A 255,157-nucleotide genomic window follows, 5' to 3' on the forward strand; every position below is an offset into this window, starting at 1 on the left:
AGTAATGATATTCTGACATGATCACATTCTTAGACACACCACAAGCATCTCCTCAAAGACACACCATTAACACACCCTCAAAGACGTGCCGTGAATCCTCAAAAACATACAATGGACACAGTCTCAAATATGTCATACATTCTCAAAGACATAGCAAACATAACATCAAAGACACCGAATGGACACATCCTCAAAGATGCGCCACAAATCCACAAGACACACCGTATATACAGCTTCAAAGACACATCACAAACACATCCTCAAACACACAACTCCACTTTATTCAAATATACAGGTGAAGATATTCTCAAAGACATGCCATAATTCCTCCTACAGTGCAAATATGACAGTCCTAATTCAACACCAGAAGGTGGTAAATTTAACACCAGCAAAATATCTATATGCATTCACATTACACAGTGTTAAAGTAACATTTATTAAAGACCAAGTGTGAAGTAAACTTGGCCAACCATTTTTGAGTAACACTAATGGCTAAATCTATTTCAAGCATTTGATTTTTAAAGCAACCCACTCAGATTCATAATTAGACCCATAGCGATGCGCTTAGCAACGAAAATGCAAATGTTCGCCAATCTCCGGTAATCTTCGGCAAGTGATGTCATTTGAAGAAGGCCAAGTCACCAGTCGGCCGTTGTACAGCATTGTTGATTGTTCCGTTAACTGCTGTTTGCCGTTGTTATCGTGTTTTTCGATAAAATGCCTTGGCGCTGTGTGTGGCGATGCATTGTTTGAATTCAGGCCAACAGTTGTTTGTTTAAGTGGCCAAAAGAGAAGAAGAGGGCATGGACGTTTCGTTCTCGCAAAGGAAAAAACGTCATATTTTTATCTCTGTTAATGTCCCAGGTCTTGAGATGGAACAGGTCAAGTTTGAAGTCATTTGGACTAAAACTCTAGGACAAGGGTGCAAAAGTATGACCCTGTAAATGTGCAAAACAAACACAGTATAGCTCACTTCCTGTTCATTTTAGTACATGGATGCGATGGACTTTTTTTTGTACGTCTCGGTGTGCCACACGTGGTTCCCAGTTTCCGTAGCCCAAGGTCAAATGTATTTAGTTTTTAGTTTAACTACTCTTGGGGCCGGTACAGAGACAATTTTTTGGTCAATGTCCATGACAACTTAAAAATATCAAAACCTTCGGCAGGCCTAATGAGTGTGCACAGTTTGGTGAGTTTTCGTTAATGTTTAGGCTCGCAAAAATGTGAATCATTACAATATCATTAACATGTACAGTATAGGGCACAGTGGTCACTGCTCAGGCCCTAATTAACGAAAGACCAAAAGATAGATACAAAGTTACAAACAAACAATCACGTTAAACTCATCAGGACACAGGGACAACTGTCAAACAGAAGCAATGATCCAACAAAGACAACAAAGGAAGCAGGAAGCTAAATATGAACAGACAAGACGAGGAACACCTGGACAAGACGTGCGTGGCTGAGGGAGCTGATTGGTAGCGACAAGGAACAGGGCTGGGGATAACAGGTGGACATCAAACCCTAACGACAAAGACATGAAACAAACCATTAAAAAGCAAGACATAACATGAAACACAATTAAACGTATTCAAAACAATACAAAAGTCCAAAAAAGATCATAACACAAAATCCTCTTTCGCTATTCGTGTTAATGTCAGTTAATGTTCCAATCGATTCACGCTGCAAAAATAAAAACTCGTCATAGTCCAACAAATGAAAAATCCCAATTTTATCAAAATGTTCAATGTAATTGGAGTGCACTTACTGTATGTAGCGCTTTATCTTCATCTTCGTTATCACTGTCATACGTTTACAAAGCCATATTCACTTATCTCATTCAAATGTATTGGAGCATAGCATGCACCAGTATGCAGCGTATGAACCCACAGAAAGGTTTTCCTTTTTAGTTTAAAATAACTTATTTTGAACTGCAGGATCCCGCGCCATAGCCTGGCAAATAGCAGAACCTGGGATATTTTTTTTCTCTTTGGTCGCATTTTAAATCCATTCCCATTGTGTAGTAGCCTTGTCCGTGCTCGCACTAAGCTAGTTCGGCTCTCAGGTCCAGTGTCCAATTTTGCTAACTCCTTTTCGTCTGTTGCTAGGACGGTACGAAACACCAACAGCGTAGCGTAGATTTTGTGCTAATTTTCCGTTTTTATTCTGGTAAAGACACTGGCACAAAGATGATAAAACAATGAGCCATGCAGGTTACTGCCTATTAGGTGAAAGGTGTTGCTGGTTTCCCAAGAGCAATCTAGATTTTGGAAACAGATAGTGTGAGTCGTCGCAAACTGCATTAGCGCCATGCTGGGGGCGATGAGGCAAATCCATTCCGGTTCATTCATTCATTCATTCATTGTGACGGAGGCATAATTGAGTCCGCCGGCTGCTCGTGAGAAGCCTCCTGACGCCCGCGGACGTGGCTGTGCTACTTCATTACGACAACGTCGAAGCCCAAATGACCATTTGCATGATAATAAGCAGACTTTGCAGATGACCATCTGGACTGCTGACTGAATGGATCCACTTTAGATAGTGTAATAGGATACATAGCACTACATACAATTAAAAACACCTACCGTAATTGTGTTTGTCTTCACTTTTGCCAATAATGCATATGGTCGCTGTCCTGTGGAGAATACGAATGCCCTTTTTTCTCTTTTCTTTTTTTTTAATGTGAATGGGGTTTCCGCGTTAGACATTGCATTAATGTGAATTTTTTTTTTTAATTCCAAAGTTGGACATACCTTTTTTTCACAGGACTGCAACAATATGTTAGATTTACGTAAGATTCTAAATTGTCTTTATCACTTTAAGGCCCAATGTGTACAATTTATTGCTATCTAGTGGTGAACTAATAGAATGCAATGACCTAAGCTCAAAGCGCGTGCACTACAGTGCCTTACAAGAGACCGACCACACGTCACAAGCCTACCATCAATTTTTTCAGCAGAGGTACAAGCAAAATGTTACAAATGTCACAAGTATTCCCTCAAGTGACAAAGTAAGTGCATTGCATTTATCACACATGCTGTAGTCATGATGTGGAGGAACTACGTTCGCTAAGTTTGTCTACTTCGGATAGCCGTGGCAGAAAGATGGTGATGAGACATGGCAGGCTCCTGTAGGGGAGGCGCACCTTATGTAATATAATGAGAGATTACTTCGCCTATGATTATATTAAAAAAAAATGTACATAGATGTGATAGAACATATTTTTTTGCATATTACTGAAATTAGTCGTGGGTTTTCAAAATTAATCCACTTTGAAAAATCAAAACATTCTACACAATGTCACTTTAAGTTACTTCTTATGTTTTAGCAAACGTCAAAGACAATCTTGTCTTTGTCAAACCTAAAAAGGTTTTGCAAACATCAAACACAATTATGTTCATCATCATCATCATCATCATCATCATCATCATCATCATCGTCATCATCATCATCATCATCATCACCATCATTCATCATTATCATTATCATCATCTCCTTCGTCATCATCATCATCATCAACATCATCATCATCACCATCATCATCATCATCATCATCATCATCATCATCACCATCATTCATCATTATCATTATCATCATCTCCATCGTCATCATTATCATCATCACCATCATCATCTTTATCATTCATCATCTTTATCATCATTCATAATCATCATCATCATCGTCATCATCATCATCACCATCACCACCATCACCATCACCATCGTCATCATCATCATTCATAATCATCATCGTCATCATCGTCATCATCGTCATTACTGACCATCACTCTGTGGGCATAATTGACTTCCTCATTAACCCTCCTGTCAAGTCCCGGTGAGTTCTCCACTCCTGGCCTCATTTTTGTCCTTCCTAGGAAAGAAGCTGTCAGCTGTACACGGGACATCTGAGTAGCCTGTTGGAGGTGCTGCTCGTTAGGAACAAGAAGAAGGTTTCATCTCTTGGACCAAATCAAGAGAAGGCAGACAAAGCTTCAAGCTGCTAATGAAGCTGACAGTACAGACATCTTGTCTCCTACTTATATGTACCAGTATATAAAGTTCTCAAAATTACACTGCAGGACACGGTGGCTATTTTATTTTCACGTATCCTCCACCTGACTAACGTTCTTTTGACACGGTTTGCTACAGTAGAGTAACTTAACGTATGTGTTTTTGTAAACATCAAAGCCAATTAGTCATCCATTGACCTAACGTCTTTTTGTGAGCATCAAATACAAGTTAGAGACTTAAACTAATGTAATGTTTGATTTCTTGGAAACATCAAAGATCATTTAGACTTAACACTAACTTAACTTGCAAGTTTTTGTAGATAAAAAAATATCAAAGCCAATTAGTCATTAATTGACAAAACATGTCTTTTCTGTAAACCTCAAAGACATAAAATCATGTCATGTCATGTCATCTTCCAAACCGCTTATCCTATATAGGGTCGCGGGGAGTTGCTGGAGCCTATCCCAGCCGTCAATGGGCGAAGGCAGACTACACCCCGAACTGGTCGCCAGCCAGTCGCAGGGCACACATAGACACTGTCACTGAGCGGGAATCGATCCCACGCTGCCCGCACACAACTCAGGCGTGTGTACCACTACACTATCAGCGGACTAGACATAAAATCATTAGCAAAAAAAGTTTTCATCAAAGACAAATAAGTCTTCATTGAACCAAACAGTGGCGTATTTGTAAACATCATAGACAATTTAGAGACTCGAACAAGCCTAGCATACACGTTCTTTCAAACATCACAGACAATCTAAAGACTTTAACAAACCTGACATATGTGTTTTTGCTGTAAACATTAGGAATTGTTAGTAAACCTAACATACATGTTTTTGTAAACATCCCATTGTGTAAATATCAAAGACACATTTTTCTGTTCCACAAACCTAACGTGCATGTTTTTTTTAAAGGGACAATGTGTAGAATGTTTTGAATGTTCAATGATCATTCATTTAAAAAACTCACTAATCATTTCATCCATCCATTATCCAAACCGCTTCTGCTCACAAGGGTCGCGGGCACGCTGGAGCCTATCCCAGCTGACTTTGGACAGTAGGCGGGGTACACCCTGAACTGGTTGCCAGTCAATCGCAGGGCACACAGAGACGAACAGTCACACTCACAATCACACCTAGATGCAATTTAGAGTGTCCAATCAACCTACCATGCATGTTTTTGGAATGTGGGAGGAAACCGGAGTGCCCGGAGAAAACCCACGTAGGCACGGGTAAAACATGCAAACTCCACACAGGAGCCTTCCAGTGGCCAGAATCAAACTGATAACCTCTGAACTGTGAGGCGGACATGCTAACCAGTCGACCACCGTGCCGCCCACTATTCATTTCAACATTATGTAAAAAAATATGCTCTATCACATCAACGTAATTATTTTTATATAATCGTAGGTGAAGTAATATCTAATTATTTGACATAATTCAGGCCTCTCCTACAGGAGGCTGCCATCTTTCGCTGCCGTCTTTCTGCTACGGATACTCAAAGGAGACAATCTTAGCGACCGTAGGAACTCCAAATGATGACTATAGCATGCAGTGCACTTACTCTGTCACTTGAGGGAATACAGCAAATCGTTTGTGACAATATTTTGCATGCACCTCTGTTGAAGAAATTGGTGGGCGTTTCCATCTTAGGTCGTTGCATTCTGTTAGTTGACCACTCTATGACACTGAATTCTACACATTGTTCTTTTAAGGAAAGTTCATGGCATTTAACTTGCATGTCTTCAAACGTTGAAGAAAATGTAGTCCTAAACGTTTTTTTGTAAACATTAAAGGCATTTTTAAAAACAATGTATATATTCATTTCTTATTTTTTAATATCGTTAAATAACTGGTTGGACGATGTCAATAATGAAATAAAAAACATTTGTGAAATAAAGAATTTGTGACAGCTGTCCATTTTTACAGTAAAATGTTTACATTTTAAAAAAATCAAATGTTGCTCTTGAACGCAAATGTTTGCACACCCCGGCTTTACAATGGCAATAGTGCTCCATTTTCAATGCCCCCCACCTTCTCCAAAATGCCACGCAGGTTGTGTTCAAGTACTCTATTACACTTTTTGCCCACTGCTTCAACACTATAGACGCATGCTTAAATCAAAGTAACATAAATTAAAGTTGTTGTCACTATTCCTTAAACAAAGTGATGACCACACATTTGAACAAAAGCGCTGCTTTGCACTTTTGTTGCAATTCTGTAACACACTTGCTCCTTTTTGCAACATATTTGCTCCTGCACATTACGTTCTGCTACTATTCATAAGACACTTAGTTAAAAAAATGAAATCTCAGGGCACCATTGGGAAAACACATCTTTTCAAAATATAACACACGTTGTTTAATCGAAGATACTTAGACACACACCAAAAAAGACTTACTTATAAAATTGAACACCAATCAGCCCGCTACAAAAAGGACTCAGTTTAGCCACTTTGAGAACTTTGTAAGCATGGAGGCAGGTAGGAGGATGACAGAGAGAGGAGGACGTGGTCGAAGCGGCCATGCAAGTACTATTATTTTTGATAACATATAAGATCAACTTTGGTGGATCAATTCCTAAACCGTGGCCTTACTATGAGGGAGTCTGGAGAGAGAATATCCTAATCTACACTCTGAAAACATCTTGGTTAAAAAAACTACCAATCTAGTGGGTTAAGACAATATTCGTTAGATTAACCAATAGATTGGTCAGTGACCGATCCGGTTGGTTATGGGCATACCAATTTTATTGGTGAGCCAAACAACCAATGAAATTGACAGAAAGGACACTTCACTAGCCCAACTATTTTGCTGTATTGTGTGTAGTGTGCAGTACATATAGACCTGCAAAATAAGTATATGAATTTACGTTAATTACAATCATATTATCCCTATGTACCTGGAAAAAACACTGGTGGACCATGGCGCAGTAGTTGACTGGTTAGCGCATCCGCCTCACAGTGCAGAGGTCGTGGGTTCGAATCTGGCCCTGTTCTTCCTGTGTGCGAATGTTTGTTTGTTTCTGAGTGCCCTGCAATTGGCTGGCAACCAATTCAGGGTGTACCCTGCCTACTACCTGAAGACTGCTGGGATAGGCATCATTATATTGGTGGTTTCCTTTAGGGTTCTACACAAATTAACCAATATCTTGGTCAAAATGACCAATTTGCATCAGTTGGTCCTACCACCAATACACATTGGTTGAAAACACCATCCATTTTAGATTGGTTATTTTAACCAAAGGATCGGTCGGACACATAACTAACAACCAGATTGGTCAATTTTAACTATTTTTGGGGTAAATTTGAACAATCCTTTTTCAGGGTGTAAGATGTCCATAATCACGACGTTCCAGCGAGAAAACAGCTTGCTACTCTTCTTAGACCTTCTTAGATTCATTATAGTATTGTACCAACTAAGATTACCGTATCACATTTACTGTATTGCAGGGTGGTTAATGCGCCTCGTTCAAACAAAAGTGGTAGTTTCGTGAAACATACCATGGTAACATGTTGATGTTTCAGTATTGAATGTATGGTAAATACAATACTGTAAAATCAATAACAATTTGTGGTTGCATTTTTCTGTAGAATGGCTTGGTGGCTGATGGTGGATGCCAACGCCTGTTCACCCAACAGCAGGAACTTGCCATAGTGAGCTACAGCAACAAATACTTGCCGATACGCAAGTATTAAACCACATGAATCTGGTAAGCATTACCACCATCAGACATATTTTTGCTTGAACTGAATTGACTCCACTGGAAAAGATGCTTCTGTAAAGTCATGAGTTTGTATTGAGCATTTCAGGTTTTAGTTGTTGTGAAAAACTACCTTCTCTTCTTTTTTAAGTGAATTAAAGAAAGTGAAAACGAAAGACTCCGGTGTTTTATATAAAGTAGACTAGTGTGTTGCTGCTGATCCCAGAGTGTATTTGTTTGATGCAAGTTGTTTATCATTTTGTCGTCAGAATGATGATGATGATTTTGACGAGGCATTGTTGCTTTTCGATAGCAGAGTTTCAGTTTGACATACTGTAGATGTGAATGGTTTATTTCCCTGTGGTGTGTCTTATTTGCTTGTGTGCAGAGTTTTGATACGGTGAGCCAAATTTTGCAAAACGTGTTCAAGCAATGAGCAAAAACTATAATACAAAATGAGGGCCCGCCGCTGTGTTCCAGATTGATCATTTTAATTAAACTGGCTGAGGGACAAACTGGCCTGCATGAATCACTCATGAGCCGACTTGTTATTCAGCACCGAGGGGGATGTTTAAAAACAAAAAGGAAAAAAAACAAAACAAAACATTTTATAACCTCTTCTGTGTCTGCACCTTACAAATGAAGTAGTAATGAGTATGAGCAGGGTACTTGGAAAAAAATTATTACTTATGTGTGTGTGTGTGTGTGCAGGGGTTTGGGGGGGGTGTCTTTGTGCGTGAGAGAGAGAGATAGAGAGCGAGAGAGAGAGAGAGAGAGAGAGAGAGAGAGAGAGAGAGAGAGAGAGAGAGAGAGAGAGAAAGAGAAAGAGTTTCAACAGTGTGTTAGAATATTTTGTCGCTGTCCTGTGAAAAACACGTATGCCAAATTTTTGATTATTTTTTTTTCATTTTATGCGATGTCTGTAAAAATGGCAAAAAATGAACAAAAGTGTTTTTCACAGGAGAGCGACGATATGTTTGTGTCTGAGTGTTTTGATAGTGTTATGAGAGTGTTTCAGAAGCATGAGTGAGCGGAAAAAAATTCAGTAGTGTGAGCGCTTCAGTAGTGTTTGAGGGAAACAAAATCACTTTGTTACTTTGCACAGAAATATTCTGTAGTGTGCGCGTGTGTATGTGTGCGCCGAGTGAGAGTGATTCAAGACAGGTCCCCACTGAGACCAACAGACGCTTTTTGTGAGGACTTTGCAGACCACTTGAGAAGTCAAATCGATGACATAAGATCTAGTGTTTTAGCCTGTCAAATTGTAAGTGTTAATAAACCTTTAGAGTCTTTTTTACCTGAGGAAACATTGGAAAGTTTTTCCCTGGTTGACGCAAGGACACTTCGTCGAGCTTTCACCCAGGTAAATCTGACACCCTGTTCTCAAATAGTTGGGTTAAAAATCAATTCAAAAGTCAATTTGACCCACCTTCTTGCGTTGTTTTGTACAAAACAGCCCCGTTTTTGCGATTGTTTTGTACAAAACTACCCATTTAGGGGGTTGTTTTTGCAGAAAACAACTCAGAAAGTTGGGTCAAATTGACCCAAGTAGTGGATCAGTCCTTTTTTGACCCAAAATTGTGTTATTTTTCCCACATCTCTTTTAAAGACATTTTATGGATTTTTTTGAGGAACAGATTTTAAATATAGCCAATTGCTCTCTTCAGATGGGAGTCTTCCCCGTCGCCTTTAAAACGGTGGTGGTGAGGCCCCTTCTGAAGAAGAGCCCAGCGTTTTTAATAATTACAGACCTGTATCCAAACTACCGTTTTTAAGTACGATTTTTGAAAAACGTTTTTTTCTCCAGTTAAATAATTCTTTTAAATATAAACAACATTTTTTAGAAATATCAATCTGATTTTAGATTCATAGTACAGAGACAGCCCTTTTAATGATTTTAAATTATATCAGGTATATTGCAGACTACTGGTGCTACTGGACCTACGCGCTGCTTTTGATACAGTAGATCACCAAATTATATTAAATAGACTTAAAAACCTGGTGGGGATCTCTGGTACTGCTTTAAAGTGGTTTTATTCCTACCTCACAGTCAGAAGTTTCTTCGTAAGTATGGATCCTTGTTCCTCCAAAACCCATTAAATTAAATGTGAGGTTCCCCACGGTTCAATTTTAGGCCCAATACTTTTTAATCTTTATATGCTTCTCCTTGGGGACGGCATCAGAAGACACGGCATCAGCTTCAACAGTTACGGTGATGACACACAGCTGTACATTAGCGTGTCTCCTGATGACACAGGACCTATTGATACTCTTTTACATTTAGATATTAAGTCATGGATGACAGAGAATTTCCTACAGCTCAATCAGGACAAAACTGAGGTTTTAGTTATCGGCCCTGAAGGTCAGAGAGAGAAACTTTAACCAAAACTACAAGATTTTAACCCCTCACATTGTGTAAAGAACCTGAGCGTTATTTTTGACTCTGAGCTAAGTTTTATTCCTCACATTAAAGATTTAACAAATATTGTTTTTTATCATCTCAAGAATATTGCCGGAGTCCAACTCGTTTCTCTCCCAGGCTAACACGGCGGTGCTGATGCATGCTTTTATTTCCTGTCATTCACATTATTGTAATGCCCTGCTCTCTGGCCTCCCCAAAAAGATTATTTACACCTTACAATTACTGCAGAATTCAGCCGCAAGGGTGCTGACGAGGAACAGAGGGCGCGACAACAGTTTTAAAGTGGCTGCATTTGCTCCCCGTGTTTCAGAATCGATTTTAAGGTACTTTTATTAGTTTGTAAACGTCTTAACGGTCTTGGGGCCATCTTATTTATCTTACTTTCTTTCATCATACCAACCCTTGCGGATCCTGAGGTCCTCTGGCGCCAGCCTTTTAATTATTCCAATGGTGAGGACCAAAACGCATGGCAAGGCTGCATTCATCCATTTTGGTCCACAGCTTTGGAATAGCCTGCCAGAGGACGTCAGGTCCGCAGAGACTGTTGATATTTTTTAGGGGAGGCTCAAGACATACCTTCTTAGTTTGGCTTTTAAATAATTGCTCTTATTGTTTTATAGTCATTAGCTTTCATTGTTTTGTCGTTTAGCTTCATTGTTTGTATTAAAAAAATTTTTTTTTTTTAGCTCCAGTCATGGGTGGTGGCGTCCGCGCAGGGAGGTGTGGCTGGCCTTCTTGCACTATGTTTAGGGTCTGCTCCGGTTAATACGGCCCGGGGGTCTCTGTCACGGTGGAGCTCCCCATGGCAATGGGCTGTCATTCCTCTCAGCGTGGATGAGCTCCCCTTGGGTACTCTTTCCTCATATGGTTTCTTTCTTGAGCCTTTCCATGTCTTTTATTTATTTACTTGAATCATAGTTCATCAGGTTATTTGTGTGTGAGTGCAGGTGTGTTTGTGGATATCCGTCTTTGTGTATGTTGCGAGGGAGAATTGGATGGAAGGAGGGAGTGGGTCTTCTTTTTATGTTGTATTTTGATGTTTTTATTTCACAGCGCTTTTGAGGTGTATTTTTATGTGTGAAAAGTGCTATATGAATAAAATTTAATTTGATTTGATTCATATGTTTGTGTGAGAGTGTTTCAGTTTAGCTTAAGTATGTCAGAGTTTTAGTTTGTGTGTGTTTATTTTGTGTGAGAGTGTTTCAGGTGAGTGTGGGATCATTTCTATGATATGTTTCATGTTTTTGCAAGACCGTTTAAAGAGACACTTGGGTGATCTTAACATTGATACTTATACAATAGGTTTGCATGTAAAAACGACATTAGTACTAAAAAATACCCACATGGTATCAAAAGACTCTGTAGTAATTTAAGGTATTTTTTTGTGATTAGGTTTACGACAAATTTCCACGCCCCAAAAAGGGGCGTGGCTTATATTATGTTTTCAGTCTCAGCGGTCTACGTCACGTGAGGAAGGCATGCTTGGTAACATTGCTCGCTTTGTCAGTTCTGTTGTCTAAAATGGTGACCGACCGCCACCAAAATGCAAATGCACATTACTACCCTTGTCCACTTCAAACTGTGAAAGTATAAAAGTGTTCTGCACAATAGTTTGGATTTATTGACATAAAACGTGATCTCATCATGATCACCTCCACAAAATCAAAAATACCGTGGCGATTGCTCCTCCACACGAACCCCGACTGGTTATATTTCAGACATTTAGCGACGCTAAACTCGTGTCTCAGGAGGGAGAGGGAAGGCCGCTTGCAGCAGCAGCAGGCAGATTGGAGCCCCCCGCTTCCCTCCCCGGTTAAAGTAGGATTGGGACAGCGGAAGTTTCGCAGCAACTAGCTTCAGGCCGTTAAAACAAAAGGCATTAGCACAACAACATTAGCTCCTTACTGTCCGCCCAGCGTGTGGAGGTGAAGATGAGCCTGTGTCTTCATGTCGCCTCGCAAGCAGTCGCGCGCGGTGTCTCTGGTTTTTGCTTGCAGCCCCCTTCTGCCCGAGTGAAGCGGCTTGAGAGTGACAAAAGCCCTCATCGAACAGCGAACGAAAAGTTCCAGGGAGGCTGACTGCACAGCCGAGAGTGTTACCGCATTGGAACGTGCCATTTCGGCTGTTACTTTCCAAATTGGGCGGCGCGTGATCAGCAAAGAAGCAGTGTTTTTTTTTTTTCAAGCAAAGAAGCAGTGTGTGCTCGTCCCAGCCTATGTAGCTCTGCTGACTTCCACATTTCCTCATTCTCATATAAATCAGCTCCTTTTGATATGTTGAAGTGGTCATTAGTAGAGATGTCAACATAAATTTTGGTGCCAATTGATCGCCGTTTTTGGACGTTATAAGCAATGAAAGTACAATGATTTCCAATGGAGAATTTGGAATCGGTCCCTCGCGTGACTCCGGCCGATAAGGATAGAACGCTAGGGGGCGCGGCCATTCTGCTCATTAACAAGGGCCGTTATTCATAAAGTCACTTATTTCCTAATTTCTCCCAAATTTATTGAAAAAATAGAAAATGACAACTTTTTTCATTTTCCTGATCAAAAAATGTATAAAATGAACTTGTTAGTGAAAACGGGGCCCCGCCGTCCCTTCAAGTTGTACATGTTTGTGTATTGAAATGTGTGTGTGTTTGTGTGTTTCGTGTTTGTGTAAGAGTGACACTGACTAAGATGTAAGACATTTTTTCAGTGGTGTGTGTGAGGTAATCTTGTTTTATGTCCCTGGTGGCCCCTCATAATATGCAGTGATTGTTATCATCCATAGTTGATCAACTACACATTATACAGTATATCGTGAGTTTAGGTTAGCTGGAATGTTACCGGGTCCTCCACACAGATGCTTCTTCCTCGGCTTTAAAGTGCTGCCGCCAGCCGACGCATATGGGTGGTCGGCACAAGGCCTTTGGGGAGACCACTTTGGTGCACCAAAGCGCTACTTTGAGACCTGATGTCTGGATGTGCGTCCATTAAAAAACAAGTCAACTAATCACTTATCACTGCAAGCCTTCTCTTCACTTTGATTATTGACTTAGGTCATTTATCCCTTTGGATTCATTTGGAGTGTGTATGCGTGTGTGGATGTGCGTGTGTGGGTGTGTGTGTGTGTGTCTGGTGCTATAGTAAAGCCATCAATGTGATGTTGGTTGTTGTGGTTTCTCTCATGTATGCTCAGCCCTCAAATTTCCCCTGAGGACGAAATGTTTAACCTGCAGCCTGGACAACAAGCTCACAACTGTGTGTGAGTGTGTGTGTGTTGTGCACGCATTAGTTTCATTTCAAGATTGTTTCTTTTTCACTTATGAGAGCAAATAAAGTTGTCTTTATTATTTATATTTTTGTTGATCTTTGAGGCCATGTTTAACGTCTCTAAATACAGTGGAACCTCAATTTAAAGGACCTGGACCCAAGTGCCAGACGATATAATGGACAAAACTTGTCGATAAAAAATTGTCTGGCTGCAACTTGAAACGTCGTACTTATGTGCGTAGTAAGCAATGTCCGTTAGCACCAGAATTGGCCACTGTTGTTGACGGAAACCAGACACAACCTGGTACTCTAATTCTGCTGCCGGGCTCACCAAGACTGGGAAGGCTCGGGCCGACTCTATAGGCGCTGTTTCCTTGAGCGCTCGTCTTACACACACCTCCCAAACATTCGATACTGATTTTGATCAAGTAAGTATACAGTTCTTATTTGTCAAGGTGTTCACTTCAGCATCCAAACATAATGGAAGTGAGAAAAAGAAGCGCACTAACCTTGGTACTGGTGAAAAAATGGAACTTATTAAATTGGAGTCGGACCGTTCCGTTAAGCCCACACCGGTACTGTATTGTAGCAATGTTTAAAGCTATGGTAAAAACTTTTCAAACAGTTTTACATTTACAATAATTTAGTACTGTATTAGGGGCAGGAACGTACTGGGCCCAAAATTCAGCACGGGAATTTTAGAAGGCGGTCAGGGGAATGGAGAGTTTGCGGTGGCCCTTGCCATCTACCGAGGAGGTGGGGGGGGGGAGCTTTTCATCGGTCCCCCCCCCCACTCTGTCAACAAAATTGTGTTAGTGGCAGTGATCCACCATAGAAAAATGCCTATGCTCAAAATAAAAATTTTTCAATGAGGAGTATTTTTGATAATCAGTGGCTACATTTAAGAATCAAGTTTTTCCATTTTGAAGAGCAATTTTTTGCAGCTAAATCTCAAGCAAGGGTTTTATCAAACAATACAAAATATGACAATATAATGGGGAAGTTGTTGGGCTGCAGGTATTGAGGATTTTAGTATTTGAGTATCATACCGAAAATGTGATCAAAAAACAAATAGCACAAATAATGTACAAAGTACACAACACATTCATGACACTCAGAAGCTGTTCAAAATTAGAGAGAGTTGCTATGACTACAAGTCTCAAGAACAAATATTAAGGCAAGGTGTGTTCCCGTAAGAGATGTTCATTTATGGAACAATTTTGGAACTGACCTGAAAATGTGAAGCACTCACTGTGTTCAAAAACAGGTTCAAAGGCTCTCTTTCACGGTGCAATGCTAATGGTTGAACAAACTTGCCATTTTTGGGGTCTCCGGAGAAGTGACTATTTTGGAGCTACAAGGTTGACATACTGTATGTACACATGAGTGTAAGCGCAATTTTAGTTTCATACTACATGAATAGCCCATTGTATTTACAGTATACGAAACAAATAAGAAATACAAAGAGCAAGGGGTTGGACTTGATTAGTTTTTTTTTACTTCTTCCAACTCCCTTTTGAACATGTAAACTGTGCTAAATGATGACGCTTATGTTTTCTTCATGCGCCGTCAACTACAATAGCTTCGCTTCGGCCTCCGACTTCCTGTGCGTATGTGACGTAAGCGCATTATGTCCATTTGTAATTTTGCTTTCCAATATGTCTATATGAAGCACCAAATGTGTATTTTGACTACTAAATTGCGATGCAAGCCCGCTCATTTCGAGCCTTGAATGTGCATGTAGAATGGTTAGCTAGAAGGTGAGATAGGGAGCATCAACTTAGTAAAAAAATTCTGTGCGTGTCTGCCGTGGAGAGTGAATTAATGTGCTTGTAGAAGATAGGGGATCAACTTAGAAAAAATTCCATCCTCAGCCTGGTTATAATAAAGTCATGGTCTTGCTACATATGAGAATAGAAAAGTACTGATTCGTTTTTAAAACCTCTCTTTTCTGACTATGTTTAAAGACACTCATTTGAAAAAAATATATAAACGTTTTTGAGGTCACAAGTTGAGCTGATTGGAAGACACAAGGGAGCAGGTTGACGAGAACAGGTGGAAACAGAAACCTAATGAGACAGATATGAAAAAAGGAACAGGGGGAGAATGTGACAAAATTGAATCAAAAACACAGATCATGACATTAACTTTGCACTTAAAAACAGTCCTTTTACAGTGGAAATAAATGTGTTTTCTAAATTTGACACGGCACATAAAATTGGGTTATTAACAATCCTGCCAAATTTGAATGATTAAAAACATGGCAAATCATGTAAAATGATTGATTAAAATGATTCCAAACGGTGAAAAGTCAGTCTGGTGTGGGCGTGTCTGCCGAATCTGCTGACACCACGCATTGCTCAACTGTCAATCAAATACCTCTTGGAAAAATGAATGCTACTTTGCCTTTCTAATGCCGACATGTAACTTCATGTTTGAAAACATAACCGCTTAGGGCTTCCGGTGGCTGAAATATATCCCATCCATTCGTCGCGCAGCTTTTCCACATTGATAGCAAGGCGCTCATAAAGCAGCCACACTATTGCGAAGCCCGTGTCCACACACTGGCTGTCACGTCGGACTTTATCAGAAATAATTTTTACCTCGCTCTTCCACCTTTTTCTGCATGATGTGTGTGCACTCACAGCCGACAACAAGGCGCTCTAAAGCGGCCACATTATAAAACTATCCAGACACTGTACTTACTTCTACATAGGTACAGAGTGTAAATGTTTTTTTTACCTCTATGTTTGTGTAATGATATAATGAGGCAATTAACATTTATATAGTTTCACAGTCTTACTGGCCCTTTGAGGAAATCCATAAATACAATGTGGCCCATGACAAACATTTGTTTGACTTTTATGGTTCATTCTGCAGGTTTTTTTTAAAAGTGGAAGTCAACCCAAACATATTTTTTTCAAGAATATGTTCCCAGTAGGCCCACTAGTTGAAACACGGGATTCTGATTAATTTTGCGTTTGTGGAATATAAGTTAAGCAGCAAAATGCACTTGTCTTTAGCCATCTCTGGGGGTGGCCATTTTGTCTTCTGTCGACTGAAAATGACATCACAACTGCTCACAACGACCAAACACAGCTGACCTGTTTTCTGAATCTGAGCCGTGATTGGTCGTTGTGAGCCGTTGTGATGTCATTTTCAGTCAACAGAAGGCAAAATGGCCGCCCCCAGAGATGGCTATAAACGAGTGGATTAACACTTATTCCACAAACGCAATATTTATCAAAATGCCGTGTTTCAACTAGTGGGCTTGCATAGAACATATTCTTGAAAAAACAATGTTTGCGTTGACTTTCCTTTAATCAATCGAACATAATTTTTTTGCAAGTCATTTTCTATACTCCCAAGTTACGTTTTGACAGTTTGAGAGCCACTGACTTAAATCATCGTCAGAAAAGTTTGAGGATTTGAAGAAAATCTTCCAGTCAACCGGTGAGACTGAATCAGAACACCTCCAGCGAGGCCCGGCCTTGTGCTTTTTTTCTTCACCATAAACCATCCCCCCAAAACCACCACCGCCTCCACTACCACCACCGTGGAAAGCTGTTTATCAATACAATTGATCATCAGACACACCGCCATGCGCCTGGCATGCCTGCAAGCCCTCTGAAAATCACTTAATGTGAATTAGTATTGACCGCCGCCCCTCATCAATGGAGGCCAACAGCGGCAGAGGAGGTGGTGGAGGGATGATAAGAGTCAACGTCAGTGTCTGCTTAAGCTGACATATTGTGGAAAAACACGGCACAGTGCAACAATAGTGTGCTAATGGCGTCTTTGCCTACACAATGGCGGTGTGCTTATTTCCGTGTGTATCACATAATAAAGTAATTGGTGCTTCCTGGATGGAGCTGCCATGCTGTTATTAAGGCGCTCTCTCACAACACACAAGAAGCTACTCTGGATTCATTCACACAAACATTCAAGATGGTTGTTGGATTTTTCAAAGTGTCCAATGTGTGTGTCGAATAGCTGAAATGACACAAAAACAACAAGGCATCAAATTCAAGTTATTAGTTACTAATAACGCTGGATATTGGCTAAAAAAATAAAATGACAACAATCTAACTAAACAAGCAAACAAACAAAATAACTAATTAATTTGTAATTTTTAAAAAATGACCAAATATCTAGTATCTAATATCCACGGTGGTCGACTGGTTAGCACGTCCGCCTCACAGTTCAGAGGTCGTGGGTTCGATCCCGGTTTCGGCCTCCCTCTGTGGAGTTTGCATGTTCTCCCGTGCCTGCGTGGGTTTTCTCCGGGTACTCCGGTTTCCTACCGCATTCCAAAAACATGCATGGTAAGTTGATTGGACACTCTAAATTGCTCCTAGGTGTGATTGTGAGTGCGGTTGTTTGTCTCTGTGTGCCCTGCGATTGGCTGGCAACCAATTCAGGGTGTCCCCCGCCTACTGCCCAAAGACAGCTGGGATAGGCTCCGGCACGCCCGCGACCCTTGTGAGGATAAGCGGTATCGATAATGGATGGATGGATTGGCCAAATATCTAATCAACCAACTACCCAAACAATTAACTAAAGGACCACTAATTAAGTACAGTACATGACTAATTTTAAAACAGAAATACTCAATAAATAATAACAAACTAACCCAATAAACAACTAATAAAATAATCAACGAGCTAATTACATTGCCAGTTGACTAACTGACTAACCAAATAATGAACTCACCAAATAACGAACGAACGAACGAACGGACAAACAAACAAACAAACAAACAAACTAACTAACTAACTAACTAACTAACTAACTAACTAACTAACTAACTAACTAACTACTGTAACTTGAAAAAACTACAAAGTTACAAACCAACCCAGAAACTGATAAATCGACTAACAAAATAACACCTAAATATGTAACCACCAAAATAAGTAAGTAACTAGCCTAACAGCAAAATAGCTGGCAAAGTAACCAACTAACCCACCAATCAAATCTTTAAATGAGAATTTTTTTGAGGGTACCTTTTTGGGCCTTGATCAATACGCATGCACGGCCCTGCTGCATTATTGTAAACCTATTAAAAATGGTGGTGGGGTGGGGGTGGGGGTCGCGTGTGTGTGCGTGCGTGCGTGCGTGCGTGCGTGTACTCGTGTGCTCAAAACCTTCAACGTTTGATTGATGGCATCATGGCCCTGTCCGGCCATGTTGGGAGGGGGGCTTGGACAGAGAGGAAGAAGGGAGGAAGAGAGTGGGGTCGTTAGCGGGACGTTTTCCCTCCTCTGCTTCATTCTCTCCATCCTGTCACGGTGTGAGCCTCATCCTCCACTATACACCACCACCACCTCCTCCTCCTCCTCCTCTTCCTCCTCCTCCTCCTCCTCGCTATCCACTCGTGCAGGCAGCAGCAAGGACGTCCTCCTCCTCCTCATCTCCCTACTCTTCCTCTCCCTTCTTCTTCTCGTGCAGACGATGCGAGCGACGAGCTGCTAGAACAACTTCTTCGTCTTTTTCCTCCGTGCGGATCGCAGGTAAATAATCGACGTTCGATGCCCATGCTGATGTTGCGTGGGCGACGTACGAGCCGGAGCTGTCCACTCGAGGCGGTTCTGAAACCGCCTTGGAGACGTAGGAAGAGCACGCACGCACGCACGCGTCGTCGGTGATTTTCCGCGCGCACGTCGCCACGCATGCACGCGCAAGACCGGTTAGAGGGGGAGTGGCGGCTGCCGTGCCGCTTTTCTAAAAGGTGAAGAAGCCGACGGAGGATAGGATGGAAAGTTTGACCGCATGATCAGAACACGCGCCCGCCCGCACGCACACACACGCGCACACCCCACCACCCCCACACACCTCCACACACACGCACGCCCACACACTCGCAGAGGTCACACACTATTAATAAGAAGAAACAACACACGTATCAAACAAGGTGTCTTGATTGTGTTTGTGTGACAATTGTGTAATGGTAGTGTGTTTTTTGTTGTTCTGCAATTGTAAGCTGTTGTGTGGATGTGGTGGACTGGGAGTGTACTGGCTAGGCTGCTGGTGGTGTGTATGACGTGTCCTGGTTGTGTGTGGGTTTTGTCAACTTGCTAGTGTATTGTATTCATGTGATGGTGCTCTGTGATTTTTTAGTTGTTAGTAAATTGTGTGAATGTTGTGTACATTTTGCACATGGCGTGTAAAAAGTGTACTGAGAGTATGGTGGTGTGTTGCAATACAGTACTTAGTGCGTACTGGCGTGTGTAGTCGTGTGTGTAAATTGTGTGCTGTTAGTGTACTGATACCGGCTGGTGGCGTGAAGAATGTAAACTCCTTACGTGTCGAGTGTGGAAGCTGTCTGTGGGTTTTGTTGATTTCAATTGTGTGAAACGTGTGCGTTATTGTTCGTAAATTGTATGAAGGCGATGTGTTATTTTTATTACAATATATGAATGTTGTTTATTTGTCAGTAGATTATGTGAACATCGTGTATGTTTTTGGCACTAAATTGTGTAAAGGCTGTGGGACTTTTAAGTTAATTGTGTAAAGTTTGTGAGATATTTGTTTGTTACATCACATGAAGGATTTGTGTTGTTTTGTCAGTCAATTGTGTGAAGGTTGTGGTATTTCTTAGTGAGTTGAGTGTGAAAGGTGAGATGTGTAATGTGAGAGTGTAAAACGTGAAGTAATGGGTGTAGTAATTAGGCGTAGTGTGAGGGCTGTTGTCTGATTGTGTACCAGCGTGTGCCATAATTGTGTACTGGTTCCGTGCTGGTGGGTGACGGTTGCCTGTTATTTGCCAATCAACTATGTAATGATTGTGTGCTCCAGCATTGCGTGCAAGTAGTGTGTAAAACGTGTACCTGTAGTGTGCTGGTGCGTGGCTATTGTGTACTTGTTCTGCGGTGTATGTAGATTGTTTTAAAAAATACAAATATCGTGTGCTAGTTTTGTTCAAATATGTCAGGTTTGCATGCTGGTTGTACAAACACTGTTTAGGGCTTGTGTGTTATGTTCTGGTTGTGTGGCTGTCGTGTGCTGCTTTTGCAGTATGTACATTTTGCGCAGGCTGTACTGCTGATGTGTTATTTGATAGTAAATTGTATCCATGTTGCTAGGTAAAAATGTACATATTGTGCGCAGGTTTTGTGTAAAACGTGTTACCCGTGTGTTGGGGTGTGTGCAGGTTGTGTAGGACACAAAACGCAGGTTGTGTGTGCTAGTTTCGGCGGGCAGATTGCACGAAGGTGTATGCAGGTCGTGCGTCAGTAAGCGTACGGTTTGTTCTCGTCGTGCGAGCACGTGGAATACACATTGCGCACAGGTTGCGTTGTGGTGCGTGTTCAGATTGTGCAGTAGTGCGTTGCTGTATGTGAAGCACTGGCCTGGCTGTTCTTCGACTGGGTTGTGCCATTGTGACCCATGACAAAGCAATCCATTCATTTCATTCATCCTTTCTCCCCCTTTATTTTCAGATCTTGGGACTCCTACTTGTCTGCAACCTTTGAATGTGACATTGCTCCGACCAGGCAGGGAATAAAAAGCCATCATGAATTTCGTTATGAAACAAGCGTTGGGAGGTAAGGTTTTGCTTCTTTTTTATACTGTGGCACACACTCATGCAGCATGAGTCAGCAAATGTTTGTTTGCGGGAATGCTTTTCCTGTCAAACTTTAGTACCTTCCGGGATGTTGCCATTCACTTATTTGCATTGACGCAGCCAACATGAGGAAGACACGATGTGAGGACTTGATGCAAGTAGACCGATTTTGGAGGAAATTTGGGCATCAGGAGTGGAGTTATTACATCTTTATATTCCAGCCAGTAGGACCTTTATCACACACGAGACGTTTGGTCAAGTTTATTCAGGCTTTCCTATTTAATGAAGAGTCACTAAACTTTGCTGCAATGCTATGCCCACAAGAAATTATGAATGTTGGTTCAAAATCATCACATTTGGTAAAAGTTGGACAACATTTCGTCTTCATCAAGTTCATCTTTCAAGGGCGATTGGAAAACTCCAGAATGACCTTTTTCATACATGGCCTCTTGAGACTTTTTTGTGGGTCGACTCATCACGATGTACTTGCCTACCAAATGTTATTGTTACTCCGTCAAAAACTGGCTTTGGGACTGAATTTTGTTAGTGGAATCATTGGCATATTATGGTAAGGCATCAATTTTGCCACCATGCACCACCTACACAGTGACGCAAACAATTCACAATTTTGTGCTGTCTATAGGTTTGGTATACAAGGTTCTAATTTGTTCAAGTAAATTTGTCAGATAAAGTCATCTTCGAATGACCCCAATAAATGGCCAAAATGTGCCTCCTTAAATCAAAATGGCAGACTTCCTGTGTCTTTTCAAGCATGGCTTCTTGAGACTTCTTGGTGTTTTATAGCATACACAATTCTGAAAACTCAAATTATTTTACAATTTTGCATCTGCCATCTGTCTCGTATATAAGCTACAAACTTGGTAGCAAGTGGGGAAAAAAAACTCAAGGGGGACTACCTACTTGAGATACCACTAGAAATGGCTAAAATGACAGCTTTAAACCAAAATCCAGACTTCTTGTGTGTTATTGGACATTGCTTCTTGAGACTTTTTTTAGTTCAAGTCATGATAGGCATGCCCAACAAATCTCAAAAAAGTAGCCTGCAAAATGTGATTTTTGAGAATGGGGCAGCTGTCAAAACAGCAATTTATTCATCCTATGAATAATAACAAGGAGGAAATGAAGCATTTTCAGGAGGCCCCTAATAAAGACGCCTTCTAATCTGCCATCTTCTCATTTTAGAGTGCGTGATGCAATCACTCCCCAGACGCCACATTATCATACGGCAGACAACTGGCGATCATGTATGAATATCATGTATGAATTTCATGTATGAATATGTAGATGGCGAAGCCCTTTGTATGCCTCGGAGAGCGTTTGAGCGTGAGCGTCCTTACAATTGACTAACAGTGTATTCACTTGAAATGAGGCCCAATTAAAGGTAAGCCTTTGGGGAAAAGGTGAATATTACCCGTCATTTATTTGACTCCTTTTTCACCCAGTGGAAGAAGAGCCACATAGAAATGTGTGGCATCACGCGGTTCAGCCGGTCCGGAAATGCACCGGTCGTTTGGGAAGATCACCTCATTTTTCCAGAATCCCCGAAGGCCAACATGCCTCTCATCAAAAGACATAAGAATATCATTTGTGGTCAAAATAGATGCCTCAAAATCCTCGTCATGAAGATGTTAACAATTTTCCTGAAAGTAGGGGATTCGTTTTCAGTGCCCACACATACAAACATTCCATTCTGGCATTCAGTTCCAAAGCTTTTCACCCAGGATGTAGTTGCAACACCAGATATGACATATTTGACCCCAACACCCGGTCTGGATAGTGTAGCATCTCTCTTTATGTGAACGGTGCCTTCAATTTGACACTTTGACAACTGGCTGGTTGGCCAAACGTTCCATCATGGGCATGCATTCTTCAGCTGATGACTGTTGAGATGTTGAGTGGTCTTGCACCACTTGGACCACCTTGAAAATTACATGGCGGCAAAACAGACAGAACAATATGGACACAAAACAATTCAAAATACATCCTCAAGTCAATTTCTTCTAGGCCTACATATATGTGAGAAAACCTATAAGGTTTTTTTGCAACTCAATGGTCACATAAGTTAATGAGGCCTTGTCTTCCACATTGGAGATGAGTGTGATGACAATTCCCCGTACATACATCATGCCGACGTCACCTTTTCACACCAACACTTCAATGCAATCTAATTCCTTCAAAGACACTTGGCAAGGCTTATCAACATATCTACACGTTACATTTTGGAGAATAGGCAATTCCACATGAAATGCTACTATTGGCCAATCTGTTTTGAACAATATGAAATAGAAAAGGCAAGTGGAAACCAAGTGAAAGTTTTGCCTACCTTAGGGAATGGACAAAATACTGTACCTGCGGCCTGTGAATAGCACAAAAAAATGTGATTGATGGCCATTTGAATTAATTTTTTATCGAGCCGAGACACTGATTTTTTTCATCAGAAAAACAACGGCACACCAAACAAAAATGTCATTAAAAGTGGAAAAACAGGTTATGTCTCTTCTGCCAACTAGTGGGAAAGCATTTAATTGTTGTGCCTGTCACTATACTGTATATCGCTGGTGTATATAGTTGAAGAGAGACGCTTGATTAGTAGCAAATGAATAATGTTCTGACCCTTTAAAATGGAAGTCAACTCAAACATATTTTTTTCAAGAATATGTTCCCAGCAGGCCCACTAGTTGAAACACAGCATTCTGATTAATTTGACGTTTGTGGAATATAAGTTAAGCAGCAAAATGCACTCGTTTTTACCCATCTCTGGCGGCCATTTTGTCTTCTGTCGACTGAAAATGACATCACAACTGCTCACAACGACCAATCACGGCTGACCTGTTTTCTGACTCTGAGCCGTGATTGGTCGTTGTGAGCCGTTGTGATGTCATTTTCAGTCGGCAGAAGACAAAATGGCTGTCCCAAGAGATGGCTAAAAACGAGTGGATTAACACTTATTCCACAAACGCAATATTTATCAAAATGCCTTGTTTCAACTAGTGGGCTTGCATAGAACATATTCTTGAAAAGAAATGTTTGCGTTAAAATTTTCCTGCCGCACACCTGATGACAGTGATTAGGAATCACTGATTAATTTGATTAACCATGTCTTTATGGCATTGTGTTATGGGGCTAAGTGTGTGTAGGAAGTTGACGCCCAAGCCAACTTTGGTGAGAATTTGACTCGCTTTTCATCTAACTAACCGCTATGGAGTGTGCGACGGATTAGCTGCAGGCAATTATCTCGGCCTCTTCATGTGAGTTACCGGCGCACATTCACACTCCATCTGCTCGCACCCGAGCCCAACACTCGCATTCCCGCCAAGTTTGTCTCTTGCTTGTTTGCTACTGCGAGGGTCCTAAGAGTGCGGCGTACGGCGGTTGGAGAGAGAATCGGGAGTCCAAGCATGCACGTGAAGCAACGGCCAGTTGGTCGTGTTGTTGCTGACTGCAGTGTTGTGACACTCTGCGCCGGAAAAAAAATATCAAACCAGCTCCCCCTTAAACACTCCCATTTTGATTTATGGAGAAGCCTTGGTGAAGGCCTATATTGTCTATTAAATTCAGCTTTTGTGGTTGACGAAAGGTGCTATACAGATCACTTTTTTTTTTAATCTTTGTCGTGAATTGGGGGATTTTGTAAGAATGTAACATGATCGTAAAATTATGATAACAATCTGTCAAAATTGCCAATCTAAGGCTGCTTCCTGTCTTGTGAATTTACATTTGGGCAGTTATCCAATCAGATCTCAGCATTGTGCGTTTGTGCCAGGTAAGACAAAATCTGCCTTTGGTGACGGACAGTGCTTGTAACCAATCAAACCCTTAATTGGCGAGTGAGCGGATGTACGTTGTGGCATTTGATAGGATAGAGTGCTTGTGATTTCTTATACGCCGCCAGCTATCGTGGATCACCATCTTTGGCATTGACTGTTGAGCAGATATTTGCGGCCATAAAGTCTGAGCCTGACTGAATTATGAGGGAAGATGCATTCTCTCTTACATAACTTTTTTTCTGGCGTCTTTAAATCAGGTGTTTCTTTTGTAAATTTTCTGGAAAGTATCTTATTATGATCATTGTTACATTTTTTAGTTCAAGCAGTAAACATGCATTTTATTCGCAAAACTGTGATGCAAAGACAACAACAATAACAACAACAGATTCAAATATAAGGTTTGATTATTTATTTTACACTTAGCTGCGGACGTGCAATTCCGTAGTATTTTTCCCCATGACATTAGACAAACTTCCGACAAAAGCCTGAGCTTTCTTGATGGCTCCTTAGTAAACAAAGCCTGACATGTCCTGACTAAAGCGATTTGATTAAACAGGTTTAATGGCCTGAATGCTGGTTATAGCTTTATTCCCTACCACCATAGTATGAATGTGGAGTCAGTCTTAAAGATATTTTGAGGCCAATTGCTTTGAAGGTAGAAGGAATGCTGGCAGTAATTTGTATTTCAACAGCTAAGTTGATTCAAAAAACTTGGTGGAAACTCAGGCATAGTTGTCCTGCTTATTAAAGTCCCTGTAAAGTGAAAATAAATGTCTTCTAAACTAGACACATCACAGAGGAGAATGTTAACAACTGTATAAAATTTGAATGATTGAAAAAATTGCCAAGTATGTAAGTAAAATGAGGCCACACACGCTGGCTCTCACGTCGAACTTTTTGATTCCCTTCCCTCGCTCGTCTGCCTTCATGTTCATGTTGCGCGTGCACTCATTGTCAACGCTCATGGCCGACAACGGGCCGTCAGAAGGGAATATGCATTTTCGAGGTGTAGGCATAGCTAGTTAGATAACTGCATGTCGCAGTTGTGCTGGATAACCACTGACGTGAACAAAGGCGCTCAATTTCCTATATAGTGTGGGAGACGTGACTCATGGCCGACTCCCAAGTGTGTCATGCTGCGACGTTTAAAAATCAGGAAAAGTGAAATGGTGAAAAACAGTTCCATGCTATAGCATTCCATAGTTCTCAGGCATTGCACAGGTTTTCAGCAACTATCCTCAAATATGTCTTATCTATTTTGAAAATCTCCAAATTCACTTGCCACTTAATTCAGGAATTGGCATTGCATAGTAGTTTTTCAGACAGCATATCTTATTTAGAGGCTAGCCGTTTTGTTGCGTTAATTTCGGCGAACACAACCACAGCAAATACTTTATCCACAGCTGGGAGAAAATGCCTTCCACATCCCTGATGGTGATGATGATGATGATGTTGGTTCCCAGTCTGTCTCCTTTTAGAAACGGCTAGCCTAGTATGCCACGCCAGGCAGTCTTACGATTTGTTCTGTACACTCATCTACGCCATGCACTCAATTTATCCTCCTCACCCACAGGTTACCGGCGGCGCAACCCCAAACACAGCACGTTGTTTGCGGGATGCGCGGATACGCCGATACTACCGGTATACACCTGCCCATTACTCGTAAAAATGCAGCGATACAGCTTCCCTAGTTCGACATATTAGTACCTTCTGGGTAGAAGCCACACCAGCTGTGTAGAGATACTTTCGATAAACATGGGTGACCACTAGCTGACTGTAAATTATCCTGGCGTTTGCCGTTTACAAACATTGTAAAAATGGTCGAATGCTCATTGGTGAACGACTAAACCCTCCAATTGCCACTAATGCGCTCATTTTTTCATGCTGACTTCTTCATTGTTTGTGGGACAGCTGGCAATGTTGAGTTGTGTTCAATTTTTGTCGTATGATTCATATGTCTGCTTCAATGCGCTTTCTGTTGTCGAATGCTTTCAAGCTGTGAAATCCTGCAGTGATAACGGTGAGAGGTGCGTTAATGAAGGCAGGACACCAGTAAAGACTTATCTCTGTTGTAAACACCGTTGTGTCTCGTCTGCATGCATAAAACATGAATGCGGATTGGAACTGTATACGATCTAATGTGCTTATATGGTGGACCCCCTCAGACTCACACGTGTAGAGCCTTTGGCCAAATAATTCATTTTGAGCAAAGTGGACAAATGACAAATAGATTCAATCTGCAAGTCAGGAAGAATGATGTTTGCGTATAATGTGGACTGTGCGTCTTGGTGTGTCTGTGTCTGTGAGCGTGTGTTCATGGCTCCCGTGGCGTCCGCGCTGGTGAAGATTTATCACCCGTCACATCAGAACTACTCGTAAAAAGCCACCTGCATCTGTAACCTCTGCAATCCGACACCCCGCTCCCTGGCTCCTCCCCCTCCCCACCTTTGGCCTGGGAGGAAGAGGCGGAAGATGAAACGGGACAAATTGGCCCTTCCTAAGCTGTTAATGGAGGATGTTTTGCCTCCTCCGTTGCTCACACCGGCCTCCTCCTCTTTCCCTCGCCGACCGCATCGCCTTTCAAGTCATCACGTGCCTCGCATCCATCCCGCGGATGTTACCCCACCCATCCCACACTTCTCTGGGCCTTTCTTCCTGTCCAGCAGCGTCCCTCCCGACTCCCCCTCGCTCCATTCCTCCTTTCCTCCTCTGCCGCCATTACTGTAAATCTGAAGGGCAGAGCGAGGAAACCTCAATCAGAGAAGCAGCAGGGAAAATGGTGCGTGTGCGTGTGGGTGTGCGTGTGCGTGTGTGCGCGTGTGCGTGCCTGAGCATGTACGGGGAAAAGGGCAGATGAGTATGAAAACACATCATTGACAGCACATCACAGCAAACACAATCTGTACTGAATTTGAAAATCCAATCAAATAAAAGGATCCCATAGAATATAATGTCAAGTGAAAGAATTTGTTCCAGAGTCTAACTTGTTGTCATCATAAACATCTATAGGCAATGCCTTAAGTACAGGAATATTCACGGTTCACTATTCCTAAATTACCCTGCTCACGAGTTTCTTTAATATCTGTCCTCTACATATTTGCCGAAAAAGTCACTCATTAAAAATTTTGGTGCTCTTTCTGAAGTCTAATTTGGAAAGTATTGCAGTAAACGGTGCTAAGGAAGTACATCGGTGCCTTGAAATACATATGACCTGACTCAGGAGTTTTTCTCGATATGAGCCGTCGTTTGATGGATTATTTGCTATGACTTGCGAGCTCAAACGACATACGAGAACTGTATGGTGGTTGTAAACTCAACACAACGCACAATACATAGCAGTTTGGAATATAGTTAACAATTCTTTAAAAAAAAAGGCTTCATGCTTTTTAATGCCACTCCAAGTTGACGTTTATTGTCAAATCAAACATAAAACAAAAATAATTATATGTATTTAAAACAACCAAACTTTGCCTTACGATTGTTCCCGTTTGCTTTATGCTAACGGGAAATAAAATGCCATTGACCAACGGTTATTTGAGCACAAATGGTGGAGCAAGACATGCAGACAGACAAAATCAGAGGTAATACCTTCTTTATCCTATGCAAAAAAAATTACTAGGATTAATGATGTTTATTGAAACACTGAGAATAATGGCGGTTGGGAAAGATGACTTGAGATATAAGAAAGATGATCTGAGATGCAAGTGTTTAGAGTTATGAGTGTGGTCAGAGGATGCATTAAGCTTGCACATCCGGTGCATTTATTTCAAAGTCAAATCATCTGTAAGCCACTTAGTGATACTTTTGGACTTTGTTCCAGATAACCTATGATAGATGTCAAACTGTTAGCAAGAAGCACACATGGATAGCAACACACAGCGTGGTATTCATCAGTAGCCGCTTGCTGGGAGACGTGGACCTCAGCAGCAACAGACTACTCAAATAAGTAAACATTGACACTGTCGGTTGCTGTTTGTGTTTCCGCACACACACGCCCCCCCCCCCCCATATATATATATATATGTGTATTATTTATACTGCAGAGACGAATTGTGCAGTCAGCAGGCATGTGAGCTGCTGCTGTGTGCTGTTTCTCCCCGTTTTGGTCAACCAATGTAATACGTCAAAAACAATAAAACACACCACGAACACTCTCTTATGAATGTTTTGACGTTAATGGTAAATGAGGAGGACTAATAAAATATTTCATTTTTCAATTATTATATGAACGCAACTGTGTGAAAATGCTGTGTGAAAAACATAACACACACAAAAAACACCTTTGGAGCACAAGTGACCAGTATATGGCAGTCATTAATGCTGAAAATCTATATATTATTATCTGTATAATCTAATGATATATACATTATATATATTAAAAAATATATATATAATATATGTATGTCCAAAAGTGTGTGCAGCTCTCAATGTTTTCTTTGCCAGTCAGTCGCTCATGAGATAGCTAGCGAGCTAATAGAGTAGTCACTATACTCTCTTGTCAAACATCCCAAACAAATTGGCTACGCCAGTTGCAGAAACGCCAAACCAACAAGTCCTATTGCTACAAAAATACTGATATGTTAAATGAGACGTGTATCAAGCTGACAGGAAGTAAAAAAACTGCCAAAATAAAACCATTGATTTACGCTTGGTTAGCCACACGACTCATTTCTAGCGAACACCACCTTGCTAACTTTGACGCCAGCAAAAAGCCACAATAAGCCAAACAACTAAAAAGGTGAATGCACACACAAGTGTGTCCGTTTATACTAGATCAGGGGTCGGCAACCTTTTACAAGAGACATTTCGACCCGTTTTCCACGGAAAAGAAAACATTGAGAGCTGCACACACTTTTGGACATACATATATTATATATATATTTTTTAATATATATAATGTATATATCATTAGATTATACAGATAATAACATATAGATTTTCAGCATTAATGGCGTTTAAAAAATACACACGACATGATAATGATTCCTAATCTGAATGTACCGCATTTCTTCTCCCTCCTCGCACCGTCTTTTATTAGAGCATAGAGTCATCCCCGCACAGACAAATGCAATGACTTCTTGTGATATTTCATTCCAACAGGAGGTTTGCACGCAGGGTGGGGAACGAGGCACCGCGTGTGTTATTTATCCCCTTCAGCACGTGCTCACACTCTCACAAACAATTTTCCACCGTCTGGGCCAAGCGCCGGCCGGGAAGGCGCCTATACCTTCCTGAGATAACACGACACGGGCTTTAAATAACACGCGCTTCGTGCCGCCTTTCATCGAGAGAGACGTTTGCGCATGGGTGGCCAAGCCCAGCCCGGCCGACAAATTCAAATGAGATTTTTCACACTTCTGCTGGCTCGCAAGAATCACGTTTGCTCCGCCGACACGGGGGCCCCTGTTTTAATCCACTTCAGAGGAATGGGGGCCGTCTAATCCTGATGAATTGATACACGGTAATGGAATCGCACGCCTTCGGACGCCCACCATGCCGCGGACGCCAAAAAGGAAGGTTCTGTCCTTTCAATGTTCGGCTGTGAGGGGAACATATGAAACCTTTATAAGAAAATGTGAGCCTACCAATAAATTAATTGCAATTTAATTACTGTTACATCATCAACCGCACAGCTGTAAGCTTATCCCTAGTTGCTTCCTCTCACTCGGGTAAACTTTCCAATTATCCGTAATTCACTGGAGCTGGTAGGCAGGCATTAAATGCAGTGTGTGTCAGTGTGAAATTTCAGGATGAAGCTAAAATGCACTGTAACCTTTACAGGTGAACTTTAATTTCACCTTCTCCAAACTGTTGAATGCACATGTCCAACTGCTCATTGCTGGAGCACTTTTTGCACGACTTGTTCTTCTCGAACAAGGAGCTGAACTGCAAAGTTAGGATTGATTTTCACCTCAAAATGATGGGAAAGACAGTATAAAATGGCGTTAGGTCCTGACTCCTGTCGCATATGCCCATTGAACCAGGAAGAAGATTTGTATTTATTTATTCAAATCATTGTTCTTATGCCAAGCTTTGCGAGGTGTGGTTCATAAGGTTTTCAACACCAGAATTGGTATTTCAACCATAAAATGTAGGGAGGTAACGATAACAGCGATATTAAAATTGCCACAATATCGTCATCGTCATGTTACGATATTAAGAGCAGCACTTGTCATCAAAAAACATTCCTTTTCGCCTGTTTCAGTTGAACACAGCGTTGTGAACAACATAGGTCATGATACTTTGCGCCAATACGAACACATGACAATAAACTGACTGGCCAAGCGTATTTCTTTGTCACTGCTGTTATTATGTACAAGAAAACAATGTTGTACTTTTTTTCAATATCATGACCTTTTTTTTAGAATAACGTGAGTTTTTAAACAGTATTGTGAGCTTAATTTTTTTCTATTGCCAACCTCCCCACAATATTGTGATGGTTATCGTACCGCGATGTTCATATCGTGATATCGTATGGCGATGGATGTTGTTACATCTCTGAAAAAATGTCCCAAAAACTGCACAGAATCAAGAGCTTTATTGTGTCAAACAGCAATAAAAGAAAGTTGGCTTACGGCGCATGGCAACTAATTCTTCCTCTAATTAGAGGAACAATTAATCCATTCATTGACAGGTAATTGAGTTTCAAATTAATCGAAAACTGTTTTTTTAATCGATTAATCATCTACATATTGTTGTTGTTGTTCCATCCATCCATTATCTATACCGCTTACCCTCACAAGGGTCGCGGGGCATGCTGGAGCCTATCCCAGCTGTCTTTGGGCAGTAGGCGGGGGACACCCTGAATTGGTTGCCAGCCAATCGCAGGGCACACAAAGACAAACAACCGCACTCACAATCACACCTAGGGGCAATTTAGAGAGTCCAATCAACTTACCATGCATGTTTTTGGAATGTGGGAGGAAACCGGGGTACCCGGAGAAAACCCACAGGGAGGCCGGGGCCGGGCTCGAACCCACGACCTCTGAACTGTGAGGCGGACGTGCTAACCAGTCGACCACCGTGCCGCCTGTTGTTGTTGTTGTTTAACTTAAAATTGTCCAATACTCTGAATTGTAATCTCTAAACAGTAAATATTATCGGATTTCTGTTGACATCAATGAAAGCAGACTGATTATCTTGGTGTTTAATCAAAATATGACATTGGCGAACAGCTACTTTTACCTTGGAAAGCAACAATCAATGTGTGCGCATTTTCTGACCTTACGGACCAAACCAACAACTGAATCATAATCAGTTTAGGTTTGTACATTTTCTACACTGTCAGTTTGAAATCATGTTCTATTAATAACCGGATGGCAATTAAAGAAAAGTTTGGATTTTTTTGGTTTATTTGAGTCATCGATTAATAAAAAAAAAATAGCAGAGTAAATGATAAAATGACTGTTGCTTCCAGCCCTAGGATCAATAAGTATCTAACCTGACCACATGACCAAAAGATTTCTTCCACTGTGGATCGGACATGTTCAGTTTAGATTCAAAATCGGCATTAATTATGACCATCAAACTTGCAAAAACAAGAGCTTTATTAGCGTCAAATAGTGACTGGCAATAGTAAAAGTCAGGCAAGCTAGCTTATGTCACAATGCATGCTTACAGTTTTTGAGCATGTCCTTTGGAATCATCAAAGTTTCTTAACCTAATGTAACTTGTCCATTTTTCTTTAAAATTTGAATCAAGTTTGACGTCAAATTTGCCAAACTCTTTGCTAGCCAACTCTTTGCTAGCCAAGTCTTTACTAGCGTCAAACGATGGATGGCGAAAATGAATGTCAGGCTAGTTGGCTTACATGAGAACACACATTTGACATTTTATGGAAATTTCCTTGGATATGTGTAAAGTATTTGGGCAACCTCACCTGGCATGACCAAAAGATCAGTTGGCATTAAAAAGCCATTCTTTGTTGGTATATTTTTTTTTCAACAATTTGCCCAAAAATAGTTTTCAGCTGCAACGAATAAAAAATGAATTCAAGGGGTTTGTCTTGACAGGCAGTCTATAAATGCCGTTGTTTGCGTTGCCTTTTTGAGAGAGTAAAAGTTCCGCTCCACCTGTCCTTAGAAACAGTGTCGGCGTGAAGATGATGGATGAATTGATGATGTACGGCTCATCCTTCATCTCGCCCTGGGGGCCACGAGATTTCAGAGTGGGCTCGTGTTCTTCTCCAAAAGAAAGGTGACGAATGACAGCGGCTGACCTGAAACATGACTGCATGACCACATCACAAACGCATCTCCAAGATGAAGTGCAAAATGCCGCCTTAAACTGGCAGCTCCGAGGAAAATGTTTGATTTGACTTCCCCTTTAAAAGTCGAGGCTCATTTTCCAGCGTTGTCCGCATTTGGTTTATTAAAACGGAATAAGGATTGTCAGCTACATTCTGGAGTCTTTGCGCTTCATCCAGCCAAAATGTCAACTTAATAAAACTTGTCATATACATGAGCTGCAATTCAGCCGTTCCTTCCGTTATCGTAGATGAACTTGCACAATAGAAAATAAACAGTCCACCTAGAAATAATCCACACAGTTAAGAAAAAAGAACGTGCACGACACAGCCAATCACTTATGGTCGCTTTCTCAGGTGTTGTTTGATGCACGATCCCATTTACTAAGCTGACATTCTCCAAGTAAAAGCACTCCGTCACAGCTTTTTTTTTTTTTTTTGCAACATGAAAGTTGGAAGTGTTACTTTAGCTTGTACAAGCACAAGATGGATGAGGGGATTGTAGAACAACAACAGCAGCTGGCGTCCTTCCAACTGCATCGAAGCCCAGCGACGTAGGCGAGGAGCCTCTTCCAACAAACGCAACACCTTAATCACATCAGTGAGCAGTCTTGTTTTTTTCATTACTCGTACCATTATTTTCCCGGCATTCACAAAAGAACTCAAATGATTCCTCCCCGCGCTCATTTTAAGAACGCGTCGCAACCGTGAAATTAACAGCAACACAATTCCCCAGTAGATTTTCTCCGGCCGAATAATCACTGAATGGCTGTCGCAGTGCAGCTTGGGCAGGACGGCGACTGCGAGCGACGGTCTTCTCCCGTACGCGTGACGCAGGGTGGGAGGTGGAACACCCGACGCTCCTCCGGAGCTGCATTGTTGCTACCGTACACACTCACTTGAGGTTTTTGTCAAAGTATACATAAAACAATGAGAAATGCACTTTGTGTGTTTAAAACAAGCACAGCTTTGCCTTTTGAAAGTCTGCATAGCTTAATATGATTCCCGACCTTGATTGAGCCAAGGCACATATTGTAAGCAGAGGTGGGCATTTACGCCAGTCCGTCAGTACCGACAGATGTTTTGTCAGTCCGTCACTGATGGACTCCTGTTTTTGCTGGCGGACTAACGGTAACTTTGAAACACTGACGGAATAAGCGCCGATGGAAGCGATTTTCGTCCGCGGACCGCCACAAACGCACACACAAAAAAGACGTGAGCCATTTTGGGGACGAGGAACAGGAGGACGAGCGTATGAGTTAGTAGAGCTGAGGCGATGCACTTTTGTCCCAACCCGATATGGATCCCGATACTTGGGTTGGAATCCGATACGTATTGCGATACTTAAATATCATTAAAAAAAAAACCTGAGGCATTTGTTTCCAAAGTTTTAACTTAAGTGCAATTTGACATTTATTCAAGTGTCACGATTGAAAAGGGCATAAACTGTTCCAGTAACTCGTTCCTGACAGACAGGTGTGCAATAAATAAAAGACCGTTCACAAAGCTCAATTTTAACTACCTCAAATGTTCCAAAAGTATGTTAGAGAACGTGCAAAACATTACATAACATAAGATATCGATCTGTCATCAACGTATCGATACTTGGTATCGACATAAAAAGTATCACGATACATCGCGATCCGATATGTTTCCCAGCCCTATGAGTAAGCGTGTCTTCAACTAATGAAATAAATGCTATTTCAGTAATATGCTACCTAGGTGGATAACTAGCTAACTTGCATGGCTAACATCAGTTCTCTTGAGATCTGATTTTACTTCACAATTCCAAGAAGAGCAGAAAAGTAATTTACTGATTTTCCGAGAAATAAGTACTTTCCCTGTTGTTCTACAGTTTACTTTTATCATGTTTATTACATAAACTTTAATTGCAATAATGTCAAACTGTGATATTTATGCTCCCGGTTCGAATTGGATATCGTCCCGTGCCTATTTTTAACACCCATTTCACTTAAATGTAGCTCGTAACACAAGGCATTTCTGTTCTAAAGTAAAACTGGCAGGACAACGGAAGTGACTCATTATCGCAGCATCACTTAATTCTTTTTACTGTGAATTCTGTTTTATGAGAAAAGAGGTGAGTGACAGGTTCTATTTGTATGAAGGGAAGCTTATCTGCATGATCAGACCCTCCATGGGGAGAAGGCCCCCGCATGGATTTCGGGTCTTATCAATGCTCCGGGTCTTTGATCGTTTGCGTGTATTAGCTCTAAAATTGTTATGCCACACACGATCCAAGTAACAATCATAACTGATTTAATGAGCGATTGGCAGTTAGACCGCGCCGGGCCGTGTGCACTTAGACTTGCATGGCTTCATGTTTGGCTTTAGCCACGGGCGCTTCTACTCAACCGGCAGGTAAACAAGCTTCCCGGGAGCAGAAGCACCTGTGGCTAAAGATGAACTGTTCACACTCTCTGGACCTGCATTTGACACCTCTGTCACATAGCAGGATTTGCATTTTGCCTGTCGTAGGACTGAGGCGTTTTAGCGGAGGGGGCGTGGTGTGTGACCACAGTGTGCATGTTTAGCTGACAAAACGTCTCATGTTTCTTAAATGCAATCAAGTTCTTCTTCAAATTTTCCTCTTTAAATACAAGGACTTATTTATGGAGGAATTTATCTCTGAAAAAAAGTTAAGGTTTGAAATGTTTGCATGCTGGGCTTTCGAAAGAGTTGCAGACATTTTGTTTTGGCTGTTGAATGTATTGGCAAGAAAAATGAAATTCAACAGAATGCTCTTGAACTGTTGTCATTTTTTCAAACAGATTTTGAAGGTGTTGCTCTGGGCTTGTCTCAGCCTTGACTCTGTCTCGACTCCCCAAAGTCTTGGTCTTGTGCCTCTGTGAGTTCTGGTCTCAGGCAAGTCTTGGTTTGCGGTCTCGAGCACAGCACTAGTATGTCTATGTCAAACATTTAAATCCAAACAAAATATGTGTAATGGCCATTTAATCAGTGAGTAATTTGTGGAGGGGGGAGCAACCTGTATTGCCCAACGAAGGCCCAAATGTATCAAAGCTTGTAACACGCTCCTCTAATGCGGTCAATTTTGCATGGTCTCTGTGTGAAAGAATCCACAGCAACAGCTTCTGGAGGAGGTCACGATTTCATTTGCTCCCAAATAATTGTGCTTGAAACTGGAGCATCAATCAAAAAAGGACTATTTGGGTTAGGGCCTCGCTAGTACGCAGGTGACAAACACGCTGACCGCAACAGTGGTGACGGCTGCACGGATTGACAGACGCTCATTCATCGCAGCGCAGACGGACGGGACTCCTCGCCTCACCTCTGCTGGGATGAGTCATTGTGTTTGCGCTGAATATTTGCACCTGCATTATGCAGCTCCGCCTGCGCCCGGAGATTTGGCGTCAAACGGCGAGGATGAACAAATTGGAAAAAAGACAGAGGAGGCAACGGAGCCTACGGCCAAAAAAGCAGCGAAGATTGGACTGAATATCATCTCAAGTCAGCTGGGGTCTTGCTTTAACATAGCATGACTGTCTCCCGTTAAAAGTTAAAATGACAAAGTCATGATTGCTGTAGCCTTGACAAGGAACCTTTGCAGTGTTTCTAATGTATATCAAAACTTTTCAGATTCGTGGTCAATAGTCATGCGCAGCCAATCAATACAGTACATTCTCAAATCAACTGACATTCATCGCTTCATTCAAATTTACACCGTCAAATTAAACAGTGTGCCTAATAGTGGTCGACAGCGGAATTACGCCTAAAAGAAATGAGAGGCAGAACAAAATAGTTACTTGAAAAATCAGCAAGGACCACAAATCTGGATGGATCTTGTGATGGGGGGAGGTTTACTGTAAACGAATTTGGTGTTTTGGGAGGGGGGGGTCTGAAATGGGTTAATTGGATGTCATTTCATTTCAATTGGGAACCACGGTTTGAGATACAAATGCTTTGAGATACGAGTGTGGCCACGGAACAATTTCAACTTGTTTCTCAATGCCCCACTGTAATTCACATTCTTTTTTGTGATCACATCTTTCATTTATTTGTTTACCTTTCAGGGCCCATCTGCAGAAAACATTCAACTCAAGAGTCACTATGCGCTATGCCAAGTTCCAATCTTTGTTGCTTATTTCCATCTGCAATCCCTTTCTGCCAAATATGATTCCAATTAAATAGAGCCATTTTTCAGCTCGAAGATGATACTGATGATCTAGGAAGCATTGTTCCCTAAAATAACCCGCGGTGACGTGGCCGGCTTCCCTTCTCTTGGCACCGCGACAAGAACTGGATGTCTTTTCCCTGGCGAGGGCTCAAACCCGGCAGCCGAGCCCAGCCGCGTGGTCTTGAACGCCTGCCAAAATGGCCGCCCCCCTCGTTACTTGCCTCGCTCGCGATGATGCCTCGTGTTCCCCTCGCAGTCGCAGAGAAACAAACAATCCGACCGTCTCCTCCCTCACCCTGGAGGTCTTGTTTGTGGCTCTTAGGAGGGATGATGGCCCCTCGCGCTTTCATCTTCGCCATCGCTCAAGCTGAAGCCGAGCTGCTGTGATCTCCTTTTTTATCTCGGCAGCGACGGCCTGGCAAATAGCGCTCGTACGGAAAAAGGCCTTCTGGCCCGTTCGCTGGACTGTGACTGATAACGCAGATGTTGACTGCACTGGTAAACATTCCACCTTTACAAAGATAGTCACCAATTGCTTTGGAGAGAGGTGTTAGTCTCACAATATGTGCTTGTAGGTTGCAGCGGCATACGACTGCGCTATTATTTTGAGCCTCTCTCCTCGATACGTTACTACAAATAAAGAGTGAAATTTACTGCTGAACTTCATTTGACCTTCTCTAAATGTTTGAATGCACTTGATGCAACTGTTCAGTGTTTCAGGTGTTTGCAAGGACGTCCGCTTCTCTGCCTTTCTGTCACTCCTCCGGTCTCTCTTTGCAACCTGCTGATGACACTCTGTGAGACTCTAAGCACAGTGGCCGCTACCCTGTGACAAGATCCTGTTTGAAGCCACTACTGTTGGGTGACGTCTTGGTGTCATGGTATCGAAATGTGAACAGCATGATTAAAGGAATTGATTTACAGGAAATGCCATTTATAATTGAACCAGGATAATTATTTGGGTCAATTCATGGGATCAATTGCCTGCTGTAAATCCTGTAAATCCTCTTGTTGGAGAAGAGGAATTTGTGCAAAAAATACAGGAAACATTAACCAGTTGGAATGCTTATTCAAAAGTTTAGAGAAAGGAAGATTAGGTTCACCTGTAATTTACTGGATTTAAGGTTAATCCAGAGTTCATACACACGACAATCTCTTAATCTATAAATTATTCATTAATTATAATGAATTCTGTGACCACGCTTGTATTTCATAACACTCGTATCTGAAATCATCTTTCCCCATTGAAATGAATGGAAATGCAATGAATTGATTCCAACCCCCAAAAACCTTCTTTTATATAAGTCCCATAATACATGTAACTTTTTGTGAGTAGTGTAAGGGAGTTAGTCAAGCATATTCAAAGTAGCCCAATTCCAAGCACAGTTTTAACAGTATTGAAGCCGCAAGCAGTGATGGATGTGCTCTGGCAGCCGCCATTTTAATGGCGAAGCCTTGACATGATCAACAAACCGATGCCATACGCTTGGTGGCATAGGCAAAAAAAGCTTTCAAACTTAGCCCATCTGGCTTGTATGCTTCTGGTGCTCGTTTGTGTGGATTCCCTTGTCAGAGTTTGAGCCCTGGAATTCAGAGCATATGGCAAATTCACACCAAAGCTGACAACTTGCTCTTCAATTTAGGGCGTGGGTCCTTGAGACTTTTTTTGTCTGTCCTGTCATAATTGCATGTTCACCGATTTCAATTTCAATCGATGAAACTGATTTTTTTCCCCTAGTTTCCCAACAGAGTGGGTTTTAGAGTTGTTGGGTTGTGCTTGGGAGCCCTAAATGACGGTACATACATTTTCATCAGTATGCACACACGTGAGAGGGCAGTGAAACCAAAGCTTTGCTATTCATCGCCCATCTGTCTGCTATGCTTTTGATTGCTTGGGCCAATTCCCTAATCGGAGTTCCACTAGGCTTGGCTCCAACGAGGCTTGGTTTCCTGTCAGATCTGTTCCAAAGAAGCCAAGTCATTGGTGAAAGAAGTATTATTTAAAGGAAAGTCAACCCAAACACATTTTTTTTTCAAGAATATGTTCTATGCAAGCCCACTAGTTGAAACACTGCATTCTGATTAATATTGCATTTGTGGAATAAGAGTTAATCCACCCGTTTTTAGTCATCTCAGAGGGTGGCCATTTTGCCACTTTCGTTGACTGAAAATGACATCACAACTACTCAGGGCTCAGGTAACGACCACTCACAGCGCAGCTTCAGAAAACAGGTCAGCCGTGATTGGTCGTACTCCAGAGATTGACAGTATGTGTATGCAAGCATCCCTTTTTCCATAACGTGTCCCCTTGACAGCAAGTATTATGCATATACTGTATATGGTGGAACAGTGAGGTCAATTTGGGACGACTGCTGTTCACCGTCACACTGTTAAGTGGTGTTAATAGCCATCACTTGGCTTCCCAGCGTATGAATTTAACCCCTGCAGGAAGACTCTGTATGCAAAGGTCAGAGGTGAGGATTTCGATCTCTCTTTCAATCTGTGTCGAGGTCCAACGCTAATGTTGCGGCGGGGCATGAACGTGTTGTTCTTTCTGAGTCGAAATCCTCCCCGCATGCGTCCCGCTGCTCGTCATATGCCGAGTGTCCCGAAGAGACCATTGAGCGGGTTTGCATCCCCGCAGGGCCAAGTCATGCCGAAAACGCCGTCGTGAGGTTGCTTGCTTCTCGGGGCGGAACCGGGCTGTTGCTTTGGAAGCCGTGTGCGTCTGGGCCATGTGGTGGAGGGGAGGTGGTCAGAGCAGGAGGTCCGGGGGCCACGAGGCTGCTGGTAGGACGGCGGCGATACCAGCTACCATCTGTCTTGTGAAAATGACGCCTCCATGATTTATTTGTTTATTTTTTTTACCTTCAGTCCATTTTGGTATCAGTGATGCTGATCTTGTAATGTGGCTTTTCTATCTACAAGGAACTTGAAGTGCTTCAACAATCAGCTGGTAGAGCTTTGGGGGTTCAGTATCTTGCTCCGGGAAATGGTCATGGAACTGACAACCTTCAGGCCGCCGGCACAACCCACGGATCCATTTTCTTACTCTGAGACTGTAAGGAATGACATGTTTCATTCCAGCATTATTCTTGAGCAAGACCCCTTTTTGTTTCTGAATGAAATCCAGTCCAGGATACTTCAAGCAAACATCCATATTTTTGTTGGCAACAGATGTTCACTCTCTCATCTGACACAGTTTGATAGTTTCCATGGCCTAAATCTCGGTTGCCATGGCAGTCACTCCCTTGAAGCTCGCTTCTATCACGCCACTGTTGCTTATCAAATGTCCGCTCTACTCTCAGGAGTAACGTTGGGCCCGCTGAGCGTTTTACATTTTTGTTTCAGTGGAGCATTTATTATTCTGGGCCGGAGTTTGCTCGTCTGTCTCCCCTCCCAGCGTCTGAGCTCAGGTGATGGCTCCGGGAAGATGACTCACTCAGTCCCTCAGGCTAAATTCCAGCCTTCAAAGTCTCAGGCCTTGTCCACACGTAGCTTTTTAACAACCGTATATACTCCCCCCCCCCCCCCCCCACCTGCGTTGGAATACACATTAAAAAAACGCATCCACACGTAACCGCAGAAGTGTGTTTTCAAAAGCACGCCAAGCCTCTAGGCGGCAGTAGTTAGCCAAATACTGTCCATTCCGAAGAACTTCCGTCCCCTGACGTCACTTCGACGAAACCAAAAACACGGCTCCGAACTCGTTCGGGAGAACCGATAAAAGGTCAGAATTGCTTTTAAACCTTTCACCGAGAAGCAGAGCTGGGCACTTGACCCTTTTTTGCCCGTCCGGCCGCAACCCTCCACCCCTGACCTGGGTACCCTTCCGGCCGCGACCCCCTGGCCAAATTCATAGACATTGTCTGTCCCCGCCCCGTTCCGACCTCCGAGAGAAAAAAAAAAACGTGCACGATGCCCCCGCGGGAGGGATGCTAACGGAAGAGGTTTATTTAAAGACAATTAGCTGGCAAACTTACTATTCAAACCCGCTGTGGACATGCTTCAAATGCGCCACTTACTCACGTACTTACCCAGCTGCGTGTACTAACTTCCATTGCGAGCCCTGGGGTTGGTTTTGTCATATTGTATAATTATTTGGGTCCAACAGACGACAAGTCTGCAAGCATTCACCAAGTTGCTTATTTTCCACACTTCCCCTCCTTCACACTTCCCGTCCTTCAAAATAAAAGCATGCCAGCAAACCACTACACAGCAGTTTTGCTACGGCGTATTTCGGGAAGTAGGAAAGTGCATGATGTGCCATACTTGAGTGCTGTGCGCAGCTTGAATATACTCCCGGACACAATTTGTTTTGAAGGAAGCCTAAAAAGAAGCCTTTCACCGAGTAGGCTGAGATGAAATTGGCCGCCTCGCGAGCACGTCACACGCATGAGGGACGATTAGTGGCCCGGACTAAAATCCATTTCCGGCCATGCTTAGTCCAGCCAGTCCATTTTTAAAAAATTTGTCAACCCGCAAAAAAACAGCTCTGCTGAGAAGCAGTGGTTTGTTGCGGACAAATAAGTAAGCAAAAAGCGAATCGAGAATGGCTATAACCAACGCAGCGCCTCGAGAATCCATGTTGACTCTAATGAAAACACAAGTCGCGCAAGTGACGTCAAAGCATTGTTGTCGCACGGTGACGACGTAAATCTTGCATTGTCATTGGGTACAGTAGAATAGCGCTTACAAATAAAAGAAATGTTATTAAAAAAAGGCGGTGAAGAGCAGCAAGTTTGTTCCAGAACAGCAACATTTTTAAAAGTCTGTGTATGGCCTTCAAAATGTTAATCATGCCCAAATCAGGGGTGATTTTACACCTTTAGCTCACTTTCTTTGGTCTGAATAAATGGATGGTTTGTCAACTCTGTCAGTTTCGTCACTGGCTCGGTTGAATCAACAATAAACAACGTAACATCAGTTTCATTTGGTCACAAAAAACATTAAGGCCGTGAAGGTTTGAGTGTGTGAATGGTGATTGAAAAGTAACTCCCCATTTAGAAATATGTATCAATTATTGTTTTGTATTTTCTTTTCTCTGAATTTTTGAAGGGGTCTTTACTGATATAATTCCCTTCTTTTCCTCCAATTTTTGGGTGAGGGTCTTTAATTGAAATTGTATTTGTTTGCTCTGCGAGGACTTTGGACATAATTATGAGTACATTCATTTTTTGCGATACCATGAATGCCGAAAGGCGATGACCCAGGACGAAATCTGGCAAGTCTTTGGCAAGTCTTTCATTCATCTTTAATTCACCCAACCGCTGGTAAGTGGTAGTTGCTTGGGAGTATGATAAATGATGATATGATTTTCGTGCAAGATGGAGCCTTTCCACATTTTGCTATTATTGTTTGTAAATGGCTGAGTGCTCACTTCCCCAGGAGATGGATGGATGGTTGTGGTCCCAATGAGTTGCCAGCCAGAAGCCTTGACTTTAACACCCTGTGCTCTATTTTCATGCCCAGTGCACATTTAGTGCAAGACGTGGACTAACTCTGCATGGAGGCGGGCTAGAATGGATTTTGGTATTTTCTTAAAAAGCAGTTAAAAACGGGCATTTTGCGCCATTGTGGGCGTGAACATAGCTGACCTGATTAGCCGGCAAATCAAGCTGCTCCTCTCATTCCCTTTAAAACTGAGAAGAAGAAACCAAGAGTTCATGCAGGTTGACACATGTAAAATAGGCCTCCAGTAAGTCGATAAGCAGACCTCCACAAGTGGACGGTGAAAATTTTTCCAGGGCAATCACAGATGTGCACACTTTCAGTCCTCCTTCCACCCCAATTGTTCATCTCCGTGTGTGACAGGCAACCAACGCATGGCTGTGCCGCAGCAAGGGTGGTGATTTTAAAAATATACTAAAAAGTTCAAATTGAGGTTCAAGAGAGTGGGAATGGGCATTAAGGTGCTTAGAGCATGTTGTTCGTAAACAACAAACTGCGAGTAGACGGTACTATGAAAAGTCATTCCAAGTTTCAAAACTGACTTAACTCTTCATCTGATGAAGACAAAACTGGACAACTGCAAGATTTCAACTGTGGGAAGAAGGGCGTGGGAAGACGTCATCTCTTTGAATTAATCCAAAATCAATTCCACACGGTCAGCAGAACTCTCAGCGCTCCATTAATTGACCACTTGGTTCCTGTGAAGATCCCCTATTCCCACAACCATGCCCTTGTAGAAAGTTTTCCCAGAAAGCTGTTGGAAAGGGAGGAAACGCCATATTTCCATCACTGTTCGTTTCCTGGGCACTTGTCCTGGTCCATATCGTATAACCGCTTCTTTGTTCCGGTGTGTGCAAAGAGCATGTCGACAGCCGCAAACAAAACCTAAAGCTCAATTGCTGCCGTCCGGCTTAGAGAGCAGAGCATGATGCGTCGTCCTTCACGAGGTGCCAGGCCCTGCAACAGAGAGCGGCTCGGACACGGAAATGATGCCAACTGACACAATGGGGCTCTAATTAGCTTTCAGATGTGAGGCGAATGGCAAGCACCTCCATTTTGGTTGGAGGGGTGGGTGGCATATCTAAATGTGTCCGTGGCAAATTTGCTGCGGATTTGCAGGAGGATTAAAATAAGCATCTTTCTTACTTGCGCAAACACCTCAACAACGCCGGCAACATCTCATCAGCACATCAGAAGGAATGTGCAATGAGCCCGAGCACATTAAAGCAACCATGAAGAAGGAAGAAAGTTTTTTTTTTCATAGGTGATGAATCCCAGGCTTCATTTCGCAACCAACATTCTGTTTGATGAACTCCTGATTGCAAATTTGAGTTACTAGATTACAAACAGCCAACAGCGAACCCCTGTGCTTTCTTCCTATCTGGAAGAAAGGAAGGCTCAAATTAAAACAATTGAAGTGTGTCCAGAGGCCCACTCAATAACCAGAAGCAAATTAATCCACAAAATCAAAGCTTGCGGTACCTTGTGCCTGCACAAACACAGGTGCACAATGTCGTTCTCATACAATCGATGAAGTCACTCTTCCAGAAAATGAAAGATAATCGCCACCTAACACAAAATAGGACAGCAACTACCGAATATTTTTAGACTAGATGAATCTACCGATTATCCCATCGACTAATCAAGTAAATGGATAATCCACAAAGTCAAAGCCCATGGCACACTCTTATCATGAACAGGTGCACAACATAGTTATGTCATACAATCAATACACTCAATCCACAAATGCAGTACTTTTGGCCCCCATAGTGTGAAAATGACGGCATCGATGGAAGCCAGAGAGACAGAAGCGCTCCTTCTGCTCCACACTGATTATGAGTGAGTGCGGCATGCCCCGTTATCACGGCCGCCGCACACTTCCGACATCACTGGCACTTTTTTGTCGGACGAGACAAAGCCAGGGAGAGGCGTCTTATCGGAGCTCATCTACAGCGGCACAATGGCAGCGCACGAGCTGAATGGACGACCATTGTGGAGACGACAGTCGCTTAACACACTGACTGTAAAGTGTGTCAAGTCACAAGACGGCGCTCTTAAATCCTGAAGCGTTATTCGTTGACTCTGCTGTGTACACAGAATGTGTGGGATTCACATGACCAGCCATCATTCAAACAGCATGCCCATAAATGCAGATACAGCGAACCTCATACAGCTACTAATACATCCATTCACACATGAATATATTCGCCTAAACTTACCATCCATCCGACTAACGCGCCCGTTCAACTAACATATTGTCCAACCTACAAACCTATCCATCCTTTCTAGCCCATCCTTTCATGTTTTGAAATATATATAACAGGTGTAGCTATCCATTTATCCGGCTGGCCTATCCACTCAATTTAGGCATCCATGGATGGAGCAAAAATAAAACCCATCCACCCATCCATCCATCCATCACCTAGTCATGAAAATAACCCCATCCATGAAACTAATTTATCCTCCAGCAAACAGTTGATCTATCACTTGACGATTCAGATATCCCACCGACTCCAACATCCATCCATCCTTAAAACTAACCTGTCAATCCATTCATTTTATGTATTATCCATTCAACCAGCCACCCATCATCTCACTAACCCCCCTTCCATGTGTCCATAGATATCCATCTGACTAACCTACTGGTACCTACCTATCCATACATCCATCTATCCATAATCTGAGAAACAAAAAAGGAAAAGTTGCAGCATTAAATCTGCATCTCAAAACATTGTCACTTTGTCATAAGGGTGATGATGTCATGAATGAGACCGAGGCTCATTTTCAATTCAGTGACAATGTCATGCTAATAGTTGAACTGGAGTGTTGATTAGTCAGTTCCTTGTGCGAGTCAGTCGGGGGAGGGGGTGGGTGGAAAAAAAACATGTACGCTAGCTTCTGTATACTGTATCTTTGTTTTTTACTACAGTAAATTCAGAGTGACATCAGTTGAGCGACACCTTCCAGGTCTGAGTTAGCCTGCTAAAAAGCTGGCACGCTCGCTTTCCTCGGGGGTCACCTGCCTCTGCCAAGCCACAAGGCTTCATTTTCTGACTTGTCACAAGCATTCACGTCCGGGCATCTCACGCGCACACACACAGCGTGTTGGAGCTGCGTTGGTGTGAACACAACACTGGACCCATGAACACATCGTTCTGGGCAACTTGAGCTGGAAAAAGTAAGCGGGCAGTCGTGGGCGTGATCGTGTGATGTGTTAGAATGCACAAGAAGGCCTTAGGCTCGGTGCAACTCCAACTATATCTGTGAAAAGTGCCCGGTTGCGCTAATATATACAGTAAATAATAACAATCAGTCCCATTGGGATATATTGTATTTATAGTCTTCCGCTTCCAGTGCATAGAATAGATGGAAAAAGTATTATTACAGTAACTCTGCCGCTGAAGCCCTGTCTAAATATACACAAAACGTATTTAGGGATCATATTTACAGTTGAAGCTATCAATATAGGCTAAACATTTTTTAGAGGAGTGTCAGTTCCTTGGGCAAGATTCGGTCGCTATCCTTCGCAAATAGCAGGCGATGAATGTAGATTTTAAAACATCTGATTACTGAATATCAAACCCAATCAACAAGAACAATAGAAGCTAACAAGGCAGCTCATACGGACCTCAGGTTTTAGCTGCTGTTGTTTCGACTTTGATGTACTGTAAAATGAAGTTTGTTTTTGTAGCGACACAAGTGTTCGAGTGAGACATCTGTTGCACGGTGGAGAACAAAGATGTGGGGTGTTACCGCGGTAATCCCTTGCAATGATTACAGTATCATTTTTTTCCCCTCCCGACTATTGCTTCATCTATCACTTCTCTCGAGTGCAACGATCGTTTTCTCTTATTACTTTAATCCTAAAAGTCACAGATAGCCCCAGAAAGGCCAATGGTGCGGTGAGATGTGATTTAAAAGCAGTATGTGTAGTGAAAAGTAAAGGTGGGGGACTCGAGTCCGACTGAAATCACCAATTTTAGGACTATGGACTTGCTCGACTAAAATGTATAAAAGATTCAACTAGACTTTGACTTTGTATTCATTTGACTTGACTTGGACTTGAACTACAGCCAACACGACTTGACAAGTTTTGCCTGTTTACAAATGAATATCTCTATTTTCACGGCAGTGTGGTGTTGTTATTTTTGGTTTTTCGCACTTGAATTGAAGGATTATTTTTGGATAAAACTGGGAAAAGGAAAATGGCAACATGCGAGGTTTTCAACTCAATGATAAGCGACAGAAAAATTACGACATATGATTTCATACATCACTATAAAATCCACGAAGACACACGGTTTAATAGCTGGTCGAACATAAAGAAATGTTATGTCGGTCATGCATTTAATTGAAAAGACAATTTATTTATCCAGGTAAAGCAATTGAATAGGTTCACAATTGCAATTCCAAACTGGCGGCAGACAGTTTCGACAGAAGACAGAATGGCCGCCCCCAGAGATGGATAAAGCAAGGGCAATTTACTGCTTAACTTATATTCCACAAACGCAAAATTAATCAGAATGCCGTATTTGAACTAGTGGGCCTGCCGGGAGCATATTCTTGAAAAAAAGTATGTTTGGGTTGACTTCCGCTTTTAGTGCGAGAATTAATTTGTGTACATGTTCACAAAACTCAACTCACTTAAATAGCTTCATATAATTTAATACGCTGAAAAAAAATGTGTGTTTTAATTACTCACTTTTATTTCATGTTGTTGCCCAAAATAAAATCATCCGGCTCCAGAAACATTTATTAAGTAGATGTATAGTCTACTTAAAAAAATTATCTGGATCAAGATAATTATATTTCATGCAACCACTTGAAGAAATAAAATTGCATAAGTTTGCACTTTGTTTGTCCTGCATGTCATTCAAAATCGTCAAATTAATAGGCCTAATAACTCACCTGTATAACACAGTGTGGTATAGAGCAGGAAAGTTCATCCCCAATGCGTCCCCTCTGCATGGCAAGTCCACCATCCATCACAACAGCCGCTTCTCCATACCATCCATCCATCCATTATCTATACCTCTTATCCTCACAAGGGGCATGCTGGAGCCTATCCCGGCTGTGTTTGGGCAGTAGGCGGGGGACACCCTGAATTGGTTGCCAGCCAATCGCAGGGCACACAGAGACAAACAAACATCCGCCCACACAATCACACCTAGGGGCAATTTAGAGAGTCCAATCAACTTACCAAGCATGTTTTTGGAGTGTGGGAGGAAATCGGAGGACCCGGAGAAGACCCACGCAGGCACGGGGAGAACATGCAAACTCCACACAGGGAGGCCGTAGACGGGATTGAACCCACGACCTCTGAACTGTGTGGCGGATGTGCAACCAGTCGATCGCTGTGCCGCTGCTTCTCCATACCATCATGCATTTGTAACATCATTGAGTGTTGAATACTGTATATCAATTTTGGAGGACACAAAATGAGTACCTCCTCATGCGCTTTTAATGAACTTTCGACGATTTGTGTGGAAAGCAAATTGCTGCTGTTTGGGTACTTTTGAGTTGGTGTTGTAGTGGTGACCTAAGTTTTCATGGCTGATAGTGTCTCTCAGCAAACTAGTCAGATTGGTTTGCATTTAAATTTGGTGAACATACAATCTTTTTCCTATTTTACCTGAACACCATTTTCTTACCTTAATATGTGTCCTGGCTTCTTGCCAGGACACGCTCTCTCTTCTTCCCTGATGCACAACTATAGTCTTGGGGTTGGAGGCGTTGATGAGCCATGTCTGCCATCTACTGGTGAACGCTGTTATTACAAATTCAGACTGCTTAGCTTTACTAAACATTTTTTTCAAAAATGAATCGGGGAAGACTCCAAATGTGGGTCGCCAGTTGCCCATCCCTGACGTAGATTTCAAGATTTTGGGGGATATGCTATCTTGTCCGTGCTTCTACAAGGACTATTTTTGAAACAGAGTGATTAAATACATGAACTTATTTTGGCTTTTCAATGCATCTATGACTAATCAAAATTAACTAAGGCATTCTTTTTCTGGAATGACGTATCTTAACTAAATAACAATCCTCAGTTTTAGCTGTTATGATCCCCCCCTTTGTTGTGGTTGTAAATGGAGGCTAACGTTGTGCGTATATGTCCATTTGCAATGCTCTTGAGAAGACCTGGATTCCCATCATTAAAGGCTCAGCATGGGCCGCTGGTCTAATAATACCTGGCGGCGTCCTGGCTGACCTTGCCTTGACAGCCTCCCTTTATAGTCGGCTGGCGTCGGATGTGTGCGCTTGCCAACTTGGCCTGATTGAAGAGCGAAAATCTAATAATGAGGCAGAGGTCGCAGCAGGACGTACTGCATACAAGCCATCCTCAGTTGAGAGAAACGCTCTGAAAGTTTTACTTGAACATGATCACGGTTATCAGTAGTATCACCGTAAGAAAGAATTTGCTCATAGGACTGGCACAAGTAGAAACATTAGGTACAGTTGTACAGGCTAACAAGAGCCAAAGCAATAATAATCATTGTATTACTAAAATAAGAAAATGTCACACAAACTATTCACAAATATTAGACAAAGGTAGGAAAATGTTATGTTTGAGAAGAAAAACACAATGAGATTGGAAAATACTTAAATACTTGTCAAAACAAACCCATTAAAAAAAAAAGAAAAAACAGACAAAATATTGGATGAAAAATTGAAGACAAATTCAAATATTTGCCCAAAAAGTAAGAAAGATTAGGTGAAATGTTATGTTCACATCAACCCTGCTTGGAACGTGGGCCACAGCTCGCCGCTATATGGCAAAATCCACCAAGGGCACGGCATGCTGGGATTTTTCTGCTGCGCTCCATCGTGCTCCTTTAATGTCAGTGAAACCCAATAAGGTTATCCACCATCCTTAAAACAACTTTTTTTTGTTGAATGTACTACTCACCCTCTTTGATCGTCATTTATTCACAACACAGCAATGCCGGAAAAGTGGAGACTAAAACACGTTTGGTGCTGAAAGTTCACTTGGATTGTTGAGTACGCCCACTGACGCTCCTTGTATGCAGCAGCAGCCAAAATAAAAATACACATGTAGTGATAAATAGACTGTGCTGAAAGGGTGAGAAAAATGGTTACCATGATCAAACTGTCACTATCAGAAAACATGTTTTATTCACTTGAAGTAAAAATGTCATATGAGTTAACCAGTGTCACTAAGTTCAAACAATAAAATGGAGGGAACCAAAGAAAAAGCAAAACATTACAGATAACCCTGATCTGCGCGCTCATGACGTTTGGATCTTTATAGGTTCAGAAGTGAATGTCAGTCACTAACATTGTACACAGTATGTTGCAAAAACACAATACATGTATCAACAAATTGTGGAATGAACAACAGCACTACTACATTCTCAGGAGTCCAATGATAACTAAACACTCCATATCGTCACCGCCCCGTGAAAAACACGTATGCCTAATTTTTGACCTTTTTTTTTTTACTTTAATGAGGTTTCCGCGTTATGGACATCCCACTAGCGTGAACATTTTTAAAATGACAAAATTGGACATACGCGTTTTTCACAGGACAGTGACGATATGCAGGTGTGAATGTAAACAACAGCCAAAATAAGCAGCAGTGTTGTACGTATGGAGCAAAAATGAAACCATGTAAAGTACGTATCAATAAGTATTCTTTATCTAATCAGTCCATAGTAAACAATTGAATGTGGACAGCAGCAAGAATAGTCAGCAGTGCTGTGTGTAGCAAAAATCATTATTCACATACAGTACCAATAAAAAGTGAAATACACACCTGCAGTATTAACGACCAGCAGGGCGAAGTGAACATGAAGGAATAACATACAAACAGAAGACAGTACATACAGATGTGAATAAAAAGCAGTAACAATAGTCATCGGTGTACTGTGTAACAAAAAAGCATGTATCAATATTCTACATATGAGCAGTTAGGAATGAATTAAGTTACTAATAGTTACTATTATCCAGATGTGAATGTGAACTGCAGCAATAATAGTCAGCAATCTTTTTTGTAACAACTGTTACAACAACAATAGCAGTATAAGTAGTGTACTGTTTATGCCATTAACGTGTAAAATATGCTCCATTTTTCCACAGCAAGCGCATGAAATCATCAATAATGATTAAAAAGAAGAGAGATGCAAATGAACAGTTCGTTGCCAGGGTGACAAACAAAAATAAGCCAGTAACAAAGCAAAGAGGTCAGAGTTCATCACAAATGCCGTGGTGGAGGGCGCTGCTTAAATTCATGTACACACACTCACACAAACACACCCCCACGCACGCACGCACACACCCACACACACACACACACACACCAAACAAAGAATCAATAGCGACACACCGCTGCATGTTTGATAATGAGAACGAAAGCGGCCAGCGCTCACGGTTTTATTACATGGCGTTACATCATTAAAATGGAGGCCGCAGAAAAGAGTTATTTCTCCTAATAACTGTCACACCACTTCCAAGGCGGAATAAATCACATTTGCGCACACACAGGCAACACGGTGACTTACTCTTCTTTGATCGTGCTTTTTTATTACAAGGACGCCTCCATGTAAATATTTGTCTTCTTTCTACGACTTCTTTCATGCCGCTTTCATAATTCACAACATTAGGTACGCCCACAAAATGGGAGACGTTTGGTGGTTATCGTAGCAACATAAGAGGGTCAAATGATTACAGAGGGAGCTCAGTATCATACACTTCACTTATACATGGCTACTAACTTCCACCAGCTTCTTGTTGATTTCTTTAATAGCTGATGTCAAAAGTGAGCATTATTAATGTATTTCCTCAACTTTTTCTCTCAAAAAAATACGATTTTGATCTCACTACTTTTTTCCTATACACATGAAGTCTCAATAAAGTAGTACGCTCTCAAAGAAATCCCCAAAAATGTGAGTAAGACTTTCTTCTTGAGTTTTATTTATTTATGTATTTATTATTACCCCTGGGGAGGGTTGCAACTCTGGTAACATTACTTTCTTTTCTCAAAATACAACTTTACCCTGGTAAAATTCCAATTTTTTTTTCATAAACAGTATGACTTTAATTGAATGAAATTGGGCCTTTTTCATGAATACAAATTTAAACTGAGTAAAACATTTTTTTCAAGATTAATATGATTTATATTATAACATTGTAATTTGTTATTGAGAACAATACAACTGTAAGATTATGACTTTTCCTTGAAAATCTCACAATGCTAACTTTTTCTTCTGAATGCTAATTTATTCTTCCATCCATCCATTATCTGTACCGCTTCTCCTCACAAGGGTCGCGGGCGTGCTGGAGCCTATCCCAGCTGTCTTTGGGCAGTAGGCGGGGGACACCCTGAATTGGTTGGCAGCCAATCGCAGGGCACACAGAGACAAACATCCGCACTCACAATCACACCTGTGAATGTGGGAGGAAACCGGAGTACCCGGAGGAAACCCACGCAGGCACGGGGAGAACATGCAAACTCCACACAGGAAGGCCGGGGCCGCATTCGAACCCACGACCTCTGAACTGTGAGGCGGACGTGCTAACCAGTCGACCTCCGTGCCGCCCTAATTTATTCTTTTAAAATGTAAATGCTTTTTTCTCAGAAAATAGAAACACATTTCTGAGAGATTCGAACTTTCATTCCTCAGAAAATTATTAATTTATATCATATGATTAGGGGCCGCGCGGTGGACGACTGGTTAGCACGTCCACCTCACGGTGCAGAGCTTGCGGTTCGAAATCTGGCCCCGGCCTTCCTGTGTGGAGTTTGCATGTTCTCCCCGTGCCTGCGTGGGTTTTCTCCGGGTACTCCGGGTTCCTCCCACATTCCAACAGTGTCGATAAACAAATGCCGAAATGGTGCCTTTTACCTTCACACAATGCAGACTTATTTCAATTCCAGCTTTTTCATGGCATTATAGCAAGGCCATCAAATGTAAATACAGTATGTTCATTAAATCTCCCGGTAGAAATGCTCCAAATGTAAACAGGAGGGCGCAGGCTAGCATGATTGATTAATGCAGCCGTGGTTATCGTTAAAATCAAATTTATCCTGGGCGACGGATGGATGCCCCAGGGGAGGAGCAGTGCAGGAGGTTAGGGATGAAGCCCAGGTGATTATGCGTGGCGGGAAGCCACACATCCGTTGAGCTAATTCGCCGACCAAGCCGCTCCAAAGATGGATTGAATGGAAGCCGCTGGCATTAGCATAGAGAGGCTGCCACGGAAATTGGAGTCAAAGGCATAACTGCGGGGGACAAGGGTGTGTGTGTGTGTGTGTGTGTGCGTGCGCGTGTGTGTGTGCGCGTGCTCATATTCGGGTGTTAGGGATCAAAGTGTGAGCATAATGCGATAAAAGGAGCTAAGCGTGCAGCTAGCTTAGCTTCTGCTGCCTTTTCAGGATCATTGTCACATAGGTGACGGACACTCTGCTCTATGCCTGGTATGAGCAATCATGCTAATTCCACAATATTAGCTATATGGAGTTGCCTTCAATTGCATTGTTCAATTATCGAACTGTGTCTTACGACATTATTGTTGACAGGCACCATTTATACCGTATATCTATACCTAGATCGCTATCTTTCATGGCATTGTTAATGGGGCGGCATGGCTTAAGGTTAGAGTGGTCTTCTCCAACCCGGAGGTTGTGGATTCAATCCTTTGTGTGTGTTCCCTTGTGAACATGTCAGTGTCCTTGAGCAAGATATTGAACCCACCATTACTCCGGATGCTGCGCTATCAGTAGTTAAATGAGGAAACAGTGTTAAAGCGCTTTGAGTACCTATGGTAGAAAAGCGCTATACAAGTGAAAGCCCATTTACCATTCATCTAGCAATTCATCTACCCAACTACCTGTCTTTTTGTGGCAATATTAACTCATTAAAGCGGAAGTCAACCCAAACATACTTTTTTCAAGAATATATTCTATACAAGCCCACTAGTTGAAACAAGGCATTCTGATAAATATTGTGTTTGTGGAATAAGAGTTAATCCACCCGTTTTTAGCCATCTCTGGGGGCAGTCGACAGAAGTGACAAAATGGCTGCCCCCAGAGATGGCTAAAAACGGGTGGATTTTGCTGCATAACTCATATTCCACAAACTATGTATTAATCAGAATGCCATGTATCAACTAGTAGGCCTGCTGGGAACGTATCATGTCATCTTCCAAACCGCTTATCCTGTACAGGGTCGCGGGCAGGTGCTGGAGCCAATCCCAGCTGACAATGGTCGAAAGGTAGACTACACCCTGAACTGGTCGTCAGCCAGTCGCAGGGGACACACTGACACCGTCACTGAGCAGGAACCGATCACACGCTGCCCGCACACAACTCAGGCGTGTGTACCACTACACCATCAGTGACATGCTGGGAACATATTCTTGAAAAAAAATGTGTTTGGGTTGATTTCCACTTTAAAAATCAGCCACTCGTAGCGCAACTAAGCCCATGAGAGTCATTTTTGAGGATTTTGACCCATCTTTGAAGGCCCACAGGATATTGTGTTTTATGGCTATATAGTAATGCGACCAACCAAAAGAAAGATAAGACTCTCTTCTTTCAAATGTTTATTTATAGCATTTGTCATTCATTTGTAATCTGCAGTAGAACATAGGCAAGTTTCACTGAAAACCGTGTTTATGGGAAAAAAAAGGGAAATCGAGGGTTTTAGGAAAAGACTTATTTCAAGTAAAACTTCAATTTTGACAACAGTAGTTTTTGCTTTACTTTTACTTTTCAAATAAAAAAAACCCCAAAACAAAACAATTCTAAAAATGCAATTTTGATGACAAAAAAATATTGTATGTTCAAGTATATATTTACAATTTGCAAAAATTTATGAGCATTGTGCTATACACAGGCGCGTTCATGTGCATGCGTGCGTGTGTCACTGTGTGTTAACTTCGATCCTTAGAAGCATATTTTTTGAGGGGGTATGGGAGGTTGGAAGCCCACGAAAAGATACACACCATATTGTTCAATGCCCCAATGGTGAGAGTTGTTTTTGCACAGTGATAAAAGTCACTGCCAAAAAAGCCTTACCTCTGGTTTGGCCCAGTCAATCCAAAGGGGGAAAAACTCCTCAAAGAATCGTGTAATCCTTTCGATCGACGGTGCCGCCCTAAATCCCTCCTCCCAACCCAGACGTGTCAGAGAGCCACAGGAGAAAAGAAGTAGATGCAAGCATGATCTCAGAGTCATTGCTATTTTGATCAGCTGATGGCAAACTTTTAACTCTGAAAAGAATGTCTTCCAATGTCAGCTGCCTACATATATCCATTTTTCGATTGGCAGCATTGTTCCTCTGTCCCGCCTCCCTGGATAACCACGGTGCTTCCTTCTTCCTGTTGCCTTTTCTAGCCTCAAAACAGTCCTGGCTATGATCTGATAAACAACACTGATGACATCTGCTGGCGATTGCATGATATTAAAATGCTTCCCATATCTTTAATTTTGTGATTAATTGCATCAGACCCTTGAACATCAAATGCACACAAAAAACGCATTTCTCGAGTTAACTCATGGATGGCGCTATACGATTGGATTATAAAAAACGAGTTAACACGAGGTAGGCATCAAATGAGTTAAAATGGAAGTCAATCCCAAAAAATATCTTCACAAGAATATGACATATATAGTCCCACTAGTCCAAACACTGCATTCTGATTAATAATGCGTTTGTGGAGTTTTGAGTTAGGCAGTCAAATCCACCCATAACGACCAATCATGGCTCAGCTTCACAAAACAAGTGAGCCGTGATTGGTCGTTACCTGAGTTCTGAGCAACTGTGATGTCATGTTCAGTGACAAAATGGCCGCCCCTGAGATTTTGCTGCTTACGGTAACTCATATTCCACAAGAGCAGGATTAAACAGAATGGCGTGTTTAGACTAGTGAAGGAACATTGAACATATTATTGCACAGAATTATTTGGAGTTGCCTTCCCCTTCAAGGTCATCTAAAGGTCATTTTATTTGATCTTTTACTCATTTTGGAAACCTACTCTTATTTCTTTACTTTTTTTTTTTTTTAACGTTTTCTGTTAATGTGTTTAAACATTGCCAATGTTACTTTAGTAATTTTTGTAAACTGCTTTTGTTTTTCTCTGCTTTGCTTCTGAATGTTGTTAACTGTTGTGTTTGTAAAAGCTTTTAGATGTAGGTTCCTTGCTTGTATGAAGAACATTGAGTTGCCTTGTGTAAATGAAATGTGCTATATACATAAAGTTGCCCCTTATGGCATTATTAATAGCAGGCACCTTGTTCTTATGTATATATTGGTCAATTGCCAAAGTCTCCTGACGTGATGCAAATGTTTTTATGAGTCTATTTCATCTACTTTAACCAGAAATAAAAGTGTTAGCGCACGCAGTGGTCGGTACTTGCAGCAGTCCATTAGGATCCGGTAGCAGGTGGTGAGTTAACAGCCTGCTCCTTCAGGCGTTTCTTCTCCTCCTCCTCCTCTTCCTTCGTCTTACGGTAATTGTCTTTCCAAGCTCGTCCGCATTGGCGCGCTTTGGTTCGGCCCGCTGAGCCGTGAGGAAACGAGAGGGGAAATGACAAGCAACGGTGTTCCCGCCGTTTGGCGTCCAATCGGCAACTGTTTTAACGTCTGCTTCCAGTTACTTGTTTTAGATTCTTATTTTGACAAGTCAGATTTGTCAGGTGTATGCTGGATGGAGTCTAGCAGTACCAAATGGAAAATCCCACGGCCGCCAGCTACTGTGTATGCATCCAACTGATAAGCAGCGTTTTAAAAAAAAAAAAAGCTCTTGTGGGATGTTAAGAGCACGCTCCAAGACGTGTAGCACTTGTAACACTTAATTCGAATAATATTGGGCAATCTAATGAGGTCCAGTACCAGAGCTGGAGCAACAGTTCTGCTAAATCTTTGCATAGGATGTCCAAAAGTGTGTTAAAGGAGATGTATTATTCAATTTTCATACAAATTAAAACGGTTTCCAGCTGTCAAAATAGCCAAAGGATGAAGAATTACAGTAACCCTTTCGAAACAGCCCCGTTCAGATCAGACAGATTTGAATATCGGGGGCTATCCTTTCTCATTTCAAAGGAACAAGTGCCGGCCCCCCTCCTGCAGGGTGTTGTGCAAGCATGGGTACAAGCATGACTCCTGTGGGAAACATGACCCTCGGAAAAAGTGGTACGGTGCAGCTGTGAACTTTGTTGTTTTGCACTTAGGCATTTAGGTGGCGCACATTTGTTTTTTCTCGTTGTTATATGGTATGCTTGTGTGCATCCAACAACACCGATGCTCTGGTTAGCTTTTGGCTTTGACAGGATAGTGCACCGTATAACCTGACACATTTAATATGCCCATTTTATTCATATAAAATAAGCACTTTTTTTCCTCTGAGAAGTATGACTTTTGTTTTGTTACATTATGTTGTATAAATGACACGCTAAGGCCTGATCAGGGGTCGGCAAGCTTTAACAGTCAAAGAGCCATTTTCACCTGGGTTCTATGGAAAAGAAAGCGTTGGGAGTCGCAAAGACTTTTTGACATTAACCTCCCAAAAACTCCATCTTGTTTGAGTTCCCAGTTGTATAATCAAGTTCAAGTTGTATAACACCTTATATTGCTATCACAAACTCTGATCCACATAACACTACCTACAAAATACATTCAATCGGTAACGCTTGAATTGATTAAAAGAGGACAAAAACCAAGCTGGCGACATACGAGTACTACAAAGTCCACGCTCATGTGAAGCCCCCATCGTGCCCCCGGCCTTTGAAACGTCACAACAGCAAACACACTTGCCCAACAAGTAGATAAAAAGAAGCCTTTCACTGAGTAGGCTGAGATGAAATTTGGCTGCCTCGCGACCACGTCAAACACATGAGGGCCGATTAGTGGGCCGGACTAAAATCCACTTCCGGCCATGCTTAGTCCAGTCATTTTTTAAACATTTGTCAGCCCCCACCCCCCATCCCGAAAATGGGCATCCGGCCAGGCCGGAGGGTCCAACCGGTCCGGCCCGATGACGGACTGCCCAGCTCTGGCAGACGCAGGACACGTCATTGTGTTGCACACACCTCCAGCCGTGAAATCGTGCTTTATTGGAGTATTTGTTATTTAAATTGGCTAGAATTGCATAAAAATTACAGATGAAGTAGGGACAGACCATTAGAATCGATTTGTGATAGCAATTAAAAAAAAGTGACTATACAATTTTATTTTAATATTTCAAGGTCACAATCTTACAATTCACAACTACAATTGAAAAAACGAACAAACACAAATAAAATACTTTATTCAGATATTGTGTGGTTTTGGTGTCGCGGGGCTTTTCAAGCATGCCAGCTGCCTGCTGACACATCATGACAGTGCTGTCAAACGACTCTGAAGAAGGCGAATGCTGATCATCGAAATTGCACACGGTCTGAGGAAAGAAGTTCAAAACTTTGACTTACTAAGAAGACATGATTCACGTTTTTGAGACAAATAACATACACTTCAATCGGACACTTGGTATAATTTATGTTCCCAAGCCACAGAGCCGCAACATAATTATGAAAGAGCCGCATACGGCTCCGGGGTTGCAGACCCCTGGCCAAGATAGATCAATCCGACGTTGGCCAACTGTGACGCTTACGCTTACCCCTGTGGCGTCGGGCCACTGTTAAAATGTTGCGCTAGAAAAATACACCGCAACGACAGACAGCGACGCTGAACATTAAAGTACCTTCTGCGCATGCGTGAGATGCAATACCCTTCCATACCATCGGCGAGGGTAGTCACTATTCCTCATGGTTAGAAAAAGCCAACCGGAAAGCCATTGTCAGGGGCGGACTATAAAAATGCAAACAATGCATTCTGCTGTATTTTTCACTCACAATGAACTCCCACGCAAAGCAAACCCTCACGCTCTTGACACAGTATCGTGAAATACTTAGACTGTCAACCCTCGCTCTTGCGTGCTCACTGTTTATCCGCATTTGTCACTTCCTGTTCTGGCCCCATGCACTGATTCGCTAGCTAACAGCCAATCAGAGTGTCCAAATGTCACAACTTAAGACGCCGATTCAACATGCTGAAACGCCCACCCGACGCTTTCCAACGCCTCACATCGGATTGGTCTATCTAGGCCTTTAGTCATCTATCATTGTGACTTCTGTCCTAAAGCAATATGTCTTCAATTTTGTAAAATTACAACCTTTTCCATCAAAACAATTACACATTAATTTTGAAAGATTACAACTTTCAAGAAATACGTTATTGTCACTCAGTATCCCGTTTTTTTTTCTTGAACAAAAGAGCATAATTATTGCACATAGTGGATCCCCCACTATTCACAGAGGGTTGGGATGGGGCCATATATATGAAAAGTAGTATATAAAATATATAATATAAAATAGACAGCGGGCGGGCAGTTTGCTATCTTACATTCTTCTTACTAGATGAAAGAAAAGAAAGAAATGGCTGGTATTTTTGGACTTCTCCTCGCCATGCTGGTATAAATCATGTCTTTGTTTATTTTATTGCATGGTATTTTAATTTGATGACATAAAATGTGATGAAACTGCCGCAATCAAATAAGTCTGAAACAGATTATTTCCCTTAGGAAATAATGCAAATGGAAATTAATTTTATGATTAGAAATAACCGTAAAACATTCATTAACTGTACAAATGATGAGCCACACATTATTTGAATGTTCTTAACAAGTGTAAAAAAGAAGCACTGTTGGAGTAGGGCAAGTGAGGGCCTTATTTCCGTGCTCAGCGCAAGTCTAGCGCATAGTGCAGTCTAACTGTGCGAATGGGTGGCGTTTTCTTTCTTTTGGTATTTTTGTAGCCGGGCGCAGTTAGAAATGGGCATCTGCGCCGTTGTAGGAGTGAACCTAGCTGACTTGATTCCTGGCCAATTGAAGCGTCTCCCATCATTCGCTTTAAACTCAGGGCAGGAGTGGTATGCAGTTTACCTATGGAAGCATAATGGACTGGCTGGAGTCCGTGCAGGAGTTGGGTGTGCACAATGGACGTTTAGAATGTGGATGATGTAAGGTTGGCTGCTGCGAAGTGGACACTTGGAGACTGCCTTTCACCCCCAATCGTGCGTCTGTGTGACGTCAAAGTCCGATTTGCATGCTGTTATCCATGAACTGCCACGTTTGCAAAATAGAAATAAACACTACTACAAATAAACCATTGCGCCCCAAAAATTCCCAGCACGCTCTATCACTCACTTGTGTGTAATGTACACAAGTCATACATAGTCAATTATTGCAGTGTGATCATTCCTTGAGTAGTTCATTCAAGCTGGCACTTGCACAATTGAAATAAATAGAATGATTGGCTATAATCCACAGTCAAAGTCCACAGCATGCTGCATCACACAGGCATGTGTATGTGCAATTTAGTTTCTTGCCAGTTATTTATGATAACCGCCACCTTGCACAGTAGAAATAAACTGCACCTTGACAAGTAATCCACAGTGGGAAAAAAAGTCTGTTCAAAGCCGGGAAAACTTTGGCACAAGTCAATTGTCAAAAAAAGAGCTCATTAGCACAGCAACCCTTTTTCGTCTCATTTGAGCTGAAGACTTGTTAGCTGTTAGCTTGCTGTGAGGAAGAGCACGTTCCAAAAAGCTTCCAGCACAGACAGCTCAGTGTGATAGAAAAAAAATGACTCAGAGCTGATTTCACTTGATTTTTTTTTTTTTTAATATTTTTTCTCCCCATCTCTTCAAGGTCTGATGCTCACAAAAGCCCAGCGTGGGAGTTGAATTGCACCCACGCGGCACTTTGAGCAGCACCGAACGGCTGCAACCTCCATTTGACTTTGAAGAAGTTGTCCAAATGGGAACATTTCGACTCAACGCGACGGATTCATTCTGTCTGATTTTTTATTTATTATTGTAACATTATTTCTAAATGTTATATGGCAGCGGTTTGATTACATTCAAGCACATTAGGTATCATATTTTTATTGCAGGGTGAGTCCCCAAAGGCGAAAAATCCATTGCAGATTAACGTCACCCATTTGTCCAGTATACCTGCTACCGACTGGGGTGAATTCCTTAGTAGGAGTTCATTAGAATGGCAGCACCGTGATCAACTGGTTAGCACATCCGCCTCTCTGTGCAGAGAGGTCTGGGGTTCCATTGCGGGGCTACGGTTTTCCTATGTGGAGTTAGCATGTTTTACCCGTGCCTATGTGGGTTTTCTCCGGGTTCTCCAGTTTCCTCCCACATTCCAAAAACACGCATGGTAAGTTGATTGGACTCTCTAAATTGCCCCTATGTGTGATTGTGAGTGTGATTGTTTGTCTCTGTGTGCCCTGCGATTGGCTGGCCAACCAGTTCAGTGTGTACCCCGCCTATTGCCCGAAGACAGCTGGGACAGGCTCCAGCACGTCCACGACTCACGTGGGGACAAGTGGCTCGGATAATGGATGGAGTTCATTAGAATCCAAGGCCTGGGAGTTCTAAATTTCAGACTTTACTGTTTCACCAGAATCCTGCGAGATAGCCATCTGTCTCTGATACCTGCTTCAGGTTGGGGCTCAATTGGGCAACTTCCCAAGCGAGAGTTTCCTAAAATATGACCACTGAAAATGTCGATATTTAGACTCTGCATGACCAATTGTCCGAGGTTCCGATTCCTTAGCGGTTAAGCATCATTCATATGCATCATCCATATATTATGACACCTGCGTCCAATTGCGGCTCGATTGGGCGAATTGCCCAGTCAAGGTTTGCTAAGATGTGGTCCCTGAGGAAAGCCAATGAAGAAGAAGCATTTAAACCAACGAAGAAAAAGCAGCTAACCCAACGGAGTATAAGTGCAGGGCCGGCGGCCATGCACCATACTCGTGTTGAGCGAGCGAGCGGTGTAACTTCCTGTAAATAAATGACCAGTCGGGTCAGTACAACTCCATCCATCCATCCATCCATTATCTATACCGCTTATCCTCACAAGGGTCGCGGGGCGTGCTGGAGCCTATCCCAGCTGTCTTTGGGCAGTAGGCGGAGGAAACTATGAATTGGTTGCCAGCCAATCGCAGGGCACACAGAGACAAACAAACATTCGCACTCAGTCACACCTAAGGGCAATTTAGAGTGATCAATTAACCTGCCATGCATGTTTTTGGAATGTGGGAGGAAACCAGAGTACCCGGAGAAAACCCACGCAGGCACGGGGAGAACATGCAAATTCCACACAGGGAGGCCGGGGCTGGGATCGAACCCACGACGTCAGTACAACTCTTACAATAAAATGATATTATGCATGATAACCCGATTAAACACCTCCGGTTGGAGACGTGGTGTAGTAAAGGAGTTCCCTGTCTTTGACATGCTAGTTAGCCATATTCGACCCTCTGCATCGCACGTAAGTTAAAATCAAGCAACCAAAACATGAATGGACTATGACAATAAGGAGTCCGCTAAAAAGATAAAGTAGTCCTAAGACGCTTAGTCAACGATAAAGTATGCAGTGGAAGAGAGTATTAGTTCACTGACTTTGTATGAACATTGAATGAAGGTGGAGGAGGAGAAACTGCACATTACGCTACATAACAATGTACACAAAAACAGTTAACTGTTATTTTACAAAAAAATAGGTTTAAAACCAATCAATAATTATCAATATTGACTGATATGAAATACTTAGATTGTGACAGTTTTTCAGACATATTGCCCGGCCCTACTAAGCACATTATGTATACAACAGAGTTTACTTAATCTTTATGTTCACTTGTTTATTTCACTCTTTCATAGTTACGTTGACCTCTTATTAAAGGTAAGGTTTTATGTTAAAATAAAATAAATTCTTTTTTTTGCAAGTTATTATTTTCAATAGTTAAGAAAAGAAAAAAAAATCATTATATATTCATATCGACCAATATGAAACACTTACAGTATATCGTGATATACTTTTCAGTCATATCGCCCAGCACTAATAATGGGTGAAAGGAACAAAATGTCATCATTCGTTTTGGACTCCGAATCGTCAAAAGCGCCACCAATATCCTATGGTCTAGTCCAGGGATGTCAAACTCATTTTTTGTCGGGGGCCACTTCGTAGTTATTGTCTCCCTCGGAGGGCCGTTATGACTGTGAACCCATATGAATGTATGATCACCTTGTATGATTACATCTACACATCAAATTGATGGATAGTGTGTTTTGAAATTAGAAGCCAGTAAGTAGTTGTTCAATTTTTTTTTTAAATTATTTTAAAGGGTAGGATTGGTAACAGATAACACATTGCAATATCTCATATCTCAGCCACATCCTATGATGAAGAATGAAGTCCTCAGTAATTTAGCATCACACTTCTGTCAAGTAGTTGCTTTTGTTATTGCCTGAAACAAAAAGAAAAATCAAAAGAAAAATGAAGAATACCTACGCCTAATTTCCGTTTGAGTGTCCTAGTGTAATCCTCCCTCCATTGCGGGGTTCCATTCCAGGCTAGCCCCATAAAGGGTGAAATATAGAAATACAATAAAAAAATCAAAAACTTCCATTGGCATGTCTTTGTAGCATTCAAGCACTTCATTTTTAAAGGTCTTTGAACACACTTTTAAAATAGTGCAAACACATTTAAACACGTATAATATATTGAGAGAGGTCATTGACAGGAGGACATTTTTACATTTATGTTGGACTGTGAATTGTCAAAGGCATCCTACAGTCTAGATATTCCTTTTCAATTTACAGAAGCGTTGCCCACCTCCTGTTTAGTATACTTGATTTTGATTGGGGCTTAATTAGGCAAGTTCCCTAGTCGGAGCAGGCTAAACTACAAGCCTAGGTCAAAGGGCTGAATTTAGACTCGTATGGCAAATCAGTAAAGGCTCCAGCCACATCTTAAAACGTAAACTAAAATCCTGAGCACATTAGTGTTTCCCATCTGTTTAGCGTAGCTAGTTGAGCTCTCGGTTGGCTCTCAAATGGGCGAATTCCCTGGTTGCAGTTTTCTTGTACGAAACCCAGCAGTCAGCCTCCGATGCGTGACCGACGACGGGTTTGAAGCGTGCGAAACGGAAATGTTGCTCCTTTGCCCACATAGGATAAAATTAACTTTTGGCCTCGTCCCCTCGGCGACAGCCGATCAGCTTCGAGAATGTCTTACTGTCACACGCATGTGCATGAATAAGCAGACACATAGCCAAATAAAATTTACCAAAACAAAACACGCACGCACACAATGTGTGTGGTGAAATAAAAACAATGTGGGACAACAATATCATTGCAGTCTTTGGGACTGAGAGGCATACAACACAGTCAGCTTCCTTTACCAGCCAAAACAGGAGTGGCAGGCTTGGAGAATTGGGAGCAAGGAAGTTGTTGTATCTTGTGAGTGGACTGAATTGTTTACGACTGTTTAACTGTCAACCAAGATAACATTTAGCAGCCAACACAACCACCGTCGGTCACCACCAGAAACGCTCAGCACGTGTTTGATCTGCATAAGACGTAGGCTAAAATCTCTCGCAATTTAGCGTCATCCATCTGTCAAGGCTACCTGTTTCCAACTAGGTATCAATTAGATACATTTGGGGTTTGCTAAAGTAAAAACCCTGGAAAGGTTGAAAATTTGGCTTTCATGTGCATGGCAAATTGCCAAAGCCTCTACCCAAAGCCTATGAGCTAGGCTAAAATACTTTACAATTCAGCATCACCCTTCTAGCTAGTATAAATATATACCCTCTTCTGACGGGAGCTCAACCGGGCAAATTCCCTTGATTCCTCACATTTGAAGTTTTACTTTTGTTGTTCTAATGGAACCACACGGAACCATCCTGTTATTTCAATCCTTCGTCTTGTCCTCTCCCTCATCCAAGGTCCTTCTTATTGAGTCTGTCCTCTGAGGAGCCGTCCTCGTGTGGTCGCTCACCCAGGAAACCTGCGCTCTCGTCATCACACTCATGCACAACAACATGACTGGCAATGAAGAGTCGTACATTTTGTTCTTATTTGGCTGCGTCCCATGCGCACATGCACATGAACACGCACGCACACACGAGTGCGTATGTCCTTACAGTCTCCATTATGTAAAGTCTAATCCTGGTGAGTGAGGCGACTATCTATGACCATCCACACTTTTGTTTGTATGTGCTTTCCAGTACTGCTGTGCTTCCAACTAAGTAGAGAAAGCAATATCCCGCTTTAGGATCAAATGAATCCCCAGTCGACCGCCACAAAGTCCCTTCAAAGCTGAAAGGCCCAATGCTCATTTCATAGCAGTCATGGAGGGACCAGGGACTTAATTCTCCATTTTATTAGACATTTCCAGACTATTTTGAGCTTTTAGGGTTGTGCAAACTGTTTGGGGAAGTTATTTTTCCAGTGTGCAACAAAGCAAACTGGTTGACTGAGTTTAGTTTGAAAGGAAGACCATCAAACACCAAGAGTACTGCTGTCAATGTATCGATGTTATTAAAATAGATAATTAATCGACCACCTTCTTACTTCAAAATACATGTTCAAATTGTGTTTGTGGAATATGAGTTAAGCAGCAAAATCCCCCTGAGATGGCTAAAACGGGTGGATTTTGCTGCTTAACTCATATTCCAAAAACACAATATGAATCTGAATAACTTGTTTCAACTAGTGGGCCTGCATAGAACATATTCTTGAAAAAAATGTTTGGGTTGACTTCCCCGTTAAAGATTTTAAATATGCTTGTGGCATATACAAAAAACACTGCATGGACTTACATCACAAACATTAATGAGACCCGATTTATTTCTGAATTTTTACTGGCGAGCTTCAAGCCATCAGTAGATTTACCCATCGGCTCGTCACATCTGACTAATGAAACACGTCACAGTGGACCAATGAAACTGTTCAAGCCTGCCCTCACACTGAATATTCGTCAACCACTTGCAGTTGGAGTGCGCACACGTGAGGTTGGAGCGGGCTGCTTGAAGAGAGAAATGAGGACGTCTGTATGCGTAGCGGCGCGCAGCTGTTTGAGGAGCAATTGAGAGCGAAAAGAAGGAGCTCGAGTTGTGTTTAATGAGCATAGGGGATGAGTGCTATAAATACAGCCACCCAGAGCTGAGCATCGCCTAACCGCCACCGAGCTCCCGTCTGCATATTTAATCGAACAACAACGTGGTCCCAGTCGGCAAAACGACGTCGAGAACGGACTTAACCTGTACCACGCCACACGCGGGTGCCACATTACTGACACGTGGCAGAGAAAGGAGAAGAATAAAAAATAAAACAGTGTTGTGTGCCTTGCGGTTCCACAGACGCGATGACATATGTGCCCCATATAGTTTTGATTTCAGCGATCACCACGCTGTGCTGTGTTTGGTGGTTAGGCGATGCCCAGCTCTGCAGCATCTCTGCAGTACACCCTCCGTCTCTCTGTTGTTTGCTTGGAACCGACTCCCTCCCTCCCTCCCTCCCTCCCTCCATCGCTGGCAATGGACGACAGGACAGCAAGTCCGGCCATAGAATGACATCCCCTCAAGTCCGTGCATCACCTGCATCTCCCCAGCACGTAGCAAAGTGGTTTCCAAAGGCTGACCTGCTGCGCGATGAAGCTCATCAGCCAATCTGCATTGTGTGACAACAAGACTGACTGAGAAGGTTTCTGGGAAGCCACTAAGTATCTTGCGGCGGTCGGCATAGTTTGGGGGAGCGAAAAGCATCTATCGATGTTCAAGGTCACTACAATCTTCGTTTAAATCCATCTGACCTATTTCTTTGCAAATACCCCATGTTATAAGAGAGCTGCGGCTATTTATACGAAGCAGCCGATGTATGTACAAATTTGTTTTTAAGGCTAAATTTAGCTGTTGTGGCTTTTAATCAGGTGCTTTTTAGTTTGGAAATTATGGTATTTTCGTACAGGAGCGTGCAAAATATTTCCATAATTTTTATAATGCACAGAAGAGGCTCTCCTGCTTCCTGCTTCACTCCAGGCCAAAATGAAAGTTGCTGAACAGGACTGAAAACTTATTGCTTAACTTTGCTTCTCATGTCTCAAGGGGATTTTGGAGGAATAATAATAGTCATTCTTAAAAGTTTTTAATTGCAGATTTTATGAGTCTGAAAGTAGAAGAACTTTCGCTTCACATTTCGGCAGGCAACTCCAATCCCGTTGTGATGACATTTTCTTGTCAACTAATTAGTGCCGCCAATCACTGTGAAATGTCATTTAATGCCAGCGTGGGCTCGGAAATGTCTACCGGAATAGTAAGGAGGCATTTCTGTTCGTTTGCTAATCTATAATAACACAAAATATCTAAAAATGTGGGTTTTTGTTTTTTTTATATACCTCAAGGCAAATAAATGCACCTCCCTCAATATAGGCCGAAAATAAAACATAGTAAGTGTAATCTTGTCAGTTTGTAGACAATTATGTTCACATATAACTGTTGAGCCCATTTAAACTCGGTCACTAACCAAAACAGCAGCTCCTTATGCAGAGATGATACCGGAGCAGCCATGCACTGAATTTTATGCAGAGAATGCGGTGTTAATGTATAGAAATATTGTATTTTCATGCCCCACGTGCTCAAGTCCACTCAAGACAAACAAAACCCCTCTCTTTGACTGTTAATCCCAATTGAACTGTGTTGCTACCCAAACAGAAGCCTTTTCCAAACAAATTTATGCGGCGACATTGATATTTGTACACACTGATTTACACGCATAAATGCTGCATTTTCGGGTGCGTAATCCACTCAAGACACATTGATGCCTACTTCAAATAATACAATAAACATCAATAATTAAAATACAAAACTAAATTCCCCCAAGCGTTGTTGAGGGGTGGTGCGGGTCGGAATAAAGAATAAACGCCTGCCTCAAATATTTGCCATCAGGAAAAAATGGATAGCAAGTGTAATTATTGCAGCTCCTAGACGCCCTAGTTCACACATAACTGTTGAGCCCATTCAAACGCTGTTGCTAAAGTAAACAGGAGCACCTACCAAGGCATGTAATCACTTCGTAAATATTTTACCATTAAGAAAAGAAATACAAATGTGTTATTTTATCAGCGCATCAAACATTTAACATTAGCAGTTAACATTAAAATAAACATTAAAGCCATTTCAACAGTGTTGCGAACCGAAATAGCAGGCCCATGTAAAGTAATCCTAAAAATCCACAACGCACATCCTCGCAATGGGTTCCGCTGTCTTTATTCAGATTTCAAGTGGCGTCAAGAGTTTGTCTTGCGAAACTCCGCTCTGCCAACTTTGATTTCGGAGACTAATTAACTGGTGGTAACAAAGTTGCTGTGCGGCAGCGCGGAGAAGGACGTCCTTCCCCAAAGACTCCCCGCGCACCCCATCGATGCAGCCAGCGGGAGAATCAGGGAAGCGAAACGAGGGAGTGGGGAGGTGGTTGAACCCCTGCGGATGTGTTGGTCCATTAATTGGTACACTCTCAGGAAAATACATTAAGGGGACCAATGCCTTGTCATTGGGGTTCTATTAGCAACATTAGTTCTATGACAGGGGTAGAGAACTCCGGTTCCTCGAGAGCCATTTCCTGCCTGTTTTGGATATCTCTATGAACCTGGCTCAAATGATCAGGATCCTTTCAGATTTCTGCCGAGCATGCTGATGAGCTGATCACTTGAATCAGGTGTGTTGTAGTAGGGAGGGATCCATACAGGCAAGGTATGGCTCGACTTGATTTGTTAAAATGACTTTAGTCTCTCATTAAACTTTGATTTTAATGCCACAATAATACAACTTTATTCTCATGATAGTATGACTTTTTATCCCAACAAAATGTCTCTGCTCTTGCAATGGTTCAAATTTTTGGGCAAAGGTGGGCATTTGACTAAACTTTGCTGGTCCGTCATTCATCATCCGTCAGCGACCTGGCTACCCGTCCGTCATTTGTCAGTCTGTCATTTTTCAAGCCGAACTGAGTTGTAATCATCACTTGGTGAGTCCGTCAGTTAGTCCTAACCACCAAAAAACATCAGTGAAATCGGTGTCCGTCAGTGACGGGCTGATAGGTTCATCGGTACGTTACGCGGTTAGTGATAATTACTCTGACGGATGAAAATCTACTTCCGTCAGTGCTTAGTCCATCATTTTTAAAACGTGTCCCGTCATCCGTCAATCGTCAGCAAACCGAGCGTCCATTAATGACGGACTGTCAGTCTGCCGGAATGTCCACCCATTCATTTTGGCTTGACAAAAATCTGACTTTATTCTCCTAACATCAGATTTTTATTTCCTCAAAACAAAAATGTTTATGAAGCATTATGGTTTTTTTCCCTTAAAAATAGGCTACTTTTTTATTTCTATGGCCTATGGTGGTAATGTTCAATTGAAAGTAAGATTATGAGGGTAACCTTGGAAAAATTTGGCCCGTGTAAGGATTCCCTGGAATGAAAAAGTTTGAGGGAACTTGCCATGAAGTAAGGGTGGAAAATGGTGAAAGGGCACAAAATGAACTTCTGATACCTGACAGTAGCCCCTTTCACACTGCCTGTCCATGCTATGTCACTTTTCTGCAAAAAACACTCTGTACCTCCTGAGGTAGTGTGTTGGCACTACTGTATAGGGCTTGAAAAAAATGAGATTTTTGTAGTTAACTATGATGGGATGAAAGTCAATTCGAAGTCAATGAATCGATGGCATCATTGATATTTTTCAGCACAATACAGCAGCCCCATAGCTTTTTTTGCACCATGGACGGGTTTCACGTAAAGACATAAAATCAAAAACAAAAGATTACAAATACATCTCACCTTCATCCACTCGTGCTGTCTTGAATGTAGTTGTGTTAATTGAGAGCCGTGTGCATGCTATTCTCTTGAACCAGCTGGCCTGTCTCATCTTGTGTTCCAATATCATAGCGTGTGGACATAATATTTAAGTAACAAAGATGGCACTTTTGGCACTTTTACGCTGTCCTTGTGTTCAACAGGATGATATTGAAGTTTTATCCAAGGTTTTTCGGGACGAGCTCACGGTGGCTGGGCTTTCGGAATGATGAGCGGGGTTAAGCAAAATTCCCGAAGGATTCCGGGATGGGTTGATGTATTTCCTTCGTGTGGCAACATTGGCAGATCAAGGCTGTTGCAACCCTGCATATGGGGGTTGCCATGACAACTACTGTAGGTAGAAATAAAACAACAGATAGAGCCAATCCTTGAATGTCAACCACAGTAAAAAAGCAGGAAGAAACCTACCAAAGCAAAACGGTTGACCAAGTCAAAGAGGAAGCAACAAAACGACGTGACTACTGGCCATCATCTCCAACTATGACACAGGAACACTGGACAGAAGCCGCCAGAGTCCTTTTTGCCTGCTTAGCAGTAGCATTGTCTACAAACATATAAAGTATGTTAACCATATATCATTTTCGATTCTACTGGTTCAAAGTCCACAAACGCGTTATCTGTATCACTGCCGTTACCCATTTCAGAGCTCTCACGGCCGCGGTATCCGCCATTATGTCTCGGAAGAATTCCACAACATCCTCCCCGGACTTACGACACCGTCAAGTGGAAATTCTGATGCATTTGATTTGACGAGACCGAGATTTAAATAATAGATAGAACATGACGTAGACACTCTCCCGGCTTTAAGGGTAGAAAGACGCAACAGTGCTCCCGGCTCTAGTGGTAGAAACGCGGTTATGCGCTCCCGTCCTTAATGCATTAACTCAGGGATGGGCAATTCCGGTCCTCGAGGGCCGGTATTGTGCACGTTTTGTCACCCTACTGCAAGCCACCTGATTCAAATGATCAGAATCGTTATCCAGCTTCTGCAGACCTTGCAGTGTAATATGATCATTTAAATCAGGAGAACACCGGCCCTCGAGGACAGTTAACCGTTAACGGAATATATCAAGTTGAAATGAGTTCTAGGATGTACATAATGATAGGTCTAAAAATTACTCGATGCGTTTTGTTTTTAGTTTTTTTCAAATCAATTTGGCTTTGCCATCTTTTTTATTTATTAAATTGATTTCATTACATAAAAGAAAAAATCATACATGTTTACATGAAAATGGAACATTTGAATGAGAAGAAGCGCAGAGAAGAATAAATCTGATGTTTTTGAACCATTTTAAAAGGAAGTGTTTACATTTCACACTAAAATAACCCATTCAGAAATACATCCATCATCATTTTTAGACTTAAGTTCATATCGTGAAATATTCTATTACTGTGAAGGGATTCAGTTTATACCTTGATATGAATTTCAGGCCATATTGCTAAGCCCTCAGTCTCTATTTGAAGCAGTTTAGTACCGGACAACAATATATACTGTATTAAAAAAATCTTGACATACAACTTTACATTTATCATCAAAATATGTACATTTATACAAGAGTTAAAACATTATTGTGTAAAAAATACATACACTATAACACAGTTACATACAGTAACAGTTACAGCAGGCTTCAGAGTTTGGGGGAAAAAAGTAGTGGCTTATAGTCTGGAAATTATGGTATCCAATACTACAAAAACAAAAAAATTCCTTTGGAGAAAAAAAGAATCAGTAAAATATACGCAGCCAAATTCCCCAGAGCTTTCATGAGGGGTAGTGTGAGGTTCTGAAAACCTTTGCCTCCCTCAGATAGTTCCCTTCAGGGAAAAAAAAAAGTCCTGTGTGGAATTTGCATGTTCTCCCCATGCTTGTGGGGGTTTTACTCCAGGTACTCTGGCTCCCTATCAAATTTCCCTCCCAAACATGCACGTTTGGCTCATTGAAGTCTCTATAAATTGGGATCCGAATCAGCTATCCTAGGCGGACGCGCAATCCGGATTTCAAAGCTGCTTTTCCTGCACATCAATGTACCATCAATGCCCACCCAAAACTCATTCATAATACCTGCTAGAGAGAGAAAAATCTGACCCGCCACCAGATTCAGTAAGTGACACAGATTTCAGCGCACGTCTATTATAACCAGATGCACAAAAAAGTCTCAAGGAGGTATGCATAGAGTTTAACAGGAAGTCAGCCATTTTGGTTTGTAGGAACAAATTCCAGGCCTTGCACTTCGACAAACTCATTCTAGAGAATTAAAATTAAATAAGCCTCAATCAAAATCAAGTATCTTGGTCAGATGGGTTAAATGCTGTGAATGAGTCCAGGATGTAGCCCACCCATTTTTTTGAGTCAAGACACATTTATTTCATTGAAAAAAATCCCACGGCACACCACCGGCTGAAATTGTGAAGAAAAAAAAAAAAAAAAAAAGCCTATTTTAACAATATAAGTGTTATATTGTTTATATAAGCATTTTTTAACATTGAAGAATTATAACGTCTTGAATAGCAATTAAATAAGCACAAAGAAAAAAGTATTTTATAATGTTTCATATTGATACTCAGTGTGAAACATGGGCCTGTTTGGATAAACATACATCACTAATGCGCTAAATCTCTGAACAAAAATAATTAGCTACCTGCTCCTGCTGCTGCTGCTACCTGCTGGTATGGAAGAGTACTACAATGCAATAACAACATGATTGCACAGGCAGACAAATTAGATAATTTCCCACGGCACACCTGACAATGTCTTGCGGCACACCAGTGTGCCGCGGCACAGAGTTTGAAAAACACTGCTCTAGATCACCCGCGACCCCAATGAGGATGAGCAGTATAAATGAAACAAATAAAACAGATGGATAGACTCCGGCGGCTTGACCTACGCAGTGTTGTTTGCCACACTTACTGAGCAAATTCCTTGACGTGATCAAAGCACCTGTCGACACAAACATCGCCTGAGTTCATTAATTAGCCGTCACCCCGCCTGTACGACGACGGACGGGTGCTTGTCCTAGCCTGTCAACGCCTCGCCTTCCAAACGACAGCCGGGAACCTCCGGGTTGCTGCCGTCTCATCAATTTTCCCGCCTCAAGCAGATGGCCGCGCCCGTTATGTCCTCCAGAGGCGGAATGAGGGGCTTGCCTGGATTTTCTTTTTCTTCTTCCGGAGATTTTTTCCCGTGAGATGGCGAGGTTCACTTCTGGCTAAAATCAATGTGTTTCCAGTGCGGTGAAAGTGAGCACAGAGTGCGGGTGGAGTTTGGCGATGAGGTTGGCGAGTTGCCATTGTGGAAGCGCTGGACTGGAAAGGGGAGTCGCAGCGACAGTGTACACATGTGAGAATACACATACAGACCATCTGGATAAGTCTGGGGGAAAAAAGGTCCACGTAGAGCTCCCTGCCATTAAATTTCAACATTCAGCTTCATTATACACCAAGTGTTTCAGGCGGATGCAATTTTAAACATTTAGGAGTTATTGTCCTTTGTCCATGCTGACTTGTGCATGAATAGCACCTTTTTCAGCGTGTACTGTTTGTACTTGCTAATAAAGCGTACCAATAATTGAGAATTCCATCATGGCTTGCAATTTTGATGAAAATGTGTTTGATTTTAATGAAATATCTTTCAAAAACCAAACTTTTATTGAAGATGGAATAACTTTCTTCCAAATGTAACCCTGCATACATGGAATAATCCAATTTCACTTACTCAGCAAGTGTATGTGCTGCTTCTATTGTTCGTGCCTTGGCCTCCAAGGGGAACTGTGTGGCGCTTGCATGCAGATAAAACAGAGCAGATTTGATGAAAAGACACAAAGAAGAATGTCACGGCAATGCTACATTGATATAACTCCTTTTGTGAAGCGTGGCGAGCATACTGTATATGCCTCAGAGTATTGTTATATGACTTTTCTGTGTATGTTGTTGCACCATGTGTTTGTATACCTTTTATTTAAAGGTTTATATTGCAACATCGATGTTATTCAGTATTCATATCTATCGCATTTCATCGCATCAAAGCCACCATGCAACGCATCTATAACCCGACTGCAATGGACCATTGCAAAAAAATGAACGTTGGCGATTTGATCTACTGATTTTGTGACAGAAAAATGTGACCTTGCAAAGGGTTTTGAGGCTCCACATACAGTGTATTGTACTGTATTTCTTTTATTAAACCATAAAACCATAGCGTGATGGTCAAGAAAGAACCAGGTTGCTCCAAAGAGGGGAACTGGGTGAGAATAAAGGAGAAAATTACTATTTTTAGAGGCAGCCTCACCCTCATTTATTGTCATATTTCGTAGGCGTGCATTTTGGTGACCATCCACAGATACATATGAAATTATAACAATAGTTAAGTGTCATTGAAAAATACAGTATATGTATAGTATACTATATAAACCCCAAGGATCACATGAGTAGCCCATGGGCCTATTGTAAAAATAGCTCACTCGTGAGGGGACATTGTGATTTTGTTGGAAGTGAGTGTAAACACTGGCAGAGATTTATAGAAATAAAGTGTTGCATATAGATATTTATGTTTCCTAATTGAAATATCATTAACATGATCAGTGTCTTCACAGTATTGAATGCCATTACTTATAAATAATTGCATTGAATAATAACAATATTAAAGATAATTTGAGCAAATGTGTTAACTAGCCGCTGAACTCACACGCCGCATGAGATTTCAGGTGGGTTTGGCTGCATCACTCGGTGTGTGGCTTTATGTGTTATCATTTTGCTAGCTGACATAGCTATGTGTTTGCTTGAAGACGAAGTCAACCCAAACATTTTTTTTACCTGAATATGTTCGATGCAGGCCCACTAGTTGAAACAGCATTCTGATTAATATTGCGTTTGTGGAATATGAGAAATCCAGCCGTTTTTAGCTAGCTCAGGGGGCGGCCATTTTGTCACTTCTGTCGACTAAAAATGACATCACAGTTGCTCAGGGCTCAGATAACGACCAATCATGACTCAGCTTCAGAAAACAGGTGAGCTGTGATTGGTCGTTACCTGAGCCCCGAGCAGTTGTTTTCAGTCGACAGAAGTGACAAAATGGCCGCCTTCTGAGATGGCTAAAAGTGGGTGCATATTGTTGCTTAATTTATATTCCACAAATGCAATATTCATCAGAATGCCCTGTTTCAACTAGTGGGCCTGCATAGAACATATTCTGGAAAAAAATATGTTTGCGTTTACTTCCCCTCTAAATATACAGCATGTAGTTCTCTCTGTGTGAGTTTTACTATAAACTTTAACAAACAGTATCAATAAACAGTTTGAAGCCTTCATGTCAACTTTTTATAAAGAACTGTCCGCTGTCTGCGTAATTGTACAGCACACACTCAAAGAGGACAGAATATGACAGGCTAGTATCGAGCGTCATACTATTCAAACATATTTACGAGTATGAGTAAGAGTACAGACGTACAGTATATGAACATCCCAAATGTTAGATTATTTCTCTAGCATCTTTTATGGCATTTTTTTTACCTGAATATGTTCGATGCAGGCCCACTGGTTGAAACAGCATTCTGATTAATATTGCGTTTGTGGAATATGAGAAATCCAGCCGTTTTTAGCTAGCTCAGGGGGCGGCCATTTTGTCACTTAATGTAATTCTAAGTATGACCCTTGGAGGGAAAATTGTGACCTTTGCCCCAACATGAATATAGTGGCGATGTCACTGGTAGACCATATTATTGCATGTTTAGTACATCTAAAGAGCCGAGAATGGAGATGAGACGATGAGACGACCCTCAATTGGTCTACTCTTCTCATTTATCAGAGTCGCTTTCAGCCTCTTTGTCCTCAGGTCCTAACCTGAGGTCCGAGTGGGCGCTTTACATGAAGAGATGCTAATCCCCTTCGGGAGACACAAAGGCGATCAAGAGAATGAGTAATAATTTAGCACTGCCACTTTCATCTGAGCCGCTCACCTCTGCTGTCGGGCACTTAAGCTTTGGTTTCAAGTGACGGCTTTTTGTGTTTGACTTTAAGGAAGCTTAACCATCTGGGTTCTTTCCTGGCAGTTGGTGTCCACTTTCTTCCTTTTTTATGAACCCCCATAGCTGTGTTGATGCAAATGTATGAAATCTCCCAAGGGCGGGGATTTTTGTCTGATTTTGTAGTTTTCCACTTCAGCTCTTTAAATATACTGTATCAAAAATTACTGTTCACATCAAACTATACCTACTGGTTCTGTCGTGGCCACTTTTGCCTAATTGAAATGCATGATAACCATGTTTACATTTTTTTTTTTTGTCTGTATGCAGACTAAAATGGCAATGAACAATGGTAGTAATGGTAGTAAGTCAAACAAGACCTCGGGGGAAAATTATACACAGTTGAGGTTAATGATTTAAAATAACACATTTTGTCGCCTCTCTCGTACACGTTCCAGGGGCCACCAAAGACATGGGCAAGATGCTGGGCGGCGAAGAGGAGAAAGACCCTGATGCCCAGAAGAAAGAGGAGGAGAGGCAAGAAGCGCTGAGGCAACAAGAGGAGGAACGCAAGGCCAAGTACGCCAGAATGGAGGCCGAGAGGGAAAACATCCGACAGGGTATCAGGGATAAGGTATAAAATGCAACACCTGCACAACTCTCACATGTCAAAACCTAAAAAATAATCAACTAAAAAGTACAAAATAAACATCTTGCAAGGTTTCTGCCTTCTGCCTAGATACAGTGGATATAAAAAGCCTACACACCCCTATTCAAATGCCAGGTTCTTATGATATACAAAAAAAAAAAAGAAAAGAAATAATTTCATAACGTTTTCCACCATTGTTACTTATAACCTGCAAAACTCAAAACATTTTTGAGAAGGGGAATTAAAAATAAACCACTGCAATAATGTGGCCCCACAAGTGTGTTACAGTGAACCCCCACTATTCACAGGTTATATGGATCAGTTGACCTGTGAGCTGCGCAGCAACCAAAAGCAGGGAACTTGGCAGTCCAATCCCCGGCTACAGAAGCTGGCTCGTGAGACATGAAATGTCACCTCTCTGGCAGGGACGGAGCCCGAGCTGGTGTGTGAGGCAAACAAATTCCAACTAGACATAGTCTGACCACACACAGCTTGGGCTCTGGTACCAGTCCTCTCGAGAGGGGTTGGACTCTCTTCCACCTTGAGAGTTGCTGTCCACGGTGAGAGGCACAGAGCAAGTATGGGCATACTTATTGCCCCCCGGCTTGGGGCCTCTACATTGGGGTCCACTCCGTTGGACAAGAAGGTAGCCTCCCTTTGGCTTAGGGTGGAGGGACAGGTCCTGACCGTTGTTTGTGCTTATGCACCAAACAGCAGTTCAGAGTACCCACCCTTTTTGGAGTCCTTGGACGGTCTGCTGGAGAGCACTCCCCCTGGAGACTCTCTCATTCTGCTGGGGGACTTCAATATTCACGTGAGCAATGATGATCAACTTCATGATCGTGTCATCGGACTTGTGGCCCCATGATTTGGACACTCGGGTGAAGAGAGTGGCGAAGCTGTCAACTGATCACCACCTGGTGGTGTGTTGGCTCGGTTGGTGGGGAAGGACCCAAACGTACTGTGAGGGTTTGCTGGGAACGTCTGGCAAAATCCCCTGTCAGAAAGAGTTTCAACTCCCACCTCTGGCAGAACTTTGCCCACGTAATGGGGGAGGCAGGGGACATTGAGTCAGAGTGGACCATGTTTCGCGCTTCCATTGTTGAGGCAGCCAATGGGAGCTGTTGCCGTGAGGTGGTTGTTGCCTGTTTTGGCGGCAATCCCCGAACCAGCTGGTGGGCACTGGCGGAAGGGATACTATCAAGCTGGGGAAGGAGTCCTATCGGGCCTTTTTGGCCTGTGGGACTCAGGAGGCAGCTTACTGGAGAGTACCGGTTGGCCAAGCGGAGCGCAGCTTTGGCGGTCGCTGAGGCAAAAACTCAAGCATGCGAGGAGTTCGACTAGGCCATGGAAAACGACTTCAAAGAAATTCTGGTCCACTCTGCAGTGTTTCAGGAGGGGGAACCATTAACACTGTGTTTAGTGGAGATGGTGTGCTGGTGACCTCGACTCGGGACGTTGTGAATTGGTGGGGAGAATATTTCAAAGACCTCCTTAATTCCACTGACACGCCTTTGATTGAGGGAGTAGTGCCTGGAGACTCCGGGGTGGACTCGCCTATCTCTGGGGTTGAAGTCACAGAGGTAGTTAAAAAACTCCTTGGTGGCAAAGCCCAGAGGGTGCATTGCTCGGAGTACCTAAAGGCTTTGGATGTTGTAGGGCTGTCCTGGTTCACATGCCTCTATAACATCGCATGGACATCAGGAACAGTGCCTCTGGATTAGTAGACCAGGATGGTAGTCCCTCTTTTTAAGAAGGGGGACCGGAAGGCATATTCCAATTACAGAGGGATCACACTCCTCAGCCTCCCTGGTAAGGTCTATTCGGGGGTACTGGAGAGGAAGGTTTGTCGGGAAGTCCAGTCTCAGGTTCAGGACGACCACTGTGGTTTTTGTCCCGGCCGTGGAACAGTGAACCAGCTCTATACCCTCGACAGGATCCTCGAGTGTACATGGGAAGTCGCCCAATCAGTCTACATGTGCTTTGCGGATTTGGAGAAGGCGTTCAACTGTGTACCCTGGGTGAAAAGGGTGGAGTGCCCTCTCCAGGTCGGGGATGAGATCCTGTCCCAAGTGGAGGACTTAAAGTATGTTGGAGTCTTGTTCACGAGTGAGGGGAGAATGAAGCGGTAGATCAAGTGGCGGATCGGTGCAGCGTCTACAGTTATGCGGACTCTGTATCGGTCCATTGTGGTAAAAACGGAACTGAGCTGGAAGGCAAAGTTCTCAATTTACTAATTTTTGGGCTTTTGTTGAGCCAGGCGCTTTAGGCCTTAACGGGTTCAAGAGTGACCAAAAAGACTGATGGCTTTTGAGGTAGTAACAGAGGGAGAACACTGCCTGTGATTAAAAAAAAGTGTGAGTTCAATAACCACACCCTATAAACTTAATACATGAAGCCATAATAGCTGCGTGAATGCTCACTTCCACTTTAGCAAATAAAATAATACCGACTGTACCCTTTAATACCAAACTGCCATGTGGTGCCATTGCCACGGTGGTGTGAAAACGGGTTAAAAAAAAAAAAGAAGAAATATGAGTAACACACAGAGGTGCAACAGTAATCTCAACATGGCCAATACTTGACTTTGGGGCAGACTTTTTGTCATGCTGTGTATTCACAGTCGTTCCCCTTGTTGAGTTTTATAAGAGGCGAGGAAAAGCGACAGCCCCAACGACGTCTGCGGCTCGACTGAGCATAGCCATCATCTCTTCAGGCCTTTTGTTGCTCTTTGAATATGTCGGAAAGGCTGCCGAGTGAGACAGATGGCAGGCGGCAAACAGCGCAAACATGGCGGCAGAAGGCGGCTGAGCTGATACCCGTCAAGAGAATCCTCAAAGTCACCGTTGCTTGTTAAGAGACTTTTTTAAGGGGGGGCTTACCATCAGGAGTGACTTCATGGATGAGATAAAAAATGAAAAATGTTTTTTTTTTAGGCGCAGGAACATTTTTTTAATGTGCACTGCCAAAAAAGCTTGTTTTTCAGCACCGTTGATTCCCATGGTTTTATCAAAAGTGCATGAATAGGCGCTGAAAAAAAATTCGATTGATGAAACTGTCAAAAATGTAATATGTAACAAATGCGCTTGGACAGGATGGGGTCGCTCTCCACAGTGGTGTCAGAAGTGAGACTGTCAACCATGTCAGCCATTGCAGACGCAAGGCTTTGGAACTAGTTGAACTATCTTCTTCCATGAAGAAATGTGACAAAGACAAATCTTGAAAATGTATTCAATGCTTGGGACTTACTGAAGGCCATCTGCTGTGTTTATGTTCATGCAGGGCCACTGGCCACTTTGGTGTCAGAAGAGAGATACGTATACGCCCTCAAGAAAAATACTGATTAACAGTTTAAAAACAGTCAGATTGGGAATTTGCAAAAAATGAATACAAATATTTGCCTCTGGAACAATGGAACGTCAACAATTGTGACATTAGTGTCACAAGTGAGAGAAAGACACTTGACTCTAATGAGGAATTTGCAATAGTGAACACAAAAATTGGTTTCTGGAACAATGAACGTTAATTCTGAAATTAGTCTCCGAAGTTGGATTCGTTCTTTGAGCTCCCTAAAGTAAAAACATTCACTTAAATACGGAATTTGCCACATGTTACGACAAAGATTGGTCTCTGGAGTAATGATATATCAAGTCTGATATTGGTGTCAGATACACCAATAGGGCACTCTTTAAGCTCAAGTGTGAAGTAATTTCAGAAAATGCTAAATAAAGTCTAAGAAAAGTAATTAAACATCATACAAAAAACGAAACATAACAAAAAATAATTTCTATTTTGTATATTCTACAAAGTAATCATTTTTCCGAAGTTTGATCCTGGTGAGCGGCAACTTGGAAACGAAACGTCACGTCAAGAGAACAGCGGCAGTTCGCAACATGGAAAGTGTACAGAGCCAGTCAGAAATTGACTCGCAAAGCAATATTTTAAACTTTGGACAATGTTGGCGTAATATATGTTGGACTATACATGTATGAGCCAGATGCTCAGGCGAGGAAAGTGTTGTGCCCGAACGACCGGACATGGACTGGAGAAGAGACTCAAATTTGGAATAACGGTAAACTATAGGCTACAGTTATTAAGCCTAGCCTTATTGTTTGAAATTCGATGTTGTGCCATGCTGTAAATTACACATAATGAGACATACATATAATGCCCTATTTTTATCTTTTGGGCACTCAAACAACTATTGGCCTGAATGCGAACAATGCACCCCTACACAGCGCCGAGGCATTTCGCAGAAAAACGCAATAACAACAGCAAAGAGCAGTTAACGGGACAATCAATAATGCAGGACAATGGGTGACTGGTGACTCCATCTCTTCAAGTGATGTCACTTGCTGAAGATTACCGGAGATTGACGAACATTTTCATTTTCATTGTTAAGCGCGATGCTATGGGTCTAATTATGAATCTGGGTGGGTTGCGTCATAAAAACTATCAAAAGTATACTTAAAATAATTTTAGCCGTTAGTATTACTCAAAAGATGGTTGGCCAAGTTTACTTCACACTTGGTCTTTAAAAAAGACACTTGACACTAATGAGGAAGTTGCTTCAGTAACACAATGGGCCATATTTTTATGTCCAATCCAAGTCTAGCACAAAGCGCAGTCTAACTTTGCGCATGGGTGGAGTTTTCTTTCTTTTGGGATTTTCATAGACGGGCACAGTTATGAGAGGTGTTTGCGCCATTGTGGGAGTCCATGCAAAAGATCAAAGTGCGCAAGGTATCGTATCTTTATAAGGAACCGCAAGCCGACCTCTATTTGCGGATGTTATAAAGTTGGCCAGGGCCCCGCCACAAAAATGAAAATGCGACCATTCATACGTCCAGCACATGTGTGCCTGTCTATGAAAATAGAGCTTAAAGACTTGTTCCTGAACTGCCTTGTCTGCCTTGTCAGATCGGTGTCGGAAGTGGGATTCAACGTTTGTGTGCTATGAACAAAAACACTAATAGGAAATTTGCTACGTGCTTAAAGAGGCAAACTGTGTCATTGGCTCTGTCTTGGTGGCAGAAGTGGGATTCACCGTACACACGACCAAAAGAAAATTACAGAGAAAATACAGAGAAACAGTTGCAAAAGCAGTCCGATGCGAGATTATCAACATGGAACAAAAACATTTGTCTCTGGAAAGATGGAATGTCAGCATTTGTGGCATTAGAGTCAGATGTGGGATTCGCCGTTCGCATGCCTTTAAGACACTTGGCTCCCATAGAGAATAGGTGAAATAAGTAAAATACAGAATGTGGCTTTGTTCAATGAAGGTTGGCGAACCTTGTCAGAGAATATCGCTAACAAAACACTAACAAGGTCCTAGCGGTGTTGACATGTCATAAAACATAATAACCAGGGAGGAAATGTCATAAAATACAAATAACTAGGGATTTTGTGAGTCCACCATCTTATTAGTGTTGTAATTTAAACTCCATATACCAAAGGGGAAAAAAAGCATATTTATGCACTGTATTGCTGTGAAATTGCGCAGGGTTGCCGTGGGGGACGCCAATGAATTGCGAGCAAATGACGGCGAAGAAAAGCTGACGAGCTGTTTTCGCCGGCAATGATTTTAGTCTAAGCGATCCCCGGACGACCCCGCGGTTCGTCTGTAAAAACACACACAAAATGCTCCATCGCTCATCTACGCAGCAAAACGCCGCACCGGTGGGCTTCCTCCATGATATTTATTGGCCCTGGAATCCCATTATGGGGAAGCGGCAATGAGGTCATGGAGGAGTTCATTCCATTTTCCGCATCTCTGCCTTGAGATCAACCGTCGTGCCGCCCCTTGACCAAATGGCCTTCCGCAATGCACTCCTCAATGGCCCCCTGCATTCATTAGTCAGGCGCCAATTGCAAAAAAAAAACAACAAAAAAAAAAAAAGAAAATACACGTTTTTGTACCATGCTATGAGAAGTACAACATAGATAATAACATGGAGAGCTGATTCGGACATACAGTACAAGACGACTAGCATTAAGTTCACTTGGAAATAGGTCTGGGCCATTCATCCATTTCTATCCGTCAGGAAGTTTTTTTTTCTATAGTTCAAGGGCGCATCGATACTGATGTACACTGCTTCCACTAACAACATGGTCGTGAGCGCAGAGGAGCTTGCCATTTGATCGCTATAATTAACTCATTTTCACATGATCTGTAAATATATACACTCACATTCATAAGTTTGGACTGTTTCTTATCTCGTTTCTCAGCATGACAGAGTGTCTATTGTGCCAGGATACACAGAAGCATCTCAAAGTCACGTTCCAGAAAGAAAACGAGAAGTCTCAGGTTTTGAATTCGCTATTTTAGGGTCAATTTGCCAAGAATTAGTGACCAACACAAATTTGATCTTTCTACATACATTTGGTGGCTGTGTGTATTGTAATAGGACACACAAAAAAAGTCCCAAGGACTGGTGCCCAAAACCCAACAGCAAGTCAGCCATTTCGGTTTGAATTAGCCATTTTACATTTGAGTCAATTTGGCTATTTACCCAAATATGGAAAATTAGCCCCCGACACAAGTTGAACAGATCAATATGGAATTGTGTGGACATTTGCATGATGACAGCATGGACGAAAAAGTCTGAAGATCCCAGGCCGTAAATAGAACAGGAAGTCGGACGTAAATGAAGCAGCCATTTTGGGTGAATTTCAGGTCTCAAACTTGACGTATTCTTACTAGGAAATTGACCCAAATCATCCCTGGTAGGAAGCAGGCATCCTCAACAAATGGGCGATGCCACATTGCTAATCTTTTTTGCCTACACCATCTAAAGTTTGTTTGTCTAAAAGTTTGTTCATCATGTCATGGTTTCACCATGGTTGTAGTATGTTAAATTCCATCTATTATATTGATTATATTGGGCACGTGTAACAATCGACAAAAAATTTGGTTGACACTTCTATCATAAAAGGACATATGAAATGGTCTGAAGAGCCCATACCCAAAATTGAAGAGGACGTCAGCCATTTTGGTTTGAAGTGGCAATTTTAGAGTCAATTTGAGCACTCACTCATGTCACTCACTCATGTCACTTTTTCTTGATCAATGCGAAATTGAGTAGACGTCTATCACGACAGGATGCATGAAAGAGTCTTATGTTCATGCCTGAAATTGAACAAGAAGTTGGACAATTTGTTTTGAAGCAACAAGTAACAACAGAGAGCAGGTCTGGATGGAAGATAACTTGACTTGATGACTGGAAGAAAAATCGACATACTGACAAGGTGTCACTGAGCAACCCGATCTTACTGAGAGTCAACAGGCCTACATGACAGAATAAAGATGACTTATAAAAGACCATAGCAACTGCATAGCAACTCATACATCACAACACATCTCCTACACAGGCACTGGCCCAAACAAGCCCCAATCTGCAACAGATAACCTAGGCAGCAGGGTGATGCTAAATTGCCCAGCTTTGTTGCCTACGCCATCTAATGTGGGCATAAAAATGTAATCATCTGGAGGATTCGCCATGAAAAATGTTTACGAGGGCCCTTTCACTGCTACTCGCTGCTTTAATCTGATTTGTTTTCTTTTTCTCTCCTCGTGCAGTATGGCATCAAGAAGAAGGAGGAGAAGGAGGCGGAAGCAGCGGCCGCCATGGAGCAGGCCTCAGAGGGCAGCCTGACACGCCCCAAGAAGGCGGTGCCTACCGGCTGTGGCGAGGAGGAGGAGGAGGAGAGCATTGTGGACACGGTGATGAAGTTCATCCCGGCACCGCTCATGGATATGTTCAACAAGAAGTAAGAAGAAGGCATAAGACCGCCTCCTTCCCCCCCTCCTCCTCACACTCTGCTCCTCTTCCACTGCTGCGACGTGACATAATGTTGGCCCCAAATTTCTAATTTTATGTCATGTCTGCCACTTATTAATTAGTAAAAAAAAAAAAGGACATCATTATCACCCCCATCATGTCCGCTTTGATTTGTAAATAGCCTAGCGTTACACAACAAATAATTCTATATATATAAAATATGTAAATGACATATAAGATGGATAGATGAGTACAAGCCATATTTTTAACTTTGAAGACAATATCCAAACCATTTTTTGTTCATCATGTTAAAATTTGATACATGTATGGGGAAAATACTTACCATCCCTGTGACATAATCAAAGACGTGATTGGTTTATTGATTTTTTAAATTCATTTTTGTTTTTTTTAATTCTTGGCATGCAGTGAGATGTTGTGACGTAACGTAGTTGACTGTCGCCGCCGAGCGAAATATTTGAGGCAATAACCGCTTTTTTTTGGTAGTTTTTTTTTTATCCAGATTATTGACTGTGTCAAATGTTCTTCCACATCAGGGTGTGCGGGGTTTAAAGAAAATCCTCAAAATTACGTGAAGTTTGTCTCCAACCAGTAAACGACTACTGTCGTTGTCCTGTGGCTCCCCAATTTTTGCTAACAAAAGCAAATTGTTAGCTGACTGTAAAATTAATGTGGGAAAATAGAGAATGCTTCAAAAACAGCAGACGGTTGCAACCACTGAATATATCATTCACCACTTGGCCCATGTCTATTTTTATAAGGTGGCGGAATCTGAAAGACAGACAATCTTCGATTGTTGCATGTTTGGCCGAAGATGCAGGCTCCTCCGTTTTTGTCATATGAAAAGTTAACATCACAGTTAATGAGTTGTTTAAAGCGGGGATACCATTTTTGGTCAAAGGCAAAATAGTGTGCAGTCATCATATGCCCTGTCCTCATAATTGGCAGTGATAGTTCACTTTTGTGTGTTTCCATTCCTGTGTGTTGCTTGAAGACGCAGGAGTCTCGGTTCAACGTTGTACAAAAATGCAACAACACACATTCGTGAGTTGTGTAAAGTTCGCCTAGCATTTCCATCGTAACGTTATTAATGATTGGAAAATGTAAAGATGGTGCACAAAGTTGGATGGTTGTTTTTTTGTTGTAAAAAATCAGAGTTAGTTATATTTCAGTGTTAATCAAAAGTGCCACCGTATGTAGATGCAAGACTTTAACATAATGTCACACGCTCTTGAGTTTTTAAAGAGAGTGCATTTTCATCATAACATCGGAAAATGTATAAATGGCGCTAAAAGTCTTTGTAAAGCAATGATGATAATGATTGCACTTTTCGATATTAACATGTCACTTCAAAACGCACGTCCGTCAGTTTTTGTATCACCTCGTATAAAAATCTAACGTCATATGTTGTTTAAATCTGGTTTTGTGTTTTTACAGAACATTATTGTTAATTGAAAAACATAAAATGGCACAAAAACTTGGAGGGTCAGATGTGGTCATGGTCTGATGTAGACATGCCTTGTTTTATTTTATGTCCATTCCATGATGTCTTTCAGAAATATTCCAGACAATACTGCCAAGTTAGTCGAAACGTTCCAGCAATTTCATATATTTCAGACAGTAGTGCTAAGTCTGACGCATTGTTAGCCTAAAAAAAGAGAGGAAAAAGACAGGAAAAAAGATTGGAAACGTAAAAATGGCACACAAAGTTGGAGGGTTGTCAGGTGTTTTTGTTTTGTCATCTCCATCATTCCCATTAAGTATTTCCAAAACATTCCAGCGATTTCAGACATTCCGCTAACTTAGCCTCGTTAGCCAAAAGCTCCTCCGCCGTTAACCACAAAAAAAGCAAGTATTTCCACAATTTTTCTGTGACTTTATGCCATTATTTTTGCATTGGATCTGAGTAACAATCTGGCTTGTGTGACAAATTGTAGACATTAGAAGCAACACTCAGAGTTTCACATATATCCTGAATGTTTCATATTCATGCTAGTTTCAGTAAGCTAAAAACACAGAATTGTGTTGAATTAGAGTACTGAAGTAGCATCCAGTGAGTTCACCATGCTGGTAAACTGCCCCTGCTAGCCTCCCCTTCCAAGTGGTAGCAGATAATTATCGACCAGAATCACACATCCACAAACGACGTTATCAAGTCAAACCAAAGAACGACGCTCATGGTAGTAGGAGATAGCAGTAGTCGACAACATTATTTTTTTTACTTTTTTTTACTGCATATCTCAGGTGTTGTTGCTTGTACCTTCGCGAGCCTTCTTCTACTAGCCTCATTAGCCTAGCTTGCTAACATCTCCAAGGGCCTTGAAATCCTGCACAATTGTCGTTTACAGCCCCTACTGAATTCTACCAGGCTACGAATACTGCCCCCCGACCAATTTGTACGAGTTACTGCGCTGTCGCGCTCTCATCATGTTGTCATTTGTTAATAATTTCACGCTTCTCATGGCTAACCGACCACTGCCACTCAATAAAAGCCTTTTATTTTTTATTTTTTTTGCTCATTAATCTTCATAATAAGTAGGCCTAATAGAAAAAGAAGCCACTTGATACTAAACCTCTCTTTGATGTAACTTGAATGTAATCGTCCGATGTTTGTACTCCTCTGTCGTCTGTAGCCTACTCGTGGATACTAAAGTTAGTGTGCTAATCTTTTGTGTTGTCTCTAGCTGGTCCCGTTCCTGTCCTCTTGGTAGCCAGTGATTGTTTTTAATTTTCATTTTTTTCAATATATATGTATTTTAAGTGCATATTTGAAGTCTTTTCTACTGCAAAGTTTTCTCACCCTCCTTCCACTTCTTCCTGGACGTCTGCATGCTCTGTGGTGTGCCATGGTGCGACTATAAAGCGTTTTTGATGTGTCCTGTTATGTGTTTTTACCCACCTTCCCCAAAGCGCTGCTGTATTAGCCTCACTTGCATGCCCTCTATAGACAGATATTTTAGTCTGAAAACCTTCATGCAAAAAAAGAAAAACTTGGAATCACTGCACACTCTGAGAATAAAGTGATTTCATACAACCTTTCTGCGCCATCTTGCTGTCTTTTTTGCACACGGTGAGGAAAAAAAAGTAAGCCAACCCACTGCAGTTTTCCTAATCAACATGAAATTTAAAATTAGGTAGAGGCATCTATAATAACAAGACACACAAAAATCTCTCAAGAACCCATGGCCAAAATTGAAGAGGAACTTAAAAAACAGAAATATATTGATTAAAATTATTTTATTATTATATTTGTTTAAGTATTTTAGGGGTTTCCACACCCAATCCCCTAAAAGTCATTTTGTATTGCCCTCTGTAAAGTTTGAAAATTTCAGAAAGTCAACCATTTTAGTTTGAACCTGTGAAAACATTTTGCGTACGCCGTCTAATATGCATGTATCTTGGTGAAAATGTTTGACGATTTCATGGGGGAAAAAATGAAATTAGCCCTCAACACCAGTACCACCGATTAACACAAAAATTGGTGGACATGCCTGTCTTAACTGGATGCACAAAAAAGTTAAAGAATCCGTGACTGAAATTGAACACAAAGTTGGCCATTTTGATTTGAAGTGCCCACTTTTGGTAAACTCCCAGGCCCGTACTTTGAACTTTGACTAGGGAATTATTCAAAATGAGACCAAATCCAAAGCAGGTTTCCTGGACAGTGAGGCAATGACAGCATGGTGTCACTTTCATTGAGAGGGAAAAAAACTTTACACACTGAACAGATGGTTGTTAAAGTAAGTGCCAGAAAAGAGTCAAATTAGATGACGTGTGTCAGGGGAAACTCATTCCCAAGCTGCACTGAGTGAATTCGATGCACTCTGTGTTCATGGCCCCTTGCACACCGGCGGTATTCGCCTATGTTTTGCTTCTGATTTTCCCTAAAAACAACTGCACATTCACAGCTCGACTTCAACCCTGCATCCAACTATCCCTGCATCCGTGCCTTAAGGCCTAAATAGACCAATCCGACTTTGGCCAACTGTGACAGGTCACGTCACGCTGGAAAAACACACCGCATCGGCGGACAGCGACGCTGACCATTAAAGTACCTTCTGCGCATGCATGAGATGTAATACCCTTCCATACCATCGGCAGCGGTCACTATTTCTCTTTGTTAGAAAAGTCCAACCGGAAAGATATTGGCCGGGGGCAGATTATAAAAACGTAAACAATGCATTCAGCTACATTCTTCGCTCACGATGAACTCCCACACAAAGTAAACCCTCACGTTCTTGACACAGCATCGTGAAATACTTAAATTGTCAAACCTCGCTCTTGTACTTGTAAGAGGTTTAAGGCAGCGAAGGCGTGCTCACTCTTTATCCGCATTTGTCATTTCCCGTTAGTGCTCCGAGCCCTGATTTGCGAGCCAACAGCCAATCGGAGTGACCAAATGTCACAACTCACAACGCCGATTCAACATGCTGAAACGCCACCAGACGCTTCATGTTGGTTACGACGCGACGATGGTGGTCACTACACCAATCAGACGCCGGAATCAGACGCCACGACGCTTCACGACCTCCGACGTCGGATTAGTGTATCTAAGCCTTTACACACAAGCACAGCTAGCCAATTAGCCAGTGTGAAAGTGGCTACCATCGAAAGGAATACATTGCCGTTGTTGCTAGCGTTGTTTTTAGCCTTCTTCAGTTACAGGCGCGATTTGTTCTGACAGTTGGCAAGTTATTTTAGTGTCAATGAGTCATAACGGATTCCACTGTCGAGCTTCTCGTCGACCACTCCAGCCCGTCGAGCGCACTCGAGTCTGCCAGCAGGAAATGGAAGTTTAAATCGACACCGTTAGCGTGCCGAGCCAAGGGAGCCTCGCGGTAAACCCCGGGTGGGTACCTTTCACACACTCTTCACAAAACTCGAGCTACTTGACATTCATTTGACATTGATGCAGTAAAGCGCGTTATAAAGTGGCTTCGAAATGACACACACGGCAAGCTTTTTTTCAATTCTTCACACAATTTTTTTCCTACTGGGTCTTCTTTTGTTACAGCTCTGCATGAATTTTGCCAGGTTTCCCTATTAAAAACGATTTAGGTCATGTCCACACAGAAACAGAGCCAGATCTATTCATGACAAAAAAATCTTGTAAACATGGAATTGGCTTAAGAAATGTGTGTATGTGTGTGTGGGTGTGTGTGGGGGCGGGGGGGTGAAAATGCTGAAAGTTGTAATTAATGTACTGTATATGCCAAGTCTGAAGTGGCACTGTAGCTCAGCCACAGAAAGTCACCGGAAAACAGAGAAGAAGCCCAGGCATAAAGGACAAAGAAGAAGAATCAACGAAGAAGAGTAGTTGTGACAATGGCTGGTATTTCATTCAACACACTCAAGGAATGGAGGTTTTGTTTGGACAGATGACCAGATGGAGCTTCTGCTTCGGGTCATTACAAAGTTATCCGTAGAGAGGGCAGGTAAAGCAAAGAATCTACTTCAACTTAGATTTGATTTGATTTGATTAGATAGATTTGGAGCGTTGGTGCTTCAGTGACAGCAATATTAGGGACATTTAGTGGAAGTATGAAGTCACTGATGTCACTCTTTCAACAATAATAGAAAAATAAATATGATATGGATCAATGTATTACTTAATGAAGACTGTGTTAATTTAAGAGGACAAAGTTGCCATGAATTTAAAAGTAAGTATGTTGGGCGTGTGCATCTTTATTATAACGGGAGTACTCGTGAACAACAAAAAGGATGCAGGGGTGTATTTACAATTTTTTTTTTTATTGATAAATAATTTCTCCACAGTAGAAGGTTTTTGGCATCTCTTCTTAACACTCAATATTTTTCCAGCTTTTGAAAAATGCGTCGTTCAAATGGCACAGATGATGCTGGAAAACGTACGCATTTGCAAGCCTAGGGGCGGAGCCATGATTGACAGACTGTACACCCAGTGAGATTCATGAAAAAAAATGTATATTTTTAAATTTGTTGTAAATTATTATTAAATTATATATTTGTAATATATTTGTGTTTCGTTGTGTTTTTTATTTTATTGGATATTAAGAATGGCATAAATATGGTTGTCTAAGGAAGATCTGAAGTTGTTTATTCAGTTTGTCATTTTATTTGAATATACGATGCGTCGGGACAGGAGGATTGTGCTCAGTGAGCGAAATATTCAGGCCCCCCCTGATTTTTCCAGGCCCACCCATTAGCCAAGTTCTGGCTACGCCCCAGTGGAAGCCACTCCGCCCAAACCTTATTTGATCGTAAATGATCAAATCGTATATGATCAAAGCGATCCAAACTGTTGAGCGTTGCTTTTCACTGGTCACCATTATTAATGCGCAAATCCCCCCACATTGTTCAATAGTTGATTGCTCTCAAGTTAGCACCAAAAGAACCTGTCAAACCAATGACGGCCCTCTAGCCGTTTCAAGCCACCAATATGTGCTGTGACAATGGCGCTCAACCGTAATCGGTCATGTGATATCATATTAGGAGAACAATACAAGCTTCAAAGCACTATTTTGAAGCACTGTTATTCATAAAGGTGGACACACCCGCGCACGGTCATACAAGAACTGGGGTGACGCGTCATCAACAGCAACAACCCTTTTTTTGGCGACAACTACTCATTATTCCACAAAAATACATGTATGCGTTTTTGCGTATTTGGTGGCGTTTTGAGCAGTGGTGGGCACATCAATCCATCGGTCAGCATGTCGTCATTATTTCAGGCCAGCCCACGTGGGCTACATTCTAATTCTACACACAGCACCCAAAAATGACAAAGTGAATAACGTTTTTACACTATTATTTTTGCCAATTTATTAAAATAAATTATGTGCTAATCTCACAAGCACATAACAGCCCTCAGTACTTTGTTGATGCACCTCTGGCAGAAATTACAATCTTTTTTTAATATGATGCCACAAGCTTTGCACACCCTGTTGGCTGGGGTCAGAGTAGAGGAGGCGTTACATCTGCTTCCAAATATTGACGATGAGGAAGAATTGCTCGGCTGAGTCTTCCTGCCCCGCGGTGATAGTCGCGGCGTACACGTTGGTAGTGTAACCCTTAAAAGTTGTTCTTCCTTATCTTCGGAGGCCGTGGAGTGGCGGGTTACAGTATAGGTTTGACTTTATGTATTTCTTCTGGGTCTTCCTTGCTAAAGAGAACCGACACGGCAGGTTTTGTTGCGTCTTTATTCAGACGTGAACAGGCTCGCTCTAATTCACCTTTCTCTCTCCTTTCTTCTCCGCTCAGGAAATGCGTCGTACCAAACCAAATCAAAAAGGAATAAATACTTTAGCATAATATAAATAGATAAATATATACTCGCAAAACAACACTGCAGCATTTTAGACGAAGAATAAATACAAAATAATATGCAGTTTGCTCCAAAGCAGCTGTATTTTATAACAGCACGACATACGCAGCGCGATCGTGAGCCGTACAGACAATCTCAGCGGTCCACCAAAACACAATTTACATTAAAATATACCCACAACAGAATTTTGATAAACAAAATACCTTTATTAGACACTCTCATTTTTAGTCGATTAAGTCATTGTCAGAGCGCAATAAAAGTGACATCCGTAAAAATGACTGCTCTCGTAGTTCTAAATCCAAGCGACGCTTGAGCAACAAGTCGCCCTCAAGAAATAAACATATCTGTCAGAACAACACCAATGTAAATGATTGTGTGTGCGTGTGTGCGTGCGCGGACGCGTGTTCGTGTGTATGCGTGCATGTGTGTGTTTGAAAGGGGCTGTTTGTGTGAGTTCAATCCAATGCTTGTTTTTTCAATTGAAGGGTAAGTCAACCCAAACATTTATTTTTCAAGAATATGTTCTATGCAGGCCCCCTAGTGGAAACAAGACATTCTGATTAATATTTTGTTTGTGGAATATGAGTCAAGCGGCAAAGTCTAGCCATTTCAGGTGTCAGCCATTTTATCCCTTCTTTCGACTGAAAATGACATCACAGATGCCTTGAGGGCACAAATAACGACCAATCATGGTTCAGTTTCCGAAAACAGGTGAGCTGTGATTGGTTGTTACCTGAGCAACTGTGATGTCATTTTCAGTCGACAGATGTGACAAAATGGCCGCCCCAGTGATGGCTAAAAACAGGTGGATTAACTCTTATTCCACAAACCCAATAATTATCAGAATGCCTCGTTTCAACTAGTTGACCTGCATAGAACATATTCTTGAAAAAAAATGTTTGGGTTGACTTCCATTTAATACATAAGAAATCAATCCTCTTATTCATGTTAAGGGTATTAAAATTCAAGAAAATAATGGGACAGAAAAATCAAGGGATTCTTTTACAATAAATAAAATGTGCGATTAACTACGATTAAATATTTTATTCGATTGACAGCACTAATATATATTATATATATGTATATATATATATATATATATATATATATATATATATATATATATATATATATATATACATATATATATATATATATATATATATATATATATATATGTATATATATATATTATGCGTGAAGGCGGCACGGTGGGCAACTGGTTAGCACGTCTGCCTCACAGTTCAGAGGTCGTGGGTTCGATCCCGGCTCCGGCCTCCCTGTGTGGAGTTTGCATGTTCTCCCTGTGCCTGCGTGGGTTTTCTCCAGGTACTTTCCAGGTACCCCGGTTTCCTCCCACATTCCAAAAACATGCATGGTAAGTTGATTGGACTCTCTAAATTGATTATGAGTGCGGATGTTTGTCTCTGTGTGCCCTGCGATTGGCTGGCAACCAATTCAGGGTGTCCCCCGCCTACTGCCCGAAGACAGCTGGGATAGGCTCCAGTACGCCCCGCGACCTTTGTGAGGATAAGCGGTATCGATAATGGATGGATGGATATTATGCGTGAAAGGCAAAGTTGCCACTTTGATCTCAGTGAGTGAAATTGTCGTCATCATCATCAGTGCACAGACCCTCACGCTGCATAATGTATGTTCTACATGATTTATGTATAAGAGTAGCGCAATGGGGCAGGGGAAGTATGAATTCTTGATGTTCCTGCGTCGGGATCACACACGAGTCAACGGGATGTTTTGCTCAGCTATAAATACGCCAAAGTTTGCTTGTGGGAGGTCGCCAGACGCACACTCTTGTCTCTCACATGAGCAGCATCTCGAAAACTCATCAAAGGATGCCATTTTAGCTCTTCAGGAAGGGGGAAAAGTGCAGAATATCAGATGTGGATGTGTAAAAGTGGTCAACACATTTTTTTAATCAGAAGTGCAGGTAAACTTTTCTAGATACATTTTATGCTTTGATTTTGAATTTGTCCTAGTTTTTTTTCTCTATCACATCAGGTTATAATAATAATAATAATAATAATAATAATAATAATAATAATAATAATAATAATAATAATAATAATAATAATAATAATAATATGGTCGCTAATGCTGTAGTGTTACACTCGCCTGACTTGTGTGCAGGCAGCGTGGGATCGGGTCCCACTCAGTGACGGTGTGCATGTGGGTGTGAATGGTTGCTCGTCTCTATGTGACTGCGACCTGCGACTGACTAGTGACCAGTTCAGGTTGCAGTCCGCCTTTTGCCCGAAGTCAGATGGGATGGTTCCAGCACCTTGTGCAACCCTGTACAGGACAAATGGTGTTGAGAATGGATGGATGGATATTCAAAATAAAATATATAATATATTTAGCAATATTTTTGAATCAAGAGTTAAGTTCAACAACAGGTGAAATTTAATTCTTAAACGTCATAGCTATAAATGGTAAAAACATGGTAAAATCCGTGTTGCGCAAGCTTTTATAGGTCAAATTTAAAAATAGAAAGTGTTGCAAAAACCTGATCTACTAGAAAAAAATAAGTGAAGAAATGTTTCAAATCGGTCTGAAATTTACATAAAGGGACATATGAAGCCATCACTGAAATTTGCTGTTGGCCAGTGTAATGATCTGAAAATACATAACAATTTGAATACTAAAATGTTATAATGATATTCCAGACAATTTTGTAGACCAAAATCCACTAGAAAATAATTTAATAATGATCAGGACAGTCAAGCAGGCCAAAATTCACCAGTAAATGAATAATAATAAAAATGTAATGTCATTTAATATTATGGACAAGATAGCAGAGTACATAGCACACCAGGAAAAGAATAGTATATAATATAGTATTTCATTATTATCATGATTTATTTCATTTATGAATTATTTACTTGATTCTTTTTTTTTAATCCCAGTTTTATGCATAGCCTATTCCCACTAGCCAATAAAAAGCTATAAACCAAAAGCATCAAATAAAACCCACTTTTAATTGAGTGAAAGAAATTATTCATAGTTAAATGCTATATATAACATAGTAATGACGATAATAAGCATACATATATAATGCAGGTCACGTGGTTGCAGTGCTCCAATCATCTCACTGCACATTTAATTGCGGTGGTTTCTTTCCATGGTCCCTTGGTGAAGATGATGATCCATCATTCCGCTCATTTAATCCTCATCCAATGCTTCCTCCGCACGTTTCTATACATCTTGCGTGATTGGGTCTATTCTTAAGCCTCATCAATATTCATTGCCGCCATGATTACAATCAAATTAACCATCACCTTGTAATCAAATGCCATGTTTCATCTTTAAGCTAAACACTCGTCGAGTCAAGATGTTTATTTCGATTGTGGCCGTTATCATGACTAACTGGCAAGACAGAGGAGCATTTGCATTTTAATCACATGACACATACAATACGTGCACGCATGTGACCGAGCAGCTGGATTACTTGTTACTCTATTGTCCAAGGTGTCCATTATCATGAATAGTAGTGATGTGTGAATCGATACCAAAATATTGATACCTCCGATACCAGATCTTTATCCTCTAAAATTCGGAAATCAAAATATTGATGCTTATATTTCAGACATTCATGCGGTAATGTACAGTATACAGTATATGATTATCAGGAACACAGTGGAAAGTAGCTAAACTACCGAGTTCTTGTCTAAAGGGAACTACTTTTTCTTCCCTTTTGAGCACTGCATCATGCCATGCTGCACAATCACTCACTCAGTCTGTCTCTATACAGTGGCATTATGGCAGAGCATAAACGTGTTGTCATGTGTGGGGCCACTTAAGCCACAGACAGCTAACAAACCCTGTGAAGCACCTCAGGTTAAACCACAATACAGAATATCAGGCATCAATACTTCAACATATAGCCGCGTGAGTGCAGCGTGGAGGAATAATATGCTTAACACTACTGAGATAATCCCACATGCAAAAAACTCTAGTGCGATGGGGGTGGGCAATTAATTTTGCAGAGCGGTACGAGAAACTGGAATGCTTGCCGAGTGCCAAGCCAACATGCTAGCCTCACCTATGTTTGTGTCCTCATGTCATCTTCCAAACCACGTCTCCTATACAGGGTCGCGGGGGGGTGCTGGAGCCTATCCCAGCCATCAACGGGCGAAGGCAGAGTACACCCCGAACTGGTCGCCATCCAGTCGCAGGGCACACACAGACACCGTCACTGAGCGGGAACCGATCCCACGCTGCCCGCACACAACTCAGGCGTGTGTACCACTACACTATCAGTGACCCGACCTTTGTTTGTATTATTTTTAATTAATTTACAAAAAACATATTGTGTTGCCTCCAATTGCTACATGTGTATACAATTTTTCAACAAAATTACATCCTGTTGTTAAAATTTCATCTCTACTGTAGAAGATTATAACAATTTTGTGTACCAACCACCAACTCCATGCGGGAAATAACGATGTTACTAATTAGGACCACTGTTGTCATTTTTGCTATTCTCTTTCTTGAAAACATTTTTGCTTCGAGGGGTTGGAAAAAAAATCAATAAAGTGAAAATACCACTAAATTGTCAACACTTCAGATACAAGTCATAGCTCTTGCTCGCTACCTTGCTTGCACTAGCATCCACACGTGTACACATAAAAATCCCACCTTTCAAAATGAAAGCAACACATGTTTTACCTTTAAGCAAAGCACTTGGACGTCATGGTCACTGTGATGGCCAGTCAAAGACTGTGGATGGGCTGGATGTGGCCCCCAAGCCGCACCTTGCCCAGATGTAGTGTAAAAAAATTTTTTATTGACACTACACACATACAAACTAGCATGGTAGAGAAAAAGTCTCAAATCATCTTTCAAGCCAATCGCTCTGTCTGGTCAAATGACATACAAACGTTTGCACGGGCTTTTGCCACTTTGAAGTACATTTGGTGGACTGTTATCTTTGTGTGCATTTCATACCTTTCCCATCAGCCAATCAGCTTCTTCCTTTTTGCTGCACTTGCCCTCATGTTGTTGTGTCTCTGCTAATTCTTCCAGGTCCTCCCACCGCTTGCGTTTATACTCCATCACCCGTGTCTTCTGGGATTCTCATACTTGTGTTCGTCACGGCAGGTATTTCAGCCTCCGCATTCCCACCTGTGGTTTTGCCCATGCAGTCATTCAACCCAACAAAGTCCCCTCTCCCCTCATCGCTTATTTTGCTGCATTTAGAATGTCTATAAAAAGGCTCACAATGGAAACACAAACTATTGGCGTACCACGAATGAAAAAAGATTTTTTTTTCACATCAAGATCTCTTTAAACTCCCCCAACTGAAACGGAACGCACCACAGAATTGACTGAACAATGTGAGGCGGACTGCATAAAGGAAATAAATGGAAATGCACTGAGCCAGTCCAAGTCCAGATGTGAGGGAGCCAATGAAGCATGAATGCTTTCTGTCATAGACCCTCAAGATGAATCCCCCTCAAACCTCCTCTCCCAACCCCACCCATTCTTCCCCGTCCCACAATGATTGCTGACAGCTGCCATCTTGTCACTTGCTGATGGAGTAATTAGCAGCAAGTTTCTGACACATCGATCACATTTGATCCAAGCCAGTAGCTTTTGAATCGTTTGACTTGGTAGCTGTCCCTCTAGTTACTATGCGCCTTCATTAGTCCAAGCAATGCATTCTGGTTATTATTGCGGAATATAAGTTAAGCAGCAAAATCCAACTGTTTTTAGCCATCTCAGGGGGCAGCCATTTTGTCACTTCTGTTAATTGAAAATGACATGACAGTTGCTCAGGTAACGACCAATCACAGCTCACCTGTTTTCTGAAGTTGAGCCATGATTGGTTGTTACCTGAGCCCTGAGCAACTGTGATGTCATTTTCAATTGATAGTAAGTGACAAAATGGCCGCCCCCTAAAATGGACAAAAACGGGTGGATTTTACTACTTAACTCATATTCCACAAACACAATAAATCAGAATGCTGTGGTTAGACTACTGCTCTTGCATAGCACATGTTATTGTAAAGAAAATTTTGGGGTTAATTTTTGCTATAATATCACAGCAACAACTGCTTACATACAAGCGGCGTACTGCCTCTGAAATGTTGGAAGCTGGCAAATTTGCGCTCCGCTTCCAACACCCGCCACGCTGAGTGAGATAAGCGGATGCTATGGGCTCCGTGGATTCTAGGGGGTGCCAAAAATCAGGTGAATATTCAGCTTCAATATACTTACAGTCAGTGTTGGGGGTAACGCGTTACAAAAGTAACGCAGTACAGTAATGCATTACATTTAGGCAGTAACAGCATAATGTAACTTGTTACTCCTATATTTTTGGTAATATTTTTACAGTTACTGAGCCTGGTAACGCGTTACAAGTTCCGGGACTATAATACATATGTTGACATCTGTATTTTACATTTAACAAGTAGGTCTGTTCATAACATTACTTGATCATACGTTATTACTTTCAGCAACACTTATATAAAAAGTTACTGTCGCACTTGGAGCTTCACATAACAACGTGAGTGCGCAAGTCAACTCTGTGTCATGCAATACGACTGTCTTTACACACTTAACAACACCCAAGAGTGCTGAGAACTTATTATTTGTGACAATAATCACTGTCACGGTTTCATAAAATAAAATGCAAATCATAGACACAAAATACAAGCAGGAACAAAGTAAAACGAAGCGAATAAACTGGAAAAAAAATAAGTCACTGTGCTTTTTAGATATGATTTAATGAACTTAGTGCCATCAATTGCCACATGTAAAACGTAATGATTCTTATTGGCTGTTCACAATCAAAATGCAAATCATCTGCCGGTGACAAATGACGTCACGCTACGGCACCATCAATCGGACAAACTACAATCGATGCCATTATTAGAGTCTGATGCGCTCGTTTCTCATTTACTTTTTTTTTCCAAATCACCTCGAAACTTTGTCTCCGTGTAGTAAAAGAAAATTAGAACTAACTGAACTTTCAATTATTATAAATAGAAAAAATAATAATGAAAAAGGAAAAAACATTTAGTCAGGTCAGTTTTGAATTCAATACATATGTATGCTTTTATTACGCATGCCCTGTCTGTGTGTTTCTATCTATCTATCTACCTATCTATCTATCTTGTTAGACCAATTATCGATTATATGTTATGCATCACTATTATTTGTGTGTAAATAGCAAATGGACTGTCACTTGTATAGCGCTTTTCTACCTTTGGTACTCAAAGCGTTTCACACCACATCTACCTCATGATGATGCAGCATCGGGAGCAACTGGGAGTTCAGTGTCTTGCTCAAGGATACTTCAACATGGTCACAATGGCCGGGGATTGAACCCACAACATGCCGGTTGGGAAAGGACCACTCTACCACTGAGTCATGCTGCCTCCAGTGTGTAAATTAGTTTGAGAATAATGATAATTTCATTCGTGGTTTACAGTATGATTATTTATTTACTGGACAAAATATCAGTTCCAATATTTATATTTAAAAAATAAATCTTATTGATACAAATATTGATCAAAAGTAGTGATGTCCCACCACACCATAGAGTCGAAACATTTAATATTATAGACCACACTATATAGTTAAATATGCTCATAAGTTAACTTTACCAGCTAGAGTATGGCAGCATTTTCCTTTTAAGGTCTTGAAATCATTATTAAATAAATTAATCCCCGAATTTTGAAAAAGTAACTTAAAAGTAACTCAAACTTAAGTAACGCATTACTCTACAAGTAGAGTAATATTGTAAAGAAACGTATTACTTTCACATGCAAGTAACTAGTAATGTGTAATATATTACATTTTGGAAGTAACTTGCCCAACACTGCTTCTAGTCAAAAAATTGTAATAACTCTAAATTTCTCATCTAAAGGAAAAAAGGGTCAATTGAAATTAATGTAAACAATTTAATAAGAGAAGAGGAGTAAGATGAATTAATCTGAAATAGTGTTGATCCCGCTTTTAGTAAAATATATTTCATATAAAAGGGCAATAAGAACATTATATAATGTGAAATTAAAAAGCTAAAAACCTTTGCATTCCCTGGTAAGAGATTGCGTTCCCTGGCAAAGATTTGCGTTCCCTCGCAAAGATTGCAAGATAACGCAGTTTTTTTGCGAGGGAACTAATTTGTTTTAAATGCGTGTTTATGTACTTCCGGGTCAGTTTTGCGCAGCCTCTAATCAGCCTCTAATGCGCAGCCGTTTGAGAGACGACAGTACGTCTGAGACGGCAAGAATCATGGAGGAGGACTTGGAACGCTTTTTGCGGTCAAGAGATGTCCTCTTGTTAAGAGCTCGCTTCAGATGTCTTTCACTTATTTGGAAACTGTGCTTAATATCAAGAACTGATTTTATGTCTTTATATTTCAAGTAAGAATTTCAAAGCGATTCAATTAAAGAGATTTTACCGGAAATACGTCACACCACTCTATGCATTTGACAGATGTGACACTTGTGCTATCATTTTATTTATTTATTTATTTTTCTTTTCCCAAAGGTATTCGGTCGAGCGAATTTTGTCTTAGCGAGATGCATGAAAAGCGTTGGCATTTGCATTTGAATTAGACACAGTACGTCGATGGAAATGTACAAAAACTAATACGAGAAAATATGTTTTTGTAAATATGTGTAACAACAGAAACATGGTTCACGCATTGATTGCTCATATTTCCCTTTTCTCCATGAGGCCGTCACTGTTGTTTTACCCACACCCGTCTGCCTCAGAGAGGGACGGGACTCGGTAGTTTGGTGGTCCCAGGAGAGGAGCTACAGTATGTAATTTACATTCAAAGTGACACAGAACAGACTTTTAATAAATAGAATACCTTTAATAGCTAGTCAAACAGTGAGTAATAATCATTTTAGGTGATGACGTCTTTGCCAAAGAACAAGCCGTCAAAATGGGACAGTCTAAATAAAATCAAATCCAATCTTGACATAAAGTCAAGGGGCTTGGTGTGGCTTAATGTTGAAAAACTGCGACCGATTGCCACCAAAATACACATGCACATCTCCACCTATGCCCACTTCAATCTCTGAAAATATCAAAGCAATCGCCACTGCATTTTGGTGGTGATTGTGGTTTGCCAGTATTGAGCCTCATTAAGGTTTTTTACATGCACGTTAAATGTTTTACACTGTCTCATCAAAGAAAAATGATGCCTCTAGTAAATCTAAGTAGTTTTAGAATTAGGGTAGTTCTCATGCTAAACAAAGGAGCGGTCCCTGTTCCTTTTGAGTCGATTAAGGAGTTATGGCGAGAGTTACATCACATCAACAGCATGCTATGCTATAGTGTCTACCCTGCACCGGAAGCTTCGTTACCATGTGACATCGAACGCGGAAGTGCTGTGTGCATATAGTCCATATTTCCTGCTAAAATGATCGAAGTTGATGAAAAGGAGCAACATTTCAAATGGGCCAGCAGACAGAAAGAAGGAGGTCTTTGAACGCACCAGCAGACATGTTGGCCTACTTCGCCTCCCGCAGGAAAAAGCGCTCAATCAATTATTTAGCTGTGCACTGGAGTGCTTGAAAAGGGCATGTGCGTGTGCGTGTGTGTGCGCTTGCGTGTACGTGTGCGTGTGAGGGTTTGTGTCTGCGCGCGCGCGCGCGTGTGTGTGTGCAAGTGCGCATGTGCCTTTGAACAGGAAAATCTTTTTGAGCATTATCCAACGTCAAGCAGTGGGTGTGCAGTACAGCCCTGATGGATGTTGTTTACTATCGCACTTCACCCATTAGCAGTACACGAAGTTCAAATTTAGTAGCAATCGGACGAATTCTCTAGGATGAGTCAGCCTTTGAAAGACCCCTGGAAATGGACGAAATAACAGCCGCTTTGCGTATTTTAATTAAAAAGAACATTTCTATTTAGTTATTTTTGATTCTATCTTTTTTATTATTATTGGAATTATTGTCTTTTATGTTTTATATACAGCACTTTGTGTGAGCTATAAATAAGATGAGTTGAGTTTAGCTTCAGACTTCCAGTGTATTTTCAGGCCAGATTCTTGAGACTTTTTTGTGGGTTTCCTCATGATAGGCACGCCTACCAAATTTCATGTTGCTCAGTGAAACTGGCTTCGGGGGCAGATTTATTTATTTATTTAAATGTGGTTGTGTGCCACTGAGCCAATTTCATTTCATGTTTATTTGGATAGGGACAGATGCCGCAACATGGTTGAATGAAAAAACAATCTCCAATGCACAGCATCACAGCATTTATAGCTAATGCTAATTTCCAATGCCCGTCGCTACAAGAATTTGGCCAAAAATGGCTGCTTTGGGTCAAGATGAGAGACTTCCTTTGTCCTTTCATGTATGGCTTATTGAGATGCCATGACAATTTCTTTTCTCACCATGCCCAAATTTACAAGATTTCCTAAATGATAAGTGCATGAAGACCAGGGATTCCCAAGTCCGTTCAACGAGAGCCCCTATCCAGCCTGTTTTGGACTCCCTCCTCCAACACACCTGATTCAAATGAGCAACGCATCAGCAAGCTTTGCAGAAGCCTGATAGATCCTGATCATTTGTGTGTTGGCGGAGGGAAACATGTAAAACAGGCTAGATAGGGCATCTTGAGGACTGGACATGGGCATCCCTGCTTTAAACAATTAAAAACAGCAGCACACCTCTCCCTGAATAGCCGGACATTTTGTTTTTTGATGTGCAACACTGCTTCCAAAAGGGCCACCCTGTAGTGCATCGTTAAAGACGTACTGTACAAAGATTAGTCAGCAATTTATACAAACACATACATTTGCATTTTTTACATATAAATACAACATTCACGCATCATTTATTCATAATGTACGTTAAGCACCACAACATGAAAGCATGAAATCAATGCATTTTTATGAGGTTGCGTCAACATGCATGATGCAAACATAATAAAATCTAATAACGAAATTATGAATGTTGTTCAACACTAGGCTACAGAAAGTGTGCCTGCTGATGAAAACATTTTTTATTTAAAAGTGAATAAGCAGTGATGTGATCATGTTCTCAGTGACAGTGGCATTATTAAATCCTCAATTATTCATAGAAATCATCAAAAGATAATGAAAAGGGTGGGGATAGGGTGGGAAGGATTAATGATACGTGTCACCTTTAGTTCCAAGTATTAATTTCTTTCCATCCATAATTCAACGCATACTTGCACTACTGTAAGGGAAACCATTTCCATTTTGTTAACTTTCCATGCAAATACAATTGGATAGCATTACTACAACCGCTCATTGTGTGTGGGCAGAGCATGGTGGCAAAGTTTGATGACTTACCATAACAAAGGAAAGTATAGTGATCATTTTTGCAAAATTCAGCTCCCAATTCAAGTTTGTCTTGACCGAATCAAATTTGGTGGGCATGTCTGTCATGAGTAGACCCACAGAAAAGTCTCTAGTAGTCGTGCCCAGAAGGCACGGGACATTTTCAGTTTGACTCGTTCTAGAGATTTTTGTCCAATTACTACCAGATTTACAGTTGGTGTATTAGACACTTGGGTGGCGTTAAGTTGCGGGGCGGTTTGGTTATTGCGGTTTGCACAGGATGCAAAAGCAGAAACCGGTTCCAAAAGAAGGTCAATTTTGGCTAAATTTCCCATTTCGTCTACCTTGGGATGGACTTTCCCACAGAGGCCGCTGACAGAAGATGTATTTACTTATTATCGTGCTCATGCATGCCAGTGAGCCCTACTCGGGGACTCAATTAGTCCCCCACGGTTTCATGCATAAAATCTGGTGGATGACAAACAAAAGGTATCATGTCCCACATCCCTGCCGACAATCAAACGGCGTTAATTAGCTCCAAATGGCTTTTGTGCTTTCTTCCTGTGTTCTGCTTAGCAGCCTCACCGCAGGCCGCCTGTCATGCTCCCAGTGCTTTTAGAAAGCATGTCCAGGCAAAATCCTTTGAATGAAGGACACCCAAATGGTTGCTTCAAACCAAAATGGACAACTTCCCGTGTATATTCGTACATGCTTTGTTGAAACTTGTTTGTGGATCTACTCTTGATAGATTGTTCTTTTTTTCTTCTTTCTATGCATTACTTCTAGTCATGGTCTTTATTTCTATTGAGCAAGGTGGTGGTTATCATTACATACCTGTCAACTTGTATGTTTTCCCCGTATTTTATACGTTTTTTGACCATTTCAAATTATGTACGCCGTATAACAATTTTTGTACGGGGAAAAAAAATAATTAAAAACTCTTTTTTTGTTAGACCGATCTCGTCTTGCCCATTTCGGCTCTAATCCGGAGCGTCCGTCATTCCGACTGCAAACTTCGGCCGACTTTCACAAGCAAAGTTTCGCAATAATTAATGAATGAATAATCGGCAAGGTATGATCCCAATTACAGTAATTTCATGATATGTCTACATTGTGTGCACATGTCCATCTGTTACAAAGAGTGCTGTTTTTTTTAGAATTTTTTTTAAATTAAATTGTTGTTTTGTTATTTCTAAACATGACGTTTTGGTCTGTGTGTGGGTGTGCAATGCTGAATGCTTATCTCCCCACAAGCCTCCTCGCCTGTGTTTTTCAAAGCACCTGACGCTTGCGTTAGCGCCTCATGCCCGAGTGGATGAAGAAGTGAAAATGAAAGGCTCGCCGTGTTCCAAGCACTCAAATCAGTACTTTGTGCGCCCCTCCCACAGTCCCCCGTTTGGCCTTCTTGATGGCGAGCTCATGGGAAGCTCATCTGTTTGCATGCGGAACCTGCTATTTGCTTTATCCAGCCTGTCGAGAGGATGATGAATATCAACACATGAGCTCGGACGCCCTCCTTTTTATAGGATCAATGCCATTAGGGGCCTCCCAAGCTTCATCACGTCCACGTCCTGTCACTCTTCATTTGATTTAAATCATCCATCTATCCATTGTCTTTCGCTTTTCCCGGGTCGCAGCCTAAGCAGGGAAGCCCAGACTTCCCTCTCCCCAGACACTTTGTCCACTCTGCTCTTCCGGAGGGGATTCCTCTCCAGAGTATCCTGGCTCGTCCCCAAGGCCTCCTCCTGGTGGTACGTGCCCGGGCACCGGGGAAACGTACAGGAGGCATCCTAACCAGACGCCCGAGTCACTTCATCTGGCTGCAGTCGATGTGGAGAAACAGTGGATATATACTCTGAGGGCCTTGGAGGTGATCAAGTGTCATGATTTAATGTTTTATGGTTTGTGTTCTGTAAAGCGTTTTGCTACCGCTACAGCTGTTGTAGATGTTTGTATGCTTTCCTTTCCCACCCAGGAAATTACCTGAAAATGATTTTGTCATAATGGTGGACTTCCTGTGTCTTTTCAGGCATGGCTTCGTGTGACTTTTTTTTTGTGGGTCTACTCAGGATAGGCATCTTTTAATTGGTCGAAATAGGCCTGAAATGGCAACGTTCTGTGCATTTTACAGCATGTGTTCCTTTTTTTGGGGGGTATCCTCATAATATACTATGCTATTAAATTGCATGTTGCTAAGTGAAACTAGCTCATCTTTGAAGGAGAAAGTGGAAATGGCCGAAGTGCCACAAACATTTTGATTAACCCCGATAACTCTGTCTGTTTTACAATTTATTTTTTGTGCCTTGAGCACTAAAGTTTGCCCACCCCTGATGAAAATACCCTGTAGGCCTTTGCCTTTGTTTCCTCTTCCCCTCAAGCTCTCACTTTTATCCCACCAATTTCCCCTCGATGTTTTGTCCTGCTGGCAGATGTTGAAATCAAATCTGACTCCACCCCATCCCGTCTTCTTCTTCCCCCAAACTGTGGGAGCATGTCACGATTACCGTCCTCCGAGTATCAAAACATGTTAACCTTGAAAGACCTTCAGAGACCAGAGAGAAGATGTGTGCATGCAGCGCCCCCTGCTGCATTCATTTACTAATGACAACTGTGGAAGAATGATTCAGTCTACATCACCATGTTTGCATGAAGGTGTAACACTTAGGAAGGATGAGTTATAATTATTTTTCATAAGTTACCTCAGTGGACCAGAAAGTTCAATTTGTAAAAGATTTTTGTTCAAATAAGGAAGTCTTAAGACATGCATGTATATGTATTTGCTCTTGGCAATCATACAATCCATTGTAGAGTGAGAGGGACTACATTTTGTTACTATAGGATACCACCCAGTATGTTGCCTCCACGGAGTGATATTGAATTGTACTGTGGCACCTGTTCAGTGAAAAGAGTACACAAAACGACGAAAGTGGTGTTTGCCATCTCCATAAAGGTTATGTAAGTGATAAACATAACAGACATATTAAGCAATATGAGAAAAATCCCAAACAAGTATATACAGTATATCAAAAACAAAGACATTAGCGTCTTCAAAACTACTAGCAAATGATGGAATTTTATTTTGAAAACTTAGGTGAATACATTTTGGCATTAAAACTGTGAAAAACATGACTTTAGAACATTGTTTTTCAAACTGTTTGCCACGACACACTGGTGTGCCGTGGGAAATGATCTCATTTGTGTGCCTGTGTGTCTAGCGCCTGGCAGCGTAATCATGTCTTTACTACATTGTAGTTCTCTTTCATACCAGCAGGTAGCAGCAGCAGGTAGGTAATTGTCTTTGTATAGAGACAAGCGAATTAGTGACGCATGTTTATCCAAACAGGCTCATGTTTCTCACTGAGTAAGTATCAATATGAAACATTATAAAATATTTTTTTCTTTGTGTTTATTTAATTCCTATTCAAGTCGTTATAATATAACGTCATCCTTCAATGTTAAAAACTGCTTATATAAACAATATAACACTTATATTGTTAAAATAAGCATTTTTTTTTTCTCACAATTTCAGATGGTGGTGTGCCGCGGGATTTTTTTCAATGAAATAAATGTGCCTTGACTCAAAAAAGTTGGAAAAACCGTGCTTCAGAATATTTTATTTTCCTATACAATTATTACCTTCGAATAATAACAACAGCCATTAATTGAAATACTCATATCAATAAAAATAATAGATTTTCAACATTACATTTAGTGGGGTAGTATGTCTTTGCCATTATTGATCAAATTGTATGAATATCACCCATATACAGGGTGACCTCCCCCCCAAAAAAACAGGCCCCGAAAGAAGATTTAGATTTGGAAATTTGAAATGGATTTCTGAAGAAGAAAAGGAAATTGAGTACATACACCCTGGGTCACGCTGTACCCTGTACATACACGCTTGAACAGTATAAACACCTATAGTGTGTACACGTACAAGCATAATAGACAGTGCTCTATAGAAGATGCAAGCAGCTATAAAGGGGTCTCTCAGCCCATATTTTCATGGGGGGGGCTAGCGAGCCATCTTTTAAAAATGATCCCCAGGTGAGTTTGAATGACTACTGAACTTAACTTAGAATTGTTGAAAGTGCAAAACATTCTCCCTCCTTATTTACACAACATGAGTACAGTATTTTTCTTATCTGATTTGCTCTCATTGTAATAAGTTACTTTTGATGCCTCTGTTTTTTTCTACATGACTTCAGAATCAAAGTGTCTCTCTTGTCCCTAATAGGAAAATTGGGGTTGCAGCACCCAGGAGGAGCACACCAGGTGAAAAATGACAATATCAACTGCTGAAGACAAGACAGACCAAAAAAATAAAAAATAAAAAGGAAAACACCATACCTGTACAAAAGACAGCTAATAAATATTGAGTCCAGAGCTTGTACTAAAAATAGGGTATTGCTCTCAGGTATGGCTGATTGCAAAAAGTGATTTTAGACAAGAGCATTCTACATGCTAATATAATTTTAATTGGAAATGATATGTGATGAACTGAATTGAACGTCTCAGGAGAGATGTCTGCAGAGCAGTCCTATACAGTACATTTTCCACGTGTGCTCCAACAGCTGAAGGAAGACGATCTCCTTGGTTCGTCATCCCCCGCTTGCAAGGGTGGGGCGTGCGGATCGATCCAAATATCGATATTATCGATACTAAGCAAATACTTGGATCGAGTCGATAGTATTGTCCTGGGATCGATACTTCGCTCAAAGCGCCGCTCCGGGTACTCCCACATTCCAAAAACATGCATGGTAGGTTAATTGAACACTCTAAATTGCCCCTAGGTGTGATTGTGTGTGTGTATGTTTGTTTGTTTCTGTTTGTTTGTTTGTTTGTTTCCTGCGATTGACTAGCAACCAGTTCAGGGTGTACCCCGCCTACTGCCCGAAGACAGCTGGGATAGGCTCAGCATCCCCGCGACCCTCGTGAGGATAAAGCGATATAGATAATGGATGGATAGATGTTCTATGCTGGCTCAATAGTTGAAACAAGGCATTCTAATAATTGATTTGAAACTCTTCAGTCAGGATTTAAATCCGTTCACTCTACTGAGACGGCTCTTGCTAAAGTGACTAATGATCTTCTCCTAGCTCCGACACCTCATCAATACTACTCTTACCTTAGTGGTGCTTTTGACATTGTCGATCATAACATACTATTAGAACACCTTGAAGCATATGTTGGTATCTCAGGCTCAGCACTTTCTTGGTTTAATTCTTTCCTCTCGGCGCAGACGCACTGTGTAATTCATGTCAATGCAACTTCTGAGTTTTGTAAAGTTACATGTGGGGTCCCGCAGTGATCCGTACTGGGACCCCTATTGTTTAGCATCTATTTCGCATTGCATTGAATTTCTGATGAAAAGATGCCGTTAAATCAACGTTGTATTTGGGTTAAGAAGGTTGTTTTTGGTTTTGGTTGGAGATTGATGGTCAATCAACGTTGATGCAACATCATTTTATCAATGTTGGATTTCGGATGAAAAGAAGCCAAATACAAATTCAACCCAAATACAACTCAATGTTGTATTTGGGTTGAATTAAAACGTTTGAAATGTCAATGTTGAATCAAAGTTATCCATGTTTGCCCTTCTGTTTTTTTCGAAGCCATAAGCCATACAGTGCAGACATGCACACTTGTCTTTTTCTTAAGTTACAGTATATTATATATTTACTTCCCTTACTTGATATTACCTGCGCTTCTATTGCTTTCTACTTGCGTTGAATGTAATTTGTAAACTGACTGTAACATATTAAAAAAAGAAGGCATGATACTAAATTAATTTGACGGACAAATTATGGCAACAAAGTGAGAATAACATTAAATAAGTCATGTGGTGGGGCGGCACGGTGGGTGACTGGTTAGCACGTCCGCCTCACAGTTCAGAGGTCGTGGGTTTGATCCCGGCTCCGGCCTCCCTGTGTGGAGTTTGCATGTTCTCCCCGTGCCTGCGTGGGTTTTCTCCGGGTACTCCGGTTTCCTCCCACAGTCCAAAAACATGCATGGTAAGTTGACTGGACACTCTAAATTGCCCCTAGGTGTGATTGTGAGTGCCGATGTTTGTTTGTCTCGGTGTGCCCTGCGATTGGCTGGCAACCAATTCAGGGTGTCCCCCGCCTACTGCCCGAAGACAGCTGGGATAGGCTCCAGCACGCCCGCGACCCTTGTGAGGATAAGCGGTATGGATAATGAATGAATGAATGAAAGTCATGTGGTACCAATTATAACTTCATTCACCATATTTTAGTTATTGAATCCATATCATTATTATTCAGATTGAGAAAGCTAGCCTCAATTTTACCCGTAAAATGATTTTATCTAAAGCAATCTCATCCAGATATTTACACTAGTACCAATAAATCAAACTCACTTTCATTGTGGTATGAATATCCATCCATTCATTATCGATATCGCTTATGCTCACAAGGGTCGCGGGGCGTGCTGGAGCCTATTGGTATGAATATATATATAAATTAATTTAATGTAGTGTAATCTTAATTAATTCTCAGTGTCATAAATACTGTATATTTTAAAAGTACAAATCAATTTCTTCAAGATTATGTACAAATTAATTTCACCTAATAATCTTAATCAATATATTCCAGCTATTTAGTAAATCAAAATTATTTCAACTAAATGAAAATCATCCATATATTTATTTGATATAATCAATTTCTTCAAGATAATTAGTATGTATAAATTAATTTCACTTAATTGATTGGCAAATCTCTTGTTTCTTTAGATGAAATAAAAAGGTTTTACAATTCAATACATTTGACATGGTACACTTTACACTTCCACACTGACCGTTTCTCCCATATCAGTTTAGATTACCCGCCTGGCATTAGTCGGAGGGACCAACTCAGACATGATCCGGCAAATGCTGTCCTCCACCATGACAAACAGTCTTGCCTGCCTCTTTAACTGGGCGGGAAAAGGACAGAAGAGGGCCTTCAAAGACATACTACTGCATGACTGCATGTTTGGCGAGCCAACATCTCAACAAACTAGATTTACTACTTTGCCATAGATTTGGCAAATACTGAAGTTAATTTATGTGTTTAGGTTTGAATGCATAATTAAACAAGATTGATGCATTTTCTTCACAAAGAAATGAAACAATCTACATAGATAAATGAGTCATTCCACGGTGAGGGAGATCCATCCACTCTTAAAGCTCAAGTGTGAAGTAATTTCAGAAAATGCCAAATGAAATCTAAGTAAAGTAATTAAACATCGTACAAAAAAATAAACCATGAAAAAAATCATTTCTTATTCGTTTACAGTATTCAATAAAGTCATCGTTTTTCTGAAGTGTGACAACCTGGGAGTGTTACGTCATTTCAAGACAACAACGGCAGTACGCAACATAGAAATTGTACAAAGCCAGTCAGAAACTTATCAAACTTATCTGAGGCGATCCAGGTGTTTGATGAGTTGGAGGAAGACAAAGTTGTTAGCATGATGTATGTTGGATCACACACGTACGAGCTAGATGCTCATGAGGCCAGAAGTGCCCCCCACTGTCTATGGATACATGCTGTGTGCTGATTCTACTACTAAGTATCACTAATGCCTAAGGCATGGAGTTCAATGCCGGCGTTATTGTGAGATCTGCAATCTATTGCTCATCCTCAAATGCCAGGATGGAACTGAAAGCAAGAATTGAACAATTTTTACTCGTGAAACTGAATGAAAAGTCAAGCAAACGGCCTCTGTCTGGAAAATATTTAAGTTTGTCAAACTGAATATGGAAAAATATACACAATAGAATTTTTGTGAGGAATTCAAAATGTATAATTCAGATTCATTTTTTAAAAATTAAATATTCAAATTAAACAATAAAAATTCAATGTATGTAATTCATATTCAGTTGTTCAATTCACTTATTCAAGTTCCGCTATTCAAATTCAAATTACATTAGCCAGATTCACTTTCTAGTGGCACAAATTTCAACCCATAAATTTATGTCACATTTTAAGGCTGAGTGAAATTGTAGTAGGCTACAGTAAAAACGACTCTCTCTCTCTCTCTCTCTCTGTCTGTCTCTCTCTCTCTCGCAGTTAGATAGATAGATGGACAGACACGTTTATAAAAAGTTTTTTTTTTTTGTAGCGGCTGTTCGGCAATTTGACCGCAAGTTGATGGAATTTCAATTTAGCACGACTGTGAAGAAATGGCCACGTTATGCACCAGAGAGAAGTGGCGGTGTATCAAGGAAAGTTAATTAGTTGTTTTCCTGTTTGTTTTGTTCATGTTAACCTTCTTTTGACTGCCTTGTTTGAAATTGAGACTTTTATGATAATTGGCAGAAAGCCCACTATTTGCAGTTGTTTGTTGAGGCAGAAAATATGGAAATATTTGTACTAAATAAATAGTAAAATCTAGAATGGTCTCTTATTTTTGTTTGTTTGTTAGAACGCATTAAAGCAGTCTCAACCAGATCTTCAGCACGCCAAATGTGGACGCTGAGATGTGACAGTTGAAAGTGTGGGGTCCTCTGAAAAATGTCTTGATATAAAAAGGTTGAGAACCACTTGCAGTCAATCATACGAAAGGGTCCATGTCAGCACATTCAACCTTCATCTGTATGTTTTTAATATACCTCATTCATGCCAAACACTTACTTTTTTGGTTGTTGTTAGTTCTGAAGGAGTTGCTCTAAACGTGTCTACCAGTGAAATCAAGCTGACTAATTGTAATACAACCCCAATTCCAATGAAGTTGCTACGTTGTGTTAAACAAATAAAAACAGAATACAATGATTTGCAAATTATGTTCAACCTATTTTTAATTGACTACTACAAAGACAAGATATGTAATATTCAAATTGATAAATTTGTTTTAAGGAAATGATTCAATTAAATATAATTTGAACATGATGTGTAAATGATTGTATTCTGTTGTTATTTACATTTTACACAATGTCCCAACTTCAGTGGCATTTGGGTTGTACTTGTCATCTATTTGAACGACATTCATGTCACTGGTATGTAATTTCAATGCATTTATAAATGAATCACCAATGATTCTATGTTGACAAGTCTACATTGTTTCAATGTTGATAATGGCCTAGTTGAATAAATATTGAAGCAATGTTGAAGACTGATTCTACCTTTGTTTCAATGTTGAAATGATCTGGCTGAATAAATGTTGAATCAATGTTGAAGACTGACTCAAAATTTAACATCGAAACAATGTTGAAATGATCTAGTTGAATCAATGTTGAAGACTGATTGAAGATTCAACATTGTTTCAATGTTGAAATGATCTAGTTGAGTAAATGTTGAATCAATGTTGAGGACTGATTGAAGATTCAACATTGTTTCAATGTTGCAATGATTTAGTTGAGTAAATGTTGAGTCAATGTTGAGGACTGATTGAAGATTCATGTTTCAATGATGAAATGATCTAGTTGAGTAAATGTTGAATCAATGTTGAAGACTGAAGATTCAACATTGTTTCAATGTTGAAATGATCTGGTTGAATAAATGTTGAATCAACTTTGAAGACTGATTGAAGAATCAACATTGTTTCAATGTTGATCATAACGAGCACTTTCAACAACGTTATTTTCAACGTCAGACATCAACGTTGATTCAACATTAGGCCATGACCATATTTCAGCGTTGATTCAACGTCTTTTTGCTCTATGGGTAGTGATCCCGAGCCAAAAAGAAGTCCGCAGGTTCTAGAGCGTTTTCTATTTGGGCACCAGTGCTTTGGAATGCCCTACCCGCGGATATTAGAGGCGCTACCTCAGTAGAAATGTTTAAAACACGACTAAAGACTTATTTTTACACTTCTGCATTTCGTTGAATTGTTTGTTTTGGCCTCTTTACTGCCGCTGGGTATGCACGGTTTTAATAATAGTCTTTAATTCATTTAATTTTTAATAGGCTAATTTGGTCGCACCCAAATGCTACTTCGCTGTTTGTCCCTTTTCTCCGTTGCAAGAACATGCTGTACGTATCCATCGGGCTTGCTTTCTTGTAGGCAGGGTGACCAACCCTACCGTGCCAATCCATGTTTTTACATGTACATATACCCACATTCCAGACGTATCATGCTGCGGTTAGCTAGGTTGACTCCATAGGAATGCGGCTGGGCAAAGAGGAACATTTAGTTCCTGGTAATATAAATTCCTGGTAACACAAGTTCCTGTGGCCCAGGTGGCTTGCATTTCCACGCCAACTCATAGTTCTGGGTAAATTATCCAAATGAGACTGATGACACATCGGTGGGAGGTGTTACCTCCCTACTCATTACTGACACATCAACATCAAATTGCAAGAAGAGAATAATTAAGTGACCTTTAAAGATAGTATATTATTAATCTAAGTTTAATATTGGTTAACTTTAAAATATACAATCAATATTCAAATGTGTCAATATGAAACTCAGAGTTAAAGTATTGTTGCTTAATGCTGATGTAAACTTATCTTTTTATTTACCCTTTATCTCGATAAGGCGGTTGAAAACTATTCTCATTTGCAATGTCATCCAGGCTGCAAACAGTCATCGAGGCAGTGATTTATATATTTTTTTTATTAAAAGTTTTTCCCTAAAAGATATAATGGCTGAACCTATTTGTAGCATATATGAGTATATGTATTTGCTTTTATTTTGCCATGTTTTAATCTGCTGTCTGTAGCCTGGTCAGCATTGCAAATACCATACCTGGATAAGTAAAAGTTACATAAATGAAATAAATGCATGTATTCATTGACAGTTCTTATGGAGTTTTTAATTACAGCAGCGGGAAATAAGTTTTGGAGAAAAAAAAATTATACATTGCTACTTTTTATTTGTGCACAAAAGACAAAATAAACACAGCCAGAAGCCGGGCTGAATTTTCTAGTCTTGCACCCGGACCAACTCGGCATCGTTGGAAACTTAGAAAAGTTTCTGGCTTGCCATACGTCATTTTCTGCCACAGTGAACTCCTGGCTTGCGATTTCAATTTCTTGGCAGCCTCATGCAGAGCTCACCCTTGTCCCTGCATTGGAAACATCTTCACCATTTGCAACAACTGCAAATCAATAAGGTGTGTAACTATTTTCCTGAGATACTTTTACTGGACATTTGGTGATGCAATATGACCATTTTTGATGGATTATGACATTGTCTTGGAAATGTTTGTGGCTGAAATGGTGAGTTTTGTATCCGTTGTTTGTTTACGAGTGTAAACGATTTAAGTGCTCGCTGAGCCTTTAAGTTATGATTGCATCTTAAAATGTTGGGCATCATTCAAATCTCCAGGAACTCAGGTTTTTAACCGTGTATCACATGCCCGTGCAAGTTTCCAGGTAGTGATGTAAATCCCCCGGCTTGTTCTATAGATAGCAATGTCTTCGGGATACTGGAACGTTAAAAGTTTTAATTTCATGCGGAAAAGACTTCCAATTAGAGCGTTTTACCCGTGCTAATGTACGATGATTTTTTGCATTTTATTCTGTGATTTATGAACGTTGATCGAAAACGAATAGGTGCTGATATATTTTTTTGTCTCCTGTTTTGACAGTGAAGTGAGGAGCTGAGATGATGTTGCTGTGTCCGAAACGCTATGGGATGCGACAAGTTCTCACCTTATTCACAGGTGTGGTGGAGTGTCTTTGTTTTGCAGGAATCATTTTTGGGTGGGCCTCGCTTGTTTTCATCCTCAAAACGCAGGGTTTCTTCAGTTCCTATTGTGTCAACGCCACAGGAATCAATGGCTCGCAGGTTTTAGGTCAGTTCGCTCTTCTTAGTTCTGACCTTGAATTCAGCAGAGGTGGGCATTCTGTCAAGATGCCGAGTTGGTCCGGGTGCAAGACTAGAAAATTCACTTATGGACACCCATTTTGCTGATGAGTGACGGGACACTTCTTAAAATTGACGGACTGACGAATGCGTTTTCATCCTAGTCTGTCAACGCCCGTTTTCTTTTGCTTTTTTGGGGGGGGGGGGGGCTGACTGACTGATGGAGCAACAGGTTTCTGAAGGACTAACTGACAGACTTAACTGACGGACTGACTTGACGATTACAATTCAGTTCGTCACGAAAAATGACGGACGGATGAATGAAAGACGTGTACCCTGGCCGCTGACGGATGGCGAATGACGAACCGGTAACATTTTGTAAAATACCCACCTCTTGGAATTCAGAATCACTGAGAAAATATTGTAGAAATGTACAAGAGTGGCTAAAATTCTAAATTGTCTAAATCTCACTTTTCTTCACCACCATGTGTTTGTCTGTGTCAGATTGCAGGGGACAGGATGAACAGTTATCTCTGGTCTTCACTATTGCATCTGTCATGAATAACTTGCTCACGCTTCTAACTGGTTTCATCTTAGACCGCTTTGGAACGTTCGTCGTACGGATTTTGGGAATGTGAGTGCTCTTTGATAACAGTCATACAGGTCCCATTTTGTGCATAAAGTATTGTCTAGTTTAGTCAACATTAATTTCAACCTCTTACTAGGTCTTACATGAAAACTGAAGGAATACAGCATGAAACAAAAACATAATTCAAATGTTTCGATAACATTTGATCATTTTTTTGCCAGTAGTTTTTTGAAGCAGGTCATAATTCATGAGTTGTTGCACAAATGAATGAGAAAACGGTCCCCTCTGCTGCACTCTAATACAATGGCATGATGACGATTCCTAAAGTGTCTTTTCGTTACACCAGATGTCTTTACAGCATGGGTACCTTGATGTTGGCATTCTCATCTCCAGGTAAATTTGTGTATGGGTTTGTAGCCTCATTTTCAACACAAAAATAGAATACAAAGACAGAATATTAAAAGAATGACAAGCGGGTTTCTAATTTTTGTGTTTCTCCATCAGCCTTGGCCACTCTGCTTTTCCCATCACTCGCCTGCTTGGCTGTGGCTGGCAAGATATTTTTGATTACCAACATACAGGTTGGTGCCCTGCAATTACTGTACAATTGTACACAAATGCACAAATCAAGATTTAATTTTGAAATACCAAAGATCTTTTGTCTTTCTTATTTTGTATTGCAAAATTAATTACTAACCAGCACTTTATTTCTTCCATTTCTGGTTAAAAACACCACTACCAAGAACAATAACAAAAAAATAAATCAACCAACGGGCAAATGTACATCTTTCCTAGGGGTGTCAAATTAATGCTTTAATTGCGATCAATTAATTACAGTCAGAGTTAAAGCGTTAATTTTTCTAATCACAATCTATATTTTAATCTCTAACTTTACTGGTTTGATGAGATTCATCTTGATGCATGGGGTGTAAAAAACAATGGTCAGTGTCACACCCTGAAATGGACACTGATTGCCTGTCATTATGTTTGGCATAACCTGATAGGCTCCTATTGTAGGTGGGAGGGCAAGTTCAGGAGCAGAGAGAAGACGTGAAAATGGATGAGCATGTGAGAGTTGTTGGTCCGATAATGGTAAATTAAAAAAAAAAAAAACGCCCTGACGGCACTATTGATAAAGGCAGAGTGATATGCCTTCTTTGTAAGAAGGACTTTGCTTAGCAAAGAAGCATTCCAAGCCTACCACATAAATGCAAAATAACCAACCGCGACTAAAGCCACAGCTAATAATAGCAACAAAGACGCTAATGTAGCAAGCCATTGCAAAGCCAAACTCACCAAACTAAACTCGATAACAGACGGGCTGACGAATGTTCTTCCCAAGTGAATAGTGCACTCTAAAAAGAGTTGGGTCAAAAATAACTATTTTGGGGTTAAATTTGACCCAATTGTTGTGTTAAAAAAAGACCGACCCAGACTTGGGTCAATTTGAACCAAAAAATTGGGTTATTCAGTTTTGACCCAACTTTAAGGGTTAAACGAACACAACAAATTGGGTCAAAACAATGCATATAATTGGGTTATTCCATTATTTTTATTTATATATTCATTTGATTTATAATGCTAAGGATACTGCCCCTTCCCCCAAAAAATGTATTAATAACAACAAGTGGAATTTTAAAAGAAATGGGTATTTATCTTCAGGTACATCACTCCTGACATTGACATAATTTCAGCAACAATAACAGTAGTGGATGTACATTTGGTCAGAGCTGGGCACTCCCTCCCAGGCCGGACTGATCAGATACCCATTTGTATGGGTGACATGTTTGAAAAAAAAAGCTAAATTATTAATTAATTACTACTCACCTACTCAGTGATATGCCTATGTTAACATGGCAGGGAGGTCATTGTTTGTTGTGCGGTCCTCAGTCATGGTTTCATAAAGTAGAATGCATACGTGTCCAGAATTTTGTTTAGCACATTCATGGTGGAAGTGAGAACAAATCTAAATTAAAAAGTAGTGTTTAGAATTATGGCAAAGTCATATATTTTGTGTCATGGTGCTATATGAATTGAATGAATGAGACACGAACGGCAGTCTGCAAGGTGGTGTCAGTGACAATCACTCCGATTGGCTGTGCATGAGATAGATACATTTGTAAAATGGTATACAATTTTTTTCAGTTCTTTAAACCAAGCATTGCTTCCTTGCGGTCTTCTTCTTTTCAATAAATGGCTCAGTTGTGCCCACTGCAATTTTTAACAAAGCATTCTCCTTTGTACATTTCACCTAGATCTACGCCCTTTTATAGAGGTCACAGTTTAACAATCTCCTCCTCCTTCTTCAAACTTTGGGTGTTTCATCTATAGATGTTGAAAATGAAAAGTTATTGAAAGACTTTTTTTCGTCGCTGTCACCGTGGCTTATTATGCTGTTTGCAAAGAAAAATGCTGCTGCTTTGGAGCATCTAAAGCTGGGCAAAAAGTCATGAAACGTTGCGCACACATCAGGCCTGGCAAACACTTTCATATTTAAGGGTTAGTGTCCTATGTGCCAGTGGCCCAACGTGACCAGGATTTCAAGGGCCCATTATAGCTGCTCGAAGGTTTTATTTTCTTTGCATGGTGTCCTTGAGTACTCAGAAAGGTGCCTATAAATAAAATATATTATTATTATTGTTGTTATTTAAAGCGGAAGTCAACCCACGGCTTACCTGTTTTCTGAATCTGAGCTGCGATTGGTCGTTGTGAGCAGTTGTGACATTTTGTGTCATTTTCAGAAGACAAAATGGCCGCCCCCGGAGATGGCTAAAAACGAGTGCATTTTGCTGCTTAACGTATATTCCACAAACGCAAAATTAATCAGACTGCCGTGTTTCAACGAGTGGGCCTGCTGGGAACATATTCTTGAAAAAAATATGTTTGGGTTGACTTCCGCTTTAAGGTGTTTTTGGAAAAAGGGGAAAAAACAAAATGGCCTTCCATCCCTGGGCAGAGCCTGTTATATACTGTATACTACTCCAGTCTGTGTCTCCGGGTGCATCTTAGCAAATGGTCAATTGATTCAGTCCTGTTTTGACCTGATGTGTTTTCCATTATTTGCCACATTATTGCATCACAGTCTTAATACACTAATCCATTGAATTTCTTCTCCTAAAGGTGGCAAATCTCTTCGGCACTCATCGTTCCACCATCATCACTTTCTTAAGCGGGGCCTTTAATTCTTCTTCCATTATCTTCCTCATCATCAAGGTGACACTCAGTTCAATTGTTGTCTTTATTTCAAGGCAGCGTTCATCTAACACCATCTTATATACTGATCATGAGCTTTACTCCTACAGTTTCTATATGAGTCTGGCATCTCTCTCAAGGCCAGTTTTCTGTTTATGGCTACCTGCAGCATCCTTCACGTGATCAGGACCGTCTTCCTGCTTCCCAGAGCCTCAATCCCCTACCCGCTGCCTCCTCAATACACATATGGGTAAAAATCCTAACACAAACATTCCAACAACATTCGCATACCATGGCCATCTGGTGAAAACTGTCACAAATGTCACATTTTGACTTTTAGGAGCAATGCAAATCTATAATGAGTAAAAATGCATCAACGTATTTCATGAAAAAAATTAAAAAAACACAACATAAACGACTATTTTTAGATATTCTGTGTTAGGGTCTGGTGCGAGGACCCAAGAGCAGACAGTTCTGGGCATGGTATCGGGAGGTCCACAGAGGCAGTAGCAATGGCAGGCAGCAACGAGGCAAACAAGGCAGGAGTACAGGGGAGGATACAATTGCCGTAACTCTTAGAGGGAAACAATTAACAAACACACATTTAGTAAAGTGATCTGGATGCGACTGACAAAGTGAGAGTGTACGTACGTTGCTCCGGCAACAAAATGGAGTTCAGGACAGACTTAAGAATGCAGCTGATGATTGCATGTAGCTGGGTCCCTTCTCCAACCTATCTACCTCCAAACCTGCACAACACAGATTCACATACAGGCTGTGTCGAAATTCACAGACTGGTTCTTCCGAAGGCTGCATTTTCCGCCGCATGACGTCACTTGCGGTGTGACTTGACCACACGTGGTGTCCAAATTCACATTAAGCCTGTGCAAATTTGCCGCGGGTTTATGCGCTCTACAGAGGCTAATGAGGAGGAGCTTTTGAAGACCCAGCCTGCAAATTGTTTTTCTAGAATTTGGAAACCGCATGCGGTCGAGTTGCGCTGGAAGTGACATGATGCGGCCGAAAAATGTGGCCTTCGGCCTGAGAATTTGAACACAGCCACAGGAAAATGGGGTGGGGCTAAAGGAAGAGAGACAGAATAATGTTATGTATTTGTCGTTTACCAACGAATACCAACTGGATATAGGCATCATCGCCAACACGCCATTACCAAACATATTTATATATATTTTATTATTATTATTAAGATTATTATTATTTATATATTTTTTTTTTAATTGGAAAATACAAAAAGGCAAGGACAAATCACAAGTAGGCATTCATCAGACAGTGACGATTTGCACTTAAGAGTACAGCAAATGAATAAGACATGAATATGGCATAGTAGTGGAGCCTCAGTCCCTTTCGGAACAACAACTTAATGTTTTTTAAAGGACTGTCAAAAACAAAATTGTGGTTTCATTTTGAAGAGAGAAGAGCTGCACAGGGTTTAACTTGAACTGTCGTATGAACTTAAAAGGAAGTTAACCACCATAAAATAGATCTTAAAAAATAATGTACTCATCCAAAATGCAGTGACAAATGCGCAGATGAAGATAAGTGCTTTCAGCTAATCAGACTTTATGGCTAAATGGCAGTTTTGACTTCAGAGGGTCCACTGCACATTGCACCTTTCACTCACCTTTGCTGTAATCTTTGACCTCAGGTTTTCCTGTGGCAAATTAAGAAAGTCAGAAGAGACTGTGAATGATGGCCCTCAGACGGCAACAGATCAAATGCCATCTGCCCAGGAGGAACCTGTAAAACCAGGTGTGTATAAAAATGTTACCATCAACAATTCATAATATTTCACTCAGTGGGGTCACTACTTAAATGTGTGCATTCTCCTTCCTCTCAGAGAAAACTTTCCGCGAATGCATACTGTCCAGATTCTTCTTTTTTTGCCTCATCTGGTTGTCGGTGATCCAACTACGACTTTATCTGTTCATCGGCACCCTTCACCCCACACTGCAGTTGCTAACTGATGGAGAGCCCTCACTCGGTACAACTCAGGCACAGACTTGGAAATGAAAAGATTGCAAACTTTTTTCACACTGTCTCCTGTCTTGAAGATGACAGGATAACAGTTTGAAAATAGATCATCATCATTAGTTGAAGAAAAACGTTGAATGGTTGAACTGGTTTACTGTTTTATTCAGTTTTTCTTTACAAACCCTCATTGGAAATGTGATTTTTTTTTTGTCTGGCAGGAAACAATATTGCAGTTTGAAAAGACTGACTAGTGTATGAATGTGTGCGTGAATGGGTGGATGTGAGAATTTGTAAAGTACTTTGGGCACCATACGGTGTAGATAAAGCACTGTGTAATTGCATTCAGCCATTTACCATTTACGTAAGATATTAACATCTGGGGGCCTATTTTCATAGACAGGCGCCTGTCCGCTCTGCGTAAAAACGGGTGCATCTTTCCCGGGACAAGTCCAGTTTATCGTGGGCAGTCCGCCGGACGGAGCTGGCCCCCGGCCAGCCCCAGGAGTACCGAAAAATTTGGTGACAGAAAGACTGTACGTGGCGTAAAAACGGGCGTGTGACGGGTCAAAAATAGTTTAGCGTGCTTTTGAATATTGTAGACTGCGCAACGCCTTGAATCCCGGCGTATTCTATTGCAACGCATCTGACAATATGGAGAGCAAAAGTAGACTACATTTTAGACTAGCTAAAAGCAGGTAGAGTAATCCGATTTTGGTGGATTTGATCGAGGCGAGGGGCAGACATACTGAGCTCCGCAGAAGTCTCCAAGCGCCCACCACAGCAGCCATCTTCCGCAAGTGGAAATCTTTTCACAATTCCTTCACGAGTCCCCATACATCTACATGCCATATAGACCGTGCGGCTCTCTCTGCGCTAAATTCAAAGGGAATAATAATGTGAGACGTTTCGATTGGTTGGAAGTCGGCTGCGTTCCCTCCCACTACTGCCACAACAGCGCAAAAACACCCTGTTCTACCTGTGCTGGTCTAGGAAAATACCAAAAGAAATAAATTCCACCCATGTGCACATGTAGACAGCGCTTTGCGTCCAAGTTGCGCTCAGCAGGAAAATAGGACCCCTTGTGTTCAACTTTAAAGATTAGACAGTCAAATATTAGTAAGCTTATTGTTACCATATGCCTCATCTTTACTCCAATATATTTGCAGTGAGCCGGTACATCAATGCTTTTGCTTTCACCCAACTGGGTGCGTTGTTGTGTGCTCCCTGGAATGGGCTCATCATGGACAGACTGAAGCGCAAATACCAGGATACAGGTAATAAAAAAATAAATATTATCTTCATTGCATTCCAATTAAAAAAGGCTTAGTGGAGTGGTGAATTATGGCAAAGGACTCCCCCCCCCCCCCCCCTGCCAGAATTTCTGCGGAGGTTACAGGATGGTAGAGTTTTATACGCAGTATGCAGACATACTGTACAGTATATGTCATGATTTTAGTTGAAGATTTACGGATAGAACCCGAGCGGTGTTCTGTTATTGGACTTTTGTGCTTGTCATGGATTGTCCATAACAAACACCATGTTCAAAAACAGCAGACTCACCACTCGTGAAATGTTATGGCAGAAGCCCACATGCTGTGAATGTGTGCAGTGGAGGCTTTCAAAAAAATGAATCGATCTGAACCGTGCCTGAATTAGTACAATCACCATAAATGTCCACTTTATGCTTCATGTTTCAAGTGGGATTAAATTAAAGTCAAATATGAAGTCAATAGTGTTACTCAAAACAACTTTGCAGATTTGATTCCCTGCTGCCAGCACTTTCCCTCTGCCTGCGCACAGCGCATTTTGGGCTCCGGATGACGTCAATGTCGGATCTATGCGACCTGGCCGTTCAGACCACGGTCGCATTGTAAAAAAATCGGATACGTATCCAATTTGGGACCACATATGAAAGCAACCCGGGTCAGATTTGAGAAAAAAATCTGAATTGAGCCGTTCAAAAAATCAGCATATGGGCAAAAACATCCGATAAGGGCCGCATTTGCCAGTGGTGCGAACCTAGCCTTTGACTCTTTTGATTGTTAAATGCCTTGAACTGGTTTGTTTATGAATGCTTTTAAATGATGTACTTTTCATTGTGTGAAGCACACTGAGTTACCTGGTGTATGAAATGTGTTGTATATGCCTTGCCTTACATCATCCATCCATCCATTTTCTCAACCGGTAATCGTCACTAAATATGTGAATAAAATCACAAGATGTAAAAAAGAATCATATATTGAACACTATATACTGTATAGTTTTGTTGGCCTTCACTGACTCTTCCCACCCATTGTTGTGTAGGAATGAGCGCAAGGGATGCAGAACTGAAGTCCACAGTTCTTTCTCTTTTCTTGTCGTCGCTCATGGCTCTGGTGTTCTCCATTTGCGCCGCAATCCCTGTGTTGCCACTCCAGTACTTCACCTTCGTCGTGCAAGTGATCACTCGTGCCTTCCTGTATGGCACTCTTGCAGCCTTCATCAGTTTGGCGTGAGTATACTTATTCAAAGTTATACTCAACAGAAGTACTTCAGAAGGTCGATGTGAAGATACATACACTAACTGCATCTTAGCAGCCATACTATCTCTTATGATATCTGTTATATATTTTGATTGTTCATAAGGTATAATACAGTATTGTAATGTGAAATTCCCTGTATTGTTCATTCTTTCTACTTTCAATTAGCAATTGAAAAACAAAAACATGAAAATATGAATTATTGTTTTTAAATTTAGCACAAAAAATTATAAAAAATTGCCTGACTTTTCATATTTACATTTTTGACTCATTGTTTTTAAATTTAGCACAAAAAATTATAAAAAATTGCCTGACTTTTCATATTTACATTTTTGACTCATATCAAAAATATGAAATTGGTGGCTAATTTGAAACCCTAATGCCACTTTAAAACACGAATTTCAAACTGTAAACCTAGTTTAAAAACGTAATTATGAAACTCCAATTTTATCCCCTAACCCGAGTTTGAAACCTTACTCTGAAAACCCAACCATATTTAAGGAGATATATCAGTCACAAGTGTTAAGGCCTACATTGGCCAACAGTGACAGCGTCCGGCCGTCTATCAGCACGTCACGCTGGAGGAATACACCGCAATGACAGACAGCGACGCTGACCATTAAAGTACCTTCTGCGCATGCATAAGATGTAAAACCCTTGGCTTCCATACCATCGGCGGCCATAGTCACCATTTCTCGTGGTTAGGAAAATCCAACCGGAAATCTCTTGGCCGGGGGCGGATTGTAAAAACGTAAACAATGGATTCAGCTATATTCTTCGCTCGCGATGAACTCCCAGAAGTAAACCATCACGTTCTTGACACGGTATTTTGAAATACTTACATTGTCAACCCTCGCTGTTGTCGCTGTCTTTTTGAAGCGACGCCCCCCGACTTGGAACGTAACTGTTTCAAAACAACTTGTGTCCACTTATAGTCAAGCTGCGCGCAGCACTCAAGGATGACGCCGGCACATCAAGGTGGAGTTCATGCGGAACGGGGCGAGGGCCGACAGTGTTTATGAATATGGCCGGAGGGTCGCGGCCGGAAGGGTACCCAGGTCAAGGGTGGAGGGTCGCGGCTGAACCGGCAAAAAAGGGTCAAGTGCCCAGCTATGGCACTTACTATATGTCTTCATTAAAACACTGTGAACTAAAGTGGGCCAGTTCGAGTCCTGAAACTCCAGAGCTGAAAACAAGTCTGAACAATTGCAGCTCTGATTCTTTCTTGGTGTAGGTTCCCACCGTGTCACTTTGGGAAAGTGTACGGCCTCATCGTTACTCTTGCGGCAGCCTTCTCTTCACTGCAGTACGCCTGCTTTGATGTGGTGGAATCACTTCTGGATGGTGATCCTTTATATGTGAGTACAAGCTGATGTTTATTTATGTATTATAGAAAATGTTGATTTTTTGGGGGGGAGGGCAAACGTATGCCAAATGTTCGTCAGACGTTCGCCAACAGTTATGTTTTTTTTTTTTTTTAACTGCCAGTGACCATTGGTGACCCTCTTTGCAACCTTGAACGAACCCTGAAGAATAGTCAGTATCTGCTATCCCCGCAAACACTCGCAAATGTTTGCCGCTCAGTGGGATACGGGCTTAAAGGAGTATGGTTGCTGCACAGCCACTGTGCATTTGTCTCTCAATACCACCACTATCAAATCACAATTATAAAAACCATAACCTACTATATATATATACAGTATATATAGTATATATATATATATATATATATATATATATATATATATATATATATATATATATATATATATATATATATATATATATATATGTATATTAAATGTATTAGTGTGTAAAGGTGTCAAAATTAATCAATTACTCGACAACTAATCGATCATCACAATAATCAACAACCACTTTAAGAATCGAGTAATCGTTTACAGCCAACTTAAATTTGTCCAAATCCTCTGATTTCAGTCCCTCATTCTGATTTCTGTTGTCTACAATGAAAGCAGACTGACTATATTTTCATTTGCAAACATCTTTTACTTTGGTAAACAATAAGGTTGTCCCGATCACTTTTCATTTTTTCAGGTCCGAGTCTTTTGACTTTGAGATCTGATACCCCGATCCGATACCGATTCGAGTCCCGGTAATGCATTAAGGAAAAAAAAGTGTGCATCCGATTTTCTAAATATACAACTATACATACATCGTGTATATGTTATATGTTGTTATATATAGACCATTCCACCAAATCAGTGCCACTTTCTTTTTGTAATACTCAAACTCAAAGTTTGATATTTTTGCCTCTTTTATTTTAAGCACAAAATTTGATGATACGCATATTGAACAACACAAAGTGTATTGCTTCATCTCAGAACTTGTTTTATCATGTCAGTTTTTTGTACTGAAACTCTTAGTGGGATTTAGCCATGACATTTACACTAATTGAATGGTAACTTCAAACACACTACAGTACATATCAATGTGCTGGACGCTTTATAAAAAATGTATTTTCATGTTATTGCCTGGGCGTGCAAATGGCACCAATTTGGTTGAATGGCCCATATAAGCATTACCATAGAATGAGGGATTTCTCAGTTTGACACGTTTGATTTAATGGTAAACAATACATTTACGTCGTTATTTAAAAGCTTGTGCAGGCTAAAATGAATAGTCCAGGCAGCTCCGTATGTTGGGTACGTGCGTGACTCCTCTCGTCTACTAACGACGCTATTGACTTATAACCTCGTTAAATGCAACCAGTGAGGAACAAGCTCGCTTCTCACCAATTAATTTACAGTCATGTATGTGGTTTGGAGCGTCACAATTGCTAACCTTTCTGTCGCTCTCTCAATTCTTTGATGCGGTTTTGCGAGGAGGACTTATTTACGGAGTATCCTTTTGGTTTGCCTCTCACTTCAAACAGGCTATGAAGACAAACTCGCCGCTCTGTCTTGCTGCTGTCCGCAGCGGAGGAGAGTGACATGACATGCCTGTTGAGTGTGTGGGGCACACAAACTAGTAACTACATCGCGCCGGCCGGGTAAAAAAAAAAGTCACACTACTGTGTTATATAAAACTAAGAGACTACTGTACTATTTGGCAATATATTTGCACATTTGGATTAGTTTGTAGCTTTGTGACCTTTTAAATGTTCAGAAAATAATAAAAAAACGATCGTTCATCAGCTGAAAATCACGTGATCGGGGACAACCCTAGTAATTACCAAACCACTAACTGAATCAGTTACAAAAAGGTTGGTGATTACAAAGACTTCTCGTGTGAATTAATTGCTAAACAATACCAAACAAAATCTAATTCCTCATGTTTGCTGAAACCTGGTGACAAATGTTCTGTCAATTAACCGTTTCCGGTTATACAGGTATACTGTAGGTACGCATACAGCATCTGTCAACACACACCTTTGATGTGATTTCCCCCTTCATGTGTGCCTAGGTCAACATCGCTATGGCGCTCCTTATCCTGTTCACCTTCATCCACCCTGTGTCTGTGTTTTTGCACTGCCGAAGACTTGCATTCCAACAAAAATAATAGGTCTCTCTTAACAGAGTTCCAGTAAAACATTTGCACTGTAAATTGGTAATGAGTGAAGTGATTTTTTTTACCTGCTAGATGAATAAAGAATCAATCCATCAATCTATCATTATCAGTGTCAGCGGCACTGTCCCATAACAAAGTTGGCAAATCTTTGAAGGCATCAAAACGTATCATATCCTCAGATTCTATCAACGGCATGATGTTTTTTGGGGACTGTGGATCGGTTTCCTGTTGAATAATTTCTCATGGAGTGAACCATATAATAAAGTGTAGCTTGAACACATCTCTTTCTGGTATTTTCTTTTGAAGCTCAAGAGTGAAGTAATGTCACAAAATACCAAATGAAGTCTAAGTACAGTAATTGAACATCATGCAAAAAATAATGCACGACAAAAAAATCATTTCTATTTCATATATTCGACAAAGTAATCGTTTTTTCAAAGTGAGATCCTGGCGAGCGACAACACGGAAGTGAAACGTCACGTTCTCTGACTTTGGACTCAATTTCCCATGTTGCCACGCCCACAAAGCAGGCAGGGGTGAGGATCAGATTCGGATCCTCTGTACTTAAGGTGGAAGAGCGCATCGGCCTTAAGTTTCCTTGAACCGGAGCGGTTGGATAAAGGGAAGTTGAATCTGCTGAGTCCAGCGGGTTGACAAGGGTTGAGACCTCAGACGAACTGTAGGTATGAGAGATTCTTGTGGTTAGTCCAAATGAGGAAGGGTATTTCCGAGCCCTCTAACCAGGGCCTCCACTCCTGAAGTGCCAACGTGACTGTCAAGTGTCCGACTAAAGCCGACAATGGAGAGTGTGGATCCCAGAAATGCAGAAGAGGACAAAATCGTAGAATACAAAAAATCTTTTATTACAAACGCAAAGTAAAATTAGGAACAGAAGAGGCTGGCGAAAACAAAGCCAGGGACCAAATTGTAACAAAAAACGCTTGCAAATGGCAAGGAAGGATTCATGAATTGAAAATGACATCACAACTTACTCAGGGCTCAGGTAACGATCACGGCTGACCTGTTTTCTGAAGCTGAGCCGTGATTGGTCGTTACCTGAGCCCTGAGTAGTTGTGATGTCATCTTCAGTCGACAGAAGTGACAAAATGGCTGCCCCCTGAGATGGCTAAAGAGGGGTGACTGCTTAATTAACTCATATTCCACAAATGCAATATTAACCAGAATGCCGCTTTTCAACTAGTGGGCCTGCTGGGAACATATTCTGTAAAAAAAATATGTTTGGGTTGATTCCCACTTTAATAAACATGTGCTTAAAGACATTTAATCTAAATCAAGAGTTTTTATTTTTCACCATTTTACCCCTTTTTTCTACAAGTGAATATCGGCTTCAAATATCGGTTATCGGCCTCCTTGACTACTAATAATCGGCATCGGTCTATGACTAATTTCAACCCGTGGCACAAAAAGGGGGGGGGGGGCGAAGGAAAAAAGGAGGGAGCCAACATGCTACGCGTGAGCTGGGATGACTTTGTTGATGATATGGAATCAACATATAAAATAGGTAATCTCATCGTGCGTAATTTACAGCAAGGCACAGCATCGAATTTCAAACAATAATTCTAGGATAATAATCGTAGCCTAGTAATTCTGTCAGTGGGTCTCATGACTCTCGTCTCCACTCCATGTCCGGCACAACATTTTCGTCATTCTGATCATCTGGCTCATACATGTATGCTCCAACATACATTATGCCAACAACATCCTCTTCCTCTTCAAACACCGGGATCCCCTCAGATAAATTCAAATATCGCTTCATGAGTCAGTTTCTGACTACACTTTCCCCATTGAACGTTCGTCGTTCATCTAATGAAGTCGCACTTCCGGTTTCATGCTCGTCAGCCTCTCACATTGAAAACAAAAATCAACAAATAAGTGAATCTGCCAGTGCCAAGTCACAAGCCTTCAGGGTTCACATAATAATAATAAATGAACAAAAGATTCCTTTAATAATAAAAAATAATACCTCTTGCAAAAGAGTCTGTTCTTGAAACACTCCTAGAGCGCCTTTACTGTGTTTTGTGACCAAACTCTCCCAGTCCTTGGACACCTTCTGTTGCACCAGTGGCCTGTTCGTTGTCACAAGGTGTGTGAAGCTAAAGGGAACCTGAAGACCACAATCTGATTCGCCCCTTGATTCATTTAAACTACAGTGCACCCCCCGCATACTTGTGACTTGGCCCTCGCAGATTCAGTTATTTGTTGAGTTTTTTTTTTCCTTTAGGTTTTTTTTTCGGAGGCCCATTTGAGGGGGAGGGATGTATAATGGAGGTTTATAATCATTTTGGGAATTTTGGACTTTGTGAGAAAAAAAAAGTCATAATGCCTTTTCTATGGACATCAATTATATGTGGATTTTCACTTTTCGCTGGCTGGCAACCAATTCAGGGTGTCCCCTGCCTACTGCCCAAAGACAGCTGGGATAGGCTCCAGCACGCCCCGCGACCCTTGTGAGGATAAGCGGTATGGAGAATGAATGAATGAATGAATGAATTAAAAAGTTAAAAAACATTTAATTTCCAGTTGTTACTTATGTTTGAAATGTAATTTGCACTGGTGAATACTGTTATTTATTTCTCCGTTTTTAAATCCAAAACTTCAGGGAACATTTAATTGCCACTGATACGTCATGTTTCAGGTGGTCGACTGGTTAGCACGTCCGCCTCACAGTTCAGAGGTTGTGGGTTCGATCCCGGCTCTGGCCTCCCTGTGTGTGGAGCATGTTCTCCCCGTGCCTGCATGGGTTTTCTCCGGGTATTCCGGTTTCCTCCCACATTCCCAAAGAACATGCATGGTTAGTTGATTGGACTCTCTAAATTGCCCCTAAGTGTGAGTGTGTGTGATTGTTTGTCTCTGTGTGCCCTGTGATTGGCTGGTAACCAATTCAGGGTGTCCCCCGCCTACAGCTGGGATAGGCTCCTTGTGAGGATAAGCGATATCGATAATGGATGAATGGATGGACGTCGTGTTTCAAATGAACCAAAAGACATGTTTAAGAATCTGGAAATGTAATTTCAAAAAGTAAAAAACGAAAGGCAGACTGGTTTGCTAAAATGTGCTTGGATTTATTGGTGTGCCATGTACAAAAGAATTTCAGGCTAAATGGTTGGACCCCCACATTTTCACCTCACCGAATCTGGCCTTCTTTGCAAAACGTTTGGACACCCCTGATCGAAATCTTCCGCTGCACTACCGCAAACTACCAGCGGTAGGCGGTAAGCTATTTACAAACCGCCATTAAACACCAAAAGAAGAAGAAGGCTTGAGGTTCACTTCCGGGTTATCAGTTTCTGCTAGCAGTTAGTTTCTTGTTGAATTACTTCAAAACAAAACTAAACATGTCTCTGGAAATTGAATCGGCAGAGTGAGTAAAGAGCTCTTGTCATTTTGCATTTTTCCTCACGAAGCATAAAAACCTCAATTTTTATCGGTTGGCTTTACTTTCATTCAAATGTCCTCGCATGCAACGCTACTCTCAAGCTAAGTTAGCATGAGTGGTCCGGGCTAAGCTAGACCCGCTCAAGTTGTCGTCAAAGGAGTTACCAGTCCTAGGATATATTTTAGCACACAGTTGTCAAAATTCTTTGCATCGCGGGTCCCATTGTAGTTAAAGTTCGAACCGTGAAACCAGGCACTAGGGATGTAGAAATACGTCTACACTGAAGTTTCGGTTATGCACATTGAATTTAAGCAGCCGTGGCAAATACTCTTCAGACTGTACCGCAGTAGCACGTGTATTTGTGTAAAAATATTACGGTAAAACTAGTAGAAGTACTAGTGGATCCTTGTATTATTGTCAAATACAGTGGAACTTTACTTTTGACATCTTGTTCCGTTGAAGCTCGCGAGTAATTTTACTCGTATATCAAACCAATTTTCACCACTGAAATTGGTTGAAATGCATGAATCTGATGCAGACCTCAATAACAACACAATGTATTGTTACATCTTGTGCAAGAAAAGATGCACTGCGCTGTGTAAAAACACTACAAAAGTGAATGTAAAGAAATCAACCGGTTTCATTAAGCCTCATCTGTCGTATTTGTGTGTTGAATGTGTGCCTTTAAGGGGTGTGGCCAAGTGAATGACATTAGAAGCTAGATTCGGGTTGGCCACTAGCCAATTATTTCAGTGTGAGCTCCTGCCCCTTTTTAGAGTGTTTTCTTTTTGTATTTGTTATATATTTTTTGTCAAACTACCGTTTAATTCACTGCTAAAAGTGTGTCATTGACTGGGGCTCATCATCGCATCATTCATAACTAGCCTGTATTCCCGAGGCATGCTGCACAAACTACGACGGCTTATTAGTGTGACGCCAGGATACACCCAAACATGAATGAAGTCACGAGTCTACATATCACAGTGATAAATGAGTGGGAAAATCCACTTTTCAGTAAATTGCAGTTTTGTTATTCAACTTTATTCTGAATACGGGTGGGTGACATTTCTGTCACATCAAAAACCAATACATTTATTTCCCATTGTGATTGCTGTAGTTAACACCTTTTTCTCTTTCTGATTGATCTAATAATGGCAGTGGTACACCAGTACTTACTGCAGCTCAAAATGTCACATCATTATGGAACAACAGCAGAGACATTTAAATGACATAAATATTTCCAAAAATCAAAGCAAGTGCAGATTTAAAAGTTTTTGTAGAATATCATAAATTATAATGATGCACAAACTGATTAATTTCCTACATCCTATTAAATTCTGTTGTTTATTAATTTGTTTTTTGACAAAGTAAAATCCTCTGGAGTGCTATTTTCTCATTGAAAACGTCACAAAAATTTTGGGTGGAACGGATTAATGGCCTTTCCATTCATTTTAATGGGGAAAGATTGTTTCAGCTACGAGTATGATAACCGAGCAAATTAAACATGCAAGTGAAGACAGCACTGTAATTGTAAAATACGTTTTTAGAAAGAAAAACAACTTTACATACACCAATTTTTTAGTTATGGTTATGACCTTTTTTTTTTTTTAAACATCTTTCTATTTTTTTTACATGACCTGGGCTCATCTGTCCTTTTTAAAAAACAAAGGTGGCTCTTGAGCTAAGGTAGTTTTTTCGCTGTAAGATTGACCAACCTATGTCACTTTCAGCGTGATTCGACTCATCATGCAATACCTGAAGGAGAACAACCTGCACAGGTCGCTGGCAACCCTCCAGGAGGAGACCACCGTGTCGCTAAACACGGTGGACAGCATCGAGAGCTTTGTGGCAGACATCAACAGCGGCCATTGGGACACTGTCCTCCAGGCCATCCAGTCCCTAAAGCTGCCCGACAAGACCCTTGTAGACCTTTATGAGCAGGTCAGCTCACTTTATTTTTGTCCCTCTCTCTGGGCCACAATATTAGGTACACTACACAGTCTAATGAAAGGCCGGTATAGCAAGTGCTTTGGGTTAATTGGTGCAAAACACGACCCACATATGCCTAAACTTTGATCTAAAGAAGCTTGATTTCAATTTGAAATTTGACTTAGGAACCTGACTCAAACACATGCCTGTGAAAAAATTCAGGAAGCCTGCCATTTTGTCTCAACACGACCATTTTGGCCATTGATGCCTATTAAAAATTCAGGCCCTAAAGCCACATTCACTTAGCAACACGAAATTTGGTAGGTGTGTCTATCATGGGTAAACATAAAGAATCTCAAGAAGTCTATCATTTTGACAGGCATTTTCTGAAAATTCAGCCCCTCAAGCCCGTTTCACTGGGCAACATGGAATCTCGTTGGCATTAGTAGATCCACTAAAAAATCTCAAGAAGCCATGCCAAAAAGTTTTATTTTTTACAGTTTTATTCAAATTTGATGGTAACTGAATGTAAATTTAAACATTTTACGGTTTGAAATGGCCATTTTTTGGGCATTTGGGCCATTTCAAGGGTCTTCTTCAAAAAGAAACTTCTAGCCCGTTCACCAAGCAATGTGAAATTTGGTAGGCATGTCTCCAATAAGCAGACCCACAGAAAAGTCTCAAGAAGCCATGACTGAATAGAGACACCGGAAGTCTGCCATTTTGGTTTGAAGCAGGCATTTGAGGATCAGTTGTGCTCAAGCATGCTTTTTTTTTTTAAATGCAGCCACATGGATTCACTAAACAACATAAAATTAAGTTGGCATGTGTATTTTGAGTAGACCCACAAAAAGTCTTGAGAAGCTATGCCCAAAAAGACAAAGCAAGACAGACATTTTGATTTGAAAGGGCCATTTTAGTCCTGGGTTTTTCCTGGCTCAGATTGAGGCAGAGGTGGTCCCATGCTGACCATGCGCCATGAAGTGCATGTTTTCTTTAAATTCAACGAAATCACTCTCTTTTACAGGGAACATACTTTAAGTTAAGAGTTCCAATAAGAATTACTGTTACCACATCAAAGCATTCATTTTTTAAAACTAGAGCCACAATTTTTAAAGTGTTACTGCAAAGAGCCACATTATACATATGGGCGCACATAAAATAGACCAGCATATGAGCTCACAAGATAAACTAGCTTTGCTATGTATTTGTGCTGGTGTTGCTTTTCTGTTTTTGTTTTTTGTTTTTTTTCAGTGGGGTTGCCATTAGAGTCAACAAAAACTGTGTCAAAACGTCCTGTATTGAAATTCATATGAATTATTATGCTCAGATTTTAATTTCCCCCTCCCATTTTGAAAGTGAACTTGGTAGGCAACACTACTCAACGTTTTTTTTCCCCTCAATCTCATTTGTGTCAAAGTGCATGCGTGAGATGCACGTAGCTGGTACGTCGCTTGCCGTATGTCATCTGTCATCTGTTCAATCGCCGTGTTCAAACAAGCCCTTAATCATACGCACAACAGTGTGCCCATATTTGGAAGTGCTGATGTATCAGCCGACCAGGAAGTAAAAAGTGAGGCTTTTCCTATTGGTTTGAAAAAAAAATCTATTTCATTGTTACAAAAGAAAGCCCAGTCTTTGCTCATTTTTAAAAAAGAAATTCAAGTGGAGGCAAGCTGTATCTTTCAGTGTTAATACAGTAAATGCACTTTATTTATCAAGGCTTCCTCCATTGTCCTCATGCCGTAACTTGTAAATAAATCCGCCAAAATGGCAGTAATTTGCTTGCCAGCCCCACTCCTATTGGAGACAGTCTGACTGCACGACCGTGCCACCGTAAAGTAGAATAAGTTTCAATCCGAGGGGTTTGCCGTCGTGATAGACGTATGCGCAGCGCCGCCCAGCAACGCTCCGATCTGTGGTGCCGCCCCTCACCACGTACACATGAATGGGATTGACAGCGGCGCGCTGCAAGGTCACAGTGAAAAGGGCTTTAAGAGCCGCATGCGCCTCGCGAGTCGTGGGTTGGCCAGGCCTGATATAGCGCCTCCATAGTGGCGAACGCTGTTGAACGTTGTTTCCGCAGAGGGACATCAATCGCGCTGTGTTGAGCAATATCAATCGCCCTGACTGGAGGCGGGCACACGATTAGCTGGGGGTGGCCACCTCGCAATTTTGAATGCAGGGAAAACCCTGTTGTCATTTTGGGCATTTCCAGGCGTCTGTCAAAAGCTAGCTTGTCCTCCAGATTTTGTCTGATTGCTACCAAATTTGAACCTTGTAGGCCAGACAGATTGGCAACGGGCTAGCATTTGCGGTTTTATCGTTGCCTGTGGCCGGAAGCACGGCAGTGACGTTTGCGTATGTCTGTTGTGTACAGGTTGTGCTGGAGCTCATAGAGCTGAGAGAGTTGGGTGCGGCGCGTTCCCTCCTCAGGCAAACGGACCCAATGATCATGTTGAAGCAGACCCAGCCGGAGAGGTACATCCACCTGGAGAACCTGCTGGCTCGCTCCTACTTTGATCCCCGTGAGGTTAGGCAGATGCGTCATGTCATTGCCGTATTAATCCTCATATTCGTGGATCATTAAGTGCGATTCTAATGAGTTGATTTGCAGGCATATCCAGATGGCAGCAGCAAGGAGAAGCGTCGGGCAGCTATCGCTCAGGCTTTGGCAGGAGAGGTCAGCGTGGTGCCGCCGTCCCGTCTGATGGCTCTGCTGGGCCAGGTGAGCCTTTTGCATCAAAGCGTCCGCTGCACAGGATGAATCATACAGTGCTTCGCAAACCTCCAGCAACATGACGTGTTTTTCAGTAGTCCTCAGAGGGACCCAGCTCTACTGCAAATAAGTAAAAAAATTTAAAAAAAATTAAGCAATTATTAATGTACAACTATTAATACACTTGTCCCTCCCCACTTGTTTATTTATTATATATATTGTGGACTGTTTGCTGAGCATAAACAGAAGTAGAAGAACTTTTCTGAACTATCTTTCTTACTGACCGTGCCATACTCATTTTGCACTTGTTGTGCTGCTGCAGTTACTGAGAGAATATATTTTGATTGGTGTCCAAATTTGAATATTTTGTTTACATTGGAACGTTTGATTTACCTAAAGTGTCCGACTAGTTAAATTATGCATAATAGCTCTTAGTGTTGGATAAAATGCAGATTGATTGATTTGTTTCTTTTGTTTGTTGAAAAAAAAATAAGAAGACCATCAAAAAAATAGTTGCATATTGAATGGCAGCCATAATATTGAGGAAATGTTCAATGAGATTATTTTCCAAAATTGTTCAGCCCTACTTTTCATTGTATTTCCTTATACATCCGATGTGACTGTTTGTTTTTGTGATCAGTCGCTCAAGTGGCAGCAGCATCAGGGTCTCCTTCCCCCTGGGATGACCATCGACTTGTTCAGGGGCAAAGCGGCCGTCAAAGATGTCGAAGAGGAACGTTTCCCCACGCAGCTCAGCAAGCTCATCAAAGTAATGGCGGACTTTTATTGTGCCAAAGACCTCCTTGGATTAATGTCTAAGTCAGGCTCAAATGTCTAACAGCGTCAACTTTCTTTTACAGTTTGGCCAAAAATCCCACGTGGAATGTTCCAGGTTCTCCCCTGACGGCCAGTACTTGGTGACTGGTTCTGTGGACGGCTTCATCGAGGTGTGGAACTTCACCACGGGCAAAATCAGAAAGGTAAAAGAAAACACCGCTCCGTGCATGTAAAGAAGTTGTAACAAAAGTGAAATGACATGTGTGTAGGAGTGTCCCGATGCAACTTCACTTCCAATACGATACCAATAGTTCCGCCTAGAGTACTGTCCGACACCGATGTTGATCTGTTACGATGTCAGCAGGAATGATACAGGTTTTTATTTTTGAGTGTAAAATGTTAGAAGCAGCTTGATCAAGTGCTACTGTTCAAACCAGAACAATAGTCAGCAACAGTAGGAAATGAGAAAATATGACCCATTTATTCCAAACATGTGGGTTACATAAATTCAACCTCAAACATGAGAATGTACTGCACTTGAATAAAATAAACACAAATGAAAGGAAAGGACTCAGGAAACTTGTCTGTGACAATTGTTGCAGTCATGTGCACCGTCTTTATCCAATTTACCCAAAGTGGGTCTGTGAGCGAGCCCCTTTGTCTTGTCTTAATTCTGAGGTCACATCGTGGTTAATTACATAATCCTGCCCCCACGCTGAAAAACCTTAAACGGGGCAATTTAACCTGCAGCATATCATGATGGCGGACTGTTCAATAGTGGCAAGAATGTTTTTGTTAATGAATATTTTTGCTTTGGACATTGGGAGGATAAATGTGGTTTTGTTGTGATGGGGTATGCTCCGATCGATCGGGCACCGATAATGATCGGCCGATTTTCGTGAAAAATGACGCGATCGGCATATTCGATCAAAGCCTTTTATTGCCGATCAAAGAATCCGATCACCCGCAGCTCATGCGGGGAGCATGGCCACACGTTTCAACACAACCAACTTAATCCGACATTTGAAGAACAAGCAATTGGAAGACTAGGGTGAGTTTAGGAGGCTCGCTGCATTGAAGCAGCAGCAACAATCAAACGGTAGCTAACGCAGCCCATGCTGACCAACTCAAACCCACGTCAGCGCGACAGGCAAAAGGCAATGCAAATAACCAGGAAAATAATGACATTTATCAAACTTGATGACCAACCATTCTCGGTGGTGGAAGGCACCGGATTCCGCCGTCTGCTCGCCCACTTCGAGCCTCGCTAGCTACGCGATACCGGGACGCAAATACTTCACAGACGTAGCTCCAGCGGAGAGTGTGTTGTGGCATCGAAAGTTTCCTAAAAGAAGGCCTATTATCCTGTTGAAGTTTTACAAGCTCGGATGTCAGTCCTGTGTCGATGTTGAGTCTAAACAAGGGAGTTTTTTTGCCCGCGCGCTGCGTTATGCATGATGCGTTACTTTTTTCTCGTTGACAAATGCACAAGATAGTTTGTCTATGCACACGACAATAATGTTCCTGAGTCGTTTCAATTTAGGAACTCATTGAACAGTTTATTCGAGTTAAGCCTGCATGTGACTATTTTTTCTACTTTGATTATATTCTGAACCATGCAATGTTTAGGTGGCATGTTATTTATTTGACTTTTTGCATAATGAAGTCTTTTGAGACTGCTGATTCTTTTGATCTGTTAAAAACTGTGTTACTAAAAGTTGGTTTTTCAATTATCTTTGAGTAATTGTTGTATTGTGCCAGCAACGGTGTCGTATTTCTTCAAGCTTTTGAAAATATATATAGATTTTTACCAAAATAATATGGCTGTTTTTTTTTTTTCAGATAATATTGCATTATAGCAGTCACCATAAATAAATGGAAAAATATGCAGGTATTCCATGTGATCAGAATCGGTATCGGCCGATCTCACTCATGCATGATCGGTATCGGTGTCATAAAACCTGATCGGAACATCCCTAGTTGTGATACTTTGTGAACGCTACTGCCTCCTCACTCACTCACTCTCTCTCCCCCTCACCTCTTAAAGGGGCTGCAAAACACGTTTGCCAGAGTTAAACAGTAGCAATGTCATATTTGAAGATTTACAGTGCTTTGAATTGACAAAAAGGCCTAAGGGGGAAAAAAAAGTGAAGATGTTGTCATTTTTATTGTTTGAATTTTGAGCCCTGTGAATATTAGCAGCTAAAAATTCAGAATTAAGATCATGTTCCTAACCTTTGTGACTTTTTGGATTGTTGTCCAAGTTCACGTAGATTGGTCAATATAGATGTATGGGAAATGATTTGTAGTCCATTTTAAAACGCAATTCATTTTCACCTCATGTGTCACTACTGTTGTGTGTCTTTTAGGATCTCAAGTACCAGGCTCAGGATAACATGATGATGATGGACGACGCCGTCTTGTGCATGAGCTTCAGTCGAGACACAGAGATGTTGGCCACTGGCGCCCAAGACGGCAAGATCAAGGTGTGTTTTGTTTGCCTTTTGGTGCGTGCGTGCGTGTGTTGTTGGCTGAGATTCCTTTTGCGTCAGGTGTGGAAGATCCAGAGCGGCCAGTGTTTAAGGAGGTTCGAACGGGCGCACAGTAAAGGAGTCACCTGCCTCACTTTTTGCAAGGACAGCAGCCAGATCCTCAGCGCCTCCTTTGACCAGACAATCAGGTAAGAAGACTTTTCTGTATCATACATGAAGTGGACCTTGAGTCTGGAATAAAAAATGATTGATACATTCTGCTCTACATGTACATCACATTTGTCTATATCGATACACCAATGCTGCATATTTTGTTCTATACATCTAATGTAGCATATTTATTGTCTGTACACATCTAATGTGCCATATTTAAATCCTATATACTTTAAATGTATCATGTTTAAATCATATTTAATGTGTATAAAACTTGAATGTGACATATTCCCATTCTCTTTGTGTGCACCTGTAATCTTGCATATTCATGTCATATTTAATGTTTCCGTACACCTGATGGATCGTGGTTAACATCACGTTTAATGCTCTATATTTACACAATATATCAGATTATGCACTTCAAATCTAACATTTATATCATATTTACTTTCTGTATTCCTAATATACCATATTTACTGCTTTTAATACATACACCAATGTACCGCATGTATGTCATATTTAATGGTAATTTTGTACATAAAATGCATTCTAGTCATGATACTATAACAGTGGTAACTGTGGGGGGTTTTTTTTGTTTTGTTTTTTTGTGGTCAGGATCCACGGGCTGAAGTCAGGCAAGTCCCTGAAGGAATTCCGTGGCCACTCGTCATTTGTCAACGAGGCCACGTTCACCCCTGACGGCCACCACATCGTTAGCGCATCTTCTGATGGCACGGTCAAAGTGCGCACGCCACCCATCATGTGTCGTTTGATGTGTGTGTGTCTGTGTGTGTTTGGAAAAAAAAAAAAAAAAAAAAATGTATCGCTTCTTCTTGTGTACCTCAGGTGTGGAACGTGAAGACAACCGAGTGCAGCAGCACCTTCAAGCCACTGGGTTCGTCTGCCGGCACCGACATTACTGTCAACAACGTCCTCCTGCTGCCCAAGAACCCGGAACACTTTGTGGTGTGCAACCGCTCCAACACTGTGGTCATCATGAACATGCAGGGACAGGTACACACGCACACGCACACGCACACACAGAGACAGCGACAGCCACACGCGCGTATACAGATCATGGCTGTAACTTTTTCATTATCTTTAGTTTTCATTTTCTTCTGACTTGATTTTTAAATTCAGTTAGTTAGAATTATTTTTTTGAGCATGTTTAAAAGTTTTAGTTTTTTTTTTATATGGACTATTTATAGAGTGCAAGATTTAAAAAAAAAAAAAAAAACAGTCACCAAGTATTGTGTAGTAAAGTAAAGTGTGACCTTCCTTCTTCTGTATGGATATATAGCAATAACAAAATAAATACATTTGAAATGAACCCCAAAAGCTCATGTATGATATTAATTGACAAAGATGAAAAGAAAGGATGTTTTCACTGTAATTATTGTTAGTTTTATAAATATACTATAAGTTCAGTTCATTTTTCTTTTTATTTCTTGAATGAAACTGTTTTTTCAATTTTAGTTTCAGTTATTTCATTAGTATTCGTTAATTATAATAACCTTGATACAAACAGACAGATGCACACATGGACGCCGGTACATGCAAACCGACTGACTGATATGCAGACGTACACATTAACGTATAAATGCATATGCACCCACGGTTACACACACATAAATACACACACCCACACACACACACACCCAGACACGCACACACACACACACACACACACGTCATTTTAACACAGAGGCGTAAAGACACACACTGGCACACGGATGGCACAGACGTATACACGCAAACACACACACACGCACGGATGCACACACTCAATTTTCACAGTTTTGAACGCCGCCCAGCCTGATTGAGCAAGTCAGTGGGTGTTGTGCTATAAAGATACACTAGATGTCACTGTTGCGCTTGCACGGATTTGTAGTCTTGGAAATCAAAGCTTCCACTTCAGCACTTCATCAGTCTAGGCCTATACTATCGATATACTATCGATAATCCCATCGAATACCCGGGTATTTGCTCCCAACAACCCCCCCCCCCTTTCCACACACACACACACACACACACACACACACACACATCCCGGTTGATAGTTTTTATTTTTTAGTTTTTTTAAGCAACCTCAAACCTTGGGTATATTTTCTATTTTTTACTATTGCTCTATGGAAGTACGCCTTTTTGTGTCAGCAACAAATATCCGTGAGGTTAACACGGAACTGGGCAAACATTGGTTCCGGGTGTCGCAAATATGTCTTTTTTATTTATTTTTATTATTAATTATAGTTTCAATACAGGAATTTTTGTCATCAATTTAGATGATTTCCCAACCCCCTGAATCCCAAATGTTCCATATTACTTTTGTCGATTTCTCCAGACCTCTTAAAAGTTCTTAGTTTGTTTTTTAGTGTCCACACCCAATAGATTTGAACATCATCATCATTAAAATGTCGCAACTGTGGATTCATTGCAGATCGTGAGGAGTTTCAGTTCTGGTAAGAGGGAAGGAGGCGACTTTGTGTGCTGCACGTTATCACCGCGCGGCGAGTGGATCTACTGTGTGGGCGAAGACTTTGTGCTCTACTGTTTTAGCACCGTCACCGGCAAGCTGGAGAGAACACTGACGGTACGAAGCATGTGCGGCCAAGTATTTGAGGTTTTGGCGGGACAGAAAGCATTCATTCTCTGTTTTTTTTTTTTTTTTTCTTCCATCCTCACTCTCAGGTCCACGAGAAGGATGTGATCGGCATCGCCCATCACCCCCACCAGAACCTCATCGCCACCTATGGCGAAGATGGCCTCCTGAAGCTCTGGAAGCCTTGAAAGATCGTGTAAAGTGAACTCTTGGGACTCGCTTCTATGCGTGTGGCAAGACCACCACGGTGGTGTCATGGTCCGTTCAGAAGAGGAAGAAGACGCGAAGGTTTTGTGTTCAACTAGGTGGATTAATTTTTTATTTTTGTCATTTACACCTGTATTTTTTCCTACTTATGTAAATATTTTTTAGGACTTTTTATGCTCATGTATGTTGTTATTTTCCCCTGTAGTATCTGTGACATACAATTGGCACATGTATTTCAACCAAGTCAAAAATGGGATTATTGTAATCCAATCACCACCTCAATCCTGGACAAGGCAGTTTATTCAATGTCGTTTTTCACCTTAACTGTGTTATTAAAGCAGTTCAAGTGGCATGTAATTGTGTTCAGCTTTTAATGGGAATAAAAAAAGGTTCTGCCATTCATCCCATCTAAATGCAACTACAGAATGTAGTTGCTGTAGAAATAACTTGAATGTTGATCTGAAATCCCACAGAATGTGAGAATTGAGTCATTTGAAAATCCTGAATTATAGTACACTTAAAGCCTGTTCAGCCACATATTCACTAACCTGGATTATATTGAGGGATCCCTGCGTCTGTTATTTTCTAAAAATGTGCCTTTTTGCTGTATTTGTGCTCAGGACAAAGTCTGAAAATATTTGCTTTGGCGCTATCTGGTGGTCTGAGGCGATTCTTGTCACAATGCAAGACAATCAGCTGCTTACTGGCTTTGGCAACATCTAGTGCACATGTGTCAGACTCCGGTCCTTGAGAGCCGTTATCCTACATATTTGGCTCTCCCTGCTGCAACACACCTGATTCAAATCATCAGGTCGTTATCAGGCGCCTTCGGCGCTTGCTGATCATTTGAATCAGGTGTGTTGTAGCAGCAAGAGATGGAAAACATGCATGAAAGCGGTCCTTGAGGACGGGAGTTTGACAGCTATTTAGTGACTTACTACAGTATAGTGGCGATCAAGTTTTAAAAGCGCGTTCCATTTGTTAACCTGCAAATCGTATAAAGATTTTGAAGAGGAGCTATTCATTTGCGAGCAACAATAGAAGAAATAACCGAAAGAGGAGAGAAAAAAAGGAAGATGGTAAGTGTGGGAAATACGGTACAAATGAGATGACTAAATGCTGATTTTTGTTGATGTATAAAACGGATGACAAACACTGGTTAGAGGGATTCCACAGGTAATTTATTTTCTTTCATTCAAGTCAGTTGAGAAATGTGGATGAGGGTATTTAAAATGTCTCCTGTTTGGGAGTTTTAGTGAGAAAATGTGGAATTCCCCCCCCCCCCCCCCCAAAAAAAAGTGGCCTGATTGAATGTATGTGTGTGTGTGGTGTTGGGGGGGGCTAGGGGGGACAGTTCCCAAGCTGTCTTGAATGATATTCAAGCTCAATTTCATTGGATTGTCTTCCTAGAAAATAACTGAGTGGCCGAAATTCCTTGTTCTTTTTCTTTTTTTTTGGGGGGGGGGTTGTTGGGGCTATTGCGAATACTGTAATGCAGAAGGCTTCGGGAAGAAACATCTTTGCTTCCGCTAAGTTTCTTTTCATAACAAAACGCAAAGCGTTTGTGGTATCTGCACGTTGGGGGTTTAAGCATTTCAAGTGAAAGAAAACTTTTGATTTTCTTATACAAGTCAGCTGTACATTTTCCACCCGCTTTAATGCAACTTTTCTATTAATACCTTAGAAAAATGCTTTTGTTTGTTTGACTGACCGGAAATGCATGCCTATTTCTGCTAACTTAACGGTGAATGAGCAGTGCAGCGGCAACTTCTTAAAAAAAAAAAAAAGAAAAATCACCATGCCAGCTTTGAGTCTGCACCTGTCTCTGCTTTTGTTCCTTCTTTATATTTCCTCGGTCCTCATCTACTGCAGGGCCGCCGCGTACACCAGCAGCGCACGGCCTGAAAGAACCTCCACCGCGTCGGGCTCTTTTCCAGCAGCGCCCGCCGATAGCAGCCGGGCTCTGAAGTCCACCAGTCGAAAAGCTCCGAGTAAGGAGCCAGAAACCCCTCTACACTTTGGTAAAAGTCGATTTTAAATTCATAGTTGTTAAAGTTTTATTATGTGACCATTCTACTTTTATTCCACCTCATATTATGGGAATTTGCTTTTCAATGTCTTGTTTAGTTGGGTCTGTAGTGTGCCTACCTGATCATTTTGTTTATTTGGGTCTGTGGAGTGCCTACCTGCTCATTAAGTGTGAAATTAAATAACTACGTCAATCTAATTATGTGCCTGCCTGTGGGTTAGCCTTTTGGAATTTAGCCTGATTGTGACGCCACAAGAGGGGCTAATTTACATAATAACCACATCGGGGCGTAACTTGGTCTGCTGGACAAGGAAGGCTTATTGTCCTGTAAGCGAAAGTAGCACACGACTACAGAAATTCACCAGTTGCTAACAAAGACAAATTGCTTTTCAACACTTTTGGAGGGATAAAAATAAATAAAAATATATATACACAATTAAGTATCAATTAAGTCACTTTACACCCAATTGTGTGCTTCAACGCAAACACCAAATATCGGTGTTGTATCTACTGTATGAATTCCCTGCACAGGTCTGCCAGCAGAGAGAGGTTCTAGTACTGCAGGCAACATGCAGAATATATTTAGTTAGTGGGCCAGATCATGTTGATCAGTTGTTAATTATTGGTGGGGCGGGGGCGGGGGGGCATGGGTGGGGGAGATCTGCAGTCATTAAAGAATTTTTGATTACACTTGATCTTTAGTTAAACATTAGCACAGTTATGTTTGTTTCTTATAGTGAGAGTAATAGGTTCAACCACTATTCATTTAACCTTAAGAAGTTATTTGCACTTTATTTTTCATGTAAATGTTGATTTCAAAAACATGTAATTTCGCAAAAATTGTGCCACTTTTTTGTCTAAAAAACCCCAACAATTTTTTCCAGGAAAAGAACAACTTTTTTCCTTATCGCTAATCTGAAAGCTTTTTTTCTATTGGAAAACCTGCCACATTGTTTTTCTTGAAAAAAAAAAAACTGAACTTTTTCATCTTGAAACTTTTGAAACTGAAACTCTCTGAAACTGAACTTTTTTCCCTAGAGGAATAGCATCCAACTGTTTTTTTTAGTCTAAAAAACAACAACATTTTGTTCTATTGAAAGAATACAACTTTCTTTATTGGAAAAAACAGAGATTTTTGTTGAAAAAAAATGTGCTGCAAAAAAACCCCCAAAAAACATATATGCTGTAAAAACATTTTGACAATTCTTGATCCCTGGTGTATTTTGACAAATGCCACACACTCTTTGTAGAGAGGAAGCCCATCAGAAGCGGGAAGATAGCAAAGAAGCCCAAAAGTGTCCTCAAGAAACTAAAAGTTGCCTCCAGGAGGCCAAAATTTGTTAAGAAATCCAAGGCCAGCCCCCCGGTTGCCAAGGAGACGGCGACACGTACGTATGGTGTGTCGCTGATGCTGCTCTGTTACTGAACTCAATGAGACGTCTTTTGTTGTGTTTGGAACGTGACAATTGTGCATGTGACAAGCGCTGTGCAGCATGTAACCTCACCCGCCACTGCATGGACAAAAGTATTGGGACACCAGTGGCCATCAATGTATCAAAATTTGATTCTTCCCTTTGTCTCAAATTTTTCAGAATTTTTTTCCCCCAAAATTCAGCTCCCAATGACTCACTTAGAATCTTGAATTTTAGTAGTTGTGTCTATTATGTCGACCTAAGCAAGTCTGAAGAAGCTGTTCCTGAAAAGATACAGCAATTTTGTTTGAATCAGACATTCTAGGGGCCTTTACACAAATCAAGCAATTTAGCTCCGAAGCCAGTTTCACACAGCACCATAAAGTTTTGGTTGGCATGTCTATCAGAGCCATAACCAAATCTTAAGCTCCAGTACGTAATTTCTGCCGTCTCACCTCTTTGAAATGAGGTAAACTATGCCAAGCCCTCGCCCACACACTGCGATTATAGAGCATTTTTATTTTGTTTTGAAGGACAGCAGGTGGGAATAAAATGATAGATTCGGAAGAGGAATCCAAGATGACCTCTTCCGAAGAATCTATCATTTTTTTCCCACCTGCTGTCCTTCAAATGCTATGATTGTTTTCTACAACAGAAAGGCCAAATAATGTGTTTAGTTACATAGCTGCTCTATGCCCTTTGCACAGTAAAATGCGTCCTTTCTGCTTCTGTTATTTTTGGTGCAGTAATGTGTGAATGTCACAGGTTGAAACGAAATATAGAAGGTAAAACATAGCAAGATTTTAGAGGAGCTGATAGGGTTAATCAGAATTGTGTCATCTCCTCTAGCGGCCTGGGTGAAAATGACTTTTGTTTCCCTTCAGTCATTTGCACAAATTAAAAATTTTGCTCCCAAAGATAGATTCACTTAGAAACATGACATTTTGTGGACACGCCTATCATCAGTAGTCCCACAAAAAAGCCACAAGACGTCATGCGTGAAAAGACACAGGAAGTCCACCATATTGGTTCGAATCAGTCATTTTAGGGTCAATTTGGCCCATAACACGGAGTACGAAATTCAGTCTTGAAAAACAGGTTCCCTTAACAACAATAAATTAGTGGGCATATTTATCATTAGTAGACCCACAAAAACTGTCATGAAGCCATTCCTACAAATACACAAGAAGTTGAAACAGTTATTTAATGGTCAGTTTAGCCATTCGCGCAAATTGTAAAATCCAACCCCAAAAGCCACTTTTATTTAGCAACTTGAAATGTGTTTGGCATGCCTATGAATAGACCCATAAGAAAATCTCAAGAAGCAATGTCCCAAAAGACATGGAAAGTCTGCCATTTTAGGGTCAATTTCATATTTTTTCATATTAAGGCCACATGAATGTTTTGACATCATGAACGGGTTGCGATGATAATAACTCCAGGAGCTGGCCCGATACTTTTGTCCATATGTTGAACTCTGTGATGCTCTCTTCATGCTTCGCTGATAACACACAAAGTCTCCTGCAGGACCCCTCTCAGGGAATAATCAAATCTATTGTGGTAGTGTATGAATGGACTCTTTACAGTCCAAATATTTCTGTGCCTAACTGTGTATCAGCACTAATTGCGGTCCCAGTCCTTGATCCTGCAGGACTACCAGGTCTCAGGGAGCAAGCTGCACATTTCTAAATCTCTGCTGTAATGTTTGACACACAAAATAACACGCTCGCAATGGAAGAAGCTAATCTGGAATTGATATAATAATAATAATAATAATAATAATAGTGATAGAAATAAATAATGTGTCTCTACCCTGGACCCCATTGAAACTTTTCTTCTGTGCCAATCAAATGGCGTGGGCGTCGTCTTCAGAATGTCCTCCACTGGGCCTGGAATCCCTCAAGGTGAAAGACACCCAGCTGAAGGCATCGTCCTACAAGCGGCGAGGCCTGGGCCCCCACCGCGGGCGACTCAACATCCAGGTGAGTGCCAACACGTCGCCATGAAGACAATGACGCGGCGGTCACGTGTTTTCGTTTTGTCGACGCGGCAGTCGGGCATCCAGGATGGCGACATCTACGACGGAGCCTGGTGCGCCCACGAGCGCGACACGAATCAGTGGCTAGAGGTGGACGCCCTGAGACTGACGCGCTTCACCGGCGTCATCCTGCAGGGGCGCAATTCCATCTGGAGGTCAACAACAAGGGAAGAAGACGAGCTAGCTAGAGACACAAAATAGCCAAGTCGTTGTCTATGGAGGACCAAAACTGCCAAAATCAAAAATAAATAAAAGCACTGCAGAAGGAAATGTTATTCAAATGAGAGGGCGGTCCTAAGTGTGTCAAGGGGTTGAGCTATTCGCCTATTGGTTGATCCATATGACAGTGCAGCGAGTCCCATAAACCTACCCAAAAGGAGAATAGTTCAATCCAAGCCACACACTTTGGACCGCCCCCTCATTTGAATAACATTTCTTCATGTGTCAGCATGAAATGCAGAAGGAAATGTTATTCAAGTGAAGGAGTGGTCCTGAGCATGGCTTGGGTTGAACTATTCCCCCATTGGGTAGATTGATGGTGTCTCGCTGCACTGACATCAGTCAACCAATAGGCAAATAGCTCAACCCAAGACACACTTAGGACTGCCCCCTCATTTGAATAACATTTCCTTCTGCACTGCTGGACTGAAACTGCCAAAATAAAAAAATAAAAAAATAAAAAATAAAATTCAAAAAGATATTTTATATATACATTATATATATATATATATATATATATATATATATATATATATATATATATATATATATATATATATATATATGGAAATAAAAACAACAAAAAATATATAATAAAAAAATAAAAGTAAAAATAGATACAAAAATAAAAACAGGTTTAAAAATAAAAAATAGCCAAATAAATATGGAAATAAATACAAAAATAAATATATAAATACATTTAGATAGCAATTTATTTATATGTTATTTATTCATTTCAATTATATTTTTTATATTTGGTTTTATTTTCACTTTTTTTTTATTGTCATATTTTTGATTTTGGTCCTAGTTGTCACTCCTGTCAAACAGTACAGCATACCAGTCAAAACAAGTCAGATTTGTTCAAGAAGTCATAATTTTACAAGAAAGGTAATCAGATCACAAAAAAATAATAATAATAATAATTAGAATGAATCTTGAGTCTTGCAATGTATTTTTTGTTTCATGAGGAAATTGAAAGTCATAATTTTATGACAATGAAATCAGATTTTTACAAGGAAAAAGTTACATGAGATCAAAGTTGTTGTTTTTTTAAGAGAAATTATTGTAACTATAAGAATGATGTGGTATTTTTCCAAATTTAAAAAAAGAATATTTTGTATTTTAGGCTTAAAATACTGTGTTTATTGAAAAAAAAAAATTGAAGTAAATTGAAGTAATTATGGAGTTGTGCTTTTAGAGGCTTTTGAGCTATTTTCACAACAATGCTGTTTGTTGTGCAGTTGGGACGTGGTCTACACGTATAAGGTGCAGTTCAGTAACGACTCGCAGCTGTGGACAGCGTGCATGAACGGCACTCAAGAGGCCGTGAGTGTCTCCCGTCGCCTCCCCTTGTCTGTCACACCGCTGCGTCACTGTCCAGATGTGCACGTGTGTAGGTTTTCCAAGGCAACCGTGACGCGGAGACGCCCGTGCTGGCCGTCTTCAACACGTCCACGGTGGCACGCTACATCCGCATCAACCCGCAGACGTGGTACCAGAACGGGACACGGGGGGACATCTGCCTCAGGGCTGAGGTGCTGGGATGCACGCTGCCAGGTACCGACTCGAGTTTTTACAATAAAAATGTCCAAACATAAAAAAAAAAACCGTAATTATTTCAATTAACAAATTAGAAAAGTAATGACAAATTTAAATGGTTGAATTAATTAAATAATGAAATGGTAAATACATTTAATTGGTTGAAATAATAAAATACTTTTAAAATTACTTTTGAAATACTATTTTGCTATAATTTCATTACATCATAGTATTTCTTGTAAATGAATTAATTGTAAATGATAACTCCCACAAAAATTTTGTAAATTTCAAAAGTATCAATCAACCTTTGTAGAGCACTTTTCGTACATGATAATGTATGAAAATGTAATGTTTTATTTATTTTTGTAAATATTAGTAGTAAATATGAGTAGTATTTGTTAGATAAACAATTGGACATGCAATTTAACATTTTATTTATTTGATTATTGGTTAATCATTATAAATTATAATATAAAAAATAGTATTAGATTACCGGGAGCTATTTTAATGAAAGCCAAATAAAGAAAATCAATTTTATCATTAATATAAATGTTACATCTATTACATGCACCGTTTCGTTAAATAGGTTAATTTATTTATTTAATTAAGAATAATATAATTCAAATTCACACGAATGTCTAGTTTTATTTTAAATATTAAATTTGACATATTTCACATGCACATTCTTTTTTTGTTTTTGTTTTCAATCTCATCTCTACAAATGACCTGGCCCAGCTGCCCAATATGATCCTTGAGCCACCAAAGTTTGCCCTTCACCTCTGCACTCTCCACTCTTCTCATGTTGCAGATCCCAACGTGGCGTATCCGTGGCAGACACAAGTCACCAGGGACAAACTGGATTTCAGGCACCACAACTACAAAGAGATGAGGAAGGTGAGGCCGGAGGGAGGTGGGCGGGAGGCGGTGCCACAACACGCTCCTGTTGCCGTCCCACCACGAATCAAATATTGTGAGATGTTTGAGTGCGGCGGCACACGAGCGGCGGTCACAAGGCAAACATTCACGCTCCGCTGGCCGGGCTCCCGACATCAGACTAAACATGATTTAAACTCTAATTTAATATTGCAACCTAGCACTTCCCAAAGGATTATTGTTGGATATAACAAGTCTACACACCCCTGTCCAAATGGCAGATTTGGGGGATTTAAAAAAAAAAAAAAAAAAAAAAAAAAGAGAGAGAGAGTGACCAAGATCAATCATGTAAATATACGTCTTCATTGTTGCTGTCGACCCCCTTAGATATCAGGCTGCCCACGACGCAATCCGCTTTCCTCCTCAGTTTATCCAGACAAGAAGCGTGCCCTTTCTGAGCCTTTTTTTCAGTTCGGGATGTGATGCTGCTTTGTGTTTGAAGTTGATGAAGGCAGTGAATGAGGCGTGCCCCCACATCACCCGCGTGTACAGCATCGGGAAGAGCTACACCGGGCTACAGCTGCTCGTGATGGAGATCTCAGACAACCCGGGAACACACCAACTGGGTGAGCGTTAACTTGACGGCTATCTTATCAAGTTGGAATAGTTCCTGAATTTTCAACATTTGAAATCAAACTCCACAAGCTCCAGTCAGGCTTGTATTTAAAGTGAAAGTCATTCTAAATTATATACTCAACAAAAATAGAAACGCAACACTTTGGTTGTTGCCACCATTTGTATGAGATGAACTCAAAGGTCTAAAACTTTTTCCACAAACACGATATCACCATTTCTCTCAAATATTGTTCACAAACCAGTCTGTATCTGTAAAAGTGAGCACTTCTCCTTTGCCGAGATAATCCATCCCACCTCACAGGTGTGTCATATCAAGATGCTGATCAGACACCATGATTAGTGCACAGATGTGCCTTAAACTGACCACAATAAATGGCCACTCCGAAATGTGCAGTTTTGTTTTATTGGGGGGGACCCACCAGTCAGTACTGGCAGGTTTTCAGAGTCCCCAGAAAATATAAAACAAACCTGACCTTTCAGAGTACTATGTACAATAATACAGTTGAAGAAAAATGGTTGTCATCTTATGAGAATGAATCATATTTAATCCAGGAGAGGAAATTTGTGATCTTAATCTTAAAATTTTTTTTTTTTTTTTTGCCCAATCAGATTTCATCTTGCATGTGTTGTCATATGAATATTATATTGGCCAGCGCCTTCACAATCTCAAAAGCTGGCATCAACCACACACACAGTGTTGAAAATGCCGTGTCTTCCAATCAGATTGTAGATTCACCAGTCTTTGCCTTCACAATGGCTAGTCTGATTTTATTTAATTTTTTTCACAGAAGATTCATATTCAATTCATATTTGACTTGACTACCCGTTGAAAGTTATATTTGTGTTAAAAAGGAAGCAATGTATTTGAGATTGAAATTCTATTAAAAACAATTTTATGACATGACTTTCACATGACTTTGAAGTCATAATTACGAATTAAAAGTACTTTGACCAGATTAAAGTTTTGCTTTTTTTAAAAAAGAAAAAAAGGCAGCTATGTAGCATTAAAGTGATATTTTCTTTTTCTGAAAAAAAAATGTTTGTTGTATTTTCTTTTTCGATTTTTGCTGTATTTCCATGATTTCCAATTTTATGGTATTTCTGCAGTTCTTGTGTATTGCATCATGATGGAAGCTGCATCTGAAGTAGGGCTGCACAATATCTAAAAAAAAAAAATATCAATATTGCAACAGTGGGGTCTATGCAATATGCATATCGCAAACACATGCAGTAATTATTTTTATGGAATTGTACGCTTTTATCTGAATTTGACCAGCCAGATGCAAACTTAACCCATTAAGGCCGGGAGCACACAACTGCATTTCTACCACTAGAGCCGGGAGCGCTGTTGCATCTTTCAACCCTTAAAGCCAGGAGAGGGTATACATCATTTTCTTTTTTTTTCTTATCAAGATATATGTTTGTAGACAATGTTGATATTGTATCGACGTCTTTGTAACAGAATAGATGATAATTACCACTCGATTTTTAAAAAAAGAAAATAATGCTTCTTTTGTACTGACACTTTATTTTTACATCTCCGATTGAAACAGTAAAGATTAATAAACTCAGGCCTCTGTGAAAGCCACATGTCAAAGGTCTCAAATTATTTCTTTGGAATGATGTTTCTATCTGCTACAGGGCTGCGGTATTAATTATTTTGTCGGTGTTGAATTTCTGGGAAAACTTCAGCTCTTCAAGGGTAATTCCAAAGACGACCTTAGGTTTTGGGGAGCTGTTGAGCCAGGCGCTTTAGGCTTCAATGGGTTAAATGCGCATCACCACCCAATAGTTGGACATTATCTAAGGGCATTATAATTAATTACCTAAGAACACGTTGAGCTTGCTTATTTTGCTACATGAAAAAAGTTGACTTCTTTCATTGGATGATAAAAATGTAATTTCTTTAGCTGTATGTTAAATATCGCAATATCGATATCGCTATGGGCAACATCAATATCACATATGGCACGTTTTTCCAATATCGTGCAGCCCTAATCTGAAGGTGCCCTCAACGGATTTGAAAGTGAGTGATGACGGACAGGAGCCACTTTGTGTCGCGGTAACACCTTCTCAAGTCTGCCTGTGTCCCTTCTGCGACGCGTGTCCAAACAGGTCGCCTCTCTGTGAAACTTTGTCTGCTTTGCTCTGCACTTGTACAAATGTTGTTCTTGGCCTTCTCAGCTCCGCCCACATGCCGAATCATTTTCCGCCTGAGCGGCGAAAGGCATCATGGGAGCGTGCATCCATTAAAAAAAATGTATTCCCCCCCCCCATAACTGAGTGCAACAAGACTTCCATACATGGGACACCTTGAAACACGTCCATGGAGATCATTCTGGAATGTTGCATCTATGGGAGTATTTGACACTCCCACGTGGAAAAGACATTCCTTACTTGACTATTCGGCAAACATACGCTAACACGCATGTTTGCGGATGGCACGAGGCCTTTTTCACGCAGAGAGCCTGTAAAATGGCAGCAGAGCAACCATACAAGGATTCATGGAGTGAAGCAGGTGGAGTGAAAGTTTACGGTCGGCCTTTTAAAATTAGTCGGACTGGCCTTTGTTTTTTAAATTTTTATTTTATTAAAATGAAATTATACTGTATATGTTAATATTCTTTTAATTTTTTTATTTAAAAAACAAAAAAAATCCCCCTTGGAAAGAAAGGTGATTGACGGTTGACGAATAACGGATGCTCAATTTTTAGTAAAATGCCCAGCTCTGCAAATAAACATGTGTTACAATTAGGATAAACTATTGGACATACAATGCTTCACCAAGAAGCATGATAATCCGGCGCGCCTTATGGTCCAAAAATACAGTAAATCTATCATCAAAATCAATTTTTTGTATACTGTTACATTATTTTTCCATCTGTGTAATAAATAAAATGGTATACACAATTTTGAACTGATTTTAATTCATAATTCATTTATTCTATTACTGTACATGGTCTGCGATTGTCAGGCAACCATTTCAGTGCGTACCCCGCCTACTGCCCAAAGTGAGCTGGGATAAGCTACTGCACCCCCCGTGACCCTCGTGAGGTTAAGCGGTTTGGATAATGGATGGATGGATAAAGTTGGAATATTACTACAAATAAGTAGTAATCAAAGTTTTGAGGGAGAAAAGTCATTGTTACATTATTCATGGTGTAATGTGATGAGATTGAAGTGGGATTTCTCCACGTCGTTGTTTGTCGCAGGGGAACCAGAGTTCCGCTACGTAGCAGGGATGCACGGGAATGAGGTCTTGGGTCGCGAGCTCCTTCTCAACTTGATGCAGTTCATGTGCCGCGAGTACAAACGTGGAAACCAGCGCATCGTCCGCTTGGTCCAAGACACTCGCATTCACCTGTTGCCCTCCATGAACCCGGACGGATACGAGATGGCCTTCAAAAAGGTTTGTCCCTTCTGGCCTGTGAGGTGGCGAATTTTTCTGATGATATAAATTGTGGTCTTAGCAAGTTGATATCATGTTTGTTCAAGAAAAAAAAAAGTAATAATTTTGGAAAAAAAATAAGTTGTATTCTTTCTAGAAAAAAATATGCAATTTTTTTGAAGAATAAAGTTGTTTTTTTTCCAAGGAGTTATGAGAATAAAATCAAATTTTTCTGAAAAGTGTGAAAATTATTACACATTTTTCACACTTTTCAGAAAAGGTCACAATCTAACAAAAATGAACTAATGATTTTAGTGAAAATACTACAACATTTAAGTGGTATTTTTTCTGAGCGGAAAAGGTCATATTGTTTGGATGAGGAAACCACATTTTTCTGAGGAAATAAGTTTTATTTTTACAAGTCAAAAATTGGCAAGAGTTAAAATGTATGTTTTTGAGAAAAGTCAGTCGTATCAAAAGAAAGTGGCCTAAGTGGTTTTTTTACTCAAATTATTACAAGAATACTCATACTTTTTCAGGGGAAAAGCAATCTTAATTTTAAAAGATTAAAGAGGTATTTTTTCCCAAACAAAATGTCATATTGTTATGAGCAAAAACTCATATTTTTCTAAGAAAGTCTACAAAAAAGAAATATTTAAAAAAATGATTTGACATGTTTGTGAAATTTTTATTTGACCTCTTTTCATTTTGTATTTAAAATAAATGATTTAACCAATTATTCTTTATAAATAAATAAAATTGATTAAACGTATGTTTTTTTTCTTTTTTTTTCCATTTTTATTAACATTCAATTATTTCGTAAAATAAAATTTACAAATGTTATGTAAAAGTATTTGCTGTGATGCTGTGCATTGGAGATTGTTTTTCATTCAACTATGTTGTGGCATCTGTCCCTATTCAAATGAAATGAAAAATGCATTTATTTTACAGATATGTTCTACTTTATTATTTACAATAAATTTAATTAATTAAACAATTAAGTAAAACATTTTAAATATAAATGTAGAATTGTTTATTTGACCAATATTTAATTTTATTGTCAACAATAAATTACTTGAACATGCCCAATGAGTATGTTTGTGCTTATTTGACCAAGATTGTTTTTATATTCACAAAAAAATTAATTCACCAGTTAGTCAATAAAATGTCAAGCGTATATGTAAAACAGCGTTCTGATTTTTGTTACATTGTTATTTGCAATACATTATGTAACTGATTGTTTATTATGATGAATGAATAAAAATAAATAAAACCAGAACGGATGGATGGATAAATACATTTTAATTCACCACCGCCCCAAAAAGGAAACCCAGCCAAACTGACGCAACAAATATTAGCGAACTATTGATAATGCGAATTCCTGTCCTTTGCCTACCGTGGTCATCGAGTGGTTCCCCGCAGGGCTCGGAATTGTCGGGATGGACTCTTGGCCGGTACAGCTACGAAGGCATCGACATGAACCACAACTTTGCCGACCTCAACTCAGTCATGTGGACCGCCTTAGAGCTGGAGACGAACCGCTCGAAACTCATCAACCATTACTTCCCCATTCCTGAGCAGTACACCTCGGAGGATGCCTTTGTACGTACTTTTCTTTACTTCACTTTTCATCTTGCCGTCTTTCAATATCCGTCCGCCCGCAGGTGGCGTCCGAGACCCGAGCCGTCATCAGCTGGATGCACGAGATCCCGTTTGTGCTTAGCGCCAACCTTCACGGGGGAGAGCTGGTGGTCACGTACCCGTTTGACATGACCCGCGACTGGGCGCCGCGAGAGCACACGCCCACCCCGGACGAGAGCTTCTTCCGATGGCTGGCCGCCGCCTACGCCAGCACCAATCAGGTGACTTTTCAGACAAAAATGGTAGGCTACCTGCGTCTTTTCAAGCATGACTTCTTGGGACTTTTTGCATGGGCCTCCATTGTCCCATGCTTGATATCCTTGCGTCCTGTTTACTTCCTCTTTTGATTCTTACAGCAACCCACTTTGGAAGCTGACTAGTTGGGCCTGAATTAATTGCGCCCTCCTCAGTTCTCCATTGCCTCAAGCGACTAAAAAAACGTTGTCACACCTAATTTCATGTGCCGTGTCATTTTTTGACATTCCTGTACAGTAGGATGATTAGGCTGCTGACTTGAATGAATTTTGGCCTCTGACTGAAACACTCTATTTGTCACTCAGCGATATCATGCTGCCTTATGTCCAGCCTTCATTTTTACAGCAGCCGTTTAGGCTGCTAACTAGTTGGGCCTAAAATAATTATGCCATGTTGCCAAGACGTGAATTACGCTCACTTTGTCCCACACTTCATTTGCTTACTCCCTTTTCAATTACTGCTTTGATTCCTTTCCGCAACCCGTTGTGGGAGTTGACTGTGTGGGCCTGAATAAATTGTGTCCTCTTCTGCTGGTTATTTGCCAAGAATGAAATTATGCCTCCACGTATGATTTGCTCGCTTCCTGTTTAGTTCCTACGGCCACCCATTTTGCCAGGTGACAAGTGGAGCCTGAAAGAATTGCACCTTCTGATGTCTGGTTTCCAAGAAGTGAATTATGCCTCTTATTGCCAAACACTTTATTTGCTTGCTTCCGTTTTACTTCCTGTTTTGACTTCTATGCAACCGGGTTCGGGATCTGATTAGTCAGGCCTGAATGAATTGCGCCCTCTTCTGGTGGTTGCCAACAAAACCAAGCCTCTTGACTCTTGAATGTTTGCAGGTGATGTCCAACCCCGACCGACGGCCGTGCCACAATAAGGACTTCACCCGCTACAACAACATCATCAACGGTGCTGACTGGCACAACGTACCTGGAAGTGAGCGCAAGGACTCTTTATTTTTCAAGCAATACAACGCACGCCTTTTTATTTCATGTTTGCGCCTGTCTTCAGGCATGAACGACTTCAGCTACCTGCACACGAACTGCTTCGAGGTGACGGTGGAGTTGTCTTGCGACAAGTTCCCTCACGCCAGCGAGCTTCCCATCGAGTGGGAGAACAACCGAGAGTCTCTGCTGGTCTACATGGAGCAGGTGCTCGAGTGAAAAACGTTACACATTTTGTGCAATGGCGCCTCTAGCCAAATACTTGTGATAAGCGACATGCAACATTGTGACCACGCCTGTCACCAGTTATTTGTGATAACCGCCACCTTGCGCAAGAGAAATGGACAGAGCGACCAGAAATAAATCTCAAATGTCCACGGACCAGGCAACTGTTACGCGACGAGTGCATGATGACATCCGCCTTGCCAGATAGGAATAAACGATTGATGTTTTCCAGGTGCACCGGGGCATCAAAGGCGTGGTCCGGGACAAAGACACAGAGGCGGGAATCTCCGACGCCGTCATCCAAGTAGAAGACATCGACCACCACATCCGATCAGGTAGTGGCAATCATCAAATGTCAATTTAATCATGCATACGACAAAAGTACTGGGACACGGGTTCTAGGGCAATGGCTACGTTTACATGGACACGTTTATTTGGATTAAAAGCCTGATGAATATTCGGACTCGATCAAGCCCATTCCGATCGAGATTTCATTCCAAACGAGAGGGGTGGTTTATGTTGATTGATAATCCAATCGGCGCCCATGAAAGTAGAAATCGATGTTTTGTTGACACGGAAGTCACTACGGTTTCTTCTTCTTCTGCTACTATTTCCGGTATATTGGGTCAATCGGCGCGTTTCAAAGTAATTTGCTCTGATTCAAAGTGTGATTCATGAACACGCAAGTCCTAAGCGGATCGATATTTTTAGTGTCCATGAAAACAGTGCATCCGATCATAATTTATTCCGAACTCTGATCGGATGAAAGAAATTTTGTCCATGTAAACGTAGCAAATGATTGTCAACTGGTGGGTCGTGGACAGGTAGGAAAACATTTCAGTGGGTCCTCAATTTACACTGACATTTTTCATTGCATTTCTTTATACTTATGGACGAGAAGATTTTTTTTTCTTTTAAAAGAATGAGTATTATAATACTTAATGGATTCATGACTACTACTAGCAGAGATGGGCGTTCCGTCTATGTGACGAACCGGTCCGTCTATCCGTCACTGACGGACGCCCGTTTTCCTGACAGTTGACAAACGAGGGGGAAAAAATGCACGTATTAAAGCATAGACAAAAAATCCTTTATTTAGTCCGCCATTCGTCTGCAGTCCGTCATTAGTCTATTTTTCGTGTCGAGGCTTCGATGGTCGCAGCGAGCGTGGGGAGGAAAATATGAGTTGGCGAAAGGGAACCCATGCTGCAGATGGATGACGAATAACGCACGCTCAATATATGAGAAGTCCATTAGGCACAGTGTCACTGAAAAAAGTTTCTGTTGAATTTACTTACTTTTACTGGATTAAGATATATTTTTCAAGAAGACTATACATCTACTTAATAAATGTATCTGAATCCAGATGATTTTATTTTGTGCAAAAACTTGACGAAATAAAAGTGAGTAAAATCAACACACCGTTTTTTCAGTGTAAGTGGAGACAAACGTGACGTCCTTTTGATAATGATCGCGAATGAAGGTGCAGCATTACTACACAATTAAATATTCGTCAGGAGATCAGCATTTCCAGAAAATTATCTTTTTGAGCGGTACCGTTTCACGTGACGGTCCGTCATCTACATACTCTGAAATAAGTTTATGTTGAATATTTACTCAATCATATGTTGTCCGGTGGTTGCATGCAATCATCTGAAACGAGATACATTTTTAAGTAGACTATACATCTACTTAAAAAATGTGGCACCAGATGATTTTGTTTTGTGCAACCACCTGAGAAAATATAATTGAGTAAATTGAACCATCGTTTTTTTTTTTCAGTGTATCCCATGACATTATGCCGAGGTCCTTACTGTTTGAACAAGGCTTTTATATTTCATCTTCATCTGTTGCCAAGTGCGCTTCTCCCCCGAAGAGATTGCACCTCAATGAAATAAATTCATCAGTACCAAACTTTTCAGACCCTGTGAAATGACATATAAATACTGTATGTAATTGGGATAGAATGAGTTAATAGGCTTCCATTCGAGCTGTTTTCACGTTAAATTATTGCGATTGCAAAGGACTACATTGAAACTTACGCATTGATCCGAGCAGCAATGTTCTCCCAAGCCTCTTCCCCGTTTCCCCGGTGATTCATCGAATTGGAGCTCCATTGCATGCTGTCTTTTCATAGTTGCGGTGCGCGCACTTAACTCGAGGTGAAGACACTCCGAGTTGAGTAAACTGATTCAAATCAGCTGTTCTGGAACCGCAAACTACGAGTTTCCTATCTATCTCAGAGTAGATTCGACTCAGAGGTTGTTGAACCTGCTTTGTCAAACGGACCCCGGTTGATACTTGGATAACTGGAGCATTAAGAAAGGTAATATGTCATTTATTGTAACTTGACATTTTATTAGTTGCAGCATTTTGAAGAGTTTGATGCTGTCAATGTTATCGCTATGCGTACCCCAAATGTTGTAATGACTCTGAGCTCAGTTTTATTCCTCATATTAAAAATGTAACCAAGATTGGTTTTTATCACCTTAAGAATATCGCCAGAGTCCGCCCGTTTCTCTCTCAGGCTAACACGGAAGTGCTGATGCATGCCTTTATTTCCTGTCGTTTAGATTACTGTAATGCCCTGCTCTCTGGCCTCCTGAAAAAGAGCATTTCACCACTGCAACTACTGCAGAATTCAGCCGCTCGGGTGCTGACGAGAACCAGAGGGCGGGAGCACATTACGCCGGTTTTGAAATTGCTGCATTGGCTCCCTGTGTGTTTCAGGATCGATGTTAAAGTACTTTTATTAATTTATAAATGTGTTAATGGTCTTGGGCCATCTTATTTATCTGATTTGCTTTTATCATACCAGCCCTCGCGGATCCTGAGGTCCTCTGGCGCCGGCCTTTTATTTATTCCAAGGGTGAGGACCAAAATGCATGGCGAGGCTGCATTCAGCCGTTTTGGTCCTCACCTTTGGAATAGCCTGCCAGAGGACGTCAGGTCTGCAGAGACTGTTGATATTTTTAAGAGGAAGCTCAAGACACACCTTTTTAGTTTGGCTTTCAACAACTTTTAAATAATTTATCTTTTCTTTTGATTGAAGATAATTCTATGTTTTGCTTTGAATGTTTTAAAGCACTTTGAGTTGCATTTTTATGTATGAAAAGTGCTATATAAATAACATGTGATTGATTGATTGATTGATAATGCTGCGTGCGTAGAATCCATTGCAAACCCCTTTTTGGAGGGCGTCAATTATTCATTTTCATGCATTTTGGCTACTCACGAATAGCGGGGATTCACTGCACATGTTTCCCAAAACTATTTTTGAAAAATACATTTTCTTTGTTGTTTTTAAGGAATAAAAGTGGGTTGCTACCAATAGGGAAGTACGGGTTGAGACGGGTTGACAGTTTCGAACCACTGCCTCGGGGCATGGTATTTTTTTTCACTAGCTTCCATTTGTGTTGCTCCCGCGCAGCCGCCGGCGGTGACTACTGGCGCCTGCTGAACCCGGGCGAGTACCGCGTGACGGCCAGCGCCGCCGGCTACCTGCCGTCCTCACGCACCTGCCAGGTCATGTACGACTACTTCCCCACTGTCTGTGATTTCCGCCTGGCCAAGGAGCCCCAGCTCAAGGAGACAAAGCTGGAAAAAGGCCGCCAGCTCACAAGGGAAATGCGTCTGCGCCAGCATCGTCTGCGCCAGCATCGTCTGCGCAAGCTGCGGCTGGCCAGCGGACGTGTCAAAACCATGTGAGGATGACCTTACATTTGAATGGCCATCAATGATACACAGATTTTCGTTATTCGCGGACCAGCCTGGCCCCTATTGCCCGCGAATACCAAGGGTCAAATCTAAATCTATATTCAAAGATTTAAATCTATATTGTTACAAAAAATAACTTACTTTTTAGACCCCTAAATATCCACACATTTTCTATTATCTTTTTACCATTTGTTCATAAAATACACATTTTGTATATAACTCACAATAAAATGAACTAAAAATAAATACATAAATACAATGAAACACAAATATCCAGTGGCAGGAAAAATAATTGAATTAATGAAGTTATAAGGACATTAATCCTTGTCATATGTGTGTTTGTGTTTCCATGAATGTGTGTCATATTTAACACATTTGTTTGATTTGTTTTGCACTATGTTTTTATTTTCACAAACCGTGACATTAGGTTGTGTGTAAAATAATGACATCCAGATCAATTCCATGCACAACTTGCACCAAGGTATTGTTTGTAAAAATTAAAATTTACTTACTTATGTTTCCAATGACAGGTCCATAGAATGATCTTATTTCCAAATTTCATCTTATAGATTTACAGTATTTATCATAAATAATGAACTAGTGTTCCAGTAATTGTGTACAACTCCTGTAAATGGTTAGGGTACATAAAGGTAAAAACAATCAGCAAACATTGGCCAGCTAATTAAATCGGTCGGGCCCTAACAAGCCTCAATTATTTTTTTAAGCAAATTCTTTATTTTTTATAATGCTATTTAATCATAAAAACTGAAGAAAAATCATATTTCTTCAAAATCATTTTTTTTAACAACTGAATAAATTAATAGATTTAAAAATAGATATGATTCTTTTAAATTGTACTTCCTAAGGGGAAAAGACAGTTTTAATTCTTATTTACAATTTCAGAACAAAATGATTTTTTTAAATGCTCAGAATTTCAATTTAAGAAAACACAAATTTAGAATTTTATTTACCGAATAAAAAAAAAAAAATCAAGACGTTAATCAATATTTTATTGATGAATTTTTATTTTATTTTTTTTAATGGAGAAAAATAGCGATATATTTTCATTTAATTATTTCTAATTTTATCTATTTATTCAAAATGACAAATTGTTTTTCCATTTGAAACTTTTGTCAATATGGGCTGCAACTAATTATTTTAATAATCGATTAATCTGTTTATTCTTTTGTGGCTTCATCGAAGAATATCATTTAAAGAAAAAACAGTTCACCATTTTCATCCCTGTATTCAAAACAAGACATTATTCCAAAATGACAGTGCAGAAAATGCACAAACATAAATTGATTATGATTCAGTTTCTCATTTGCTCTGTAATATGTCAGAAAATGGGCAAAAATGTTGATTTGTTGTTTTCCACAGTAAAAGCAGATGTTTACAAATGTCTGATTTTGATTAAACGCAACGATAATTATTCCGCTTTCCTGGAGGACTAAAGAAATCTGAGAATATTTGCTCAACTCAACTTAATTTATAAAGTCCGTTAAAAGCAACCACAGCTGCATGCAAAGTGCTGTACATAAAGTAAAGATCAGACATATAAAAACAAAGACAGTTAAAACAAGTTAATAACATAAAAACAGTCAACACAATAAAACACTAAGACAATGCCGAGCCTCATACTGAGTCGAAAGCCAAAGAATTAAAATGTGTCTTTAGACGAGTTTTTAAGTTTTAAACATTGACTGAGCTTGCCTAACATTGAACGGAAGGTCATTCCAAAGGGAAGAACCAGCAACGGAAAAAGCTTGATCCCCTCTGAGGCTTCGCTTAGTCCTTGGTACCTTCAGTAGCGTCTGGTCCGCTAACCTGAAGCACCTTGCAGGTGCGTAGAGGTGGAGAAGCTCAGAAAGGTAAGGTGGGGAGAGACCATTTAAAGACAAATAAAAGTGTCTTAAAATGAACTCTAAAATGTATGGTATACCAATGAGTGGAGGCCAGAATTTGAGTTATGGTCTTGTGTAAAAATCTGAGGATTTGGACAATTTCAAGTTAAACAAGATCTCTAAATGATTAATTGATTATCAGAATGGTTGTTGATTAATTTGATGATCAATTAGTTGTTGATAAAGCAATGATTGTCTGAAAGTAAGATTGCAATAGATCTACTTTTCTCGTTTTTTCACCAAATCAAACTAACTACAGGTATTTGGATTGCCAACCAGTGGCGGTGCAGGAAGGCGGGACTTGCTTATAACGTCCAAAAATGGCGATCAATTGGCACCAAAATGTATGTGGACATCCCTACTAATGACCACTTCAACATGTCAAAAGGATTAACCTCTCCGTGGTTGATTTGTGAGAATGAGCAAATGTGGAAGTGAGCATGAGCTACATAGATTTATGCTGGGACGAGCGCACACTGCTTCTTTGCTTAAAAAAAAAAAAAAAACGGCTTCTTTGCTGACCACGGTTAGGACGAGCAAGGCATTTAACACCAGTCAGGATTTTTACAGAGACTGAAGTTGGAATGAGTAGATGGCCACAGTTTTTCAACCAACAACACGCCGTGGAACGTAACAGTCGAAACGGTACGTTCCAATGCGGCCACACTCGGCTGTGCAGTCAGCCTCCTCGCTGAACATTGACGCTTTTTTTTTTGCTTTTTGTTTGCTGAATATTGACGCTTGATGGCGGCTGCAAGTGGTGTCAGACAATGCACGCGACTGCTTGGGAGGCAACCCCGCGACATGAAGGCGCAGGCTCATGATCACCTCCACACGCTGCGCGGACAGTAAGGAGCTAATGTTGTTGTGCTAACGCCTTTTTTGTTTTAAACGGCCTGAAGCTAGTTGTTGCTATTAGCCGTCCCGTTATCCTACCTTTAGCCGATGAGGGAAGGGGGTGGGGGTATAAGGCTCCAATCTGCCGGCCCTGCTGCTTGCTGCAAGCCGGCGTCTCCCTCCTGGGAGTTGACAGGAGTTTAGCGTCGCTAAAATGTCAGAAATATAAACCAGTCGGGGTTCGTGTGCGCATTCATGTTCTTGCCCGCTTCAGCCTGTGTATGTGGAGAAGCGATCACCACGGTATTTTTGATTTTGTGGAGGTGCACATGATGAGATCACGTTTTATGTCAATAAATCCAAACTATTGTGCAGAACACTTTTATACTTTCACAGGTTGAAGTGGACAAGAGTAGTAATGTGCATTTTCATTTTGGTGGCGATCGGTCGCCGTTTTAGACAACAGAACTCACAAAGCGAGCAATATTACCACGCTTGGCTCCCTCTCGTGACGTGGACAGCTGAGACCGAAAACATAACATAAGCCACGCCCCAAAAAGGGGTGGAGAAATTTGTCGTAAACCTAACCACAAAAAAAGCCCTTAAATCACTACAGTCTTTTGAGGTGGGCATTTTAGTACTGATGTCATTTTTACACGCAAACCTATTAAATAAGTGCCAATGTTAAGCTCATCCAAGTGTCGCTTTAAACTTCACTGAGCCAAGGCACATATCGCCCCTGTCATGACATAATTGTCAAATAAGTTATCCCAATTGTGTTTGGAAAACAAAGAAAAACACACCAAATTCAGCAAACAGAGTTGTCGTGCATTTTAGGTTGTTCACGAAATTTCAACCCAAATCCTAATACCCCAATCTTTTTCTGAATAGTGTAAATTAAAGTTGACTTGATTCTTGATGTCAAATTGGGACTTCTCCTGCGTGATGCTCCCATCTTGCAAGAAGTGCCAAACGAAAGAAGCATAGGAATACATTAAGCCAATCCGGGAGAGCCACAAGAGCAGGTAAGTGGGATACAAAATGGCCGACTAAGCACAAGGGGATTTTGTTGTATGACACTAACACGGCTTCCAGAAAAGCTCTAGACGAACAGCTGTTGAATCAGGATCTCGACGAGGCCACTTTTGGCCAATGTGTTCAAGCTAGATGAGGATATCTCAGCTATAGAATGAACACTCAAATGGCTGTCCACGTGGCAAGCCCTTTGAAAAAAAAACTTGTGTGTAAAAGCTTATCTAACTTATATAACAACAAAGTCATTCAATTTCAATTTATTCATCAGGCTTGGATAAAACTCTTCCAGGCAGGGAACTGCAGTAAAGGAGACAGCTTCGTGAAGGTTTATAACTTCTAGATGCCAAAAGACGATGGCGAACCACAATTTTTTTGCCTGAATCAAACTCTTCAACTCACTTCAACATAATTTCTTTCATCAAGATGGTGGCAAAGTGTGTTTTTTGTCTAAAGAAACTCCAAAATACGTTTTTATGTCTAAATCAAACTCCTTAACTCGCTTCACCAAGAAGCCACACAATGGTGGCAAATAACTACCTTTTGACTAAATATACACCTAACTTTGACATGGTCCGTTCACACTGAGATGCCACAAGATGGAGTCAAAGCGCGATTTTGGGTGAAATTAACCCCCCCCCAACTCACTTCAATATCGTTCCATGACACCAAGATGGTGACTAAGCACAAATTTTGTCTAAATTAAACTCAACTCATTTCAAGGTAGTTCATTGATACCGAAATGCCACTAGATGGTGGTAAAGCACAATTGTTGGCTAAATGAAACTCCTTCGTCTCAGTTCAACATACCCTCGTGTCTTGACACCAACATGCCATAAGTGGTTAGCAAAACACTTTTTTCTGTCCAAATGAAATTCCTCAACTTACTTCAACATAGTTCCTTAATGCAGAGATGCCGTAAGATGGCGGGCAAAGTGTGATTTTTGGCTAAATTAATCTCCTCAACTAAATTTGAAATAGTTCCTTGACACCACCGCCTGACCAAAGGATGCATGTCAAGATTTTTTTTTTTTTTAAACACATGTATACTGTATACTAAATACTCATTTGAAATCTTTGTTGTATGTGTACATTAAGTGAAAATAAAAGCTAAAGTCACGTTTGAAAAATAAATATGAAGTATTACTTGGTGTATTATGTAAAAACATTACACATTAGCAAGATGAACGGCATGCATCTGAACATGATGCAACCAGGATGAAGTCCCCGCTGGGAGTAGTTGAATTAAATCAACACGAAAATACTACTGGTAATCTATGAGCAAACATAGCTTTCAAAGCTCCTATTGTCTGAGAAGAGAAGCAAAGTTTGCCTTCCAAACACAACTGAACACTCCTTCGATGCCGTCTTCATTCCTTCAATTTGAATCTCCCACATTATATTCCAAGTGGAGTGTGTTTTGTCTCGCCTGACAGATGGCGGCCGTGTGGCTCACAAGGATGCAGGCTCCTGTTTGCCTTCGAACAAACTCACACAGCAGTGGAGAGTTATACAGACTGCTTCCTGGTGCTTCCGGCAGCTTTGACGAGCACAAAAACAAACACGATGGTGTAAATTCATATCTGAAAAGTGAACATTCATATCCTTGTAAATGCACATTTACGGTACTTGAAAACACCCCATTCATTTAAAGTGAATTCAGAGATTTGTTTCTAAATACCAGAGCTGGGCAGTCCGTCCCTGGGCCGGACCGGTCGGACCCTCCGTCCAACAAATTTTTAAAAATGGCTGGACTAAGCATGGTTCCTGCTAAGTGGATTTTAGTCCGGCCCACTAATCGGCCCTCATGCATTTGACGTGGTCGCGAGGCGGCCAAATTTCATCTCTGCCTACTCAGTGAAAGGCTTCTTTTTAGGCTTCTTTCTAGTCCCGCGTCGGCGCGAGCGACAACTGCCGCAATGATTCACGTGACCGACGCATTGTGCTGTTGGCGACTGGTCTGCGACACATGCCACGCACCCATCAGGAATTGTTGCTGCTCTGATTGGTCCATTATGTCACATGTTGCGATGACATCAATAAAAACAATCAGTTGGTGCTTCAATTTTCCAAAACGCTGAATTCTGAACAAAGTTTTCATATACATGTACAAAATGAAAAAATACAAACTAACGGAATTCGAATACCTTGCATTTGTACTCGACCCCCTACTTCAATTCAATACCCTCAAAGGAAATCTCAAAAACAATAAAAAAGAATCTAAAGTTTAAACTCATTCGATATTATATACCCTGCCAGGCCGCCCTACTACTATATGCATGCTATAATTTTTTTTCTCACATGGGGACTGGAGTTTAGAATCAGCATTAGTATCATCTCTATATACATCACATCAGCTGCAAGCTTGTAACTATGTTTGACTGCATGGTCCCTGTCAATGAAATATTTATTATTATTATTCTTAAGGACGGTGCGACAAGGTTTTTAGGTCATGACATTGAACCGGAATGTTAGCGATTTCGATTGGCTCGAGAACCAAATTGTTTGGAATGACCAAGTTGGTGCCAGATTGTTGATCGCCGGACCCCTGACCGAAGCCGAGTCCACAGCCGCAGCCCCTCCTGCAGGAACACCGCAGGAACACCGCGGAATTAATGTTATACATTAATGGCTACATCATGCCGCCGTCCCTGTGTGACCTATATCTTTGCTGCTGTAACAATGAAAATGTCCCCACTGTGGGATCAATAAAGGCATTCTTATCTTACCTTATCTTAACTCCGTATGGCCGTGGCCGCTGCAGCTTTATCATTTCGCAAGCTCATGATCGAAGCCACCTTGGCCAAGTCATTAAAAGTTGTGAGCGGTTGTTGATCAAAACTAGCACCGCTGGTGTAAAAATTTCCCACAGCTACCAAGTTCGCCGGAGTAATGAGTGGGATGAGGAATGTTAGGTTCTACAAAACCGAAGAGATTAGTGCTATAAGTTGGAGGAGTAGCAGCTGAACTGGGAATCCTGATATTAGGAATGGAAGCCTGACCGTCAGTGGCGGTTCTAGACAGTTCTACCTGGGGTGGCGAGGGAGCGGCAGGAGGTTCAGTTGGTAGGGCCGACGCCTCCACACGCACATTCTGATTCAGGTTTCATTTTCTGCATTTCCTGTCAAATATTTCACTTGTCAAATGAATAACAGCTTAAAATTGAGCACTAACTCAGTCTGTGTTCAATTTTTCACTAGAGCTTCCACAAGGGATTGTTTTGCTCATCGGCTAGTCACCAATAATAGTCGCAATTAGTCAGCATCGGATCATGGAAATCACAGCATATTGCACCAGCAAGCAGCTGCTGATACATAAACATCAATAGATTACAGCCTGATTTATTTAAGGTACGTGCAAGCTAAAAGACAATTAAGATGATAGTACATTCATCTTTGATTACACTTTTCAGCTTGTCCCAGCATTGCTGACACGTTTAGAAATGATGGTGCATCTTAAATTAATACTTAAATAGTGCTTTTTAGTGCATGTTTAGTGCATATTAAACTGGAACCAACAACTACTGGATACACTATATGCACACTTGCATTATGAAAGTATAGAAATAATTGTAATCATATTTCACTCTTCTCTGGCATCATTTTTTTAAGGCAGAAGACAGTGAAATCAGTCAGATGATTAGAATTAGGAAAAAAAACTGTATGTAAGGAAAACCTAAAATAATTGTATTGGTTTTTAGTTTACTTTTTTTAAATCCAAAACGTTTTGCTTTGCTTCACTAGCATGTACAATTTAAAAGCATTAAATTGATCAACAAAATCAAAATGAGGTATGCACACCAAAACTGGAGAAGGGGGAAAAAAAACTAAAGGTTAAAAAAAAAACATTTCTTTCTAGCACTCTAACATAATACAGAATATTCTAATGAACAGGATTATGGATGTTTTCTTATGTGCTGCCGTGGGGTGGAGGGGTTGATACTTCTATTGACGAGTTGTGCGTTGAGAGAGCGAGAGAGAGAGAGAGAGAGAGAGAGAGACAGAGAGACAGAGAGACGGAGAGAGAGAGACAGACAGACAGACGGAGAGACAGAGAGACAGTGAGAGACAGAGAGAGAGAAACATTACCTGGATTTTTTTGGTGTTGTTGTTTTCTGGGGATCACTTTGTGCACTTTAAGAAAAAAATCCAATCCTTGGTCTACTGTATAGTAAACAACAGTGACCAATTCTGGACCGAACAGACTTTGACCACCACTGTACAAAAGGGCATTTTGAGTGGACTGCACCCTACTTTCTGTCTGTTAAATCCAGAGTTCGTTGGTTGGTCCGTTAAATCGAGCTTCTACTCTACATGAAAGCGAGAACATTTAGCTTTGGTCTGCGATGTTGAACACGTACAGGACTGTACTCAGCATGCCCACACTGGGGTTGGCTGGGAAAAGGACAAGGAGGAGGGCTAAGAAGGACGCGGGATAAAAAGCCATAGATGACTCCCTCCTCCTCCCTGTTGGTTTGTCAGGTGCCATTGACATGAGGCCCGGATGGCTCAAAGGTGTCCTGCTGATCGCCTTCATGGCTTTCACTCTGCTCTACCTGGGTTCCATTCGGAGGGATGTGCAAAGCCACTCGGACAGACTACACAGAGTCATCTGGAACGATTCCATCCAGGCACAGGGGATGTTCAACAGTCTGGAAAAGATGGAGGGTGAAATTGAGAGGCTGCGTGAGTCTTTCTTTTTTGTGTGTTTTTCTTGGGGGGGTTTTAAGGTCGTTTTCATTCTAATGAAGCCATGCATGAGCCATATCCAACACAACAACCACCTGGCTCAACTAGTGCAAGAGTGGGCAATGACCAGCTGAGCATTTTAAATTAAGAGTCCTGCAATATTTGTTGCATTCATTTAGGGTTTGGGAAGTTAGTTATTCATATTTTATTAATATATTATGTTACAGAAGTCGTAAATTGATTTATTGGAAATTAAATAAAGGTATTAGTAAAATATTTTTTTAAAAGTCATGAAATAGTTTTGTTTTGTTTGGTTGAATGGTAGCTGCATTTTAGCCGCTTCTACCCTTGTAATTGGTTGACTAAAATATATCATATCTATTTCCTTGTATTAGTGAGTTTATTTTGTGTGTATATGTACATTTTACAGTATAGTATATAATAAGATGTATAAATGTATTTAAGTATTTGAGGATTCAGTACAACACTCACTTTTATTTACAGGACTGGAGTAATGCTAAAATCTTCAAATACAATTATATCTATAATTAATGGTACTGTATAGGGCTTATTTAGCAATGTTTTTGCGATGTGATATTTAGGTGCCTGAGTATCTGTAACAGGGTTGCGCCAAATGAGAAAAAAAATAGCATTTCATCTGTCGTGGGCGGTTTTGAATGGTAACGTAGTGATAAACAAGGAACAGCTCTAATGTTATGGAGTTAGATTCTCGTTCACTGAAGTTGAACCAAAATTAAAACAAACAAACAAAAATTATGCAAATACTTTATTAAAGGCAAGCACAGACACACAGTGTTAATAATCAACAGCCAAACAATGCGACTGTTTAACAGCTGTTTCCTCAAATGAAACAAAAAAAAGTCATATAATATATCATAAAAATCATATAATATTCAAATGTAACTTTAAAGCACTATATGTGCGCCGCATTAATATGGTTGTGTGTTTACAAGATCGGGCCTCTACTGTTAAACTTACAACATTAAACTTTAAAATGAATGAATGATGAAGTCAAGTTAAAATTTTTAAATTGTACCCTTTGTTGGGATGACTTGACTCACTTCAGAGGCTTTTTTTCTACCTTTGAACATACGATAAGTATTGAAAACATCTATTGATGTGTTAAAACACATTACACTCTTACGTTACAATAACATAATGGATGAACGAGTTTTTACAGTGACAGGACAACCGCATGTTACTAATGATTGTGGCATTGTGTACTGGTTGACAAATGTGCGCTCCTAATACTACTAGTAGAGTTCTAAAATTCTACTATGCTCACTGGGTTCGCAGGTGTGCTGGATCCCAGCTGTCATTGGGCAAGATGCGGGGTACAACAATTTCGGGCACAAATAGACAACCATTCACATATATGAACAATTTAGAGTGTTCAATTCGCCTACCATGGATGTTTTGGGATGTGGGGGGTGACCAGAGTAAACCCGCACAGGGAGAACATACAAACTGCATACAGGAAGGTCAGAGGCTGGATTCGAATCCATGACCTCTGAACTGTGAGGTGGCTGTGCTAGACAGTTTTCACCACTAGTACATGGGATTTCACGAAAATGGAATAAACAATGAAACGACTTTCCATACGGCAGTCAAAGCGGTAAACGAGCTGCAGATGGCGAGAGTGGCGGTGAAAGCTGAGGACAAGGCGGAAAAGGAGGTCAAGAAGAAGGATAAGTTGGTGGTGAGGAAGCTGTTCCCCAACTCGGCCCTGTTCAAGAAGTGGGGCGATGGTCTGAGCGAGGAGGAACAGAAGGAGGCCGAGGACTTGTTCGTCAAGTATGGCTACAACGCCTTCCTCAGCGACAGGCTGCCACTCAACAGGGAGATTCCCGACACGCGGCACGCCAGGTACCCGCAACATAAACCCACCCACCCAACAAAAATTGGTTGAAAAGACGTCACTTGTGTATGTTCAAAAAACGTCCGAACTTGGTTGAAAAGTGAAAGGTGAAAAGACAAGTCATTTTCATGTTTTGAAAAGACATCTTTAAAAACACATCCTTTTAAAGTCTAAATTTGGTTGAAAAGTTAAAAAACAGAGCTGGACACATTTGGGGAAAGAAAAGAGCTCAATTAAGTAAGGGCAGAAGTGGATTGCGTATGTCAACATGGCAGGGAGGTCATTGTTGTGCGGTGCTCAGTCATGGTTTCATAAAGTAGAATGCATGTGTTTAGAATTGTGGCAAATTCATATATTTTGTGTCATGGTACGTTTTAGATATGAATTGAATGTACATAAAACACCAACGTCAGTCTGCAAAGTGTGTCAGTGACAATCACTCTGATTGGCTGCCAGCAGGAAGTCCATCCCCATAAAATGGGGCGCGGGAGTGACATATATTCTAAATATCTTTAATAAATGGCAATTACAATAGCTAAGAAAAATTACAATTTCGAGACGATAGTTTGTAAACACCATGCAGCATTAAAAGCAATACAACTTTATATAGCGCATTTCACAACAGCTGCAACTGTAACAAAGAACTTTACATATAAAAAAAACCCCAATAATACAACAACAAAGACGGCTAAACACAACCCAGATTTAAACTACATTTTGAATTTGGACCACATTGGACGGGCTAAACATAACACAATTATCAACAACTATTTTTGGACTAAATTTGGACCACATTGAATGGGCTCAAACAATAGCCAATTTTCAATTGCTATTTTTGGACTAAAGTTAGACCACAATGAAGGGGATAAACAAACCCCAATTATAAACAACTATTTTTGGATTAAATTGGCACCACATTGTTCAGGCTAAACACAACCAAAATGTATACGACTATTTTTGGGCTAAATTTGGACTATGTTGGAGGGGCTATAACACAGCCCAATTTTCAACGACTATTCCTGGGCAAAATGAAGTCTAAAACGGACCGACCAGATTTAGCCCAAAATCCAACGTCCACAAGACGTCTGGTGCTGGGTGGACACGCACTCCCACACAAACACGGCCGGAGAGCGCTTGAACGCATCACCGGGTTCTTTTTACTAGGCGTGCTGGCTACTTCAAAGCAAAATGACTGATTCGGGGCATGATGAAAAGTCCGACATCAAGTTTCATATTACACAGATGGTCTATCTTGCTGTATAGTAAAAGCTTCTGTATACTCCCGCGTCCGCGCGGGCGACAACAGCCGCATTGCATCACGTGACCAACGCAGCACATGTTGGCCGCTACGTGCGCGCACAGCCGCACACGTCAGAAACTGTTGCTGCGTATTCGACCCCGCGCGCATTCTCTCTCGTGATCGGTCCGGTATGTCCCATATTGCGATGACGTACAGTTGATTTGTTGAAGGCAAACTGCACATTGCACTGCCGCAGTGACCTGCTCGCGGATGTCGTCCGTGGGAGTATAAAGAAGCCTTAAGACACCAATTTGAATTTCAGGGTGTTTAGCAAGACATCATTTTCAAACAAGACAAAATGAAAAAGACAACAATATTTAATACCAGAGGTGGACAATCCATCAGACTGTCAGTCTGTCACTTGCAGAGCTGGGCACTTCACCCTTTTTTGCCGGTCCGTCATCAACCTGGGGTAACCTTCTGGCTTCGTGCCTCTGTCCTTATTCATAAAAATGAGTGTCTTCCGACCCCGTCCGCCCTCATTCTTTTAAAGCGCTTCCATCCTTACTTCCATCCCACCCCCCAAAAAAAGTGTCCGTGCGTGACACCGCGTGATAGATGCTAACGGCAGACGTTCGTTTAAAGCTCATTAGCTGGATAATATAGATAGATAGAATAAGATAAAAACACAACTGCCAGGGGGGTGACAAACATACACGCAAAGAAATATATTACAGATATATAAAGCGTGACATCATCAGCAGACGCGAAGAACCCGATAGAATCTGGACATTTTAAAAAAATTCAATGAACATTCTATCAGTCCGGCCCTCGGCTTGTTGCAAAATGTTGTATTTGGCCCTCCGTCCATTTGACTTTGACACCCCTGCCATGCACAATGGCCCAAACCGTTGAGATATTCCGGTTTGGTGACCTCAATGTTGCCTCTCTACATTTTGCTGATGATGTGGCTCTTTGGGGTCATCAGATCGCAATCGTCAACTCTCACGAGAGCAGTTTGCAACTGAGCGTGAAGCACTTGACATGAGAATCAGCACCTCCAAATCGGACACCATCTTACTGAGTCGGGTTACGGTGGAGTGTCCTCTCCAGGTCTGAGATGAGTAAAAGAGTAGAAGAGATCAAATATATTGGGATCTTGTTCTCAAGTGAGGGAAGAATGGAGCAGAAGAGCAACAGGCAGATAGCCGCATTGTCTGCAATCGTGCGGATTCTGTATCAGTTTATCGTGGTGAAGGAGCTGAGTTGAAAGGTGAAGCTCTTGATTTACTGGTTGACCTACATTCATACCTGATCTGCAATCATGCAGATTCTGTATCAGTTTATCGTGGTGAAGGAGCTGAGTTGAAAGGTGAAGCTCTTGATTTACTGGTTGATCTACATTCATACCCTAATGTGGGGTCACAAGCTGTGGGTCGTGACCAAAAGAACAAGATCAAGGTACAAGCTGCCTAAATGATTTTGCTGTCCATGCTCCCTTACAGATAGTGTGAGAACAGCTTGGTGATCGGGAGGGGCTCAGAGTAGAGCCGCTGCTCGTCCACTTCGTGAGAAGCCGAATGAGGTGGCACAGCCATCTGGTTAGGATGCCTCCTAGACACCCCCCGGAAACGTTCCACCGTGAGGAGGCTGGGGACCGTTTCGCTTGGGAATGTCTTGCGATCACCCCAGAAGTAGGGGTGTAACGGTACACGTGGGTGTATTAATACGTGTGCCATGTTCGGTTCGGTCCACTTGCGTTCGGTTCGGTCCACTTATTTGCGCGAGTTTACGCACGAGGCGCTATTGACTGTTGCACGCGGAAGAGGAGGGCGGCGGCAAAGAGGAGCCAGGACGCCAGAAAGCGTGATAAATCATAAATGCATGGATAAATGGCATTTATAATGGCATATGCAAACAAGCCAGAGCTCGAAGGTCCTCCGTACACTGCAGTCTCCTGTTTGGGAGCATTCCAGCTTTCCTGTTAAAATCGCAGATGGGGAAAGCTACGTGTATAAGTCCCATAGTTGTGTGCCGAAATCGCTACATCGGCGGCTATGCTGGAGCTAGCACGCCTAACATAATAGCACTTAAAACGACATCATCCGACTTTGAATGTTCCTTAGACGAGGAAGCAAGCAGTATGTTTAGCCCAAAACAAAGTACAACAGCTCTGTTCTTCGTTCTCCGCTGGTTCTCTCGCTAGCCGTACGATGCATCCATGAACCTCGGAAACATCACAACTCAGCAAAACACAAATCCGACCACAACACAGATAACCCAATTCGTTACAATATGCCGTTGAACATTCAAAGATTTCAATGTCTAAAAAGTGTAAATAATTTCAGAAAGACTTTAAAGTTACTGTATTTCATCATAAAAATAATTTTAATACAGTTGTAACTGTTATTGTTTGTATTTTTTTTTCATCACAAAAAGTGTATACATACATATGTTATGACAATTTGGCTTTAACTTGAATACTTAGATGTGTCATAGGCTGTTGCTGCTGAGTGTTTAAAGATTTCAGTGTCTTAATAATTTACAAAATTAAGAGATCTTTATTGTTAGTGTATTTTTTATTCTGTTGTAATTTCTTAGAATGTTGCCCGAATGGTTCGCTTTTATTTTTTTTTGCCTAAAAAAAACATGTACCATTTACTGTACTTGTCATCTTTTCAAAATAAATATTTAAAAAAAAATCGTTTTTTTTTTTGTACCGAAAATATACCAAACCGAAGTTCCCGAGAAACCGAACCGTGATTTAGCAGTACCGTTACACCCCTACACAGAAGTATTGGCTGGGGAGAGGGAAGTCTAGGCTTCCACGCTAAAGCTGCTGCACCTCTAACCCGACCCTGGATAAGCACAAGAAGATGTATATTTTACTCCAACCATCATAGAAAGGGTGATGGTGTTGTTTTGTTTTTACATTGAAACACATTCTATTAGACTCCTTTACCCCCAAAATGTACACGTTGACACCAAATTTGTTATTATCGCTATACCTGAACTGTCAGGTATGGTCAGCGACTATTTTTTAAAGTGTATTTTAGATAAAACGTGTGATCTCACTTATGTTTTAGGATGAATTTATTTCTATATAGGCGGTTATGGATGGATGGATTCTAAGGTACTTCCTTGCCAAAGGGGACCTTCGCATCATGGATTGAAGTCAAAAGTCGCAAAACCTCTGTACTAGAAGACATGATGAATAGAACACGTTTATTATGACATTTTTAATGAAGATGAATCATCATATGACATCATTTAAGTATGATGTATACATTATTTTTAATATGAAATGTATAGCATATAGTATATCATGTTTAACATGGCATGTATAGCATGACGTTTAACACGGCTCGATGAGTACAAAATATAATGCTTAAAATGACATGCTTATCACAACATGATCTATCATAAGCCATCCTTTTAAATGACATGACTTACCATGACTTGTTTGTCTTGCTCTTCCTTCTATAAAGATGCACACAGAAAAAGTACCCTGCTGATCTCCCCAGCCTGAGCGTGGTGTTGATCTATCTGAACGAAGCACTGTCCATTATCAAGCGGGCCGTCCGCAGCATCATGGACAAGACCCCCGCCAGCCTGCTCAGAGAGATAATACTGGTGGATGACCACAGCACAAACGGTACAGTTGTCCAAATGTATTTCTTTCAAAGGTTGCATATATGCATATATGCATATATATATATATATATATATATATATATATATATGGACAAACATCCGCAAATAGGTGAATCTGTGAATGCCAAATCAAATCGAATATTGTTTGTAGGGCTCCACTGAAGACGGGTCAGTCTTCAGTAAGATGCACTAATATTTGTTTTTTTGCACAGGATAAAGTACATATGCCTGTGAGTATTCTTATATTGTCTGTCTACATGTGTTGCTCCTCTCTTTATGTTCAAAAATCCAGTGCTTAATGGATTATAACACCTCCACATCGATGTTATTCGTTAGCCCGTTTATCGTGTTTCCCAGTATGTGTTAGCATTAAGTTAGCAGACTTAAAGGCTAAACTATCTATGTGGTGGTTTCAAAAACATTAAACATGGCATTAAACAGATTGATGACTCTGTATTGAACAATTGTTCACTATTTGCCAAAGAGCTGCTTGTTTTGAAGAGAGTTGAGTTCGCTGCCACCATATGGTGCTCCGACCGCAAATTTTTGCTCGCAAGCCAAAGCAAAAAAAAAAAAAAAAAATCTGCCTAACAGCAGCTTCCATCTCGTGTCTATGTCCCCCAAAAATCATCATTTCGCAGGCCAATAATTTTGGCAAATCTTGTTGAAACACTCCATAATTTTATAGAATGTATAGAAATAGATCAAGATTTTATTTGAACTGGTCTGCAGTATGTCCTGCTAGCAGTAATGATGAACTCAGGCAGAGAATCACTTCCGCACTGGATAACATTATGGGGGATGTTACAGTATGTTTGGCAAGAGCGTAACCAACTTGACGTGCGCCGTGTCACAGGCAGTACACGTATTGAACACTTAGGAAATCGGCCATAGAATAATCTTCAGTGTTCAGGAGTTTAAGTGTTCAATTTCACTGAGCTAGACTTAGCAGTTTCAAGACAATTGCTTTTAAAATGTCAATATTTTGGGGGGGATTTTAACCCGTGAGCTACCCAATCAGAAGCAAACAATTTGTTCCAAGGACCATAGATACCAGCGCAACAGTTTGGTAGATCATGATTTTTTAAATAATGATACATTGTAGAACTCAACTAAAGTTGTGCTATTGCACCGTACTCAGATGAGAGGATGATAGAAATCGTCAATACAATATTTCTGCAATAGGCTACTTCCCTGCAATGAAGAAAAAAAAAACAGCAATGGAATAATACAAACAATCCAAAAATACAATGACTCCAATGTCCCCAAACTTTTGAACTTCCCGCTTCTGCCTTAATTCTATCAAGGTACATATCAACCATTTGGTAGAGGCTCAGACAGTATTTTAAAAACAATATTTTTATTGTTATTGCTGCCAAAAGGAAACATAAAATGAATGCTGTTTTGTATTTTCTTAGAGGACGGAATCCCCCCACAGCCCCCCCAAAAAGTAAAAAGTCAGTGATCCTGTATCCCATTATTAGTATACAGTGGATATTCAAATGCCAGGTTTTTGTGATATAACCATTCTCAAAACGTTTCCCACCATTAATGTGACCTGTAACCTATACAACTACAATTGACTTCTTTTTACGAGAGGGTAGATAACAAGAACTGAAATATTGTGGTTGCACAAGTGTTAAAAATTAATCAGGCACTTTCAAACTCATGTGATATGGGTGTCGTCCCACAACTGCCACATTTAAAGTGCCCCTGTTTAACCCCAAATCCATTTCAGCTGTATGAGTAGACTTTCCATGACAAGCCCCCCCGCCCCCTCTCCCCCCAACACATTCTCGCATTAGTCTGCAGGTTTTGCTCACACTTACGTCTATTTTAAACTGTTCATCATTGCTTACACCTTGTCTAAGGCCACTGTGGTCAAAGCATGATGCTGCCCCCACGATGCTTCACTGTAGACATGGTGTTCTCTTGGTGATGAGCTGTGTTGTGTTCACACCAAACATACTTTATGGCCAAAATGTTCACACTATTTGCTGCTATACCTGAATAATCATACTTACTACCGGGGTCATATGAATGAATGGACTTGGAACTTTCCCTAATGTAGTAGGTGACAAACAAGGAAGTACGAGATGAGAATGAATTGCTCACCTTGAGCATGCGTCCACAGAGGACCTGAAGGAGAAGCTGGACAACTACATCGAAGTCATCCACGAGGAGAGTCCGGGCCTTCTGAAGCGGGTGGTGCACAAGGAGCAGCTAGGCCTCACCCAGGCCAGACTGTCCGGATGGAGGGCAGCCACCGGTGACGTGGTGGCCATCCTGGACGCCCATATTGAAGTCCACGTGCAATGGTTGGTGTCAACTTAGTTGAAGTACCATTATTGGGGAAAGAATATTATGGTAATACTCTATTACTAATATTATAGTAGTACTGATCCAATACCTTTACTTGCAGCTTTTCCCATCACGGGACTTTTTTCGTTTATTTTCGTTTGCAAGTTAACAGAAAGTAATTTAGTAGACGTAAGCAATGAGCGAACGTGCAGCCAAACACGCAGCTGAGCGCAGCAAAATGGATGGAGCCAGGACTTGACGTTATCCGACAAAGATAAGGCTATTTTGACAAGTGAAGTTATGCACTGTAGGTTGTGTGACGAGGGGGAGAAAATGAAACCAATGTGCAGGTCGGTGGTCGGTGCCCTCAATAATTGGCAACACGACAAACCTGTGTAATCATTTTAAGAAGTACTACCACCTAAGTGGACCATGTGGAAAATCATGAGAATGCGAGTGGAGTCTGAACAGCCGTATGAAGCATTTGCAGTTTAGCCGCTACTAGCTAGTGTACTGCCACCAGACCAAAGCAGCAACCCCGTTTGTGACGATTGCACTGACGAACGAAAATCCACTTGCGTCAGTTCTTTTTTTTTTTTTTTTTTTTTAAAGTGTCACGTCATTTTTCAGTTTTCTGAAAACTGGCGTCCGTCAGTGACGGACTGACGGAATTCCCACCTCTCTTATTTTTCATAAACTTCGTTTTTTTCGCTGATGCACATCATCTACAGTTGGCGCCGGGAAATAACGTAAAGCACACAACATAGATCATAACAGACTACTTTAGATCATGGTGGTGATGAAGAGGAGATGATTTTTTTTTTAAACGAAGCAATGCGTTTGTTTTCGTGGAAAGACTTTAGATTTTGTAAGAAAGGAGATCGTCTTGACAAGACGGTTGCCGTGTTTAGCCTCGTGAAATGTAACAGGAATGCGACAATTTGTCGATGGATCTTGACCAGTGCAATCTAAACAGCAACAAACCCTGAAGAATCAACAGCAGCGGTTACCGTGCAAGGTCATGGGACAGACCGAAAAGGTGTTGCTTCCTTATTTATTCTAAAACACGCAGAGAAGTGTCTTGATACCAGACAACGTAGACCGGCTGATATTTTTCAAAAAGAATATGAAAGCCTTTGGCAAAATTGTTTACTGTGACATACAGTTCTTTACACAGAACAATCACAGCAGCAGATTAATTTAATATGAAAATATACAAGTTTGATACTTGTGTATATTTTTTTGTTCCATAAAAAGAGAATGTTGAATATTGTTCAGATATATAAAGCACTTTATCAAAAGGGTTTGTTTACATTCCTGCTTGAACCCTATACTTGACAGCTATTTAAAAGTTGCTTTCACCTATATTAATTAATCTAAATTTTAAAAAATATTTAACCCTTTCATGCATTAATTGTGATTTGATGTAATTATTTAGAATATATATATATATATTTTTTTTTGATTAATCAATATAGGCGAAAGCAACTTTTAAATAGCTGTCCACTGTAGTGACCGCTGTGCATGAAAGGGTTAATGCATAGGTGTCAAACTCGTGTCTTCAAGGGCCGCTTTCCTGCATGTTTTCCATCTCTCCTTGCTGCAACATACCTGATTCAAATGATCAGATCATCAGTAAGCTCTGAAGGAGCCTGATACTATCCTGATCATTTGAAACAGGCGTGTTGCAGCAGGGAGAATTGGAAAACATGCGGGAAAGTGGCCCTCCAGGACCGGAGCTTGACACCTGTGCTTTAATCCATAAAACGAAGCATCTTATTCTGATAATAAGGTAAATTACTGTATATAACCGGTAACAAATTCCTTGCGTGTTTTACTTACTTGGCCAACAAAGCTGATTCTGATTCTGATGAAGACAACCAGTTTGTTCTGATATCACTGTTGTTTTTTTTACATTTTGGAATCCCTGCCAAAGTGAAATATTAATTGTTATAAAAACAGTTTAGCAATTTTAAATAGATTTGTTATACAATATACAGCCATCTTGCTAACCGAATCATGTTGCTGAGGGAAGGTCAGCCATGTGTTTATTAACTGCTGACATGAACCAAAAATGTCCACCCTTTCAGCAAGCTCACGTACTGTATTTTGCCATTTGCATTGACTCCTTTCTTACTTCCCACTACTGACATCCGCTCTTGCTATCAGGGCAGAGCCGCTGCTGGCTCGCATCAAGGAGGACCGCACGGTCATCCTGACGCCCGTCTTCGATCGGGTCAATTATGACGACTTGACAGTGACCCACTATGGACCAGCGGCTGATGCCTTCGACTGGGCCCTGTGGTGCATGTACGAGTCCTTCAGGCCCGAGTGGTACAAGCTCAAGGACGAGTCGTTACCTGCCAAGTAAGTCGCACATTTTGCACCTGCTCTCCTCAGTTTCGCCTCATACAGTGATATGTAAATGATAGCTTTGCTTGCTGATATGATTTGCAGTGATCAAAATGTGAATTTACAGTCAAATGGAAAAAAAACCCACAAATAAAAAGTAACCTTGAAGTGTAAAAGAAAATACGGATTAGATTTAATAAGATTCTTATTTTTCTAATTGAAATTATTATTTTTTTAATACTGATAATGGATAACACTCTAACAGAATGAAAGTAAAATTAAAATAAAAACTATTTTATATATTTATGAAGTTAAATTCAATTCTATTTATTATAGTTATTTTTTAATGACAGTGGGATAGAGACCAAAATATAGTACAGTAATTGAAAAATAATATAATGTACCCACATTGAAATGCATTGGGGGAATCAACCTTTTTTTTAACCCACAAAATTCTTCAAATAACGCCGAAAAACCTCCAATATGCATTTTCCACGAAAAACAGGGATTGCTGCATCCAATGAATCCGCGGATGCCAAACTGAGTATGCAGGGGTGCACTGTATTGATAAAAATTTAATAATGTTCTAAAATAATACAAAATTATAATAAAAACATTATAACATTAATAAGATCTAACATTATAATTCAAAGTACAGTTAAGATAATAAATATATTATGTATGTTAGAAATGATATTAAATTAAATTATTTAAAGTGAAATATATTTTGGGAAAATTTACATTTAAAAACTTGAATAAAAAATAAATATGTAAAACTGATTATTCGAATTCAGTGAAATATAATTTTTAATATTGATGTTCATTTTTTAAATATTCTTGAATTAAAAACATTTAACATTTGTGCACTTTAATACAATTCTAATTCCAAATAAAATTAAAATAGAATATATCTAAAACGCATTTTAATTATGATTGAATTTGATAAGAATAGTTCCTACATTTTTTAAAACCAAAAATTAGCACATTTTTTGCAGCACCGGCCATTTCCGGAAAGTTCTCTTGATTCAATACGCACATAGACTTGTTACTCCTAGCCTGACCAGGGGCAATTTGCAAAGAAGCTGAGCACTTTTGCGGGGTGATTTTGCTCACAAAAGGAGCCCGGCCATCATGGGGATACTTGTGGCCGACCGCAAGTTCTTTGGCGAGATCGGCAGCCTGGACGGAGGAATGAAAATATACGGCGGCGAGAACGTGGAGTTGGGCATCCGGGTAAGATTCCGAAGCGGTTCAAGCACTAAACAAAGACGTAACGTTTGCTCAGCGTGATCCGGCAGCTGGACTGTGTGTTTGAGCCCGCAGGCGTGGCTGTGCGGCGGCAGTGTGGAGGTCATCCCCTGCTCCAAGATCGCCCACATTGAGCGCGCCAGCAAGCCCTACCTGCCCGACCTCAGCGTCACCATGAAGCGAAACGCGCTGCGCGTGGCCGAGGTGTGGCTGGATGAGTACAAGCACAACGTCAACATCGCCTGGAACCTTCCCTTGCAGGTTGGTTGGTTGTCAGAAACCAATTTAGAGGAACTCGCAATCCCGGAATTTTTTAATGGGATTAACTTTGAGTTTGTCAAGATACGAGCCGTCGTTCGACTGATTTATTATTATTTGCTTTGACTTGCCAGTTCAGGCTTGAGATATACAAGCACTGTATGGGGACAGTGATTCACAATAAGCTGCTTATTGGTACTCCCAGTTGAAGTTTACTGTCGAACTATAAAAATAAAACAAAGACAAATACACCTTATCTTTTATCTTTATCTCAGCAACATGTAGACAAACAATAAAACAATACTCACACGCATACATTCTTTATCTTCTGGAAAGAAAGACTAATATTAGTGCCGAAGCTGAAAGTGTAGTTGAAACATCTCAATAAACAGTGTATCCATCTGTCTGTCTTATACTGCCCCCAGGTGGCCAAGGCGGGCACACCGGCAGGAGCAGCAAAATTATAATGGTGCTGATGAAATGTGACAAAAACAGTTTAATCCTTTAAAATCATGATGATATGGAATGATATTTTTTGGCTGGAACGGATTAATAGATTGATTTCCATTCATTTAATTGGGGAAAGATTATATGAGGTAACAGTGTTTTGAAGGTGGTTATGGCCAAGGCACCACTGTATTCCTAATATTTTGATGATCGTCTGCTCATAACAAAACAAAATTTCTTCTGATTATTTCCAAAATCCCCCAGCTAAACTTCCAATGGAAATTTACCAGTAACTTTCTGAAGATATCCCCCAAAAATTCAGAGCCTTTGCAAGAAAAGCCAGCACGATGGGCATTTTGCGCATCTTTCCCCTCAGAATCACGGCGTGGACATCGGCGATGTGTCCGAACGGAAGGCGCTGAGGAAGCGGCTGAAGTGCAAGCCCTTCAAGTGGTACCTGGATAATGTTTACCCCATGCTGGACCCTCTCAAAGACCTGGTCGCCTACGGAGCGGTGAGCACAAGCAATCGTTATTTTGCCTGTGGAGTTGGGGAATCCGCCAGCGGACTAGTTGACGAATTGACTCGTCCGCATCGATGGTTCGCGCTTGTAATCGACTAATTGGTATCTTGTCTTTCAATCGGCCAATTTTGATTTAATCTGAAAAGCCGAAAGGATAACAACAACAACAACAACAACAACTTCTGCTGCCATGGCTGCACAGCAAAATGTCTGGCCGACAATGTGGCACAGTCTTCTTACTAAACATCTGTGCAGGTCTGAGAGTATCTCAATGAGCTGGTGGTGGATGAAAATAGCAGCTAGCCTCACTAGCTTCGGCTAGTCCGATCACCGTGAGTCTCGAGTCCAAAGTCATACCAATGGAACACAAGATGAGACTCGATGGTTTGATAAAGAGAAACGCGAGCAGGACTAAATACTATGAATACAATTACCGGTAGTCATGGTGAGTTGTATTATTAATCATTAGTTTTTATTTGCTACAACGTCAGTATGTCAAAATGTTGTAAGTCTTTATGTGTTTCAATCGACTTCAAACACACTTCCATCATATTATAGTCATAGTCAATTACAAGAAAAACATTTTTCGACATTCAAAACCTACTGCGGAGTACGTGGTTGAGGCCGCACCCATGAGGCAAGCAACAGTACTTTTACTGTACAGTAAGTGACAATTGACTGTAAGATGTTTTTCATCATTATTAATTGCTGCACAGTAACAAATTGTGAACTTGCAAAGTAACTGTAATCAGATTAATTCACTGAGAAATGTGCTTTAGATTAGTTGTTACTGTTAAGAAAATGGTTATATTAGCTTTACTTTCTAACGCGTTACTGGCACCACTGCATCCAACTACTATTGCACTATTGTCAGGCAACACAAATTAATGATATTAATGATTAATGATATACCACGTATCAGCAGAGGTGGGTAATCCAGCTTCAGAAAGTAACAACCCGGCCACAGTTTGGCTTTACCCACAGGTGCTTTTTCTCAACCTGCAGGTAAACGAGCTCAGTTGATTAGAACCACCTGTGGCTAAAGCTGAACTGTGGCAGGGTTTTTACTTTCTGCGTATCAGCAATGAGCTAAAACCAGTGGCGTGCTCAGTTACTCTACTCTTACAAAGTGCAATCCCACAAGGGGGTGCAAATACCCCACGTGCACGTCAGTGACACCCAGGTCATGCCATTTCAGGCAGAAAAGAAAAATGTTGAGGCGAACCAATCAACAACGGCGCACTGTCCAAGTCGCATATGCCAGGAACCAACACTGTTTACTCCGCTCCTCTCTGCAGTTAATAAACCAGCTGAAGCCGGATCTGTGCATCGACCAGGGTCCAGTTCCGGGCAGCACACCCATCCTCTACTCGTGCCACTACTTTGCCCCACAGGTACGAGCCCACCCTTGATGGAAGCCCTCTGAGCATCACTAGCAAAGGCTGGAAATAAGCGCTTTTGCAAGTATCGTTCTCACGAAGGGATGACGAGGAAAGCCGGAGAAGCCATGCTAATTGAGAAACTAATCTAAATCTTACATGTAATCATGAGACAACAGAATTAAATGCTGCTCTAAAAAGAAAACAACATTTTGAGGCTTACACTAGTAACATGTAGTCCTACTAGTAAGCCAGAGTTGTTTAACTAGTGTGTAAGGATGTCATACAGTTGTGAAAAAAAACCCAACCTTGCTTTTCTCTCTCTTTCTCCTTGCCAACATCATCTTTCTGAAGCAACCTTGCATCTGCTGTGACAGACACAATATTTTTAAAAAATGGTCAAGTACAACATACTGCCTCAGACTTGCACTTTGCAGGTCGCGGAGGATCCGTATTGTGTGTATGCGCATGAGGGAGGGTACGGTGTACCACTGCCATTGTCCCATTCTCATGAGATCAGACTCCTCACTTTTTGGACACAGCCAGTCAATCAGCTTGTCCCTCTCGACCAAACAGCTCTGAGTCTCATCTCCCCCACATTCTGACCTCATCTGGTCGGTTAATGTCATTGCGGGTTTTCATTTGTTTTTGTGTTTTTTCACTTGTTGTGTGTAGTTATTTGCTTATGTTTTTTCCATTCACAGTTGCGTTTAGGTTTTTTGTTGTTGAGTTATTTGTTTGTTGTTTTTGATTAGCTGTTTATTAGTTAAAATTTTTTTTTTTTTTTTTAGTTTTTCCAATGTTACACATGTGGGTGGAGGGGACAAGGTGGAGTTGTCGATTGTGTGACTATATTTTTGAGTGGTTTTGGTGAGCGATTTGGGATTGATGATGACGAATTCTGATTTGTCACAGTTGAGTTTGAGGACGTTTCAGTGCATCCGACATTTTATTTCAGTGAGGCAGTTGTCAGGGTGGAGTGAGTTGCAGTGCAGTGTATTTTCTTTAGTTGAGCAGGGTCAGTCGCAAGGCCAGGCTGAGTTGATGATGAAAAGACTTCTCTGACAATTCAGTTGACTGGTATTCTGATAAATATTGCGATTGTGGAATAAGAGTTAATCCACCCGTTTTTAGCCATCTCAGGGGGTGGCCATTTTGTCAGTTCTGTCGACTGAAAATGACATCACAAGTGCTCAGGGCTCAGGCAACGACCAATCATGGCTGACCTGTTTTCTGAAGCTGAGCCGTGATTGGTCGTTACCTGAGCCCTGAGCAGTTGTGGTGTCCTTTTCAGTCGGCAGAAATGACAAAATGGCCACCCCCTGAGATGGCTAAAAACGGATGCATTTTGCTGCTTAACTCATATTTCCACAAATGCAATGTTAATCGGAATGCTGTGTTTCAACTAGTGGGCCTGCTGGGAATATATTCTTGAAAAACATTTTTTGGGGGTCGATTTCCGCTTTAATGCATGATCACAATTCAGTACTGTGTAGTTGTCAGTCTTTTCAACAATTATCTTCAAACAGAATGGATTAAGAAACAACTCTGAATTCACATTGCAGGCTCGTTAAGATCCTTGCTCAGCCTAAATTTTGTTGTTGACCCCCACCCATTAATTGCTTCCAAATGTGTAAATTCACAGCATTTGGTGTCCCTTTTTTTTACCACAGCGCTGCTACTACCGGACCAACGGGCAGCTCTACGTGGGTGGCATCAAATCCCACACGTACAACAGCAACCGCTGCCTGGTGGACCCCGGCAGCGGCATCTACCCGGCCCTCTATGAGTGCAAGATAGCCGCGCAGAAGAAGTTCAACATGTTTTGGGACTTCAAGCAGGTGGGTAGCAACGGGGATGAGAGGATCTCTCCCGGTTCTGAGCAAAAACAAAACAAACAAACAAAAACGACTGACCGCTTTCCAGGGATCATCGATCCAGAACCGCGAGACGAAGAGATGTCTTGAGATCGCCCAGGGTGCCAACAGCTACTATCAGCTCATTGTGCAGCGCTGCACTGGTCAGATCTGGAACATTCAGAATTACATCACAGAGAGAGAGCCTCAAGTGTAACGAGGCACTCGTTCAACCATCAAAAAGTTAGGTGGGCCTGAATTTCATTCACGCTACAGCCCCGTAATGGGATGTTGCACAAGATGAGTCACATGGATCGTTGACAAGTGCAGATGGGCAAGAAATTCCTCCTAAAATCCTGTCCCCCCAAAAAAATCTGTTGTGCAGCAGCCTTTTGAGGCAGAAAACCCGTTGTGTCTGAATCGAATAGAATATTTAACTACCAGCTACACCAGCCGTCTTCATGCACCTGCCAGGTCATGTATGACCACTTTCCCCACTGTCTGCGACTTCCGCCTGGCCAAGGAGCTCGGCTGAGCCTCAAGGAGACAAAGCAGGACAAAGGCGGCCAGCTTTCGATCCTAGGGAAAGGCCAAAACCATGTTAGGATGATTAACCTTTGTACACACAAGGTGGTTTCTGGATGAAGAAATGTTGCCGCAATCTTTGTTGCATCATTTTTATTGTCTTTTACAATTACCGGTAAACGAACAAAAAAGGGGTATAGTTCAAAAGTCCAGATTCCACTTGATTCCGGTTTTCAGCGTTGGCAGAGTAGCGATCTCGATATCTGGATGGAGAAAGTATTCAAAGCATCAATGTTTTTGTTTTGTTTTTGTCTTCATGTAAATGTTGTTTAATTATATATGAAAAAGAAAAACTACCTAGTTTTTTTTCCCAAATTAATATATATATATATATTTTTTGGTGTAAAAAATAATATATATATATATTATCCATCCATTATCTGTACCGCTTCTCCTCACAAGGGTCGCGGGGCGTGCTGGAGCCTATCCCAGCTGTCTTTGGGCAGTAGGCGGGGGACACCCTGAACTGGTTGCCAGCCAATCGCAGGGCACACAGAGACAAACATCCGCACTCACAATCACACCTAGGGGCAATTTAGAGTATCCAATCAACTTACCATGCATGTTTTTGGAATGTGGGAGGAAACCGGAGTGCCCGGAGAAAACCCACGCAGGCACGGGGAGAACATGCAAACTCCACACAGGGAGGCCGGAGCCGGGATCGAACCCACGACCTCTGAACTGTGAGGCGGACGTGCTATATATATATTATATTATATATATATTAATATAATATAATATAATATATTGAAATTGCTGTCCCACAATGAAAATCACATTTTAAAAAAACAATGAAGTGTTCAGACCTAGCATATTTAGTAATATCTTATGATCTATTTTACCACAAGGCATTAATTGAGATACTTTTAAACTGAATGTATAAAAAGTCATCTTTTATATGTCACTTCCTATTGGGAGGTGGCTGTCCCAATCTCTAACTCCTAAATTTCAATTCATGAAAAAAATGTAGAAGATTTTGCCAATTTAAAAAATACTTTAATAGAACATTTTGGTTGCTTTTAAATGTATGGTGAAATATTTACATTGATTTTGTAGATTATTTTCAAATGAGAAGTTTTTATGTAAAAAAAACCTGTCCCAACTTTTCATGTCACTACCGAAACGCAAAGAGTATTTGTCTGTAGGCAGGGCTTGGTTTTAGCCACATCCCCAGAAATTTCACCAGTAAGAGACATTACCTTCATACGGAGCTCCTCTGGTGCCAGGGTATGAGAAAAAATATTTTTGTGCTAATCTGTACCCACAGTTTACTAATCTGTACCCACAGTTTAATAAAATGTACCCACAGTTTACCAATCCGCTTGCATTCCGCCACCCTATAATGACAATAGGGTGATTGCTTGTGTCGAGTGAAAAAGGTTGTGAATGAATTTGACGCACGAAAAATGAACATAAACACGTTGGCTAATGGTCACCGTTCGCAGCTGCTAAAACTGCTTAAGCAACACCATAGAACTCAAGCAATAGTATTTCCATTTGATATAAGGGGATGAAAGTGAAAATAAACCATGCCATGACTGCTCTAAATGTGATTCACAAAGCATTGCACTACGCTCTAGAAACAAAATCCTTCCAAATTGAATTTACATTGACAGATATACGGCTGTGTGTACGATGGAGCGCAAGCGGTTTGCTAAACTGTGGATACAGATTGCTAAACTGTGGGTACAGATTACTAAACTGTGGGTACAGATTAGCAAAAACATATTTTTTCTCATACCCTGGCACCAGAGGGGCTCCGTACCTTCATGTTCATCACTGGGCACATGGCGAGTAATTAGTTGGCAGCATTATTAAGTTATGTGCCCTCCAAAGTCTGAAAATCAACATGTGGTTTTAAGGACTGTCACTACCGAACACCTCATTTCGGCAATAAAATAAGCACTTTTGATTTTAATGATAAATGTACTCTTTTCTATCTCTGTACACATGCTCAAAACTGTCTGTGGTAGCCACGTTGTTCCTAGCATTGTTGAGTATTGTCAACAACTATCATAAAACGTCACTGCCGAAACGGTCACTACCGAAACGGTGACTACCGAAACGTTTCGGTAGCGACATAATGGTTTCGGTAGTGACAATATGATGTTTATTTTTGAATAAGGTACGTTTTAAATAATATAATACATAGATACATATGGCATACACAGATCTCTCTGAATTGAACAAATATAGAGGCTAAGCCAACGCTTTAAGGCACTGTTGTCTTACCGGAAGGTTTTAATTGGTGTGCTTTATTGCAGTGGTGATGATGAGTGAAAGTCTGACACAAACTTGCCTGTTGAACACGATGCCCGTTTATTTTGCTGAAATAATCAAATCTTTTTGTTCTTCTTTGACCAATAAACTCCAACCTTTCCGTGGTTGAATGAGCTACACACGCATCACCTGTTGCTTTCACAGCGGTCAAGAAATGTTTCCTCTTCCAGGCAACACCGCCTAGGCAAGGGAAACTTACTTAAATCGGCTTTCCAACCAATTAAACCAAAAACAAGAAATACACTGTGCAACACTATATACAATCATAATCTGCCCCTACAACAATATTCTATTTCATATTTTATCTTAATTTGAAGGGAAAAACACCAAAATGCCAAAAAGCCTAGCAGAGACAGAGTACAGGCGAAGGGTTACAATGACCCAGTGAAATCCAAAGAATATTTAATAAAGGAAAGAGAAAGAAATAAGAGATGGAAGGAAGAAGGAAAGCTGAAGTCTACCAATGAATTATCCAGCAAGGAGGAAAAGACAAGACCACCGGATGTCCGAAAAAACAGAGAGAGAGGGAACATACATACAGGCAAATGTATGTTACAAAAATGTTTGTCATTCCAACGAAATTTTCATTTGGACGGTGAAACCACAGTTTTTCAATGACGAAGAGCCCTGTGATGGACAGGTGACTGGTCCAGCGTGTACCCTGCTTTTGCCCTAAGTCAGCTGCGATCAACTCCAACCGCCGGCAACCCTGAGTACAGCACAAAGCAGTAGAAAATGGAAAAAATAATGTTTCATTAGTTATAATACACGTTAAAAGTCAAAATATAGCATTATGTATAATATATAAAACATTTTTTTCGTGCATTCCCGTGCAGGGCTCTACTTGTAGCATGCTGTTAAGATGCAGTGATTTAGTTAACGTTGAATTTTGGTGAAATTGGTTATTTTGGGTTAAAGTAGCTAAATCTAGGTTTATTCAGTATTTAATTACTATAATAATTTTTTTTTTGTTGAAATAGCGTTGTACAGATGCTGGGTTTCCAATGTTGAATTGTCAACATAAAATAGACATGGTTTCAATGTACAGTACTGCATACCATGTTGTGCACTTGTGCCCCCGCTCACGTGACTTGCTCAAGTTCAAACCAGTTTAAACCATAACAGTTGGCAACAGTTTGGCGGTTTTTGCGAGTGACAAAAGAAGACAACTGACAAGAAACCGGTAAGTCCTAATGGGAACATATTGTATTTTCACCTAAAAATTCCAGTATGTAAACATTGTTACTAAATAATTGTAATGAGGTTGTTATTTATTACCGTCGTTAGCATTCGCTAGCATTCTAGCTAACACCAGTGTGTCCGTGTACCCATTCCTCAACCACTTCCACTGTAAGGAGACAGGGAAATGCAGGTGCGTCTGCTTTGGCCAAAACCATTTGATAGAATAATTGTTCATCGGTTATACCATATTTACTCTTAATTATTGTAAGGTATTTATTCAGCATTATAAACTTGTTTTAAGCATGTAAGTCGAAGTTGCTTGTGAAGAAAGTGTAATGGGAGAAGGACACAGCCGCAAAATAGGAAAGATGCTCTTGAAAAAAAAAACAATGGACAGTGTTTTTCACAGGACAGCGACAATATGTCACCTCATATGAAACCTCACAATTTGGCTCTTTTCATCAAAAAACGGGTGTAAGAAATCTGAAATGTAAAAGAGGAGTGTGACTCACCAAATTTTTCTACGGATATTTCTGGCTGCTTTTGATTGACTCAAGCAATCTTCTGTCATTTTGCGCAGCCAGAGAGAAGTCCATGACCGATGGAGTGATTGCCCACACATACACACACACACCTAGACAAAACAAGTTCGCAGTGTTCCAGCTGCTTTTGCTCCCCTTTCCCTTAGAGCAGGAACAACTTTTGTAATCAGGGACTCCTAAGAAAAAAAGAGAGGAGGCCCAGGAGCCGGGCAGAGGGTTTTAGGAACTGTAATCGAACACTTCCCTGCGCTCTCCTTGCAAGTAAAAAGACAATATTGTGTTGAGTGTTATTTCACTGCAGCACTGTCACTTAAGTATTTTCCTCTGTACTATGTACAGGCTAAAATGAGTGTTTCTTCATACTTTATATGTAGATGTATGTTGGTGTGTTTATATACATGCGTATATACACATAGTTACTGCGCATATTTACATAGGTTTGATTCTGAATGTTTGCCGTTAATGTTATACATTAATGGCTACATTATGCCGCCGTCTCTGTGTGACCTATATCTTTGCTGCTGTAACACTGAAAATGTCCCCACTGTGGGATCAACGAAGACCTTCTTATCTTATTTTAGTCTCTTCTCTCCTCAATGTGTGCATTGTCTACTAATGTCTCACTTGGTGTGAACCTGACACCATGTTAAGATGTTTAACTTTTGTACACACAAGGCGGTGTCTGGATGAAGAAATGTTGCCACAATCAAATCTTTATTTGATCATTTGGTCTTTTTACAAACAAAAGGGGTATAGTTCAAAAGTCCAGATTCCACTTGACTCCGGTTCTCATCGTAGGTGGAGTAGAGATCTCGATATCTAAAAGGAAAAAATATTGAAAGCATTTAAAAAAAAAAAAAATTTTTTGTCTTCATGAAATTATTTCATGATAAAAAAAAAAAATTCTGAAAAACGACCAAGTACTTTTTTCAAAATTGATTTGTTGTGTAAAAAATAATTGAATAAATTAATACATTTAAAAGAGATATTTTTTAATTGTAATAATTTTAAAAGGCAAAAAGTTAATTTGACTTAGTGTAATTAATTAAATTTAATTAAGTCTTTTAAGTATTGTTCTCACTGCCATAGGCTGCCCTCTAGTGGACACCCATTTTACTGACGAGGGAAAAAAAAAAAACACTGAAAGCTATGACCTGGAAGTGGAAGACGTTCATTCGTTCTCCTAAAATAACGCTGCCTTATTTTGCAATTATTTTCATTGCAACATAACGCAATAAAAAGTGAAAACGTGCAACAAAACCCAATGGAATTGTGTTATTACGCAATCTTAAATATTCTCGCGATGTCCCCTGGCTTTCTCCGGTCGGCGCTTCATCATCTTCATCATCACACTACGAGGCTGGTTGCTGGCAGATGGCATTTGTAAACGATTCAATCCACTCACGATACTCCCAGCCAGTGAGTGGATGTGCATAGGAAAATTGCCACCTAATCATCTTGAAAGAATGTCACGCACAGAGTTTGTTTGTTTTGTGTTTTTTGGGTGGCAGGGGGATGGAAATGCAAGGAAGGAGATCTGGCAATACGGCAAAAATAACAGTATGAGCATGTCCTGCTGACCTTGTTGCGACGGCATCTGGTGCTGCTGCTGCTGCTGGAAGGAAGCCATGATGCTGTTTGCTGTTGAGTTGGGTCCCGTCAGCTGAAACGTAACAAGCACGCCAATGGCACACATTACATCCAGAGATTTGTTTGCACTTGAAACGACACTATGCATCTCTTCAGCCTGAAAATGTACATGCATCAAATATGAATAACATTTTTAGGGGCTCTTAATCCCCCTGAATCCCCCCTGAAATTGTTGAGGACACAGAACTATATATCTGTCTATTTTAAATATACGGGTAACTTTTTACTGTACTGATAAAAGAATATGCTTTCTTTAATTAAATAAACATTCAAAAAGATTAGTCATTTGTAAGAGTTATTAATTAATCAGAAAAATGATTTGATCTTTACATGCATTTAAACCGTTAATTTAAAAAATGAAAAAATAACGTCCCTTTAAGCATTGAATGTGATGAAAGATAATGGGTTACCGCTGCATGGCTGCTCTGCGTGTCCCGAGGCCACACTTCCGGGACGGCCTCCTCCATGGCGTGCAGAGCTTCCTGAAAGACGAGCTGCAGCTCATCCGCTTGCTTGTCTAAGCGGAAGAGCACGAGAGCCTTGAGCAGCGCCTGAACCTCCTCTGCAGAGCAGGGCGACGCAACAAACCACACAAACATGGATCCTCCACAATGTGTAACGTGCCTTCAACAAGCTCAAGTGTACGGTGTTCACCTCTCATTTGGTCCACGCTGGTGACGATCTCTCCTAGGGCGTACATAAGCGCTTTCTCTTCCTTGGGATTTCCTTCCTTCAGACTCAGCTTCTTTCTCTCAGCCTTGCGGCGGTTTTTTGAAGACCTCCTGCGTCCCATATCATCACCTTGTTAATGTGACTTGGTTGCATATTTGGACTCAAATTGGACTGGCAAATCAGTGCTCATCCAATCAAATCATCCAACTTCTTTCATCTTAGGCAGCTGGCTAAGGTGAAGCCCCTCCTTTCTCATCAGCACTTAGAAACAGTAATCCATGCCTAGGTTACATCTCGGCTCGGTTACTGTAATGCTCTTTATCTTGGAGTCGGGCAGTCCTCCCTCAAGCGTCTCCAGTAGGCATGGGCAGGCACCCAGAACCCGGAATCGAGTGGAACCGGGTCCATCATTCTGCTTCTCCCGGAACCGGTCAGATTTTAGAATGTCGGTGCCAAGTCGATTTCTAGTTAGCTGCGCGGAAAAGCTACGAACGAAGTACGACCGATCAAAAAAATAAAATAAAATGTGCGCGCGCACGGCGCTGCGTCACAATAGCACGGACGCTCGCCCCCATTCGAGCTGCTGTGGTCCTTTAACTAATTTAAATGTTGACTGTTACATACTAGTACGTAATCTATACAATACTTGTAAATTACAGAAGGCCATATATAAACTGTATTACAGTATAATGACCAATAATATGTTTGCAAATTGCATTTGAAGCAATTTGAAACAAAAATGAACACAAAAAAATTGACTTCATATTATAGACTACACAAGAAATTTAACTTAAGTGACAGTAATAATGTTTAGCATGGTTTCTATTTTTGTGCTGGTAAAAGTAGTCTATATTTGCATAAGATATGTTATTTAAAATAAATCCCTCGTGCCGATTGCGGACGACGCCAAATCTAACTCGGTGTTTTCTTGCTTTGGTGTATCATAACATCATCGTAAACCAAACGACGGTTGAATAGATTCGTTGTGTTGCCGGTGGATGCAGAGACAACTCGCACTTTATAGGTCTTTGCTCGCCGTCTTCCACGGCAAACCCCAAATGTAACCAAATAAGCAATTTCGACTTGCCTTTCTTGTTTACAAGTCGTTCCTGTGGCGGGTCTTGTGACATTTTTAGGTCTGTTAAAACGTTGAGTAGGAGCGTGTGCAGTGTGACTAGCGTGGTGCGGGCTGGCTGGCTAGCTAGCTAGCTTGGAGAGGGCGTCGCGGCGGAGTAACTCGTGTGTGCATGCCTCAAAACAACTCAAAATTAGTATTAATCGTTTTTTTTTACGATTATGCCAATTTTGTGATCGTGGAGTGTAATTATCGAAATCGTAACTGAATTTCGATTAATTGCACAGCCCTAATATACAGTAGATAAATACTGTCCATATATTCCAATATATATATATATATTCCACTGTCCAATATTGTCTTGAACTTGAACTAAAAAATAAAGCTCTTGTGAAAAATAACACTAAATTGTACTAAAATAAATATACTGGTTAAAAACAGCCCTTTGATTAATCCATGGTAAAATTCACAAATAGTAAAACGTTCATGAAATTGAAGAACAGAGAAGTTCATGTGATTTTTCCAAAAACAACTCCTTTTTTTGTTTTGTTACGAATCGGAATCGAGAATCGTTAGGAACCGAATCAAAGAACTGGAATCGGAACCGGAATCATCCAAATTCAAACGATGCCCAACCCTAGTCTCCAGTTGATCCAAAATGCTGCTGCTCACCTCCTAACTGGAGCTCGGAAGACGGAGCTCATGGCCTTCCTTCACTGGCTCCCAGTGCATTTAGGGTTCATTTTAAGATGCTTCTATTTGTTTTCAAATCTTTCATTGGCCTCGCCCCAGCATACCTCTCTGAGCTTCTCCGCCCCTACGCACCTGCCCGGCGCCTCAAGTCAGCCGACCAGGCGCTACTGGAGGTGCCGAGAACTAAGTGCAGCCTCAGAAGCGATCGGGCCTTTTCTGTTGCCGGTCCTTCCCTCTAGAACAGGGGTGGGCAATTCGGCCCTCGAGGGCCGGTGTTCTGCCTGTTTTCCATCTGTCCCTGCTGCAACACACCTGATTCAAATGATCGTATAATCAGAAAGGTCTGCAGAAGCTGGATAACGATCCTGATCATTTGAATCAGGTGAGTTGCAGCAAGGTGACATAAAACATGCAGGATACCGGCCCTCGAGATCCGGAATTGCCCACCCCTGATCTATACGCACTAACGCCTTTGTATACTTCTGACCACATATCAAAAATAATGCATTTCATGAAGGTCTCTAAAGTGTTTTTGTTTTATGTTCGCGTGTGTGTGTGTGTGTGTCTTACGAGGAGACGCGAGAGTTGCTGTGCGAGTACTTGGACGCGCTCATGATACTGCTGGCCTCGGAGTACAGTTCAGCGTCCGCACAGTCCGGACCGTCCTCATCTGCAAGGAGACAAGATGTTGGTTTGTTTTGGTGCAGATGGTTCTCTGGTGACCTATGACATCACCGATCCCTGTTCTCACCTAGCATGCTCATCCGCCGGGCTTGGTCTTCCTTCTGCTGCCGCACCAGCACCAGACGCGAGCGGTGGCGCGAGAAGGCGGCCGCCTGCGTCTCCACCAGGAAAACCTGTGCTAAGGCCGCTGCCGTGGGGGAAGAAAATAATAATAATAAAAGATGGAAGGATTCACTTGAGAGAAAAAAAAGTGGCTTTTAAAGCTACCTTCAACCAGGGCGGGTTTCAGGTCTGTCTCTGTGATGTCAGTTCTGTTGTGCATGTGAATCTCAACCATGGAGAAAAAAAAAAAAAATCAAATTAACTAACAGTAGAAGGAAACTAAGGCATGACCTCGCTGTCCTGAGAAAACCACGTCCATTTTAAAAAATGTTCTTATTTTTACATGAATGGTGTTTACAGACATGGCATTAATGTGAACATTATTTTGTTTATTTTGAGAGTAAACTTCAACTGGGAGCGGCAATAAAGTGGTCTGGAATACTTCACAGATACCAGAAGTTGGACTTAATTCAATATGCAATTCACAAGATGACTGGCTGCTATCAGAGATCACTAAATGAGCTGCCTCTACATTATAAATGATGAGAGGGCAGACGCTTCTTTTTTTTTCCTCTTCGGCTGAGCAGAGAGTGGAGGCTTGAGCAGAGCACAAAAGGGTATATATATATTGTACATTTCTTTTTAAAAATCAAATAGGTTGTGTTGAGTGAAAAACATGCTGTTTTTATTGATGCAAATATTTCCAAAAAGTTCATTTTAGAGCTGCTTTTTTAATGCCGCGATATTTTTGTTCATGGTTGTCATACCGTCACAATAATATCAAGCATTTCTTTCCCACCTACCAGTCGTAGCGCCTCCTCCCAGGCTGCACCGGAGATCAGCGTCAAGATGGCCTCCTCACAGTCCTACATGGTCACAGAAACCACAATGGACTATTGTTACTATTATTCATAACAAAGAGCTGTTTTTGTGTGAACAACCTACTTTGGCGTACTGGTCCAGCAGCACGGCTGCTTCTGTGTAACGTCGCTGTCCGCTCAGCTTTCCTGAGTGACCGCAAACAATTAACAAAACATGTTTAGTGTTACCTTGCCAAATGAGCGAAGCAACTAGTTGTCACCACTGACATGCACACATAGACCACTCTTAGAGCCGAGTGGCCCGTGGCCGCGATATATCTGTTTGGCCGCCATATTGGATGTGGCTGATAAACTACTGAAAGTTTAATGGACTGGGCTCTCCTTTCTCTGTGGTTGAAGTTACCGAGATAGTTAAATAGCTACTCGGTGGTAAAGCCCCGGGGGGTGGATGAGATCCGCCCGGAGTTCCTAAAGGCTCTGGATATTGTGGGGGTGTCCTGGTTGACACGTCCCTACAACATTGTGAGGACATCGGGGGCAGGCCTTTGGATTGTCACACCGCGGTGGTGGTCCCCAATTACAGAGGAATCACACTCCTCAGCCTCCCTGGTAAGGTCTACTCAGGGGTGCTGGGGAGGAGGGTCCGTCGGGAGGTCGAATCTCGGATTCAACATTTTTGCTTTGTGCAGATGATGTGGTGCTGTTGGCTTCTTCAAGCCGCGAACTCCAACGCTCACTGGAGCGGTTTCCAGCTGAGGGTGAAGCGGTGAGGAAGAAAACCAGCACCTCCGAATCTGAGACCGTGTCCTCAGTGGGAAAAGGGTGGAGTGCCCTCTCCAGGTCGGGGATGAGATTCTGCCCCAAGTGGAGGAGTTCACGTTATCTTGGGGTTTTGTTCACAAGTGAGGGTAGGATGGCCTGGGATGGCTTGGGGATCCGTCCAGAAGAGTTGGACGAGATGGCGGGGCAGAGGGGAGTCTGGGCCGACTCGAGATAAGCGATAGATAATCGATGGATAGATGTGACTGGTGACTTCTGAACGCAGCCCAGCTATAGGAGGGAGAGCACACTTACAACATCATTATCTTATTAGTATTATCACATTTTTGTACATCACAAAAGCCTTGCATCTGAACGTGTGTACTTGTATGACTTTTTATTTTAATGGCACGGCAATCGATTGCAATTTACTTTGTGGACCCCCCAGGGGTGGTTTGAGAACGTCTGTGCTAAGCAGTGTGGCTAAGCAGCCAGTCGCCATGGTTACCTGCCAGGTCTCGGGCCAGCAGGGCGAGCCGGTCGTTGGGAAGCGGGATCTGCTGCGCCACGCAGATGGCGTTTCTCCAGCTGGCGCCGGCGGTGAAGGCCTGCATGGCGCCTTCAAGTTCGCCGCATCGCCACAGCATCAGGCCAGCCTGCTCCGCCTGTTGCTGTTCAAGTAGATGCTTGGCGTAGGCACGGCTCAGCGCCTTGGGGTAAGTCACGCGGTTGTGAGAGGAAGCTAAGCGAGCAGCTGGGGAATGTGATATACCTTGTAGTGGGCGCCGTCAGCCGAGTAAAGACGCAGAGCTTGGCTGTAAAGTTTCTGCTCCTTCACCAGCTGTAAAACCTCTGGGAAATGCTCATCTCCTAAAACAAAACACAAAACGGCAGTAAGACATTCAGGTCCGCATTCATTCAAGGATTGCGTAGCGCTAACTGGGAAAAATGGAGCAAACCGATAGCATCTAATCCACGAAGGACGCGCAGATGATGAAATGCGTCCCTAACTGAGATAGCAAACAGAATTTTTGTGTATATATTAAATGAGGTAATAGGTATATATTTGGCAAAAAAATTGCCCACCTCTATGCAATAGAGGTGGCCACACGCAGCGAGTGAGTGACACAAATAACACCTAGAAAAAGCTGGTGTAAACTTGGTGCTCCTGTGGAAGCCTCTTTTTTGAGGCGACGCATTACGACCTGCGACATCTGAGCAATATGAGGGAATGCTCCACATGTACAAGTCATGTAACCCCCCCCTCCCACAAATCGTGCAACCAATAATCGACAGACACTACAGTTGTCCCAATACGATCACATGATCAGAAAATGGGGCGGTAATTAAAGCTGATCTGTCTCGAGTGAGGATCGTATTTTCTTAAATATTGTTTATTTTTGAAGCAGGAATAATACGAAAGGCACAAAGCCACACCCACATGAGTAATGGGATTCAAACAAAAATGTTTGTGGTATATTCAAGCTGTAACTTATTTTTTAAAGAAGGCAACGACAAGTTAACTAGCATCACGGGTTGAGATAATTAACAACTGAAAAGAGGATGCTGATGATGTGAGGATCGATACTGTTGGAGCCGTCGATGCCTCTGATACCATTAGGATCGATTCTCAAACTTGCATGATGATACTTTTGATACTAAAGTCACTTGAGGTACAGTATTTGCAGTATTGTACCAGAAAGGGAAGCGCTGCGGGTATCGATTTTATAGACATACACAAAGAACAGAACGGCGTTACAAGGAATACAACGGTTGCATACTGACAGTATACTATTGGATTACGGCGACCCTACCCACCCCTGCGTATAGGTGGCTTTCTGTTTGACACAAAATGGAGGCCTACCAGAATTCCTGAGGTGCACCAGCGCCTTGCCGTAACGTCTCAGGTGTTTGTCGATGGTGTAGCGCTGATAGTTGACCTCCAGGCTCTTCAGCATGTTCAGGAAGGGAAGGTATTCTTTGGGGTCCTGTGCACACGCACCACCAAAGTTTTTCACGCATATAACATCTGGAGACATTTGGCCGCCTTTGGCTCAAAAACGTCTGACATCTTTCATTACTGTATAGCTCTTATCCTCATCAGAGTTGAACTATCGGCCGAGCGGCGGGGCAAACCCTGGACTGGTTGCCAGCCAATCGCAGGGCGCATATGGACAAGCAACCATTCACGCTGAGACTTCTTTTAGTACCTTCTGTGATTTCTCGGCCACCATGAGCACCAAGTCGAAGTCGTACGTCCCCAGCGAGTGTTCGTACAAGTCGTTGACGTTGACGAGAAAGAGGAGGTACTTCAGTGCCTCCTCGGCGTTCACGCCACAGTCTCCTTCAGGAGGGTTCACTGCAAACGCGATGACAACTTTTGTTTGTACTCAGAGATGTTTCTAATATTTTGCTTGAAAACCACAGTGTGTTTTTGTTCTTTGTGACAAACCAGAGCATGACACCAGAGTGTCCCAAAGTGTCTTGCTCACCTCGAAGCTCGTGGACTTTCTGCAGGGCGATCTCCAGCTCAGGAGTTGATTTCTTCACGTGTGCCGTTAGTATGGACAGACAGAACCTGAACCGGTGGAAATCAAACACTTATTACATGTTTTTTTTTTCTGTTTGGTATTGTTATTTTATACTTATTATACTTATTTGTGGAAAATGACACAGTGGCACATTAAAGCGACCACATCATGCGATTTTAAGCTTCCCACAGTTAACTACAGGCATACAGTGGGTACGGAAAGTAATCAGACTCTTGGAAATTTTTTACTTCCTGTTTCATTGCAGCCAAAAGCAAAGGTTAGGAATGTCGTTGCAAAAGGTCTGAATACTTATGACAATATAATATTTCAGTTTTTCTTTTGTCATAAATTTGCAAAAATGTCTACATTTTAATTTTTTTTCTGTCAAGATAGGGTGCAGAGTGCACATTCATGAGAAATAGAATGAACTTTTTTGATTTTGGCAAATGGCTGCTATGACGCAGAAAGTGAAAAATTTCAAGGTGTCTGAATACTTTCCGTACCCACTGTATATGCAGAGCTGGGCATTCCGCCTATGTGACGGATTGGCCTATCTGCCAATGACGGACGCCCATTTTGTAGGCGATAAACGATAGACGGGAAGCTCAAACACATAGTCGGACTAAGCATAGTCGGAAGCCCATTTTTTCTTTCTATGTAACGACTATTTTTGTGATGAGGCTTCAATGGCCACGGCGGGGTAAAAAAAAATTGTAATTACATTGATCTTTTCCCCCCAACTATCAAATGTATTTCTATTCATTCCACTGAAAGTTGTCACTGACTTGTTGGGATGTGTGTCTTCCATGGTTTTACGAAGAGCGTCACACACCACGTCCACCTTCTTGTGTACTGAGGTGTGCGGCGGCTGGTGGAGCTGCAGGCATCCTCCAGGGCGAGGATACATGCTGCTGGTGGTGTCCTCCTCCCTGATGGCATCAGGTGCAACATTAAAAACCGAAAAAGAACTCATAGCGGTCAGGGTCTTCACTTAACACTGATGGGCTGACCTGAGCTCTGTGAGGAAGAGATTGATGTTGTTGATGGAGTCGAGCTGTGTCAGGAACATGTGCGTGTTCTCCAGGAACATCTAATGCGAGCAAATGGGTCGGGGGTTGTCAAAAAAAAAAAAAAAAAATACCAAGATAATTTAAAAAAATATATATCTATTTTACCTATTTTTACTACATCTTTTCCTATTCCCCCCCACATTTACTTAACCTTTATTTCTTTATTTTAGGCTTATTTTCATAATCATTGTTTCCCCCCAAAATCATTCAAACTTTAATAGACCAGAGGAAAAGAGAGATTTTTATTATTAAATATTTATTCTTTTCTGTAACATTTTTTGCCCGGAAGTAAACCTTTTATTTTTTTATATGTAATCTCAATTCTTTTTTCATTTTTAATATAGCTTTAGTTTTTGCTACTTTTTAAAATTCTTTCACCTTTATTTGACCAGAAAAAAAACCCTAAAACATTTCCATCAACTAATTCTTTTCACTTTTATTCCTCCAGAAAAAACCCCACAGATTATTCTTCTTTTTATGCATTTTGGTTTAACTTTTATTTGCCCAAAAGATAATTTTAACAACATCACATTTAATTCTTTAAAGGTTTATTTTCCTTTTTTAATATACCATTTATTTGATTAGATGTAAAACTATAATTCTTCGGGAAAAAAACATGTTCATTTTTTTTCTCATTTCAGCTTTGTAGTTTTATAACGTATTTTTTATGTGACGAGGAGAAATTATACAAATAGATTTTATTCTATAAACGATTTATTATTTTTAAAAACCTCTGTATCACCAAGAGAAAAACTACACATTTGCAAAATCAATTCTCATTATCTAATAATTTATCTGTTACTTTACCAGGAGAAAAAAATGCATTCCTTTTCATATTTTTAAATGCATTTTCATTATAATTTTATTTTCATTTAACTTATCTGAGCAGAGGAAAAACTTAGCAAAAAAGTATATTATAATACATATAATTTCTTTCCTTTTTTGAACAGGTTCATTGTTTTTAATTTGTTATATTGTTTAATCTAGTTTCCAAAAAAACACATAATTTGACTAGAAAACCCCCCACAACTTTTTGGTACCAGACCCATATGACCTTTAACCTCTTCCAAATGATACAGCCAATTAATAATCCATGATAACATTAATAATAGAGCTTTGTGTGTACCTTTGGATTGTGGTCATAAATGAGGTTGAGGTTGATGCGCAGCTTTCTCATACACTCGAAAGCTTCTCTGAACCTTAAACTGGAGGGGAAAAAAACAAAACAAAACAAAAAACAACAGTTGCTGCATGAATCTTTACTTCCTCTACATCACACATACAGGACTGTTGGGACTTGATGGAGGTCTGCGCGCTTATCTACTCACTCGTCCAGCCACTGCCTGAGCTGCGCCAGCACCAGAGCCCGATGGTGGACAGTCTCCAAATTCCCACGTGGCATCTGCACACACAAACGCACGGCGGTGAACATCTGCGAGTGATTGCGAGCAGCAGAGGATGTGCGTTTTGAGCTCACTTGTAAGACCACTCGCGTGTCTTGCGGCACCACTGTGACCACACGGGAGCCCCGCTCCACCCGCCGCAGGGTCTCATCAACCTGCCCGCCGTCCTGGGCCAAGGCTGCCTGCAGCGCTGTGAGGGTTTTCATTTTCCAAGTGTGTTTGTTAGGGCTGGGCGACACGGCCTTTTACCCCCCACCCCCCAACAAAAATCTGACTTCAGATTTTGAATTGACGTTATTCTCCTTAGTTTTGGGAAAAAGCAAACAACGACAATATTCAAAATTCTTCTACTGGGATTTTCTTTATTTCTTCCGACCTTAGATGAAACGTATACAAGCAAGTCGATGTGAGTCAATGTATGCTTCAAAATAAACTACTGTACAGTAGAAGGGGCGGCCGTGGCTCAGAGGTAAAGCGATTCGTCCAGAAACCGGAGGGTCCAATGTTTGATTCCCGCTCTATTTGACTCATGTTTCGATGTGTCCTTGGGCAAAACATTCCACCCACCTTGCCTCCAGTGTCACTCACACTGGTGTACGGCCGGGTGTGAATGTTCGGTGGTGGACGGAGGCTGCAGCCACGTGTCTGTCAGCCTACCCCAGGCCAGAATGAAGTATACCACCACCAAAGTGTGAACGTGTGAGTGTACGTTTTAGTTTGACTTCCTCAAGGCTGCAGAGACCTACTTTGCCCAGATGCGCTGTACACCTTTACGTTCATCCATGAGGTCGGTGGATCGGGGAAAAAAATGAGCACCAAACATCATCTGGTGCTCAGCTAAGAACCACACCAGAATTTTTATGTGCACCCCTGATGATAAGTCTTCTTTCATGAATGACAACACAGAATTTATTCAGTTAGGAGGGTGAAATTAGAGGATATGGACAATTTTAAGTTAAGCAATATGTCTTAATCAATTATTAAAATAAGTACCAATGTGATAATCAATTAGTTGTTTATGAATTGATTCATTTCACCTCAATATTAATTATGAGAGTATTTTTTTTTTGAAATGCTGATTATAGCCTGTCGTCGTTTTGATTTCCATTGCGCATGCTGGCGGTTGTCTCGAGAAGGACAAAATGGTGGTTCTGTACCTTTAAGGCTGAGCGTGCTCAGTCGGAGGCAGCGGCACGTGTGCGAGTGCGTGGTGACCACCAGGAAGTCGTCACACACAGCGAAGGATGACACGTTGGAGGCGAGCTGAGGGGAGAGAAGAAGCGGACAAGTTGAACAGGGACATGTTGCCACTGTCAGCCAGCATGCCGAAATGGCCGCCTACCTCCATGTCAGCAGCATATAGGTGAGATCTGTCCGTCAGGCCCAGCACACACTCCTGAATTTACATTAATGTTGTTTTTAAATGACAACTAGTCACCTGCAGTGGTACCTTGACTTACAAGTTTAATTTCCTGTATGGCAAAGTTCATAAGTCAATTTAATACGCTATCAAATTAATTGTTCCCATTGAAATAAAGTGAAATGCTATTAATCCATTCCAGTCCCCCCAAAAAACACCACAATTTTTGTTACATATTATTATGGAAAAATAACACCACAATGCAAAATATAAGTTTATAGATGAAAGAGACCGTAAAGAAATAAACTGGTTTAATGTAGGGTAATGTGTGCCTTTAAGGGACGTGGCCTAGTGAATGACATCAAGGGTCAATCAGGTTGAACGACGACCACGTGGTTAGTTCAGTGTCAGCATCTCTTCTCATTTTTTATTTGTGCGTGTGTTTGTTCCGGGCTAAAGGTGCATTGGGTACTGTGGCTGTCCTTGCCCACCTGAGAGCCTTAACTGCTCAATTTTTTCCCCCACTTCACTCAAGGTGTATCTGAAGCTTGTTCGTTAACTCAAAATTTGGCTTGCAAGACAGTTTAAAAAAAACAACAACAAAAAAACGCAAACCTAGTGAGGACACTTATTCGTCACTTGTTAGTCAAGGCACCACTGAATATGTTGTACTATTTACTTTCATTTTACCTGGCCGTCTATGCTGCAGAGAGCCATCTGAGTGCAGGGCACAGGGAAGTTAACGCCACACCCACTGGAGTCACGCCAATCCTCCACTGAGGGATCGGCACAATCTGCACAAAAGTAGGACTTTTACACGATGCGCTGTGGATCATTACTGGCCATTCTGTTTATTTGCATTGTGCAAAATTGTGTTTACCAGGAATTAGTGATGAGAGGGAGCAATCGCATTAATCACATGATGTACAGTATGGTTGCTCATGTGACTGAATGTCTTGTGAACTATAGATTTTTTTCCCCGTGTTTTTCTGTGTATGTGTTCTATTGTGCAAGGTGGAATTTAACATGAAGGGCTGACAATGAGCGTTAACGTTACAGTAATTGTCTGACACGCGTTTACATTGCACATGTGTATGACCAATTGTGTCGGGCCATGGTCCCCCTGTTCCAAGTGGGATAATGGCTACAGACAAGTGTCTAGTCAGCTCAAGCACAGAATGGCCTGGTGTGAATGTTGCCGACTGACCCCAGAGCAACTTCCTGATGCGGCCATCCTCCAGCTGTAGGGCCACTGAACGCGTGCTACAACACTGGACCACATTGATCACGACGCCGTCCACTTCCAGTCGACATCTACAGCGGTTAAAAAGGAAAAACAAATGACAAATAATTCAGTCTGCCCTCAATGTTGCAGCATGGTTCGTTTCATTCGGTACCTGACAGAGAGTGTGTCGGAGTCTGCGTCCTGGCCGGGGCACAGCACTATTAGGGCAGAGGAGGTGGGCAGCAGACCTGAGCTGACAGCCACAAAGAGATTGTCCTGGAACCACAGCAGATGTCGCAGACACAGCGGCGCCTCCTGGTGAATGGCCATTCTGCAAAAACAACAGGTAAACCTTTTAAGGTGGATTACCTCTTTTACAAATTTGTGACTGACAGGTTTGTTACCTGAAAGTTTTCTGGAAGACCAGGGGATGAACCACAGTTCTGGATTCATTTGCAACTTTGTCATGTTCTCCTCCAGAACCTGCTCAATCAAAAGGTGCTAATGATATGTGTCATGCATAGACACATTTGTGATGGTTTCCACAAGGCTTTGAGCTAAATCCCTTATTTACCTGTAAAAAGTCACATTCAACTATTTTTAAGACATTACAGATGCAGTACCCTCCATATTACTGCAGCTGTTAGTGGCAAAGTTCCACAAGGCTTCGTTCTAGAGTCACTATTATTCACCTTTGAAGTCAAATTCAAGCACGTTTAAGATTAATGTTCAAGCTTATCCACTGCGATCGTAAACTACACCTTGATGAGGTAGTGGCAAAGTCCCACAACGTTTTGTTGTAGGTCCACAATTTACTATTTCAGCTGTGTTAAATTACATATTCATGTAGACATTTGTGGCTGAGTTCCACAAGGTCCAAATTGATTTAATATTAAAGTCAAATTCAAGATGTATTAAGATTTTCAAGCTTTTCTGCTTGCTGTGTTAAACTACAAACCTGTATTTTGGTCAGTGGTGGAGTTCCACAAGGCATTGCGCTAGAGCCGCTATTTGTCAATGTGCAATATTTTTAGTTAAACCAATGAAAAATCTGCGTTCATACACAAATGCTAATTTATGCTTGAGGTTTTATTTACTTACCATGATTGTGCTGCAACTATAAATAGCATGTATTATTAGCATTGTGAAGTCATTTGATATATTCAAGCATAATGCACTTTGAATAAGTAAACAGGGGAGTGTGATGTAAATGAAGTGTAGGAATTGTAACAATGTCAACCTTAATATATGCTGGAACTAATCATTTAGAAAAAAAATGTTTAGTATTAATTTTGGAGACCCACCTTGGACGTAGATGGTTATGTTTCCATTTGCGGTAAGTGCCGCCAGCTGATTGGTCCTCTGAGGCTGGCAGAGGAAGGTGACCTGATTGACAGGTGAGCTGAGCTGGAGCTCAAAAGAACACATGGGTGGAGGAACAATGCTCTGCCTGAAGGTGGTCACCAGGATCTTGTCTGGAGGGGGCGATTATACATTTTTCATCGTATCAATCAACAGCATTGCTCTTATCCAACTGGTCCTCACCTCCGTCAATCACAGCCACGTTGGCGTGGTCCGAGGCATCTGTACCCAGGCTCCTCTCCGTTGTCCATCCCCAGTCGTAGGCCAGGCAGCTCCAGCCGCGAGTGGCCAGGTGCAGCCGCAGGGGCCGCTCGGGGTCCCAGCACATGCACTCCGGAGCCTGGCTTGGTTCTGTGCCGAAGTCCAGGCTCTGCTTCAGGTACCAGTGGTAGTTTGCCACCGTCCAAAGCTGCACTACAGCCAGTAGACAGGACAACGTTCAAGTATGCAGTGTGTCGGCAACAATGTCACATGGACAAAACTCACCACAAGTGTTGACGCGTCCGTCCTCGCCCACAGTTAAATCCTCCAACCAGACAGCCAGGACCGTGGAGTCGTTATTCCACAGGAGCTCCTTGACCTGAAAGGAAAACATCACATCAATCATTTGCTCCAGAAGCATAGGATAGTGGGCTATGGAAGCATGGACCTGCCTTGGCCTGGTCTTTTCTGAGGGGCAGGGTGAAGTTACCATGCAGCAGGCCATTCTTCTCCATGAAGACCACGCTGTGCTTGTTGGGATGGCGCTGGCTGCTCGCCATTAGGCTGCCGGAGGGTCTGAAACATGGATTTTCATTTTTTTTTTTTTTTTTAATAACTGTCGAGAGAAGCAATTGCATTAAGTGTGTGACACATACCGGACATTTACATGTGTTGTAAATCGTGCATGCCGTGGACTTTTTTGGACTGAGGGATATTTCTAGGAATTTTGTTTACAGTCGTGCCATGTGACACAAGATTAATTTGTTCCTTGACCAAAACACTCGTACCTCAAATATCTTTCCCTACTGAAATGAATGGAAATGCCAGAGCTGGGCATCACCTAACCGTCACGATGTTCCCGTCTGCATATTTAGCCGACCCTCGGCGGGCATTTTCTCACTTCTGTCAACGGAAAATGACATCACTAACCCTCAGGGCTCAGATAACGACCAATCATGGCTCACCTGTTTTCTGAAGCTGATGGGAGTGGACAGTCATATTATTGTCATGTACTTTTTTTGGCTCAGCGGCAGAAGTATCATGATCTATGTAGTTCACAATGCTGTGTTTGGCTTATAACATTAATATCACTTAATAATGAGGCACTTGATAATGCACGCACTTCATCTGGCGATTAGTGTGGGTGCCTAATTCAAATTAAACTGCACTAATAAACTAACCGTCAGAAGGTGCCGGAAGTGCACAAATGGAAAATAACCTGGGGCCTCATATACAAAGACTTGCGTGGATTTCATATTAAAACATTGCATAAGGCCAAAACCAGAAAACCTCAAGCACAAAAAAATCCAGATGCATGAATCTCTGTGTAGGCATGAAGCCAAATACTTTCCTTTCGTACATCTCAATCAATGCAGAAATGCTGGAGTACCAGGCTCCTCCCTCTCCACGACCTTATATAAATATGCAAATTAGTCTAAACCGTGCCTCCTGGTGGGAATAAACACTCTGCATGATCAGATAATCAGATTATCAAGACATAAATCACCAATTAAAATGATTGAACTTCACAAAAGCTGACGCTGGTAAACAAAGTCGAGGCCCGAAAAACTGCCATCATTGAGACACTGTCCTCCAAAGTCAACGCCTTCTGACAGGGTGCTGCCGAGCAGCGAGGACGGACCAGATTTTTAGTTCAGCGGCCAGTGCTCCCAAACTGGAGGCGAGGTGGCCGCGTGAGTTGGATCCCCGAGTTGGGTGGACGCCACAATAGTAAAATGTCCCCTGGGGCATCGAAACCGGCTGTTCACCCCGAGCATCTATTGTACTCCGCCACTGCCTCTACGACTCTCCAACGACACAAAAGCACGAAAAACAGCCAAGTAATTGCAGTGAGCTCTGCACATGCCCACGGTAATTTCACTCTTGATACATCTGAACTTAAGTGTGCAAATGTGCATATGTCACGTTTCTGTGCGTACGCACCCTTTGCACATGAGGCCCATGGCCTTTTTAACAGATGTTCTGCTTTTAATTTTGTGACATGACGACAATGATACCGTGGCAATTTTAATATTGCGATGTTGCCGTTATCGTTACATACCTAGTTAACTGATAGTGGCAATAAAAACGTGAAGCCTCTTTTTTTGCATTTATTATCTCAAATTGTACATGTTGTGAGTCAGTTGAGTCACTGCCACCACACAGTGTTTTTTTCTCTAGATTGTGCAAATCAAAGCAAAAAAAAAAAAAAGACAAAATAATTATACATATTTCTTAAAAATCAGACCAATAGTAGCTTGTATTTCAAAAAACAGGTCGCTTCTCAAGGTGCTACTGTATTTCTAGTGATTTGCTTTATTTCTACTGTGAAAGGTAGCAGCAAGCGTAACACTTTTTTTTTTTTTTTTTTTTTTAAATATATGACATCGCAAATGTACATCACCGATCATGTTGCGCATTTCATGGGCTATTTGTAGTCATTGTGTTTATTTCTAGTGTGCAAGGTGGGGTTTAAGGATGACAGGTCTACGTTGTGCATGACCAAAGGCGCCGGGCCATAGTCCACCTCTTCCAAGTGTACCATAGAAAGGTGAGTGAGTGTACTAAACCTGATTACTCGTCAAAGCACTCACACTAACCAAAACTTACCAAACTTTAGATGTCAAGTTGCCTAATGTAAAGACATCTTCTACAATTGCGTAAAAAATAACTTATAATCAACAAACTTCTTACTTCCAGGACAGAGGCTGCTCCAGGCCATCAATGGGCTCGCTGGTGGCCTGCAGGACGCCTTCCCTGTTCCACACTCGGACCTTGCGGGCTCCCGTCCCCGGGCAAACGGCACTGACGGCAAAAAGCTGTCCGTCCCCTCGCCATGTCGCCCGTGGCCGGCGGTCGTCCCACTCTGCTGCTGGCTTCACATCCTGCAAGGTCAGTGGTAATGACCAGTCACTTATAAAGTATGTACAATGCATTCGGTAGTATTCACATCTTTTCACTTTTTCCACATTTTATTATATTATAGCGACATCCTTAAATGGAATAAATTACTTTCCTTAAAATTTGATAACATGGGATATTTTAATTGTAAATGTACTGTAACGAAATAAAACTAAGAAATGACCAGTGCATTTCACAGCCTTTCCTCAATATCTTGTAGATGCACTTTTAGCAGCCATCACAGACTCATGTTTTTTTTGACATGACAACTTTTGGCATCAATCGAGCTCCATCAGGGTGGATTGGAGAGACATTGCTCAGCCTTTTTCCGTCTTTCCAGAGATGTTTAAATGGATTCATGGAAAGTATGCAGAAGAATGTTTCTGCACTTGTCCCCTATCTATGCCTCGAGACAATCCAGGCACTGAGGACTATAGGCAATTCCTTTGACTTCACCTATGGGACCTTATATGGACAGAAGTGTTCCTTTCCAAATCATGTACATTCAACTGAATTTACCACAGGTGGACTCCAATTACAATGTACATCATGGTCTGCTATGGGTACAAAAAGGAGAGAAACTTGGGTGTGCCCCCCATATGCTTTCCAGACCATCAAACCTACTAACCTTAAGCATCCTTAGGTAAAAGCTCTATGAGGTTGGGAGGGAGTTCACATCCAAATAGCAACTCTGGGAGGCTAAGCTATTCCGACATCCGGGAAAGAAATTCAAGCAGATGCTGTCCAAAAACTCAAGTTTAATGGATCCAAGAATAGCACAGCTGCCATCAAATAAGATATCTCCTAATGCTGCAAAATCAACAAATGACTATTTTCAGTTCTTCACAACCTAAAACATTTCTTGAAACACTGCTATGCATATGGAACAATGCATTTTAACAAAAACTATCTTTCTATTTTGGAAAAAAATACTGCCATCATTGGGAGGTTTGTTTAAAAAAACATTCAAAGTATTCTCCAAGAGCTGATGACTTGAAAATTATGCTCATTCCCATTTGCATAGACTATACAAATCTGAGAAAAACATCATTTGCATAATAACTTGGCATGCAGTGCAGGAATATTTTCTAGACTGGTTTTTTTCCCACCCACACACTGACCAACCTGGGCCTTCCTCTGTGCGGCCTGTTTGCCTTCTGAGCCGTGGAATTGTGTCTCCTTCTTGCCCCAGCCCACTGTGATGAACTTCCCTGTTAAGTAGGAGACTATGTTACTCAACAGTATTTATGATTACATTTATCATAAATCCACAAATCAGTCACTGTACCTTCACCAAAGTCATCCTGGTGAATTGCAAACTCGGTAATGGGCTCAAAGTCTTTGGTCATCATGATGATGGTTTCCTGACCTGTAAGCGCTCAAGCATGATTCACTGACACTTTTACTCTCTTTTTTTTTTTCTTTAAAGTACAGTAAACCCCCGTTTATCGCAGTACATATGTTCCAAACCCGCATGCAGCAGATGAAAATCTGCGATATAGACCATATAATTTTCAAAATATATTTTTACCCCACCCACACACTTTCAACATAATTAATTAAATAATAGTAATAAAATGTCTAGAAAATATTTTAGGTATCGCAGTGTCTGCGTGTTTGGTTGTATGCATCTGCCTTTAATGCATTAACTGCCAGGCATTTTCAGACCCTCTTTTACCCTAACGTTTGGAAAAAAAAAAATTGAAAATAAATATAAATAAATTACTGGAACTGAATGGCTGGACTGCCAAAGGATGAATTAATTTGTCAATGGCGGGTAATGAGGTAAGAGGCGGGGGCTGTTGGGATAGCATTGACATCAGCAAGTCTGTGTGTGAATGCGTGACATGAGCTGTGGCCATCAGCAGCTCCTGTGTGAGTGTGCTCACTGTGTCTGTTTTACAGGCCTTGTGGTGTTTAATTAACAGATGGAAAGCGCATTGGCGACTGTGGTTGTCATTTCCGATATGTAAAGGCATTACAGGACAGTAAGCAAGTACGGTGGGTACATTGCAAGTGTGCCCTGACTTACACGTTTTTGAGATACATCAACCTGCTGTTTTTCTTTTTTTGCTTTGACAAGAGATATGAGCTCTGGATGATGTTTGCAAACTCAACTCACTTCACAACAAGCAGCAGTTTGGCAAATAGTGATAATAATTCTTCAAAAAAGAGGCATCAAGGTGTTTATTGCCACTCCCTGTTGAGGTTTAGTGTCAACCTACATATAAAACAAGAGAATTTCAATGTTGTGTATTTAAAACAACCACATACAGTAACTTTGCGTTATACAACGTCCACTAGCCTTATGTTAATGAACACTGCAAAACGGCATAGACAGGCTAGCGAAACTAGTGTCGATGTCTCAGGGATGTACACCTTTAAGCGACGGATATTTGAAAACAATCAGTGCAGTAGCACCTGTAAACAGACAATACAACAATTCTCACAATTATATATTCTTTATCCTCTGCAAAAAACACGACAAATATTCCTGCTGATTACTGAGCAGCTGTGAACACCGTCGTCGTTGTTATCTGTATGAGTACATTATACTGCCCACAGGTGGCGAAGCAGAAGTCGCACGAAGAATTAATTACAATGTGCAAAATGTTTGATTAATCTATGTCTAAGTACAATACTATTTTTCAAATTAAAGAACATGTTACATATTTTTTTGTTGGGGTTTCATTGGGGGAGTTGAAGACGGTAATTTCCATTCATTTTAATGTGCAATGATGATTTGAGATAGAAGCGTTGAGTTACGAGTGAGGTCACGGAATGAATTAAACTTGTAAACCAAGGAACCACAATATAGCCTACTGTAAAAACACACAAAAAACTATTACTTAAAAATACGCTACATAGCAGGGGAACGCTGTATTCAAATAATTTTAACAGCTGACCGGTCGTGAGAATGACGATCTCTTCATCAGGACTCCAGGTCATGGAGGTCAGCCCACTGTCCACACTGCCGACGCACTCCAACTGTAAAGTACAGACGAATTAATAATTCATTTAAAACAGAAGCACACTGTAGGAAAACGATGGCAACATACCTTGCTGGTGTTGCAGTCAAAGACGACGACATCCCCGCCAGCCGTGGCCAAACATGCCGACTCAACCTCTGCCAGGTCCTGCAGTCCGACCACGCAGCCGCTGCCGTCTGCTGGGAGGTAGCCATCTGTCGTCAGCGAGGCCTCGCTTACCACCTACAACCACAAAGGATTAACAAGAATAAATAAAAACGTGAATCAAGCATAAAACAAAATAAGGTAGGGCTGAGCAGTTATGGCCTTCAAACACAATCTCCTAATTTTTTCCCCACAAAAATATGATTTTAATTAATTCACAACACCCCCTTCACTTATAGAAAAAAAAATTGGCAATTTTGATATTTAAAACAAGTTTTAGTATTTTGCGGGTGATACGTTCCAAGCCCATCCACGATAGGTGAATTTCCGGTTGACTTTTTAAATTATTTTTTATTTTGGGGGCGATTTACACCTCTATTACGCTGTTGCGAACTCCCCAACATGATTCTTGCCCTTCTAAATACTTGTTACACAACAAATTTAACTTTAAAAATGCAAAATGAAGAATAAATACCAAGCTGCAGGCTGTGAGAAGAACATGCTCTACAAGCCTGGCAGTGGACAATTACGACGGAACGTTGGCCAATAACTACATTAAAGTTTTCATTTTTATCCGATAATTGGTTTACCTTAACTAGAATCCTGCGGTGCCTTTCAGCCAAAGGTACAATTCTGGTGGATTAATGCACATTTAACCCTTGTTGTTTTACAAAGGTCGCTAACAATTTCTGAACACAGCTGTTTACCATCCGGCTTATCCGTCTCGACTCTGACTAACTGACCGGCACATTTGAATAACATTAGGAGTTTCTTAACAGAACGTTGTTCAAAACCGCCGTTCGTTTATTCAATGTCCACCCAAAACAGAGTGCCAGTGTACAGGTGCTCCAAATGCTTCAGTGCATTCCAGATGGAAACAGTCGAAGCACAAGCTGCTGATTGGTTTAGAACAGGGGTGTGCAATTCAGGGCCACGAGGGCCAGTATCCTGCCTGTTTTCAATGCATCCCTACTGAAACACACGTGCTTCAAATGAGCATATAATCAGCAAGGTCTGCAGAAGCTGGATAATGATCCTGATCATTTGAATCAGGTGGGTTGCACCAGGGTGACATATAAAACATGCAGGATATCGGCCCTCGAGGGCCGGAATTGCTCACCCCTGGTTTAGAACATAGGCTGTCTTTGGAAACTAATAAGAGGGGAGTGTGCTCAGCCTCTCCGAACACACAGACTCACAGAGTATTGCGCGGGTGCCAGAGTAAATTACCGAACGTCACCCTAATGTTCATTTCTTGACTGGTCCGACTTAGAAGGAAAAAAAAAAGCAAATAAAACGTGCCAAAATAGCAAGGTAAAACTGTAATACATGAAGTTAAGGTCACAAATAAAAATAGAGAGGTAGCAAAGTAGAGAGGGAACACTCTATAGCAGACAAAGTGAAGGGGTTGAGAGAATTTGTTGAAAAATTAAATCAAATGAAATGAAGTTTTACTCTAATTTGAAGGTATATTTAGAAGCAGATTTTGTGTCATGTGTCATCTTCCAAACGGCTTATTCCGCACAAGGTCGCGGGGAGGTGCTGGAGCCTACCCCAGCTGACAATGGGTGAAAGGCAGACTGCACCCCGAACTGGTCGCCAGCCAGTCGCAGGGCACACACAGACACCATCACTGAGCGGGTAGTGATCCCACGCTGACGCACACAACTCAGGCGTGTGTACCACTACACCATCAGTGACCCTAGAAGCAGATTTTCTATAGACAATATCACACAAATTCCCCAGAAAAGCATTTTTCCCCAACGACACAAAAAACTCAATCTCTTCGAAATGCATCATCCGATTTCCAAGAAAACTTGTTAAGTTGTACTCCGTTTGAAGAGACCATTTTAACCAAACTAAGCATTTCGACAGAGTGTCATTTTGTGGAGATACTTCCATGTTGCTAGTATCAGAGCAGTGCACACACATTTTAAAAAAGTGTGCACGTGCATATGTGCGTATATACTACTCCGCTTTACCTGTCCAGTTTGAGGGTTGAACTCTGCAATGGAATATTGGGATGCGACCAGTAGCGTCCCGGCGTCGCTGCGTACCGACAAACACTGCGGTGACCCCGGGCCCCGGAGTTCCGAACTCTGCAGGCTCTTCAGTAGCTTTAAGTTCCTCATTGCGGCTCACAACACGACACCTGCACATGAGGAATCATGCCTTTATAAAGATAATGATGGTCACTTTGGAGTGACAGCGTCAGTGGGGTATTCATTTGACAATTTACACTATAATGTACCTCAAGATCAGGACTTCTCGAAACCATGTCTGTCACATCATGAATAATACACAATACTCTAGGAAATCTTGCCAAGGCAGATGATGATGATGAGAGACAACGATTTTGTTGTTGTTGTTTAATTTTCTTTTAAATTGTCGCCATAGTCACTGCGTCTGTGCGAAAATGGAAGAGCGCTAGCTTACATATTAGCGTTGTCAAATATGAAACGACAATAAAATCGCTGCAAAAAAAAGAATACCCTACATTGTGGATTAATTAACTTTAATGAGAAAAAGGAGACAACATGATTTGAGTTACTCATTCATTATTAGATTTTCGTCAGCTAGTCGCCGAGTTTGTCCGAAAATGAAAATCTGCTGCTAACTGCTAAGAACGAGAGTCTTTCTTCCAACACGGCAAACAAATTACTTAGGATAAGCAACAAATTCATTGAAAACTCACTGACAGGAGCAGTCTGTTGTGGTTTGTTGTAGTTGGAGCGCAACATCAACAACTCACGTGTGGCGACATCAAGCTCGTAACCTTTTACTCTACCTCGACCTAGTATATAACTTAGCTCCACATCGCCCCCTAAGGTCCCGGTGGAAAGCAGTGAAAACCGATAAAAAGCTTCCGTTTACATTTCTCTATATTTTTTTACATAAAAATGCTATTGTAGACGTTTAATGAAAGCATGTGTCTTCATAAACCAATTATAAAATAATCAAATAGTGTTGAACTATTTTCAGTGATCAGACATCCCGTTTGTAAGGTAGTCTCGCGAGTTTGACAGGCGTGCTGCGTGATTGACTGAGGTGCGCGCGACTTCAGAGTGACACCAAGAAGGATTTTGTACGTGGAGAAAGGGACCGAGACAAGGTAAGTAAAATCGTTTTATTCTTCCACATAAACGCTGTTTTCCCACAATTTTCAAACAAACGATGGCGTTTGCCTTCATTAAGCTGCGTTTGGCACTCAAGCTAACTGGATTTGCTGGCATTTAAATGTTTTTCAAACAAATTAACTCACATCATATGATGGAAACTACCAGAAGAAAATCTCGATTTCTTTAGAGGGGGTTCACTCTTGCATAGAAAAAATGTCAGTAGTTGTCAATACATCTCACTATTTTATTTTATTAAATAAGATAGTAGACTATCATATTTAGTTCGTGTTGTTTCTTTATTTTCCACCTGCTTCTTGTTGTTAGTCATCATTAAACGAGAAACTCTCATAGCATTCTAATGACATCAACTTACAATAATGGGACTGGACGATTCAAAGACGATATGTCAGATTTTATAATATTACAACATTTAGTGATATGTTTCAGTTTTCATATACCCATTGAGAGAAGAAGCCCAAATCCGACAGGTATTTCAACATCTATCTTTTAGAATAAACTTGAAATGTTAAGACAAAAAAAAGTTTTTTCTTGAAAAAAAAAAAGCTCATAATGTTTTGATAATAGAGTCGTAAATAAATGTTTTGTGGAAAGTGAAACAATGGAGAATGCAATGAGAAATAATTCATTATATATGCAGGGAAAAAGTCGTAAAAAAGGCGAAAAAAAATGTGTGACAGTGTGAGAAAAAAAGTTGTTTCCTAGATGAGGTGGTTGGTTTTCCTAGAAAAAAAAGTTATGAGAAACAAAGTTGGAAATAATGTTACCTGAATAAAGTCAGATTATTTTCTTTGCAGAAAAAAGTAGAATTGTTACCAAACAAAATCATAACACTACCAAGTATTTGTTTGGAAAAAAAAAAAAAAAGTAAAGTTGTACTTTTTTCCTAGAAAATATTTGCTTAGCTGAATAAATCATATTTTTCTTTAGTAATACTAGGTGAAAAAATTGTAATATGAGAATGAATTTGTAATATTACAAGAACAAAGTTCTCTGAATATTACAATAAGAATAATTGGAGCACAATCAAAATTTTATTTTTAATACATTTTTTCAGTAAAATATGTTCTAATATTATCAGAACATACTGTAACATAAGACAACAGAACAACAGATTATTGAAAAACAAAAATCACAGCACAGCCAAGTATTTTTCCCCAAAACATTTTCGTAAGTGATTCCATGAGACAAAAAAAATGTGGTTATATGAGAGCACATCCGGAATATAATGAGGAGAAAACTGTAGCTGTACTGTACAGAAAACTGTAACTTGAAATTGATAAATTGAAGTTGTACTTAAAAATTGAAAATAGTCATACTATACCAGCATGAATAGTAGTTTTTGTATATAAAGCTATGATGAAAAAAAGTTGTAATAATATGAAAGAACGTGGTGATAATACAAAAACAAAGTTGTAGTCTTACGAGAAGAAAATCATAGGGCAACCAAAAATGTATACATCAGAATATCAGAGTATTATATTATATGTATTATAATATAAAGTATTACTTTTTAAACAGGAAATGGCCACAAATTTACGAAAATATAAAGTGTATTTTTCGTACATAATAATATAATAAGGCGGTGATAAAATAAAGGACTTAGTCTTATGAGAAGAAAATCATAGCACAACAAGTCATTTTTCGAGGAAAGCGATTCTCGTCATGTTTGCCAATCTGGCATTTAGGAGATGTGAATATGGTTATAATCCTGAAATATTTACCCAGGAGGATGCATGGAGTACGAATCGGTCTACTGCTCTCCTTGATTTTTTTGCTTGTCTTTGTTTGTCTTGGCTTGCTTACCATGTGGTGTATCACACCCTTTTATTAAGAGACCACAAAAAAAGGTGTTCTGCTTTTTGTTTTGTTTTTGCAAGGATAGGTAGTCACACCTGCACCCACAGAAATGAAAATTATGTGCTGCAAGAAAAAAAAAATGCATTTCACTTTCATATATGTTTTTTACCAGTCTTTGTATCACCCATACATAAACATACTGACAAAAAAGTGAGAGGAAAATAAATCTAATTTTGTCCTGTGGCCACTGGCCAGGTCTTCCCAATTCATATTTTTAATTTGAGCCTGAAATTGAAATTGAAAAATAAGAATTTTTTTCTTCTTTTGTGTTTAATTTAAAAAACAAATATCAAAATAATTATTAGGGATGTCAAGATATCCAATACGATAATATCACGATATGAACCTTACGATACTATAATTATCACGATATTGTAGGGAGGTTGGCGGGATACTGTATTAAAAGCTTGCCATATTATTTAAAAAAAAAAAAAAAAAAGAAGCTCATTTAAAAAAACAACAACAAAACATCACAATATTCTGTTTTTGTACATTATAATAACAGCATTCACAAAGAAATAGGCTTGGCTAGTCATGAGCTCCTATTGGCGATTAGCGTTGGTCATAAACATAGGTGGCGTCAAATTAAACTGCACTAATAAACTAACCACCAGAGGGGACTGGAACTGCACAAATGGAAAACACCTTAGGCTTTTAAACAGATTTGCTGCTATTAATATTGTGACATGACGACAACGATACATTGTGGCAATTTTAATATCGCAATATCACGATATTATACCTCCCTAATAATTCGTCATGTTTTAATTTTGGGATTTTTGATTGCCAATATGAAAATGGTAAGAACGCATGATACACAGAATTCCTAATAACTGCGTGACATACAAATGACATACTGTGCAAGTATTTTTATAAGGTAAACAGTTTGAGTGCGTGTGAACGCTGGCTTACAGTCTGCGCGAGCTCCAATGCTACAATTACAGCCAATGAATTTTCCAATTTAGACTTCCATGGCATCATTCCTCCACCCAGCTGCATCACCTTCCATCGCTAAACCCTCCAAACACAAACCCAGGTGGATGCTCATTTTCACTTATGCTCCTGGGTGTTAAGAGATGGACTCGTCACTCTTGTCGTCAGTGAGGAGTAGGGACACACAAATGGTGACACTTTGTGGGTGAGTTGAATCTGCATGAGATCAGTTCAAAGGCAGACATAAAACGCAGAAAAGTTAACAGAATCATTTAGTTTGATTTCACTAGAATAAAGTGTGACAAGAGAAAAAGGTTGTAACATTAAAAGACAAAAAAGTTCAGTAATTTCCTCGTAAAACGTATTCTTGTAATTACTACTTTAACATTTATTTTACTATTACAACTTATTCCTTGTAATGTTACTCATATTACAGCTTCCTTATGTTGAATTACAACTTTTTCCTTGTATTGTGACTATTCTCCTAAAATTATGACTTTTTTCTCATAAAATTACATATTTTTTCTCTGAATATTTAGATTTTTTTTCCCCTTGTAATATTCAGACTTTACTGTTGTAAAATATTTAGGCTTAATTAATGTAAAACAATGACTATTCTCTTTTTTTTTTTTCATTTTTTAGATTCTAGTCTTATGAAATGATTTTTTGATGTACTGTTAGGACATCATTGTCATAAAATTGAGACTTTATTCTCACAAAAAATACAAAGTGTGTTAAAGTACAGCTTTTCCCACACAATCTGAATTCTTATTCTCGTTATATTTTTACTTAAAAAAAAAAAAAAAAAAAACCTTCTCCTTGTTGTATTTCATGTAATTAAAAAGTTGTCCATGCAGTATTTACACTGTCTTTTTATTCTTGCAATCTTCAGACTTGTACTATGGTATTAGGACTTAATTCTGCAATAATATTGAATTTCCATTATGCTACAATTATGAATTTATTCTCGTAAAATGTTCTCTTGTTTACCTTGTAATATTAAAACTTAAATACATTAATGTTACAATTTATATTACGTTGCATTATTTACAACTTTATTCTTGTAAAATTAGGACTTCATTGCTAAAAATGAAAACTTTATTCTTAATATATTTTTACTTTTGTATATGTAATATTCTATTATTCATAAAATTACAAATGTGCATTTTGTTTTTAAAACTGACTGATGGGAAGTCTAAACATTTTCCAAAATGCACAGTAAAAGGAAGCAAAGTTGTAGGTATGGCATTGTGTTGCGAGTCACCTTAATGTTTTTTGTCTTGAGGCCATGTTTTGTCTTTAACTGAGCTAACATCGGCATTGACGTGTTGTCAGCTTCAGGAATGTCGTCCCGCAGCATTTCGAGATCTGCACCGTGATGAATTCTTTCCTTGTCTCAAGACGATTATTTGATTATATGGTTCAATGTGGCATGACCCGATATTCATGCCCCTTTCTCGCCGACGCATCACTACTCTACTGACAAAATCCACGTTCTACCAGGTACTATTTGTAGCATTATATACCATGTATTATTCTAAGATGGTACAACCTGTACGTTTAGTTCCTGGTTCCAAGCGAGCCACTGCTCATTCATCGCTCATTGGTCGAGCTGATTCATCTTTGTCATTGTGACGTTCACGGTGAGAAACGACGAAATTAAACACACAAGCTAACGTGAGCGTTTGGCTCACCTGCATGCAGTCTCCTTTGTCAAACTCCATGTCCTGAACTACGTCATGTGAGGAATGTGAAGACACCTTTCCCCACTTAGTCACAATAACCACCACTTTGCACAATACAAATAAATATAACTTCTAGAAATTATCCAAAGAGGAAAAAAAAAAGGAAAATAGACCACTGCACATCTCCACATGAACGTACATCATCTATACGTGATCACTATTCTCAAAATGGAAATAAACATGTCATGTCATGTCATCTTCCAAACCGCTTATCCTATATAGGGTCACGGGGAGTTGCTGGAGCCTATCCCAGCCGTCAATGGGCGAAGGCAGACTACACCCCGAACTGGTCGCCAGCCAGTCGCAGGGAAATAAACATAATGACTAGAAATGATTTGAGAAGAAGTGCCTTGAGATGGCAGCCTAATTTGGTCCGGGAGCACACGTCTAATTCAGAACATTTCTATCTCAAATTATCTTTCCACAACTGAACTGAAATACGCAGTGGCTCGTATATTAAATCGGGCCACTCGTATCTCAAGGCATCACTGTAATCCACAGGGTAAAAAAAAAACCCTGCAGGTGCACAAATTACCCCACTTGCAAGTTATCCGCAATTGCCACCGAGCACACAATAGAGGTAAACACAACATCTAGAAATGATCCACAGTGGCAAATAAAAAAATATCTCACTTCACACAGGCATATACTGTACACCCATGCAATGTAACAATATTACTGTGGGTTAGGGTCGGACGATTAGGGAAAAAATAATAATCACGATTTCTTTGATTGAGATTGGAATCATGATTAATAAAACGGTTATTCATTGAGTTCAAAACTTAGTATTTATTCAACAACTAAAACTGAACTACTGCAAACTATCATCATAGCCTCATGCCGATCATCCCTGCACATTGCACATTTAATTCTGGAACGCTGTTATTTTTCTCAAGTACAAAATGATCTTGTTAATATCATGTAAGATTCACGTATTTTGCATTTTCATTCTACTACATCCACACCTTTTGATGCCTTACCCCTTTATCATATTTATTTTATCTTCCGTTATTTTTTGTAAGTCTTGGAAATATGTGTGTTGATATGACAAAAAAATCCTTGGATCTTTCCCTCCTTGAACTTTGAGGAAAGGAAAATTCCTTGAATCTTGGAAAACTCAACTTAAGTATAACTTGAAAAGACAATGGCAAAATAAATGAGTAAGAAAGTAAAATATGTAAGAATATACTAAAATAATATCAATTGAAAAAAACAAACAATAAAAACATCACTCCTGCGCATTTTGGCCTCCTAGTAGCAGTGTGGTGCCATGCATAGAGTACATTTATATTATTGTATGGCATCTTTGAGTATCGTTTCAGTGTCTCGAGGCCCGGCCGACCATCCTCTTTTTTGGAAATCAAAATATGGTCACCCCAAGATAGATAGAGAGATTCATCTGGTGAGAGAAAGTAGGTTTGCTGGATTCATAAAGCTTTTCAAACCTTTTCACACGACCGGTAAATGTTGTAACTTGTGAAAGGTAGACAACACCCACACCCGCCCCGTCTCACACTTAAGTTGCATTCAAACACACGCACGCGTTCTGTGACTGATACGTGACGTCAACCGCGAAATAAACTTCCGTAATTTTTTATTCACGCTTGACAAATTTTGCAGATGATCTTGGTAATGTCATGAGAAATAATCTGCAGTCAAAAAAAAAAACCACTCCATGGGATGCTTACAATGTAAATGTGATATCCTTAATGCAATCTCTTGTCTTGTCATTTATTCGTGATAACCGCTACTATGCATAATTGAAAACAACAAAAAAGTGAACTTTTTTTTTTTTTTTTTACACTTTTTCCTGCTCTCATAAATCTTATTAAAATTGTCCCTCGGCAGAACATCATGATGAGCCAAGTGGGGGAATTTGGGACGTCCTGCCATGCTTTTGTTTCCCGCCAGGGGACCACTTCAGTTCCTCTGACTTTATATTAGGCCCCTGAAGCCCCTCCAGTGGGGAGGGGTGGGACGGTAGGCGTTCTGATTGTTCCTCACCCGCCCTGTGAGGAGCTGTCGGCCAATCGAATTTGTGTCAGGGTGAGTGTCACTTCCTCTTTCCTGCTGCTGGCTGCTGCAGTCAATCAGCTTATTGTGCATGAATGTGTGTATAAATGTGTGTGTGTGTGTGTGTGCATGTATGTGACCCCCTCCTGTTTTCCTCTACCAAACAGCCGGCCCACCCTCCTTTCCACTCCCATCCCCCCCACACACACTATAGTGAATCAACACTCACACACTCGTGCCACATAAGGCCCTGCAGTGTGTGCGTGTGTGTGTGTGTGTGTGTGTGCGTGTGAGTCAGTGGAGAAACTTATACCAGCGTGTGCCTGTCCGTGTTTTCCATGCAGCAGGAACATTGAGGATCATCACAGATACACTGAAAAGACTTCTTCGCAAAGGTTTGTGTTGTTGTTGTTTTGTATTTTGAGCATGAGAAAGTACGTTTGATTGTAACTAGTTGGTGTCAAAGCTCATTTTCCTGTATGTGTGCTGGACTCCTCCACACTCACATGGAGCCGAACTGGAATGCCAAATGGTTCAAATAAGACAGAATGCAACTAACATGCATGATGAATATACAAGGTTTTCCTGAGTAGGAAATAATAGATCATGTGTTTCATGCGGAATCTGTTGCCGCCAAAGCTTTATTATTAGTTGGAAAGGCAATGTTTTGATTCATGTCAAAACATTAACACATCTATCCATTATTTTCTGAGGTGCTTATCCACAAATGTAGAAAAAAAAAGCAAACTATAAGTTCAGTGCTTGTAAACCCTAAACCTGGCTTGAAAATGAAATTGGAAACACTTCACGCTATCTTGAAACCCCGCTTTCAAACTGCAACCCAGTCTTGAAATGCTAACCCTTTTTTAAAACCAGAACCCTGGCTTGAAACCCTAATTTTGAACACTTGCCATAGCTTGGAAATTTACTTTCAAACCCCAACCCAGGACTGAAACCTTAATTTGAAACCCTACCTTCCAACACTAACTTGAAAACCTAACCTTTGTTTGAATCCGTAATCCAGATGCTTGTAACCCAATTAAACCCTAACCCTGTCCTGAAACTCTAATTCAGACTTGAAACACTAATCCATGTTGGATATTGAAAGTGAAACCCGAAAGCTAGCTTTGAAGCCCAAAATTCCTTGAAACTCCTACCCTAGCATGAATCCCTACTTAAAAACCCTTACCCAGGCTTGAAACCCTAAATTGAAACCTGTTTCCTCCCACATTCCAAAAACATGTATGGTAGGTTAATTTGACACTCTAAATTGCCCCTAGGTGTGATTGTGAGTGCGGATGTTTGTCTCTGTGTGCCCTGTGATTGGCTGGCAACCAATTCAGGGTGTCCCCCGCCTACTGCCCAAAGACAGCTGGGATAGGCTCCAGCACGCCCGCGACCCTTGTGAGGATAAGCGGTATGGATAATGAATGAATGAACTTGGATAGCAGAACTCTGGGAGATATGTGCCATTTTGATGTTGTTTGGTGAATTGGCTACACTGTGGCATGGTGGACAATTACTTTTTGCACATCTGCCACACTATCCAGAGGTCGTGGCTTCAAATCCTGGCTCCAGCCTTCTTTTGTGGAGTTGGAATATTCTTGTTCTGCTTGGGTAGCTTCTTTCTGGTTACTCTCACTTCCATCCACATTCCAAAAACATGCGTGGTAGGCTGATTGAAGACACTAAGTCGTCTTTTGGTGTGGATGTGAGTGTGAATTGTTTGTTTATGCAGTATGTACCCTGCAATTGGCTGGCGACGAGTTGCGGGTGTAACCGTGAAACACGCCTCTCGCCTAAAGTCAGCTGGGACAGGCTCCAGCACACCTTTGACCTGTCAGGAGGATACGCGCTCGGTAAATCAAAACATTTTTATTTTTGGAGTCTGAATCTTTGCCCTGAAAAAGCCCTTGCAACCGTATCCCTCTGAATTATTTGAAACCTTGACAGTAGCTTGAAACTCTTAATTTCGAAACCCTCACCCTCTCTTGAAACCCTAACCCTTACATAAAACCCTGAATTTGAGACCCTTGTTTGAAACCTTTATACTGTAGTTGCAAGAGTCATTTTTCTTGACAAGTTGTTCATGATGACTTAATGATAAACGTTATTGCAAAGTAATGAAGACTTCTTGTAAATGTCATGATAAATAACACTGTTGAGCTAATGGATGCTTTCAATGCTTTACATGAGATCCTAATTTCCTTAAAGGTCTCATGATTCATTCACACATTAGATTAGACTCATCGGGGTTGTTGTTATGCAGCCGTCTCAATGCTAATTGTCACAGCGGCGCGGCCCCATATGCTTTGTCAGCGTCTCGCTCGGCCTCCTGGTGAGTTGAGTTTAGCCCGGGATTGTTCTGCCTCACCACTTACATGACAAAACATTCGTGACTGCTGCTTTACAATAACAACAAAACCTCATCAACTGTGACTCCCGCCCGCCTCTTTTTGTGCTCCGCAACGCTAAGCCACACCACAAAATTGTATCTGGTGTCTATAATTATAATGCTATAAACAGACCTTGTATCCTGTACTATGTTACCAAAAATGTTCTTCTCTTGTATTCATTCAGAGTGATCGCCATCATGGAGGTGCCCAGGATGCCTCCACCTGTGCCCTTCCCCCGCACTATTTTTAATCCCTCTCTACCTTCAACGGGCGCGATGGAGAACCTCTCCCTGAACGAGCCGGCACCGGGACAAGAAAAGCTCCAGGAGGAGAACGATTTAGAGAATGATGCATTTGTAGAGCATGAGGAGGAGAAGAGCGCAGATGTGACGTTTTCCTCAGCGGAGGAGGTGGAAAATATGGAGGAGGAGGAGAAGGCGGCGAAGGAGAGGGCGGCACAGAGGCTGCTGATGTCCATCCAGGAGCTGGTGCAGTCTGAGAGGAGTTACCTGAGAATGCTGCAGGTCAGCACAGTAACCATCAGGAGCAACCTGCAAAAATTACAGGTACAGCGTACCAAAACATGCATAGACAATACAACACATGCAAGCTTTCACAGTACACAAGTTTCCTCTATTAACATACTGCAGTAACTTATTGATATTCACTGGCCACCACATTACATAGACAGGCCTGAAAGTCTAACCATGGCTTGAAACCCCAACCCGGGCTTCAAACCCTAATTTGAAATCCTAACCCTTTTTCGAAAGCCTAGCCCAGGTTTGAGAGCCGACTTTGAAGTACTAGTACTTGTTATTATTTCTGGAAACTTGCCACTGGTAATATAAATTGTACTACACGCTGGGGCAATGTCTTGCCCATAAAGCTTCTCAAACTGGTGCTAAAGTGCAATCAGCAAAAGGAAAACATCTTGCCAAGGTGACAATTTTGCTGGGCTGCTCCAATGTCAGTTAGCGAGCCATGGGCATTGGAGCGGTATGCTTACAAAACCTGTAAAATCTAAGCTGACAGGTACTGATAGCTTCAATCCGTCCCAATGATACCCGGAAAAAAAGTAGAAAAAAGCCAGTGTATAATGACTTTTGGAACACCCCTTATTGGAAGTTTTAAAAAAGGGATAGCAAAAATGGTAGCAAAAAATAGCAGAAGCTGTAATAGACATCCGAATGAGTCGTCGTTATCACGGTTGCTGATTTACGGTCAAAGCATCAGCCGCTTGGCTGAAATCTGCTGCCTGTGCGATCGTTAATCACGGTGGAGCTAATGAAAGGCACCGTGAAGCGTAATGGAAGCTGGCTTTATGGAAACGATAACGCGTGATGAAGATGCCAGTTGGCCATGTGAGGAGAAAATCAAAGCAAGTGTGGTGCTGCTCAAACAGAAATAACATGCAAGTGTAATTGTGAGAATTAGAGAGAATAAACCCAAAGATGGATAAAGTTATGCTTGTGAAAAAAAATGAAGAGTGAGGAGGGAAATGTCATAAACATTGCAAATGGCGAAGAATGGCCTCATTTACACAATGTTGCCATTGTGCACCATTGTTAAATGCTCAAGTTGCAGGCTTGTTTTCAGAGCACAGTGCAAATTGTTCAGTGTCTCACTGGTAAGTTAGCCTATTGTTGCCTCATCAGACCTACTCAACAGCTATGTACCACATTGTTTCCTTATTGTTCCTCATTGAAAGTACATCTTATTATTCGAAATATATGTACCATAAAAAATGTTAAATTGTACATGGATGATAAATAGTTGGAAAAGTCCCAGTGAGAGACATCGTGTTATATAACCAGGATATCTAGTTACAGGGGAAGTTGCGTCAAACATTTTTCTGAGTTTGGTCAGGTTATGTTCACAAGCTGAGTCGTGATTGGTCGTTACCTGAGCAACTGTCATGTCATTTTCAGTCGACAGCAAGTGGCAAAAAGGTCACCCTTTGAGATGCATAAAAACTGGTGGACTTTGCTGTTTAATTCATATTCCACGAACACAATATTAATAACAAATAAGTTCAAGATCAAATTTAGCATAGCATTGTGTGAATTGTTTTGTAGAGATGTTGAGAAATCATTTGAATTTAGTAGACGTTATACTGATTTACTCTAATTTGAAGATGCTTTTTTTTGACCAGGTACAGTGTAACACAAAAGCATTCCCCCAAAAGGCAGTTTTTTCACCACACAAAATGCTAAGATTCTCCAGAACCCTTCATCCTATTTTCAAAATTCTGGGCGTGTTATACTCAGATTGAAGTGGCTATTCCAACCAGACATATTTGACATATTTTCATTTTTTGGAAATCCTGTCACATTGCTACTGACAGTCAGTTAAATAGTATTAGTAATGGTTGAACTGTCAACCAAAATGTGTCACAGGCTAATTTTTTTTCACAGAGGATGCTAATGAATCAGTTTTGAGGTGGTTGTCTGAAACTTTTACTTTTATTTTTATATTAATTCCAACTTTTTCTACCACCATACAAGTGTGTGCCAGATTTGGTGTGGTTTTGATTTTGTTAAAGCACTCACAAAGGCCATTTAGTTGATTTGAAAGGCTGAAATCCCCTAAAATGGCTGTTATGCTTCTAATTACTGGTGTTGGGGGAACAACTTTGTCAACCACACCAATAAAAACAAAGATGCCTTGTGAACACAACATGCCTGAGTGAGCGTTTTGTTGTTTCACAGTGTGTCGCTGTCTGTGTTGTTTGTTGATCACAGCCTCCGTTGGCCAACCTGGACAGCATGTTCCTGCACGTGGAAGATGTCATGGATGTGTCCAGTCGGCTTCTGAGTCTGCTAGATCAGAATCATTTCCAGCCCGGAGAGCCGCTCTTCCTGGAGGCGCTGTGTAAGTGGGAGCTCCACAAGCTCCATCTCTTCCTCCGGCCTTTTAAGTTCACGCTTCCTGCCAGGAAAGACGCTGCTTTGGGAGCGGGGAGGATTTCCCTCAAAAGTCAAGCTGTTGCTATTGAATTATCGCCCAGCTGGGCGATATGAGAAAAAAAAGAATCTATCACGATATAGGCCATTTTATACTACACTAACAATAACAATGCGCTTTGACTGGCCCAGACATAGACCGGCCGTTCTGGAAAATCAACATGGAAAGCACGCCCATGGTGGGTGGGTGGGTGTGTGCGTGTGTATGTGTGTGATGCGTGTATATCGATATGTGTGTGTGTGTGTGTGCGAACTCACCATAAATTCCCCTCGACTGACTTTCCAACAGGTAACGCATTCCTCAGCCTATCTTCCGATATCGAGGCAGCCTACAAGGAGTACCTAACCAACTACACCCGTGTCACCGTGGTGGAAAACTCCTATAAACAGAAGGAGGCCCTGTGGGACCAGATTGTCAAAGTCATCAAGACATCAGCGTAGGTTTTTAAACGTTGACAAGCCAAAAGTTCTTGACTCCCTGCCCTCACATCCTGTATGTGATTCCACAGGCCTGAAGTGAATGCCAGCTCGCTGAGTTTCTTTCTGGTGATGCCGGTGCAGCGCATTGCCCGCTACCCTCTCCTCCTGCAGACAATCCAGAAACACATGGACACACAGCACCCGGCATACACACTCCTGGAAAAGACGGCGCACGTGTCCATCGCCATAAACTGTCGCATCAATGAGTACAAGCGCTTCCGGGAAGTCGGTGAGAAGCTCTTATAACCTCTCAACAGATCTGAGATCAGCTGAGGGGATGAGTTTGAGCTCTTAGTTTGTGCCTGGCAACCTCACAGCCGACAAGTATAAGAAGAGCGAGACATTGAGCATCATGGACAAGATCAACCGCTTGAATTCGCACAGCATCGCTAAGAAAACAGCCAGGATCGGACAGTTCATCAAACATGAGACTGGCATGGTTCCCAAGGTAAGAGACATGTTTCACTCACACATCAAACACTAATTAGGTGAACATGATACCAGAAATTGGGGAGTCGAGTTGCTATTTGTAGGACAGACTTGACATGGGACTTGGTGTCTAGGTGACCCGATTTAACTTTTTTTTTAAACTACATGATTTGACAAGTCATCTTGTTTACAGTTTAAAATCTGCTTTTTCACACTGTTTGCCTTTTTAGGACGGAAAAGCAACAATGAAAGAAAAAAGAGGGCTTTTATTTTGTTCACGCCAACCTTGCAACCCAGACAGCGTGTCAAAATACAATACAATACAATACAAAACATACAAACATATAAATACAATTGTATTTATATAGCGCATTTCATAACAGCTAGAGCTGTAACAAAGCACTTTACATATAAAACTTTTGTTTTAAAAATGATCCATCCATTTGATAATATATTGTTGCTTTCAAATCTTTTTTCATCCTTTGGAGAGCTTTTGAAAATCTAGGAGTGAGGTTTTTTTTTCGAATAATATCATTTTATACCGCTTTATATCTGGTGTGCAGCTCTCATAATAACAAAAAGATATGAAAATAATGAAATATTATTCTCAGTCAAATTACCGTAGTCAGTTAATGTCCCACTCCTCCAACCGCCATTCAAAAATCTGGCGTATCACTCAATAGCAACTGGTGGGTGCAAGGGAGGGTCCAATCAACGACGTGACGTCAAATCCGTCCCGATCATGGGGTCTTGCATTAAAATTAACCGGGGAGAATACAGGCACGGTGTTTTGGCGAATGCAAGACTAGACACAAAGATGGGAACACCAGATATTTCTCAAACTTTACAATATTACTCCCTTTCCCCATCAATACGTCAAAATGGGCTGTCAGAAGGTCCTTTAACTCATTCAATCCCAGCTGTTTTCACTGGAGCAACCTCCCCAATTAGGGGTGGGCGATATGGGCTAAAAAATATATATCTTGATATTTCAAAAAAAACTAACGATAATTTGATGATATTCTACAAAAAAGATTTCAAATCTGCTCTAGCTTCACAGAACAATTATTAGTTTGTGAACAATAGCTCTTCTTTATATTTTAAATAACTTAATACAGCTTCTGCAAAACATAACAATATTCTAAGGCAATACTTAACAAGTTAAAATAAATGTATGTCAAGTCAAATTCATTTATGTCGCTCTTAATTAAGAGAGTCTCAAAGGGCTTCACATGCCCATAGTTGACAAAATATTAACAACATCCCCTAATCTTAACCCCCAGGAGGACAAGGAAAGACTTTAAAAAAAAAAAAAAAAAAAAACAACATCCGGGGGGAAAATGAGAAACCTTGAGAAGGGATGTCTAGACTTACATTGATTTTTGGGAATATTTAAATGTCTCCTCTTATTACAAATGATATGACATATAATGACATTTTGAGCGGAAGTAAGTACTGGTGTACCACTGCCAACTAGAGCATTCAGAATGAGAAAAGGTGTTTACTACAGCAGTCAGAAAAATTGTTTATTCTATATAAAGTGATTTGTGTGAAGGTGTATTAACCCAGTGAGAAAAAAAGACGTCACCATGAAGTCTTTTGAAGTCGTCATGACAACACCCATTCTCATTCATTGGCCACCATGTTCTGAATAAAGTTGAGTTACAAAATTGCAAGTTACCGAAAAGTGCATTTTCCCACTCATTAATTACTTTGAAATGTAGACTTGTGACTTTATTCATGTTTGGTTGGATCCTGGTATCACAACCGAGCTATATAATCGGTTGACTTTATGCGTCCTACTTAAGGATTCCCTCGTCAACTAGCGCGATGACGGCTTTAAATCTCGTCATGATGTGATTTCAAGTCAGTTCATGTTCAATTTCAGTCTCATGATGACAAAATCTCGTCTCGCCTTTTTTTTCTCGCTGGGTGACAATAATACACCGTTGTAGATTTTTGCCACATGCGTCACTCTGGAACACATGCATGTAATTTGTGGACGGTCCTGAACACAGTTGGAAGGGGTATACAGTGTCTAGCACTGTCATTACATTGTCAACGATTTCAGTCATCATCTTTTGACAAGACAGTTTCTGATTTGTCCTACACGTCACAAATGTAGTTATGATGCGGATGTAAACTGAATGTTACACGAATATCAAACATCCTGGCTGTCACGTTTAACTTCTTGGTCTAAACTACAGTGTGTGTGCTTGGGTGTACGTGTGCGAGTGTGTGGACGGATGGATGTGTTCGTGTGTCTGGGGTGTGTGTGCGTCTGTGTGTGCCCTCCACCCTACAAAATTACACACTTTTTTTTTCCTTTTTTGTGGTACAAAAATGTCCTTGTTTTACACCCCATTTTATTTTCACTGCGCTTTTGTCGGGTTCTGAAGAGCTGCAGGAAGTGAGCAAGTTGCATTCAGCCCCTACTGCACACTTTGATGCCCAAAAATTTAAAAGATGTACTTGGCGGGTAGGCGGGGTCTATTGTTTTAAAAATCTATTTGTACGTCTTGGGGTTCAAAAGAGTCAAAAAGGGTGGTGGTAATGCACCTGTCAAGTTTATTTATATAGCCTTAAGCACTACAAAATCTCAAAAGGCTTCACGCCCACAGTTGACAAATGTTAAAGGGGAAGTCAACAGAAGCATATCTTTATTCAAGAATATGTTCTATGCAGGCCCACTAGTTGAAAGAAGGCATTCTGATAAATATTGCATTTGTGGAATAATAATTTTGTCACTTCTGTCCAGTGAAAATGACATCACAAACGCTCAGGGCTCAGATAGTGACCAATGACAGCTCACCTGTTTTCTGAAGCTCAGCCATGATTGGTTTTCAGTGGGCAGAAGTGACAAAATGGCCACCCCCTGAGATGGCTAAAAATGGGTGGATTTTGCTGCTTAACTGTTATTCCACAAACGCAATATTAATCAGAATGCTGTGTTTCAACTAGTGGGTCTGCATAGAACATATTCTTGAAAAAATGTGTTTGGGTTGATTTCTACTTTAATGACAACCCCTGATCTTATCCCCCAGCAGGGCAACGCAAAACTCAAAAAAACCATAAGGGGAAAAATGAGAAACTTTGAGAAAGGGCCGCAGATGGGGGAATCACCCTCCCAGGATGATAAGGCTGCAATGGAGGCAGAGTGGGCAACATTTAACACATATGATGCTAAACAATGTTAGTTGAAATAGTGTGAAAGTCCATTCAACCAGATGAAGCGCTGCAGGAAGCTGCCTTGGGTGAAATGGGTCATATACTTTGTGTTCTGTTGCAGTTGGTGGATGAGGAGTTTGATGCACTGGAAGGCTTCTTTTATGTCCTTGAGCATGGCATCTTGCAGCTACTGGACAATGTGGAGCTCTACCTCCATCACCTCCAGGTAGCTACACCTTGCTGGACCAATTCAACATTGGAATAAGTTGACTTGCAAGAGCACCTGTGATCATCGCTATCATCTTTGTTTGGTCGTCAGACTTTCCTCGACTGCAAAACGGAAGAGTTTGACCTGGACATGGATGGCGAGAAGGTGCCCATTTGCTATAAGGAGATAACCACTGGTCTCAGACAGTGGATCCTACCTGAATTTGTGAGTTATTAGCCAGCATCCACTAAAACCATGTCAATATATTGTTGATGATTGATGTTGTCACTGTTTACCTCGTAGGAAAAGAGGATGAGGACGTTGATCCACAAACCTCTGTGTGCGCTCCGTGACCTGCTGGCAGGCCCAAGGAACCTCATCCGAAAGAGGCTGCATAAGCTGCTGGACTACGAAGTGATCGAGGCCAAGCCGTGCCTGAGCTACGACGAGCAGGCCATTGCCAACACGTATAGGTGAGGACCGGCAAAGTTATGTGCACTGAATTTCTCTTCTGCCATGTTCCGATCATATGCAATGACAGAAACATAAATAATTCATGATTTATTTAGTGTTATTCGTCTGTCTCGTATGAAAGGTCTAAATTTGATAGCAATTGGGCAACATCGATAGGTCATGTTAATATTTGAAGGAACCGTGGAAGTGGTCTTATTAGCCGATGATGTCTGTATTTTTGCTTGGCTTTTTGAGACTTTTATTTTGTGGTTCTACTCATGATAGATGATAGTGTTGCTTGTGGAAAGTGGCAAGATCAGTATTGTCTTGCCAAATTCCATGTCACTGAGTGAAACTGGCTTGGCCAAATTAGTTTTTTAAGGACCCCTCGACCTGGACAAAATGACCCTAAGATATCCACTTCAAATCAAAACGACAGACTTCCTGTGTCTTCTCCGGCATTACTTATTGAGACTTTTTTTGTGGGTTTACTCGTGATAGACATGCCGACCAAATTTCAACTTGCAAAAATTGACCGACTCAAACCAAAATTGCAGATGTTCCGTGTCATTTCAGGCATGGATTCTTGAGACTTTCTTTAGACATGCCTACCAAATTTAATATTGCTAAGTGAAACTAATGTGGGTCCTAACAGAGGTGTTCTGGTGCTCTTAATGTAGGACGATGAACACGTTGCTGCTTAACGAGCTTCCCAAGTTTAACGACTTAGCACTGCAGATGATCTGGAGCATGCTGGGAACCTTCAGTTGCCTACACAAAGACCTTGCCTCCGACTTGGAACAGCTCTTCCTGAGTTTTGCCCAACAGGTATCCGCCCCGGAGTTATTACCATTATGGCCATTTTAGAACTGTTCCCAGCATGCATTTCTTTCCTCCCAGCTTCCTCACAGCTCTTTAGACACTGGTGCATTCTGGGAGTGGGCTGAGACGGCGGTGCTCGAAGAGGCGAGGAGGCTGGATACTTTGTGTCAAAGTGTGGAGGAGACGCTACTGCGGCCCACCTCTCAGGTCTATGCACACCTCAACATATCTTTTTACCTGCTTTATTAGCTTACTGTTTTGTTAGCCATCCTGCTACTGTGATTAAGAATTCATTTTTGCCTGTGGCTCTGAGAAGCATATTGATTTGTTATTAGTTTTTTTTAAATTTATAATATTATTATTATAATTTATTTAAAAAAATTTAAACATTCATAGTCCAGCACAGATTTATCTTCTTCTTTTTGAGTTGAGTTATTTTGACTGTAGGCATCAATTTGAAAGTGCTCAACCGTCATCTACAGCTGACAGGCCAAAATGTTTGGAAATGTTAATTTTGCAGTTCATTTAAAAACACTAGTCAGCTACATGTTATACACATTTACGAGTAATTTCATAAATATTTGCATTAATTAATTCCTAAATTCATTCATTCATTCATTCATTCATTCTCTGAACGACGCAATTCAATAAAGTCCAGGCACAAGTCAAAACCAATCAAAAACAAGTAAAATGTTTTAAATTCAAGTGTAGCAAAAATCAAGATCCAGTTTAAAACGTATTTAAGAACCATGTCAAAAAACAAGTCAAAAACAAGGAGGAAGTTAAACAAACTTAAAACAACAACAACAGGTCGAGCATCACTTCAAATAACAATGTGAAAACCAATCAAAAAACAATTTAGAAACAAGTGAAATGTTTTTTAAAAGTCATGAACAAGTCAAACACCAAGTCAAGAACCAAGTTAAAAACATTCAAAAACCAAGTCAGAGACAAGTAAAATAAGCCAAAGAACAAGTCAAGAAGAACCATATAAAGAACAAGTAATCTGATCAATTGTAAATGAGAGACAAGCTTGATGGATGAAAAACAATGAAAATGGCTTCACTGGTAGTCGTAAGTGTGAGACTGTAGTAGTATGTAGGAACCATAAATGTAAACCCTAATTCACATTGCTTGCAAGTATGTTGGCAACGTGAACCAAACAAGATGCGGTCATCTTTTCTACTCAGTCAGTGGCTCAATGGCTCACATAATCAGCAGGACAAGCCTAAGTGACATTTATCTCCTTGTCTTTCCCGTCTGTTTTGCTCAGCCCCTAAACTCATCCTCGCACCAGCGACTCCAGCAAATGACGAACAAGCACGGCTCCGACAAGATCTACCAGGTGCTGAGTGCCGTGGTGGGCAGCCGAGACCTGGACCTAAACCTCGCCAAGGGAGAGCTAGTGGCCGTAATCAGCCAGGCAGATACCCGCGGAGACAAACGAAGGTGGCTTGTGGATGCCGGAGGTGAGTGATTGGGTGCCGACTGAATAGTTTATTAAATGACCAATCACGGCTCAGATTCAGAAAACAGGTCAGCCGTGATTGGTCGTTGTGAGCAGTTGTGATGTCATTTTCAGTCGACGGAAGACAAAATGGCCGCCCCAGGAGATGGCTAAAAACGAGTGCATTTTGCTGCTTAATTTATATTCCACAAACGCAAAACTAATCAAGATGCCGTGTTTCAACTAGTAGGCCTGCTGGGAACATATTCTTGAAAAAAATATGTTTGGGTTGACTTCGACCTTTAAGTACGCCATAGCTCATACTCACAGCGATTTTTTTTTTTTACGGAGAGCGTACCATTTATTTTATATTACTTTATCTTTTCTAAGAGTTGTTTAGGACTTAAACTGAAACTGATTATAAAAAACTGAAACTGATTATAAAAACAGTGTTCACTTGTGTGCAGCACACTAATGCAGCGTACTGGCGCCATCTTGTGGGTAGCGGTGGCCATCCTTTTGCAGTTATTCAAGTTGGAGTATGAATGTTGTCTTCAAGCCAAGAAACATTACATTTGACAACATGTTACCAAAAATAAAGGGAATTTGCACTTGAGAGAGTGAGGATCGTCTATTAGGAACAACTTCCAGGATTGTTACACCTGTTTACAGGACCAGTGCTGGTTCTGAGCGAGAAGCAAAATTATCACAGGTTGCTATTCATTGCAAAAGCACCCACTTGGGGAAAACTCGGGCCAGACCAGCAGCAACTTGTTTTCTAGTCCAGAAGGAAGGAATAAACCAAGAGCCACATTGAGGAAAAAAAAGGCTAGAACCAGTGAAGAACATGTAAAATATCAAAAAAAGCCCCAAAAATTAACCCAAGAACCAAGTCAAAACCAATCAAGAATTACATCTAGAATCAGGATTTTTTTTTTTTTTTTAATAATTCAATATGTGTGTGTGCGTGTGCATGCGTGTGTGTATATGCACTACTGTTCAAAAGTTTGGGGTCACCAAGAAATTATTATTTTTGAAAGAAAAGCAGTTTTTTTTCAATGAAGATAACTTTAAGTTAATCAGGAATACACTCTATACATTATAAACGTGGTAAATGACAATTCTAGCTGCAAATGTCTGATTTTTGGAGCAATATCTGCATAGGTGTATAGAGGCCCATTTCCAGCAACTATCACGCGAGTGTTCTAAAGGTACGAGGTGTTTGCCCATTGTGTCAGAAGGCTCAAGGATATTAGAAAACCCTTGTGCAATAATTAGCACTAGAGAAGCTATAAAAGTGACCTTCCTTTGAGTAGTTTGACTACTGCAGCATCACATTTGTGGGGTCGATTAAAAGCTCAAAATGACCAGAAAAAAAGAACCTCCATGTGAAACTCAACAGTTGATTCTTGTTCTTAGAAATTAAGGGTATGCCATGTGAGAAATTGCCAAGAAACTGATGATGATCCTACAACGCCGTGTACTACTCCCTACCTTCTCTATTAAAATAATCTATTTTCAACAGTGCTAATGATGATTGCACAAGGGTTTTCTAATATCCTTGAGCCTTCTGACGCAATGGGCAAACACCTCATACCTTTAGAACACTGGAGTGATAGTTGATGGAAATGGGCCTCTATACACCTATGTAGATATACAATACAATTTTATTTATATAGCGCATTTCATAACGGAGCTAGAGCTGTAACAAAGCACTTTATGAAACAATAAATAATAAACAATAAAAAGGCCATAATACACAAGTGTTAATCAAAATTAACATAAAACACTATATACAATTGGGGGGGGGTCTGCCAAAGATATCACCCATCTATGATCTACCTGTATACCGCTTATCCTCACAAGGGTCGCAGGCGTGCCGAAGCCTATCCCAGCTGTCATCGGGCAGTAGGCGGGGTGCCTACTGGGAGGAAACCGGGGTACCCGGAGAAAACCCACGCAGGCACGGGGAGAACATGCATGAACTGACTAGTGTGATTGTGTTTGTGACCTGCAGGCAGACGAGGCTATGCGCCAGCTTCCAGGTTGATCCGGTATCACCAGGCGGAGGAGGAGCCACCCCCCTCACCTCATCTGAGCCTCGCGCAGGACACCAGTGGCATCAGGAGACACTCATACACGACAGAGCTCCCACACACAAACCCAACAGCGGTTGGGGTGGCGTTCAGCCAGCCATGCTTCCAGGTGACCACACTCAACCTCACATGCTTATACTGTACAAGTTAAGTCAGTTACTGCTGTTAACGCTGATAAACAATATTTGAACTGCTGGCCAAGTATTCTGGAGCAGAAAGCCGATGAACATATAAACGTTGACCTGAAAAGTAATTGGGAATAGAAATTGTATTTTACAATTATTGAACTGTATAAAACATTATATTGTTAGTCATGTCACGATTTGTTACTATCACAATATGAACCTCACGATACGATAATAATTACGATATTGTGGGGAGGTTGGCGATATGTAAAAAGGTCACGATACTGTATAAAAGCTCACAAAATTGTAACAAAAAAAAAAAAGGAGAGCTCATATTAAAAAAACATCACACTATTCTATTTTTGTACATAATAACAGCATTCACAAAGAAATAGGCTTGGCCAGTCATGTGCACCTATTGGCTCAGCACAGCAGTGCAAAGTATCATGGTCAATGTAGTTCACAATGCTGTGTTCGGCTGAAGCTGGCTGACAGAGATGTTGAAAAATATTTGCTGGTATGACTGATTTATGGGCCCTTTCATTGTTTAAAACATAGTTTTGTTCATATACAATACAATACCATTTTATTTAAATAGCGCATTTCAGAACAGCTAGAGCTGTAACAAAACACTTTACAAACAGTAGACAATGAATAAAGACAATAAAAGGCCGTAATACACAAGTATTAATAAATATATATAAATAATATGTAAGATAAATAAAAATATATAAACAAATAAAGCCAATAAATTAACATAAAACACAATTGACACCTGCAGAAGAGCTAAAGATTTCAGGTCTGATCAAAAGCCAGAGAATAGAAATGTGTCTTCAACCGGGTTCTACAGTGCAGGTTCTACAAGTGGTGGTGATAAGGACTTCCAAAAGTAAGATAATACATTTTTAATAATATCCAAGTAAGCTACAGTTTTTTTCGCCAGAGAGTCCAGGCCGGAAGGGCACCCAGGCTGGAAGGGCCGTAGGGCTGGGGTCTGACTGGCAAAAAAAGGGTCAAGTGCCCAGCTCACGTCTCTACACAATGCTAATTAGCTATGGTCCTAATTATACATATAGTTCAAATAGTACAGTTAACATTAACCTCAATGTATATAAATGACCTACATTGACCACGCACCTAATGTGGAGACTACTTTTCTACCACTAGAGCCGGGAGCGCTGTTGCGTCTTTCTAACCTTAAATCCGGGAGAGTGTGTACGTCATTTTCTTTTTTTTTTTTTATTAATTTTTTTTTTTAATCCAATTCTTTTCTCTTAACCAATGAAAGGCATCAGAATATACACTTAATGGTGTTGTGAGCCAGCGGAGGAAGTTTTGGAATTCTTTCGAGTCATAATAGCGGATGGCGTCAATCGCGGGAGATCTGAAATGAGTAACGACAGTGATATCGACGACGTGCTTGTGGACTTTGAACCAGTAGAACCAGTCGAACGTGATATATGGTTAAGATATATGTAGACAATGACAATATCGACATCTTTGTAATAGAACAGAGGATGGTAATTACCACTCCATCCATCCATTATCTGTACCGCTTCTCCTCACAAGGGTCACGGGGGGTAATTACCACTCGATTTTTAAAATTAAAAATGGTGTTTCTCTTGCACTGACATATTATTTTTACATCTTCGATTGAAACAGTAAAGATTTAATAAACTCGGGCTTGTGTGAAAGCCACAGGTCTAAGATCTCAAATTATTTTGGAATTATGTTTATGTCTGCTACAGGGGATGAGGTGATTAATTTGTAGGTGTTGAATTTCTGGGAAAACTTCAGGTTTTCGAGAGTAATCCCAAAGACGAACTTAGGTTTTGGGGAGCTGTTGAGCCAGGCGCTTTAGGCTTTAATGGGTTAAGCATCCATCCATCCATTATAGGTGGCAAAAAAATGCATCAAATTAAAACTGCACTGATAAATTAACCACCGGAGGGTTCTGGAACTGCACAAATGGAAAACAACTTGGACTGTTAAACAGATCTGCTGCCATTAATATCGTGACATGAAGGCGATGATATAGTGGCAATTTTGATATCATGGTATTGCCAATATTATGACATCCCTAGTAATTGTATTTTTTTAAATGTTTTATCTTTACCGGGGTTTTCTGACGATAAATTGCACTTTTTTTCCTACTGTAGTTTGGCTAGTCCTGCGACTTATACTTCAGTGCAACTTGGCAAGTAATTCAACATCAGTATGTATCGTGATGGACACGTGTTCAATAGCAATAGTAAATGCCTTTGATCAAATGTTCGTACTACATTGTTCATAGTAATTATTTTCAATTATGTATTACATTCATTTGCCAAAAAACAAGCCAAGAACCAGATCAGTAATAATAAAGCTATTATTGTAAGCATACCTATAAATAAATTCCCCTGATAATACCTAATAGTCGGCTGGTTGTAGGGTTGGGCACCGGGAACTGAGTGGAACCCGGACAAGCACTTTGGTTCTCCCGGAATCGTTCAGGTCTTAAAATGTCGGTGCCGCATTTCGATTCCTAATCCGTCTCACGGAGGAAGCCGCCCAAAATAAAGCACCAATAGTGTGCGCACGGCGCGGAGCAATCGACAGACACCAGCATCGTACAACCAATAGGAAATGTGTGTGCGCGCCGCACCGGCGAGCAATAAGTGCCGAGTCTGCCGACATCGCACAGACAGCAACGAAGACTACGGGATAATGCTCGCGTGGTTTGATGATTATTGATGTTCGACACAAGTCAAACGTGTGGCTGCACTTCATTAAAAAAAGAAAAAGACCAAGCCGCCCAGTGATACACGCAAAAAATTAATCTCGTGCAAAGTGTCGTATTCTGTAAATATGTGGGTTCAACAGACGGCAAGAAGTTTTCATTTTCCAGCAAGTTACTTATTTATTTTCCACACACTTCCGCCTCCAATCCTATTCCCGGCCTTCAAAATAAAAGCATTCTAGCAAACCATTACATGACACAAACGAGGTAAGCACCTCCACTTACACGGGGTAGAATTGTTAGAGGGTTCGCTCTTTGACTCTTTGCGTCGACCTACCGGTGTAGGTCCCAATTCCTTCCTCCCCATCGAGACGTGCTACCATGCTTAGTGTGCTTGCGCACGCACGCCTGCTCACAACGTCAACATTGAGTCGGAATCGGGTAAGTATACAAATGGAATATGTTTAATGTCCACATCGAGCACACGTTTTTATTTGCACACTTGGCTTGCCCATGGGTTTTAATTAAGTAGCATGCTATAAACTGCATTATTGTATTGTATTATCTTGAGGTGCTCCAAAACAAAGCTCTCTTGTGGATGATTCAAGCTCATAGGTTTCATATTAATTTATTTGTCAAAAATATCCATGAAGGAAAACCAAAGGAAAATTCATAAACAGTAAAAGTTCATGAAACAAATATTTGACACCCCCTCCCCCTAAAAAAAACAAAAACACAGCAAAGAAAGAAAAAAAAAAAAGAATCGTAATGGAGAATCGTTGGGAACCGGAATCAAATCGAGGAGTCGGAATCGCCCAAATTCAAACGATGCCCAAGCCTAGCTGGTTGACTGGCTTTCTGCACTTGAGTCAATAAACACCTCCAGTTACTTACGAGACATAAATACAGTATGAATACAGCAATGACATTTGATTATACCGTAGTATTGACCACAATATAATAACATTATATAATAGTGTTTATATGGTGCAGTCTGAAATGACTCTAACACCAGTTAGTGTTGTGATGAGTGTGCGTGCACGTTTGTGTGTGTGTGATGGATTGATGTGAACTGACCGTGTGCTGCAGCAGGTGCATCAATCTGTCACATGACCACACATGCCTCCTGTGTGTTTTGTGACAAGTGTGCGTGTGTGTGTCATTGATTTCCACCATTAATACAGTACATGTGAGTGTGAGTCGGCGATGTTAAGGCTTGTAAATGTTTGTGACGGTTTATGTGAGCGCGTAAACTAGAGAGAGTGAGAATAAGGTGATCGTATAGCGCAATTTCATTAGAAGTGTAAATGCCTACCTGGGTGTGTTTGTGTGCGTGTGTAAATAATGCAAAGCACTTCCTGATTGCCTGTCAAAATGACTGAAGGTTCAGGTGACCTCCTCCAGGCGTCCCTGAGCCTCCTCCTATAAAAGACACACAATTCAAGGCCTTGAGACGGTGGTAATGACGACGACAAGTTCCTTTCAGGCAACAGGGCCGTTGATTCATCCCCACATGCGTTATGTTTTGATAAAGCCTCACGCTGTCAGGGAGAAAATAACATTTTTTGGGGGGGGTCTTGGAAAGGAAGATGCTAATTACATGCTACTTGATGATGTCATCGCTGCCAAGTGAAGACTTTGTAAGGACACCGAGATAGCGACTAAACTCAGCAAGGACACCGTGTCATTGGCACACCGCTCATTAGCTTATCAGTGCATGTGTGTGTCAAAAGCTAGGAGTAGTAGGTTAAGGTGTTAAGAAGATGGTAAAAGAAGACAAACAATTCAAATGAGAGCTCAAAACAAGTACAACACAAAAAGTCAAACGTCAAAAGTCAGTAACTTGTATTAAAGCAACACTGTGTCACATGTGAGTTTTTGTTGATTATGGCGGCACCATGTGGACAAAAGCGTTAGTGTTTTGACAAAAGTCAACCACGTTTCCCATGCACGCCAGAGCGTATGTCGTGAAATCCTGAGCTCTCGCTCGGCCTGCAAGTTGGACTGAATTGCATTTCTATTTCCAGTGGCTGTGTGAAAGATGAATAGCGACGAGGTAATGAATCTAATTTTCTTTAAACAATAATTTTGTTTTTTTGTTTGTTTTGGGGCTTCTGCCATGACACCAGTAATAGCGCGTTAGACGTTCGAATCGACTTCCGTCCTTATAGCGAAAGGAGGAAGTGAGTATGCCGTAAAGCAATTCAGGACATGGTTTTTTTTTGTGTGCCAGGGTTGCTTCCATCCTCCTCAAAGTTGCTTAGTGCCGCATTTCATAACAGCTAGCTCTGTAAATGAGCATGGCTAATTGACTGTGACATGAGCTTTACATGTAATTTTTTGTCTTCCGCGTGTGTCTACAGGTGTTTGCGGCTTATGGCTTCACGGCACGGGGAAGCCATGAAGTTTCTGTTGTGGCAGGCGAGCCGGTGCGCGTCCTAGAACCTCAAGACAAGCGGGGCAACCGCGAGTGGAGCCTTGTGGAGGTGCGAGGCCGGCAGAGGGGCTACGTGCCCTCCAACTACCTCGTCGTGGCTCCCATCGCGGGCACGCTGGCCCCCCCACAGCCATTCTGGTAGCACATCCGTGGCGGCGGCTCCCGAGCTAAAGCCCACGTCGGCCAGCCTAAAAAAAAAAGAGTTGCTTGTAAAAGGCTGGCCACACACACTAAACCCTGGCCCGGTTACAACTAGTAGAACCATGTCCAGAACCAGTAAAAAACAAAGTGATAATCAGTAAAAGGGGAATAAAAAAGATATAAATCATAAAAATAATGAAAAAACTGCCAAATCCAAGTCAATACCAGTCAAAATGCTAGTGAATGTCCAGTCAAGTCAAGAAAAGAACAATTCAAAAACAGACAAAATCCAGGTATATTTAAAAAAAGAAAAAAACGGTTTTGGTAATCATATCAAAACCAGTGGAAAAAGCAAGTCAAAAACCACGTCAGCAACAGTCAAGAACCAAATCACAAGCCACCAAAGTAAACAAAAAAAAAACGTTAAAGTCAAGCTGCAGCATATTTGTCTTGGTTCTAGACTTTGTTTTGGACATTTTTTTTTTTTTTTTTTTTACTCTTAGACTACTTCTTGAGTGTTTTCAATGGTTCTTGACTTGGTTTTTGAATTCTTGACTTGGCTTTTGACTGTTCTTGAATTGGTTGTTTACTGTTTTTGGGGGTATTTTTTACATATGTTTGGGGACTGTTTTTGACAATTTTCTTGTTCTTGACTTATTGTGTAACTGTCGTTTGACTTGGTTATTACCTGTTTGTTTGTTTTTTTGGGTTTTTTAACAAGGTCTTTGTTTTTATTTCTTGATCTTTGACTGTTTTAGGCTAATTCTTGACTTGATTTTTGAGTGGTTCTTGAAATGTTTTTTGACAGTTGTTTAGTATTCTTGAGATTGGTTTGACTGCTGACTAACTTTGTTCTGAACTATTATTTATTTTTTGGTTCTAAATTTTTTTTTTTTTTTTTCAACTGCGTCTTGACTCAGTAATTGACTTGGTTCTCGACTGTAATTTGACTTTTTTGATTGTTCTTAAATAGTGTATTTTTCTGCGCAAATGTCCATATTCCCCAAATCGTGCGAGGTCCCCCCAACCCATTCTCTGTGGTGAGTTTGTTGAAGTGGGCGGTCTGCGTGCGTGTTGGTAACCATCTAGCGACTACGCTGGCATCACTTCATGGACACTGAAGGACCTAATGCTGTTTGTTGCCATGGAGATGGCCTAACTCAATGCCAGTCACATGACGAGAAGTATGTGAAGAGACACTGCAGTGGGATGTCGGTGAAATGAAGGAACGAACACTGCAGATTTTTGCCTCCTCTGTCTTTGTCATTGTTTGGTTTTTTTTATGACTTTTTTTATGTCATTGCACTAAAGACTTGTCGACATTTAGTTGGACTGAAATTGTAAATACAGTGGTGCCTTGAGATATATGAGTAACCGACTTGTGAGTTTTTCGAGACTTTTTGTTTTGACGCGTGAGCACAAACTTGAGACGGCAACGTCAGTTTACCAAATAGTGAACAATTCATCATTAAGCATTTTCGAGCTATTTAACGTCACTCCCAGTTGAAGCTTAATGTCAAACTAAACATAAAACAAAGAAATGTATGCATATGTGTATTCCAAAAAACAACCACTTAGCTCAAGTCCGCTTAACTAAATGCCAACTGCCATTGATAGACAAGCAATATTTGAACACAAACGGAGCACTGGCACATTATATAAATACGCACAGGCGTCCTGTAATTTCTCAAGAATAGCTCACATTTTTTGGCTTTAAAAAAAAAAAAATCACAATTCGAGGTGGTGTAGTGTACATGCGTTCACGTGAGAGGAAGAAAATTAGTCACACTGTTTAAATGTTTACTGCTACCAAGGGCTCGTGAAAAAAGGTGCATTTTCTTTCCAGTATGACCCATAATGCCTCATTCTACAAATGAATACATAAAAATATTTGCTAGTCACTGTGAATCGCAGAGCATTGCGGGCACCGCCATTTAATAGATGTTATCATATATGTTGCTACAGCGTCCATCTGGCGTAACATGGTATCTGATTTAGCATCTTAGTTTACTAAACAACCCAAACGCTTTAATTTTGTTTGGTGCATCTGCAAAATTCGGCATTTTGTTTTCCGTACGTCAGAGCAACGTAAATGAGAAAAAAGTTATTTCAAGCCTTGCCTTCATTTCGTTTGGGAAGATGATTTGAGATATGAGTGTTTTGAGTTACGAGGTGGTCTCAGAACAAATGAATTTGGATCACAAGCTATCACTGTGACAATGAAATAGCACAGAAAGCCAGTAATTCATGCAAACCAAAAACTTTCACAATAGAAACGAACGAAATGAATGGAAATGTTCCACAGTAAAAATATTCAGATATTATACATCAAAATATTCCAGTGTAAAAAAAAGAATAATTCCTCGTTCACGCATGGGCAATGTACGTGTCATTTAAATAATGCAGTGCCTCCTTTCCCCGGCTATTCATGAGAAGTGCCATCTTGCACAACAGAAATACCTAAAAACAGAAATAATCTAACACTGAAAATTGTTTAAGTGTTGCAAATAATATAAATACAGAGATCAAATATTATTCTGCAAATAATTTAATCGTCCTGGTGCATGCTTGGAATATTAACAATATGTGTGTTACATTGTACAGTGTGTGTTGCCAGTATTTACACAAAAGTGTACAATTGTTCCCCGGCTTTGTATATACGCATTATTGTTTCTTGTGTGTTTTTTTTAATCTATTGTTTCTGATTCTTAACTTATTGGAGACATCAAAGTGTCTATCTTGTTCAATATAGCAGCACGCCAATGCTAAAGATACTTCAATAAAGCTACGGAATCCAACTCATCTCACACCCTATTTATTGTATTCAAGTGTTTAAAAGAATTAAGGACAAATCTATCATTCTGTAAGCCACATCCCAAAATGCAGATCAACCAATCCCAGAAAATGTCAAAATAAATAAATGAATCAATTTAAAAAAAAACAGATGGCTGCAATTCAAAGCGCTGTTGAATTCTGGAAATAATGACATTCTATATTTTCGTAATCATACAACATGTCAAATATTGCTACATTGTAACGGGTCGTTTGAATTTCTTTTTCCCCAACACTATGTTTATTTGTGCTTTAGAGTTTTTGAGGTACATATGTACGGTATGTACATCAGGTACATACAGTACAAGCATGGCGGCCTTTAAGGCTGAAGAAGGTCCACTTTTGTCCCTTTCGAAGTATGCAATGCACTGTATTCGCTGTAAGATAAAAAAAAAAATAATAATAAATCCTAATGCTAAGTTAACACGGCCAAATAGAGAGCTGTGTTATTGTGCAAGTGCTTTTTGTTTCTGAAGGATTGCAACCATCCAAGCATTTACATTTTCAAGACTCCCAGAATACTTGTTTCATTTTGTCCATGACTACCCACTCAAGCAATCAGTTGAGCATATTAATCAAGTAAATAATCAGTTTAAGGATTTTAACCATTTGATAGAGGCTCATATTAAAAAAAATTGAGTTTTGTAATGAATACCCTAAGTAAATACAAAATGCAACCTTTTAGGTATTGGTTGTTAAAAGGTTAAAAAGAAATCTTAGTACAATATTTGTTTTGAAATAATTATCAAATGAATTATAAAATATTTTATCATAGTAAGTCATTTTGCATAAAAAACAACAAATAAACTTGTTTTATTAAATAATTGGTTAATTCACTATAATTATGAATAAAATACTTAAAAATATCATGAATTATTATTTTATTAGTAAAATAAAACATTTTATATGAAGTAAGAAAAAGAACTATTTTATGTGCTTTTATTTTAGTTGAACTACATGTTGGCCTGTTTGACTGCCGCTTCTCTTTCTCCTGCACCCTCCTCCCCGGCCTGCAGAGGGTGTTAGGTGACAATAACCCAATTGGATGTCGCTGTACGGATTCTGCACCTACTGACCGGGACAAGATCTGAGGTGAACCGCCTCTGCAGAGGTGCTGCTATGGAGATTTTCGCATTGACCAACCGGGCCAGGTTTTGAGGAGTACCCACTTTTCCGAAGGCGTCTTTCTGCAGCGCTTTATTTTATTAAATGCACTCACACACTATTCTAACTGTCACTGACATTGTATGGAATCACATCACGTGTTAAATGTTGTCCACTCGGCATCTATTGCAGTTTGGTCATCCTGGACGAGATGTGAAGCCCTTTGAGACAATTCTGTGATTAAGGGCTATATAAAGAAAGTTGACTTGACTTGAATTTTTTTTAATTGTTCAATTCGTAAATGATTGTGAATATTTTTGCAGCATGATTTTTTTAAAATAAAATACATATTTTATTGTTTTAATATTTAATTATAAATTCATTCTAAACAATAAAATTGGCATAGCATATTTGTATTGTTATGTTAAATAATACATTTGTCCGTTATAGAAAGTCTGCACACCCTAAGATTCAGTTGTTGCCTTTTTCTTGTGCAATTTGTACGCTATGTTACCATAGCATCTTAAATTGTTTTGCGTGATACCACATGTAGTCAAAATGTAAACCTGCGTGGAATACTGCATGCACTACACACCTGGATTTTGCTCCAAAGCTGCCACATTCATACCGACCTTTGGCATTGGATTCGTGCTGCCTTAAGGAGCCCCAAACCTCTGTGGGAAAATGGAGCACTGCTGTGCTGGCCTGACTATTTGGATGAACCTACTTTGGGGAGTTTATAGTGAACCTGGAGACCAGTTTTCAAAATCCGCTTCATTACGCTCATGTATTTCTCACAAAATTCTGGAGTCATCAATGGCTTTTTGTTGTTGAAGGTGGCAGTTATCATGGATAACTGGCAGTGCGACATATGCGACTGTTTGTGTTGCCTCTTAAATCGCATATGTGCTGCTTTTAAATGGGTGTGCGTGTGTGTGCCTGTGTCAGCTTAGATTTGTTCCTTCATCAGCCATTTGACGCAAAATGTCTTCAGGCATCTGCTGGCCGCTGCTTGACTGCAGATGTAGTGTGCGTGTGTTTTTGTGCGCGCGTGTGTGTGTTCATGCAGCAGTTGCACGTGTGTAACAATAACAGATCTCTGTCTATAAATATCTTGTCCTCCACTTGAAAGCATGCTAAAAATAGAACTTGTCTCTCAGAGCCTCCTCCTAGTGGAGCACAGGAGAAATGCATCAACTTGATCTTGAACTGCAGCCAGTGAATTTTTTTTTGTGGATGATCTTTTAAGATGACAAGTTGTTAGCTGAATCATTTATGACCATAATTGTGACAACTTCATTTGTATTGCAAATGTGTCTGTGTGTGTGTGTTGCGCGCGTGTGTGTGTGTGTGTGTATATAAATGACTGCGTGCAGAAAGATAACTGTTAACCAAATGTTGCTAATGGGAGCCTCTGGGCCACAGCCAACCATCTGTACCACAGCATGCAACGGTATGTGTGTGTGCGTGTGTGTGAGAGAGAGAGAGAAAATCAGTGTTGATTGAGGACGTAACAATGTGTTGTCTTCTTTACACTCTTCTTCAGTTTGTTGGATATAATATTAGTGCAGAGAGGACAAACACACGATAATTAGTTATGATGTTGCAGGCCCAACAACAGCCTGAAATTAATGTATAACTAATATACAATATGTATGAGTGTCGTCTATCCGTTACTGACGGAAGCCCGTTTTGCTGACGATTGATGGGAACAATGTTAAAATAGCCAACTAAGCATAGTTTGGGGCCCTTTTATTTAATCTGTCATTTGTCTATAGTCCGTCATTATTCTATTTTTCTCGGCGGGGCTTCAATGTCCGCGGCCAGTGTGGTGAGGGGAGTAATAGTGAGTTGTAGTTTCCTGGAGGACAGATTTGAGTGACGGACCAGGCTGTGAACAGGCTTCCAGGTATGCTAGTGGAAGTTTAGTCGGAATCGCCGATGGAAGCCCGTTTCAAAGTAGAGGGGCACCGGCCAATAGACGGGTACTATTTTTTCCCCCTGGAAAAAAAAGGTGAATGATAGACGGATGATGGATGACAGACGCTCAATTTAAAGTAAAAGGCCAAGCTAAATGCCCAACTCTGTATGTGTGTATATACAGAGCAGGGCAGGCCGTCCCGGGGTTGGAACGGCCCACTTTTGGGGCGTAGGACGGGGGGTGACACATTTGAAAAAAAAATATATATATATATATATATATATATATATATATATATATATATATATATATATATATATATATATATATTAGGGCTGTCGATCTGTCAAAAAATGTAATTGTAATTAGTCGAATTTTATCATAAAATCGGAATTGAGCATTAAGACCTTCGGTGTGAACCTCGCCTAGAACCACAAATGAAAGTATCCCAGGTCGCATTTGAAAAAAATCGAAATTGAGCCGTTCAGTCTGTCACAAGAAAAGCCTAAGCCTACTATACCAAGCAAAGACTAATGAACTGCTTGCCTGCCTACATGGATGACTGACTAGCTATATTACTCACTAGCTACCCTGACTAATGGACTCACTAAGGCTAGGTTCACACCGCAGATCTTAATACTCAATTCAGATTTTTTGAAAAAAAAAATGTTTTTTTTTGTGTAAGCGTTCATATTAAATTATAAATGCGACCTCGGTCTTGTCTGCAGTATAAATACATGTGGAGCGCATTTTGGGCTGAGGATGACGTCAACGTCGGATATATGCGGCCTGGCCGTTCAGACTGCAGTTGCATTGTAAAAAAATCGCATCCGATTTAGGACCACATATGAAAGCGACCCAGGTCGGATTTGAAAAATATCAAAATTGAGACATTCAGGCTGTCATAAAAAAAAATCTGATACAGGTTACCTATGGGCAAAAAAATCAGATTTGAGTCTCATTTGCCTCGGGTGTGAACCTGGCCTAACAGACCGACTATTGCAATCGATATACAGTACTAACCGAATGAATGGCTAACTGACTAATTTACTGACTAACAAACAGACTAAATAACTAATCAATGATCAAGTTACTGATAGAGAGGCTAACTAGCTAATAAACTGATTAACAAAGTAATCAGTTAACATCCCAACTAACTGATGATTAATATATGAAGTGATGGCCTGACTAATGAACTAACTGACTGATGAACAAGATGACTAAATAACCCGCTAACAGATTAACTAATAGATATACTTACGGAGTGGCTAACTAACTCACTGATTAACTTAATAAATAAACAAATAACCAACTAACAAATTAATAAACTGACTGAATGAGTAAATAACTAATCCACTAATTGGGGGACTAACAAACTAACAGACTCACTAACTAACAGACCAACTCACTAACTAATGTACTAACTGACTGACCGACACACTAACAGACTAAACTAGAGAATGCAATTTCTGGAGAAATTGCGTATGAAGGCAAAGACGCTAAATAAAAGCTGCGGAATGCGTTGGAATGATACTGAATTAAGTTGAATGAAGTTGAATGGCCTCGAATGATAAAAAAAATGCTGAAGGGAAGCAAGAAAAGAGGAAGCAAGGCAACAATGACAGAAGGAAGTCAGGAAAAATAAGTGAAACAAGGAAGGAATGGCCGGGGATTGAACTCACAACCTGCAATTGGGAAATGACCACTCTACCACTGAGCCATGCTGCCTCCAAGGTGGGAAAGTGAGTTGAATGTGTTGAATGAGCTGAATGTTGTGAATGTGGGATTTTTTTTTTTCTTTTAATGCGTTTAAAGGTTGAATAATTCGAATTTTGGGGAAGTAAGAATTGCGGGTCATGTGGAATGTGAGTTGAATGAGCTGAATGTTTTGAATTTTAAATTGGAATGGTTTAAATGTCAAGTGTTGAATGTGCCATTGGGAATGAATGGTGATTTTTTTAAATGTTTTTTTTTTTAAGGTTGAATAATTTGAATTTTGGGGAAGTAGGAATTGCGTGTGATGTGTAATGTGAGTTGAATGAATTTGAATGACCTCTATGAAAATTTGTGGAATGAGCGGGAATCGATCCGGCGCAGCAGATGGGGAAGTGTTGAATGTCCCATTGGAAATGAATGTTTTTTTTGGGGGTGAAAAACGGGGAATTTTGGGGGAACCGTAAATGTTAGGGGCGAAAAAAAATGGACCCCTGGAAGGCCTTCGCCTTCACACAATAACTAACTACTGTACCTACCTCGCTGGAAAACTCAGCTGACTAAACAACTAACTGACCTACTAACTGGCTGACTGACTAACCAAGTAACTGACTGATTGTCTAACAACAAGTGATGAAAACGTTAACTAGCCTCATGTTTTGTACTTAGTGAAGGTAAAATATCATACATATTGTCTTGCTATCGTATTGCACTGCATTGTGTTCATTGAGGTTATCATCCAAAGTCTGAGTTGTTTTTTTTTTTTTTACTTCTTGACAGTATTAGCCATCAAGCTAACCTCCCCCACTCTTGATACTCCTCTTTTCATCCTTCACCTCATTGGCCTTCCTCTGTTATCTCCTCATCCTCTATTGCTCACATCACTCCTCATCCATTTTGTTCCTTTTTGTTCCTCCTTCAAAGAAGGTTCTGTGCTTCATCTCTGCTGGTGTGAACAACCGTTTTTCTTAATAATAAAAGTAATGATAATGTAGTGTGTGTTTGCGTGTGTGTCGTTGTGGGTTGAGGGGTGGGGTTACCGTGGGGGTTATTGATGGCACTGACCTTCAGCCTCGTGGAATGATGGCCGTCCTGTTCAATAATAGATTGGACTCTCTCCCATCAAGCCGACGTTTGTCCGTGAGCAAGTGACAGATATATGGCGCTTTTTATTTGCTGCGTCTCAGCGAGTCAATTTGGTCCGCGTGCACCTGATGCCGTCCATGTTGCGTTGTTGTTTTGTTTTCTTTTTATATATATTATTATCATTGTGCTGGAGTCATCAAGTTGAAAGAGTTAAAGAAGCACTCAACTGACGGCATTCTGACTGATATTGCGTTTGTGGAATATGAGTTAAAGTGGTAAAATCCACCCGTTTTTGTACATCTGAGGCGGCGGCCATTTTGCCACTGCTGTTGACTGAAAATGACATCACGGTGGCTCAGGGTTCAGATAATTACCAATGGCTCAGCTTCAGAAAACAAGTGAGACGCGACTGGTCGTTATCTGAGCCCTGAGCAGCTGTGATTTCATTTTCAGTTGACAAACGTGACAAAATGGCCACCCCCTGACATGGCTAAAAACGGGTGGATTTTGCTGCTTAACTCATATTCCACAAACACAATATTAATCGGTGTTTAGACTATTGGAACATAATATTGGAAAGACATGTTTGGGTCATCTTCCCCTTTAAAAGAGTGAGGCAGAGATGGTAGGAGGTGAAATCAGGGGAGGCAGGAGATGACAAGCAAAAGTGGCTCAAATGCATACAGTAAATGAATTAGTTTGAATTGGTTAGTGGGTTAGTAATCGGTTGGTTGGTTGCCTTGTGAATTTGTTGATTAGGGTTAGGTTAATGGAGTATTTTGTTGGTTGGGGGTGGCTATGGTCCTCCATACCCTACACGCTGTTGACAATAGCTAAAAGTTTGTCCGCAACCGCACGTTCGCATCGGGCATCAACACCTTTTCGCACGCCACTGAGAGCCCACGCGATAAAATGAGGACGGAATTTGTGCATCACTGCAAGCGGGTCATTTAAAGTTTGCCTCTCATTTCATGAATACGAGGACTCAAACAGATATTGACTATTTCATTTGAAAGTAAGCATCAGCCAAGCGGTCTTTTTCAGAGTTCAAAGTGTTTTTGTTATAAACTGAAAGAAAATTGCACATCCTCTGTAGCAGTTCATCGATTTCATAAATGCAACACGTAGTATTTCAAACATACAGGTAAAGAAATACAAAATCATTTTTGCAGTGTTATTCTCACTTCAGACGTCAAAAGGGTTTAGTGGCTTTTTTTCTATGGAAGATGGTCCAAATAGCTCTTTGAGTTTTTGAGGTCGCTAACCCCCGGTTCAGTTGCTTTGATTGTATTGTTAGTATGGTTATGAATTGGTAAGCTGTTGGTTGAGCAATATTACATTGATATTAATAAATACAGTAAAAGTGGTCTAACTTTCAAAAGATTTCCCCTGTGAGGGCCTCACTTGGGGGGACTCCGAAAGATTGGCCCCGCTGCCTACACCTGCCATGTGTTGCCAGGAGCATCTGACCCCTTTGTTGTTTTTCCACTTGAGCAACACGGTCAGTGTGTGTGTGTGTGTGTGTGTGTTCACATTAAACAAACATGCCAGGACTTAACCTTTATACCATGTTATGAAAACAAATGAGAAGGGGGCCTCACACTATGTATGTGTGTCTATATATGTGCGCGTGTGTGCGCGTGTTATCAGTCCTTCACACAGCGGTGTGACCGTTACATGTATGTCATAGTGTGTGTGTGTTTTGTGGGGAAGACTGGAGGCGTTTTTATTTTGAATTCCTCTAGGCCAACTGTCAGAATAGACTTGTGTTGTGTCACAAAAAAGACGAAAACTACTAGAGGAACCGACCACAAACCCCCCATGACCTTAAAAGTTATCTTGTCGTTTGTTTCATGTATTATTATCATCAGTGTCATTCGCGCAATAAAGTTTGTTCATTACACAATGAATGTAACTGGCCCCAATTTCACACTGATTTTTGAGTAGAGTGAGATCTGATCATTATTATTTCACTTCTTCATAGATAAACATTGTGGGACGGTTTTGGTTGTTGTGGTGATCCGTAATAGTGATCTTGTGAAATGGTTGGGAAACACTGAGGTAGTGTGTAGGATCAAAGCCAAATGTCCTTTACCGTTGACCACTTCTTTTTCCGAAGCATATCGAGGGAATTCGCTGACTATTCATTATGCTAAACTACGCTAACCTCTCGTCTTCCCATCCATCGCACGGCACAACCCCCTGCGAGTGTGACATCATCGATCCAGAAGTGAGGTGGAGTGGCCTTCAGGCGTCCTTGGAAGCAATACAGTTACATGCACACACACGCGCGCACACACACACGCATACACTTAAATGTAACTAAAGAGGGAGAATCAGCTTTTTAAAAAAACACACACACACATTATGACACGCGCACACACAGAGGCCGCTGGTATGTTGGCTGCTCATGTGGAACCAGCTGACCTTGGGCCACTGCTTCTTGTCCTTGAGTCACATGAGAGAAAGTGTGTGTGCACGCGAGTAAGCAGGGGTGTGTGTGTGAGCGAGAGCAAGAGCGAGAGAGAGAGAAAGAGAGAGACTGACTACACACTAGTCCGCAGTATTTGTGTACTTACAATATACTGTATGTGGTGGTACCTCACTTTGGGCTTACACTCTCTCTATACTGTATATACAGTGCGTATATGTACTGTACACTGTATTGTATATACAGTATATACATATGCATAATATATTATATATTAGGGCTGTCAAAGTTAAAGCATTAACGATAGAGATTAATTTAAATTTGATAACACACTAAAAAAAATAACTCAGTTAACTCTGTTTTATTTACTTCCTGTGGCAGCTGACCTCTGCTCACAGTGCAGCCAAACTGAGAGGAGACTCAGTGCCACAAAGACGGACTTTTATGTAGTATTACTTTAAAAAGTTTGCTCGACGGCTCATTGGAGAAATCCAAAATATTTTTCACACTTTGAAAAGCCAAATTCAAACACCAGATTAGTTGTACGTCTTTGGTGTATTATTCAACTGTTGTGTTTTATACAATACAATCCAACTTTATTTTTGTAGCGCATTTCATAACTGCTACAGCTGTAACTAAGCACTTTACATTACAACAACAAAACAGCAATAATATAACAAGTGAAAGCAAAAAATTAAAACAAAATACCATATACAATAGACACCAGAATACATTCTCATTCTCATTCTCACTTTGGATCAAAAGATGGAAAAGAATCGTATTCAAGTATCAAGGATATATATATATATATATATATATATATATATATATATATATATATATATATATATATATATATATATATATATATATATATATATATATATATATATATACATTAGTGGTATAACGGTTCACAAAAGTCACGGTTAGGTACGTACCTTGGTATGGGGGTCACGGTTCGGTATGGGTTCGGTACTGCAATAAGTCTCAAGCAATAAGGCTAGGGTTTTTTTTTTTTTTTTTTTTTTTTTACATTTGAACAGAGAGCATGTTACAATTCAATTTTCTATAAACCAAAAAACATTCCATGTTATAAAAGCACAAAATAGAACAAAAACGTGTGCATTAATAATAAAAATAATAATAATAATAATTAAACAGAGGAAACCCCCCTTTCTTGTATGGATAGAATGGGGTTGCAGATAAAGTCAGGGAGCACTTGCCAACTAGTAACTTTTAACTTTGTTCTAAGAGTTAGGGCGCAGAAGAGGACAGCTCATGCTCCGCCACGGCTCTCTTGCTAATATGTGCCCGGGATGGAACATTGTAACGGTGCTTCAGCATGTTTAATAAACGTTTGAAGCCCGGCTCCTAGACTCAAGAATATGGACACACAGATGTTGCTATGTATATGCCGATTCCTTCAGTAATTACTAATATCGTTGGCTCTGTCTGCATTCACATCTCCAGGCTGCTTAAAAGTAGCGGGGATAAGTTGTTGGTGTTGAGCGGGTTTCTTTATTCTACCCTTGGTAACTGTATCGACGTGATGTTAGCATGTTTGAAGTGTTACCTGCGACATACCGAACGGAGGTCCAACAACGCCGACACAAAGTTCTTGTTCACTCCACCGCTCGCAGCCCTGCACTCCATCGTCGCCGTACGGAAGCCAAAATGTTCCCAGCTGATTATACTATACATACAATACACTATACAAACGGATGATTTGTATCGTGCAGACGGCTCCTCTAGCTCCATGCTTTGTCCCGCACTCACTATTTTTCTTCTACATTGGTTTGGAACTATTTCTTCTTAAAACAACAAATGTGGCGGTTGCTTGGTACCAGGCGTTGACTTCCCAATCCCCCCACGCCCCCATCAGACGTATTCGTCGTATGACTGCGTGCACCGAACCGATAATTTTTAATAAGGGCGGGGGGTCGCGGCCGGAAGGGTACCCAGGTCAAGGGCCGGGGCTCGAGGCCGGACTGGCAAAAAGGATCAAGTGCCCAGCTCTGGTCGCAGTTTGTAGTCGGAAACGCTAACGGAAGCCCGTTTAAAACCATAGGCTGACCGGCCCATAGGCGGGTACTAGTTTTTCCTGCCTGAAAAAATGGCGGATAAACGGAAGGCGGAAGGATACCCCGGCTGTAGGTGGAAGGCGATAGAGGGACTGCAAATTTTTTGTAAAATTCCCAGCTCTGTATACACATTTACTGTACATATAGAGTATGTACATATACCTGTTTTTATGAATTGTGTTTACTATTTCTGCCTGCCATTGTGTGTGAATGCTTGAGTGTGAATGAGCTTTTCCCCAGCCTTTCTTAAAGTCAATCAGTCGTAACCTTTGCGACTCAGGAGACATGAAAGCCCACAAAGCTTATGTATCCTCTGCCAGGTCATCACATTGCGTTTGTAGAATTCTCTCTGTTGGTTTTCAGCATGATTTTCTGCCCCCGCATCCAACCCCCCCCCCCATTTCTCTTTAACCTACTTTCTTTGGGCCCATTATTTGCATCCCACATCCATTTTTGTGTGTATTTGTTGTGCATTAACGTGCATGTGCATGTTTGTGTGTTTGTGTTTTTATGTGTTCATTTGGAGCAGTAAGCAACAGCTCGATGAGCTGTCATCATGCAGCATTTTGGATGAGTTTGCAGAGGTTATTTGAGGATATCTCCCCTCTGCTCGCCATGCATGCGTGTGATTGTGTGTGCTCAGAGGTAAAAATGATGTTAGATTTCTAGTCATTGGAGCGAGGGGCAGGCAGGTGCCCGGGGAACTAAACTCTGGCACCCCCTCTCTCTTGGCTCAGAGAGAGAGATAGAGAGAGAGAGAGAGAGAGAGAGAGAGAGAGAGAGAGAGAGAGAGAGAGAGAGAGAGAGAGAGAGAGAGAGAGAGAGGGAGAAAGTCGCATTTCTTTTTGTCATATGAATGAGTACAGATCGGATTTAACGTAAAATCCAAATTGGGCATCACGCCACAAGCTTTGTAGAAAGTAGTAGAAGTATCAAAATGTGCGTAATTGAGATTAATTACAGAAAAATGTGCAATTAATTAGTTTGAAAAAAATTAATCGCTTGCAATCACTAGTTTTAGGGCTGTCAAATGATTTAAAAAAATAATCTACTAATCACATTTTAAAACTGAATTAATCATAATTAATTGCAATTCAAACTATCTCAAAATATGACAGATTTTTCTGAAAATTATTGTTGGAATGGAAAGATAAAAGACAAGACGGATGTATACGGTACATTCAACATACTGTACATATGTACTGTATTTGTTTATTATAACAATAAATCCACATGAGATAGCATTAAGATTATGAACATTCTTTCTGAAGTATTTTTTTCACTGCAAAAACCAAAACACAAGAGGGCCTCAGTGTGTGTGTGTGTGTGTACATGTGTGTGCGTCTGTGAGAGAGTGATTGTGAGAGAGAGTGTGTGCAATATGAGTCAGCAGTGACAGATCAGAAGGCTTACTGCAGCAAACCAACAGCACTTACACGCTTTGGCCACAGGTGGCAGCATAGTGCTCACTACTGCTGCTGCAAAGAAATCATCA

The 255,157-nt window shown here is 40.8% G+C and overlaps 7 protein-coding genes and 1 long non-coding RNA gene across 18 annotated transcripts; 7 read left to right on the forward strand and 1 right to left on the reverse strand.

Moving 5' to 3' along the window:
• The first annotated feature begins 18,672 nt into the window (after positions 1-18,672).
• Positions 18,673-86,768, forward strand: LOC147151972 (complexin-2-like). Its single transcript, XM_086023451.1, has 4 exons — positions 18,673-18,901; positions 20,831-20,935; positions 75,742-75,917; positions 83,515-86,768. The coding sequence occupies exons 2-4, from the start codon at positions 20,905-20,907 to the stop codon at positions 83,707-83,709; spliced, it is 402 nt and encodes a 133-aa protein (XP_085879577.1). The 5' UTR covers positions 18,673-18,901; positions 20,831-20,904; the 3' UTR covers positions 83,710-86,768.
• A 26,454-nt stretch (positions 86,769-113,222) lies between these two features.
• On the forward strand, positions 113,223-126,093 carry slc43a3b (solute carrier family 43 member 3b). 3 transcript variants are annotated; one of them, XM_086022699.1, is made up of 13 exons: positions 113,223-113,383; positions 113,861-114,067; positions 114,583-114,712; positions 115,014-115,060; positions 115,172-115,248; positions 117,788-117,880; positions 117,970-118,109; positions 119,526-119,629; positions 119,718-119,861; positions 121,018-121,125; positions 122,156-122,342; positions 123,605-123,728; positions 125,794-126,093. In XM_086022699.1, the coding sequence occupies exons 2-13, from the start codon at positions 113,878-113,880 to the stop codon at positions 125,887-125,889; spliced, it is 1,440 nt and encodes a 479-aa protein (XP_085878825.1). In that variant the 5' UTR covers positions 113,223-113,383; positions 113,861-113,877; the 3' UTR covers positions 125,890-126,093. The 3 variants fall into 3 exon arrangements, with proteins under 3 accessions (XP_085878825.1, XP_085878835.1, XP_085878843.1); XM_086022709.1 differs by having other exon boundaries at positions 114,676-114,712; XM_086022717.1 differs by lacking the exon at positions 113,223-113,383 and having other exon boundaries at positions 113,986-114,067; positions 114,590-114,712.
• Positions 126,094-129,158: 3,065 nt separating this feature from the next.
• smu1a (SMU1 DNA replication regulator and spliceosomal factor a) lies at positions 129,159-140,528 on the forward strand. Its single transcript, XM_086017866.1, has 12 exons — positions 129,159-129,280; positions 131,026-131,236; positions 133,605-133,757; positions 133,842-133,952; positions 134,584-134,712; positions 134,804-134,923; positions 137,090-137,206; positions 137,273-137,400; positions 137,981-138,107; positions 138,212-138,379; positions 139,803-139,955; positions 140,054-140,528. Exons 1-12 carry the CDS (start codon positions 129,255-129,257, stop codon positions 140,150-140,152), a joined length of 1,542 nt encoding a protein of 513 aa, XP_085873992.1. The 5' UTR covers positions 129,159-129,254; the 3' UTR covers positions 140,153-140,528.
• Positions 140,529-141,922: 1,394 nt separating this feature from the next.
• On the forward strand, positions 141,923-160,613 carry LOC147151975 (putative carboxypeptidase X1). 5 transcript variants are annotated; one of them, XM_086023709.1, is made up of 15 exons: positions 141,923-142,192; positions 143,451-143,597; positions 145,485-145,594; positions 145,666-145,815; positions 147,109-147,195; positions 147,267-147,426; positions 148,217-148,302; positions 148,784-148,907; positions 152,130-152,326; positions 153,728-153,907; positions 153,970-154,167; positions 155,043-155,139; positions 155,215-155,354; positions 155,605-155,707; positions 158,803-160,612. In XM_086023709.1, the coding sequence occupies exons 1-15, from the start codon at positions 141,970-141,972 to the stop codon at positions 159,078-159,080; spliced, it is 2,280 nt and encodes a 759-aa protein (XP_085879835.1). In that variant the 5' UTR covers positions 141,923-141,969; the 3' UTR covers positions 159,081-160,612. The 5 variants fall into 5 exon arrangements, with proteins under 5 accessions (XP_085879835.1, XP_085879837.1, XP_085879836.1 ...); XM_086023711.1 differs by having other exon boundaries at positions 145,666-145,805; positions 147,111-147,195; positions 158,803-160,611; XM_086023710.1 differs by having other exon boundaries at positions 143,451-143,588; positions 158,803-160,611.
• A 6,701-nt stretch (positions 160,614-167,314) lies between these two features.
• Positions 167,315-187,671, forward strand: LOC147151976 (putative polypeptide N-acetylgalactosaminyltransferase 8). Its single transcript, XM_086023300.1, has 11 exons — positions 167,315-167,547; positions 169,179-169,437; positions 174,158-174,324; positions 176,458-176,641; positions 178,794-178,991; positions 180,095-180,209; positions 180,300-180,485; positions 181,306-181,443; positions 182,751-182,846; positions 184,505-184,672; positions 184,758-187,671. The coding sequence occupies exons 1-11, from the start codon at positions 167,355-167,357 to the stop codon at positions 184,902-184,904; spliced, it is 1,851 nt and encodes a 616-aa protein (XP_085879426.1). The 5' UTR covers positions 167,315-167,354; the 3' UTR covers positions 184,905-187,671.
• Positions 187,672-189,971: 2,300 nt separating this feature from the next.
• elp1 (elongator acetyltransferase complex subunit 1) lies at positions 189,972-213,713 on the reverse strand. Of its 3 annotated transcripts, XM_086023298.1 has the most exons (36): positions 213,615-213,713; positions 212,902-213,071; positions 210,845-210,997; positions 210,692-210,773; positions 209,074-209,154; positions 208,911-208,996; positions 207,579-207,769; positions 205,337-205,460; positions 205,170-205,263; positions 204,867-205,097; positions 204,626-204,796; positions 203,726-203,804; positions 203,494-203,652; positions 203,304-203,410; positions 202,787-202,890; positions 202,079-202,132; positions 201,894-201,999; positions 200,811-200,926; positions 200,662-200,735; positions 200,460-200,538; positions 199,274-199,353; positions 199,049-199,192; positions 198,225-198,310; positions 197,943-198,091; positions 197,597-197,720; positions 196,505-196,602; positions 196,241-196,442; positions 195,098-195,159; positions 194,956-195,018; positions 194,318-194,378; positions 194,118-194,237; positions 193,937-194,036; positions 191,581-191,708; positions 191,337-191,488; positions 190,858-190,939; positions 189,972-190,095 (listed from the first exon to the last, which is right to left on the reverse strand). In XM_086023298.1, the coding sequence occupies exons 2-36, from the start codon at positions 213,049-213,051 to the stop codon at positions 190,034-190,036; spliced, it is 3,954 nt and encodes a 1,317-aa protein (XP_085879424.1). In that variant the 5' UTR covers positions 213,052-213,071; positions 213,615-213,713; the 3' UTR covers positions 189,972-190,033. The 3 variants fall into 3 exon arrangements, with proteins under 3 accessions (XP_085879424.1, XP_085879423.1, XP_085879425.1); XM_086023297.1 differs by lacking the exon at positions 189,972-190,095 and having other exon boundaries at positions 190,195-190,939; XM_086023299.1 differs by lacking the exons at positions 189,972-190,095; positions 190,858-190,939; positions 191,337-191,488; ... (1 more) ...; positions 193,937-194,036; positions 194,118-194,237 and having other exon boundaries at positions 194,318-194,384; positions 194,955-195,018.
• On the forward strand, positions 190,957-195,334 carry LOC147151978 (uncharacterized). Its single transcript, XR_015085674.1, has 3 exons — positions 190,957-194,053; positions 194,122-194,769; positions 194,959-195,334. It is a non-coding gene; the product is annotated as an uncharacterized LOC147151978 (long non-coding RNA).
• A 239-nt stretch (positions 213,714-213,952) lies between the features above and the next one.
• arhgef37 (Rho guanine nucleotide exchange factor (GEF) 37) lies at positions 213,953-243,293 on the forward strand. 3 transcript variants are annotated; one of them, XM_086023303.1, is made up of 17 exons: positions 213,953-214,031; positions 216,882-220,006; positions 220,443-220,640; positions 220,952-221,002; positions 223,188-223,569; positions 225,745-225,874; positions 226,256-226,403; positions 226,476-226,675; positions 226,764-226,894; positions 230,165-230,269; positions 230,363-230,476; positions 230,555-230,724; positions 231,385-231,532; positions 231,605-231,733; positions 232,800-232,995; positions 234,991-235,178; positions 240,277-243,293. In XM_086023303.1, the coding sequence occupies exons 5-17, from the start codon at positions 223,201-223,203 to the stop codon at positions 240,490-240,492; spliced, it is 2,244 nt and encodes a 747-aa protein (XP_085879429.1). In that variant the 5' UTR covers positions 213,953-214,031; positions 216,882-220,006; positions 220,443-220,640; positions 220,952-221,002; positions 223,188-223,200; the 3' UTR covers positions 240,493-243,293. The 3 variants fall into 3 exon arrangements, with proteins under 3 accessions (XP_085879429.1, XP_085879427.1, XP_085879430.1); XM_086023301.1 differs by having other exon boundaries at positions 216,882-217,054; XM_086023304.1 differs by lacking the exon at positions 216,882-220,006 and having other exon boundaries at positions 213,968-214,031.
• The last annotated feature ends 11,864 nt before the right edge of the window (positions 243,294-255,157 follow it).

The sequence above is a fragment of the Filicampus tigris genome, chromosome 2, assembly GCF_054856515.1.
Source record: "Filicampus tigris isolate MCC_2025a chromosome 2, RoL_Ftig_1.0, whole genome shotgun sequence".
Taxonomy (NCBI): Eukaryota; Metazoa; Chordata; class Actinopteri; order Syngnathiformes; family Syngnathidae; genus Filicampus; species Filicampus tigris.

Bases quoted from the DNA above. Each gene is read 5' to 3' on its own strand.
- LOC147151976 (XM_086023300.1), top strand. From the start codon at position 167,355: ATGAGGCCCGGATGGCTCAAAGGTGTCCTGCTGATCGCCTTCATGGCT. The intron at 167,548-169,178 runs GTGAGTCTTTCT...TCCATACGGCAG, and splicing joins GGGTGAAATTGAGAGGCTGC to TCAAAGCGGTAAACGAGCTG. The intron at 180,210-180,299 runs GTAAGATTCCGA...TTGAGCCCGCAG, and splicing joins ACGTGGAGTTGGGCATCCGG to GCGTGGCTGTGCGGCGGCAG.
- arhgef37 (XM_086023303.1), top strand. From the start codon at position 223,201: ATGGAGGTGCCCAGGATGCCTCCACCTGTGCCCTTCCCCCGCACTATT. The intron at 223,570-225,744 runs GTACAGCGTACC...TGTTGATCACAG, and splicing joins GCAACCTGCAAAAATTACAG to CCTCCGTTGGCCAACCTGGA. The intron at 226,895-230,164 runs GTAAGAGACATG...GTTCTGTTGCAG, and splicing joins AGACTGGCATGGTTCCCAAG to TTGGTGGATGAGGAGTTTGA.
- slc43a3b (XM_086022699.1), top strand. From the start codon at position 113,878: ATGATGTTGCTGTGTCCGAAACGCTATGGGATGCGACAAGTTCTCACC. The intron at 118,110-119,525 runs GTAAAAATCCTA...CTTTGACCTCAG, and splicing joins CCTCCTCAATACACATATGG to GTTTTCCTGTGGCAAATTAA. The intron at 122,343-123,604 runs GTGAGTATACTT...TTCTTGGTGTAG, and splicing joins GCAGCCTTCATCAGTTTGGC to GTTCCCACCGTGTCACTTTG.
- smu1a (XM_086017866.1), top strand. From the start codon at position 129,255: ATGTCTCTGGAAATTGAATCGGCAGA. The intron at 133,758-133,841 runs GTTAGGCAGATG...GTTGATTTGCAG, and splicing joins CCTACTTTGATCCCCGTGAG to GCATATCCAGATGGCAGCAG. The intron at 138,108-138,211 runs GTGCGCACGCCA...TGTGTACCTCAG, and splicing joins CTTCTGATGGCACGGTCAAA to GTGTGGAACGTGAAGACAAC.
- LOC147151972 (XM_086023451.1), top strand. From the start codon at position 20,905: ATGAATTTCGTTATGAAACAAGCGTTGGGAG. The intron at 20,936-75,741 runs GTAAGGTTTTGC...TACACGTTCCAG, and splicing joins TATGAAACAAGCGTTGGGAG to GGGCCACCAAAGACATGGGC. The intron at 75,918-83,514 runs GTATAAAATGCA...CTCCTCGTGCAG, and splicing joins GACAGGGTATCAGGGATAAG to TATGGCATCAAGAAGAAGGA.
- elp1 (XM_086023297.1), bottom strand. From the start codon at position 213,051: ATGAGGAACTTAAAGCTACTGAAGAGCCTGCAGAGTTCGGAACTCCGG. The intron at 210,998-212,901 runs GTAAAGCGGAGT...TTGTGGTTGTAG, and splicing joins TCAACCCTCAAACTGGACAG to GTGGTAAGCGAGGCCTCGCT. The intron at 194,238-194,317 runs GTAGCTTTAAAA...CCCCCACGGCAG, and splicing joins GAAACCCGCCCTGGTTGAAG to CGGCCTTAGCACAGGTTTTC.
- LOC147151975 (XM_086023709.1), top strand. From the start codon at position 141,970: ATGCCAGCTTTGAGTCTGCACCTGTCTCTGCTTTTGTTCCTTCTTTAT. The intron at 142,193-143,450 runs GTAAAAGTCGAT...CACTCTTTGTAG, and splicing joins AGAAACCCCTCTACACTTTG to AGAGGAAGCCCATCAGAAGC. The intron at 145,816-147,108 runs AGGGAAGAAGAC...TGTTTGTTGTGC, and splicing joins CCATCTGGAGGTCAACAACA to AGTTGGGACGTGGTCTACAC.